Source organism: Lepidochelys olivacea (assembly GCF_965140295.1).
Source record: "Lepidochelys olivacea isolate rLepOli2 genome assembly, chromosome: 3".
Taxonomy (NCBI): domain Eukaryota; kingdom Metazoa; phylum Chordata; order Testudines; family Cheloniidae; genus Lepidochelys; species Lepidochelys olivacea.
The window spans coordinates 59,690,071-59,933,863 of NC_140413.1; the positions used below are offsets into that span (position 1 = coordinate 59,690,071).

Sequence of the window (243,793 nt, forward strand, 5' to 3'; positions counted from 1 at the left end):
TAAACCATTTCACTTACCAGTTTTATCTGAGCAAACAAAGAACAGCTTGCTCATGATTTACAATTTAAGTAAAGACATGTATTCCCCTTCCCCATAATCTCGTGTAATATATGTTATGCTTACATAGTTTTTTGCCAATCACAGTGGAAAATATGACATGCTGCTAAAAGTCCTTCTGATAATGGTTTCTCATGGGCTAACATCTTTAAAATATCATAACATACTAAAGCATATTATAAAATATTTTCCTTTGCGAAATTAGTTCCATCTTGTGTTACATAAAATAGGACATTTAAAATTAACCCAAACTCAAACTAAAAATAAGCCTTATCTAGCATTTGTCACATATGCAGAACTCCCATTGACTCTAATGGGAATTTGATCCATAGAGGTTTGCAGTATCAAGCCCAGTAATATTTCAAAATTCAAACTCTCATTTTGGAAACAAAATCTCATAGGTTTTAAGGCCAGAAGAGACCATTAGATCATCTAATCTGACCTCCTCTATAACACAGGCCATACCATTTCATCTAGTTACTCCTGTATTGAGCCCAGTGGCTTGTGTCTGACTAAAGCATGTCCTCCAAAAAGGTACCCAAAAGTGAACATTTAAATTACCAATATTAAATTGGCTACCTATTCTCAATTCATAGAATCATAGACTCATAGGACTGAAAGGGACCTTGAGAGGTCACCTAGTCCAGTCCCCTACACTCATGTCAGGACTAAATATTATCTAGACCATCCCTGACAATTGTTTTTCTAACCTGCGATGATGGAGATTCCACAACCTCCCTGGGCAATTTATTGCAGTGCTTACCCACCCTGACAGTTAGGCAGTTTTTCCTAATGTCCAACCTAAACCACCCTTGCTGCAATTTAAGCTCATTGCTTCTTGTCCTATCCTCAGAGGTTAAGGAGAATAATTTTTCTCCCCTCCTTGTAACAACCTTTTATGTACTTCAAAAATGTTATCATGTCCCCTCTCAGTCTTGTCTTCTCCAGACTAAAGAAACCCAATTTTTTAAATTTTCCCTCATAGGTCATGTTTTCTAAACCTTTAATAATTTTTGTTGCTCTTCTCTGGACTTTCTCCAATTTGTCCACATATTTTCTGAAATATCGCACCCAGAACTGGACACAATACTTCAGTTGAAGCCAGGGTGAAAGAAAATTAGAGGATTTACCGGTACGCCGGAGTCCTGAGCAGGGGGCGTGGCCTCAACCGGAAGAGGCACGGCCTTAACCGGAAGAGGCAGGGCGTTAAATCCCTGGGCCCTTTAAATCTTGATTCAAAGGGCCAGGGCTCCAGCTGCGATAGTGGTGGCTGGGAGCCCAGGGCCCTTTAAATCATCCCCGAGCTACCAGCTGCAGAGGCGGCTGGGAGCCCTGGGGCTCGGGGGCAATTTAAAGGGCCCAGGGCTCCAGCTGCCACTACCACAGCTGAGCCCAGGACCCTTTAAATCACTGAGGAGCCCTGTGGGCTCCCGGCTGCCATCGCTACCCCGGGGCTCTGGGCTCCGGCAGAGCTTTAAAGGGCCTGGGGCTCTGCTGTGGTAGCAGCTGCCGGAGCCCCGAGCCCTTTAAATCCCCGCCTGAGCCCTGCTGCCCGAGCCCTGGGGTAGCGGTGGCTGGGCTCCATCGGGGATTTAAAGGGCCCCGGGGCTCCAGCCGCCACTACCGCCCCGGCCCTTTAAATGCCCGCCGGAGCCCCACCTCCGCTACCCCAGGGCTTTGGCAGCAGGGCTTCAGCGGGGATTTAAGGGGCCGGGGCAGTAGCGGTGGCTGGAGCTCCGGGGCTCTTTAAATCCCTGCCAGAGCCCCCCCACCCCTACCCCAGGGCTCAGGCAGCAGGACTCAGGTGGGGATTTAAAGGGCTTGGGGCTCCAGCCGCCGCTACTGCTCCGGGGCCCTTTAAATCCCCGCCAGAGCCCCGCCGCCGCTACCCCAGGGCTCGGGCAGCAGGGCTCAGGCCGGGATTTAAAGGGCCCTGGGGGGGGAGTAGCAGCGGCTGGCGCTTCGGGGCCCTTTAAATCCCCACCGCAGCCCCGCCGCCACTACCCCAGGGCTTTAAATTGCCCTCTTGGAAAGCCGATCCTGGTACAGCGCACCTGCTCTTACCGGTACGCCGTACCGGGGCATACTGGCTTACTTTCACCTCTGGTTGAAGCCTAATCAGCATGAAGTAGAATGGCAAAATTACTTCTTGTGTCTTGCTTACAACACTCCTGCTAATACATACCAGAATACTGTTTGCTTTTTTTGCAACAGTGTTACACTGTTCACTCATATTTAGCTTGTGATCTGCTATGACGCTCAGATCCCTTTCCATAGTACTCCTTCCTAGGCAGTAATTTCCCATTTTCTATGTGTGCAACTGATTGTTCCTTCATAAGGGGAATACTTTCCATTTGTCCTTATTTCATTTCGTCCTATTTACGTCAGACCATTTCTCCAGTTTGTCAAGATCATTTTGAATTTTAATCCTATCCTCCAAAGCACTTGCAACTTCTCCCAGTTTAGTATTGCCTGCAAACTTTATAAGTGTACTCTCTATGTCATTATCTAAATCATTGATGAAGATATTGACCAGAACTGGACCCAGAACTGATCCCTGTGGGACCCCACTCATTATGCCCTTCCAGCATGACTGTGAACCACTGATAACTACTCTCTCGGAACAGTTTTCAAACCAGTTATGCACTTACCTTATGGTAGCTCCATCTTGGTTGTATTTCTCTGGTTTGTTTATGAGAAGGTCATGCAAAACAGTATCAAAAGATTTACTAAAGTCAAGATATACCACATCTATGCTTCCTCTATATACACAAGGCTTGTTACCCTGTCAAAGAAAGCTATCAGATTGGTTTGATCTAATTTGTTCTTGACAAATCTGTGCTGACTGTCACTTATCACTTTATTATCTTCTAGGTGTTTGCAAATTGATTGCTTAATTATTTGCTCCATTATCTTTCCAGGTACTGAAGGTAAGCTGACTGGTCTGTAATTCCCAGGGTTGTCCTGATTTCCCTTTTTATAGATGGGTACTATATCTGCCCTTTTCCAGTCTTCTGGAATCTCTCCCATCTTCCATGACTTTTCAACAATGATCATCAATGGCTCAGATACTTCATCAGTCAGCAACTTGAGTATTCTAGGATGTATTTCATCAGGCCCTGGTGACCTGAAGTCATTGGACTTGTCTAAGTAATTTTAACTTGTTCTTTCCCTATTTTAGCCTATTCATGCTGGTAAGAGTCAGTAAAAATACCAACTATAAATTGGAAAAAATCATAAAATATTATAGAACATTTTAATTGTTTTTCTTATGGCATATTAAATGAAACAGTGAGGAATTTGTAATGAGGAAAAATGTACAAGGAATTAAAAAGTCAAAACCAGAAAAATGTCAAAAGACTTTATGCTGAAGTTCTTGGGGGAGATTCTGAGCTGTGCCTCTAGAAAGGGTGAAGGGGAACCAACGTGGCTTTAAGCCACCTTTGATCTGAGCTGCTCTAGGGACCCCTGTAATTAAGACCACCATGGTATGACCTAAGGACCTCTGATACCAGAGGGCACAGAGGTTCAAAAGGGTTACAAGGATTCTCTGGGTTTAGTATTTACATTCTAGTTCAGCCTAGAGTATGGTTCATCGCACCATGACCCCCTTCTGACAGCAGAGTTACTACATGACCCTGGGAAGGGGGCAGAGACTGGGACCCGCCACCTTGGATGTGAGGAAAGGGGGTCACAGCCTGAGCCCTGCTGCCCCAGGTGGGGGTGGAGCTCAGGCTTCAGCCTCAGCCCTTAGTCCCAAAAAGTCTAATGCTGGCCCTCACCACGCCATTAAAATGGGGTCTGCTGTGTAATGTACAGTTTCTACTGAAAGCCTGTGTCACATTGGTCATCATAATCTTTGCAAAATGTTTGTGTGGACAATATGTAAGGAGATATGTGTATTTACTGGAAATTATGTTCTGAAGCCTTCAAGTTAAAGACAGGTCACCCAGAGGTAGCGTGCCTGAGGTCAGGTTCCACCAAACAGGAGGTGGGGAGACATTTATCTCCCTGGTTGACAATTTTGTATTGTGTGCCTTACAATGGAAGGCAATTTGCATACTCAGTCAAAGGCTAATGAAGAGATTACAGGGTCTGCAGTAGAAGAAATTAACAGGAAGAGGTGAACAGCAGGGAGGGGAGAACCCTGTTTACAGGAGAAGAACAAAGGACTGATCTAATGTATCTAGGTGTGCAGGGATGTGCACAAGTGTGTGGGGGGCAAGCAGGAGCACACACCCCTAATAATTGGTGCGGGCACAGAACTCCTCTGGTCTCAGGGCTGTGGGTTACCCAAAATCTTCACAGTACTACATGATTCAGTCTCATCCCCACAACATGTCCCTGTGCCAGGGCTTTTGAATGGGTCTCCGGAAGAATATCTGCAGCTCTTTCCTAAATCCGTACATCAGAGGAGTATACATCAGGGATTGTACCCAACATAAAGAGTCTGTCAGTGGGGATGAGGATCTTTCTAATGATATAGAGGACAAAAACACACATAAGACACAACTTCAATTGGTATATGCCATAAAATTTCACCATGACCAAAATAGGGTGGTTCTACTGATAGAATATTGGCTGCTGAGTTTGGGTTTGTAGTTAAGAAGTCACAATACGAAGGGTGTTTTCATAATTAACCGTCACCTTTACAGCGAAACTTGTACAATGCAATCGGTCTCAGTCGGGCTGGTATTTGCCCAGGCAGAGCATCTTACAGGGTCAAAACCTAAGTTATCATGTCATTCAGCTAAAGGTACCCCATCTGGAATGTTCAGAAAGCAATAACAATAAAAAATATTTATACATGTTCTATTAAACACTTTATTATTCTATGTAGAACAGTTAATGTCCCACAAAGAGCAATATTTGATAAGAAGAGCTTTAGCTTTTAACATTTTGTTTTATTAGAATGGAATTCAAGCGTACTAAGAATGGCAATAAATTTAAAAAATAAATTTCTTACTGATCCTGCATTGTTCATATTAATGAGTAAAATGCATTAACATGAAATATTGTATTTAGTCCTAAGTTAAGCAATTCATATTTCTCAATTTCCTGATTTGGAGCGCCAAGTAATTTCTGGGATGGGAGCCCCTGCTTAGAGTTTGTTTTTATTTGTGCCAGTGGTCCACAAGATTTTACCTCTGACACACATTGCTCTGCATTCACAATCTTTATTAGATTATTTTGTATACGTTCGGTGAGATCCCATCAAATAACGAGAAAAATAAAAATTGCTAGTGTTTTCATCTTGATGTTACTCTGATCCTTAATGATAGTCTTCCATTTCCTTCTTCATCTTATATCTCCTATGGAACAAAAACACTGAAATGAGCTGAGAAAAATCTGAAAAGAATGCTGAGACGGTAACAGCTGCACAAGCTAGATCAATACCAGGATAAAAGTTGTCTGATAATTTGGCTGTGGAAATAGGAGTGTAGATAAGAAGACACAACATTACTAATTTATGATTTTCACTCCACTGTGATTGATCCAGCTACCTCTAAACCTCTCTAATCATATTAGCTTCTGCAAAACATTTTGCTTAACAAACTTGGGACCTGAACTTGGGACCTTAACCAAGTGAACAATGTCCCCTTGCCCAGGCTTATTATGTTGCAAACTAATACAAATGAATTATACACTTAGACACATTAATAAAGAGCTACTCATGAATTGTTTTGCATTATGCAAAAGTGCATCCCTAGTCTGCCAAGAATTCAACAAACTTGAAATGTCATATTTTCATCCATGTTACTATCAGGTGTGATGCCAGGAACCCTGTAGGAATCTGTAAGCAGGAAGCTGAACACCACAAGGGAGCCCAAGGACTCACAGCTGCTACCAATTCGGTTTGTTAGCATTGCCCTCAGGAGATTTCTGTTGACTCCTCAAGGCTAATTGTCAACAGGCACCTGTTTGGCCTAGATTCTGGATTCTATAAAACTTAGCAAGCAAGGCATTAGGAAGGATTGGGTTGATTTTATAAGACTCTACATAGGTAGTTCATCCCTTATTTTCCTTCTACTGTTGATTTAGAGTCTGGAAAGTTAAACTCTTTGTTTCCCCTCTGTCAAGGTTCCTCCCCCACTCTGAACTCTAGGGTACAGATGTGGGGACCTGCATGAAAAACCTCCTAAGCTTATCTTTACCAGCTTAGGTCAAAACTTCCCCAAGGTACAAAATATTCCACCCATTGTCCTTGGATTGGCCACTACCACCACCAAACTAATACTGGTTATTGGGGAAGAGCTGTTTGGACGCGTCTTTCCCCCTCAAAATACTTCCCAAAACCTTACACCCCACTTCCTCGACAAGGTTTGGTAAAAAGCCTCACCAATTTGCCTAGGTGACTACAGACCCAGACCCTTGGATCTTAAGAACAATGAACAATCCTCCCAACACTTGCACCCCCCCCCCTTTCCTGGGAAATGTTGGATAAAAAGCCTCACCAATTTGCATAGGTGACCACAGACCCAAACCCTTGGATCTGAGAACAATGAAAAAGCATTCAGTTTTCATACAAGACGACTTTTAATAAAAATAGAAGTAAATAGAAATAAAGAAATCCCCCCTGTAAAATCAGGATGGTAGATATCTTACAGGGTAATTAGATTCAAAAACATAGAGAACCCCTCTAGGCAAAACCTTAAGTTACAAAAAAGATACACAGACAGAAATAGTTATTCTATTCAGCACAATTCTTTTCTCAGCCATTTAAAGAAATCATAATCTAACACATACCTAGCTAGATTACTTACTAAAAGTTCTAAGACTCCATTCCTGGTCTATCCCCGGCAGAAACCAGTATAAGACAGACCCTTTGTTTCTCTCCCTCCTCCCAGCTTTTGAAAGTATCTTGTCTCCTCATTGGTCATTTTGGTCAGGTGCCAGCGAGGTTACCTTTAGCTTCTTAACCCTTTACAGGTGAGAGGAGCTTTCCCCTGGCCAGGAGGGATTTCAAAGGGGTTCACCCTTCCCTTTATATTTATGACACCCTCCATTTGGCTCCTAGCTGATTCAAAGACTTTCATATAAGATATACTTTATTTAGATTTGGTCTCTGTCCAAGGGAAGTCTTCATTTTATATTTAGGACTGATTCTTATTTTCTTAGTGTAGCCAACTAATCCATCACTAGCTCATTGCTGTGTATCATCCCTGTGCATAAACAGAGGAAGGAGTTTATTCCAGGAAGATGGTTGTTTGCAGATTAATCTCCTTGTGAGCGTGAAGGGACAATTCCACTTTCCACTCTTCTGTCTATTTCAACACACATCGTTGTAACAGTATGGTATACAAACTTTGTAAGTTCTTTCAATAGTTCTGTGTGTGGTAACTTTTACATCAGCCAACAAACTAGTATTCTTGTAGGTATTTCAATTAGGTGTATAGAAAGGAAGGTAATTTTCAGACTTAGTTAATGGTCATTAAATTGTTCCTCAACAAAACTGCTTCTTTCTCATTTTACATTAATAAGTTTCCTTATTTAGATTTTCAAGCAGTAGAATAAAATAAGCCTTCTGAAATTGTAGTAATTTTTCATTACCACATCTGTCTGTAACCAAGTTTCTTAGTGTTTCTGGGGTGAGAAATCTGGATTTTCCAAATTAATCCAGTTTAGCAGCAGAACAAGAATAAAATACTTTCCTGGTCTGTTTGCCTCCTGCTCCCAAGTGTACCCTAGTTTAGTTTTCCATGTCAAGGTCCAAAGTTGAGTTGGTCTCTGTCTTGCTGGGGATCTGGATTACAGCTGGCAGGAGCCAGTCAAATATTAATGAAAAATGTGGGAGTTAAGATCAGTATGTGTTCAAGCAGGTAGAGTCATCACAGGCACACAGTAGAAGCAGAAAGTTAAAGCAGGCTGAGTTAGAAAGGAGCTGTGAAATAGAGAGCTTTAGTACTTGGTGGAGGAGGGTATAGCCAGGTTTTCAGGAACAAGAAAGGTGCTAGAAAAGTTCTGTTGTGATACAGTTGTTTTTAATTTCATGCCTCAAAACATTCTCCAGATTAATGGAAAACACTTTCAAGAACCTAGGGCCAACTCTCTATTTGCCCAAAAAGCAGCCAAACACTGCCACACAGAGACTTTGTAACTTGCAAAATAAAACAAAAGAGAACTTTCATAACTGTGTTGGTTCTCTGTTTACTTGACCTTTATTCCCAGGAAGGGGATGGAGGTTTCACACACTTGGCGCCACTTACAAGGAGTCTACTCAGCTCTTGGGTTAGGAATATTAGACCCGTGCTCTGTTTGTCACAGTTCCTTAACTGAGACACAGAGGTCAAGTTCCAGTCTCTACACAAGTTACCTTTATTAGAATTTTCACAGCAATCAAGTCGTAAAACATTTCTGGGTTGGCTCCTGTACACGTTGGATGTTCAGACACCCATTTCAAACTGTCCATCCAGATAATTAGACTAAAGAGAGAAAAAGAGACAGTATGCTCTTCTGTTTAGAATCCTTCCGTCTATAGAGTCCTCCACCTGGGGGACTCTTACCAGGGAGCAGTTGATGCCTCAGCTCCCTGTGTTTTACCACTTTGATCTTTGTAACAGGAATCTTTTCTGCACTAGAATTCTTTGGAAAACAGCTGATGGTTTTTCAGTGGGATGAGCTGTGACATAGAGTGATGACAGGAATATGCGATTTAGGCCTCAGTCCTGCAAACACTTGTATGTTCATTTAATTTTACACACATGACTAGTCCCATTGGCTCAGGACTTAATTACAAGCATAAAGTTAAGCTTGTGCGATGCATATGTTTGCAGGATTGGGGCCTTATATAGTATTACACATCCCAATAATGGATAATACTGTAAGGTGGGAAAATAAGCAAAGTCAAGATCAGGAAATACAAAAAATACAGGAAATAACTGTAACTTATAGAAATGAAAGCTATTTCTAAATGTAAAAAACCACCCTAAGTGAATGTTCTTCCGGGTATCAGAAAACTGTTAATTGATACACACGTTTTATGCTTTGCCACTCTACAACGCTTTGAGGATCTTCTGGGCCCTTGCTTCTCTGAGGAATGGAGTTGCAATTCCTCCAATACATTCTCCTTGCTCCATAGAGTGAGCCATGTGCTACTGCCCTCTTCAGCATGTTTTCCCCTTCTTATGGCCAACCAGCTCCTCTCGCAGTGCTTGTGGGGGCGGAGCCATGGCTCTAACTCTCCCCTCCCACTTGTTCAGAGTAAGAAGTATCAGGCATGAAGTCCCTGCTCTTCTTGTACCTGGCTGGAGCAGCAATCCAGGCTGGTATAATGCAGTTGTGCTTGGGGGCAGAGGAGTCCTTACTTCCTCCTATTCTTCTGCATGTGTTAGTCCTGGCCACAAATTAACTCATAATGAGTGTAGATTGCATTACTTTATCATTTAAAACAAAGTGGAATGCCAGCATATGTTGTGTAACATTTTGAGAGTAATCCGCATGGAGGTATCCAAGGGACATTCCACCACTACAAGGAGCAAAAAAGACTAGACTTAAGTTATCATGTGCTTGAAACTTGCTTAGAATGTGAATTAGTTCATGATAGCATGCACTGAATCTCCCTCTATAAAATCCACAAGGACCAAGAACTTTCTAAAATGTCATGCAAGAAATCCATACTGACATGAAAAATTATATGTGGAAACCCAGCTATTACATGGAGTTGTTAGATATGAACTCAATAATTATATCTTGCAGGCGGGCGTATAAACTAAAGAGATTACTTGTCTACACTGTATTCTAGTTGTTACTGGCAATGGAAAACATGAGGGAGTGGTGAACACAAATGAAAATGTCTTTAATTATATTTCAGAAACTTTCATCCTTCCAGAAGCATAAATTGCACTGTAGTTTGAATAAACAGCTGTTGCTATTCATAATGTATTTGTTTATTTCATTTTATGAAAATTTAGTGTTCATGAATTATTATAGTTTTGACAATTCTGGAGTCCTGCATTCATTTAATTTATTTATTTTTGTATTTCAGTTTATACTAAGCATTTCTAGGCAATTTTAAAAATTTAAAATATGCAATACAAAAAAATCATAATATGTTATACTAAAAACTACATTAAAAGAACATTATTGTGGTCACAAAGAAAAGCATTCAAGAGTTAGGAAATCCCAGGATTCAGGTAATCCATGCAACCTTATTTCTGCCTCCTGATGTGTATGCATTATGAAACATGGGCAAAACAAATGTATGGATGTTCTGGATATTTGCAGTAATCCAGGTCAGATCCTAAATAAATGATATTGGAGAGAGATGTTGTACAATGTTGCTTATCTTGATGAGTTCAATGATACCCTTAAATTCACTATTCCAGAGCATGGATTGATCATTTCCTTTTACAAGAGGCTGCAACACCTCATTATAAAAGGAAACTCAACATAATGTCTTTTTCATATATTTTCTCATATGGAATAAAATAATCACAAGCTTAATGGAAAGCTGAAATAAAGAAAGAGTCACATATCATCCCATTTTTAATTCCAAGGCCCTCTACAATAAATCCCAGCACTCTGTAGGAGTAAAAACTAAAGGCAAGCGTTCTATTGTCTGAAAAATGGATTGCAGCTTTTCTTTGAGCAAATGAGGATCCCAAGGATTTTAGCAGAAGACTCCCAACAAAAAAATCTCTAGGGAGGACACTTGATCATATCCTTTGTACCTGATCTTGCCTCAGTAAATAATAGAGTTGTATAATAGAGTTGATTTACATCTCTCTCCAAGGCATTCTAGGAAAATGTTTCCACTGAGAGGAATCTGGTCCTGAAGTCTCAATTCTGACTACTATCATTGCTACTGAAGTCTCCTTCCTTGGCAAGCCTTCTGGAGACCCATGACTGGAACTAATAGACTTGGTATTTCCTTATTTTTCCCCTCACCATTCATGAGATACTCAGTGTCTGCAGAAATCTGCACTCTCTCATTTTCACTGAAGCTTCCCATTGTTTAGCCAGGGACCACAGGATGAAGAAAAACAGAGGACCTGATTGTGGTGTCCTATCATGGAGATGAGGAGGCAAAGGAGAAATTTGCCTGGTTCCTTGGTTTGTCTGTGTTTAGCTTTCCAGCAAAACTATTCATCCACTCTTTCATTCTAAAAAAGCTAATGAAGTCAAGCATAAACAAACACATTCTTCTCTCTTCTGGGTAATTTAAATGAAATCTCTCTGCTTCTCTGAAGTGATTCCGTAGGTGAATATCGCAAACAAAGGTCTAAACTCTTCCATCAGGGTTCAGAGGTAGACCAGTTCAAGGTGCTCAGTGGTCTTGGCCCAGCTGCTCAGCATATCTAAGCTCGGGGCTGAAGTCCATGGTTGACAACTCTATGCCTCAGAAACAGTGGAACTTTCTACCATAAGGGCAAACCGCATCTGTGCAGGAGTTAGAGCTTTCCTGGGGAGTTAGTCCACAAGTTTGGAATGAACTCCCACGGGACCATCACAGACCTCACTACCTTCTGCGCTAAGTGGAAAGTGCACTTCTTCAACCTTCCCTTCTCTCACATAAACACATCGTATCACGCACGTTAAAAGAAAACAACCAAATCAAAACCAAACCCAATTGTACCAATGCAAACACTCCACTGCACACACACAATTTCTCTGCTGTGGCGAGGATGAGAGAAAGAGCAAACTACTCATGACAGATGTTAGTCACATTGCTTAATGCATGTCAGGAAGGCTCCCAGATACCTCAGTGATGACAGTGTTATAAAAACCTAGATAGAATAGAGTAGAATAGAATCATGTGAAAGAGTCTGTGGTACTGTTTCCCTCTCCACTAACAAGAAAAAGGGAAGCTACACAGCTGAGCCATCATATATCTCAAATCTTCCAACTATCATTAACCGTGACAGAATGCCTCTGTTCTCCAGCCTCTCCCGGTCCCCCTCAGCCTTTGCCATGGAAAACAAACCCTTTCCGATCAAGCACACTCATTTCTGCACAGCCCACAAGGCAACATTCATTGGGGAGGCAGTGAAGAAAGTGCAGCACAGGGGTGAGGCTGTGACTCTCAACCATCTCAGAGCAGATGGACTGCTGAATTCTAAACCAGTTATAGCTGCTTTACGGTCAGTGGTTTCAGACCTAGGCACAGAGAATGACAGTAATCACCATGCCAATCACCATGGCTAAGCCCAAATCCAACAACAGGAGGATTCAGTCTTCTTTCCAGTCATGGACAGAAATGGATTTTTCTTGCGGCTGTGGCTATTTAAGTATTGAAAACAGTGAGGAGTCCAGGTAAACAGCAAAGTCTTAATGGTCGGAGGGTACCCTCAACGGAAGGTAATTATTACTGATGTTACAAGAGTGGTGAGGTCTTCAAAATGCTTCTTTCACCCACAGCATGACCTCACTCTTTCCAAGAATCAGATTCAAGCAGCGGCATTTTATCCACTCCAAATCTTTGGCGAGCTGAGATGATGCTTCTTGTATCTGATGAGAAGATGGCCAAGAGCTGACAGTGAGCTCTGTATTGTTGACATTTTAGCCCATGCTGTTTGTTCAACAGGCTGCAGCCCAGCAGGCTTCACACTGGGTTTTGAAGCTCCACTGGTGAGGCCTGTTGTATTCATTTAGAGGGATTATATGGGCCCAAAGAGTTAAAGATGTCAACAAGACTCTTTTGCTGTCCAATATTAAACAGTGTGAAGCAAGGTTCAGGATTTGGTGTACAGAAACCTCAGTCTGCTTAGTACCAAGGAAAATACACCATGAAATGTCATTTTAACCTTTTATTACATGTATAGAAGAGAAAGAAAAACAGTTAAAGCATTTGAAAAGTAAAGTATTAAGTAAGGGTTTCATTTTAACAACATCCCTTGTTCCCTTTTACTGGAGAGAGTTTTTAGATGGAAAAAACCCTCGTTTGACAGTCTCACAGGGAAAGTCCGACCATATTCCTGTTAGACAAAACAAGACAAAACACACACAAAAGGAGTCTTTGTGTTAGTTCAATAGGCCTTTATGTTTGGACTAATTCAGTCTCCGTCTAGCTTTCCCACCTTTTCCCATCAATATCTGTTGTTTTAGGTTATTGTGGCGTGTTATGAACATACATGTACTTTTCACAGTTGAGCTCACCATTAGAATAAATTTATAGGCCCAATTATCACAACAAACCACTACAGGTGGAAGAACAGGTTCCCCTCTCCCAACACTGAGTGGGGTCTGGGAGGAATGGCAGACACCATCCCAAAAGGATCCGGCTCACCCATGCTATATCTCTGAAGCAGGACAGGGGGATTCAGCAAGTTCACAGATGACACTAAGCTGGGGAGAGAGGTAGATATGCTGGAGGGTAGTGATAGGGTCCAGAGTGACCTAGACAAATTGGAGGATTGGGCCAAAAGAAATCTGATGAGGTTCAGCAAGGACAAGTGCAGAGTCCTGCACTTAGGGCAGAAGAATCCTATGCACCGGTACAGGCTGGGGACCGACTGGCTAAGTGGCAGTTCTGCAGAAAAGGACCTGGGGATTACAGTGGATGAGAAGCTGAATATGAGTCAGCAGTGCACCCTTGTTGCCAAGAAAGCTAACGGTATATTGGGCTTTATTAGTAGGAGCATTGCCAGCAAATTGAGGGAAGTGATTATTCCTCTCTATTCAGCACTGGTGAGGCCACATCTGGAGTATTGCGTCCAGTTTTGGGGCCACCACTACAGAAAGAATGTGGACAAATTGGAGAGAATCCAGCAGAGGGCAATGAAAATGATCAGGGGGCTGGGGCACATGACTTACTAGGAGAGGCTGAGGGAACTGGGGTTATTTAGTCTGCAGAAGAGAAGAGTGAGGGGGGGATTTGATAGCAGCCTTCAACTACCCGGAGGGGGGTTCCAAAGAGGATGGAACTAGGATGTTCTCAGTGGTGGCAGATGACAGAACAAGGAGCAATGGTCTCAAGTTGCAGTGGGGGAGGTCTAGGTTGGATATTAGGAAACACTATTTCATTAGGAGGGTGGTGAAGCACTGGAATGGGTTACCTAGGGAGGTGGGGGAATCTCCTTCCTTAGAGGTTTTTAAGGGGCCCGGCTTGACAAAGCCCTGGCTGGGATGATTTAGTTGGTGTTGGTCCTGCTTTGAGCAGGGGGTTGGACTAGATGACCTCCTGAGGTCTCTTCCAATTCTATGATTCCATAGTCAATTGTATTCAATGCTGCATAGAGGTCCAGCAATATAAGTATAAGAATATGTGTGTTTGGCAAGGCCTGTTCCAGGAAACAAAGACACTGAAAAAGAACAAGAAAAATATCCTTTTTTTCTGAAAGAGGTCTGCTGATTTGTCTCAAGGAGTTCTGTTACTCATTCCTAGGATGTAAGCTGCCCATGTGACCAGCACCAAAGAACTGAAATGACGGCCTCAAGTAATAATGTAATTTACATCATACCAGGACATCCGGGGCCAGAGAATGGACAACTCAGTTGCTTAATTCTGATTTTCAACTGAATGTGCAGTCTGTGGTTTGATGAACGGACCTTATAGTCATGCTGAATGTGACATGCAGGAAATCTGATCTGATCTCTTGCTACCAGAAGCACAGCCTTGGGCAACCTCTCTTTGATGCTCCAATGTCTCCAGAAAACCCCCTAGATAAACAAGGAAAGCAAGAGGGGAAGCCAAAGTATACACTGACCAAATGGGGCACAAAGGAGGGCAGTTATGCATACATAATCACTGCTGTGGCCAGCACTAGAGTCTAAGGGGATTGGGGGTGGGAGGTGAGGTAGGGAAGAGAGTGTTACTCTGGTTGACAGTCTGTGTGGTGTGAAGGCCACAGAACAGTGGGTTCCTATGAAGCCACATAAGCCACACAAACTTAAGTTCAACACTAATTTTCTCCCAGTATTTGTCAACCAGCATTGTACTTTGCCTCCCATATTTTTAGTAGAGACCAAAATAGAGAGAAATTCTCCATATCTTGCTTACAATATCCTCATGCATTATCATAGCACAGACCTAAATAATACCAAAAGACCTTAAAAATATACCACCATTAATTTCATACAGCCTGACATGCGTGGTGAAGGCTGACCTTTCCTTGGCGGATTCATCTAGCGGTACCTGCGAGTACCCGTTGGTTAAGTCCAAGGTAGAGATGAACTGGGCCCGTCCCCGTTTCTCTAATAGTTCATCTGTGCATGGCATTGGATAGTTGTCTGGGTGAGTTACAGCATTTAGCTTATGGTAGTCCACGCAGAAACGTATCTCCCCATCTGGTTTGGGAACTAGAACCACTGGAGATGCCCATGCACTGCCAGAGGGGCAGATTACCCCCATCTGTAGCATATCCTGGATCTCCCGTTCTATAGCAGTTTTAGCTTGAGGAGACACCCAGTAAGGTTGGACTTTAATTGGGCGAGCATTACCTGTGTCAATGGAGTGGTATGCCCGTTCTGTCAGTCCTGGGGTGGCTGAGAACATCGGCGCATAGCTAGTGCACAGCTCCTTGATCTGCTGTCGCTGCATACGCTCAAAGGTCAGGGAAAGGTTCACCTCTTCCACACCACCAGCACTTTTCCCTTTGTAGTAGACACCTTCAGGCCACTCAGCGTCATCTCCTCCCTGGGCTGTAAACTGACAAACCTTTAATTGTCTGGAATAAAAGGGCTTTAGAGAATTAATATGGTACACCTTAGGCTTTCGGTTGGAGGTGGGGAAAGCTATGAGATAATTAACAGCTCCCAGGCGCTCCTGGACCATGAATGGCCCTTCCCACGACGCTCGCATTTTATGGGCCTGGAGCGCCTTTAAGACCATGACCTGGTCTCTGACTTTGAAGGAACGCTCTCTGGCATGTTTACCATACCAGGCTTTTTGCTCTTTTTAAGCATCCTTTTGGTTTTCTTTAGCAAGGGCTAAAGAGGTTCGGAGGGTGTTTTGTAGGTTGGTCACAAAGTCCAGAATGTTAGTTCCTGGAGAAGGTGTAAACCCCTCCCATTGCTGCTTCACCAACTGTAATGGGCCCTTAACCTCGAGGCCATATACAAGTTCAAATGGGGAAAACCCTAAACTGGGATATGGTACAGCTCTGTAGGCAAAGAGCAACTGCTGCAACACTAGGTCCCAATCATTGGAGTGCTCATTTACGAATTTACGTATCATGGCCCCCAAAGTCCCATTAAATTTCTCCACCAGGCCATTTGTTTGATGATGGTAAGGGGTGGCAACCAAGTGATTCACCCCATGAGCTTCCCAAAGGCTTTCCATAGTTCCTGCCAGGAAATTAATCCCTGCATCTGTGAGGATGTCGGAGGGCCAACCTACCCTGGCAAAAATGTCTGCTAGTGCCTGGCACAGACTTTTAGCCCTGGTGTTGCTTAGAGCTACTGCTTCTGGCCATCAGGTAGCAAAATCCATGAAAGTCAGTATGTACTGCTTTCCTCTGGCTGTCTTTTTCGGAAAAGGACCCAGAATATTCACAGCTACTCACTGAAATGGAACTTCAATGACGGGGAGTGGCTGGAGAGGGGCTTTGACCTGGTCTTGGGGTTTTCCCACTCTTTCGCATACCTCACAAGACTGGACATAGGTGGAAACATCCTTGCCCATTTCCTCCCAGTGGAATGACCTCCCCAAATGGTCTTTGGGTCTGTTCACCCCAGCATGGCCCCTAGGATGATCATGAGCTAAGCTCAAGAGCTTGACCCGGTACTTAGTTGGAACTACCAACTGTCTCTGAGGATGCCAGTCTTCCTGGTGTCCACTAAGAGTTTCCTTGTATAAAAGTCCTCTTTCTACAACAAACCTGGATCGATTAGAAGAGCTGACAGGTGGTGGGATGCTCCGTGCCATCGTCCAAGCTCTCTGGAGGCATTCATCTGCTTTCTGTTCGGTCTAGAACAGAACCCTTGATGCTGGAGACATCAGTTCCTCATTGGATTGTGGACCTAGGCTTGGTCCCTCTGGAAACGATGTAGGGGATGGGGCTGTTTCTGTTGACTGTGAATTGCTCTCCGCTGGTGCACTATGTTGGGGTTCAAGCTCCGGCTGAGCCTCTCGTGTAGGGTTATCCGCTGCTGCCGGTTCAGGTTCAGTGGAGCCCTCTGGTATTGGGGTTGCAAGTACTGGATTCAGTGTTGGCAATGGGTCTGGTGCTGGTTGTTCCACCAGTTCCGGTTCTGGGACTGGCTCTGTCTGGGTCTCTGGGACTGGATCCACTACTGCTGTTACAGACGCTGGCATGGGGTCCAGTTCCATCACCTCTGACCGGGTCCTGGTAGAAGTTTCCGGAAAAGAGCTAGGCATAACGGCTTGCTTAGCCTGGCTGCAGGTGACCATTCCCACCCTCTTGGCTAGCTTCACATGATTGGCCAAGTCTTCCCCCAACAGCATGGGGATGGGATAATATACTGGACAGGCAACTTGGCTGTAGGCAAATTGAAAGAATTGGACTTGAAGGATCGAATTGTCACTTGGATCTCTGGGTTGATTAAATTGGGGTCCACTAAGGAAGCATGGATAGCCGACCCTTGTGCTCTGGTGTCCCTCCAAGCGGTGACCTTCTTCCCGCCCACACTCACAGTTTCCCTCCGCTCCAAGGGTATCTGGGAGGTATCTGGGCCTGCCGACCTCTGGTGTGATTCCGGTGCAATGAACTGTAATCTGTTGGGGGTCTTGGGGCAGTTGGCCTTCACATGCCCCGGCTCGTTACATTTAAAACATCGTCCAGCTGACGGGTCACTGGGGCAAGGTGGGTTGCTGGAGAACGGGGTGGTGGGATGATAAGGTTTCTGGAGTATTTCTTGGTGTGTAGTTGGGGCCTTGGGCTGCCCCCAGTAGTAGGGTGTGGTCTGAGGGTGTCCCTTCTCGTATCCTCTCCAACTGCGACCAGGATTGTTCCTCTCTCCTCCCTCCCCCCGTTTTGTTCTGGCTTGCCCCGCCTCTCTGGCGGTCTGGGTCTGCTCATTTCAATCAGCATAAGAAGCAAGACTTTCTGCTGAGTCCATTTCCTTATCCCATAAACACTGTTTTATTTCCTCCGTGGACATATTCAGGAATTGCTCCTGAGCTATCAAATCACACATTCCGTCAAAGCTAGTGATACCCCTTCCTTGGACCCATTTACGTAACAGATCCTTCATTTGGTTTAGATAAGCCACATTACTTAGTCCAGGCCCTCTCTTAAGGGTTCAAAATTTTACTCTGTATGTTTCAGATGTAATTTGAAATTGCTTTAAAACCAAATCCTTGAACTTATTATAGTCAGAAGCCTCATCAATAGGCATCTTACTGAATATGTCCAGAGCTCTTCCAGTTAATTTTGCGACCAATGTGGTCATCTTGTGAGCTTCAGGAATTTTATGGAGAGTGCACAGTCTCTCAAAGGTGAGAAAATATTCAACAATATCACTGGATTCATCATACTGTGGACATAGTCGCTCCCATTTGTGGATTGTTGGGAAAGGATGGTTAGGGTTATCCGGTAGATTCCGCTCAGCCTTTGCCTTCTCCATCTCCAGTGCATGCTTCCTCTCTTTTTCCTTCTCCTCCTCAGCATGCTTCCTCTCTTTTTCCTTCTCTGCCTCAGCATGCTTCCTCTCTTTTTCCTTTTCCTCCATTTCTTTTCCCCTGCCTCCATAGCTCTCCTGTGGGCAGCCTCTTGGTTTTTTTCTACCTCCATAGCTCTCCTGTGGGCAGCCTCCCTTTCCTCCTCAGCATGCTTCCATTCTTTTTCCTTTGTCTCCATAGCTTTCCTGTGGGCAGCCCCTTTGGCTGTTTCCTTGGTTTCTGTCATGTTTGCCTCTCTGTTTTTAACTAACTTTACACCCGAGAGTTAGAAATAAAACAAATGAACAAACAAAAAACTTGGCTTGTCAAAATATATATATATATATATAGGTTGTGCTGTAACCGGATACCCATGTTCTCTGATAGTGATTGTCAGCCTACAGAAAAATCCTTAAAAAAAAAAAAGCAAAACCAAACACCTTTGTCTCCAGGCAAATAGACAGAAAACCCCTCTAGTTGCTGTTAGGTAAAAACAACTTCAGGCCTGTGAAGACTTGTGAATTTCCCTGCAGGAGGTTAACTACCCTGCCTTTAGGTAGGGAAAACTCCAGCTCACAAAAGACAATTACCTTTTGTCTCTGCTCTGGCCCCCAAGCAGAGACAAAAAAAAACTGCTTTCAGCTTAAAACCTGCTTTCCAGCAGCCCAAAGGAAAAAATTATTTCCTTTTAAAAAATCTGTGCTTTTGATTCAAAAAATCTCAAATTGATCTCAAAATGATTTCAAGTTAATCCCACCACTCTGCCACCATGTCAAGGTTCCTTCCCCACTCTGAACTCTAGGGTACAGATGTGGGGACCTGCATGAAAAACTCCCTAAGCTTATTTTTATCAGCTTACGTTAAAACTTCCCTAAGGTACAAACTATTTTACCTTTTGCCCCTGGACTTTACTGCTGCCACCACCAAGCATCTAATAAATATATAACTGGGACAGAACCCACTTGGAAATGTCTTTCCCCCACAAAATCCTCCCAAACCCTACACCCCCTTTCCTGGGGAAAACTTAATAAAAATCCTCACCAATTTGCATAGGTGAACACAGACCCAAACCCTTGGATCTTAAGAACAATGAAAAAGCAATCAGGTTCTTAAAAGAAGAATTTTAATTGAAGAAAAAGTAAAAGAATCACCTCTGTAAAATCAGGATGGTAAATTCCTTACAGGGTAATCAGATTCAAAACATAGAGAATCCCTCTCGGCAAAACCTTAAGTTACAAAAAGACACAAAAACAGGAATCTACATTCCATTCAGCACAACTTATTTTATCAGCCATTTAAACAAAACAGAATCTAACGCATATCTAACTCCTTTACAGGAGTTCTGACCTGCATTCCTGCTCTGGTCCTGGAAAAAGCAACACACAGACAGAGAGAACCTTTGTTTCTCCCCCGCCTCCAGCTTTGAAAGTATCTTGTCTCCTCATCGGTCATTTTGGTGAGGTGCCAGCGAGGTTATCCTAGCTTCTTAACCCTTTACAAGTGGAAGGGTTTTTCCTCTGGCCAGGAGGGATTTAAAAGTGTTTACCCTTCCCTTTATATTTATGACACCAGGCGTCCGGTTCTTGACTGGAATACCTGGTCAAAAATACCTGGTGCTTCAGTCAGTACTGCTGACCAGGCCGTTAAAAGTCCAGTCAGCAGCACAGCGGGGCTAAGCCAAGAACGCTACCTGACCTGGCTCCACGTGGCTGCTGGAAGCAGCCAGCATGTCCCTGTGGCCCTGAGTGCCGGCTCCTCAGCTCCCAGTGGCTGGGAACCATGGCAGTGCTTGCTGGCAAGGCCAGCGCATAGAGCCACCTGGCTGCTCCTGTGCCTAGGAGCTGCAGGGACATGTCAGCCGCTTCCAGGAGCCATCTGAGGTAAGTGCCGCCTGGAGCCCACACCCTGAATCCCCTCCCAGACCCCAGACCCCTGCCCCAGCCCTGAGCCCCCTCCTACACCCAAACTTCCTCCAAGATCCTGCACCCCCTCCTTCATCTGAACACCTCAGCCCCAGCCCTGAGCCCCTTCCTGCACTCCAAACCCCCAATCCCTGGCCCCACCCCAGAGTCCACACCCCCAGCCAGAGCTAGCACCTCTCCCCGCACCACAAACCTATACCCTAGCCCTGATCCCCCTTCTGCATCCCAAACCCCTCATTTCTGTCCTCACCCCAGAGCCCGCACCCGCAGCTGGAGCCCTCACCCTCTCCCACACCCCAAGCCCCTGCTCCAGCCTGGTGAAAACGAGCAAGTGAGTGAGGGTGGGAGAGAGCAAGCAATGGAGGGAGGGGGTGTGGAGTGAGCGGGAAGTGAGTGAGGTGTCTTGGGGAAGGTGTGGAGTGAGGGTCTTGGGGAAGGGGCGGGGCAAGGGTGTTCGATTTTCTGCAATCAGAAAGTTGGCAACCCTACCTTTTACCCCTGTCCGTGCCCCCGGGGGGGTGGGGGGGTCATGGAGAGGGGTAAGGAGCCAAGGCTGGGGCCACAGCTGTGGGTCGGTTTGGGGCCAGGAGCGGGGTCAGGGCCAGGAGTGGAGCCATGGCCGGGGGACCAAGGCAGGGGTTGGCTCTGGAGCCAGGGCTGGGAGCAAAGCCACGGCTGGGGGCAGAGCGGGGCTGGGTAGTGTTCCCTCCCCACCCACCATGGGGGTTGGCCTGGACCCCCATGTCCTCCCAAATGTTCCTCAGACCCCCCACCAGGGGAGCATGCCCCACAGTTTGTGTTCATAGAGTTACACTGCTATGTAAGCTGGGGTGATTTAGACAGCTTCGGAATCATAAAAGCAGCAAAGAGAACTGTGGCACCTTATAGACTAACAGACGGATTGGAGCATGAGCTTTCGTAGGTGAGTACCCACTTTGTCAGATGCATGTCATCTGAATCATAATGTCTTTTCTTTCTATACATGAGGGCCCTCCTTGGCATTTTGAACTCTTCTGTGGGAGCTTTCTTTAAAAGTTCCAGCCTGGGAAATATTTTTCAGTGTCTGCTGACCTTTGACAAAACATTTCAGTCTCTGGTAAATTTAAATAAACCATCCTCTTGTTTGCACATAAGATAGGGCCCTTTTGAGAAAGCCGATGACCTTCAAACCAAGCTGAGGCTGCAGCAGCTTTCCTCTGAGGAACACTGAGGATATCCAATGTAGGAGCAATAGAAATATAACAATTCCTTTTTCTGACGCCCTGTGCAAAAAGGTTATTAGAAAAGTACATAAAAGGGTACATTGTTTTTTATGTAAATTTAACAAAATTGTTCATTTGGTGCATGATTTGCACACTTACCCTCAGTGGCAAAACAGGGTATTTGATCGGGACCACTGCCATATCTGATACTTGCAATAGTTGCATATTCACCTAAACTGCATAAACTTGCATGTTCATTAGAGTCCTAAAGTTGAAATTGTTATCAAAACAGACTCCCATAAAATGACATCAGGCATCATTTTCTTTGCATCATATTTTTAAGACTAGTGCAAGCATAGCCAAGTGACCCCATTCCTTGTTCCGTTGAATTCAAGTAACTTTAGTTAGTGTAAGATTTAACTTTATCTTCATATTTTGTTTGCTTTGGGCACTGTGGCTCTTTTAAATGCCAGATTCAGTACATTTCCACTTAGTACCATTCATAACAATATTCAGCATTTATGTAGTGCCTACACGTTCAAAATGCTTTATAGACATTGTCTAGTTTTATTTGTTATAACTTTAAAATTACACTGGTTTTTGTTTGGTTTTAAATATATCTTTCCCACCTATGGTTACATTATCCATAATGACTGCTGAGAAAACAAGTTTTACAATAAAAGTTTTAAACTCTATTAAAATGAGCTGGTTTCCAAAATGTAGTGTAAAACATTTGGACTTCATTTTCTTCCAGACACATTAAGCTTTTATGGCTTCATTCTTTAAAGATAGGTGTATGCTCTATGATTCATATTCATATTTCTGCTGTGGTACCTTATCAAATAGATGTACCATATTGCATTTCACTTTAAATAAGGGGTTTGAAATCACCATATTTGACCATTTTAAAAAAATTATTCTCTTGTCAATTCCCCTAGAAACTCACATTCATGTCCCATAACTGATCTCCTGGAAGCAATTTTATTTTATATAGGATTCTCCCTCCATGCCCTAAAAGATGGCAGCCCTGTAGACCTGTGTTACACTATTAATTTTCCACCTGAAACCAGATATTTGTGAATTTTGGTTCAGGTAAAAAATCTGACTATGTCCATCAGCAAACGCATTTTAGTCACAAAAATGGTGATATTTGGTCCCAGATAAACCCCAGAATATCTGTTGATTTGCCTGGACACAAGTTCATTATTTTTGCAGAAAGACTTCACCATTCAAATGATAGTTTTCTTCATGTAAAATCTGCCTTTTTCTTTCTCATAAAACATCAAACATTCTGCTTCTGAAGATGGCTGAAAGGCCATTTCAAATTGGATGTACCAACAGTGTGAATTTTATCACACAACTGTAACCCTCTCTATGTTTTTATTTACAGCCTGTCATAAATATAAAGGGAAGGGTAAACCCCTTTGAAATCCCTCCTGGCCAGGGGAAAGCTCCTCTCACCTGTAAAGGGTTAAGAAGCTAAAGGTAACCTCGCTGGCACCTGACCAAAATGACCAATGAGGAGACAAGATACTTTCAAAAGCTGGGAGGAGGGAGAGTAACAAAGGGGTCTGTCTGTAGTCGTCTTGGCCGGGGACAGAACAGGAATGGAGTCTTAGAACTTTTAGTAAGTGATCTAGCTAGGTATGTGTTAGATTATGATTTCTTTAAATGGCTGAGAAAAGAATTGTGCTGAATAGAATAACTATTTCTGTCTGTGTATCTTTTTTGTAACTTAAGGTTTTGCCTAGAGGGGTTCTCTATGTTTTTGAATCTAATTACCCTGTAAGATATATACCATCCTGATTTTACAGGGGGGATTTCTTTATTTCTATTTACTTCTATTTTTTATTAAAAGTCTTCTTGTAAAACACTGAATGCTTTTTCATTGTTCTCAGATCCAAGGGTTTGGGTTTGTGGTCACCTATGCAAATTGGTGAGGCTTTTTATCCAACATTTCCCAGGAAAGGGGGGGTGCAAGTGTTGGGAGGATTGTTCATTGTTCTTAAGATCCAAGGGTCTGGGTCTGTAGTCACCTAGGCAAATTGGTGAGGCTTTTTACCAAACCTTGTCCAGGAAGTGGGGTGCAAGGTTTTGGGAAGTATTTTGGGGGGGAGGACGCGTCCAAACAGCTCTTCCCCAGTAACCAGTATTAGTTTGGTGGTGGTAGCGGCCTGTCCAAGGGGTAATATTTTGTACCTTGGGGAAGTTTTGACCTAAGCTGGTAAAGATAAGCTTAGGAGGTTTTTCATGCAGGTCCCCACATCTGCACCCTAGAGTTCAGAGTGGGGGAGGAACCTTGACATGGTGGCACAGCGGTGGGATTAACCTGAAATCATTTTGAGATCCAGTTGAGATTTTTTGAACTAGAAATACAGATTTTAAAAAGGAATTTTTAGGAAGTCCAGAAGGCAGCTTTGAAACTGAAAGCAGCTTGGTTTCTCTCTGCTTTGTGGCCAAGCAGAGACAAAAGGGGATTATCTTGTGAATTGCAGATTTTCTTTGCCTGGAGGCAGGGTACTTAACTCCTGCAGGGAAATTCACAGTCTTCCAACCCAGAGGTTTTTTTTTTTTTCTTTTCTTCCTAAAAGTAAATAGGGGGTGTGTGCTCTACACATTTGCCTGGAGACAAAAGTGGCAGGGTTTTTTTTTTAGGATTTTGATTTTTTTTTTTTTGTTTTACAAGGAGCACAGGTTTGAAAAGAAATTTTTTTTCTTCTTTGGGCTGGGTAAGCAGGTTTCCAAGTAGTTGGAGGTTTTTTGCTTTAATTTGGGCCCAGAGCAGAGACAAGGGAATTGTCTTTTTCTGTAGGCTGACAATCACTATCAGAGAATAGGTATTCTATTGCAGCACAGCAAAATTTTACAGCCAAGTTTTGTTTGTTTATTTCTAAACCTCGGGTGTAAAGTTAGTTAAAAACAGAGAGGTTAGAATGGCCAAATCCTCAGCTCGACTACAGCTGGAATTAGCCAAATTTCAGGCTGAGGAAAAACAAAGGGAACATGAAAGACAGATAGAACTCATGCAGCTGAAGAAGGAACAAGAAAGGGAGGCAGAACAACACCAAGAGGCTGCCCACAAGAGGGAAATGGAGGCAAGGAAGCATGTGGAGGAGGAGAGGGAAAAAGAGAGGAAGCATGTGGAGGAGATGGAGAGGATAAAGGCCCAGCAGAATATACCAACAAACCCTAGCAATCCTTCTCCAGGTACCACTTCCCATCCCAGAAAGTTCCCCACCTACAAGGCAGGTGATGATACTGAGGCCTTCTTAGAAAACTTCGAAAGGGCCTGCCTTGGGTACAACATCTCTACTGACCAATACATGGTAGAGCTGAGGCCGCAGCTCAGTGGACCCTTAGCTGAGGTGGCAGCTGAAATGCCTAAAGAACACATGAACAAGTATGAACTGTTTAAATCCAAGGCGAGAGTCAGAATGGGGATAACACCCGAGCAGTCTCGTCGGAGGTTCAGAGCCCTAAGGTGGAAACCAGATGTGTCATTTACCCGACATGCCTACCACATTGTAAAACATTGGGATGCCTGGATATCAGGAGCAAGTGTTGAATCTCCAGTAAATTTGCCCTTCCTAATGCAAATGGAACAATTCTTAGAGGGTGTTCCTGAGGAAATAGAAAGATACATCCTAGATGGGAAACCCAAAACTGTAATTGAGGCAGGAGAGATTGGAGCCAGATGGGTGGAGGTGGCAGAGAAGAAGAAAACTGGTCGCAGTTGGAGCGGAGGCCAGAAGGGACCACCCCAGACCACACCCTATTACCGGGGGCCGCCCAAAGCCCCACCTACCTCCCAAAGAACCCTCCAGACCCCTTATCGTCCCACCACCCCGTTCTCCAGCAACCCTCCTCGCCCCAGTGACCCGTCAGCTGGACGATGTTTTAAGTGTAACGAGCTGGGGCATGTAAAGGCCAACTGCCCCAAGAACCCCAACAGATTACAGTTCATTGCACCGGAATCACACCAGAGGTCCACAGGCCCAGATACCTCCCAGATACCCTTGGAGCGGAGGGAAACTGTGAGTGTGGGTGGGAGGAAGGTCACCGCGTGGAGGGACACCGGAGCACAAGTGTCAGCTATCCATGCTTCCTTAGTGGACCCCAATTTAATCAACCCAGAGATCCAAGTGACGATTCAACCCTTCAAGTCCAACTCTTTCAATTTGCCTACAGCCAAGTTGCCTGTCCAGTACAAGGGCTGGTCAGGAATGTGGACTTTTGCAGTCTATGATGATTATCCCATCCCCATGCTGTTGGGGGAAGACTTGGCCAATCATGTGAAGCAGGCCAAGAGGGTGGGAATGGTCACCCGCAACCAGGCTAAACAAGCCGTGAGGCCTAGCTCTGTTCCGGAAACTTCTATCAGGACCCAGTCAGAGGTGATGGACCTGGACCCCAGGCCAATGTCTGCAACAGCAGTAGTGCATCCAGTCCCAGAGACCCAGACGGAACCAGTCCCAGAACCGGAACCAGCCAAACAACCAACACCAGACCCCGTGTCAGCACTGAATCCAGTACTTGCAACCTCAACACCAGAGGGCCCCACCGAACCTGAACTGGCAGCAGCCGATAACCCTACACAAGAGGCTCAGCCGGAGCCTGAATCCCAACATAGTGCACCAGCGGAGAGCGGTTCACAGTCAACAGAAACAGCTCCATCCCCTATATCGCTTCCAGAGGGACCAAGCCTAGGTCCACAATCCCATGAGGAACTGATGTCTCCAGCATCAAGGGAACAGTTCCAGACCGAACAGGAAGCAGATGAAAGCCTCCAGAGAGCTTGGACGGCGGCACGGAGCAACCCACCGCCTCTCAGCTCTTCTAATCGATCCAGGTTTGTTGTAGAAAGAGGACTTTTATACAAGGAAACTCTTTCTGGGGGACACCAGGAAGACTGGCATCCTCAGAGACAGTTGGTAGTTCCAACTAAATACCGGGCCAAGCTCTTGAGCTTAGCCCATGATCACCCTAGTGGCCATGCTGGGGTGAACAGGACCAAAGACCGTTTGGGGAGGTCATTCCACTGGGAGGGAATGGGCAAGGATGTTTCTACCTATGTCCAGTCTTGTGAGGTGTGCCAAAGGGTGGGAAAACCCCAAGACCAGGTCAAAGCTCCTCTCCAGCCACTCCCCATCATTGAAGTTCCATTTCAGCGAGTAGCTGTGGATATTCTGGGTCCTTTTCCGAAAAAGACACCCAGAGGAAAGCAGTACATACTGACTTTCATGGATTTTGCCACCCGATGGCCGGAAGCAGTAGCTCTAAGCAACACCAGGGCTAAAAGTGTGTGCCAGGCACTAGCAGACATTTTTGCCAGGGTAGGTTGGCCCTCCGACATCCTCACAGATGCAGGGACTAATTTCCTGGCAGGAACTATGAAAAACCTTTGGGAAGCTCATGGGGTAAATCACTTGGTTGCCACTCCTTACCATCATCAAACAAATGGCATGGTGGAGAAGTTTAATGGAACTTTGGGGGCCATGATACGTAAATTCGTAAATGAGCACTCCAATGATTGGGACCTAGTATTGCAGCAGTTGCTCTTTGCCTACAGAGCTGTACCACATCCCAGTTTAGGGTTTTCCCCATTTGAACTTGTATATGGCCGTGAGGTTAAGGGGCCATTGCAGTTGGTGAAGCAGCAATGGGAGGGATTTACACCTTCTCCAGGAACTAACATTCTGGACTTTGTAACCAACCTACAAACCACCCTCCGAACCTCTTTAGCCCTTGCTAGAGAAAACTTACAGGATGCTCAAAAAGAGCAAAAAGCCTAGTATGATAAACATGCCAGAGAGCGTTCCTTCAAAGTAGGAGACCAGGTCATGGTCTTAAAGGCGCTCCAGGCCCATAAAATGGAAGCATCGTGGGAAGGGCCATTCGTGGTCCAGGAGCGCCTGGGAGCTGTTAATTATCTCATAGCATTCCCCACCTCCAACCGAAAGCCTAAGGTGTATCATATTAATTCTCTAAAGCCCTTTTATTCCAGAGAATTAAAGGTTTGTCAGTTTACAGCCCAGGGAGGAGACGACGCTGAGTGGCCTGAAGGTGTCTACTACGAAGGGAAATGTGCTGGTGGTGTGGAAGAGGTGAACCTCTCCATGACCCTTGGGCGTATGCAGCGACAGCAGATCCAGGAGCTGTGCACTAGCTACGCGCCAACGTTCTCAGCCACCCCAGGACTGACTGAACGGGCATACCACTCCATTGACACAGGTAATGCTCACCCAATTAGGGTCCAACCTTACCGGGTGTCTCCTCAAGCTAAAACTGCTATAGAACGGGAGATCCAGGATATGTTACAGATGGGTGTAATCCGCCCCTCTGAAAGTGCATGGGCATCTCCAGTGGTTCTAGTTCCCAAACCAGATGGGGAAATACGTTTTTGCGTGGACTACCGTAAGCTAAATGCTGTAACTCGCCCAGACAACTATCCAATGCCACGCACTGATGAACTATTAGAGAAACTGGGACGGGCCCAGTTCATCTCTACCTTGGACTTAACCAAGGGGTACTGGCAGGTACCGCTAGATGAATCTGCCAAGGAAAGGTCAGCCTTCATCACACATCTCGGGCTGTATGAATTTAATGTACTCCCTTTCGGGCTGCGAAATGCACCCGCCACTTTCCAAAGACTTGTAGATGGTCTCCTAGCGGGATTAGGAGAATATGCAGTCGCCTACCTTGACGATGTGGCCATATTTTCGGATTCCTGGGCAGACCACCTGGAACATCTACAAAAAGTCCTTGAGCGCATAAGGGAGGCAGGACTAACTGTTAAGGCTAAGAAGTGTCAAATAGGCCTAAACAGAGTGACTTACCTTGGGCACCAGGTGGGTCAAGGAACTATCAGCCCCCTACAGGCCAAAGTGGATGCTATCCAAAAGTGGCCTGTCCCAAAGTCAAAGAAACAGGTTCAATCCTTCTTAGGCTTGGCCGGTTATTACAGACGATTTGTACCGCACTACAGCCAAATCGCTGCCCCACTGACAGACCTAACCAAAAAGAAACAGCCAAATGCTGTTCAGTGGACCGGAAAGTGTCAGAAGGCCTTTAACAAGCTTAAAGCGACACTCATGTCTGACCCTATACTAAGGGCCCCAGACTTTGACAAACCGTTCCTAGTAACCACAGATGCATCCGAGCGTGGTGTGGGAGCAGTTTTAATGCAGAAAGGACCTGATCAAGAATTCCACCCTGTAGTGTTTCTCAGCAAAAAACTGTCTGAGAGGGAAAGCCACTGGTCAGTCACTGAAAAAGAATGTTATGCCATTGTCTACGCTCTGGAAAAGCTACGCCCATATGTTTGGGGACGGCGTTTCCACCTGCAAACCGACCATGCTGCACTAAAGTGGCTTCACACCGTCAAAGAAACTAACAAAAAACTTCTTCGATGGAGTTTAGCTCTCCAAGATTTTGATTTCGACATCCAACACATCTCAGGAGCTTCTAACAAAGTGGCTGATGCACTCTCCCGTGAAAGTTTCCCAGAATCAACTGGTTAAAATCGTCCTTGAGATGTGGAAAATATTGTTAGTCTTTATGTACTTGGTAGTATATTTAGAGATGCATGTGTCTTATTAACTCTGTTTTCCTAGAGCTCCAGGAAGAAATCCCAGCCAGTGTTTCACCCTAGCTGAGATTTGGGGGGCGTGTCATAAATATAAAGGGAAGGGTAAACCCCTTTGAAATCCCTCCTGGCCAGGGGAAAGCTCCTCTCACCTGTAAAGGGTTAAGAAGCTAAAGGTAACCTCGCTGGCACCTGACCAAAATGACCAATGAGGAGACAAGATACTTTCAAAAGCTGGGAGGAGGGAGAGTAACAAAGGGGTCTGTCTGTAGTCGTCTTGGCCGGGGACAGAACAGGAATGGAGTCTTAGAACTTTTAGTAAGTGATCTAGCTAGGTATGTGTTAGATTATGATTTCTTTAAATGGCTGAGAAAAGAATTGTGCTGAATAGAATAACTATTTCTGTCTGTGTATCTTTTTTGTAACTTAAGGTTTTGCCTAGAGGGGTTCTCTATGTTTTTGAATCTAATTACCCTGTAAGATATATACCATCCTGATTTTACAGGGGGGATTTCTTTATTTCTATTTACTTCTATTTTTTATTAAAAGTCTTCTTGTAAAACACTGAATGCTTTTTCATTGTTCTCAGATCCAAGGGTTTGGGTTTGTGGTCACCTATGCAAATTGGTGAGGCTTTTTATCCAACATTTCCCAGGAAAGGGGGGGTGCAAGTGTTGGGAGGATTGTTCATTGTTCTTAAGATCCAAGGGTCTGGGTCTGTAGTCACCTAGGCAAATTGGTGAGGCTTTTTACCAAACCTTGTCCAGGAAGTGGGGTGCAAGGTTTTGGGAAGTATTTTGGGGGGGAGGACGTGTCCAAACAGCTCTTCCCCAGTAACCAGTATTAGTTTGGTGGTGGTAGCGGCCTGTCCAAGGGGTAATATTTTGTACCTTGGGGAAGTTTTGACCTAAGCTGGTAAAGATAAGCTTAGGAGGTTTTTCATGCAGGTCCCCACATCTGCACCCTAGAGTTCAGAGTGGGGGAGGAACCTTGACACAGCCCCTCGGTTTACTTTGCTTCAAGCCTCCAGCTTTTAATAATATAATATAACATAAAAGCCAATATTAACAGTAAGCTTTCTTGTTAAAAGCAAGGAATGATAGTCTTGTGATGAAGGCACTGGGCTGCATCTCTGGAGATTTTAGTTCAGTTCCTGGCCATGCTACAGACTGTCTTTGTGAGTCTGGCAAGTCTCTGAGGGTATGTCTACCTGCAATAAAACACCCATGGCTTTTCCCGGGTCTGCAGTCTCAGGGTCTCGGGACTCTGCAGGGCTATAAAATTGCAATTTAGACTTTTGGGCTCAGGTTCGAGCCCAGGCTCTGGGACCCTCCCTCTTTGCGGGGGTCCCAGAATCCAGGCTCCAGTTCAAGCCCAAATGTCTGCACTGCAGTTTTAGAGCTCCACAACCTGAGCTACAGTAGCTGACATGGGTCAGCTGTGGGTGCTTAATTGCAATGTAGACATACTCTCAATCTCTTTGTTCTCTGTCTATAATAATAATATAATGATAATAATTCTGTCTTGTCTATTTAGATTGTAAACTTAGGGCAAAGCTGTCTCTTACTATGTGTAAGTACAACGTGTAACACAATGGGGTCCCAGCTTCAGTTGGGGCCTCTAAACACCACCATAGCACAGGGCAGGGACTCTCTTTATCTTTGTACTTTGTACAGCATGGAACACGTTGCTGGCACTATTCAAACAAGTAATAAGAATACATTTAATTTCAAACTTGCTCCAATTTTAAAGTAGACAAGATTCTTACACCTCCCTTTTCCTGGAAACTTGTATAAACTCTAAATAAAACAATATAAAGTCTGGAAAAGAGAAGACTGAAAGGGGACATGATAACAGTTTTCAAGTACATAAAAGATTGTTACAAGGAGGAGGAAGAAAAATTGGTCTTTTTAACCTCTGAGGCTAGGACAAGAAGCAATGAGCTTAAATTGCAGCAAGGGAGGTTTAGGTTGGACATTAGGAAAAACTTCCTAACTGTCAGGGTGGTTAAGCACTGGAATAAATTGCCAAGGGAGGTTGTGGAATCTCCATCATTGGAGATTTTTAAGAGCAGCTTAGACAAACACCTGTCAAGAATGGTCTAGATAATACTTAGTCCTGCCATGAATGCAAAGGACTGGACTAGATGACTTCTCACGTTCCCTTCCAGTCCTATGATCCTATGATTCTATGATAAAGGTCTGATTGTATAGTCAAAAGAAAAGGAGTACTTGTGGCACCTTAGAGACTAACCAATTTATTTGAGCATAAGCTTTCGTGAGCTACAGCTCACTTCATCGGATGCTTATGCTCAAATAAATTGGTTAGTCTCTAAGGTGCCACTAGTCCTCCTTTTCTTTTTGCGAATACAGACTAACACGGCTGTTACTCTGAAACCTGATTGTATAGTGGTACCCAGTGTGGAAATTCCATTGAAGTCAATGGGAGTTCCATGTGCTCCAGGATTAGGTCTTGACTATGGTAGCTATGCTTTATGTATTGATGGGACTAATGATCATATGATTAATCCTTACAGCAAAACTGGCCATTCTATTCTTAGACCCAGCCCTGATTTACTGGGGAACCTTGGGCAAGTCAATTCCCTTCTCTGTGCCTCTGTTTTCCCATCTGTACAATGTGGGGAAATGATACTAACCTCCTTTGAAAAGTGCTCTGTAATCTACTCATCAAAGACTGTTAAATAAAAGCTAGGTGTTTTATTTATTATTTATTATTATTATTTTAGCTAGAAAGATACCTAATAAGTAATTATGAACAGATCCTTATCTACCAGAACGGTAGCATAATTTATACCAGATTGAACTCTCCATAGCCCTCCACATCTGATATCACATATAACTATGTGGCTGAAGGTAGAATTTCCATTCCATAACTTTTGCCAAACGTGGTGATACTGCTGCCCATATATATGGGCATCTCTTTTTCAACATTCAGGAGTTTTACTCCTTTGTGTCTTGCAACCACAGAACTAGCTCATCCTCAATCATATCAATACCTGAAAGAGTAAGTGTACCCAAATAAGTGACAAAATAGGGTCCAAATTGCAGTTCTCAAAAACATTATTTGGAATAGGTGAACTGGACCAGATACAATGAGAAATTCTCCAGACCCTGACCCTGAACCTTTGCCCAAAACTTGAACTCTTTGTATACCAAATTATTTTTAGTTTTAGGAAGCTTAGTTAATTTATTTTCATTGTGCTTCATTTTTGCGTGTCTCTGCACTTCTGGTTTCTGGCAATGACTAGAAATGAGAATGCCAAAGTACTGTGAGAGAGGCTGTTTGTTAGGATATAGATATTCAGGCCTGCCTGTAAAGGCCTATACGCTAAGAATTTAGGTGTATTCTTATCACTTGGCTAGTTATAGAGGTATTAAAGAAAGAATCAAAATCACTGTCTGCCAGTGTAAAGTCCTTCTCTTACTGTGACAGTCCGAGAGGCTAAGCATCAGAGGCAGCCAGAAGCTGGGAAGCGACAGGTCACATCCTCACATTCCAAACTAGTCACATTGAAATAAGGTGCTAATGGGCTGTTAGGAATACACTCCTGTCCTGATAATGCCTATCGCCTCCAGAGAAAGGGAAGTGAAGTTTCCACGGTATGCATCGGATGAAGTGAGCTGTAGCTCACGAAAGCTCATGCTCAAATAAATTGGTTAGTCTCTAAGGTGCCACAAGTACTCCTTTTCTTTTTGCGAATACAGACTAACACGGCTGTTACTCTGAAACCTGCCTAGAAGATGTAAAAGAAAACTTAGTTTGATAGCATCCTGTCTGGCAAGAACTCACTTATCAATAGCTGGGATGTGAAATCCTCACTTCTGTATTGTTTTGTCATTATAGTCCCCATTTCCCCATTGTTTGTCTGTATAATCTCTGTCTGGTTCTGTGATTGTTTCTGTCTGCTGTATAATTAATTTTGCTGGGTGTAAACTAATTGAGGTGGTGGGATATAATTGGTTACATAGTCATGTTACAATATGTTAGGAGTGGTTAGTTACATTTCAGGAAAACGATTGGTAAAGGTATAGCTAAGCAGAACTCAAATTTTACTATATAGTCAATCAGGAAGTGGGGGGTGGGGGGGTGGGGAAAATGGGAACAGGGAATGGGGGTGGGGAAATTGGAAACATGTTTTGCTAAAGGGGGAAATGGGAACAGGGAATGGGGGTAAGGAAATTGGAATCATGTTTTGCTAAGGGCAGGAATGGGAAGAGGGACACAGGTGTAAGGCTCTGTGGTGTCAGAGCTGGGAAGGAGGATACTAAGGAAGGAAACTGGAATCATGCTTGCTGGAAGTTCACCCCAATAAACATCGAATTGTTTGCACCTTTGTACTTCAAGTATTGTTGCTCTCTGTTCATGCGAGAAGGACCAGGGAAGTAAGTGGGTGAAGGAATAAGCCCCCTAACACTGTTCATATTGTATGTTTGGCCAAACCAGAAGGGGAAAGTCTAGAAATCTTGCAAGGGACTCTGTTCTCATGAGCTTTCTGTTCTCGTGGATTTTTTAAGCCAATTTTTTAGATTTCAAAGGTTCAGAAAATTCAGAAAATTAAGATAGGAAACTAAACTTTTGAGATTCTCTCATCATTCAACAATATAGGCTATTCAACTGGTGACCCAACAAAACTAGTGGAAGAATGAAGAGAAAATGAAAAAGAGGATAGAAATTCCAGAAAGTTAAATAAATGGTCAATTAGATAATAAATGAACTGAATGAGAGAAAAGTCCAGGAGACACAAGGTGCAAAGAAGATGATTATATTAAGAAAAAGGGAGACTCTCCAAGAGGCAAAGTGGAAGCAGAGATGGAAGATTCAGTTGGTGAAACTTCATTAGGCACAACGACACATGGCTGGTCATTCTTAGGGTGTCATAAAATGGATTTATGGAGGATGCTTCTAGACTTCTAAACAATGAATGACCAAACTGTCATGCCTTCCATTCTGCTCTCAAGTATCTAGGTGCGCTAAAGTCTCTCAAACTCATAGGATTTAAGGCCAGGAGGGACCATTGTGATCATCTAGTCTGAACTCCTGCACATTGCAGGCCACAGAACCTCACCCCCCACTCCAATAATAGCCCTTCTAACCTCTGGCTGAGTTACTGAAGTCCTCAAATCATAATTTAAAGACTTCAAGTTACAGAGAATCCAACATGTACTCTAGTTTAAACCTGCAAGTGACCCATGCACCATGCTGCAGAGGAAAATGACTTCCGCCCCGACCCCCGGTCTCTGTCAATCTGACCTGGGTGGAAATTCCTTCCCAACCCCAAATATGGAGATCAGTTGGCCGCTGCGTATGTTGGCAAGTCCCACCAACAGACACCGGGAAAGAATTCTCTGTAGTCACTCAGAGCCCTTCCCAGCTAGTGTCTCAGCTGTTGGGGATATTGCTACTAGCAGTTGCAGGTGGGCCACATGCCATTGTAGGCATCTCATCATACCATCCCTTCCATAAACTTATCAAACTTAGTCTTGAAGCCAGTTAGGTTTTTTGCTCCCCACTTCCTACCCTTGGAAGGCTGTTCGAGAACTTCACTCTTCTGATGGTTAAAAACTTTGTCAATAAACTTCTTGATGGCCAGTTTATATCCATTTGTTCTTGTGTCAGCATTGGTGCTTAGCTTAAATAACAAATCTCCCTCCCTGGTATTTATTCCTCTGATGTATTTATAGAGAGCAATCATATTTGCCCTCATCCTTCATTTACTTAGGCAAAACAAGCCAAGCTCCATGATTCTGCTTGTGTAAAGGAAGTTTTCTCTTCCACTGACCATCCTAGTAACTCTTCTCTGCACGTGTTCCAGTTGGAATTCATCTTTCTTAAATTTGGGAGACCAAACTTGCACACAATATTGCAGATGAGGAAATACCAATATCTTGTATAATGGAAATAACACCCCACTATCTTTACTGGCGATACCTAGCCTGATGCATCCTAGAATTGCATTAGCCCTTTCCACAGACACATCACAATGGCAGCACACAGTCATCCTGTGATTGACCAATGCACCCAGGTTTTCCTCCTCCTCTTTCTCTTCCAACTGATAAGTCTCCATCTTACAGCAAAAATTACTTTTGTTAGTCCCTAAGTGCATAAATTTGCACTTTGCACCATTTGCATTACTCCAGTTTTCAAGGTTGTCCATATCTTCTTGTATGATATTCTAGTCCTCCTTCGTATTGGCAATACCTTCCAACTTTGTGTCATCCACAAATTTTGTTTACACACTCCCTCTTTTTGTGCCAAGGTCATGAATGAAAATGTAAAATAAGATTCCCGAGACTGATTGCTGAGAAACTCCAATAGCAGCCTCCCTCCAGCCCTGACCTTTCAGTATGACCTATTGTAATCTCCTCTTTAACCAGTTCCTTATCCATCTTTCAGTTCTCATATTAATCCCCATCTTCTTCAATTTAACGAATAATTTCCTATGTGGAACTGTATCAAATGCATTACTGAAATCCAGGTAGAACAGATCTACTGCATTTCCTTTGTCTAAAAAATCAGTTATTTTCTAAAAGAAAGAGATCAGGTTGGTCTGGCACCATCTACCTTTTATAAAAACCATGTTGTGTTTTATCCCAAATACCATTCACCTCTATGTCCTTAACTACCTTCTCTTTCAAAATTCACTCCAAGATCTTGAATACAATTGAGGTCAAACTAACAGGTCTGTAGTTTCCTGGATCTGAATGCAAAGTCTGGAGATGAGCACAGAATCATAAGACAGTTCACTCAGTTCAACTACCTTTGTACTGTCACTGAGGATTTTAAATAAAGTGAATAATATAAGATGTTAAAAACAAAACATCTAAGTGTTCTTCTGTTGTTTATCAGTGCAGATTGAAAATACTTATCATGTCTCCTAATCCTTAATACTTCATTTTCTGTGTACATCTGAATTCTTTACCTCATTTTCTTTAGTAATAAAATTGGTATTGTTGTACACTTTAAGGGTTATTTCTTACTTGCAAAACTTTTGACATGATGACTATGATTAGTCTTATTGGTCAATAATTATAACATACATTCATCATGACTCCTAAATGTTATGAAAGTTAATAGTTAATTATTAGAATTTCTCAACAAATACTATATAGAGATGTATTATACAGTAGAATATCTTAACTTAATAGAGTTAAGGTAGCAAAGAATATTGTGTTTTTTTTTAAAAAAAGAAAAATTGGCATTCAGGCTAGCCTAAATGATTTATATTCACCCATTCATCCATCTACCTACCCACATATTGTGATGCTTTCATTCAAGCTTGTATCACAGCCTCTGTGCTCAATTTATTTAAAGTCTTTGATATGCAAAACCTTATAAATCCCTATTCAGTCAGTACTGGAAAATACAGGCATTTTAATAGAATGAATGGTTCTCCAATCATCTGCTCAAATCATCACAAAGTGCTGAATTTTCACAGCACTGCAGGAGTTTTTAGCCACATGACTCTATTCACGTTCAAACCTCACACATCACTTTGAAACTGTACCCCTTTAACATGTTGTTGTTAATAGTGTTACTATGTGCCCGCTGGGATTCCTGAGGAGTTTTTCTTTGGCTCACCACTGGTTTTAATTTATGTGGATAATATAAACCACTTGCACCTCTTGCCAACTACTAATTCTACTTTCTTTGTTAAAGTCACAATCCTTCATAAACCAGCTTTTATCATTCAAGTAACTTTTTTGACTTTTAGATTGATGTAACGTTAGTAAGTGGCTGGTGCCAATCCAACCCATATATTCATCAATTCTAAAAGCGACATGGATGATAATTACTAATTAAAAGAACCCATTATTAATATTATATATATAATATCTGGGAGAACTAATAGAGTAACAAAATCTGACAGCATTCTGTTTCCAGATTTTGTTAAGGGCAAATGCAGATTTTACACGTACGGTAGCTACCTGGTTGTCAGTATTGATTTGGTTGTTAAAAGAAAAGGAGGACTTGTGGCACCTTAGAGACTAACCAATTTATTTGAGCATGAGCTTTCGGGAGCTACAGCTCACTTCATCGGATGCATACTGTGGAAAGTGTAGAAGATCTTTTTATATACACACAAAGCATGAAAAAAACCTCCCCCCACCCCACTCTCCTGCTGGTAATAGCTTATCTAAAGTGATCACTCTCCTTACAATGTGTATGATAATCAAGGTGGGCCATTTCCAGCACAAATCCAGGTTTTCTCTCCCCCCCCCGCCCCCCCACACAAAAGCTCATGCTCAAATAAATTGGTTAGTCTCTAAGGTGCCACAAGTCCTCCTTTTCTTTTTGCAAATACAGACTAGCACGGCTGCTACTCTGAAACCTGTCATTTGGTTGTTGTTATTCTTTAACATTCATATTGTTGTAGTGCCTAGATGCCTCAACTAATCAGGGCCCATTGTGTCACACAAATAGCACATAACAGTCCCTGCCCCTTACAATCTAAAAGTAGCAACTTCCATTCTTGGATCTTCTCCACTTCTCTCCTAGATGACAATTCTTCATTTTACATAAATAAAATATGGTGTCATCTACCAGCAGCCTCCAATATTGCATTATAACCATGCAATAGTACAGTCCACTTAACACACTATTATTAATGAAGAACAATACTAAGTTTCTTCAATAGATTCATTTATGGATTTGTCTGCTGACAGTTTCTTTGCTTCCTTTATTTTAGATAGTTATTGTATGGCTGAATCAGCCTTCTAAAACAGGTAATTTATTTCTGTGTATTTAAGTCAAAGTTTGACAGAAACAGGAATGAAGCTGAGGTGCCATCAGAAACAAAATCCTTTTTGACACTGTTCAGCACTTTTTTCCATGGCTGAGCAGCCGAGCGCAAGTCAGGGAATAGCCAAATCTTGCAGCCATCCATCTCTATCTGATCTTTTTTCAGTGTTTTCATAAGAAGTTGCCCTCTGTTCTGAATGTGTAGCCATTATTATCCTGCTTGCCGGAGTTCATGGTTACTGTACTTTATAAGGAATTCAATAGCAGTGTTTGGGAATACTGGATCCTTACTGAGATCTACTCCATAACATGTTTTTGTTCTGAAAGCTCACAATGCTAAGATTTTTTGTCGCTGGTTTGATTCTCTCACATTTCTAGCCTACCATAAATTTAGGAACCTTTTTTTTAACATAGATATTTTAACCACTAAGCTCTTGGCCACCATGATGTTAATTTTACAAGATTCCAACTACTTAATTCTCAGACCTAAGGATTGCAGTTTACTAGAAAATTTAATCATTTTAAATTCTAGAAATTTCTCCCTATTGCTCAGTTCCTGGATTTTTCATTTCAAATTGACTCCATCCTGTCTGATGTCTTTAACATAATCTAGAGGCTTCTAGAATTTCTATCTCACCAGCCACAGCAGCTGGGGAGGAATAGAGACCTGAATAGGGCCTGCAGTTGACTGTAAGTGTGGGGACAATTTCTGTCCTTTCTTTATCTTATGCATTCATGAGTTAGAGGTAATTTTCAATCTATTAGCAGGGATGAGAAATGGAACCTTTAACATTGGAAAGCAAGATGTAAACATGACTTAATCTGCTTTTAGCAGCAACACTCCAGTTCTAGGTTTCAGAGTAACAGCCGTGTTAGTCTGTCTTTGCAAAAAGAAAAGGAGGACTTGTGGCACCTTAGAGACTAACCAATTTATTTGAGCATGAGCTTTCGTGAGCTACAGCTCACTTCATCGGTTGCATACCGTGGAAACTGCAGAAGACATAATATACACACAGAGACCATGAAACAATACCCCCTCCCACCCCACTGTCCTGCTGGAAATAGCTTATCTAAAGTGATCAGCAAGTTGGGCCATTTCCAGCATTTCCAGTTCTAGCTTTTTCCCCATTTTATTGTTTCTGAGCTGTTATAAAGAGATTTTGGTTGAAAATCTTATATCCTTTTTGCTTTCAGTATCCCTCTGATTGTTGAATGGGATGGATTCAAGTGGATTCATTCTCTTCATGGATAGAAATGTAGGATCAAGCAGACATCTTCTTGGCCCCTGAGGCTAAATCCCTTTTACTTTGGCTTTTCTCAAGGGGACTTGATCCATTGTTTTGAGACTTTCTAACTTCAGACACAACAAAACCACCAAACATTATTTGCATTTTCAATGCTATCTTCCTAAACAGAAGACTTCTAGTTTTATAACTCAGTTTAGAGTACAGCAAACACTGAAACATCCCTACAGATGACTCAGGTTTTCTTTTTGCTCATTTTGGTTTTATTGTGGGGTACCTAGATGCTTTAGGCAGTAAAAATACATTTAAATAATGCAATTACAGGAACACAATAAAATCTGCATGGATGTATTCATTCTGTTATGCTGTGGAGCCTCCTGACAAAATCATTCTTTCTTCTCTCCAGAGGTTCTAACCTTTTTTCATTGTCCAGACCTTATTCCTTCAATTGTTCCCTATATTACATTTCATTGAATGGTGCTTTTCACTTGCTTGCCCCTGGGATGTGTGAATGGGGATGTTTCATTGACTTTTCTAAACTCCTTTGAAAGACTTACTACCTTTTTCAATGAAACCTTTTGCTTTTCTGGAATTTCTCCTGTACATTTCATAATCTTTTTAGATTTGATGTATGTTTACTTACATCAATATTTCTATGTTAGCACCTTCTTCTAATAATCACCCATTATCCATCTTCTTAAATATGCAATACATATCCATTAGTTTATGTATATTTCTCCTTGCTAACACCATTCACCATTTAGTCACCATTCTGACCAGTAGGTTTTGGATCTAACCTAACCTGTAGACACATTTTGAGTCTTATAATTTTATTTTCAATTTCAGTGCTCAGTTAAAATACTTTAGCTGAATTTGTAGCCCACATACAGTACTGATCAGCACATGCCCTTTTATTCTCAGCATTACTTCCTTGAATTCACCCATTTACTCATTATTTCTTTTTCCTCCCTGCTGCTTGATTGTTAATCTCAGGAATTCACTACATTTATTTTTGTTATTATCATTAATTAACAGCAACGCTACTATTTAAACCTTTTAGCATAGTAATCTTTCTTTTTAGCCCTGTCTGTATAAATTTTGTTTGTCATGTTTCATTTAATTACAGTCTGTGGTGGAAATTGAAATACTACTCAGCACTGATTCATATTAATTTGATTGATTTTTTCAATGTTTATACAACCCTCAAATATACATTTTATCTGCTCTTTTCATGTCTATCAAAAGAGACTTTGCTGTCTTCTAGGGACTGCAAAGTGCCAGATTTTGTGATGTGGGCTTGAAACAGGCCAAAATGTAATGTATTATGTTAAATAAAAAGCTGATTTTTTTAAAAAATACACAATATTAAATAAACAACTAAAACAGCCATATGACTGGTCAGGTCACATAAAAATATTTTATCAAGACTAAATTAAAGAAAAGGTCTCCTTCCTTTTCAGATTTAACTAAGTGATCATAAGGTTTGCTGATCTTTTAAAATCTTTGAATATTCACATTAAACTGTAGCATATCACAGAACTCTTCAGGTTGGAAATCTTTGATAAGCAAAGTCCATTGCACACACACCCATTCTATCTTGCAGAGAAAAAAACTAACAGGAAATGCTACTGTTGCCCCTTTTTGACATGAGTGCCTTGTCAAAATTCAGGGCCCAGTTCCAGTTGGAAGGAGAACTTGATGGATCTGGTATTTTCTTTGATGCAGTCTCGTTTATTTACAAGGAATGTACAAGTCCTGCATCTTTGAATGCAGGAGAAAACAAGAACAAAAGGAGCTGTTTCTAAGCTTACAGGCCTAAGCCTCTTTAGCCAACAGACCCTAAAGCTTTCTCTCTATTTTTTAATTAGGTCATACCATGTTCACAGACTATTGCTTGGCTTTCTTACTTTTTTGCCTTTTCTTTTCTCTCTGGTCTTGTCCTTTACAGTCTTTTGTCTCTTCTTTTTGAATGAGGTAACATTGTCTTGTGCCTTTGATCAGTGGTTCTCAAACTTCTCACCTTCAGGCCCCACTTTTGTCAGAGCACATGAGTTTAGGCCCTCACAAGTGAGAAAAACAATGAGTGAAATTCTTATGCTACTGAAGTAAATGGCCACATTTCTACTGATTAAGACTGGGTCATCGTTTCATCCAATATTTACGTGTATCAACAATTTGTACAGTGTTTCATGAGGTGGATGAACTTCTTTCTGTGTCCATAGTTTATCCAGATTTTGAAAACTGACACTAATTGAAATTGGAAAGTAACCTGAGAGTCCCCACCAAGAAAATGAGATCCAAGGGGGAACAGGCTGAGGGGATAAAATGGGGCATTAGAGACTGGCCCCCTCAGCCTGATTCCCATGAACCTTCTGTCTCCCCATTCTGATCCTGCAATCTGTTCTTACTACATAATCATTTAATATCATTCTAGGGTGTACGAACAGGAATACTGCATGTAAGACAAGGGGACTAGTTGTCCCACTGTACTCAGCACTTGTGAGGCCTCAGCTGGAGTATTGTGTCCAATTCTGTGCACCCCACTGAAGGAAAGGTGTGGACAAATTGGAGAAAATCCAGAAGAGAGCAATAAAAATGTTAAAAGGTTTAGAAAACCTTATCTATGAGGAAAGGGTTAAAAAACTGGACATGTTCAGTCTTCAGAAAAGAAGACCAAAGGGGGACTGATAACAGTTTTCAAATATGTTAAGGGCTGTTTTAAAAGAAGATGATAATCACCATGTTCACTGAAAGAAAGACAAGAAGTAATTGGCTTAACCAGCTGCAAGAGAGATTTAGGTTTAATATTTGGAAAAACTTTCTAATTATAAGGATAGTTAAGTACTTGAATATGTTACCAAGGGAGGTTGTGGAATCCCCATCACTGAACGTATTTTAAGAACAGATTGGACAAACTACTGTCAGGGATAATCTAGGCTTATTTGATCCTGCCTCAGCCCAGAGGGCTGGACTTGGTGACCTCCCAAGGTCCTTCCAGTCCTCTGATTCTATGATTTACAAATAAACTTTACAACTTAAAAGAGGATTCCTAGTGGAAATCCAATGGACATTCAAGTAGGCTAAAGTATAATCTAGGAAGCTTTCTGCTGCTTTGCTTGTGGCCAACAGACTTAAAGGTGTTAGCACCCTAAAGCTTTTTTCTTTCCCCAAAATCTCCAGCCCTAGTTAAGTTTCATTGAGAGAAAAAGGGATCACCTAGGGAGACGTGAAGGTCGGTGTAATGGTTAGGGTGCTAACCTGGATATGGGCTCAATTTCCTGCTCTCTACAGACTTCCTTTGCAACCTTGTACAAGCCACTTTGTCTGTCCATGCCCCAATTCCATGTTTGTAAAAGGGGCATCCTGGTTATTTTCCTTCCTCCACACAATGGGACTGTCCCGTCCTCCCCTACATATTTATATTGCAAACTACTCCAGGCAGGGACAATGTATTTATTTGGTTTGTAAAGAACCATTCAGAGCTATGGTGCTTGTCATAAATATAAAGGGAAGGGTAAACCCCTTTGAAATCCCTCCTGGCCAGGGGAAAGCTCCTCTCACCTGTAAAGGGTTAAGAAGCTAAAGGTAACCTCGCTGGCACCTGACCAAAATGACCAATGAGGAGACAAGATACTTTCAAAAGCTGGGAGGAGGGAGAGAAACAAAGGGTCTGTGTCTGTCTATATGCTGGTCTTTGTCGGGGATAGACCAGGAATGGAGTCTTAGAACTTTCAGTAAGTAATCTAGCTAGGTATGTGTTAGATTATGATTTCTTTAAATGGCTGAGAAAAGAATTGTGCTGAATAGAATAACTATTTCTGTCTGTGTATCTTTTTTGTAACTTAAGGTTTTGCCTAGAGGGGTTCTCTATGTTTTTGAAGCTAATTACCCTGTAAGATTTTACAGAGGGGATTTCTTCATTTCTATTTACTTCTATTTTTATTAAAAGTCTTCTTGTAAGAAACTGAATGCTTTTTCATTGTTCTTAGATCCAAGGGTTTGGGTCTGTGGTCACCTATGCAAATTGGTGAGGCTTTTTATCCAACATTTCCCAGGAAAGGGGGGCGGGGTACAAGTGTTGGGAGGATTGTTCATTGTTCTGAAGATCCAAGGGTCTGGGTCTGTAGTCACCTAGGCAAATTGGTGAGGCTTTTTACCAAACCTTGTCCAGGAAGTGGGGTGCAAGGTTTTGGGAAGTATTTTGGGGGGAAGGACGCGTCCAAACAGCTCTTCCCCAGTAACCAGTATTAGTTTGGTTGTGGTAGCGGCCAGCCCAAGGACAACGGGTGGAATATTTTGTACCTTGGGGAAGTTTTGACCTAAGCTGGTAAAGATAAGCTTAGGAGGTTTTTCATGCAGGTCCCCACATCTGTACCCTAGAGTTCAGAGTGGGGGAGGAACCTTGACAGTGCTATATACAAATAGTGTTTATTATCAATAATAATAAATGATACTCAGTAAAGACTCCTTGACTCTGTTCTAGCAGGCTGTGTTTTATGACTCCGCTCCCCTTGGTAATAAGCTCTATTTAAATACAGCTTGTTGCGCAAATCAAAGCAATGTATGGATTTGATTAATTATACACTGTACACTTTAAATCCTTTTAATCCCCCAGTAACAGTGATTTTTTAAATGAATCAATGACTGTTATTAGTACTTTCACAAAGAATGGTTGATGGCAGGTAAGTGCTTTTCCATGTAAATTGTGATATTCCCATTCATTTGCAAATGTCTCAGGGGACCATTCACAATTTGTTGAAAAGGTTCTATATCATGGAGGAGAGAATTAACCTTTGGAAAGCCCCACTGACTTATTGGCCATTTCTCAAATAAATGATTAAAAATTAGCCATACCCATATCTTCTCGTCTGGCACCAAATTTATGTCTGAAACTTAAAACACCCAAAGTGCAAGACAGAAACACACAAACTGTTTATCGTATAAATTCACAACCGTCATTTGGAACCCCTTACCGTGGGTTAGCAACAAGATTGGCACGTAACTCAGCTACCCAGACTGCCTGTTGTGCTTTGCTGCTGCTATCCATTTTTTTCAAAATTAATTTTGAATCCAACATATAAAAAAGGTCACCCTGTAAAATAAATATTTAACCAGTAGGATGTCACTATGTAATTAAAGACCCGATCAAATTGCAAAGTGTTTCAAGCTAAGATTATTACCAGCAAGTTTGACTTTACCTTTCCTGCATTTTTTTTAAATTTAAACTCCCAGAACACCAATAGGTTTTGCAACAATCCCTAAATGGACCCAATCCATGTCCCACTTAAGTCAATGGAATGACTCCAGCTGATTTAGTTGGGAGCTGGATCAGGTCCTCCATCTGGCTATTTTCTTTTTCCAAATGTATGTAATGGGAAATTCCCATTTCCTCAGACAATCTAGGCTCCGCACATTAAAGCAATTCTTTCATTTCTCAGATGATCAAAATCGGTTGGATGTCGACTACATAACAACATCTGAAGCATGCAAGCCTGTACTATACCTTAATGCACAGTGCTTGAATGGATGCACCCAGAGCTGAGTTACATGTTTAGTTATGCAATTTTATTGTTGACTGAAACATTAAGAGCACATTTTCTTGCCCATAATTACCAGCACTTACTTGCTTGTGGCAATGCAGTGGAAGGGATATAGGAAAGATATTTTGGCTTCCATGTTTTAAGAGAGAAATTATTTAAATGGCACACTCCAGATAAGAAGAAGGTTGATCATCTGATTTAGGAGTTTGACTCAAATTCAGGAGATCTGGGCTCAGTTTCTAGTGCTTCCACAGGCTCATTTTATGACCCTGGGCAAGACACTTAATCCTTCTGTGCCGAAGTTTCAGATCTGTGTAATGGGGAAAATAATATTTCATTTCTCCCTACCTTTGTCAGTTATCTTGTTAGATCATAAGGTGGTTGGGGTGGGAGATTGCCTCTTACTATGTGTTTGTACAGCACCTAGCACAATGGGACCCTGATCTTAGCTGGGTCTTTAGGTGGTACCAAAAACAAATAGTAAATAATCATTTCAATGCCCTAATTTACTTCCAATTATTCATAGTTATATCCCTTCATTAGCTGGCTTTTAAATAAAAAGGAAAATATTCTTCTGCGCCAGCCCTGGATTAGAGGGTGATGACATTAAAAATATTAATCTTCCACTTCTGTTCTTTTTCTTTGTAAATACAATGATCTGCCAGCTGCTACAGTCACACTCACTGACAAGTACCAGAAGACGTCATCCTTTAAATACGTTGTTAGTTACTGCTTGGCTTTTGATGGGTTTATCTTCAGCCAGCTAATGAGCAAGAGCTTTTCCAGTGATGCTTTTTACATCAGGCCTGTAAGTGAGAGCACTGGTTCAGGGAATCTATGTGAAGCAATGTCTATGGAGACAAATGGGGTGAAGGGCAGGTTTCTAAGTTTTACTAAGCTCTTTCTTAAGAAAAGAGAATTTTGGATAATCTTCAGAGGTCAACTGGTCTCTATGTTAGTCAGCATTGTTGTGGATATCCAGAGGGAAAGAGAAAGGCATTACTAAACATGGTGTTTTCCAAAAATGGCTTCAAGCTAGTAGGTGGAGTAGGATGTCCAGATTGCTGAGAATGCACAAGTCTCCATTTTAAGCCTTAATTCTGCATTCTGACCCTGATCAAGAAAAATATTTATGTATGTGGTTAATATTAAACATGTATATTGTCCCACGGGTTTTTAAATGGGACTACCCCTGCTTAAATGCTTTGCTGGATCCAGAGTGCTGGATTGGGACAGAGTTCTCGGCCCCTTACATGAATGACCCCTTAAAGTATAAAAACAACGAGGAGTCCAGTGGCACCTTAAAAACTAACAGATTTATTTGGGCATAAGCTTTCGTGGATAAAAAAACCCACTTCTTCAGAAGCAGAAGAAGTGGGGTTTTTTATCCACGAAAGCTTATGCCCAAATAAATCTGTTAGTTTTTAAGGTGCCACTGGACTCCTCATTGGTTTTGTGGATACACACTAACACGGCTACCCCTCTGATACCCTTCAAATGTATAACTCAGATTGCGGATCATTGGCTCAAGGATTGTCTCTTCTACTGCCTGTCTAATGCAATGGGCCCCAAATCATTATGGGACCTCTTGATGCTACTGTAATCCTATCTCATTCTGTAAGTAGGTAACAAGATTAGCTAACACACATGAGCTAGTATTAACGGGGGATTTTAACTTCCCTGATATCTGTTGGAAGACTATTACAGCAAAACATAGCATATCCTGCAAATTCTTAGCATGTGTAGAGGACAACTTTCTGAATCAGAAAGTTGAGGAAACAATTAGGGGATCATCATTTTGGATCTGGTGTTGACTAGCAGGGTTGAATTAGTTGAGAATGTAAAAGTAGTCAGGAACTTGGGAGGAATGGGAAGTGATCATGACTTTATAGAATTCAAGATCCTATGGAAAGGAGGACATGAGAACAGCAAAACAAGGACACTGGACTTCAGAAAGGTGGATTACAGCTAACTCATAGAAATAGTAGGCAAGGTGCCATGGAAACACCAATTAGAAAGAAAAGGAGTTGAAGGGGGCTGGCAGTTCCTAAAGGATCAGAGGGGTAGCTGTGTTAGTCTGGATCTGTTAAAGTGGCAAAGAGTCCTGTGGCACCTCATAGACTAACAGACATAAGGTGCCACAGGACTCTCTGCTGCTTTTCCTAAAAGATGTAATACAAGAGGTTCAACATCAAGCTATTTGGATGCAGATAAGATAAGAAGAGCCACAGGAGGCCAATGTGACTACACATGGAGCTTTTTAGCTATCTAAAAACAAAAAGGGATACATACAGGAAATGGAAGGAGGGACATGTCACCAAGCAATAGTGCAAGCGTGTAGGGGCAATACCTGGGAATAGTGTGAGCATGTAGGGACAAAATTAGGACAGCCAAGGCAAAGAATGAGTTACATATAAAATGATGGGGTCTGAATTATCTGTTACCACTCAAGAAAGACATCTTGGATATTTCTCTGAAAATATAAACTCAATGTGCAGCTTCAGTCAAAAAAGCGAACAGAATGTTGGGAATCATTAAGAAAGGAATAGATAATAAGTCAGAAAATATCATATTGCCTCTATATAAATCCATGGTACGCCCACATCTTGAATACTGAGTGCTGATGTGGTCACCCCATATATTGGAATTGGCAAAGTTACAGAAAAGGGCAACAAAAATTATTAGGAGTATGGAACGACTTCCATATGAGGAGGATTAATAAGACTGGGACTTTTCAGCTTGGAAAAGAGACGACTAAGGGGGGATATGACAGAGGTCTATAAAATCATGGCTGGTGTGGAGAAAGTAAATAGGGAAGTGTTATTTACTCCTTCTCGTAACACATGAACTAGGGGCCACCAAATTAAATTAATAGGCAGCAGGTTTAAAACAAACAAAAGGAAGTATTTTTTCAAGCAACACACAGTCAACCTGTGGAACTCTTTGCCAGAGGATGTTGTGAAGGCCAAGACCATAACAGGATACAAAAAAGAACTAGATAAGTTCATGGAGGATAGGTCCATCAATGGCTATTAGCCAGGATGGGCAGGGATGGTGACACTAGCCTCTGTTTGCCAGAAGCTGGGAATGTGCAACAGGGGATGAATCACTTGATGATTACCTGTTCTGTTCACTCCCTCTGGGGCACCTGGCATTGGCCACTGTCAGAAGACAGGATACTAGGCTATATGGACCTTTGGTCTGACACAGTATGGCCATTCTTATGTTCTTATGAACAACTGTCAAGGAATGCTAGAGACAATAAGAAGGGGTTCTTCAAATATGTCAGACAAAAAAGAAAGATCAAGGACTTTGTGGGTCCGCTGCTCCATGGAGGTGAGCAGGTAACGAAAGATGATAGAAAGGTTACTCAGTGGCTACTTCACTTCAGTCTTCTTACAAAAAATAGCATGTGAGCAGATGACTAGCAAAGTTACCATAAACAATAAAGGGGAAGGAATGGAGATCGGGATAAGTAAAGAACACATCAGAGATCTTCTTAGCAAGTTGAATTAATTCAAGTCAGCAGGACTTGATGCTGTTCACTCAAGGGTACTGAACGAATAAGCTGAAGAAATCTCAGAGCCTCTGATGATAATATTTGCAAACTCATAGATGACAGGAGTGGTCCAGGAAGACTGGAGAAGAGCTAACACAGTGCCCATATTTCAAAAGGGGGAAAAGGAGGAGCCAAGAAACTATAGACCAGTCAGCCTGACTTTGATACCTGAGAAGCTACTAGAGCTATGTATAAGATATTCAATTTGTGAATACCTGGAGGATGGAGGGGTGATCACTAACAGCCAGTATGGATTTACCAAGAACAAATCATGCCAAACCAGATTGATTTCCTTCTTTGACAGGGTCACTGCTTTGGTGGATAAGGGTAATATGATGGACATAATATACCTGGACTTCAGCAAGGCTTTTGACACAGTCCCACATGACATTCTGATAAGTAAGCTGGAGAAATGTGGGCTCAGCGGAACTACCATTAAGCGGATACGTAATTGGTTAGACAACTGCAAACAAAAAATAACTATGAATGGAATGATGTCAGATTGGAGGGAGGTTTCAAGTGGGGTTCCACAGGGATCTGTTTTGTGTCTGCTGTTGTTGAACATCTTTATTAATGACCTGGAAGTAGGTGTAGAGAGCATACTGATCAAATTTGCAGATGACACAAAAATAACGGGGTTGCTAACACTTTAGGAGAGTGTAAAATCTTGATAAACTGGAGAATTAGTTTATAGACAATGCAATGGAATTCAACAAAGACAAATGTAAGGTGCTACACTTTGGGAAGAAAAATCAAATGCACAAACACAGAATGGGGGATAGCTGGCTTCACAGCAGCAGAGCTGAGAAAGATTGGAGAGTAGTGGTAGATCACAACCTCAACATGAATCAGCAATGTGATATGGTTGCAAAACAAAGAAAATGCAATTTTAGGTTGCATTAACAGAGGCATAGGAGATGATAGTACCACTCTACTGGTTAGGCCTCAGCTGGAGTACTGTGTCCAGTTTTGGTCATCAATGTATAGAAAGGATGTAGAGAAACTAGAAAGGATCCAGAGGTGAGCAACAAAGATTATCAAAGTGATGGAATGTAGGCCATATGAGCAAAGGCTGAAGGAACTGGGTATGTTTATTTTGGAAAAGAGGAGATTAAGGAGGGATATGGTAGTGTTCTTCAAATACTTGCCATAAAAAAGATGGAGAAAAGTTGTTTTCTCTTGCCACAGAGGGCAGGACAAGAGGAAATTAGTTTAAACTACAGCATAGCAGATTTAGATTAAATCTCAGGGAAAAGTTCCTAACTGTAGGAACAGTAGGACAATGGAACAGACTGCCTAGGGAGATTGTGAAAGCTCCTTCACTGGAGCTTTTTAAAAGGAGGCTATATGATAACCATCTGTCTTGGATGATTTAGACATAATAAATTCTAAATATCGGCAGGGGGTTAGACTAGATGACCCTTGCAGTCCCTAACTGATTCTACTTCTAAAACTGTCACCATTGACTATAGGAATCCTTTCTTTTATCTCCTAACCTCCTATTTCCCTTCTCATCCCTTCTTTCTCTCTTCCTTCCACTACTGCTATGCTCTGTGAGTCCATCCTTTGCAATTCTCAACCTGTCATCTTACTCTCCTACCCTTTTTGGTTTTCTCTTCTCCTCCTTCTCTTTTTTTTCACATATCTGTGACCAGTGACAGACCTGGACCACTCATCCTTGTAAAGCTGGCTAGTCCCTCAATGACCACTCCTTCCTACTAAAATCAGGATAGGGTAGCCTTTGCTTCCATTCTTAGTTCTGAAGGGCAGGAAGGAGACTGCCACAGTTTCACAGTAACTGTGCCCCTGACCCCCTCCTTGGACTGCTTAAGGGATGCCCCCTTAGATATCAGGCCTCAAGCCATCACCTCTGTATGGGCAGAGACCTGTGTCCCTTTCCCTCAACACCAGGGTTTCAGGCTGCAGGCTGCAGCAGTTCACTGTGATTACCCCGGCAGATCTGACCTCGCTCAGCATCTGCAATTTCTCTAAAAGAGCAGACAGCTTTACACAGAGTACAGTACGTTGATTTTAGGACAAAAGCATGACCGAGAAAAAAAATCATAAAACAATAAGAGGTTTGAACACATACTTAAACTTCCAGTGGGCCCTCGTCTTTCTTATGGAGACCCTGAAAAGTTCAAGTCCTTTGAACCCTTCAGCAGGGTTTGTCTTCTTTGTTAAAGATTTGTGTCAGATTTTTGGATCAAAATCTGGAGTTTCTCTAGTCAGTTCCAGCTGGCCCTTTGTTTCTTTGTCTCCTGAGTCTCTTGTATCTAATCTGAACTAGTATATGCATTTCACCCAGGGAGTGGTACTTCTCTGGAATTGTTTACCTATCTCAGAGTCTGCAGTAATCATCCCCATCACAGTTCAGTGAAACTGCCCCTGAATTTCCTCTCAGTGGCCCAGCAAGGGCACCCACCATCAGACTTCCATCTCCCTAGAAGTTGCCTTAATTGGTGGAGACCCATGTCTGTCTCACATCTGACTGAAATATTTCCAGGTTGCCCAGTTCCTTGCCTTCACTGTGTATTTCCCAGCACAGAGCGGTTAAAAGGACACCTGCTTGCTTTCTCTTCAGAGATGGTTAACGCAGGTACAATTGCTACAGTTATAAGGTACCACAGAGCACTTCCCATGCAAGCCTATTTTTTCTTAAGGTGAAAAGCTTTATAGAGAAAACTTATTAAAAAAGCAATAGAAGAACATACATATGTGCTAATAAGTTTACCAGAGTTAACCCCAACACTCACATGGATTTTTGGCAGGAGTAGTCTTTCCACATCCCCACCCAATGGGGATTCCTGGTGGTTACCAGTTCGCACAGCTTCAGCTCAGTGCAAGTTCCCAGTCTTATGAGATCCCATTCAGCCCAGTCCTTCCAACATCTCCCTAAGGACTGGGGCCATCCATGGACCATGGATCTTGTCCATTTGCTGGATCAGGAAGAAGGCTCTGAGTGAGTTTAAAACCAAGCAATTGATCAAAAAACACTTTCTTTGTCAGTTGGTGGAGAATCCTCTTTGAACTCATGCATGCATCTCTTTCCAGTGCGTGGCCTCAAAGGGTTGATAAGAGAGGAAGTACATTAGCATCTCCCCCTCCATACTAGGGAAAGTACATACAGTGCCATAATAATACATACACAATTGCATTTTGATATACAATGTACCCCAAAGGTACTAACAACCCTATTTTGATAAAGTTTATCTTAATTCCATAAAATTTGTTCAGGATATAGGGTGACCAGATGTCCCGATTTTATTGGGTATTTGGGGTTTTATCTTATATAGGCGCCTATTACCCCCTACCTCATAACCTGATTTTTGACACTTGCTGTCTGGTCACCCTATTAGGATATTACATGTCATTGTCAGTCTGTCACAGCCCCCACTGATTTTAGTTCCTGAATGGAGTTTCATAACCGTCCCCATTGAGCCAGCATATAATCTCTGGCTCACAGTGATACAGATAACAATTATAAAGTTGATACAATAGTCTCAAAGATATGTCTATGTTCATCATATCTGTCACAGAGAGCAGCAGTGATCACATCCTACACCTAAGAATTCACCAGCTGATTTATAGCTAGTATGAAGATGGGCCCAGTGAACACAGTGCAATCAAAAAAACAGCAGCAATCAGCAGCCAATCAAAAATACTTTACAAGTTTTCAGTAAAATTTGTGGAATGCTCATCCAGCACAAAACTGAGCTTTGAAGATATATTCAGGCCTTGTCTACATGGGGATGTTACATTGGAGTGACTGTAGTTTGTTCATCTTAGAATGCCTTTTATCCACAGACTACTATTAAGGCAACTTATTTGGTGTCTAACTTATTTGGTCTGGTCTACACTATGGGGTTAGGTCAAATTTAGTTGAGTTAGGTCGATTTAAAAACGACTGCATCCACACAACCAACCCCATTCAGTCAACCTAAAGGGCTCTTAAAATCAACTTCTGTACTCCTCCCTGACGAGGGTAGTAGCACTGAAATCGACCTGGCTGGGTTGAATTTGGGGTAGTGCAGACGCAAATTGATGGTATTGGCCTCCAGGAGCTATCCCACAGTGCTCCATTGTAATTGCTTTGGACAGCACTTTAAACTCTGATGGACTAGCCAGGTACACAGGAAAAGCCCTGGGAACTTTTGAATTTCATTTCCTGTTTGGTCAGCATGGCGAACTCAGCAGCACAGGTGACCCCCAAATCATAGAGAATGTTTCTATGCTCTCCCTTTCATCTCCGTCCCTGAGATTATTGCAGATTAGAAGGCAAAAAAAAACGCACTCACGATGACATATTTTCCGAGCTCATGCAGTCCTCCCGCACTAATAGGGCACAACTTAATGCATGGAGGCATTCAGTGGCAGAGGCCAGGAAAGAATTAAGTGAGAGTGAAGAGCGGAGGCAGGACGCCAATGGGGAGCAAACGGACATGATGAAGCATGTATTGGAGCTGCAGGAAAGCCAACAAGAGCACAGACCCCCGCTGCATCCACTGTATAACTGCCTACCCTCCTTCCCATGTTCCATAGCCTCCTCACCCAGACGCCCAAGAACACGATGGGGGAGGCTCCGGGCACCCAGCCACTCCACTCCAGAGGATGGCCCAAGCAACAGAAGGCTGTCATTCAAACAGTTTGATTGGCTACAAGAAGCAATGTGGCCTTGTCTTTCCCTCCTCCCCCACCCCACCCGGGGTACCTTGTCCGTTATCTCTTTTTTTTTTAATTAATAAAGAAAGAACGCATGGTTTCAAAACAATAGTTACTTTATTTCAAAGGGGGGAGGGTGGTTGGCTTACAGGGAATTAAAATCAACAAAGGGGGCGGGTTTGCATCAAGGAGGAACACACACAGCTGTCACACCAAAGCCTGGTCAGTCATGAAACTGATTTTCAAAGCCTCTCTGATGCACAACGCACCTTGCTGTGCTTTTCTAATCACCCTGGTGTCAGGCTGCTCAAAATCGGATGCCAGGCAATTTGCCTCAACCTCCCACCCCACCGTAAACGTTTCCCCCTTACACTCACAGATATTATGGAGCACACAGCAAGCAGCAATAACAATGGGAATGTTGGCTGCACTGAGGTCTGATCTAGTCAGTAAACAGCACCAGAGAGCTTTTAAACATCCAAAGGCACATTCTACTACCATTCTGCACTTGCTCAGCCTATAGTTGAACTGCTCCTTACTACTGTCCAGGCTTCATGAGCCATGGGAGCAAGGGGTAGGCTGGGGTAGGTACAACCATGTGGTGCTGTTGGCTGGGAAAGTAGCCTGAGGCAGAAGCCTCCAGCTTGCATGATATTCCAGGCAGGACTGAATCTCCATGTGATGAAACTTAAAGAAGAGAATGACCTGGAGTCTCTGGCTCCCATTTGGTGCTCTAAGAGGAGAATAGCCATGTTTGTCCAGGTGCCCCTGATAGACCTCACCGAGGTCGGCCAGGAGCACCCAGGAGACATATGACGGCTATCAGTCCTACTACACCATCTGCCGTAAAGGCAAGGAGCTGCTGCTGTGTAGCAATGCAGTACTGCGTCTGCCAGCAGTACCCAGGAGACATACGGTGACGGTGAGCTGAGTGGGCTCCATGCTTGCTGAGGTATGGCGTCTGCACAGGTAACCCAGGAAAAAAGGTGTGAAACAATTGTCTGCCATTGCTTTCACCGAGGGAGGGAGGCCTGGCGACAATGCTTTGGCCCCATCAGGCACTGGGAGCTTAACCCATAGTTCCAATGGGCAGCGGAGACTGCGGAAACTGTGGGATATCTACCCACAGTGCACCGCTCTGTAAGTCGATGCTAGCCACGGTAGTGAGGACGCACTCTGCCGACTTAATGTGCTTAGTGTGGACGTATGCAATTGACTGTATAAAATCGGTTTCTAAAAATCGACTTCTATAAAATTGACCTAATTTCGTAGTGTAGACATACCCTTAGATTGCAGGAAATAACCCTCCTTGGAACAGCAGTAACTCCACTTCGCAGTGAGTTTGTTTGCTTTCAGGTTTGTGTGGACCCATTCCTTCCTACTCTGCCACTGACAGTGCTCCAGCTAGTATCCCACACTACATTGCTTCACACAAGGCTCAACCTGCGTAATACCTGTGTGGTGTCCATTACTCCAGGTTCAGCTTGTCCAGATGTTACCTCTCCATCTAAAAGCTAACGCAGAGCTGGGAGTGCCCCTTTCCAATATCAGGTAGAAATAAGACTACATACCATTACAGCACACAGGTCTTCCTTCCCTGGGCTTCTGTGTGAACATCTGCAAAGCTCCTGGATTTGATTGCCCTCTTTGGACATCTGCATCTTCAGTCGCATTTGGAGAAGAGTCACTGAATGCAGACATCCACAAGGCACTGTTAGCACAAATGAAGAATTAGTATGAAAGGATGGAAAGTGTGGAAGCAAGAAACTGAAAGTGTGATTAGAAAACTTTCTTTTCTGAAGTTGCCAAGGATTTTACTCCAAAAACAGAAGCTAGAAACTTCATCTGGGTGAGAAGGATTCCTATTAAGGCCTGTATTATTCTGAAGAAAAGCTCTCCCTGGAGACTGGTAGCTGCCCAGGACATATAGGAAATTGGATAGAAGCCCAGGAGGGCATCAGTCCCATTTAATTAAATAAAATGACAATGATAATTTACTGGGCAGGGAAAAGAGGAGAAAAATACAAACATTTTTAAAGTGTGTCAAAAGTTATCCATATAAAAAAGTTCTCCTCCCTGTAGGAAGTTTCATTTCTCTTGTGATATAAGCCAATGCCTTAGAGTGTCAAAAAGAATGTCTTTTAGCAGTTCAGTTCATAAAAGAAACACAGTGGCATGTATGTACTCAAGCCAAGAATTCATGGAAAGGTTTAGCCGGAACAAAGGACTCTAATAGCTTCGTTCTTTATAGCAGCTTTGCAGAGCTTTTGTTTGTGGGTCATCAGTTTTTGACAGTGTGAGTGGTATTTACAGAAATGATGAAAATGCCAAATGTTCTTATGACTTGTCTTCACCACAGAGAGATTGAGGCTGCTGCAATCGATGCAGCAGGTGTTGATTTACTGGGTCTAGTGAAGACCCACTAAATTGATAGCAGAGCGCTCTCTGGTTGACTCTGGTAGTCCAGCTGCCCAAGAAGAGTAAGGTAAGTCAACCAGCGAGTGTCCCCCACCGATGCAGCACCATGAAGACACTGCGGTAAGTCAGCCTAAGTGAAGTTGACTTCAGCTCTTTTATTCACGTAGCTGGAGTAGCGTAACTTAGATCAATTTACCCCGGTAGTGAAGACAAGCCCTCAATGTATTGATGTAGCTGTGTTGATCCCAATAAACATAAGTTGGTCCAATAAAAGATATGACCTCACCCACCTTGTCTCTCTCAAATATTTTAAAACACTTTAGAATTGTTTCAGTCTCTATATTCCTGTCTTAGTCTTCGTTCTCACTACCCCTCTCCTCAGCCTTTCCATCACCCGTCACCTTTCTTCTCAGCATCTTTTCCCTTTCATGTTCCAGCAGAAGGTAGCCTGCAAAGTAATATTTCAAAGCACAAGCCTCTTACTGATCTTTAACTTCTTTCCTCCTATTTGATCTTATTGTACTTAGCAGATAGAGCAAATTTTTCATTGTGTTGTTATGTTAGCTTTAAATAAATGTTCTCCTTTTTACTGAGCTGTCTGATGGTGTTATACAGTTGCTTGGGGAGATTTCATTTGGCTGAGTCATTTACATTTTAGCAGTGTTTTTAGAGTACTCTGATTTCCTGTCTATATTGCTATAACCCTTTGCTTCCCCTTTTCTGTATCCATTCACATTTGCCCAGATCTTCGTTATTATTAATACTAGTATTGGTATTACAGTAATACTTGCAGGCTTCAACCAATTTAGCTAAACAATGTGCGCAGACACAGTAAGAGATGATCCCTGCCCTGAATATCTTACAGTCTAAACGGACAAGCCTGGCAAAGGCTGGGTGAAGGGAAGTGCTATCTTCACTTCACAAATGGGGAAACATGGCATAGAGTGAGTTTGTGACCTGCCCAAGGTCACATGGGGAGCATGTGGCAGCATTGGAAATTGACCCTGAATCTCCTGAGTCATATCCTAATGCCGTAACCACCACCATTCTTCCTCTCTTCCCACTGCTCCTAGCCCATAACTTCCTTCATTAACATAAATTAAGAATAATCCAAAGAGGACCGCATTTTTCTTCACTTTTTATTTTGTGTGTAGGAGTTGGGGAACATGAGGGTTTCTCAGATGCCTCACATCACTTGGCTGTCTGGGTTGAAGACACTATGAGACAGAGAGAGGGCGAGATCCAAACCAACAGCCCCACAAATGAAAGGTTGCTTCTCCACTTTTCAAGCAAATTTCCAAACAAGACTGTTAACAGAGAAGCTGTTCTAAAGAAGCGGGTAGATTTTGGCTCCTTCTTTTTCCCACCCCACAGCAATATTTCTTCATGGTAAACCAGACTCAGAATGAGACAGACAAGCTGAACACATGTAATGACATTGTTTTAACCACACAGAAACTTTCCAGGCTTCCTCCCATATTCATGTGATGTTTGCAAGTTTCAAATAACAGGAATGATGACTGAAGCCCCTATGAAACAACCAGTCACAATCTGTCCTTGGGAATAGAAACAGAAAGCTCTGTCAGTCCTCTAAGTCACAGCTAGGTATGAGGGACAGGGCAGAGCTCCATCCCCCCACACACACCTCCCTTATACAAGGTGCAGCATGAGATCCCTTCCAGAGGATAGCCAGGTCTCCTGAGCAGTGCTGGGGCCATGGCTTTTCCTCACCCACTTTTCAGAGGTTGGTACCACTAACAGTGATAGCTTTGCAGAATCCTTTGACTTTCTGAACCTAAGGATGCTCATTGTGCCCAGCCCTTCAGAAGAAGCTCCGCCCCTCCTCCCTATCACACACAAACACGGGTCTGATATAGTATAATATAGACTTGAAATGCGCTATCAACCCTAAACCAGATCCTAGAAGTTAGAGATGAATATCAAATCCATCACCTTACAAATTCAGGGCATCCTCCCACAATGTAGAATGTTTTAGATAATCGTGTAACTTACCAGTCAATGTGTGTTACGCATCCCCCTCTGTGCCTGATCCACAGAGGATATGGGTCAGTTATAGATCTATTCAAGTGACAATAGACATAGACAAAGCACTGATAGCAAATATAATAAGCTTCCCCCTTACGAAGGATTTGTTGGTGAACCAGAAGAATCTGCTGAACCAGCGAGCATAGTACTCAGAAAAGTTACTGTGTCCATTAACCCTTTCTGTCATAGATTTTAAAGTCAGAAGGGACCATAATGATAATCTACTCAGACTTCCTGTATAACACAGGCCATAGAAATTCATCAAATGATTGCTGCATCGATTCCATAACTTCTGGCTAAGCTAGGATATATCTTTCAGAAAGATATCCAGTCTTGATTTAAAGACTTCAAGTGATGGAGAATCCTCCATGTCTCTAGGTAAATTATTTCAATGGTTAATTACCTTCACTTTAAGAAAGTTGCCTTATTTCTAGTCTGAATTTGTCTGGCTTCAACTTCCTAACATTGGATCTTATTCTTTCCTTTGTTTAATGGTTTTCCTTTTTTATTTTGAGGCTGAGCTTCCAAAGGATAAGTCTGGGGGAATGTGTCACTAAATTATCGACCATAAAAATGCAGGAAGTAAGACTACTGCTCCCTCCTGGGTTTAAAATCAATTAATCCTGTAACATATGCAACACTGAAATGACCAGTTGTTGAGCAGATGGTAGCCTGGCAGTTTTGGTAGATTTGCATTTCTGCTGAGGTGAATTTTAGTTCAGTGAAATCAGGTAGACAACATTGCTGCTTACAGGCGGTGTTTCTAACCACAGATGAGTAAAGCGGCCAATTATAACTAATGCCAATAAAACCTTATACCACACCATAGTAACCACAGTGAATCCTGTGATAATTTTATGGCTGAATAATAAAATTGTACAGTGTTATATCACTTTTCAACTGAGGTCCTCAAGGCATTTTATATGCATTAGTCAATTGAGGCTTATGGTACCGTCTAAGGTCAGCAAAGTATGTAGAATGGTCACTTCATCCATCAAGGAGTTTGCAACCACATCTGAGGTGGAACACGAGAGCTGTTTAATATACAGCAACAATAGTTTAGGCTAGGAAGTGAAGAATGCTAAGTGCAATTGAAGTGGCACACGGAATTGGGTAAGCAGAATGTTATTGCCTGAATAGGAATTTTGGCCAGGACACCGGGGTTAACGCTGCTTCCTTGGAATCCTTAATGCTTCCATTGGCACCTTCAGCAGCACACTAGCTGCTAACCCCATGTTGGTGCCTATTTCACCCAAGGATGTACGATGCCCCTAAAGTGGGAGTGGAAAAGGGCAAGGAGGAGTCAGGCCATGTTCCCTCTTTCCTCCTGCATTTGCCAGTAAACCATTAAAGGGGTGTATCACCCATGCATCCTTCCTTTGCACACCAGGGAGCACTCCTTGTGCTCAGCCTAGGGCATACAGCCCCACAGCACCCTTTACTCTAGGCTGTTCCTTAAACACCCATTTTAGCTCCATGTGGTTATTTCTGTACTATGGGGAAAGGTTGTGTTTTTAATCCCTGATTTATTCCATGCCTACAATTTTCTCTCTCTCTCTCTCTCTCTCTCTCTCTCTCTCTCTCTCTCACACACACGCTTGAGCGGCTAACTTTTTCATGACATCTTTTCAAGCCTGAGGAAAAAGTGATTTTTTTTAAAATGATTCGGTTTGGTTTTCCTGCTGGTTGCATGCTCACTATACATGAAGTATATATACCACATAAATGTTGAGGCCAAGCATTTTACTCTGTTTGTTTCTACATGGAATTTCACTTTCCTGGCTCTGAACCAAATGGTCATGTAGCCTATGGTATTTCTTGAGCCTTCTCCTTTCAGCTCAATTAGCTACTAAACTAGTAGCCTCCCTAAGCATTTTGACTATTGTTGCAAAATTTTAACCACTGTGGGGAAAAGCAAAACTCAGGTCTCTTTTTAGAACAAAGACTAAACAAAAATGTGGAGATTTTTACCATAGACAGTGGTTCCCCTCCACGATGAGTCACTTGTTAAACACGTTCTACTCTCTGTAAAGTTCCCAACCCCTGATGTACAAAGTGTTGCAGTTCCCTTAGCAGCCAAAGACATACTGGTAACAACTAAGCATAAAGCTCTTTTGGCACTTGGGAATCTTCAGTGTGCTTTGGAATTGTTTCCATATTGCTGGAGCTGGCAGTGATGGACAAGGTCAGTTTACAACAGCTCCTTTTTGGAGAGAGCTGTGCGAGGCAATTGCTTACCCTTCTCAAAGACTCTCATAAGCAGAGGCCTATAAGTTTCCATCTTTCCATGCCTCGCATTCAGTGTGCATATGTTGACTCTAGAGAACATTGTGCGGCACTGTTTGACATGACTTTTAGCACCTCCAGCTAACCTAACCAAGAGTTCCTAACCTTTCTGGTGCAGGCTCTCTATACCTCTGATAACTCTAGGCTGAACTTGCAGATGATTCTACTTAGGGCTACTCACAATGACACTCACAGGTAATGTCACGTGCAGCAAACAAGAGCACATTAAACCACTGCACCTTACTCTGCAGTGGTTTCTCCTTGAAAGAAAGGAAGCCTCAGTGGTTAGGCTGTTTGAGAGTCAAGAGACCTGGATTTAATTCAGTGCTGTGCCGGGGACTTCTTGTGTGACCTTGAACAAATCATTGTGTGTCTCAGTTTCTCTTCTATAGAATGGGGATGGAGGAAAAGTACATTGAAAAGTGTGAGTTGGGGACCATGGAATTACCTAAAATAGATTGACTTCTGTGTGCAGTTCTGTCAGCTTTTGGCATGCTTAGTTGGAATGTTTTAATTTCTGATAGTGCACCCAGGATACAATATACATTCTATACCAATAGAAAGCAAATAGAATAATTACTGGGTATGTCTCTCAACCTGAAAGTTAAATTTCATGTGGTTTTATGTTTAATATTTACACTGAATAAAGAGTACACAAGCTAATGAGTGCTTTAAATTTGGAGTTTTAGTATTTCTATTTAAAAAGACTGAATAATAACACAAAGGATTCCACTCGGTGGAGCAAACTAAGTTATTATTGGCAAAAACTTGGCATGAAACACTTGTGTGCGAGGTTCAAGGGTGTCGATAATGGGCTTGGGAAAACTATTGGATAAAATAAAATGAAAATTAGCTCAATATTTTGACTATTCAAGAATCTGCATAATCCTGAGACAAATTAGAGTTAACAAGAGTTATGCCAAAAACAATAGTACAGGACACCCATAATAAAAATGTTGTAAAAACAAGGCTTCTTTCTCTCTCTGTGAGACTTGGAGTTGAAAAAAAGTTCCACTATAACTTTGTCCCTTTTATCCATTTTCTGGTACCCATGAATGGCATGGGCCATTTACAAACAGTTCATGCCTTTGGAAGCCATGCACACTGAACCTGTCCAAAACACACTGAAGTCAATAGGAAAACTACCATTGACTTCAATGGAACTTGGATTGGGAGCCAGAGATATTTGACTAGGATCTATATACTTCCTTTGGCTGTTTGCATTGCACTTATATATCACTGATATATATATTAGTACAAAGTTTTCATTTTTCACAGCTGTCATAAATATAAAGGGAAAGGTAAACCCCTTTCAAATCCCTCCTGGCCAGGGGAAAGCTCCTCTCACCTGAAAAGGGTTAAGAAGCTAAAGGTAACCTCGCTGGCACCTGACCAAAATGACCAATGAGGAGACAAGATACTTTCAAAAGCTGGGAAGAGGGAGAGAAACAAAGGGTCTGTGTGTCTGTCTTTATGCTGCTTTTGTCGGGGATAGACCAGGAATGGAGTCTTAGAACTTTTAGTAAGTAAGCTAGCTAGGTATGTGTTAGATTATGATTTCTTTAAATGGCTGAGAAAAGAATTGTGCTGAATAGAATAACTATTTCTGTCTGTGTATCTTTTTTGTAACTTAAGGTTTTGCCTAGAGGGGTTCTCTATGTTTTGAATCTAATTACTGTGTAAGGTATCTACCATCCTGATTTTACAGGGGGGATTTCTTTATTTCTATTTACTTCTATTTCTATTAAAAGTCTTCTTGTAAGAAAACTGAATGCTTTTTCATTGTTCTCAGATCCAAGGGTTTGGGTCTGTAGTCACCTAGGCAAATTGGTGAGGCTTTTTACCAAACCTTGTCCAGAAAGTGGGGTGCAAGGCTTTGGGAAGTATTTTGGAGGGGAAGAATCATAGAATCATAGAATATCAGGGTTGGAAGGGACCCCAGAAGGTCATCTAGTCCAACCCCCTGCTCGAAGCAGGACCAATTCCCAGTTAAATCATCCCAGCCAGGGCTTTGTCAAGCCTGACCTTAAAAACCTCTAAGGAAGGAGATTCTACCACCTCCCTAGGTAACGCATTCCAGTGTTTCACCACCCTCTTAGTGAAAAAGTTTTTCCTAATATCCAATCTAAACCTCCCCCACTGCAACTTGAGACCATTACTCCTCGTTCTGTCATCTGCTACCATTGAGAACAGTCTAGAGCCATCCTCTTTGGAACCCCCTTTCAGGTAGTTGAAAGCAGCTATCAAATCCCCCCTCATTCTTCTCTTCTGCAGGCTAAGACATATCCAAACAGCTCTTCCCCAGTAACCAGTATTTGTTTGGTGGTGGTAGCGGCCAATCCAAGGACAAAGAGTGGAATATTTTGTACTTTGGGGAAGTTTTGACCTAAGCTGGTAAAGAGAAGCTTAGGAGGTTTTTCATGAAGGTCCCCACATCTGTACCCTAGAGTTCAGAGTGGGGGAGGAACCTTGACAACAGCAAACTTCAGAAACAACATGGATAGCATCTGTAAGTAGAGTAACTGTGCCCAGAATGATAAACTAATAAATATAATGTTTCTTATTAAAGATAAGCTAGTATTTACAAAAAGAGAAGTTTTGAAAGCAAGATCAGCATTGAAAGAAATCAGTTTGTAGAAACATAAGTACACTTAGCAGATTCTGGAGTTATCACAACCTTAAATAAAGGACTATTCTAAAAGTAAGGTGAACGGGAGAATTTTGTGTAGACTTTCTCCCAGAAATTATATGTAAAATAATAATAATAGTACTCAGGATAGATAAATACATAAATATGATAATATGTCCTGGATTCATGAGTCATTGATTGTTTTCATTGGTAGAGTCAGTGAAAGGTCTAATGTAATTTTTTCATAAACCACTGTAATGTAATACAAGACTGTATCACTGTATCTGTAGTGATGGGGTGGAGCCCCAGTGAGAATCAGTGAACTTTGCACATTACCAAGGTTCTCTCATTTTAGAGCCAGTGTTGGTAATGAGATACTTCCTATGGACCACCAAGGGAGGGTCACATCACACTTGAAGTAGCTAAGAAGAGAGCAATTGCCGTACCAATTCAAAACAGAGGTTTATCTAGTCTAGTATCCTGTCGGACAGTAGCTAGTAGTGGATGCTTCAGAGGAAGGTGCAAAAAGGTCTGTAATGAATAATTATGGAATAACCTACCCATTCCCAAAGTGACTGAATTTATGATCTGAAGTCTCAAGGTTTATATCCCTTCTAAACTAATGTTCATCCTATCTAATGTATCTGCAATTGTTACCATTATCCGTATAAATGTCCAATCCTAAATCCTTGGCCTCAGTGATATCTTATCACAGTGACTTCCACAGGTTAACTGTGTGTTGTTTTTCAATGTATATCTTTCTTTTAAATTTGCTGCCTTTCAATTTCACTGAATGTCTTTTGCTCTTGTATTATAAGAAAGAGGAAATAAGACCCCAGACTTAGCTTCTGTGAACCATTTGTTATTTTAAATACCTCTGTCGTGTCCCATCATATTTGTCTTTCTTGAGACAAGTCTTCACTTTACTCAAGCTTTTCAGTCTCTAGATGCCTTTCCCTGCCTCTAATCATTTTTACCACCACCCTCCTTTTTCTGCTTACTTTGTTTTGAGATACAGTGACCAGAACAGAACACAGGTAGATTAGTCCTTTAAATCCCTCTTTGTCACAGAATAATGCCGTGGGACATTTACTGGGCTCCTTCTTCTGTGATGCTGCTGCTGGGTTTGGCGATGTGGCAGGATCTGGGGCAGGAATGGCACCCGACTCATGCTCTATTATTTTCCATTTTATTCACAAGTTCAGCTACAGAGAAAGGACATGATAGCATATAAATCACAGACTTGGAGTATTTTACTTATAGCTCATCAAATCAGGCTGTAAAATTATCAGTGGTAACCGTGCAGTGTAGACCCAAACTCATTCTGAATTGCTGCCCAAGCTTCTTGGGATGCAAGTAAAAAATGCACACAAACATATGGAAATGCAGGAATAACCTTGCTTTTCCAGCTGCAGCTGCAGCACTGATTTTAGAACCGCTGATACCATGTCTGAGCCAACAAGGATTATGGCATTGCATCAGAGAGATTAAGAAAAGAAATAAAGGATCAAAAGAAAAATTCCTATTGATATTAAAGATCACATTTGTATTTCTTTACGATAGTATGCCTCCAGCATTCTAGACTCTACATAGACAAAACCTAAAAGGCATGTACAATATCTCTTGGCACTGGGGAACATTAAGGAATGGGAACACCAAATCCAAGTCACATTCAGCAGCAAAAACAAACTTGTCTCAGGCAGTGACATCAGAGTTTAAGAGATCATTCCCTGCTATGGAATACATTCTGCTTTAAAAACAAAATGATCGTTAACTTTAGACTTGGCATCTTGAATATCTTTGGGCGAAAAATGTAATGTGGGAATTGAAATATCCTTATCCATTATAAATCTGCAGACTGCACTTCCTAACCAACTTGCACGGAATACATTTCAGCACGTGGCCTGAACACCCATGTGCTGGAGAGGGACACAGAATTATTACAAGCCTCCTGTAAGTTAGTAGAGTCTGTTTGTTTTAAACATCGCTTCTTCCTTCAAGTGTATGTGTTTGTTGCCAGTTGGACTAGAGGTGACAAAACTGAGATGGATCAGTTAGATAAAGATGTTTTTCCCTTGCCTCTTTGAAGCTTTATTGTACTATTCATGACACTGGCAAGAAATCAGGGTCTTACTGACAGCCCTGAAATCCATTTCCCCGCTTAGAACATTTCAGAGCTAATGCCAATCTCAATGTATATTGTGGCTGAACAATGATCTGCCCCTGCAAGATGATATGCTGTGAGGAAGAAGAGCTATTTACCATAGTTGTCATGTTCAGGGGTCATAAGATTTTCATCTGGCTGAGAATGTTTACATTCTGTATAGCTTTGCTGTCCATCTCCCCAACGTTATCTACCAGCATTGCTCCTCTCCAGGTAACAGAACGGAACTGTACTCCATTGATTTCACTCAACCATAATGACGAGGAAGGACAAATAAAGATAGAAAGATCCTTCAGCACCTGACTCCCTAAATCCAAATAAATTGATCAAATGGGATACACTCATCTGATCCCAATAGATAAACCCAGCTTTATGGTCCATTGAGCGGTAGGGAAAAAACAAGATTATTGCCAATATATAGTACTTTAAAGGGAAATCCCTTCCTTCACTAAATCTCCCCAGGGTGTCCTTATGCAAATATACAAGTTGGGGGGAAGGGTTTCTTTATGCTCTCCCCACCATGTACCCCAGTAAGGAAGAATCTTCCCCTAATAGCTAAGTTACAGAGGCATTTCCAGAAAACTAACTAACTTAAGGTCTTTCTCCTAATCTCATAATTCTCCTTCAGTCAACTCAGCTGGATACACACTCTGGGCCAGATTCAGCCCTGAAACCAGCTTGGAACTGCAGCAGCTTATACCATGGCTGAATTTGACCTCTGAGTCAGCATGCATATTTCAGTTCTAAATAGGAATATAGGCATTGAGATCCTAAAGATCCAGAATGAGGAGTGACTCTTACTCCATAGAACCCCACCTGATACCTGCTGGCTGGAGCAGAATCTTTCGAGGTACATCAGCTGCATAGGCCTCTACCCTTACTCAGGACTAGTAGGCTATATTTAGTACCAATTCATTTATGTAACACTGTCTTGATTATCTTTTCTGAGGATTCACCTCTAAAGACTAACCCTTCTTTTAAGTGCTCTGATAAGAAGATAAAGCAAGTAACAGCATTCAAATTAGATGACTCATGTCATAATAGTGCATTAATAGAGGTCACTTACCATTTCTTTGACATGAATTTGCAGTGGGAGCTGCGGGGGCTGACTAGATTGGAAAGACATCAAAATTGGGAAAAGATCATATATTGCTAATAACATCTCCATGCCTTATCTCAACAAGTGTTTAAAAGCATGAAAAATTGTGCCGGAGACTAAAATAATATCAGTTTCTATTGTGTTTGCTCAGATGCTTTCCATAAGGGTATGACCTGCTTAATGTCTCCTGAATTAATGCCTACGCAAACAGTGAATACGTACATATATATGTTCAGTAGATGCTTGTAATATGTTTATGTACATAATTCCACTACATTATATGAGTGATGAGTGAGTGAAAAATAATGACTTTATAGTAAGCTGTCTGACAACTCCACTAGGATTTGTCCCATTTCTTGGTTTCCATTAAGTCATGATTGGCTGGAAAAATCTATTAAAATTCAAATGCATTAAGAGTGTGAGAGAAACCAGAGCAAAAAAGAACTTTTTACTAGCCCTGGCTTTGCTAACTACAGTTCATAAAAAAGAATAGGGTGACAAGGTGGCATGTAGAAATTACATAATTACTTTCATTATTCCAGTCTTTAATTAAAATAATTAGTTTTCACAACCTGTACAAGACTTTAAATATTTCAATTCAACAACAGATGTTTTATGACTTCCTCCTTGAGACAAACGTATAGCAGTTACTGAACGTTGAGAAATGTGCCTACCCTATATTTTATTATAATTATTAGGGGTGGGATTTTCCAAGGTGCCTAGGGGAGTTAGTCCCAGTCACTCTTACACACTTTTGAAAATCCCACCCTATTTTTTTTTCCTTGTAACATCTTTTAGTACCTGACTACTTTAAAAACAATAGCATTCAGTATATATCTATATCTAGATCCTTAGTTCTAATTTTATAGATTCACAGATTCTAAGGCCAGAAGGGAGCATTGTGATCATCTAGTCCAGTGATACTCGGGAGCCGCAAGAGGCTCTTTAATGTGTCTCCTGCAGCTCTTTGCAACTCATGATTTGAAAACATTGTGTGATTTAATTATTAACCAGGCTAAGTTATTAACCAATCAGGATGCTTTTACTATGGTAAAATAGTTGATCAGTCATTTTTCTATGAGAATAATATAAATATATATAAAAACGACTTGGTCAATCATTTTGCTATGAGAATAATATAAATATATAAATAGTATATGAAACAAATAATTCACACTACTGTGGCTCTTTTGGGTAATATTGATTGCTCGTTTGGCTCCTGAACCACTGAGGTCTGAGTATCACTGATCTAGTCTGTTTCCTGTGTAACACAGATCATAGGATGTCCCTGAATTAATTCTTGTTTGAACTGGAGTCCACTAATCATTTTTGTGGCTCTCTCTGAATTCTCTTCACTTTATTAACATCCTTCCTAAATTGTTTCCCAGGCATCATGACGGAGGGGTGGCCAGGCCAAACCTAAGTGGTGCTGCAACCCTGTGTGCCAGTCACAACATGTGGAGTGGGGCGCTAGGCTCAGTCCGAGGTCCACTCTAGCGATAAACAAGCTAGGCAGCTGCATAGAGCAGTGGACCTGGCTCTTGAATAACCTGTCTATCCCCCTGAGCACCTCTTCTCTGCACAGGGCTGGGATTAAGGTTGCGGTACTGGGGCAGAGAGTGTACATAGAATCATAGAATATCAGGGTTGGAAGGGACCTCAGGAGGTCATCTAGTCCAACCCCCTGCTCAAAGCAGGACCAATCCCCAATTAAATATTTAAATACATATTACATACATACATACAAATACATATGTAATGATGAGTTGCAAAAAAAGACTAAGGTGGGTTATCTTAGTAAAAAGTTTAGGAACCATTGAGTTAATAGGTACCATGTTGATTTTGTGGTGTTCTAGTTTTTTAATCAAATTATTTTGTGGTACCAAGCCAAATGCCTTACTGAAGACTCAGTATAATATATCACCCAAGGTTGCAATCTCATCAAAAAAGATATCAAGTTAATTTCATAATCAATTTTCCATAAATCTATATTGATTGCCATTAATTATTACCAGCCTTGTATTACTTTCCTTTAAGTCTTTATTAATCAGGCATTACATTATTTAGGAATTTATTTCAGGATGATAGGCCTATAGTTATCTGGTCATCCCATTTACCTTGTTAGAATATTGGCACAACATTAGATTACTTCTAGTCTTCTGGAACTTCCACAGTGTTCCAAGAGTTAGTAAAAAAAATCAATATTAATAGTACAATGATCTCCTTGGCCAGCTCTTCTAAAACTCTTGGATGCATGGTATCCAGACCTACTGATTTTAAAAATGACTAACATTAGTAGTTGCTGTTTAATATCCTCTTGAGTTACTATTGAAGCAGAAATTTTTCTTCACCATCATGTAATAAATATAATACATATAATAATTTCCCAAATACAGAATAGAAATATTTGTTGAACACTTCTGCCTTTTCTGCATTGTTATTGATAATTCTACCATTTCCAGGGTTACTAGAGTGTTACTAGCATCTTTAATTAAGATTGCCTAATTTCCAAATTTGACCTTTCGGGATGAAATTTTCCAGGCTTGTTCTTTTGTGACAAATGTAGGATTGTTGTTGGTGAATATTAATCTGTACACCAATTTATGTTTTATGTATAGTAGTTCCCAGATGGTGTGTTGGAATGTCAGGAGAAGCAGACAGGTTCAGCACACTGCCCCACAGAATGGTATCATCAAAAGACCTGTGATTGCAATGAGGGAGGACCTATCACTGGGGTATTCTCTTCAATGGCATGGCTGGCTCATTGGGGGGAAATAGTCTGAGGCAAAAGGAAAACCTCACAGCTGAGCACTCTTGTAACACAAGCCACTGAGATATATTGTTATTAGGCTTATACTCACAGAGGGAATATGGGGCTTCGAAAAATGAGAGTTCCTTTGAGACGGGGGGAAAGACTAAGCGAGAGTCAGATGGAGACCAGACTGGGTCCCAAATGCTCTTTGGCTTTCTAAAAGAATGTAAGTTTGTTCCATTCTTTTCCTGTAGGGAAAAGGGAAGCCCAACTCACTTAGCTTTTACTGAAGGAGCAGATTAGAATAAACAATGGGTATAGAGTATTTGTTGTTTTGAACTTATTATATAGCATAGCAAGCAGATCGAGGGACGTGATCGTTCCCCTCTATTCGACATTGGTGAGGCCTCATCTGGAGTACTGTGTCCAGTTTTGGGCCCCACACTACAAGAAGGATGTGGATAAATTGGAGAGAGTCCAGCAAAGGGCAACAAAAATGATTAGGGGTCTGGAACACATGAGTTATGAGGAGAGGCTGAGGGAGCTGGGATTGTTTAGCCTGCAGAAGAGAAGAATGAGGGGGGATTTGATAGCTGCTTTCAACTACCTGAAAGGGGGTTCCAAAGAGGATGGCTCTAGACTGTTCTCAATGGTAGCAGATGACAGAACGAGGAGTAATGGTCTCAAGTTGCAGTGGGGGAGGTTTAGATTGGATATTAGGAAAAACTTTTTCACTAAGAGGGTGGTGAAACACTGGAATGCGTTACCTAGGGAGGTGGTAGAATCTCCTTCCTTAGAGGTTTTTAAGGTCAGGCTTGACAAAGCCCTGGCTTGGATGATTTAACTGGGAATTGGTCCTGCTTCGAGCAGGGGGTTGGACTAGATGACCTTCTGGGGTCTCTTCCAACCCTGATATTCTATGATTCTATATAATACATGGTTTCATTTTCCTGATAGACATATTTGCTTTAAGATGACTGCTAGTCACTCTCGCCCTGGTCAAAGGATTCCAAGAGAGGATCAATTTGGCACCTGAATCCAGTTGTACCTTCACGGTAATGAGCAGTTGGCATCATGTGATTCCATCCCAAGACAGTTGTAAAGGCAGGAGGCCTGGCCCCTGAGGGGGGATCACTCAGAGAGACCAGGAATGGGCAGAGGTGTAATCAGCCCCACAACTTTGGAATTCCTATATTGAAGGGAGAATGGTTTTTAGAAAGTATGAACAAAAATGACTCTGTCATTTTTGAGGACAAGGAGAGTAAAAAAAAAAAAATACACTTCTTCCCATTCTAAAACAAATACTTGCAATTTTTTTTAACAGCTCTAGAACAGAAATGCCAGAGGGCTAGAAGGTAGGTCTTTAGAAAGAGCAGTCCTCACAGAGAAGAGTCTTTCAATGTTCTCATGAAAATTGATTTGGCCTTTGAGAACAACACTTCATACATATGAATTGCAAATGATATTTGTTAGCATTTTTTGAGCAAGGTTTAAAGAGAAATGACACTGGAGGGGTGTTTACATGGAACGAGACAGAGATACATGATGGAACTGTTGGGGGCTGAGTGTTATTGAAAATCTGCCATTTCATTTAGTTGCCTGAATGGGAGGTAAGGTCTTTGCAACATTTGGGCCCAGTTGGTGGGTGCTTGGGACTCTTGAAAATCTGGCCCATATCACATTCAACACTGATCAGTTTTAAGTTTTATAACTTTCAACTGTATAACGTTCAACTCCGATCAGTTTTCAAGAAGTTTGATCAAGGCAAAATCCACTATTTTTCTTACTCTCCTGGAATTCCTGTAGGAGCTGTAATTTGGGTTTATCCGTAGTGTGATTCTCAAGGCTTCTCTGCTCTGCCCTGCAGTTTGGACTACTGGGGTGAGAATAGCAGTGTGCACCAAAGTGCTGCGCTGCCTGTAACTTCCCCGTGTGGACACTGCAGGTGTGAACTAAAAGGCTTCTAGTTCGCTTTAATATAGTCCTTTTAAACAGGGCTACTTTAATGTGAACTAGGAATCTTTTACTTCATGCCTGCAGCTTCCACACATGGGCGTTACAGGACAGCACTTTAGTGCATATAGATAGTCACACCCCCATAGTCCAAACCACAGAGCACTGTAGACATAGCCTTAGTCTCAATAATGTTGCAGGATGACCACAATCCAAAGCATTGTGGAGAATGTCAGACAACACGCCACAGGTCAACATACTAACAAGATGAGAAATTACGGTTGTAAATTTAGTCTGCCAAAGCTGAATTGATTCAAGATGCTTTAGAAATGTGTATCGTTCGCAGCCTTTTTGTGCCGGTGATGCTCCTGGAAAAAATATACAAACTCAAATCAGATGTAACTGATAAAAGCTGGGAATATTTTGAACGGGAACAAAACGTAATATATTGTTGGTGTTATGATAAGAACTTTCATAACTATTGCAGCAGGAGTGATCCTTATTATTACAAAAGCCAAGTAGATGAAGTAAGTAAAGACATCCCACGTCAGACAAAACATGATGATACATATAAGTGTGACAAAAACACATTTATACCACATCATACCTCAATTCATTCACTATTTACCGAAAATGGAAACCTGAACAAGAATGTGATGATATATAAACCATCTGGGGGTTTGTAGGTTAGTTTTTTGATCCTTCGGGACTTTGGCATAGTAACTTATTGGAGTTTTCTCCTTGTATATGTAGCGTATTATCTAAGAATCACCAAAACAAACTTTTCTATTGCTGCTATCAGACCATATTTCTACAAGACTCTTGTTGGGAATTACCATTAGAATAATTTTCTGTGTTCTCATTGGCAAATGTTTATACAACATTACATTTCCCACAGTGAATCAGATAATAGGTGGATGAAGTCCAGTATCCTGTCTCTGGCTGTAGCTGATAACTGATAGTAAAAGGAAGATGGATCCTGTCTTTCCTGAACCCTGCTGATTATGAGCCTAATGGACTTCAATGGGTTTAGCATTGAGCCCCAAATGACCGTATTTTGCAGGGGGACCTTGGACATGTTTGTGACATATATGGCAATTTTCTGCAATATCCTTGAAAAACCTTGCATTAAGTTTGTGCCTTTAGAGTACATTGTACTAAATGCAGCGGTTAGGTGTTATTGTGAGCACTGGAAAGTGTTGGGTACTTGTATGGAACAAGGCCCGACCAGAATGGACTTTTGGATGCGCAGCATTACGTGGTTTGCCTGGGGAATCTCTAGAGAGAGATGAATGCAAATTCCCCACTTGTAGTTATGCAAAAGCCCAGCCAGCCTTTTGAAGCTATGCCCTGACGAGGGGACCATTGTCTATCGATTACCTGTTCCTAGAATCTGAATGCCAAGCTGTATAAAGGAAAGACTAATGGATTCATGGGGGTGCTTGTTCTGAGCTAAAGCTACTATGAACTTGTAACTTAGAAACCCCCTTTGTATGGTTTGAAGAACTGACTGTGACCAGAGCCCCTACTAGAGTTGGGGGGTGGGAGATGTGCTCTGGTAAGCTTATTAGCATGTGCATAGGTTCTTTTATTGTTTTTAATATGTTTCCTCTGCAATGCTTTCACTTTAAAAAGAAACATGTAGTACCTTATAACTATGAACAATTATGTTGTTTACCATCTCTAATGTGAAAGCAAAGTACAGATGCTGACCTATTTAGGCAGCCTGTCTCTGGTAGGAATGACACAGTAAAGGCAGGGAACTGTGCAGCCTGGAAAAACCCCGGTCAGGAGGAGAGAGACATGCTGGTCCCCACCCAAGAGAGGTGACAGTGGCTGGCAGCCAGAAGTCTGATGTGGGTGCACTTGTTGGACTATAGTAGGTGAATACAGGTGCAATTGCTCTGACCTGTGACATTATCAAAAAAGGAGCAATGTTTTTGTATATTCTGCTTGAAGATACCATTAACAACTTTAGGTATCTGTATTTATAAGCCAGCCACACTTTAATGTCTATTAAAAATGCACTACCGCATTTATGATACTCTTGGACAAACCCTTCCTGTGATGTTGAGCCATGTCATTCAATACTCTCTGGCTGCTCTTGGCACTACTTTGAGTAAAAAAAAACACAGTGACTCCAAATGTAAAGGTGGAGAAGGAAGAACAAACATGTTTATTCTAACTAAGAATTTAAAGTAATAATTGGAAGGCTGAACAATGTAATTAGACTAAACTCAAGACACTCTATCGCACACTCACTGATCAGAGCCACAAAACTGAAGCAGCTCTCTCATGCTGGATTTTCAAAATTTTCAAAGAAAACCTTTTTTCAGGAAGTCTGTAGTAACAGTAACTACATGTTGCAGAAAATCTGTCTCAACCAGGGCTTGGTTGAAAGGTCTGCACCCAGATCACAGTTTTACCAACACCAAAATACCACGCTAATGATCAGTCTCTAAAGGTGCTATTAATTAATACAGAACTATTGAGGTATTTTCTCTTGAGCTTAAATTCCAAAGAAAATTGTCTCAAGTATCTTAATTATAAAGATATATCTGAAACTAATAATTCTCCAATCATGACTTCTCATTCTGGTGCACTGGTGATAAAGGCAGTATACAACTATCTTTAATCAGATCCTTAAATTAGCTCAATGTAAACCAAATTCAATCACCTGATTATGTAAATTTTGTACATGCAAGTTACTTGTGTGCAACTTTATCTGCATATCTTCCAGGAATAACTTGCCGTAGCAACCTTTATTTGAAACTGTGGGCCAGTTTTCTTTTGTGTTTTGTTGTAGAAAATGATCAGGTACAATCCATCTTATCTTTATTCCTGTTTTGGGAAATCTGTTATAACTCCAGTGACAAATTACTTTGGAAACTAGCTTGAAAAATCTATATAGCAAATCCCTTTATACAGTTATTTAAAATAATGAAACTGGTTGAGTCTATGTAGTCCAATTGTTGTAAATTTAGTCTCCTAATTTTCTAGGATCTGTATAATATTCCCCTCTCCCGCATGCAACTGAGACCTTCATTGTTATCCTTGTGCAGTGTCAGCACTCTCTGTCCTCAAACCTACCAATGTGACATTTCATTCTCATTTTCATATTACAATATGATTAGAGTCTATTAGATTCTTCGTAATGGGTCATTAATTTAATGAGAGATAAATCTGTATATTCCATTTGAAGATCAGTGCCGCATTTCATACACATCTGTTATTCAAGTTGGCAAATGGATAGTCCTACTGATGGCCATTTAAGGAATTCCAAAATAAAATACCAAAAAAAAAACCAAAAAAAACCCACCACCCTCTAAAAGCACTAAATGGAATATTTAACAAGTGGAAATTTCTCCCTCTTTTAGAACCAGGTAGTGCCTAACTCTAAGTTAACAACCTCACACACCATCTTTGCCTTTTGCTCAGGTGAGGTGGGATGTACAGATGCTGAGAGTCCAGTTCTTCTCTCTCCCACTACCTATGCAGTTTAGTGGGGAGCAGGGTGAAGTGATCAGAGCCTTGGCTAGCCATTATATCTGGCCAGAAGAATGGGAAGGAAATGACCTGCGCCTGGTAAAGGAGTGGCCCAGATTCCTTCCCCATGGAGCAAGTGGGAGCAATTAATTCCAGGGGTGGTATAGCTATGCACCACTTCATAATCAAAGCTCCAGTTAGCCCTTAGCACTTGTTTATATATATATAAACACACACACATTTTATATATATAAACAAGTGCTAAGGGCTAACTGGAACTTTGATTTTGAAGTGGTGCATAGCTATACCACCCCTGGAATTAATTGCTCCCACTTGCTCCATGGTCCCATAGTATGGACCCATAGTAGCCGAGCCCTTTGGTGATAGGCGTCAAGTACTCCATTAAAGAAAATGCACGCAAAGTCTGAGCATTGGCTTCAAGAAAGCAAGTACCCTATCTGCCAACAACTTTAATTAATGGACAGAGTACAGATTGTGCCAACATTTAAGTTCTGAGGCTAAATACTTTGCTAACTAATAACATCTCTATGGATCACATTGTATTAATCAGAAGTTCCTCCCTCACCTTTGTTAAAAGATTGTACCCATCATCTAAAAGGCACATCGTGCAGATTCACCTACCCTGTTGTGATGTTGGGAAAACTTCTAATATCAAATGGGTTTATTCAACTCTTTTAAAAATCTGTTAGCAACAAGTTACATTTTTATCTTTGGGTCCAATTTCTTTAGTACTTTCTCCCATTATCCAATTATGGTTTGTGTGGCCAGCAAAAAGCTTATATCCTTTCCCACTGGCAAGGAACACGAGCCAGGCTGATCTCCTTTTGCTTCTGATCATTCAAGCTATGAAACCCCGCACTTTTTTCTGTCAAGGTATACTCTTGGGTACTGATGTCACTGTATCTATCCATGAAATGTATCTTCACACAGTGTGCAAATTATTCCAGTTTATGAATAATCTATCTATCATTCACATCTCTTCATGTTATTTAGTGTTTTTTCCCTCCACAGTATGAAAATATATTTTGAAAGGTTTGCAGCTGGGCTCTTATAAACTTAATGGAGCAAGTCCCTTCCCTAATCCACGGGTGTGAAAAATGCTGAGTATAGCATAAATGGTGTGATTCTGCTGCCATGAGAGATGAAAGAAATAGGATGCAGGGAACCTACCATTCTGCTAGCCACAGTCCCTACACTTTTCCCCCATGGGAGCACCCATTTTTCCAGCATGCTAGAAGAGTTTGGAGGGAGGCTTGGGCAAAGTCAGTGGATCTGTGACTACATGGGTCACACACCTCCCCACAAAAAGAGGACTGTAGCAGAGCCTTAATAGGGTGACTAGATGTCTCGATTTTATAGGGACAGTCCCGATATTTGTGGCCTTTTTTTATATGGGTTCCTATTACCCACCACTCCCTGTCCTGATTTTTCACATTTGCTATCTGGTCACTCTAAGCCTTAAGGATGCAACAGCAACTCAACTTGCAAGCCACAGTCCAAGGAGAAGATTCCAGCCTACTCAGCAATATTTTATAGTTATTAACTATATCCCAAGACATCTCCTGACTTGCATAATCATTTAAATAACATCCCTCTTTTAGAGAAAAAGAAAGGATTTACTATTGTTCTTGACTGGATGGGGAGTCCATGAACTTTAAGGTACGGTCTCCCACAGTATTCTTGTCAGCAAGTTAAGGAAGTATGGGCTGGATGAATGCACTATAAGGTGGATAGAAAGCTGGCTAGATTGTCGGGCTCAACGGGTAGTGATCAATGGCTCCATGTCTAGTTGGCAGCCGGTATCGAGTGGAGTGCCCCAAGGGTCGGTCCTGGGGCCGGTTTTGTTCAATATCTTCATAAATGATCTGGAGGATGGTGTGGATTGCACTCTCAGCAAATTTGCGGATGATACTAAACTGGGAGGAGTGGTAGATACGCTGGAGGGGAGGGATAGGATACAGAAGGACCTAGACAAATTGGAGGATTGGGCCAAAAGAAATCTAAAGAAATCAAAAGAAATCTGATGAGGTTCAATAAGGATAAGTGCAGGGTCCTGCACTTAGGACGGAAGAACCCAATGCACAGCTACAGACCGAATGGCTAGGCAGCAGTTCTGCGGAAAAGGACCTGGGGTGACAGTGGACAAGAAGCTGGATATGAGTCAGCAGTGTGCCCTTGTTGCCAAGAAGGCCAATGGCATTTTGGGATGTATAAGTAGGGGCATAGCGAGCAGATCGAGGGACGTGATCGTTCCCCTCTATTCGACATTGGTGAGGCCTCATCTGGAGTACTGTGTCCAGTTTTGGGCCCCACACTTCAAGAAGGATGTGGATAAATTGGAGAGAGTCCAGCGAAGGGCAACAAAAATGATTAGGGGACTGGAACACATGACTTATGAGGAGAGGCTGAGGGAGCTGGGATTGTTTAGCCTGCAGAAGAGAAGAATGAGGGGGGATTTGATAGCTGCTTTCAACTACCTGAAAGGGGGTTCCAAAGAGGATGGCTCTAGACTGTTCTCAATGGTAGCAGATGACAGAACGAGGAGTAATGGTCTCAAGTTGCAGTGGGGGAGGTTTAGATTGGATATTAGGAAAAACTTTTTCACTAAGAGGGTGGTGAAACACTGGAATGCGTTACCTAGGGAGGTGGTAGAATCTCCTTCCTTAGAGGTTTTTAAGGTCAGGCTTGACAAAGCCCTGGCTGGGATGATTTAACTGGGAATTGGTCCTGCTTTGAGCAGGGGGTTGGACTAGATGACCTTCTGGGGTCCCTTCCAACCCTGATATTCTATGATTCTATGATTCTATGATTCTACTACAGGCAGATTGTTAGTAACATCTTTCCTTCCTGCTGCCTTGTCCCTGGGACATCCTGCTGCCAGATAGATTATTATTTTTCTTCTGCTCTTGAGGGCTTAATTTTCCTCTCAGGGTGGCAGGCAGCTCAGCCAACCAAGACCACTCCAGCAGGTGGCCAGAAGGCAACAATCAGATGTCCACCATGTACCCTGTCTTCTTTCTTGCTGTGTCTGAGCCTTTTCCAGTAGCAGGGCCTGGACACTAACACCATAAAGCATGGTGATGGGTGAATGAGAATTCATTAAATGAGGACAGAGAAAATGAATATTTCAATAAAATGAACCATATAGTCCTTACCCAGGTTTTGGCATATCATCTTGTGGGAATTTTTCATCTCTGTGAGCTTATTTATCCTACTAAGGATGAATTCAAAAGACATTTCCTTGTAGGCTGGAGCAAGGGGTTTTGATTTATCCTAAATGTAAAGGTTTCAGAGTAGCAGCCGTGTTAGTCTGTATCCGCAAAAAGAAAAGGAGTACTTGTGGCACCTTAGAGACTAACCAATTTATTTGAGCATAAGCTTTTGTGATCTACAGCTCACTTCATCTGATGCATGCAGTTTGATGAAGTGAGCTGTAGCTCATGAAAGCTTTTGCTCAAAATAAATTTATAAGTCTCTAAGGTGCCACAAGTCCTCCTGTTCTTTTTCTTAACTTTAAAGGAATTAACCAAAGACTGTGCACACAAAAGCTGGGTGCAGCTCACATGATGAGTTCTTTGGGTGACCTTCCTTTATGAACTTCCTTATTGTAATGGCACAGTAGTGATGCTTTTGAGGATGCACTTTCACTAGAAACCCTTATTCGCAGCCCCCAAACAGGTAAATCCCAGCCATCGTCAATACCCATAGAAACCTGGCCTAAAGCTGCTTTTCCCTGCCTCCTCTTAACCACTGTTCATCTCCCAGATTTGAGAGGGCGTCTGGCTCCTCCAACACTGCAGTCAGTTGTACTAGTTATTGCCCCTTTACTCTGTGTATGTGTTTGTGTGTGTTTTCTAGTTAAAAGTTGCTCTTGAGCTCTAAACTTACTGAAATGTCATTTGTTTAGCCAAATATTGGGATAGTTTGACCTTATGTACTGCCTAACATCATAAATTATTAATCATTCGTGTACACAAAACAACTATATTTCGAGCTGACTTCATGAAACGTCCAAGAGCAGTTATAACAGGCCTTCTTTGGGAAAGAAATGCTGTAGACGGGGGAGGAAAATGTCCTTTCAAGGTTTCTTGAAAACTTGGGACAGTTTTTTGAAATGTTTGGCGCTGGTTTGGCTTTAGCTGCTATTGATACCACTGACAAGTTATGCAGATTGTTTCATTGTAAGGAATATAACCTCAGGATACTGCTGCTGAGAATGTGTTGGCTGGGTTTTTGGAGGACAGCGGAATTTTCTTTCAGCCATGCCATGTACAAGGGCATTGCTAGTAGCAATACAGAGTGTTCATGGCATTCTAGGGGAATGCCGAGTAAAACTATTAGTGTTGTGCACAGCAAATTCACTATATTTGTCACTATACAGACACTTGTCATATCATTAGAGTGCTTAGAACTGGAACATGAATGCTAAGGTCTGATATTGCTGTTTTTACGTAGGTCAAAATCCCATTTGGCTCCTTAAGGACAAATCCCAGTTCATTGTATTCAGTGAGAGTTTTGCCATTAAGAACAGGAATTTGTTCTTAGAATAGAAACACCCACCTCCCCACCCCATATATACACTAATGTGTTACTCTAAAGTTTAGGGGGATTGTTTTCCTTTCTTGTTCAAGCCATGGCTATGTGCTATGTAACTATTTAGCCATAATGGGGGAAAATCCTGGCTTCCTTGAATTCAATGGGAGTTTTTCCATTTCCACAAAGAAAAAGTTAGGGGGTGACTTGATCAGAGTCTGTAAGTACATGGGAAACAAACATTTGATAATGGGCTCTTCAATCTAGCACAGGAAGGTATCACAAAATTCAATGGCTGGAAGTTGAAGCAAGACAAATTTAGACTGGAAATAAGGCATAATTTTTTAACAATGAAGGTAATTAACCACTGGAACAATTTGCCAAAGCTCATGGTGGATTCTGCATCACTGACAGTTTTTAAATCAAGACTGGATGTTTTTTAAAATATCTGTGCTAGTTCAAAAGGAATTTTTAGGGGAAGTTTTATGGTCTGTGTTATGCAAGAGGTTAGACTAGATTATCACAGTGGAGCCTTCTGGCCCTGGAATCTATGAATCAAGAAAAACCTTATATTGATCAGCAGTAGAGTTGCATGTTCCGTCACCTTGTATTAGTACAGTTAAGTCTAAACTATAAAAAGAAAAAGTAAGCACTCAAAGCAGCAAGTGGGGAAAAGCGAACAGAATTGAAAACAGCAGTAAGGGGGACAGTGGAAAAGAGATAAGGAAAAAGGGCTAAATATAACAAGGGGCCAAATGCAAAGACAAACATGAGCAAAAGGGGAAGAGAGGGGAGGAAAAGCTGTGCAGAAAAAGAGATTTGTGAGAGGATCTGATAACAAAAACCAGGTACTGTACAGGAATTTTAAATAATTTGCTATCTACATAAAAGGAGCCAAAAAGCTGCAAATATTAAACAATATGTTGCAACATTCCAGTGGCAGTTGCTATGAGGCATAAACAGTGGACTATTATAATTGATAAACATCTCACATCTGTTTTGCTTTAGCAGCTGTACAACCATTCTTAGGTAGGTATTTATCAGTTATACACGTCTGTTTATCCAAGACAGGAAAACTTTTATTATAATCAATAGTAAACTTACAAATGTCTTTATTATTCTGCCACGTCAGTGAAAACTCATTTTGGCTAGTGTCTCTGGTAGAAGGCACTGGCAAGATGCCCTTTCTAATGGAAAAAAAGATACAGATCCTTTCCTTTTCCCTTTCAGGGGTATTTCCTGAACAGCTGAAGCTTTTCTACTTTCATCATAGCTGCAGTGATTCATAATCCCTCTCCCTCTGTATTTTATTTTCTGCTTAAGTACTTTGAAGGATAACATGTTAGGAAAATGACAGAAAGGAGATTCTATTTCTTCTTGGTCTTTTTATTTTTATTTTTCCATCTTCATTTATGAATTGTTTAACATTATGAAAACATTTGTTTACTAAAGAAGCATTTAAGATATAGCTTATGGCCACGATTTTCAAAAGGGACCAATGATTTGGTGGATGCCTCAATATTTGGAAGCCCTGCTTTTGAGACATCTTAAAGGGGCCAGATATTCAGGGGCTGGGTGCTCAGCACGTCCTAAAAATCATAAATAGCTCAGGTGTCTGAACTGAGCACGCGGAGACCTAGCTACCAAAATCTGTAGTCACTTCTGAAAATCTTGGCTGTTCACGCCCACAATTATTAGTTTAAGCTTAAATATAGTTCACACGTAAAGAAAGAACCATAATGGTCATGAGCTAGAGCTTGGAGGTGTCCATGACTGGCTAGTTGGGGGGTGAAAAAATAGTATTTCACAGTCACATATTGTAAGCAAAAGTGTGAGCTAAAATATGCTTATAAAAACAACTTCAAAGCAAATCCACTGCAGATTGCCAGGATGAGGAAGATGGCCCACAGGGGTTCCATACCAGTACCATTTTGCTCTGTACAGATGCCAAAGAAATAGCGTTGGCCAAAGTCTGCTCTCAGTTACACACTGGTGTGAATTCAGAATAACAACATAGAATAAGAGTGTGACTGAGAGCAGAATGTGGGTCACAGCTCATGCAAGCAATAATGCCTTTCCTCCTTACAATGCAAATACTATCTGCTGAAGAGTCTTGTAGGTCCCCACATGAATGTTCCAAATTTGACTTCAATGGGCTTTCACCCCAAGTTTTTTAACCATCTGCTCAGGTGTAATTTGGAACAATGAACTCAGTTGTAGTGCTACTCTTATCCAACACACGACAAAACAAAAGCAGTGGAGTGAAAACATATAATTCAAACAATGCAGGAAAAGAAGTTCAAGGATAAGGCAGATAAGCTGCTTCTCTTATTTTCAGATGCTTATGTTGTATTCACCATTGAACCCATGTTTCTGCATCTACTGCTCTTAAGTGACTATTGGCTAACAGGTTTCCAACTGAGAAGAAATCTCCAAAACAGAATTTTCCTTCATGTTTCACGCTGATTTGTATATCACATCAAGAGATGATTCTCCGTCTTTAAATTAGTTTCACAAAGGGAAAAGCGTCTTTTCTTTTGTCTGCAATAAACAGACAATTTAGCACTTTAGACTTTGTATTTGCCTGATGGCTGCAAAAATCCAGTTTTTCACCTTGGGATTAGATACTTGAAACATGAGCATTCTCTGCGGATCAGCACAATATTGCAGGTTCATATATTCTAGTAGGAAGTCCAAACCAAATGCCATTAAAAATTGGGTCATCCAATTTATATCCAAAGAAACCCTGGGGCTTCTACACTCTTCCAGGAGTTGTAGAACTGTGGACATTTTAGCTTTGATTTTGTTTTTCAGCCATGTCACAGTCAAAATAATGTCTTATTTTTCTTCACTAGAGCTGAGAAGAGTTTTGGGAGATGTGAAGTTCCTTGCAAAAATAATGTTTGCAGTGGTAAAATTTATATTGGACTTTGCTGCCTGGAATGAATGTTCCTGGGCTCCCCGCTGACCCATGTCAAGTTGTAACTTATTTATGTATTTATTTTCTTCAGAAGGACCTGCCTGGGTTCCAGTGGCAGCTCTGTGTGGTGCAGATGGTGGTGTCTGCCATGCACGTGCCAAAAATCAATCAGTACTTCTTTATGTTCCTCTCCTTTAAGTGTCTTAGCTTCACAGTCACTCCAGCTTCCCTTCAGAAATCATTATTACTGCAAATATGCAACTGAAAAATAGGGGAAAAACAGGCTTTCAGTTGAAGTGCTATTGCTTTGCATCCTTGCCACTGAGCCCCTTTTGCCTTTATTTATTTATTTTGCATACCAGTAGTTACACACTACAGTCACAATGTATACAATTTTAGCCATTGTAAGTAGACAGCATTACCATGGCTTTTGCAGTTTTTCCTATCCTTGGTATCAAGAATGCAACAAAGAATCTGCTCTCTGTGTGAGTGTTTGTGGGTGGAGGGGGAAGGAATTATTTTCTTCACTAAGGTCACACCCTAAACATTCCAGTCGAATTTCAGATCAGGATAAGCCCATGGCTGCCTACCTGTACACACATGCATAGTCACTGCCAAAATACAGAGAGAGAGAGAGAGATGAAGATGAGCTTAGAAGTGTGTCTTTAATCCATCCCCTTGTTTAAAATTGCTAAACTAAATAAACTCTGCAATTGGCACATTATGTGCATGAGTTTCTCAGGAACTAAGGATTGTTTATATTTGCTTTATATGCTGTCTTTCTAGTTTTTATGACTGGATGGATTAGTTTCACAAATACTTCCCCTTAAAACCACAATGCCATCCAGTCCGTCCTGAGGGTCATTCCCCTGAGCCTACATTTCTTAAATATTATTTAAGTTCTTCCTTCTCGCTGTGCCATATTAGTAAATGCTCATTTAAATGCAGCCCAAACATTTCACATCATTGCCCCCAAATGTTAGAGGTGCTGGAAAGTGTCTTTTCTTAAAAAGTGAGTTCCAGAAAGAGAAGCTCTTTCTCAGCCTTTGTTGTGGAGATGCAAAAAGCCCTATGCTGATCTTTTCTGAAAAACAATGATTACCAGCAAAATCCTTCTTTCAGATTCAAAGAATTGATCCTCACTCATTTTGACTGTTTCCCTCATATTTTTTACTGGGAATTCCATGCATTTAAGCTATCAAAGCTATTGAACCAATATTCAACTTGCAGATCTGAGACTAGAATTAAATCATAAAATGTATTAACTATATATAAACATAGTTCTTATTTAATGCTTACATCTTCTGTGTCCGCAGATAATCAAATAAGAGCATCTAGATTAAGATCAGGCTTAATAAAGGACATTACTGAATGGGCATTACCGCGCACTGCAGCTGGCAGTAGTTGGATATATTTCATAAAGAACTAATTTTAATTCTATGCTTTTGATATTTTGGCTATGGGCCTTTTCATTTGGTGGATAGATGGGAATACCATCATGGAAGATTTGGGCATCTTTTTAAGCTTTCCCCAGGGATACATTTAATCCCTGACTCTACAAGCAAGATTTTATACAATAATATAATTTTATACAAGACAAGACACACAGTTCAGTCAATTTTTCTAAACTCCTATCAATCATTTTCTGGAAGTTGTAGGTAATGCTTTATAGAAAACTATAATGCAGAACACATTTTCCATGCTTTACCTTTTGCAACTCAAGGGTTACACCAAACATAAGAACTTGATGTCTTTGACTTTCCTTTGAACATTTCTCAGTTCATTATATCTCCTGCTAAACTCCCAATAGATTACGAGCCTTTACTGCCCTAATTCTAGTCTATCTCTGCTACTTCACTTGTTTGGATTCAATTTACCATATAACCAAGCTGGCAGTTTACATAGCTGTGTTGTATATTTTGCATTTTAGGGCACTAAAAAGTCAATGGGAAAAAAGCTTACTTTTAAAAGCTAAGCCCTTACAAATACAATTTCACTATATTGTTCCCACTAGAGCTCAAGAATTGTCCAGTGGTGAGAGGGTACTAGTCTGGAGACCTGGGTTCAATTCCCTGCTCTGCTACAAACTTCCTGTGTGACCTTGGGCATCTTTCCATTGACTTCCACTAGCACTGAACCAGATGCTACACTGATGGGGGATATAAGTACCTAAAATATGTAGATAGAGCACAAAGAGCGTGTGGCTAAGGGTGGAACAGGAGCCACCACCAGCCACTCTCTGCCTGCCACCTAGTGAGTGCTTTTGAGGCATCCAGCCATTTTCTCACCTCCATTATTCCTCTGCTTCAATCTCCAGTGGCCTCTCTAGCTGCTCACCCATCCACTAGTCTCATGGGCACCAATGAGGTACAGGGGATGGTGCAGCAATTGGACCTTGGAGCCTCATTTTGTTTTTTTCACCACCTGTGCTACACGCTAAGTGATATTGACAGTTATATCAAACCTTACAGGGTGGGAGCCAACTAAATCCAGACCCCCCACCCCCAATCGACCAATGTCACAGCCTCAGGGGCCTGTTTTAACACTAGTAAAATTCCAAATTAATTTGTGGTCACTGTAACATCAGGAGGAGTTAATAAAGAAAATGCAAGGTCTCTGTGTGTTTGTTACATCTCATTCTTGTAACTTACAAGTCTGTATCCTCACAGCCCCATTCAAGAAATGATCATACAAAGTAAATTTTCAGTAGTTTTATTGAAAAATGCCTCCTTTGTTTCAGAAATAAATAATATAAGGCAGTGAAATTCACAATTTGCAGTTAAAATATAAAAGCAGCAATTCTATATCCATAGTCTTGCAAACAATTTCCAACTGCTTTTGATAACTAAGAAACATTATATTCTGAAAAAAAATCCATACTAAATATACAACACAAACATGCAATTCCATCTCTGCAGGATTGACTGCAATTTGGCATAAATGTTAATGTGTCTACAAGGAGATTTAAAGCAGTATAAAACTATATCCAGTTGATACAATGATTTCAGCTACATTACTTAAAGTTTGTGGTTGTTAAAGGAGATGTATAAGAGCAATATATGCCCTGCAAGGTATAACTAAGGATAGAAAAAATTGGCAATGATGTAGAAGGAGTTGGTTTGCTTTTTACTAGACAATGCAGACTTGTGATGTGACTTAGCTGCAAACAGGCATTAAAAAGGAGGAAAACTGCAGAGCTAAAGCAGACAGCCCTTCGAAAATTTGCAGCAGCTCTGGTTTTTGGTGTTTTGTGGGTTTTTTAATTATTATTTAAAGAAAATGCAGCATTGTGATAACTGAATGCACACATTAAGTTCTAAGCAGCCACCTTAAGCAAAAGTATTTTACAAGCATTTCAAGAGCAAGAATGAAATCTACAGTTACATACATTGCTATTCGCACATAAGCATGATACCCCTACAAGATATGAGTGCATTTCTGATCTGAGAAGGGAGCACTGGAGAATATAGGATACACCCACTCTGTATGTATCTGCATATGTGAGCATAGCACAAACAAAAACAAACAACCAAAAACACAAAACAAGACAGATCTTTTATGGTTTTGTTTTTGCTTTTGCTTTTCTTGGTAACGATATTTTCCAGCACATTTGTTCAGGGTAATCCTGGTGAATGCATTTCAACTTCATAGTCCTCATATTCATCCTCTCTCCTTTCTGACTCCATTGGTACTATGTAGGGCTCACTTTCAGGTTGATAGGGTCCACTTTCAGGTACGTATGACTCTGGTTGAAAATAGTTGTCTGATTGAACATTATAGTTATCGCATGTCTTCGAATCCACAAATATAATGAAAGTTAGTTTGGCTATATAATGTTAGTTCAATCTTAATTTCGTATAATAAATATCTAAATTAATAATTCACTGATTTTTTTTTCAGTTTTGTTCATGGAATTTGTGGGGGGGGGGGCAGGAGAGGCAGTAAAATCATAAGAAAAATGAGATTTGGTTTTGAAAGGCCTCCTAGGATCCAGCTCTTAAAAACACAAGAAACATTTGTAGAAACAGTCTTACGGTGTTATGCAAGGGCCCAATAAATTGTTAAAAAATAAAAATAGTATTTTACATCTACTTCAACAAATCTAAAAAATACTTGGATTTGATTTAAAAAATAATTAATTAATAGAGCAAATGGATTAAGTAAAAAGAAAACGTTTGACTGGCTTCTAGTAATTTTCTCTGAGGGTGGGAAATAAATGTACACATAACTATCACCAGTGGCAATATGCAGTACATGTCATTTTCTGATTCTGTTCCTCGTAACAAACTGAGTTACAGCTGATGCTGGAGGAACACCAAAGACTACAGCAAAACAGAAGAAAAATAATTATAAAACTTTAGTATTTAGAACTGCAATTACAAAACCCAACAAGATTACATATACAGAAAGGCAGATGCCCTGAATCAGACATGTTGATCACAAGCAACAGACAGGTAGATTTCATACAGAGTCAAAGATGTTATTCTGGCACATAGCAAGCAGCAGCAGGCTTTAATGCAGAAGCTTAATGTAAAGATGTTAACTGATTTTAGTGGACACGATCCCTTACAAATCATTTACAAGCCACAATTAGTTTACTATTTACATAAGTCATTTCTTGTTTATCAGGTTAAATCTGTCTCCCACAATGGTGTTACTTCTGCTGGTTAGTAGTTTTATAAGCCTCTTTCAGTACTGAGGCTTCTGATGATTTGGTGGTGGGGGGGGGTGTTAAAAATAGTTGTTTTTCTACTTTATTACTGAAATGCAACAGGCTTGATAATGAATTGACATCACTGTCCTTATGTCATTCACGAATGTTGTTAGTATTATATGAGGCCAACACGGTTCGATTTTAACCACATCCGTGGTGAAATATCCATACAGACTCATTTCCTACTAAGCACGTGCGCAAACATCTCAGAAACAGGTTTTTCATGTATTCAACCTGCAAGCAGCACTGGAGACTTAGAAAATGTGTTAGCCGGAACCTGAAACAGGTCAAAGATTATGTTAGTTTTTAAAGTCAGACTGCTGTGCAAAAATATATTGTCATCCAACTAAAATACACAATGGTTAAGTTATATGCATATATCTATATATGTATACATAGCTGTTCACTAAGAAGGATTGCATGGCTGCACAGCTCTTTTTCATTTAAATAGGAATCTTGGGTTAGATCTATGCAAGTACCTGGCTTTTTACACCCAACAGCACTGAGTCTGTATACACATATATATATATTTTTTTTCCATGTATACATGCACAGTATGCTAGTGGCAAACCATAATCAACATCAGTATCACATACACTAATTGTAAAATGCTACAGTGCACACAAATGAATTTGTTAACAATACTATGGGCCTGGACTTTCTTCATGAAAATGGCCCAGCGGGACCCTAGGTATAGAATATATTAGTGTCTTCTCATTAGTCAGAAATTGTTGGCCACTGTCATCCATTATTTGACTCCCTGTGACAGCCTATTGTTTTCAACTGCTTCTCACAGCAGGAGGCTGGCATGACTCAGGGCTAACCAGAGACTTTTGGGGTTTAATTCAGTGGAAACTGTAGGATAGTGGAGTTTTTCAGTTGCTTGCACTGTAACAGAGAACAGTTTTTGTTTGTGGAAAATTTTAATTTCAGGTATTAATTTTGTATAAATAATCCTGATGTTGATCAAAAAACAGACACACAAAAATTGGCAACCAGAGCATTCTTTTTACTTCAAGAGAAACATGGAGTATTCAACCTTGTTCTGAAGAAGATTGGAGGGAAGGAGAGGAGAAGAAGAAGAAGAAAATGGTCATTTAAATCCTAACAGCAAAATAATCATCCACTATCCTTCTATGTATTAAAAACCAGTTAGTTGTATAATTTAATCACCTCCTTCCTGAAGCTAAACACATTTCAAATCAATGTGAGACAAGTTTGCATCGCAATCTGAACAGCTGCTCTCAGAGCTGTCTGTGTTAGAAGGACTGAACTGTTCCAAGATGTAATGTTACAACTAAGCAGTTTCAGTACCATTTGCTCCTGAAATGATTCAGTATCTCCACACAAGTGGGCCTGTCTTGCATAAAGGCTATTTAAAATGACTACAGTTTAAGTTGTCAATAACCTACCTGGGAATCCTTGACCATTGTAAGCGATGCTAGCACACTGGGATGAATCACAATACCCAGGTGGGCCTGGGGGACCTCGAATACCCCCATTTCCAGGACGACCTGGTGGCCCAGGTGGCCCTCGTGAACCTGTAGAACCTGGTGGGCCCGTTCGAGATTCCCCTGGTGGACCTAATTTTAGAATTAAAAGGAAGATAATTTTTTTAAGGAGTCAACCTGTCAGAAACCACTGGCACTCCTGGCGTCTAGACTGTGAACGAGCCTTTGGTAAGAAAACATTGACATTTGGTTTCTACATGGGGTCAGTGAAACAACCAAAGAGAACCAAATTTTGACTCATCATTAGTTGCTTTCCTATGTGTGGGGAATTTAAGGTCTGTATTCACAGAAACTGATTTGGCAAGGTTGGAGCCACGCTAAAGACATCAATGAATTCTCTGGTTTATTTCCACTCTGTGTAAGATATGAAGATCTCAAGGGAAACTACTACATTAGACAAGCACATTGGATTTCAATTAAAACATAGGAGTGCATTAATTCTGCTACCCTGCAACCCTAGATTAGATGAGGTAATGTTTTCTTTGGAAGAGGTTGTATTATGGTTAACAGAAATGTAGAGTTTTAACTGGGGCTAGAATTTGTTGCAAGCTTCTTATGGCTCTTGTAATGAAAAAATCATGTTTAAACTAGTAAATTAAAGGCAGAAACAATGAGAAAGCCTAACGATTTCTGCCAAGACATCAGTAAATGATCTGTGAATGAAATCAAATGACACAAAGAACAAAAGTAACAGAGAAAGGATCATATTCTGTACTAGTAACGCTATGCTTTGCCAGTAAAGGACATCAGAGTAACTACAAACATGATCCAACAATGGCACTAGACATTCCAAAAGTATCAGGTGATATTTTGTTTCTATCAAATTGAAAAAAGTGAGAAAATGTCCATTTCAGTAGGAATCAACCCCTGATTACTGAGTCAATAAAGGTGCAAAATCAGTATTTTCATCAAAAATATTTTCATGTGCAAATGTGCCAGAAGAATAAATTATATGATAAAGCCAACTTTCTACTAGCCATGTCTAAAAAACATTTCTGGTTAAATTTTTCAGCATTTTTAGAATGCTTCATTTTATTACCAATACATGTCAAAAATTGAGTAACATATGCTTATTTGCTATAAGAGCAATTAAGCAATCTGACTTTCTAGGAAGTTTTGTTCCTTTTTACTTCTACCGTTGTGTAAGCTGATGTAAATTAAAAACAGAAAATTTACCAGGTGGTCCAGGCAAACCTCGTGGTCCTTGTGATCCAATCCCTCTTTCACCTTTCTCTCCTGACAGTCCTAAAGATCCAAAAGGAAATAAAAACCACACACACAAAAAGAAACCATGTCAGAAAACTATATTTTTTTCAAGCTCTCTCATTGATTATAACAAATACTTCAAATATTTTATTGCTTTATAGCTCTGGTCTAGGAAGTCTTAATTTCGATGAGGAAAATATTTTAAGGAAACAAACATCTCAGTTTGAAAGACAAGATTTTTAAATGTAGTGTACAGCGGTAACCTGGTCTGAAGAGACTGAACTAAAACACAAGAACATCTTTGAAGTTCATTCCACACATCTATCAACATGAGTAAAGGCATACAAGCTTTATACATTTCTGTTACAACTACACTTTACGCATCCTTTGAAACCTAATGAAATAGTGTAAGTCAATATTATCATATAGCTGGATTCAGAAGTTCATTATTTTCTTTTAAGTGGTAAATATCCATAGTAAAATCTATGTTAGAAAACACAACACTATGTCCACATTCTGAAGTGTAACAGCCAGAACAACTGAGGGCCAGATTCACTGGTTACAGCCTGGCTCCCTTACGCTATTGCAAAACAGCCATAACCAAGGCTTAACCAGCCATTTAAACTGAGTTTACACCTACTTTACATCACCAGAGCAGTTCAAAGCACCTGAAGTGTTCTGGCACATCTAGTCATATATTTCCCATATACCTACTACTCTGCTTCAGCTGCATACAACTGCAGCATCACTAAGCTACGGTTCACCCCACATTCTTGTTAACGAATCTTATTTTCCCCTCATCCAGATGCCAATTCAGAAAAGTAGCCTGTCAAGATGCAGCTAATACCAGAAACAGCTTTGAGAGGAGAATGTTCTCTGTACTAAGATATCTTGATAAAGTTGATAAATTTTCTTGAGATAGCATTTAGACTCTGCAGTGACTGGTGTTCCATAAATACCACATGGACAGAGAAGCACTGTAGATGCAAATCTCTGTAATTTTAGATCTTGTCTTCAGACACTGAATATTCCACTGTACCAATACCTTCAATTGGCTATGGGAAGCTATATGCTTCATGGCCTTTCTGGCTGGTGCAGCTGCATTGCATTCCTCTGCTGACAGCTTTTGAAATATGGTCATACATATGCTCTTTGAGCACTACTCACCTCTTTCACCAGGTGGTCCTTGGTCGCCAGGTGTTCCTGGGAACCCTGGTCTTCCTCCAGGTCCAGGTTCTCCTCTTGCCCCAGCACTTCCTGGAGGCCCTGGTGGTCCTGGAGGTCCTGGCTGATTGCGGTTTGCATAGTAATCGTTCGGGATTTGATTCAGCATGTGATTGAACCGGTTCATTTGGCCTGTAAAGAGAAAGAAAGGGTTTTTTAATCACTTTTCATTAAAATCACACATACACACACCCGCCACCCACTGTCCAAATAGTGGAGAATTGGAACATATGCACAGATTAAGATGAATGCAAGATATGATCATGTAGAATACATGGGGAAGGAGGGTGGGGGGAGAGGAGAGATTCTGGCCGCAGATACTCTTAAATAAAAATTCACAGCCACTAAAGGTGACAAGTGAAAACTGAGTTTTGGATTACAACAGCCTTGTTGGTTGAACCCTGGCAAAGAACTCTTTTCTAGTCTGCAAGACAGCAAAGGCTAATTCCAAAAGATTATCTGAAATGCAGTTCTAGCCATCAAAAATAGATATTTTTGGGTACTCTGCATTAAAAGAACAGATATTACAATGACAGGAAACAGAAGATGAAATTCAGCCCCATGCTGAAGGCTTGCACAAGGGTGATGTATCACTTAAGACCCACTTAAGCTCTGAGGATGCATACACCTCTGCTAGCCCTGGTCAGAGGGGAAAATTTCACTCCCAGAGAATGTGTGTGTTGCTCAGGAGAGACAGCTCTGTCCAAGTAAGCAGCAAGAAATTCTGAAGGGGAGATCCAGCTAGTTATTCTTGACTAGAAGTATGGTGACCATGCAATGAGCCCTCAAGAGGAAGGCTCAGTATAGGGAACCTAAAACAGAAGAAGACATCCTAGTAGTTCCATTACAAGTGCAGACTGCTTGGGAACAATTTGATATTTTTGGTTGAACAAAATCAGTATGTCACAATTCTGCATTTATCTTGGGTTACCTCAAAAACAGCAGTATCGGGGTCTAAGCAGCACATGCCCTACTGCATAAAAAATAAGGTATAGGCAAACGTTGTTCTGTCTTCCTTGGGGGCCTTCCTGACAGCAAATGCTGTGCAGTTGTGCTGTGGAAGGGGTAGAGATGATTTGAGGAAGCTGTGTAGGGGGGTTACACTTCCTGTGGAGCACAGAGCTGCACTCTGGGGTTGCTCCCTGTAGGGTGGCATAGGGAGCTTAGAGGATCCTCCACTGCATGAATCCTCCAGTGTTCACTCCTGCCTGGAGGTAGGGGCACATTAGGGCTGCAGAGTGCTATGTCAGCTATGGGGCTGAAGTAAAAACCAAAACCATTAAAATATTGTTTCAGGGGCCTGAATTTTGGGACTTACCCAGTGCAATTATTTCTTCCCTTGCATAACACAATTTGTCCTGTGTGCATCGCTTGCCCAGATAGCATGTGCCAATATACTTCAATCCTAATACCTGTAAAGCTCCTTCCATTCCAGCCTTGTGCCTTCCATCTCTCAGAGGTGAGACCTGGTTTATGCCAAAATGTTTGGTGGCTTTATTACATGAACAGTGCTAAAACAGGATCTTGGCTGACTGCACAAAATCATTCCCTTTGTGGTGTGGTGCAAGATCTGAATATGGGTCTCCGGAGGTGACCGATTAGTTCATTAACAAGTTAGCCCTTCGGATTCAGGAACCAATTTTGTGGTGCATTTTCCTTCCATCAGATCAGTGGCACAGAAGATAGCAATGGCAACACTCTGGCTCCTGTTATGCTTTGCAGCCAGGATCCTTTCATCTCAAATTTAAATCATTTCGACTTTTCACAAATGAGCTATTAAATTAGCCATATGGAAAACAGAACTAGGAAAAAGCACGACATTGTTTACCATTTATCAATTGTTCACAGACTTGTCTTGCAACAGCTCGCATCATGTTCTGAGAAGCAATATCTCCCTTAATAATTAAAACAAGTATTATATTAGTACATTGTCTGTGCTTTTAAAAAGCCAGTATTTATTACAATAAAGTAAGTGAGAAATAAACTAATTTTAAGGTAGTACTTACTCTGTCACCTTTTTCTCCTTTCATTCCAGGTGGACCCTAAAACAATTTAATTTCCATTATTATTTAATGCACCTACATATACTGCAGTTGATTATATAGGAACACAGAAACGTAAAGGGATGAAAGAAACTGGAAGGATGAAGAGAGAAAAAGAAAACACTCTGTAAGGGCAGTCTGGTGCATACATACTACAGTGACAGGTGCTTTAGATGGATTTGATAGAGCAACTGCTCAGTAACCCCACCCAGTTGTGTCCTTAGATGCACCTTCAGTCATGTGGTGCCTGCAGTTTGTCATCAGCAAATCAGATAGGTCAGATGTTTCAATGGGAATATTTGTATCCGGTTATTAGCAGATGCAAAACTGTGCCCGAAAAAATAGAGGCCACTTTTTTTTTAAAAAAGGCTGCCCCGTTGAAAGCTTTCTTGTACTCCAGCTAAATTATGTCCCTGTCTGTTGAAACAGTGTATTATTTCCTCACAAATGCTATCATATCTTTGACATACTGTATTTACTGTTAGGTTTCAGAGTAGCAGCCGTGTTAGTCTGTATTCTCAAAAAGAAAAGGAGTACTTGTGGCACCTTAGAGACTAACCAATTTATTTGAGCATAAGCTTTCGTGAGCTACAGCTCACTTCATCGGATGCATACTGTGGAAAATACAGAAGATGTTTTTATATACACAGACCATGAAAAAAAATGGGTGTTTATCACTACAAAAGGTTTTCTCTCCCCCACCCCACTCTCCTGCTGGTAATAGCTTATCTAAAGTGATCACTCTCCTTACAATGTGTATGATAATCGAGGTGGGCCATTTCCAGCACAAATCCAGGTTTAAGGCTGTGTTCCCAGCAGGGCACCTCTGAAAACAGGGCCATATGATCTGGTTCAGTATTGTTGCACGTATTACGTTACTCTTTCATTGTAAATAGTAATTTCAGTCTGAAACAATGTCCTGCCTTGTTCATTAACAAACTAAACTGAGACCAAAGACTGCACATCCAGGGAGGGTAGCTATCTCCTCCAAACCCAGCAGTGAGAAACAGAGGCTGTAATCCTGCATTGAGCGATATAGGATTATGGGCAAGAGTTATAGAAGATTGGGAGAGATGGCTTCGAGTGCCTACTCTGTTTCCAATGACATCTCCCTTACTAGATGCTGAATGCTTCTAATCTTACAATATACGACAAATACCTGTTGTAGTGTGAGCTTGAGCTGTCACCATAATTATTTTCATTTGTCAAGAGCTATATTTCTTTCTCTGACAGCATTTTCCCATTTGCATTTGCATTCCACGGCGGTTTGTTTTTGGTGTTGGTGTTGTTTTTACAAGAAGCCAACAAGAATGACTGATCATCCACTTGTAAAAACAAATATTTGAATTGCCACAATTGCATAAAATACACTCTGGGGCCATTTTTAAAGAACACAATTCAAAAGATATACACACATAATTAATTCTGAAAATTAAATTTTGTGTGTGCATCTCCCATGTAATGTTTTGAGACTTTAGCCTTTTGTTTGCATTCCACTGTTAACAAATAAAAGGGCCAAGAAAGAGCATGACACAGTTTCCTGGGAAAATGTAATTACGACGCTTGGTATGTTGGATTTTGCAGATTTTCACACTAGATAACAATGACCTCACACGGATGTTTATAGCTGGTTTTGGTCCATCTAACATAACTATGGCCACAAGCTAAATGCAGATGCCCATTTCAAATAGGCCAAAAATCAGACACATGATCATTTTAACCATTAGTTTGCTCTCTGAGAAATCTAAAAATCTGTTGCCTTTTAAAGCTCTTTTTTTAATTTATCCACAGAGATCAAAAAGAAAAAAAAGCTTGCTTGACCCATATTTAGTGCAAGAGATGCTTTTGTGTACAGCTCTAGCAATGCACTTTAATCCTAACTGTAACAACCCCCACCAAATTTTAGAGATTTTCAAGAGCACTTTGCTGCCATGGAAGTCAATGGACATTTCATTGGTGACTTCAGTGGGAACAGAATTAGGGCCAGCACTGAGTAGTTTTGAAATTCTCACTCCTACTGTCTCATGAGCAGACTGCAAATTTTGCCAAAACATGCCCAAACAGCAAAGTAGTTCTGAACATAGACCTTCTGCAAATTCCCAAAGATGAAAGACTCGTTCAATAATCTGCTGCTTCACCTAGCTACCATCATAATTAGTTACCTCCTTAGCCCTGATGCCTTTGACAATTTACTATTTTTAAGCAGCCCATTTATCACTATTACAAAAGCAAACGCTGAATGTGGGCAGTAGCTGGTTTTTTTTCATAACATTCTTGTTGTACCCACAAATGACTTCAATGACACACTACAACAAATCATTCCACTGAGGTCACAATAGAGCTGGATACAATTTGAATGCAATAGCAGAGTTTCATAAACTTCCTTTGAGATCATAAGGCCTCAAATTAAGGAGCTGGAATGGCTACTCTGAAATGGCATGTGTGGACATGATTCATAGCCACTGCAGTATATCATCCCTATAATTTGCAAACTAATAATTGCTTAATAATAAGCACACAACGCATATTATCATGGGTTCAAAGATTAAAGTTTACCTAAGAAAACACTGTCACATTAATACTCAAAATTCAAAGCAAACGTTGACATAACAGCTTTGAAGCAAGAAGAGTTTGACTCCCAGTTGTGCAGACAGTGTTAAAGGCCTGCTAGATACAAAACCAACTCTCACATTTCTCTCAAGAATCACATAGGGAAATATTATGGCTTTTTCTACTCCAATACATATAATATGAATAGCTAGGTAAATAGGGTACAATCCACAAAGCAACTTAGGCTCAGTGAGGGAATGACTCTGTAGCCCAATGCCTAGGTCCTAAGGTACCCATGTGGATGTGGTCCAGTCCCCCTGCTCCAGTCACTTTTTTGGTATTTATCCATAGTGGAACAGCTTCAGTGGGAGAGACTGAGGGAGTCTCACATCAGAGTGCCCTACAGTTCAGTGGTTGGAGCATTCTACTGAGAGGTGGGATATCCCTGTTCAAATCCCCTCTCCTACTCTGGAGAGAGGGGGAATTAAACCATTGTCTCCCAGGTCAGTACACTAACCACTGGGTTAAAAGTTATAAGGTAGGCATCTCCTCCTCCTCCAGTGGCTGTTTTGTGTGGAGCAAAGCAGGGGCCTAAGTCATTCCCACAAGAAGCTGCTAAGGCACCTAAGCCACCTCATTCCAGGGTCCCATTCGTGGACTGCAAGAAGACATAGGCATCTCCCTGCAGCCCAGACTTAGGTGCCTACCTCTGAGAGGGGCAGGGCTTAGCCCACACTCCTCTGGTTGGCATCTCCCATTGGCTAGTTTTGGAGGCTCTGCACCTAGTATGCTGGCTTTTGTGGCTCGCAATCTAAGGAGCCTGTCTCTCCCCATTCATTATATAGGGAGCCTAGGGACCTAGCTCGGTTTCGTGGATCACAGTGTTGTCCCTGTGATTTCTTAGGCACCTAAAAGTTAGGCTCCATGACACTCACCATTGCAACACCTAACTCCCTCTGCAGATCCCACCCAAAATTCATCACAAATTATTTTATTCAATGAATTTAGTTTCTCTTTGTGTTTGTGAATTGTCAGCATGTTGCTATTTTCTAGAAATTAATTTATTTATACCTATTTGCTAAATATATTTTTATAATATTTCTTGGTCTGTAACATTCTTAAGCTGCTTTGATTGGAAACATAGTCATATAGTATGTCTCAGTTCTCTGACTAAATTGAAAATTCATTTTAGTCAATTATCCTAGCCAATTTCTGACCATATAATCTAATATTTGCTTAAAATTAATTGTTCCATGGAGCTCATTTGTTGACGTGTTTACAAAACATGAAAACATAAAAGTGGGCAACCAACTGAAGCAAACTTCAAATGCTCACATGCTACATGCTATTTGCAGAAATATTTTTGCAGTGCAGTGCTGACCAAACAAAAAGAAACTTTTCAAGGCTGACATCAACCAAAAGCCATGTTAGCTGGTTGAAAAGCCTTTTTAAAGGGGCATCACTGGTTTCTAAGCAACAACCTTTCCATTGTTGGAGAGAGAACAGGATAATAAATTTGTTAGTCTCTAAGGTGCCACGAGTACTCCTGTTCTTTTTGCAGTTACAGACTAACATAGCTGCTACTCTTAAACCTGTCATTGTTGGAGAGAGTTGCTCCAATACAAAAGGCAAGATATTCCTCAAAGATATTTATTGCCAGCAAGATTTCTATAGCTGAGAAACATCAAAAGCATTAACCTCTCCAATGTAAATGGATCCTTTCTCTCCTTTTTCATTAAAGAGAAGGTACATTAGTCAACTTTCAAAACTTCACTGAAGCTGAATGAGCCTGAGACTCACATCTGCAACCTCGCAAAGGAAATACTCTGATTTTGATTTTTAATTGATGCAAAGGGTTGTCATTAATACAGCTGAATACTAGAGACAGACCTGCCTAAACACTATGCTAATTTTCCATTGGGATGTTAGAGAATACTACCGGTTCAACAACACAATTGCCTATGCAGTTATTCAATGAAGCATTGTCCGTTTGTGTCCTCTTCCAACTTAGCGACATTCTGTTTAGATTTCACTTTATTTTCTTTTTAACAGAGAAAACTGTGCACTACAGCCAACTGGTTGCCAGGATGTTGAGAGAAAGCAACTGCTGCCACCAGTCTAGTTTATTGACATCCTGTGATGAGGATGCTTGGGGTGACAGAAGAAATGTTAGCTTTTTTTTTTTAATCTGGGATTTTTTGAGCAGTGGGGTGAAGGCTGGAATCGTGGCAAGGCTCCGTAGCTGAGAAAGGATACGTCAAGAAATATGTGCTCTCTTTACTTTAAAAGACAACAGGCCTGATTGCTCTCCCCAGAAGATCTTCCCCTACTCATGTGTTGTCTACACGGGACCATGCACAAAAGTGAATATAGTCTGAGGCTGCATTTATTCCTGAACAGAGTTCCATTACACATACTGTGCAACCCCTTTTAAAGAGGGTCCCAAGACTAGTCACAGCATGCTAAGTCCCTGGGAGGATCTCTCCATTGCAGCTGTATATAGAAAACATAAACGACTTCTTTATTCTTAACAGTTTACAGATGTCATAGTACTCTGATTCTTTTCTTCTCATTCAATCCTTTTGTCTATTACTGATCTAAAAGCCCACTTTCTTTTCTTTTGGGAGTACTTGTTAGCAAATTATCAAGGTGAAACTTAGCAAATCTATGAAAATTCAATTAATGCTTCAGAGAATAGCTTGATTTAATACTAATGTGCATTGAGGTACAAAACATTTTACAGCCATGCTAATCTGTTAAGGAACTTCTGTGATCTACTTGAATTTGCAATGTTTGTAAGAGCTGCAAAACATTTATTGGCTAAAACTGAGGTGGCCAAATGTATAAGCCTGATGTCAACACTCACTGGCAATTTGCCAGGAGCCCGAGGGCTGTATATAACTTGCATTTAACTTTGTATACTTTTGGCATAAGATCATAATATTTGATTGTATTTGCATCTTCTTTGGTAAGGGCCAGGTCCCGCCACTCTTACTTACATTGAGTGTTACCTTACACTACACCACACTCAACAGGAGCAAAAAGGACAAGATGTAGTCCTACGTGAACAGAGATTATTTGCTCCTTGAGTTCACCAACAGCAGCAGGTAGGTGATCAGTTCTCTCCTGGACCTGCAGTTACAAATACCAGGCAGGCCTGGACTACATTTCAGGACTTTGCAGGCTGTACTTGGCCCTTGGGCTGCACCTTTGGCACTTCTAATGCAAAACACAAACTTAAATGTCGAAATCCTGTCTACCACGAGTCTCACAAAACATCTGCACAAAGCACAAGCCAGAATTCCTGCTGGGATCTGTTCTGAAAACATTTGAAACACTAGATGCAATGTCGTGCAGTGTCACTTCTCAAGCAATTGGGAAATTTGAAGCAAATTATACTTTTAAATGGCATGAACTCTGGGATTAGCATTTAGAAGTACTTAAACCGTACTTGTACTTTCTGAATATACTGATTTGGCTAGATTAAGGTTATTCGTGCATGGGTAAGGGCATAGATAGCCTCTCTCTTCTCTTGAGTGCATGTACAAGGACAGACACAATGTTGGCTTTTGTTATCCTGGCCTGTAAGGAAGAGGGGTGGCTAGCACCAATGGCAGAACTAAAACTAACAATAGCACTTTATTTGTTCAAATCACTGGACAGACAAACTAATGAATCCTCACAACCCCCCAACAAGCTGGTAGGTAAGGTAGCATTAACTGCATTTTACAGAGGAAGAAAGCTGAAGTGACTTCCCAACACCTCACAGTGACTAAACCAGGATTAGAATACATGAACACCTAACCTTTCGTGCCTGTGCACATTCGTCAGACCACACTGCTTAAGAACTATACACTCCATGAGGATGGAGAACTCTGCCCCTTTCCAAACTGGCTGGCACAAGGGAATGAATCGTGCACCCTTTCAGAGACATCACAGCTCCTGTTCTGTTCTGATTCAGCTCGAATGTTTCCTGGGACGTTGCAACTTCTGCTCCCTCTCTTCCAATGTGGGGCCGTGGCTGTAAAAGCCTCAATAGAGCCCACAGTACTTAAATAATGTTTAAATCACGTTGTTAAATCACAAACATTTGTGAACCACCAGTGATCATATAACATTACCAAAGATTTTCCACCTTCAGCAGCATACCACTCTTTACTATAAAAAAACACAACAATTTCCAGTAATTCTGCTGACCTAGCTCTTGATGTTTTCACAGTGTAGAAATATATGTCTTGGCACGTACAGACTGTGCTTTTTTTAGTAGAAACCAGTGACCACAATTTCCAGCCCCAACTATTAAAATGAACAGAAAGATGTACTATAAAATAATTTTTTTAAAAAATTAGGTTTGTGGCCTTAGCTCAGCTTCAATGTATTTACCACTTTCATGAACATACGCGAGACAAATATTTTAAAGCCAGAGTAAGTCGCATATTTATCTGCAGCCAGAGTATGTTACAACTGACACTGTAAATGTAAATCATTCTCTCACTTGTGGCCCACGATCTCCTGGTTTCCCTGATTTTCCACTTGGACCTGCTACTCCTGGAACTCCTGGAGCGCCCTAAAACAGAAAGACATACAAAGGAATGCTAAGGAACAACGTTAGCGCCTGAGTGTAACTGGTTCTGAAATCTGCCACAATGGGTACAGCTACACAGTATAAAACAAACAAACAAAAAACGATGGCAGCAAGTCTCTGAGCTTAGGTCAACTGATTCGGGCTCATGGGGTGCGTTTCTGAGCCCAGGCTCCAGCCCAAGCAAGAATATCTACCCTGCTATTTTTAACGCGAGGCCTGAGAGCCCAGGTCAGTTGACCCAGGCCCTGAGACGCATTGCCTTGGGTTTCTGTTTGCAGTGTAGATGCACCCAATATACATAAGTGAATAGCATGTTTAAGAGAAAATTATTCTTATCCCTAATGTCGAGCCAGAATTGCAAAGGCATTTAGGTGCTTAAAGGTGCAGATAGGCACCTCGTGGGATTTTCAAAAGCACCCAGGTGCCTTAGGTTTTGTTTTTATTCAGGGTTTCCTGAATAAAGATCACATAATTTGGCCCTATTGTAGTTCTGTGATTTGTGCAGAAGTCATGACCATGAGTCCACAACATTCACTTCAGTGATTTTTAGATAAATTTGAACAAATGAAAGACCAGCACATTGGCCAATATGTGCAATAAAGTTCAACATTTTTAATTAGTCATGACTACTCAAATATTCTTCTGCTTGGCCTGACGTGATAATTTTTCACAATTATTGGGTCTATAATTACCTGATCCAGTTTCTCTATATTGTTTTCTAATCCAACAGTAACTAAGGAATAAGTAAAGTTCATGAAAGTCGATTGAGTAACACCATTATGAAAACAGAATCAAGCCCTAGTAGTTCTGTGTATCATTTTTTAAATTAAGAGTTTGCAAGTTTTAAATAACTTCTCCCCCTCTTCCCTTTCCAAGAGTTTTCAACATCATAATTTTCATTTTATATGTTTTCTCAAATATGATAAAGGATTCATTTGATGGAGTTCAAAACCAGCATAGTGGAATTCTCTCCTTTTTGGGTTATATCTCTTGGGTCATTCTATGCTAAGGTATTATATTTACCACTGATCCAGGTGGGCCTCTGGGTCCTGTGGCACCATCTTTTCCTGTGAAACCCTATTCCAAAAATGAAAATATTTACAGATTATTAAGGACAGGCCTAAGGCTGCAGCAATCTTCATTTAAAACTAGTGGCCCTTAAAGCTATGCATAATGGCGCTATTCATAATTAACGCTAATATGTATGTCAAAGCCAAAAATTTAATGTGTCAGTTATTTAAATATGCACCATTGCTATTGCCAGTTAAATATCTCATTGGCACAGCTTTACCAAATTAAGAGAGCCTCAGGCTGCTGACTCACTGAGGGTGGAGTGTCTGTCTCTCAAACACAGCCATATAATGATTAGAAATCTGCTGCCTCCTTCCCAGGGTGGAATTAGAGGTGCAGCCCAAAGTGGTTGATGAGCTCAGTCATAAAGAAGAAAGGGGCCCATTCGGTCAAGGATTCCTCCTTATTGCTGCACTTTGACAAAGCAAAGCCCTGCTCATGGAGAGGATTAAGCAATGCAGAGAATAAGCTTCTAAATTGATAAAGGGAGCAACTTCTGAATGGTCTTGAGAAGTCCCATCTAAACAGCCTAACACAGCTGTTCTCTAACTGGTGTTAATGAAATACTAATGGTCCAAGCAAGCTCTTGCTGTGGTCCTTGAAGATCTGGCTGGTCACATGGTGCTTGTTCTCCTTCTTGTTTCTGGCTACCAAACCCCATTAAGAAATCAAATACCAAACACTTTATGAATAACTGCTTTTCTATGTAAGTAGTTGCTCTAATTGCCACAGGGGCTTATGCCATTGTGAATGAGAGGGGAGTTAGTCTGTATGACTACAAATGGGAAGGGAGGGATTGCGACAAGTCCATAAGACAATCTCTACCTCAGTGGGGTCTTCACTAGGAAGAAATCTGAGAATCCCTGATCTAAAGCAAAGCTGTTAACTCCCCGTGATCAGAGGTCAAGCATAAAGGACAAATCCTGCCTTAACAGTGGATTCTGTACATGCACATCCCCTGTATTGTGGACATGCCATTCCATGAGGCTCCCTAACAACAGCAGACAGAATGTGGGAGGGGACCAGGATATTAGCAGGGTCAGAGGAGCCCTGCTCAGTGGATCTCCCATTATCTCTGCATAGGAGTCATAGAGTCCAATCCAGTCAGTGAATTTGAGTAGCCTCTGCAAAAGTTCTGTGGCTGCTTTATGGCCCACGGGGGAAGATTTCCTGCCCACAATCTTCCCGGTCCCCACAAAGCATCTTTCCTGAGTCTAGCTGGACTCTGGGCAGAGGACTTGTTTCTAAAAAAAAGGAAGAAGCTGAAAAACAGAAAGCAGTGCTGGAGTTTCATGTGCTATAGAATGGAGCATAGCTTGTGCCATAACACTGTAGACTGAAGAGACCTTACCCTGTCACCTGGTGGTCCTACTGGGCCAGGTGGGCCAGACAAACCTGGGGTTCCCTATGGAAAAAAAATAATGAGACATTCACACAAGACAGAACAAGAACTTGTGCTGTACTAAACACTTCTCTCTATATATTTATACACACGTTTTAACTTCCAGATTATTCTGACATGGCTTTTTGGCAATGTATAAAAAATGTAAAATGAACCCCTTGGCCGAGACCAGCTGTATTTTAACAATGCAATGCACCTTATTATTTACCACATTTTTTCTTACTTCCCTTAAAAATTGTTCTTTACATTTTCAATCCTATTACCAGAATATAGATCTTTGTTAAAGTCTCTTCAACCATGGCTTATTGATGTTGACTAGTTATTAAACACTTGGTACTAAACTCTGGTTATAAGACAATCTTCTATCAATTCAGTGGTTGTGAAGAGTATGAGTTGCATCTTCTCTTTATTACCCCCTTTTCCCATTCTCACTAGTCTCCGCCTGTCCTATTTTATAATGAGCTGCTGCCACACCCTGCACATTTTATATTCTTTCTTTCTTAGTACTGTAGCTTCTGTGTCAAGAAGAAACACTGAAGGTAGTTACAGAGGGCTTAATGGGAACGGAGGACCTCCCAGGGCCTCAGCACCTTGCAAGATCAGGCCCAGAATTATGCATCTGATGAAGTGGGCTATAGCCCACGAAAGCTTATGCTCTAATAAATTTGTTAGTCTCTAAGGTGCCACAAGTACTCCTGTTCTTTTTGAGGAATTAAGAGATGTCTTCTGGTCCATTCTTGGCATTTTCTACTGCCTGAGTGAGTGTTTCAGATAATACTAATAGTATAGAAAATAAGGTCTCTAGGCTGTATACTATCCTCAATTTACACAAAGGGTTCCTATTTATGTAAACGCATGGGCAGATTGAGGCTCATATATCAACAGTATACACATGGTCCACAGCTGTCAAAACAAATCATAGTCCCAAAACTCCCCCTGAAAATAAATCCCTGAAAAAGACAATAGAAGTGTTCTTGATGTTTGATTATCCTATACATTCTTAGTTGTTCTCCTCTTCTAAACTTAATCCCATATTCAGCATGGACTCATTGCCCTTACATATATGTTCAACTGCAAACAAGCTGAATTTACCATTGATTTTTCTATTTATTTATTTTGCCTTATTCACATTTTAAATGGTTTCATATTTCCTATATTTCAGATTGCTAATGTTACCCAGCACATAGCCTATGCAATATACAGGGAGCAAAAAAGCAACACTGAGAGTTGTACAAAAACTGTCCATGCATCTCTGTAGAGGCAAATGACATAAAAAATTAACTTACTGATCGGCCTGGTAACCCTGGTTCTCCAGCATCACCTTTCATTCCTTGGCGACCCTATAATCATCACAAAATGGTATTAGGAATACAATTACATGACTCAGGGCTGGTCTTCACTTCAAGGAGATTGATGCTGCTGCAATCAATACAGCAGGGGCTAATTTAGCAGGTCTAGTGAAGAACTGCTAAATCGACAGCAGAGCATTCTCCGGTCAACTCCGGTACTCCACCTCTCTGAGAGGAGTAAGGGATGTCAGCTGGAGAGCATCTCCCATTGACGCAGCACAGTGAAGACACAGGGGTATGTAGCGTAGCTTAGGTCGGCTTACTCCAGTAGTAAAGACAAGCCCTCAGAGTGACATTACAATGTTTTGTTACTGAAAACAATTTAATAGATGACAAGTTCCAAGCAATATGTTTCTTTGATGTTTTCATACTTCAAAGTCTTTCAAATTGCCTGGGACAAAACAAAAATATTTATCACATTCCACAAACACAAGGAATGCATTTAGCCTTCCATGCTGTTTGGCATCCATAGGCCATCCTGATGAAATTTTTCCTTCAAGCATACACGAAAAGCCTATATTGACCTTCCATTTGGTCCTTTCCCAAAGGGAATGTGGATCTAATTTCTACCATCATGTGTTTTTGGTTTTCTGTTTTGAATTAGGCCACTTATAAATCTATCAGACAGAGAAGATGAATTGCCTATTGAATGTAAAGTGTGTTTTCCAATTAGAAGCCAACTTTACTAATTATTCCTAATCAGCTGTAACACTTCGCCATATAGATTGTTACAACAAACCAGATATCCCTAATATACTGTCATAGGAAACAGCAAGTTAAGACAAAGTGAGCTCTTCTCTGGCAGACTCCACGCTGAAGTGACCAAGAGTTGGCAGCAGTAGTGTGGTCACTTAGGGCTATATTCCGCTCTCTGACCAGTGTGAATCTAGGGAAAGTCCATTGATGTTAATGGAGTTACTTTAGATGTTCATTAATGTAAATTAAACCAGAAGTTGGCCCTTACCAATTTATATAGTGGTGTCAGCATGCATAGCTGTATACAAGAAAGGAACAGTGCCAACAAAGCACCAAAAGAACATAAGGCCAAGCTTTAAAACTTGGATGCCTAAATTTAGGCACCCATTACCTGCTTTACACTTCTAACTGCTGGTTTAGTTACCTAAAAAAAGAAGCTAAGTATCTAAATCACTGCAGAAGTGTATAAATCTGTGGAAAAGCTTAGCTGTGACTTCAGGTCCTTAACTTCTCAACATCGAACTTTGAAAATTTGAGTCTTAGAGTCTGAAGGTCTGGAGAGTGTATAGAAAAGCAATAAATCAAACCAGTGTAATACAACACACACCACTTCATATATAATCCCCAAGACTGTAGTACATGTAACACTCGGGATAAAACAATGTGACATTTTAAAGGCAACCAACTTCTGAGCTGCAAGGCAAGAAGAAATGACAAAACATGATGGTCAGAGACTTTTGGAGACCACTCCCATGATGTATCAGTTCTCTGTGTCCACACAGTTTCATTCACAGATACAGAATGGTTACTCACTGGTTCTCCTGGAATTGAAAGTCCATTGATCCCTTGTGGACCTGGTGGACCCTGAGGACCCGGTGGACCTGCCTCACCAGGAAGACCAGGTGGCCCCTTAAAACACAAAATTAAAAAGATATTAGACCATGGTTTCTTCCTAGTGTTCCATGTAGAGGATTTGTATGGACGTGCACATGGGACAGGCCAGCAGCATGGAGTTAGTTGATACTTGAACAACATTTGAACTTGCAAGTCCTTATTCAAGCCGTGCTTCCGCCATGATACATGGGAGGGTTCATGCTGCTACCTTAGTAAGGACCGCAGGATCAAGCCAAGAAACTATACGGATTTGGCAGCATTAATAAAGATACAGATATCCACTACTTCTGGAGGGGAGAGTGTCCCAGAGAGCAACTCCCTGCCTCCCAGTGCCTCCCCAGAGAAGGGGAACCATGAGGCAGAGTTGGCATTCCCAAACTTCCATGCCTCCTACCACTGATATACATGATCTGGCTCCCCTATGCAAAAAGCAGAGGACAACAGGATCCTAGGAAACACAGATCAGATACACATCCCGCTTCCCAACATTCTTCTATATAAATAACATGCAGACTTATCCCTACTCAGAAAACACTTAAACTTGGATACTTGGAGATATTAGCTTACTGTAGACTTTAACATCCAAAATTTCATGTGGTGTGCATATAAACTTATAAATGCATTCCAAAGAGATACTTACGGCAGGTCCAGTCAAACCCCTTTCACCTCTAGGCCCTTTAGTGCCTGGACCACCCTAAAATAGACATTTGAAAATAAAATAAATGTACACAGTGTGGGAAGGAGAAGATAACTTGTACAGGTGCAAATTATCCATCCCCATGATAAAACTAACCAGTTGAGTCAAGGTTTCAAGCAAGAACAAAGTTCTGATATGAACAGATCTTGACATCCTTGGTGTTCAAAGGAGCACTAATGCAGGAGTAAGAGCTGCATCAGGCCCCAAATAAACCAAATCAGCAACAGCCTCACTAATCTAGAGGACCCATGTTGATGCTCAGGAAACCGGGATTATGAGCCCCATCTGTCTCCATGCGGTGATCATAGAAATACTACAGACCAGGAATTGCAATAACCCCTGAGGACCAGCTTCTGACGGAGTGAGGAGAACTAACTTGAGTCAAAGAAGGTTGGGAATAGGAGAGGATCTCTGTATTGCCCTTCCTCATTGCCCTCAAAGAGGTGGAATGGCCCATTCTCCTGTCCCAACTGACAGCTCGGTTTGAAGCTGTTTGTTACCTGGGATTACTGTTTTGACCATACAGCCCCTTCAAGGTTCTCTGCAACTCAATGTACAGAGATGGGAATGTTCTGAGCATGCACAGGGATTCTCTGGCATCATCCCCAAAGACTCAGTGGGCAATCACGGACTCAGGAGAAGCAATCACTTTATGGCAGCCATGAGGTTTGGATCCCACTCAGGGTACCAGGCTGCACTCTGTGACTATGGAATCAGCTCCAGCCAGCTCTGCTCAGTGAAGCACAAAGCATCTTAAAATAAGTTTATTTCAACCCTTGGTCCTTTTGAAAGACTACAGTTTATTTTCAAAACTAATCTCAAAGATCACTGAAAGACTGTTTGAAAGGGCCAAAATTTTTCTAGGGCCAGAGAGACAGGATTCAAAAAAGAACTAGGTAAGTTCATGGAGGATAGGTCCATCAATGGCTCTTAGCCAGGATGGGCAGAGATGGTGTCCCTAGCCTCTGTTTGCCAAACGCTGGGATAGGGCAACAGAGAATGGATCACTTGATGATTACCTGCTCTGTTCATTCCCTCTGGGGCACCTGGCATTGGCCACTGTCGGAAGACAGGATACTGGGCTAGATGGAACTTTGGTCTGATCCAATATGGCCGTTCTTATGACAGGTATCTATGTCAGTCTTAATGAAATTCAAATAACACCACCACCATAGTTATTTGGAGAAAATGTAAATAAAAAAATAAAGAAGGGAGCTCCTATCTCAGTCTCTGACTCACAAAGCAGGTGCAATTCCAACAATCGAATTTAGAGCTCAATAAAGACAGAATGTGAATTTACCACAGTCCTGGATCAAATCCCACATTGACTTGTAAATGTAATAATCCAACTTCATGCTTTTACTAGTTAAGAAATCATAGTGGACCTTAGAGTGATTTCAGACATAGCAGAACTCCATTTTATAGGGAAGGGGAAACTGTATTGTTTAATGCAGTGCACAGTGCAAACTGTATTTCTAGTTATAGTGAACCTTTGCTTATATTCCTCTCTGAGAGTAATGACATAACTGACTGGAGCTGTACTGCCCATCCCGGCTCTGCAGAAACAGAGACTACAAGTCCCCATCTTAAATGCAGCCATGTAATGCTTATAATAGGCCACCCACCTCCATCCCTCCTGAGCCCTGGGATGGAGTCTGGGAGCACTGAACTCCTTGAAGTCAATTGGATGGGTTCTCTCTAGCCGACTGATGAGCAGCTGGGAGGATCTTAGAGGGGCTGCAAATTCCTAATACAGCAGTCTACGCTGATAACTTCAAAATGAGAGAAAAAGGGCCATGGGGCTGAAGATCATCCTTCACACACAGCCCTATCATTGATCTCCCCATCCACAAGAGGTAACCAACTTCTTTCTGCAACAAAGTAAAGAATCCCTCTCTTTGGATAAAATCCTGGCTCCATTTAAATCTGTGGCAAAACTCCTATTGATTTTAATGGGGGCAGCATTTCACCCTCTTCCTTCAGAAGTTCTGAGGGACTAAGTGTGGCCACAGGGTTGCAGTAACCTCTGCAGGCCCACTGCAGAGAGAATGACTCAGGGATTTGCAGAAGGCTGTTTGGGAAACAAGTATGGTGAATAACTTGCATTAGCTGCTAATTTGCATTGGCCCATCCTGAAGTGAGGCTCCAAGGATCCTGACTGCAGAGCAGGTTCAAAGCCCCTCTACATCACTCCCTGTGAGGAAAAGGCCAATGCAGAGTAAAATTAAATGGCACTAATGCCCAGATTTTTAAAGGTTTTTACGTGTTGCTGTGCTCAGCATTGCAGTGAATTAGGAGCCTAAGCCTCATTTTCAAAAGGGCTTCAGGCACTTAAGAGCCAAAATGCCATTGACTGTCAATATGATTTTGGCTCTTAAATATCTGAATCCCTTTGGAAAATGAGACTCAGGCTTCTAAATCTGTTAGGCACTGCAACACTGAACATAGCCAAGCCTAAATACCTTTAAAAATCTGGGTCTAAGAATCTACTTCACCTCCTATTGCGCATAATACATGGCTAAGAGATGACCTAATAAGTGAGCGCACAGTCCTTGAAGGCAACCTGTTATGACATTCCCCTCCGACTCACAAAGGTAAATTCTCTCTATCTAACTGAGCCACCATATATTCTCTATTGATACTTGTAAGTGCAAAGTGGAGGAAGATTTGCCTTTTGTTGGACCAGGTTCTGTCTCCTTTACTGCTCCTCATTGAGTAGTGTCTTACTCCACAGGTAATCACATCGACTTCAGTGGGACTACTTGAGAAAGTAGCAAACTACTCAGAACAGGTAAGAACTGTAGAATCTGACTCGTGTCTTAAACTCAGAAAAAAGGAGAAGGGTTGATTTAAATGGCAACATGGATCTGGTGATCCCGACTTTCTTCCTTTTTGATGTTTGAACATTTGACAAAAACCACCATATAGTATGGCACTCATGAGCACAGCTGACATTTCCATGTAGTAAAGAAACACCAGGAGATCAAATGCAAGGGTTCTGTGAGGTCCAGATTGAGGTGCATTAACAGAGCACTACGGAAATGCTTGTTTGATTTCTGCCATTACTATCTTTCCTTATTTTGAGAAACACCCTCCATAAGTTTAAAAAAACAGACAATTGCTCTGTACTAATAGCTCCTTACAGCAGGTCCAGGAGGTCCCGGGGCTCCCACGCTGTCTTGTGTACATGTACAAGCATTTGGAAGAGCTGGGCATTTTGCTTCATCCCTCTGAAAATTCAAGCACAATCATCACACACTCTCTTTAAAAGGAAGGTATTAGCTGGTGGTGATTTTTCCCCCCACAGCAATAAGAAAAACAATTTCCATTACCTAAGAAGAAGAAACTCTATTTTAAAGTATAACAGAATTCAACAGAAAAAGAGTAATTTCCAAGATTTCCTGCTGTGTTTTTCAGATTTGTTATTAGTTTGTTTCCTCTAGGATCTTCTTAAGGCAATGGAATATTTACAGCAGCAGAGGGAGAGGAACAAACATTGGTCCACAATCTTTATTGCGTTCCATATGCTCTAATTCAAAATTCTCTTCTATTCGCTCACCAAGACAGAAAGTATTGCATTGGGCAATCAGCTAACACAGACAAAAATAAATGAGATGTTTTTTCAAGTTCAATCATATATCTAATGTAACAAAAATGAAAGTGGACATGACATACATAATAGCAAGGAAGTTAAATATTATTGCAATACAGAATATATTTCTGACTCTGTATGATACTTGTCCCATCATTCTTGACCTGAATCATTTCAGCCCATTCTGAACTTATTCTTTCCTACAGAAGACTTTGAAATACAGAGTTGTGCATTGCAGGCTTTGACAATTGTGATTCACATAGGCTGTTGTATGAGGCATAATAGCTGGTTAAAATTAAAGTTGCCAAGTCTTTTATGAATACTATTTCCTGAACAGGATCTGGTTCACTTACACTTACCATTGAAGGAAGATCACAGCATCTATCACGGCTAGTCCAAACTGCATTACATACTATGTCAAAACTCTGGATTTCAAACTGTAAAACAAAGGACATTTCTTTTACTCCTTGATGCATTAATTATAAATGTTTCAAGAGAGAAGCAGAGCCTAATATGAATACATTTAAGAATGAAACATCTACAGGATGCTCCATTTTGTACGTAGTTAATATACTTCAACTTTACACTGCTATTTTTGATAAGAATAAAAGAAAAAATGCTGAAAACAACACATTTCATTAATACCAGGAACTACCCCAAGAACTGATGCTTCTGTTGACCTCCTGCTCCTGTTCTGGCGCAAAAGGTAACTGAATACACAAATATTACACAACACTTAATGAAGAATGCAATTTCTACATCTGCTAAATGCCTGTACATGTCAACATGGCATCTGGCCTGAGAACATCTGGACTAACTTTACAGACTGCAGTCACTGGGTTGTACATTAACCCAGATCCATGGTTGAAACTGACATCACTGGGGAATAGTCTGGAAGGAAGACTAAAGGCAGAAGATGGCCATTTAGATAGAGCTGCAGGATGACAGCAGTTTCTTCTCTTTCACCCTGATCCTGCAATCTAATCCCCACAAGCATACCCAAGTGTTCACCAGAAACCCATTAGGGTCTGCATATGAAGATTAGACTGATGAATTAAGGCCCTTATGAAGCCCAAATAGTAGGGGCATCCACTAAAAATATAGTGAGCCCGTTGTACTAGGACAATTGACATAGCTTTCACAGCAGCAGCAGTTGTTCACCATAGATTATAAAGCCAGAAGGGACTACTGTGATTATCTAGTCTGACCTCCTGTATAACAGCAGCCATAGGCTTTCCCAGAATTAATTCCTCTTTGAACTAGAGCATATATTTTAGCGAAAAAAAAACAACCAATCTTGATTTTAAAAGTGCCAGTGATGAGTGGTTCCAATGGTTATTACCCTCATTGTTAAAAATTTGCATTTTATTTCTAGTTGGAATGTATCTAGTTTCAACTTCCACCCACTGGATCTTGTCAGACCTTTGTCTGCTATAACAGAGTCCTCAATTATCAAATTTCTGAATCATGTAGCTTAGTTTTTGCAGTACAAAAAATTTACAAGATTTGTACAAGATTTGGTGCTACGACTGGTCTATTACTGGTCCATTCAAGTCCTTTTATTCAGAAAATCAAAATTTATCCAGAAATTGTGAAGATGTTTTGACTTAAGAAATAAATAGAAGTTTATTCCTTACTGTTGCTGATTTCCGATCACCTTTCAATAGTTTTCCAAGTATTTCAAAGCCATCAGTTGTGATGTTTCCAGCCTCCTTAATTGGTTTCTCCATTACTTCACTGCAATCAATGTAAATCTTAACACTTGTTGAGGTTACAACAATATGAACCTAACAAAAAAGGGTTTAAAATATAGCAATGTAACTAAAAACATGTGAATGTACTTGACCTTTAATAGTGTTTACCTTTTTATGTATTTTTATATTATTTTTGTTCCCTTTCCAGGAACCTAGTTTCTAAAGGGGGAAAGTACTAATTTCAGGAAAGTATAGCACCTAATGGTTGCTTTAAAACAAGTTGAAAATTTGGCAAAATTAATACACAGGTAAAATCAAGAAGTAAAAGAATAGTATAATTTAAACCATAGAACTACCATAAGCAATTTACATGAGTTTTAAAAGCTTGAATAAAAAATGCTGAAAGAAAGAAAGAAAGAAAGAAAGAAAGAAAGAAAGAAAGAAAGAAAGAAAGAAAGAAAGAAAGAAAGAAAAGTGAATGTAACTTCTCTTGCTGTAAGAGCTGGGAACACACAAGAGGTTTATGAGTCTGCTACTGATGTGTAACTAATAGACCTGATCTGATAGTTGAGACAGTAGATTGTTTTAGATCCAGAGATCCGGGGTTCAAGTCCCACAGATGAGTCAGCCAGGAGTGTTGTTACACAACAAACCAGAAAGGAGAAGAAATGACTGGCAGAGGGGGCAACAAAAAACAAAGCAAACATACCAAATCCACCAGAGAACAGAAAACAGGAAAGAAGAGAAAAGGATAAATGAAAAGTAGTGGAAAGAAAACTGGCCAAAAGAAATGAAAGACATAAGCAAAGGAAACAAGGCTACTGAGAAAGGAGAATGAAGTCTGTTAAGGAAGTCAGGGGTAATTAAAGGGGGAGGAAGAAAGATACATAAAACACACTGTAAACATACTGATTTGTCCTGCTGTGGCTGTACATGGTTAAGTACCAGATTATGCATGGATAAAATAAAAGGCTGTCCCTCCTGCAAATATTCAGTGCTTTACAGCTCAGTGACAATATTTACCTATGGACCAGTTGGGTCAAGCCCTGGGACAACAGTAAAAGGGACACAACATCCAGGAAACAAGTGATAGAAAGAAAGGGGACACACAGATGAGCTGTCAGAAACACGTCTTTTTTTTGTTTCAACTTGACTTGCTCTTGAATTTTTCTGTAACAAATCAGAAGGCTCGCTGATCACAAGGATAATGTGTCCACTGCCTTCTTATTTATATCTGAAGTTTTGCCTATTTACAGAATTTGGCCAATTCTGGCCAGAGGTCAATAATTTTAGTCATGACCCAGGGCAACAGAGAGGTTTCACAGGTCCTACATACCTCTGCCTGTTAAATGTTACCTTTTAGGAGTGCTAAGAACAGGAGGAGAAAATTCTTGAAGTATCTATATCTATTTATGCTCAAGTTTTCCATTTATCACATTACATACTCTACAAATAACATATCAGTATTTGGTAACTACTTTAAAAAGTTTGGCATAAAGTTGAAAAAAACAGAAACTCTTTTAAATGTCTTGCGTCAACAAGTGACTGACCAATCTCCTGAGAATTAGATTTTTTTCATGCTTACTATTTTCTATGTGTAGTTGTCTCCAAGACATTAGCTTAGCTTATCTAAAACCCTCCAAACATTACATATTACTCTATATAATGAGAATTAAGACTTTACAAACTGCCATAATTTTTAAAAATTCAGTTAGTTTCATGACCTAATACTACATGTACTATGAGCTTTTTATTAATTTTCCCAATTTTGTGTGTTAATCAAATGAAGAACTTTTGCAAAACAAGAATATGAGTAGAATCCAGCATACCCAAAATGTGTTATATCCAGGTTACTGGGCATACAGACCTGGATGGTGATGAAACCTCCCATAACAAGAACTTTCAGGCATTATGACAAGACCCTAATTCATTCTCATTTAGTATCTGCTACATAATTAAACTGTCATAGCAGCTTTTACCAAACAATTTTATATTAAATTTAACCATACTATAGATATGTTTTACTTGAGCTAAAATATATTTAAAGTGTGCACATATTTTTCACCTGCACCCAAAGCCTATCTGTATAGCAGTTAAGAGTTACACTTTACTACCTATTTACAAACATGAATTATAAGAGATGGGTCTAAACCAGAACAATGGATATGAATGCCAACAAATTTTGGAAATGTTCATATCAGTTCTGTGCTACTTTAACTCCATCAAAAGTAGGAAAAACACCCTAAGGTTCCTTTCAGTTTTGTAGTTAAAATTTAATAAGGGCCTCCCACAGACACTTGAGAATCCTCTCCAGTTCATCACGAGTTTAGATCTGAATCTGAATCCAGGCTTGAATTTCACAGATCAGCTACATCTATAATTAAAATGTTTGCATATTTACCTAAAGTTGATCGTAAATACAACATATGTTAATTCATTGGTTTGAATTCTTTTTAACATCCCCCACTTTGAGAGAAACATTCCTTCCAATTTCTAACCAACTAATGTAAAACATCATTTCTGAATAAGTTCAGTTGCCATTTCTTGCACTGAAGAGTTACAAAAAAATATATTATTTGCAGTAGTGTGCGTCTGCATGGACCATACTAAAAGAAAATTGACCATCTTTGTTAGCTACAACTAACTGAGCCATATCAACAGATTATGTAAACTATTGTCCCATTAAAAACCCCCACATCATAAGAAATAAAGGCATAAGTGCATTACGAAGTTCTCTGTGGTCAACTTTTGGAAGACTGTAATCTAAAAGATAATCTAGCATAGTAAAAAGAAAGAACAATAAAAGATATCTGTCTCTCCAAGAGGTTTAGATGCAATTTTAATGGCTGTATTCAGGAGCCAATATTTTTCCTAAGGGACTTGCCAGATTCAACAGCCTTCACCATAGCTATGCTACACAAAGGCTACAAATATGCCAAAGTTAATTTCCTCTTCACCGCTAGCTGTAGGTTAACTGCTTTTCACTGAATGAATCTGTAAGTCATCAAATGGAAACCACAAAAATGTTTGATATTCTGGAACACATTTGGTCATGTTTTAAAGATTTGCCATCTTTTTCACACTGGATGGCAAAAAAAATTCTAAAGTACATTTTAAAATGTGTTAGAAACCACCCCCACCCCCAAGACTTTCAACTAGCTGAAACTACAGATATTCATTATTAAAATATACTCCTGTTTATCCCAGTGGCCTAGGGGACATCCAAAACTTTCAGATAATTGGGTGTTCAGATAAACAGATGTTATTTCAACTAGTGTAGGACTACTTGGTGGACATACTGTCGATTTGGCTAACTAGGATTTTCAGATACAGGGCATTCAGACAGCTGGAATTATACTGTACTGATAATCAACATGTCTGACACAGAATTCATCCTTGCATATGCATGTTGGTCTTTAGGTGATTCCCAGTGCATGAGCAGGGGAGTCTCTTTATGTCATCATCAAGAGTCTGATTCACATACAGCAGTCAGGCAGGAGAGAGTCCAGTGGCCCGATTCTGATTTCAATCACACTGGTGTGAAATCCAGAATACCTCCAATGAAGTCAAAATTACTCCAGATCTACAGTGCAAATAATCTCCGTCTCTGATCTACTGATTCAGTTCTGGAAATAGGGTACAAGGAATCATTCCACCACATCAAAAAACAGATATATATTTCAATTGCCCCTAAAGATTAAGGAATAATCTAATAGTCAGTTTATGGATCTGGATTTTCTTACACACTTTGCAAATGGCTGCTGCTCCTCGATTAGTGGTGATCAGGTAGGTATCTGCATTTATTTAATGACAGAAATAACATCTTGCTACATTCTTATTTTGCCTTACTGAATGTAGTTAAAGCCCACAACTAACTCCCTGTCTTTTTGTTCCCATTTGCTCTGATTTCAAAGCTGATCTTTATTACGAGCAGTATCAGAGAACTTTGTCACCTCTACTGTATTCATAGTAGGATGCTAAGAACAACATGACACCAGCTTCCAATGTATGTAATGATGGACACCTCAAAAGAAAGTTGGCAGCATAGCAATCAAAGCTTTAGAAAAATGACTCAGATATTTTATAGTCCTCTAGGAGAGAAGTTTGAACCCTGAGACTGACATCTGGAATAAGACATGTTAAGTGCTATTCTGCATTTTATAACTGCTTTTTTGTTATAAATATGAATATAACTTTCATGCCAACAAAAATATTTATTCTACATTTTATTGACAGTATTACTCCATTTCTGTATATGGACAAAACTACTTAAAATTCAAGTATCTTACTGAACTATTATAGAAAGAAAGACAAAGGGTCAGAGGCCAAGCATAAAACAGAGACCACCCTAGATTTAGGGGCTATGCAGCTGTGATCCAACCCACTTACTGACATCTTTTCCAAAGTCCCTATGATAAACATTTCTTAAAGTGGAGAAAGAAAAGTTCATTACAACAGAAAAGAAATGTACCCAAGATGACGTTTTTGGCAGTATCCTGTGTTTGTTAAATTATAAAAAGCTAGCAGTGAATGACTTTTATTCACTTGTGTTTTAATTAGGTGTGAAGATCATGGTTCAACATACTAGAATGCTGGCACACAAAAACCAGTTACTACAGAGATGTTAAAAACCCTAGCCTGCTTTCACTGAGTTCCCCGGGAGTAGGATAGGATCGCAATATGATCTGGATCAGCTGGCAATAGTAGCAACCTGATTTTAGTGTCAATAAAGGGATCTGTTGCAACCATATGCAGTAGCCAGAAGAAAGCTAAGGAAAAGGGAGATAAAGAAAAGCAAAGAGGACATATATTTTAGCTGACTGAAAATGTGGTTATTCTAACTCACTTTCATAGCTTACATTTAACTGCTTAAAAAAGCAGAGAGAGATTTTTAGGCCTATGTATTCATATGGTCTGGGCCAGGCTCTTTCATCTGCTCTTTGGTTACAGGCAAACAGCTTGTTTGGATCAAATTTTCAGAATTAAGTATACAAAAATGGATATGCATAATCTGTGCAAAGAATTACTACAACTGTGTGACACTGGGATAATAGTCAAACACCTCACTGGTTATTTATGCTTTAGACAATTCTGAAATACTGGGCTTCAGTCTAAAATTTGCATTTACATTAATTATCTCTTTTAACCCAATGTTCCCATAGATACTTTTTCTATTCAGCCACTGCAGATTCATGTGCCAACCCCATTCCCAGCCAACATGCAGCAAAGGCAATTGCTGTGTATGCGTCCTACACAGAGACTACATAAAAAAATAAAACCTTAGCATCCAAGTAGTAATTTTATTTGTGATTTCAGAGAGACTTACAAAAGTTGGTGTTGTCCCTGTTTTACAGATGGGTACTCTGAGGTAGTGAGAAGCTAAAGGAATTGATCAAGGTCCAGACTAAGCCGGCTGCCTACAGAAGAACAGAATCCAGGTCTCCTGACTCTCTGTGCTCTGCTCAACCAACAGATACACTTATCTTGTTCATCTATATGAGCCTATGGCTGACTGAGAGCTGACATTCTCCCAACAGTTATTAATGTTGAGAAATCAAGTGAGTTTTGATCCTGCCTGGATCAAGGCACAGCTGTAACTGGCAAACATTTTATCAAAATGCTATGCACATGCTGGAAGCTGAATGTGATGATACAGACAGAAGACATTCTGGTGCTAGCTTTCAGAGAAGTGAATAAGAGTTCCAGCTCAAGAAAACAAACTTGCAAGCATACTTTATAAACCAATATGTGCTTTCTCCAGATACAGTAATTTATTCTATTAGTTAAGTACTTTACACCTCTGTTAAAATTCATATTAAATATTTTAGACTCAATATTTCAGAAGCCATTGCACTTAGTATAATTACTGGGTATTACATGTATTATGCTTGTTAAGCACCTGACTTCAATTCAAATAGCTATTTATCTTTTAAACTACTGATGCTTCACAACTGACTGCATATTCTCATACCCACACATATCTCTGCTCCTAATTCTTCCTCTTTTCTCTGTCTTTCCCTAGGTTCCTCCCAATTGTTTCTCTCTATGGATTCTTTTCCCTATTTTCTGCTTCATAATTTTCTTGCTGTCTCATACGCTTGGAAGTCTCCCACCTCTTGTCCACATATGGCCCTTCCTCCACACCTTTGGCAAATCCTTTCTAACACTGGACCCCACATCAATAGAAGCTTGAAAAAGTATTTCTTCAGGCATCTTGTCTCACTGTGATTTGTAAACCACTATGTAAATGTATGTGTCTGTACAAAGTATAGATATTACAGCTGTTTTTGTTTACTTGTTTAACGGAGAATATGCACATAATTTTAATCCTTTACCTTGTGGAAGCTTCCATAAAAGATTTTCTTTACTTCATTATCATCAAAAGTTACTGTCTGAACTTCTCCTCTTGTATCCTTGTTAAAGAATGACAATAATTTGGTGGAAGCTGCAAAAAGAAGATACAATAAATAAATGTCATTTGGGTCACACTGCTGATGTTATTCAAAGAAGAGAACACCACCGTACTAACAATACATACATATACACTGTACAGTTCTACTGAGTACATTTTTAATTGTACACACAGGGATTACTGGGACAGTTTTAAAGACTCAGATTAGTGAAAATGTGCATTCCACTGGTTTTAGATTTAATAATACTAAAGAAACTTAGTGCTTATACAGATTTTTGAATAATTAATTGAAATACAATATTAAAAAAATATTTAGAACACAAAATAATATACCTTTTTACCATGTAGGAATATTTTGGTTTTGAAACAATTTTGGAATGCAAAACAACCGTAAACTTCTATCTACAAATTCTCTGTGCAATAAGTAAAATCGTCCTTACGATCAAGAATTACTCCAACTTGTGGTTTGAAATCCCTGTCTGTAATCTGCCAAATTGCAAATGGCTCATTGGGGGTTTCCGAAAGAAGGCGGAACAGCAGTATGATTGTGTAAGCACGTGGCAATCCATCTGGATGAAGCTCCCTGTTCAGAGAACATGAGGATATTTCGCATCAAACACGCATAGAAAAAGGAAAGATCTTCATCGTTTTCACTTTTTTTAAAAGACAGGACATAATCAAAATGGGAAAATTACATCGTTTAGCAAAGCTCAGCCTGTTAACTCTTTAATCAAACAGCAAAGATTTAAGCAAATAGAAATCACATTATTGCCTATGTTAAGGCTTTAACATCCAGCCTGCATTTGAGTGGAGGTGAGGAGAAATTGATGCAGGACCAACAAGAATAGGCATTCTAAATGCATTCTGGTTGACTCAGCCAGGGTTCTGGTGCCTGACCTCTGTTATATTTACAGGATGTGGAGTGGGTTGCTCCCATATAAACTCAGCTGGTGACCCGTACAGGAAGAAGATGGGGCATACACTAGTTCTAGCCCTGCACATCCCATTTTGAGTAGTCAGGCACTGGGAGCACAAGGAACTCAACTGTGGCTGGCTCACATGCAGAGGGTGCAGTGGGAGAAGGAGACATTCAATTTATTCCACAGATATAGTGCAGCATTTGGGGCAGACTTCCTTAGTCGTCATCTGTGGATTTTTAGGCTTGTGTCATGGACACTGTTGGACACCAAATGATAGAAAACCACAAGTAAATGGAAGTATGTTAAAGGGAACTAAGAGGCCTGGCTGAGCAATGTCTGGAGTGAAAAGGAAGCAGCAGGGTGGATGTGAGGGAAACTGTGAGAAGAATGAGCAAATTTTGTTTCAATTTAGCCAACAACATGGCTGACACTATTACGGCTGAAACTCTGCTATTGGCTGAGAAGGCCATGTGGCCCCGTGAGTTAAAATAGAGAAACCTCAAAAACTGGTATTGAAGCTTTTACATATTTTGGACAAACTGACAGCCCCTTACATTTAGTATCACGCTACTACAGTAACCATATCGCTACTTCAACAAAAGTTGGCTGGCATAAGGGGCAAGATAAGCAAGTGAATTTGAGAAACCTAGTTATAATTCAGTATCAAGAGATAACTCGGATATAATGCAACTGTACCATTAGGATTCCTAGGGAGTATTGATTTCCTGAACACTACAGTTTAAATTCAATTTAATTTTCTGGCTTTATATAATATATATGTATCAAGAAGATCCCACAAAGGCTATTTTTGCTTGCTCTCTCGCTCTCTCTTTTTCTACCTACAGCCAACTCTTCAATATTTTTCCTAATTTGAATACACAGAAAACATCTTACTCAGGTCCCACTTAGATGCAGGCTTTGACTTAATAAAATGGTAAAGCAAGCTATAAGGTTCTACTGAATGCAAACTATCTGCGCTTTATGAGTCCTGCAATATCCAGAAAACCATAGATCTTTGCTCTTTCCCAAACCAAGCTATAGAAGAGAAAAACTGGCTGACCGAAGACAAAAAAAAAAAAAGTCCCCAAATACTCCACATTGGCACATTGAGAGTTGAGGAAGCTGGGAAGGGGAAGGGGAAAGAGCCTGTTTAAATTTATTCCTTATATTGGGCAATTCTCCTATGTTTGGTCTGCCCCCTTCTATCCATTCTGGTAGGGTTGCACAGCTGTCAAAAGTTCCCATAAGTGGACAACTAGAGTTACATGATATAAAAAATGGGGAGGGGGAAGAGTGGACTGGCTCTAGACGTGGCCTCTGGCAGAGCAATGCTAAATTCTCAACTTTACCTGAGTGGGGAGAGAAGAAACTTCTGGATCCTCCCTTCGTGGTTGGGAGGGGAAAGGGGTTTCTCCTCCATGACTGGACTCCTCTTATTCTAGCTAGCTCTGTTTTTTTGTGAGGGTCCCACATGACCCCTCTCATTATCTCCCTAGCTGAGCTCTAGAACAGAGTGGTCAGCTAGGGAAGACTTGCTTCAGGCCATCACTACTTGAAAAATTCTCCGTTTGTCCAATATGGTGACTGGGCTGGGTGGTGTCACACACCTGGGGCATTGTGACCACAGGCAGAAATGTGTTGCCTATTACAACTACTAAACAAATGGTACTTATCCCTCTGAATCAAAAACAGTCTCTCTGGCTAAGTGGTTTCTTTGTACGAGTAGCCACAGAGGGCATTGATTGCATAGGGCCTGTAATATGAATTAAATCAATTAACTAAAATAGGCCTGTTTATATGAGGCATCCTCTTGAGAAAAGAACAAGGACTGTCTTTTTGTTCTATGTTCATACAATGCCTAGGAGAATGGGGTCCTGGTTCACAACTGGGACTCCTAGGCACTACAGTAATACAAATAAATAATAATAATAATAATAAGGAAGCTGGAATTAACAATATAAGGACCACTAATGAAGGAACTGAATAACGTTTAATCAGAGCTATGGTTGCACATTCTTCAGAGTGTACAGTAACTCCTCACTTAACATCCTCCCGCTTAACGTTGTTTCAAAGTTATGTCACTGGTCAATTAGGGAACATGCTCGTTTAAAATTGGGCAATGCTCCCTTATAACATTGTTTGGCTGCCTGCTCTGTACACTACTTGTAAGATTTTGTGGAAGAGCAGCAACTTTACAAGGGAGCATGGCACAAGTTCCTCTTCTCCACCTCCTCCCACTCCCTCCCAGCGCTTCCCCCACCTCCAAACAGCTGCGCCTCCACTCCTCCCCCCTCCCAGAAAGTCCTAAGTGCCGCCAAACAGCGGTTTGGTGGCAGGGAAGCGCTGGGAGGGAGAGGGAAGAGCAGGGAAGTGCCGTGTCTCCCCATCCCTCCCAGAAAGTCCTAAGCCCGCCAAACAGCTGTTTGGTGGCGCTTAGGACTTTCTGGGAGCGGGGAAGGAGCGGGGATGCGGTGAAGGAGAGGAGGTGGAGTGGGGGTGGGAAGAGGTGGGACTGGAGTGGAGCGGGGACGGGAAGAGGCGGGCCTGGAGTATCCCCCAGCAAAGTCGGCACCTGTTTTTCTCCGGGTAAGCTGCCACTGCTGCTGCGAAGGTGCTTCCTAGCGTCCTTGCCTGCAACGGGCTGTGCCTGTGTGGCGTAAGCCAGGGGCACTTCCCAACCACAGTACAGCACAGTACTGTACAGTATATAATGCCTTGTGTCTGCCCCCAAAACATTGCCTAACCCCCCGCATTTACATTAAATCTTATGGGAAAATTGGATTTGTTTAACATCGTTTCACTTAAAGTTGCATTTTTCAGGAACATAACTACAATGTTAAGTGAGGAGTTACTGTATTTCTTGTACTTCAGTAAAAACAAAATAAAATTTGTCCTCCAGCAGGTATTAATACCATTACCTATTAATTCTGTTATACTTCCCCACTTGCCCTACAGCAGGAAAACAGGTTACACAGATAACTTACGATGTAGGCTGACTGATGAAGGCATTTCTATGGAGCCTGTATGCCACGTGGCTAGGGAAGGATCCTGATTCCAGTGATATTCCTTGTACAGAGGCAAAATGCTTCTCTGTTAAGTTGTATGATTCCAACATCTTGAAACCTTTATTTTGGGGCGGGGGGGGCGGAGGGGAGAGAAACACAATTTGAAGAAATTGTGATAAATGAAAAAAAAGCTTCAGAATTATCCTGTGCTAGGATGTTTGTATATGATTCTTACCAGGTGAAGTGTATCCCTCCAAGTAAATGAGAGGGCAAGCTGAAACAGATGAAAACTGTGTTATTTTTAAAAATTCAAATGGAATCATGAACATACAACTATTTTCAAAAGGTTTTATTCCCGTAAATTTGAACTTTGTTAATTACCAGCCAACATCTGCCACTACAATAATTATCATCTGTTTGTGATCCTATGCTTTATTCTGCTCAAGATCAAGCAGTAGATTTCTAGTTATGTAGGTGAAATGTTCACATCCTCATTTATGAGGCTTTTAAATGTATTGTTTCTACCATGCTGGAATATATGAAATAGCAAACAGATGAACTTCAAGTATATTTTATTTTAAGAGCCCAATTCATAAAAATAAATGGGCACAATACCACAATCTTTCCATGGATCTTTTATGCATGAGTCAGACTGCATATTATTCATCAGATTCACAAGGAAAAACTGCAGATTTATATGGCTCCTTAGTCGTATGTGGAGGAGGCAGTATGGGAACACATAGTTGCAGATGATACAAATGTGCAAATATTTCCTCTTTTTTGCCATAGAAGGACTCCAGATTTATAAACAGATGGATTTTATTTTAGATCTTTATAAAAGTAATATTAGACACTGGTTAGCTACATCCCCAATGCAGCCAAAAAACAGTGGTAAAGAGGAAATCTGTCACATCCAGAAGTCCATTTTAGCTACCATTCTACTTGCTCTTCAACTAAAAAAATAATTCTCACTTATTGTTTATTCACTTTTTAATAAGAGTATCATCTCAGGGTGGTAGATAAGATAAAAATATAATAACCACTTAAATAAGAAACATGCACTTGCTCAGTGGAAATATTTATTAAAGTTTCTTGAAAAAGGTGTAAATGGGAAAGCCTTGACATGAGACTTGTAGCAGTACATAGTCAAATTTATTAGCTTGTGAGAGAAACATTGTCTCTTACTTACTTGAGGTAGCTGTCTCACAAATAAAAGTGAGGAGGTTCTCCTCAATCTTTTCAAAAGCATCAAAGTCATCAACGATAAATACATGACGTTCACTGGGTTTGCTGGCAATCTTTGACAGCTCATGGTAATCCACATCAGCTACACCAACAACAAAGACGCTGAAACCTACAAAAATAATGTTCATGATATGAATATGCAACGAATATACATGCTTATCATTATCACTGGCTCAGTAACTCAATAGCAAATCCCAATCATGTAGAGATACTGTCTTCTCTGTTAAAAAATACAAGAACCAAATCATGCAAGTAGAATATACTTTTGGTTGAACCCAGTCCCTTTGCACTTTCTGGATAAAATGCAGAATGAAGTAAAACCCAGTGGAGAAGAGTATTCAATACACTTTTGACCAAGGGATGTCAAATGGAGAAACTCTTTCTCCATTACCTTGGTGAAACAGAACAAGCAATAATCTAAACTGTTGGCAAAAATGTGAGGCAAAGGGCTCATGTCCTGCAGGGAAGGGAAGTTCTGGTATGGAATCATTCAGCTGCACAAAGCTGTTTGAAATAGGCAGAAGGAGTCTTTTTATGAAGTCTTCTTGCTGCTAAATAAATGGCTGAAAGGGATGGATCTATGAGTTAGATCACTGAACACCCAAGGAAGAAACATACACCTAAGTACACAATTTAGATCAGAAGTGCCCAGCCAATCTCCCTGAATCAAGAAGAAACAAGTATACTATTCTGAACATTTCTTTTTTGCAAGAAGAGAGTGAAGAAACTCATGCCAATGGAACACTGAATAGAAACCCCGAATTTTCTGGTATTAAACAATGACTATATAAACTCCTGGAAGCCAAACAGGAAATGAACTGTTTTCTAATGTACAGTATTATCTTATGAGAGGGATCCTTGAAAACATTACGGGAAGGCATCTGAGGGGAAATGAAGAGCATAACAGTTCTGGGTTACTCCCAAGACAAACTAATCAAGAATAGTTAGGCTCTGCTCTTCAATAAAAAGGATGATTAAAAAAATACTCTTCCACTTTAGACACTGTTGATCACTCTCTCATCCTGGATTCCTCTCCTGCCTGTCAGGTTGCGCCTTCCAGTTCTCTTCTTCCTCTCCTCTTTCACACTTTTGGCAACCCTCAAGACTCTGCTATTTGGTCCTCTCCTGTTTTTCTTCCATAGCTTATCCCTGGGCAATTCATCCACTCACCAAGCTTCAGCTGTCATCTCCATGCCAACGGTTCACAAATCTTCTCTATCCCTGACCTCTCCTGTTCCATCCAGTCTTGCATCTGACTATATTTTTGAAAAATACTCTGGAGATCATATCACCTAGTTAAACTCAACAAGGTTTATGATGAGCTCCTCATGTGTTTTCCAAAACTCTCTCCCCTTCTTCCAGTGCCGTTGGACAATATCATCATCTTCCCCATCATCCAAGCTCATAACCTGGCTGTGACAGCCTCCTTACTCTTTCACAAAACATACAGGCTGCCACCAAATCCTGTCTGTTCTACAACATCTCAAAAATCTGACTCTTCCTTTCTATCCCTATGTCTAAAATCCTTATCCATACTTTGGTTACTTCCTGCCTTGACTGTTGAAGTCTCCTACTTTCTGTGCTTCTCGATTTCCATCTCATTCCCATGGTCCACCCAAATCACCCTGGCTAAAGTCATCTTCATCAGCTGTCTCTTAGACCAGGTCATTCTCCTCTTCAAATCCTTCCAATGGCATCTTCTTGCCTTGAGCATTAATGTTAGCTTATCTTCTTCAGCTTCTGGACTTCGCATAATTTTGTCTCTGCCTATATCTCTCTCTCTCATTTCCTCCTCCTCCTTCTCTCACCACTTCATCCTATCAATAAATCCCCCTACCACTTCCTTTGTCACCTCCCTGATACACCTGAAGACTGGGGAAAAGATGAACACAAGTTGAGGGCTACAATCAGCCTGTAACTTTATGATTTTAGCATGCTTGCTTATACTAGGGCTGAATTTGGCCAATTTAACAATTTTTAATAGCGAATATGAAACCCAAGGAGGACAAATACAGAATTCCAAGGTAACAAAGCAATCTGAGGCTTAATCAACAGACATAAAGAAACAGAGCTAAGGTAAGGAAGCACAACAAATGTTTATATAGGAAATTAATCACCAGGCTGCTTATACTGTATATCAAAATATGCATTAAAAATGCAGAATTGGAGAACTAGAGCCTCGGCTACAGCAAACTACACTTGGGCCATCTAAGGAGGGAGCATAAATGGCCACCTCCTCCTCAAAACCTGAGGTGGGAGAGTCAGGGGCCTGGTCAGACCCCTGCTCAAGGTAGAGTAGATGAAGGGCTGCTCTAACTTGTGCCAGTATTAAAAGCACTCTAAGGGCCATTCCAGCAGATCAAGATCATTGGACTGAAGTGCACTTAATAATGCCCCAGCCCCCTGAATAGGGGCCAGGAGTGATATAGGACAAGTTCTGTAACTATGCAAGGGGAATTCCCAGCAAACTGTTTAAGCCTGCTCTGTCCACAGAGAGAGAAGAGGCCAGAATTAGGTCCAGTCAATCTTAACATTCTTAAAATAGTTTGAGCCATTCCAAATCATATTCCGTAATTCGAATGTCTCTCTCAGGAACCACTACCTATTTAGGATGAATAAAGGACCAACAATACCTGATACTGTTGTATAGCCGTATGTTAAATTGCATGACTTAAACTCTTTAGTAAAATGAATATCAGGCTCAACTACATTCTACAGGGTGCTTACCAGAGTGCTGTATGATTGCTGCAGCTTTCTTAACTTCATCCTGCGACCGACCATCTGTGACAACAACAAGTACCTTGGGCACACCTCTTCTCATGCCACTCTCCCAAGTCAGGACTTTTTCTTTGATAAATGTAAGGGCTTTGCCTGCAAATTGCACAAAGAATGAGGACTCATGCCACATTTGCCACTAAAAATATTTCTTTTGAAGAACTAATACAACTAATAATAGTAGAACATAAAGCCCTGGCCTTAAACTACAGAGGATTAAGATAATGAATAGGTTTTCAAAAAACTGATTATTCGGAAGGAATACATAGTTATTCATCAGACGCACCTGTTCTTGTATTTCCTCCTTTGTACCGAATATTCTGAAGTGCTCCTAGAGCCTGAGCCTTATCCTCATATGTATTCAGTTTAAACTCAGACTTTGCATCGTCGCTGTACTGCACAAAGGAAACCTGAAATGAAATGCATCACAGCGTTCAGCCTCTGACCTGTGTGGCTTCAAGTGATCTCTCCACTACAGTGAATTATGTTGTCAGTCACCACTGAAATAGGAAACCCTGAAGTTATATGTAAATATAGATATAACAGCGGTAAAGTTATTAGTTAATGCTTTATAGAGAAAATACTTGTTAGAACTATGGTGGCACCATATTTAGTCCTGGTTCTCTAGTTCAGCTTGAGGATACAGCGCCTATAAAAACTGTTAAAGATTACAAAAAAAAAATGCAAGAAGCTCATGACATAGCAATTAACAGGGAATGTGCCAGAATTTCAGTCATTTGATACATACAGTATAATACACTTCCTGAACTGGAACATTAACTCATCTTGTATATTTGTATATATCCATGTAAACCCAGAGTGAATATTCTGCCTATGTCTATAACGTATATTTCATTTTTCATTTCCTCGTAGTCATAGAATATTAGGGTTGGAAGAGACCTCAGGAGGTCATCGAGTCCAATCCCCTCCTCAAAGCAGGACCAGCATCAACTAAATCATCCCAGCCAGGGCTTTGTCAAGCTGGGCCTTAAAAGCCTCTAAGGATAGAGATTCCACCACCGTCCTTGGTAACCCATTCCAGTGCTTCACTGCCCTCCTAGTGAAATAGTGTTTTCTAATAGCCAACCTAGACCTCCCCCACTGCAACTTGAGACCATTGCTTCTTTTTCTGTCATCTGCCACCACTGAGATGAGCCTAGCTCCATTCTCTTTGGAACCCCCCTTCAGGTAGTTGAAGGCTGCTATCAAATCCCCCCTCCCTCTTCTCCTCTGCAGACTAAATAACCCCAGTTCCCTCAACCTCTCCTTGTGAGTCATGTTCCCCAGTCCCCTAATAATTTCTGTTGCCCTCCGCTGTACTCTCTCCAATTTGTCAACATCTCTTCTGTAGTGGGGGGACCAAAACTGGATGCAATACTCCAGGTGTGGCCTCACCAGAGTCAAATAGAGGGGAATAATCACTTCCCACAATCTGCTGGCAATGCTCCTACTAATGCAGCCCAAATATGCCGTTAGCCTTCTTGGCAACAAGGGCACACTGCTGACTCATATTCAGCTTCTCATCCACTGTAATCCTCAGGTCCTTTTCTGCAGAACTGCTGCTTAGCCAGTTGGTCCCCAGCCTGTAGCAGTGCATGGGATTCTTCCTTCCTAAGTGCAGGATTCTGCACTTGTCCTTGTTGAACCTCATCAGATTTCTTTTTGGCCCAATCCTTCAATTTGTCTAAGTCACTCTGGACCCTATCCCTACCCTCCAGCATATCTACCTCTCCATCCAGCTTAGTGTCATCTGCGAACTTGCTAAGGATACAATGAATCCCATCATCCAGATCATTAATAAAGATGTTCAACAAAACCGGCCCCAGGACCGATCCCTGGGGCACTCCACTTGATGCCAGCTGCCAACTAGACATCGAGCCGTTGATCACTACCCGTTGAGTCCAACAATCTAGCCAGCTTTCTATCTGTCTTATAGTGCATTCATCCAATCCATACCTTTTTAACTTGCTGGCAAGAATACTGTGGGAGACCGTATCAAAAGCTTTGCTAAAGTCAAGATACATCACATCCACTGCTTTCCCCATATCCACGGTGCCACTTATCTCATTATAGAAGGCAATCAGATTGATCAGGCATGACTTGCCCTTGGTGAATCCGTGTTGACTGTTCCTGATCACCTTCCTCTCCTCCAAGTGCTTCAAAATGGATTCCTTGAGTACATTCTCCATGATTTTGCTGGGGACTGAAGTGAGGCTGACCCGTCTGTAGTTACCCGGGTTCTCTTTCTTACCTTTTTAAAATATGGGCACTATATTTGCCTTTTTCCAATCATCCAGGACCTCCCCTGATCGCCACAAATTTTCAAAGATAATGGCCAGTGGCTCTGCAATCATATCAGCCAACTCCCACAGCACCCTCGGATGCATTAGATCCAGCCCCATGGACTTGTGTATGTCCAGCTTTTCTAAATAGTCCATAAGCTGTTCTTTCACCACTGAGGGCTGCTCACCTCCTCCCCATACTATACTGCCCAGAGCAGCAGTCTGGGAGCTGACCTTGTCTGTGAAGACCGAGGCAAAAAAAGCATTGAGTACTTCAGCTTTTTCCACATCATCTGTCACTGTGTTGCCTCCCCAATTCGGTAAGGGTCCCACACTTTCCGTGACCTTCTTCTTGTTGCTAACATATCTGTAGAAACCCTTCTTGTGACACTTCACATCCCTTGCTAGCTGCAACTCCAGTCGTGTCTTGGCCTTCCTGATTACACCCCTTCATGATCTAGCAATATCTTTATACTCTTCCCTAGTCATCTGTCCAAGTTTCCACTTCTTGTAAGCTTCCTTTCTGAGTTTAAGCTCACCGAAGATTTCACTGTTAAGCCAAGCTGGTCGCCTGCCATATTTGCTATTCTTTCTGCACATCGGGATGGTTTGTTCCTGCACCCTCAGTAAGGCTTCTTTAAAATACAGCCAGCTCTCCTGGACTCCTTGCCCCCGCATATTAGCTTCCCAGGGGATCCTGCCCATTAGTTCCCTAAGGGAGTCAAAGTCTGCTTTTCTGAAGTCCAGGGTTGGTATTTTGCTGCTCTCCTTTCCTCTAGTCTGTCCCATTTATATTATTAGCATGCCTTAGTAAGCTGGTCCTGAGCAGATGTCTCAGTATTCACACTTATTGAAATCAGTTTATCTTTTTTTAGCCATCATAAATATCTAAAGTGAAGAACTAAGAATGTGTGTAATTGGCCCAGGACAAAAGAGGAAAGGAGCTTTAAGTCTTTCCATAGTAAACCCAGAAAGTTCACAGCTATTCTCCTCCAACAGCTAATTTGCAGCAACTCTCCTGCTGGGCTGAAGAAGAACAATTTTTGAAAACCAAGTAGTGTGAGGTTAGAGCTAGGCAGGATGGAGATACTGGAGAGAAGGTATTCCAGGAGAGGGTCTTTCTCTCTAGAAGTATGTCTGCAGAATGAAATAGCGGGAACCAATGACCTAGAGACATGCATGGGGGAGGAGAGAACTGTTCACAAGCAAGATAACTGGGTGCTGCATTTCAGGAAAACAGAAATAAAACATCCTTCCAAGGAAAATCACTGTCTTCCTTCCTACAAGGGAAGATAGTCTTGCACCAACCGGTGATGGCAAAGCTCCAGAGACATTCTTACTCGTGCCATTCACCTCTAGCTAATAAAAAAGCAATGCTTATGAAAGCAGGACAGAGCTCCTATCCAGTTCCCCTTAACTAGAAGGAAAACAGTCATGATGCAGGGTCTTGACCATGGGGAGATTAACATAAGACAAAATTAAAGGCTCCTCAGGAGTCTGGCAGAGACTCCTGGCAGAGACACATGGAGAACCCCAGGAGGAAGTAGAGACGTTTCAACCTCCCCACTATTCCTTATAGCTTTCTTTTTAAAGATGCATCCAATTTCATCCAGTGAATCCTCTTCTCCAACTCTTCTGCAACTGTTTCCATGCTTTCTTCTGCCCACTGCACATGCAACATCCTTCCTGAACTGACACACCAAGACATTATCCTCATTCATCATCATACTCCTTCTCAATGCCCACTTCTGCTGTGACACTAAAAATTAGCCTATTCATAACAACTATGGAGAGGGGCAGCTGAGGATATTTTATATGCACAAAGAAACAAAAACATGCAACTAACATTACATTGGCCACAGAGCACCCTGACTGCTCTTCCTGTATGCTGATTCCCTTTCATCTGCTTGCCACCTGTCTTTTGTCTTTCAGGATGTCCGCTCTTTTAGACAGGGACTGTGTTTTCCTTTATGTTTGTACAGCACAGTGCACATATATAAATACACACAATACAGTATCAGAATAATCCTATACAACAGAGAAAGGTAGAGGAGATTTTAAGAATTCAGGTTTGTTGGTTTGTTTAATTTCCCTGCAAAATGCATTTAATGGAAATTACCCACCTGAATTCCAGCAGGGTTGATTAAGTCAAAGGCTCCAACAGTATTAAAAACAAATTTCACTACTTTGTTGAAATTATCATCACCAATACTCCAGGAAGCATCAGTCAGGAACACAATGTCTGCTTTGGCGCCTTTGCATACTGAAAGACAAACACAGCTCAATGAACTCTTAAAACACACCCCTCATTCAGGACCGTGGACTAAACAGCACTGTTTTGACCATTTTAAAGCAAGAATGATGAGCAAACATTCAGCAAACTTCAGTCATATGCTCAAGCTGCAGACTACTCTTAAATATTAAAGTAGTGCTTCTCTTGCATGTCTCTCTTGCATTTCCTGGGTTTTGCAGATTTTCGCACAATGCATTCAAGGACATCCCAGGTCAAATCTTGGCATTTTTGTGCAAAAAGCTCATATGAAACAAAATCCTGAAGCGTGCAACTTAACACCAGTTTTCTTGGCAATCTCCACCAAAAATAGGTTCATATGCTAAAGGCAATGCTCACAAATCCACAGTGCATACTGAGAGTCGTGGCCATTCCCCCAAATCTACGCAAACTGCCACCATGACCCAGTGGCTATCTGAGCTCAATGCAACACCCTGGAAAATAGCTAGTATAAAGGGAATAAGGCCCAGTCATCGTTCCCCTGTCTACACCAGGCAGGTGACGGTGTCTGAGCTGCTGCAAAGGGCCAAAGTGGGCCAGAGGATCATTAGGCCCATATATTTTTGAAGTTACTTCAATTCAGGAAAAATATAATTCAATCTAACCTTTGAGTGTGTGGATGTACAGCAAATAAGACAAAATGTACCATGAATCTACAATACACACTTACCATCCCGAGCCGGTGGGATTGTGGGAGGTGGAGGAGGAGGAGGCGGTTGAGTTGGTGCTTCGGTAGGTTTGACGACTGAAGTAAAACAATTAAAACCTTTTATTTAACATAAAATTTTACCCAAGAAAGGACTCCACCCATGTGAATTACCCTGTGTATGACTGAGGAAAGAACTATCAATGCTTTTATTGGTGACCAAGACAAGTAATTCCTAATCAGCGCAGAATAATTTGCTGTTCCAAAAGCAAGTCCTTAATTATGACAAGGGGCCAGATCCTGCCACTCTTACACAAACGGAGAAATCTCTCACTCCGTGGTTACTACCCAATGGGATTAACCTGAGCAAGGTAATACTCCATTTTAATTTCCCCCAAATAATTGCTATTCTCTGTTCCCCAGTTCAAGGAGTTTCCCACTGACTTACACTTGGAGACACAGGAAAATAGACCCCTCAGTTGTGGTACTGTATGTCTTGTACAAACAAGATAATTGTAAAATCTGTAGTCTGGACTATTTCCATCCCATTCTGTTCACACACGTACTGTTCATATTGCCCGACTTACCCGTGCGCTCTTTCAGAGAGATGGGCGGTCCCTCAAGGTTTGGGGTCTGAACAAAGACAGTAGCATTGTATTCAGTGTCTGGTGAAAGGCCAGTGAAACAGTGGCTGGTTTCTGTCCCACGTACTGTAATTTCTTGTCCTCGGGATCCTGTGAAAACAAACCCAAAGGAAGGAAAATGTCCGGTCCGGTACTTCCCTTTCCATAGGTGTGCAGAACAAAGCAAGAGAGAGTGCATGCAGGGAGGGTGCTGAAATGGGATGAGTGGCATCTCCGCTGCTTGCTCTTCCCAGCTCAGGAAAGACTCTGTGCAGCAACACTGTGTGGTGGGCGCTCTGCACACTAGTGAGCTCTCAGGCTGTGAAGGGGAAGAGGCAGGGAGCAGCTGCTCTCCATAGTATGCACTCATAACCCCTGGTGAGCAGCAGATTTCCACTGGGAAATCCTAGTGGGAGTTAACATGGATAGAAGCAGCATTAATTTCCAATCTGTGTCTTCTTAGAAAGGCAGGCTGCATGCAGGCCTGGGGAGTTTTACCAACACAGCTTGAATCCTGGGGGAGGCACTGGCGTTGAAATTATCACAAACTCAGGGCCCTCAGCCTGTCACATTATAATCCTTAGTTTAGTCGTGGCATAAAACTGAAACGTACATCCGCCCACGGAACACACAAGGAATCAAAGGAATTTACCATCAGCTGGGTTGAGCTTTAATCTGTAGGAAGATGCTGACCGGTGAGGGGACCATCGGATACAGAAGGTATCCCATCCCACCTTGTAACTTGTTAGATCAGTGACATTCAAGTACACTGCAAAAAAAGGGAAAGTGTTCAATTTATTATCTGGGAAATACAATACATTAGATATAAAATTAACCAGATCAGAAAGAACAATGGCATCAGTAGTTGCTGGTCCACATAGCACTATGGCAGTAAATTTTGCCCGCATGTGGTTTTATTTTAAAAATGTCCACAGAAGAAAAAAATAGTTCTAGTCAATTCATCTCTGCTCTTCCTGTTTAGTCCCACAGATCTGACCTCTGTTATTTACAAAAGCCCAAATTCGGGTACACTTTATTATGCTAAGTACTATCTGATTCTATGGGCTGTCCCACTAAAATCAATAGAACCACTTATAAAGACATTTAGCATGAGGAAAGTGCACCTGATTCGGGCCCCATTGTATTTTATTTTATTTTATTTATTTACTGGCAGTGCCAAGAGCTTTTAATGAGACCATTTAACAAAATGAGGATTTTACAACTTATCCTTTTTTGCTGAAATCTCAAATGGCTCATTAACTGAGTTCAGCAACAAACCAATCCTCCACTGAGCAGGTTCAGCTTTGATGGAATGTGTAGTCAGTCGATATTACCATGAGATGCAATCAGAAGCAGTGAGGGGCCTTAATCTGCATGGTGCTGACTGCACCCTGCAATCTACTAAACACGTTCTAGCCACGTTCTAGTTCTGGGTGTGGCAGGTGTTGAGCAACTTGCAGGCTCAGACCCAGCTACAGCCAAACAAATTGTAAGAAACGGAACTAGAGGATTGTCTCTTGCAAGCCATTAGTAAAAGCAATGTTTAAATAATTTGGGTTTCTAAGCTTAATTTTATTTACGGGCCTGATTCTCACAGGTCTGAGCATCTATAATTGTGGAATATTCAGACCATAAGGATCGAGGCCCTAAATATGGACTTTTCAGTCAACATGAGATCACTTCAACAATTATATCCTATGTGACTACAATAAAAGTGGTTTGGACTTACATGTAGTGCCTTGATCAATCAGGGGTGCGCTGAGTCCAGAATCGTATTGGGCATAAACATTCACATCATAGATAGTACTAGGAGACAGGTTGTGCAATGTGTATGAAGTCACTTCCCCAACAAACACCTCCATTGGCGGCTCGTCGGAACCTTGAGTTAAAGGGAATCACAGAAAAAGACACACAATTCTATGAAGACTCTGCTAGGGCATTATCAGTATTCTTTTATATAATCTGTACCCCTGAGTGGCACAGTTATATCAGCCTAGCCCCCGGTGTACACAGCACTAGGTCTAGAAGCTGGGTGTCTCCAATCAACATAGCTCTCCCACACAGGTGGATTAACTATGCCACTGGAAGCAGCTCTCCTTTCGGCATAGTAGTGTCTTCACTGAAGTGCCACACTGGCGCACCTGCACCAATGCAGCATCTTATGTGTAGGCCTGCCCCAAAACTTGGTCCTTGTTTTAAAAAAACATACTTGTTATTTCTTAAACCTATTACTTGAATAAACATTCTCATTGCTAATAAAATAAATGGAGCTTTACTAGTGCAATATTTGTATTTAATTTAATTTCCAGAGAAGCATGCAAATGTGGATTCATTCTCATGTCAAATAAAAGCATTGAAGGACTGTCATTCATTCAAACTCTGAGTCTGATTCTGATCACACACTCGTGTAAATCAAGAGCATCTGCATGAAAGATAAGAAGTGTAAAACTGGTGTAAATGAGAAGAGAACAGGCCTGTGACAGGAGATAAAATAGTTGTATTAAATGTCAAATATATAATGAAATCAAATGTACTGTAATGTGTGTGACAATGTATCTGGTGTTCTAACTGTCTTTATTTTGAAACACTGAAGTTAACAGGAAAACTTCTTACTCCTTTAAAGTCAATAAACCCACAAATTAAAATAAGTAAAGAAAACACCTTTAAAGCACAGGGCTCCGTTTTCATTAGGATACACTGGATATTTCCACCCCGATCTCTTAACTCATTACTCATTGTTTTCAAAGTGTTCTCTTCAAAGCAGACAGGTTTTCTTACCTACAGGTTTATATGCAAGTTTGTACCCAAGAACAGGAGATGGGGAGGGATCCCAGGAAACTCTGAATCGTGTATACCACTCATCTGAAATATGTATGTTTTGAGGAGGAAGCAACCCAACTGAAAAGAAAGAATAAGCATTAGAATTGTTATTATAGTAGCAACTGCCTTTTAAAGCTGTATAACAGGTAAACTGTAAACTCCCTGAAGAAGAAATCATGTCTTTTGATATGTTTGCATTGTGCCTAGAACAACAGGAACCCAACACAGATGGGGGCCTCTGGCACTTCTGCAGCAGAACTTATAATTAAGTTATAAGGAGGAGAAATGAGAATACAGTACTTAATGCTAAAGCTAAGTTACCAGTTCGTCCATTTCCTGTCAGCTGTCCACCATCTCCATCATCATACACAGCCACAACAGTAATTTTATATGGTGTGTCTGACTGCAGTGGCTGTAATATCACATTATTTCTTCTTCCAGGTACTGTTGTCTAGAAATCAGGAGAGAAATACAGATGAATATCTTGTCATATTTTACCTGACATTATAATTGTAATAAATTGTAAATGAGCAACCCTTGTGGAATTTGTGGATGTATTTCACTGCAAATACCCAGTTGTGGTTTTTTAATCCAGCTATGGAGAAATCCATTTTATTGAAAGGGAGACTCCACTGCTTTACCATTTCAGAACAATTTCAGCCTACCTAAAATTAACAGTATTGTCTGTTTAAATTATTTTAAAGTATAACTTTGTAGCTTTTGTCAAAAAAAACTGGACTCCTCGTCTCCTTCCCTTTACAATATTGTAGCTATCCCCACACCAGAGTGATATTCCACAGCTTCTCCAGACCTCATTCAGGAATTAAACATCTACACAGACCCACAAAAGATTTCAGAGTAGCAGCCGTGTGAGTCTGTATCCGCAAAAAGAAAAGGAGGACTTGTGGCACCTTAGAGACTAACCAATTTATTTGAGCATAAGCTTTCGTGAGCTACAGCTCACTTCAGCGGATGCATGTGAGCTGTAGCTCACGAAAGCTTATGCTCAAATAAATTGGTTAGTCTCTAAGGTGCCACAAGTCCTCCTTTTCTTTTTACAAAAGGTTTGTTTCCTCCATACATGGAGAGAGGACAAGTTATTGTTGTGGGTTTTTGGAGAGAGAATAAACAAGAGAAGATAAAGCTACTGAAGGGAGGAGGGGAGAGAGAAGATAACCTTGCTGGTGTGTTTCTGTTGTGAGAGTGTGAGTAGAGAAAAGGCAGAGTACCCACAAACACCACGGTCACCTTCTCCGGGGCACAGGGCCAGAAAAGCAGGGTAAAGAGAGATGGAAAGGACACACTCAGAAGGGAAAAGTAGGTGTGAACTGGGCCTGGAGACTGTCCGAAGTCCATAGATGTGGTCAGGCTGGTTCGGGGAGGAGAAGCTATGGAATGACATGTGGTGGGGCTATGATAATGGAATGACATCTGGTAGAGCTATATGCAGAGGGGGATGAGATAAAGACATTTTGCTACCTGTCACAGATTAGCTATATTAATTCATAGTGTATCTCCACTGAGCCATTACAGTTAAACCAGATATGAATTTGGGCCAAGATATAGATCAGCCTCCAGAATATAAAGTCAGAGCCACCCACAGCCATAGAAAAGGTGAAACCTCCATAAATGTTCCTTAACATTAACATTTAAAATTTGAAAGTAAGAAATACTAGTTATTATTTTAATACATTTATCTGTCTAATCAACCTTTCCTATAAAACAGCTGGATTTTTCCTTAAAAAAAGAAAAACAAATTTGTGCCATCTGCTCCCTCAGCTGTTTCATTGTCCAAAAACTCTTCATGAGAAGTAAGTGCTCTTTTCAGTATCTGGTTTAAACCTTAACAATCTGCAGCTTCTCTTCATGACCACGTATTTTCCACATTCTTTGTTCAGTAGTTGGACCAAATAATGTCCTGGATCCTTCTACATCCCCTTTAAAAGCTGAAAAGCCATACTAAGATTCCCTCTCAGTCTCCTTTTTTTCTCCATACTAAACACATTTAACCTTTCCTTTTCAGAGAGAACCATCCACACTATTACTCAATCCCGTTACCCTCCTCCGCTCCCTACCTAGAAGCTAGAAATCCTTCTTTTCAACTTGGCAACCAAAACTGTACACAATATTCCACATTGCCATATCAATGTTTTATGAGATGTCAACAATAATTATTTTGATTTACAAAATTTTGCCTAAATTATACAATCTGTTACCCCCACTTGCTTCCTGCTGCAGCAACGCATCATGGTTTCTCCTTTTGTAGAGACACTTTGGTGCCCCATGGGAGTGCCATGTCCACAAAGTATCATGGGAGATGTAGTCCAAATGGTGGAGAGGAGAATGAGAGCACAAGGCACAGGAACTACAAGTCCCATGAGACACTGACGTGGTATTTCCTAATTGAAATTTTGAGTCTTTGGACAAAATGTTTTCTGTTTTGGGCTGAAAACAGCATGATTTTGTTTAGTTTTTTGTTTAGTTTTTTTAACAAAAAGTCTTTTTTTTTTTTTGCAGAAAGCAGACACTTTTTGAGAAAAAAATTGCTTAATTGAAAATACAATTTCCCATCAAAAACTAATTCTGAAGGGCTAATTTTCAACCAGCCCTATTCAGCAATAATAAATAAACAATAACAGGCAGTTATATAGTGCTCTATAGACCAAATCTTTGTGCCATGGAACTTGATGTGAAGCAGCAGAAAGTTAAGGCACGAACTGTTACAATTCAGACAAAACCCCACAAAAGCAAGTACTATAAAATTTGAATTCAAGTTAACCCAGCTTCCTTAACGCAGCTCATTCTACCTACTGATTGCCCCATATACTGTATGGTGCTGTGGTTACCAGGAGTCCAAGCATGATAATACATAGTATTCAGAGTAGCAGCCGTGTTAGTCTGTATTCGCAAAAAGAAAAGGAGGACTTGTGGCACCTTAGAGACTAACCAATTTATTAGAGCATAAGCTTTCGTGAGCTACAGCTCACTTCCTCAGATGCATCTGAGGAAGTGAGCTGTAGCTCACGAAAGCTTATGCTCTAATAAATTGGTTAGTCTCTAAGGTGCCACAAGTCCTCCTTTTCTTTTTGCGAATACATAGTATGTGAAGCAGCACATGGCTATTTACCCGAGCACAATGGCTTGAACTAAGCATGCTGTGACAAGCTCAGCTCAGAATCTTCTCCTTGATCTCAACTTTAACACTATAATATGCATTGCTTTCAAGGCCTTGGTGCCTTTCTGTATTTTACGTATGCAACTACTCTGTGGAACTGACTGTTTCACTCAAGAGACTAAGACCCAGCTGCTTAAGTGCGCCCCTTAACACTGCCCTATATAATAATGCCCAAACAATTCATCCCTTCAGCAACCAAAATGTACAATATCCAAATATCAGATATTTTTGTTTTTCTATATATCAGAGGATATTTAAATGATTATTAACAAATGATTATGTATTTATATATTATATATGAATTATATATATAGGCACTTACATATTCATCTATGGGATCTCCAACAGTGGGAGAATAAATGATTCTGTACTGCTGAACTGGCCCATCAGCATGGTCCCATTGAACAGACAGGCTGTTTGTTGTTGGATCAAACACCTTCAAGTTCCTTGGCCCACTGCGAGGTACTAAAAGGGGAATATGTATAAGGACCAATGAAGTGGAGCGAAGACAGAAGTCCTTTCACATTATGATACCCTGGGATATAGAGCTGTCTCAGTGGGTCAGATGTTGCCCTGGAGTGCACATCAAGGACTCCCACTGACCCCTGCATGTACATGTACAGGCAAATATAGATGATAATATCACGGCATTATCCAGAGGTCACATCAGGAGTGGGGCCCAACTGACCAGAATTCTGGCTCTGTGGAAGGGCGGGAAAGTTAGTAACTGAAGCTTGAAATGTGAGCATCCGCATCCATTACAGATTTCTGCCCAAACTCGGGCAGGCAAAACAATTGACAGATTGTCACCTTTGCAGATTTTATATAAATCTGGGCAAACAGTAGAGAAAAGGGTACACACAGAGCAAGGGTTGGCATGTTGCAGCCACAGGCAAGTTCCTCCATCTAGTTACAAGCACAAGGCTGGAATAAGCCAGGTTCACTGTAGGTTTATTCATCTGGGATATCCCTGCTGTCTACCCTCTTACAGAAGGCCTTGTGCTCTCAGCTCATTAGGTAATAACAGACAGGTTTTGCTATTTCAGATAATGGGATGGGGGGGATTTTCGTGGACTGCCTACAATGGGTTGTACCACGGCTGGCCCTAAACCAAATGGCACCGCAGACAAGGAGCATCTTCAGTGCCTCCCCACCCCCATTTGTTAGCATTTCAAATACCTTATTTTTTATTGCATTTGTAGCCCATTTCACGACTTTGATGCACGATTTTCATGCATGATTTGTCCCTGTCATATAAGACAATAAATTTGCAAACTAGGATCTATAAATCTATATTTATATCTTACTGTTTGACAGGTCACATCCCGACCATAATATACCCGCAAGGGCATGGCTAACAACATTCTAGGAGGTTTGAGGAAAATGTAGTTCTCAGAAAGTCTGGAAGATTCCATGAGATTCTACAAAGGTCTGGAACATTCTAGGAGGTGAGCAAAAATGAATCCACATACGGAATACCTGAAACATGTTACTTCAAACATGTTCCCTTTTGTCACTAACAACAAAAACAGCACCCAAGCCTGGGTCACCTGCCCCTAAATCTGGCCCTGGGTTGTACTCATGTGATTATTATGGCAGACAAGACCCAGAATTCAAGCTGAAATTTATGCCTCTGTTTTGGCAGTAAACTGTCCATTTTAATGTGCTCTTTGTTTTGGAGAGAGAGACAGAGTTAGGAGTGTAGCTGTAACTGAATGTTACAGGCCAAAGGACTTTTTTACTGCTAAAGACCTAGGTTCAATTTAAGCTTACATCACAAGTGTCAGTCTAGTCTGGTCCCTAGTAAGAATTTATCTGCATTACAACCAACAGATAATCTGGCCTAATTGGGAGCTGTTGTTCCAGGGAGGTCTAAAATCAAAAAAGCCATTACTCAGGTGAACTGGCAGACCTACACTGGAAAGCATACATGACATTTGTTTGTAGGCAATACCTCACTCATATAAGCAGCAAATAGAGACGCTAAGATAGCAGTAAACAAACATAATTTTGCCTCTTACTTGTTCTCCCTTGCCCAGAGCTTTGATTTCCCTCTCCATCGGCATACAGAGCCACAACGTTCACAGAGTAAGGAGTGTCAGGGGTCAGGCGCTCCAGCACAACATTGTGAGTGTTTGCTGGAACCACAATCTGGGAGGGAAAAGAGGGTGAAGTGAGAGTGACAGGTCCATACAACATCCTAATACAGATAACGCCCTGTAAAATTATTATTATTCAAATTAATTATCAGTCATTTATATTGAAAGGAGGAAATTTGGGAGCCTGATCCTGTTGTGTATTTTCCAACTACAATAATGCAATTTTATAGGAACCAGCCAGTACTGCTTGCCTAACACAAAACTCAACAGCAGGAGATGCAATTATGTGGCAGTAGAATACAGAAGTTCTCATTCTGCAAAATGACTTTTTTTCTAAAATGCTGATAGTTTAAAACCATAATTATTGTACGTGTTTTGAACATGAAATGTTCATGAAAAAGTTGTGACTGGTAAAGATAGAGACATGCAGAAATCCAGAGCAAAATATTGCTCCATTGTGGTTTAGTGACATATGCTAAGGATACATTTTCAAAAGGGCCTCTATTAGGTCTCACACGTTTGCGCAGTTATAAGTACTCACACTTGACAGATGCCAACAATACATTACAAATTCTGACAGGTTCACACAGACGTTGGACTGTTCATAGTGCACATATTTGTATCTGTAGAGTGTGGGTGACAGTCTACACATACAAGGGCTCAGGTACCCCTAAAACTTCTTATCCAAATCAATGCATATATAAAGTCCTAATTTTATATCCCAAGAGAGCCCTGAAGCCATTCCCACATACACATAAATAGTCTTTGCTTTGTATTTCTTATGTTTAAAAATCAATATTCCAATTTAATTTCCTTTTGTTGGCAATACAATAAAGGATTCTCAACAGCAAATTTAAAATGGGTGGGGCTTTTATTCTTTTACTCCACTGAATGGTGCGATTACATACAGCACATTAAATTCATATGGAAATGGGGTTTTCAGCAGAGATGCCGCATGCAGATAGATTACAATCCATGGCACAATGAGGGGGGAACGGGGGCACTGGGCACCCCCAGCCCCAGGGGAAAGTGAAGTAGACGGCACCAGGAATCTCCAGGAGAGTGGGAGGATTGAATCCAGGCTTTTGGTGTTTCTTGGAGAAGCAGAGATGCAGCAGGAGGATGGGGTCTAGTGGTCCCAGAACTGCCTGGCCTCTGGTGGGGATGATGCTCTTCAGCCTGACCACCCCTCTGGGTAATAGCTCAGGGCTGAGTGAGGGGAGAGGAGACCATGGGGCTAGGTGTGGGGGGAAAGCTTGGAGCTGGTTCTGTGGGGGAAGAGCATGGGGCTAGATGGGGTACAATGGGAGGGGAGTGCGTGTAGAGTAGGGTGCTAGATGGGGAACATGGATCTGGGTGCAGCAACAGCGAATGAGAACTCAGGGCTGGGAGCAGGGGCAGCGGAGGTATGGATACTGTGTGGGGTTGGGTGCAGGGGAAGAATGTGGGGCAAAGAGTATGGTGCAGAGCAGGGAAGGGAGAGTTCTGGGCCTTCTGCTTAGGAGAATTCTGCTCGCACCCCTGGTTACAACTGTTTTGTTACTACAAGTCAGTGATCATTGGAGGTGACATCCTCAGAGCTTCTCTGAGGAATACTCAGGAGGCTGAATAACTTACAGACTCTGATGGCCTTGGGCCAACCAGCGGAGCGTAGACAACTCTATACTGTTGTACTGGACCCGGTGCAGGTTCCCATCGGACATTCAGGGTGTTCGGTGTAGGGTTGTAAACTTGTATGTTTCTTGCCGCTCCTCTCACCACTAAGCCAAGGATATTTTAAATAAGTGTTACAGAGATGAGTACACAAGAATAACTCTGTTCTGTCCGGACACACATAGTAGCACAAAAAGGTGCTAAGATAACAGTTCATCTGTCTAAGGTACTTATGTGGCCTTCATTACCACAGTATCTGAGCATCTCACAGTCTAATGTGTTTATCCTCACAAACACCCATATCAGGTATGCAAGCGCTCTGGTCTCCATTTTTATAGATGGAAAGCAGAGGTACAGGTAGACTAGTGAATTACCCAAGGGCATACAGAAAGTCAGTGATGAAGCAGGGAATTGAACTCATGTGTCCCAAGTCACAGGCTAACATCCTAATCATTGGAACATGCTTCCTGTCAGCAAAAGCAGACTGAAAGCCTTCCTTACAGAAAGCAATGAAGATTGAGTACGTTGTGAAAGTGAATCATGATACACTCATATCATGATCAATGATAGACGTGAACATCATTCTTATGTACCTGCCCTACAATTAACTCAGGATCAGGAAATTTGCAGAGGAAATGTAAAGTAAATTAGGACTATACAACATCTATAATTTTGAATTATTTATATATAAATCCTAAAATGTTATGAATAAGACCACTTCACTTACAAGTTCTCCCAATGTCAGATACACGTCCACCATCCCCTTCCGGGTAAGCTGGAACCACAGTTATTTTGTAAGGTGTGTCAGGCTGGAGAGATCTCAGGATGATATAATTTGTGTTCCCTGGTACTGTTGTCTGTTGGTTTAAAAAAAGTGGTGTGGTATTTAAATAAAGGATGAAACAATTGAGCATTTCAAGTCCGACTGTTACTGCAGATGTCAGTTTAAACTATTTTACATTTTCTTAATGATCCCAAAAAGGAATCTACAAATGAAGTCAGTGGGGCTACTCTGATTTATATCAGCTCAAGGTATCTGACCTAGTAATTATTACAAATTATATTCAAAAGCACATTTTCTTTTTACTTAAAGGCATAGCTACAGCCACATCTGTGCAACTTAACATGACAGACTGCAACTGCACGTTGGTTTAGAAGCCTGCTTCTGATGTCAAGGACCTCTGTATGCTTCCTAGGGTCATCTGTTAAAAAGGAAGTGACACTATCTTTTCCAAAATTGGAACACAGGAGAAACTTGAAACTGAAACTCAGCCAAAGAAAGAAACATTTGGCTGGATAATGTAAAGATAAATGTCCATATTCCACCCAATTTACACACAAATTATGAGTGATGGCTGGAAATACAAGATGCCAGCTGAAGAAACTTTCTTCTCCTTATGAAAAGCTATTTATATGGATACTGGAACTCTGAAGCAAAATAGCAGTTTTCTGGGTAGAGGAGAGTATCTTAGACAAAACCAATGCAAAGGACTAATAGTGCTTTGTCAGTTTAAAAGTCAAATAGTTAAAGGGAAAGTTATTATTTAATTTAACTTTTAATTTAATGTTTATTACTCCTTCAGAATTACTTTCATTCTATTTATTCTATTCTACACAGGTTTTTATACTTCCCTCATCATTGTACTATCTGAGCACCTTCCACCAGTGCATTGAGTAACGTAGCTAACATCTGTCACGTCTAATTTGTTCTCTCTCTCATTCTCTCTCTCCAGGCAGGGAAATGTGGGTGCAGTGGAGTGTTTTGCTGTGGTAGCAGGGGTTTTGTGCTGTTGACTGTTTATTATTTTTAAGTGTGCACCCGCTGCTGTGTGTGTTTCTGTTAGAGGAAGTAGGTCAAAGAAGTGTGCCTTGAACTTAGGAGTGAAGGAGTTTGTTCCACAGGCCTGATAAAACTCTGTATTTAAGATTTATATTCATAGAATCATAGAATATCAGGGTTGGAAGGGACCTCAGGAGGTCATCTAGTCCAACCCCCTGCTCAAAGCAGGACCAATCCCCAATTTTTTCCCCAGATCCCTAAATGGCCCCCTCAAGGATTGAACTCACAACCCTGGGTTTAGCAGACCAATGCTCAAACCACTGAGCTATCCCTCCCCCCCAAATGATTCCATTCCCAGCAGTGATTGTTATTTGCTATGCTACACATTCCCTTGGAACTGACCTGGACTAATGGTGGACTTAGGACCAGATCCCACTGGTATCAACTCCAAAACCCGCAAGGATTGGTTTAAGACAAGGATTTGGCTCATAGCGCTATATCTCAACTCAGTTATTTTTAGAGTTCAGTACTAATAATATCACATAAATAAGTAACATTACATACTTGTAAAGGCAGGTAGTAACAAAAATCTCAGGTTAATACAGTAATACCACTTAGCACTTATATAGAGCTTCTCATCAATAGATCAGTGCTCTCTGAAAGACAGATAAGTGGCACTATCATTATTTTACTGGTGGGAAAACTGAGGTACAAAGAGGTGAATGGTAAGATTTTCAAAAGTGATTAGGCTCCTAATTTCCTTTTACAAGGTGTGATGTAGGCACCTAAATCACTGAGGTGTTTTTGAAAATGTTACCCAAAGTTACTTGAATAATGTCATACTATCAGTAGCAAAGATGGGAACAGAAATGAGATCTCCTAAGTCCTTATCCACTAGCCCATCCCCTTATGACAACATTCATGCCCATATATTTTGCCTTCAGAAGGAGAAGTGCAGGAGTTGCTGTGGAATACAGTTGCTCCCATGTGCTAACATCTAATCGCTGAAGATTTGCTTCTTAATATATTACATTAAAAAAGTGGTATTAAGTCATGAGCTCACTGACTTCCATGGAACTACTCCGAATTTATATTAGTGTAGCAGAGAACAGAATTTGCACAAGGTCTATATATATCCTTGTATTGGGGTGAGGCACTCATCATTGTCAATTTTTGTTCAGGGGGTTATACTGCAACTTATCTGGGACAACTAATAAGACCCACAAGAATGATTACCATTTCCTCTGCACCACCTGTTGTTGGCACATAATATACTTTATACTGGCGAGGACTTCCTTCAGCATGATCCCATCGTACACTCAGCGTGCTGGTGGTTGGATCATACACCCGGAGGTTCTTTACTGTGTTGAGTGGCTCTGAAATACATTGAAAGCCCTGTCAGACTGCTGAAATCACACTCCCTCTCAGGCAAATGCACTACAATTAACACAGAGAATGAAGCACACATGCTATGAAGGGAGGGGAAAAGATTTCTGATGTTTTCAAGTTGTGGGGTAGGGACAAAATGAGGTAGATTATACTCCAGAAGGTCCACACTATGAGACCTACCCCCTCACCCCCTCCCGCAAAACTAATCGATCTGCTGATCTCCAGCGCAAGGTATAAATGGTTTCACAGCCATTTGCTAATGGAGACACCACAGACAGTTCTTTTACTTACTGGTCTTGCCCCTGCCTGTCATCCGTCCTCCTTCCCCATCCACATACATAGACGATACAGTAATAGTGTATGGCGTGTCGGGTTGCAGCTTCTGTAGTACGACACTGTTCTGCCTCCCTCCTACCACGGTCTGGAGTAAAACAAAAATGAACCATTAAAATCACTTATTTACTAAGTCTTACTCTCTAGTAAAAAATATAAGTATTCGATACACACAACAGAATCCTGTATAGACTACATGGGGCATTGCTCCCATCATGATCAGAAAGCTCACTAATAAATTAAACAGTAATTATATTCAGTTCAGTGTGGCATATTCATTAAGGCTGGTTTTAAAAGACTACAGTAATACAAAGACAGCATTTGTTAAAAGATTTCCAAATCTATATATAACAATTAAATATAGACCTTCAATCTTTTTAGCGGCAATGTAAAGGAATTTCTTCCCAGACGGGTCCTGATCCATAGCCCATCAAAATCAATGGGAGTCTTTCCATTAACTTTCGAAGAGCTTTGGAGCAGGCATATCATGCCCATTGCTCAGGTGTATTTCAATAAATGATTATAACACTTTGTAGAGCTCTAAAACATAAATAGTTGTATAATATTAAAATCATGGAATTCTAGCCTCACTTTCACACATTTCGTTGCATGTTGATTCTAGAAATGTCCTAAACATTTTTGCTTTAATCCAAAAAGTACAATAAATCTTCTACTTCAATTATACTTAGACAGTTAACCATGTGACTTCAGCCCTTATCAGATCACATAAGTAAAGATTTATAGTGATGTGAGAATGGCACCACTCTAGCAGGCTCAATTTTCTTTCATTATGTGAAATCGGTGTTTTTATACATCGCTGAAAGTAGCCTAACAATCTTCTTATACAATTTGTACATTTTAACAGTCTACTGAATTCAGATGTTTATGCCACAGCAATTAGAATCTGTTGAAAATGGAGAACTCCCAAAATGAGTAAGCATTTAGACATCTGGACATTTTACTGGAGTCCAGATGTTTTTAACCTAGTGCCCATCCACTGACATATTCTAAATTTCAGAGTAATCTACAGTCTTTAGCAGAACAACCTTTAGCATATGCTAACAAAACAAGAAACTCAAATAAATGGGTTTAAATCCTTGTTATCTGTATACAGTTACTAAGGGCCAGAGTTTTAAAGGTGATTAGGTAGGTTCCTAAGTGCCTGCCTAACTCCTGTTGGAAGTAAGGCAGCCAGGCGCTTTTGAAAATACCCTCTTTAGGTGCCTAAATACCTTTACAAATCTGGTCCAAAGTCACTAGTATTTGCCCAGATCCTGGGGTGTGGCTTTAAGCCACCTTTCTCTTCCCTGGTCATGGAGCTGTTGGGCGCCCAACCAGTCTCTCAAAGCAACCTACAACCCCTTTTTGAAAATTTGGCTTTGAAAGTTTTCGATGAGGTACTGATATAATCCAGTAGTACCAGCAGTTCAATAAAATACCTACACCAAAAAGGTAGTCAATAAATTACCATCATATGGCTGGTAATGATTAGCAAATATTGATTTTGTTGATCAATATACCATGAATCCAAAAAATATATATAATGTATTATATAATATAAATGTGAGGCTTGGAAATGGCCACCTGGGTGATCACTAGTCCAATGGTTCTCAACATTTTTGTTCTGAGAAACACTCTCTAGGAGGAAGTCTCCTCATGGATTATTTCTTCTCCCAGTCCACTACAGATCTGCTCCCTAGGTGGGTGAGAATAATTGATCTAGTCCATCCCCTGTATCGCTGGAAGACAGAGTATTCATAGATTTCTACAGAATGCCTCTTCTTTCCCTGTCTCACTTGAAAACCACCAGTTACAGATCACAGCCCCTCTTGGCAACTCATTCCCTGTTTAATTGACCTTATCACTGTTCTCTCTTGTTTACTGACTTTTCACTTTCACTGCACTGACTGTTGAAAACACACTCCCTTTTTGTTAATTCCTCACAGATATTTCTAGGCCTTTCTAACATACGTTGCTGCTTATTGACATGGGTTTGGATTTTTGAAGAATCACATATTTCACATTTCAATTCAAATATATGCTGTTCATAGAAAAGTAAACTTGAATGTGAAAACATCCAGCCAAATCTAAAGTAAATACCATACTGTGAACAGACACAATGCAAAAAACAGCTTCCTAGAAGGACTGGTAACCTAATAACTCTTTCCTGTACTGTTACTGATTTTTAGCAATAGAACTGGCTAAATCTGGTTATTTTGAACATTTTTCATAATGAACCAAAAGGGTAGACAATCAACTGGCCATGCTATTAATCAATAGGATTTGGTTTTGTTATTAGTAGCATACATTTCAGGTAAACTGGGTGACAAGCGGAGGGGCTGGATCAGTGGTTGCCAAACTGTGCTGTATGGACAACCAGTGGTGTACAGAGCACTAGCTGGTGGTCTGTGAGAAGCTGGTCACATGGTGCTGACTATTCTCCTTGTTTACAGCACCTGAATCACATTAAAAGACGCTAAACGACCTTCAATGTTTTCCTAATATTACTTTCTCTCCTAAGCAGTTGCTGTAGTTCCATAGAGCTGTTACGCATTCACTACTGGAACAGCCGGTGGTCCACGCTATCTTGAATTAGTCACCATGACACAGTCCCTCTATTAGCATGTGAACCACACAGTGAAAATCTCAGACAAGCCCTGGACTGGAAGACGTTTGTGAATCACAGTTCTCTAGGACTTATATTTTGATATTTTTATTTGATTTGTACATATTTAAGGTAGAAATATAGCTAGTTTTACTTTATTATCTGATCTGTACAGATAATGGGATGCAAGACAATCTCAAGAAAATTGATTTTCCACATGGCCACTTTTTTCCCCATAGAGAACATATTAGTTTGGAAATTTATATTTAATACATAAATACCATATTTATTTTGACCATAAATTTTCATCTAAAAATGCCCCTGATTAATATCTGCACTGCTCTGATTTGAAACTTAATTGTTCTGACACACTAATCTTAAGAACTACATGATCAAATTTGTTTTTCATGGTCTAATAATTATAGTGCTTAAAAATTAGTTACCGATTGTTCAGCGCCATCCCCAGTTGTACGCTGGTAAGTGATCCTGTATCTCTGCACTCGGCCACTGGCTGGATCCCACTTTACAGTCAGGCTATTGGAAGTCGCATTGTACACCTGAAGGTTTCGTGGGCCGCTCTTTGGTGCTGAAGTTATTGAAGCACAGGTTAAGCACACAGTTCAAACAAAGGGTCAGATTCTGTACTCAGATGTGTGCCAGGATGCCACTGGCTTCACTGAGCCAGGCATGTGCAGAATTTGGCCCAAAGTTTTCAGAATACAACAAAGAAGAGAATTTAACTGGAATGTTAGTAAAATAACAAAGCATGTGTTAACCATATGTTTAGTATCATTCCAAATACAAAATTATATTTATTAATAAGCTGAGATCATCGTAAATACACTATTCAGTTTTAAATGGGAATTATGACTTCTTTAAATAACATGAAACCTGAGAATTCAGGTTCTTACCTTGTGTTGTTGGACGTATTGCAGGTACTAGGAAAAAGCACAAGAATTTTTTAGAAGTATTGCATATATGCCTTTAATTCTAATTTAATAGCTAATAATAATAATAATAATAATAATAATTAGGCAGTTAACTCACAGGATTAACTCAAAAAAATTAATCACAATTAAAAAAACTAATCACAGTTTTAATCACACTGTTAAACAATAGAATACCAATTGAAATGTATTAAATATTTTGGATGTTTTTCTACATTTTCATATATATTGTATTCTGTGTTGTAATTGAAATCAAAGTGTATATTATTTTTATTATAAATATTTGCACTGTAAAAATGATAAAAGAAATAATATTTTTCAGTTCACCTCATACAATTACTGTAGTGCAATCTCTTCATTCTGCAAGTGCATCTTACAAATGTAGAATTTTTTTTTGTTACATAACTGCACTCAAAAACAAAACAATGTAAAACTTCAGAGCCTACAAGTCCACTCAGTCCTACTTCTTGTTCAGCCAATCGCTAAGACAGACAAGTTTGTTTACATTTACAGGAGATAATGCTGTCCTCTTCTTATTTACAATGTCACCAGAAAGTGAGAGCAGGCATTTGTATGGCACTTTTGTAGCGGCATTGCAAGGTATTTACGTGCCAGATATGCTAAACATTCATATGCCCCTTCATGCTTTGGCCACCATTGCAGGGGACATGCATTAATTAAATTTGTGACTGAACTCCTTGGGGGAGAACTGTATGTCCCTTCCTCTGTTTTACCCACATTCTGCCATATATTTCATGTTATAGCAGTCTTGGATGATGACCCAGCACATGTTAATTTTAAGAACACTTTCACCATAGATTTGACAAAATGCAGAGAAGGTACCAGTGTGAGATTTGTAAAGATAGTTACAGCATTCAACCCTAGGTTTAAAAATCTGAACTGCCTAACAAAATCTGAGAGGGAGGAGGTGTGGAGCATGCTTTCAGAAATCTTAAAAGAGCAACACTCCAATGTGAAAACTACAGAACCTGAACCACCAAAAAAGAAAATCAACCTTCTGCTAACGGCATCTGACTCAGATAATGAAAATAACATGCGTTGGTCTGCAGTGCTTTGGATTGTTATCGAACAGAACCCGTCATCAGCAACAATGTGTGTCACCTGGAATGGTGGTTGAAGCACGAAGGAACGTATGAATCTTTAGCATATCTGGCAGGTAAATATCTTGCGACACTGGCTACAACAGTGCCATGCAAACGCCTGTTCTCAGTTTAAACAAGAAGTGGGCAGCATTATCTCCTGAAAATGTAAACAAACTTGTTTGTCTGAGCAATTGACTGAACAAGAAGTAAGACTGAGTGGACTTGTAGGCTCTAAAATTTTACATTTTTATTTTTGAATGCAGTTTTTTGTATGTAATTCTACATTTGCAAGTTCAACTTTCATGATAAAGAGATTGCACTACAGTACTTGTATTAGGTGAATTGAAAAATACTATTTCTTTTGTTTTTTACAGTTCAAATACTTGTAATAAAAATAAGTATAAAGAGCACTGTACACTTTGTATTCTGTGTTGTAATTGAAATCTATATATTTGAAAATCTACAAAACATCCAAAAAGATTTAAATAAATGCATTCTATTATTGTTTAACAGTACGATTAATCGCGTGATTAATCACAATAAAATTTTTAATCACTTGGCAGCCCTAATAAATAATAATAATAATAATAATTAATAATACACATTATCCCTTTTAGGGAATTGATTACTTACATGTCCGCTCACTGCCAATCAAGTCATCACTTTCGGATTCATCAGGATAGATGGCAGTAACTGAGACATCATATAGGGTGTCTGGGTTCAGATTTTCGAAAACCAGAGTATTTTCATCGCCATTTAGGATGGTCTGGTCATGGGAGGAAAGAAAGGAGATAACAGAGCATTTTTCTTTACATTGTGACATTTTAGTTGGCTGCAAATATTGGATCAGATCCTGAAAACCTCTCCACATACAATTCCCACCGAAGGGTTTCCAAGATTGAGGCCATTCACAAATTTAATTTCAGATAAAAAATAGTGCTCTGAGAGGGTCCTAAAGAAAACTGCATGTTGACTATTCATTCCTACCTCCTGCTTTTCTGTTCCACCATAGGGTCCCCAGGTGATTCTATAGAGAGCCACATCTGGAGCTCCATGGTCCCAAGTGCCTCTGAAACTTTGCTTTGTTACTTCTGTGAGTCTGAGATTGACTGGTGCTGGTACAGGCACTATTATGAAGAAAGGAAAAATACTTCTCAAAACAAACAAACAAAAGATACAGCCTATAAACTAAGAATAATCACAATCACAAAGCTCCATTAATAAACAACTTTCTATGCAACAGAGTATGCTCCCAGACACATTTCCAATGACTTTAATAGCAAATTGTAGTGTTACTCAGCACTTATACAGAGCAATTTGTCTTTCATACGGCCAGGTCCTCAGCTAATATAAACTGGCACAGCTCCATTGACTTCAGTAGAACTACACCGATTCATAGCAGCTGAAGTTCTGGTACATAGATTTCCCAGAAGGTATAATTATACCATCTAGTCTGACCTCCTGCATAAATAATCTTTAGAACTTCACCCAAGAATTCCTGCACTGAACCCAATATCTTGTGGCTGAACACTTTCCTTGATGAGCTGTTTTTTCTATCACTGACAAAAAATCTGCTAGGTTAAAAAACTTTTCAGTATCAGCCTTCTTTTCCTTGTGTAGGATCTGAGTATTTTATAAAAGGGCAGAGGGCTATTCCCATTTTACAGATGAGGAAACTGAGACAAACAGTGGCTTATGTGAGGCCACACAGTTTATCAATGACACAACTGGGAACAGAACCCACATGTCCTGATTCCTAATGCTATGCCTTATCCACTAGACAGCTTCAGAAGTTGCATAGGTCCCAGAGAGCAGAATTCTGCCCTCTAAGCATTTTACTTAATAAGAAGAATTTAGAATTCTCAAAGTGCAGGTTTAAGAAACGGATTACATGATATTGCTGCCTAAATTCTACAATAAAATGCAGCACATTTTGCTTAAACAGAATTTAAGAAATTCTAAGAAATTCTAAGAAATTCTAAGAAAACATATTTAATAGCAGAGTTAAATTAAATATTCCCACAACTTACAAGTGGTAGCTTTAGCAGCTACTGGGATAGATTCTCCTTCATCATATACTGCAACGAGTTGTATATCATACGGAGTTTGTGAGAGAAGACTAGAAAGGACTGTGCTCGTTTTTGATTTATCAACTTCCACCTAGAAACAAAAATAAAGGCAGCAGAATTGTAAATTGACACACAGTTAAATTTCTGTCCCTATACATGCACATTAATATATTGTAGTCATTGCTACAAAAAAAAAGACCAAGATATTCTGGGATAATTTTGCACTCCTTTTCGGGGTGCAATTTGTACCTACATTGTTGCACCTGCACTTGAACTGTGGGTACAAATCTGGGTACTCATACCTCTGACTACCTGACTGTAGCTGCTCAAACGACTTGTTTTGCACCAAGTACTGTAACTGGCACCTAGAGTTAACTTCAAGTCACCAGGGCCTGATGAAATACATCATAGAATTCTCAAGGAGCTGACAGAGGCAATATCTAAGCCATTAGCAATTATCTTCAAAAGTCATGGAAGACAGGAGAGATTCCAGAGGACTGGAAAAGGGCAAATATAGTTACAATCTATAAAAAGTGGAATAAGGACAGCCCAGGGAATTACAGATCAGTCAGCTTAACTTCAGTACCCAGAAAGATAATGGAGCAAATAATTAAGCAATTACTTTGCAAACACCTGGAAGATAATAAGATGATAAGTAAAAGTGAGCATGGATTTGTCAAGAACAAATCGTGTCAAACCAATAGCTTTCTTTGACAGGATAACAAGCTTGTGAATGGGGGGAAGCAGTAGATGTGGTATATCTTGACTTTAGTAAGGCTTTTGATACTGTCTCACATGACCTCATAAAAAAACTAGGGAAATACAACCTATATATAGCTACTATAAGGTGGGTGCATAATTGGTGGGAAAGTAGTTATCAGTGGTTCACAGTCAAGCTGGAAAGGCATATCAAGAGAGGTCCTGCAGGGATCAGTTCTGAGTCTGGTTCTGATCAATACCTTCATCAATGATTTAGATAATGGCATAGAGAGAGTACACTTATAAAGTTTGTGGATGATACCAAGCAAGGAGGGGTTGCAAGTGCTTTGGAGGATAGATTTAAAATTAAAAATGATCTGGACCAACTGAAGAAATGGTCTGAAATAAATAGGATGAAATTCAATAAGGACAAATGCAAAGTACTCCACTTAGGAGGGAACAATCAGTTGCACACATACAAAATGTGCCTAGGAAGGAGTACTGTAGAAAGGGACCTGAGGGGTCATAGTGGATCACAAGCTAAATATGAGTCAACAGTGTAACACTGTGGCAAAAAAAGCATACATCATTCTGGGATATATTAGCAGGAGTGCTGTAAGCAAGACACAAGAAGTAATTCTTCCACTCTACTTTGTGCTGATTAGGCCTCAACTGGAGTACTGTGTCCAGTTCTGGGTACCACATTTCAGGAAAAATGTGGACGAATTGGAGAAAGTCTAGAGAAGAGCAACAAAAATGATTAAAGGTCTAGAAAACATGACCTGTGGCGGAAGATTGAAAAAATTGGGTTTGTTTAGACTGGAGAAGAAAAGACTGAGAAGGGTCATGATATGCATTTTCAATACATAAAAGGTGGTTAGAAAGAGGAGGGAGGAATATTGTAGCTGCCAACAGCTGATGTTCTCTGTTTTTATTACCTGTTTCTAATATTATATTTAAGCTTCTTACAGTAAAACAATCTTCAGTTAGTTGCTAAAATGCTTTCCACCTACCTCTTTTGGTTCGTCTCCCAAAGTTGTTTTGTATCTCAATAGGTATTTGCGGACTTTTCCTGGGGCAGGATCCCAAATGACATTCATGCTGCTGTGAGTAATGTCTCTAACCCTCAAGCTTTTGGCTCCAGCTAAAGGTACTGTAAAATAGGAATAATAATATACAACTACCATTCTCAAAGTGGAAAGGAAACTCTTCTTGCATCTTTTTTTGTTAAAAAAAAAAAAAAAGCCAAAAACGTAACAAAGGGAATCCCTGTTTTGGTCACCTGATGAGTCATTTCAACAAATTATCCAGCCACCACAATAGTTGAAGAACTGTACTCTGCTCATGTTGGTGATTTCAAAATTACTCAATTGGCTGGAAAAGGGCCAGAGCTCCTTCTTATAAACATAATTTCAATGCCATTTAAAGGAGGTTGGTTTAATTAGAAAATACAGGTAACGCCTTTTTAAATAAATACCATTTCAAATGTGTTTATTGCTTTTAAATAAGCCTTTTGGCACCCAAATCCTAGTTACTATATTTAGGTGAACAGTCCCACCGAACTCAATGATGTGAGTAAATCAAGCAGAATTTAGCCCTTAGTAGCTACAGGTAATGTGAGATAGTCCAACTTTTCCTTTACCTTTAGCCATCTTCCACTTTAATTGTTAAAATACTAAATCTTTTTGAAAAGAGGTATAAGTAGGCTCACAATAAAATAAATCCACTGTAATCTGCTGTTTGCAAGTTGTTAGCCAAATTGCCCTTCCTTTATCAAGCTCTCTTGAGCTCAATAAGGGAAGCCATATTGTTTTTTTTTATTATTTAGTTCATTTTCAGTTAAAGTGGCTTTATGACCCTTCAGAACATTTGCAACGATGAAAAATCCATATTTAGAGAAAAAAAACTACAGAAAGTGACAAAATAAATGCCCCGCTCCTCCCACCCACCCATCGCTCCTAAAATATAATGTAAGTTAGATATTACTGATACAACATAAAACAAAGCAAGAATTCAAGAAGCCCTTACATGTCACTTCCTGAGTGGTGAGTGGGTCACCGCTGAGATCGCCGAACTCTGCATGAATAGTTAAAGTGTAGGCAGTATTGGGGATGAGGTCTACCAGCTGAACATCATTTACTGATGACCCAATTTGCATCTGTACGTGAAAGAAAGATGCAAGGTGTTGAAAAATAAAAGAAAGCGGAAAGAAAAAGCAAACAATGGTTTAATTAAAAGAGAAAACTTTGTTTCCAAGATTTACGCTACATTTACAACTTCCTGACTGATGTCATTGTATATAATACTCCAGTAAATGTGCTGCTCTTCATAAATACCTGCCAGACATTTCTCACTATTATGGGATACCCTTGAAAATCTAACAGCTTTTTGTGGGGACCCGGAGGGGAGAGACAAGTTACAGAGAAGTAAAGGTAACTTTCCACACCTCTTTTTCTACAGCTGGTATTGTGGCATTGAGAGGTTCATACAATAACCGATAACCAGTAGCTCCCCTGAGAGGTTCCCATCTCACTCTCATGGAAGTCGAGCCAATGTCATAAGCATTCAGGTTTCTGACTGTAGGGATTGGCACTGTGAAAATATGAAATTACTCATTTTATTCAATCACTTTATTTATTACTTTTCTGCCTACTCCACGGCCTTTTAGCATTATACACCATCCAGCAGTACTATAGAGAATAGGTCACTTGGGAATAAGGAGGTATAGGGTTAGTGAAATAAGGAACCCATAGATTTTGTTGTTGTAAGTGGTGATTAACTTAAAGAATTAGTAACAGTCATATCTTTTTTAATGTTTCCAGGGATTTTCTGTTATAACACTAATTTTCAAAATTTTAACATTCTGTTCCAAAAGGACAAAGCTGCATTTTGAAGTGTATATTAAGATTCTTGAATATTCTGAAGTTCTACCTCAATTAATATTAAATGTTGATTATCAAACCCAAACGTAACTGGCTTCTGGATATGTACATATAAAGGGAACATTTTTGTATCTATTTTCTTTACTCTGTTATACAGTTTTCTTACTCTGTAAAAAACTACATAAACAGTAAAAAAGCACCTCAAATTTTAAAGCACTAATGTGAATAAATTAATTTGGAATTTATAACCTGCCTAATGTAGAGCAATCACATATGACAGAAGTGAATTGCTAATGATCAACATGTTGACAGGCTCAGGATGTCACTCTATCTTGCATTCAGTAACAACATACATATTATCAATCATTTGAACAGCTGATAATGGAAACATGAGCCAATCTATGCCCATACGCACAAAACTGATGTAATTGCTCTGAACCAGGCACACATTAATGCTCTAAAATCAGAGTCAATTTGAGACAACATTTTGGCTGCCTGTAGCAAAAATGATCTGTGTAATATAGTGGTGCACAGATGGAATGAAGGCATGTATTTGACAATTTCTGGACCATATTCCCTGAGATTATAAATCATTTACTGGAATGTTTCTCCAGGGCTCTGGCCAAAGAGGACTAGTAGAGCAGTGTCTTTATGAGTTTGGAAGGAAGCCAGAGTCAGGGCAAACAATTTCCACCCTGCAGCTGTCTCTTATGGCCACAACTTTCCAGGAATGGTTATATGGGCAACTCAAGGACCAAACTACCATTTTATGTTGTCAAGAATTATTGCAATAATAAGTGTTCTACTGAAGGACTATCATTGGTGTCACAGCAACTTGTTAAACACATTGTTCACACTGGAATTCTAACTTACCAGTTGTTTCTGTGCCACTTAGAGGTTCACTGCTTTCATCTTCTACCACAGAGAACACTTTAACAACATATTCTGTTTCAGGTTTCAGGTTTCTCAGAACTGTAGTAGTTTCCGCTCTATTTACATAAAACTACATAAAAACAAAAGCAATGTTAATTTAATTTACCAAAGTCATCTTCAGTCTTGCTGCATATTACTCTTGCATCAATGGAGTAGCACTATAAATAAATTCATCCCTTAGTCTTCTGCATGTTTAGCTTTTCAGTATTCTGCCCCCATTATGTTTGAAAAAGCAAGTTGTAGGGATTTAGGCAGACATATGTTTTCAATAAGGTTACACATGTGTAACAGTGTACAATTAGATTTAAATGACTCCCTACTATCATAGTTGGCATTTATGCTACACCAATGGCTCTCAAACTTTTGTAATGGTGACCCCTTTCAGACAATAAGCCTCTGAGTGTGACCCTCCCCCTTATACATTAAAAACACTTTTTTACATATTTAACACCATTATAAATGCTGGAGGCAAAGCGGGGTTTGGGGTGGAGGCTGACAGCTCGTGACCCCTCCATGTAATAACCTTGTGACCCTCTGAGGGTCCCAACCCCCAGTTTGAGAACCCCTGTGCTACACATTATTCAGTTGAATGGGGAACATGCTTGGAAATTTAATATTCAAATTCTTCTTCCCTGTTTTTGGACATAGAATTTAGACAGTATGGCACCACAGAAAATCGAGACCTGTAGAGCACATGTACTGTACCCAGTGACATTAGCAACAAGAATCAACCAAAAAGAAGCAAGATGTCTTCAGAATAAAATGCCATTGGACAAGCAAGGTATAAAGTCAATATGTGCCAGAACGGCTGCACTTGCCCTAACCAAAGAACAAATCCTGAAGAAAGTGCTAGTTTTGGCCGAGTAAAACCTGAGTCAGATCTGAGTATGGATTTAACAGTCTTGCTCCAAGATGCCACCCTCTGACCCTAACCTAAATACTATCTCACAATCTGTAGAGCCCACCATACCTTTTGCTTTAACCATGACCCAGAATAAGGTGTACTAAAGGGCCACTACTCCTAGTTGATGATATGGTCAGAGAGTTTTCATGAACGGACTTGATTAAAGGAACATCTGATTGTGGATATATGAACCAGTGGGCATTACTAGGAAACATAGACAAGTATTTTCTAAGGTATATTAAACTCCAAGTTTCATAATTTTAAAATATCCAAGATCATCTATAGTAAGAACCTCATTTCTGTCAGGTTTTTGAAACACTCAGCAAAAATAATGTAACTTGCTATTGTGGCCAGGAATATACCCCTTTTGTAAGATGCCTCCATGCTCTTTGAGACAGAAGTCCTTTCCCACCTCATGTCACTCCACACATAACCAACATTCTTTCAGATTAACACAAATCTTAAATTGGTACCATGCTGTCTTGGCAGAATCTAGATGAGAGAAACTTCAATATGCAAGAGTCTGTTCATATAGATAAAATCAGAACAGAGACTCCAGGTACTAACCTGCTGAGGTGGGCCTCCAGAAACAGGGTAATATTCAACCCTGTATCTATCAACGCTGTCAACGGGTGCAGTCCATGTCACTCTGAAAGAACGAGGTGTCACCTCAGAAGTCACCAGATTGGAGGGAGGTGACAAACTACCTATAGCATTGAAACAAATAAAGGGAGATGCTCATTAATGAGGAAGTTCACCAGTGATGGGAATGAAACTCAGAATAATACACAAGTTCAACTGCTTTGAAAAAATATTTACTGCTGCTCTTTGGTGGTATTTCTGAAATGAAGCCTCACTTCACCGGGGGAGCCCTTACAACAGCAATGACAATGATAGCCCAGCACCACATCATTACGTGGCTCTGTGGGCAGTAGCCTTCCTAACAGACCTATGCAAGTTCCGTCTCCTTCCTACCCCACCCTGAACATTAACATTTGATACGGAGAACTCTAATCTTGAGGGGCTCTTTACCAGGCTAAGCTTTGCTTCTGAGCTGTAAGCCAGCCAGATTTCACATTTCAACAGTGCAGTCCTGTTAAAACTCTTCCTGGGTTGAGTAACAGTCAGCCAGGAAAGAACCTTCCCCTGCCCCCTCCCCATATAAGGGGAGACACATCAAACAACATCTTTCCCATGTGCCTGACCCCGGGAATAAAGCAGGCTTAGACAGCCGCGTAATGCTGGTGAAGGAAAAACATGGTTGTTATCCCAGGTGGCTTGCACAGCTTCTTTAGGCCAGTAGCTGAAAAAGCAGATTGCCTTGACAGTTCCCACTTAGCAATGAAGGAATTTTAGGCCAATTTTAAAGCACATAAACTGGGAGAGGATGAATTTGATTGAAAAGAAAGACGTACCTGGGCCTTTTACACTATTACACAGATTAATCGTTAAGTCATCAACAATATTAACGAGGAAGGAGAAATCAGCAACGTTGTAAACATGGGTATCATCTGGATCTGTTGCAATCTGCTTCAACTCATTTTCATCCGCATTTTTAATACCTTAAATACATGACACATAAACAAGACTTAAATGAAGTGTAATATTGCTAAGCCTCCCGCACCGAAACACATCATTTCTATCGCATTCAATGGATTCAAGTGCATTACTATTGACCTATTATGATCTTTTAAAACTCATCTCTACATTCAATATTTCTTCATACAATACTTACCAATCGCATAAAGTTCCACTCCCTCATCCCTGAGTCTCTTTGAAGGAGCCACTATATCGTCTTGTGATTTGCCATCAGTGATGAGAACACCGATTTTGTGAGCTCTAGGCCTCAATCCGACTTCTGGTTTGAAATTGTCTTTTAGGATGAAACTCAAAGCCATTCCTAATGTGACATAAAGAGGCAACTGGTGAGCACAGTACACTATTAAAAATATACCTTATTGGCAAACAAATGTATTTCACCATAGCCATCACTGACCACATAACTCCCCTCTTTACATCCTTTCAAGGGCTGTCCATCATCTTCCACATCAAATTCAAGCTTCTCATCCTCCCCAACCAAGTCCTGCACCACCTCTGCCCTTGTCAATATCTCTGCTCCCCATTCTTCCTCCTCTCCCTTTTATACCCTTCCCTCCTGCCAAAATCCCCACCACACCGCCCCTTTTTATCCCCACACTTGTCTTCATGCTGCCCCTTGTGCACTGAATTGCCTTCCCCTCTTTTTTCATAGGCCAAATTATTTCATCCATCACATTCCTTATCCACCCAAATTCTCCTCCACCAAATCCCTCCTTAAAACACACTTCTGCAGAGAACCCTTGCCTTTGGATGCTAACCTCAGCAAGACTTTCCCAACACTTCAAGCTTGTGCCATCACCTTCCGTATTATAGTACGTCTGAACAGTTTTAGTCATGTCCAAACTAGACTGGAAGCATCTTTGGGCAGGGAATATTTTATGATGCACAGTGCTGAGCTCATTGATAATACTGACCAGATGATTTATGGCAATTACTAGAACATTTTTAAATATAGCTTAAGGAAAACTAAGGGAAGGTAACGTACCTGTTAGAGTATTGCCTCCTTTGTATGGTAAGTTGGCCACCGCATCTAGTAAATTCTGTTTGGAACCGTAAGTATTTAGGTGCCATTCTGTTCTGGGGTCTCCACTATACTGAGCAAGAGCTGAAAAAGCCATTATCACTCGATTACTACATTGTCATGGAACAGTTATGTGTCCAGACCCCTTTTATATCTGCAAGACTTACCAATCTGCACTTTGTCAGGACCAATATCAAAGACTTCAACAATACGAGCAATGAAGTTCCTGACTGTTTTAAAATTTGGTCTCCCGATACTCCATGAACCATCCACCAGCAACACAATATCCGCTTCTGCTCTGGTAATACACTCCAAGCCTGCCACACCAACCAGAAAAAAAACATGTTATCCATATTAATCCATGCAGGTACTTTATTTTCTCCTGCCCTCTTCTACACTACATGATGTACATTGAATTGAGTTACTGACTGAAGTACTTCTAGTGTTATCCACTGATGCGCTGTCGCCTGTCAATACCAGCTACTGATCCACTATTCATGAATTATTTCCATGGTACAAGATTTATTCATTTCCTCATACACACATCCCTCCTAGATGGACCTCTTCTAACGTGTCAAAATTAATGAAAATGTTTTTCCCTACTATGATAGGCTTTACCTCACTTGATCTTTATTCATAGAAAATAAATTTATTTCAGATTCCTGAGGGAATAGAAGTTTAAGATAATGACTAATCTGGCAGTGGTATAGCCCTATATTTTGAATGAACTAAACGCAAAAATTAAAATATGTGAGCATTTTCAAATGATCCAGATTTACATTATTTTAGTCTAGAATCAGGGGCTAACCTAATGTCCTGTTTTCAATTATACAATGGAATAATTAGTATATATCATTAACATATTCAGGTAAGCAACATCACTCAACTTTTAGTGAAATAAAATAAATTAATATAGATGGTGCAGAAGTTTGCACATGTAAAACAAGAAAGAGAGAACATAACTTAGAAGAAGATATGCAAACAAATACACAAGTCAAGAGATATAGAAATGACAAAAACAAACATTTATACAAAGCTGCAATGTTTTGAAAAGGAAGAAAGTTATCTCAGATACCCTCAGTTTACAAACTATGGAATAAAAATATGAATAATTTCAGTTTCATCATATTGGAAATCACAGAACGTTTATACAAAGCAGAAAGATACAAGTATTTAAATGATCTTATTATCAGTCATTTGAAAGAAAAAAAAAACACTTGTTCTCTCTCTTTTCTTGGAGATTGAGTTACCAGCTGCAAATTTTCTGGCTTCTTGCCATCATAGCTTCTGGTCTTTATATGGAAGAAATCCCATTGAGAAAAATCAGCCAAACTCATCACAGTTGAAAGATATTGTGATTTCACATGTTCCACATAATTGATCCAATACTGTAGACTCCTAACTACTCGATGTACCTGAGGGTTTAAAAGCATGATCCTCTTCTGCATAGAAAATATAGATCTAGTCTTTAATCAGGACAATACAAATAGTTTGTGGAGTAGAGTTTAAGTAAAATCTTGTTAGATCAAAACTGTGCATGCATATGTTCACCAATGAAGCTTCATGTACCTTTAACCAATTACATTTTTTTTTTTTTACTTTTCTTCCAAATCCCATAATCCCACACCTGAAAAGTCTAGCAAAGGCACTATATCTTTATTAATTTTTGTTATTTAAACAAATATACAGGATATCACTGCACACAGAATTTACTTTCCCAGCTACAAATTTCATTTTTCCCAGTAACCATGACTTTAGTCCATGCACTACAAAAACATTTTAGCTTACAGTATATAACACTGTAGGAAGGAATGGTGGCTGCAGTAATATAAACATCATAAAATATGCCTGGTGTAATTATTTTTCTGCCAGAATTACTAGTTTGTCTCCCGTTTCACTGGTAGCATGCTGCTGTGCCACCTTTCTCAATTTTACCCTCTAGTATTAGATAGAGTTTCTGGCCAAGGTCAGTAAATTCCCTTAGGCACTATATTTCAGGCATACCATTTTTCTAGTTCCACATAGGTAAACACCTCTTCAAATCCAGCAGCCACTGCTATGTTGTAAATAACATTTGTAATTGCAAACAGATTAGGGTTTTCTGCCTACCTGTTACAAAAAAAGGGAGCTGTGTACTTCAATTTTTGGCAATCCAAAAATAGTTTAAAACCTACTTACTGAAGGACATCATCAGCATTTTCTAACTGCTGTTGATAAATGTTCTATAAATAAGTATTATTTTTCCATAACATGTTGCTCAAAGAGGGCACTGAATAAAAAAAGTATCTTTAAAAAGGCTAGGGAAAAAAAGAATTTATCTTTGTCTGATCATCATGTTTGGCAGCCTAAAGTAGGTTTTTATCAAATTCATTTCTGAGAGACCTTTGACAGAGGTTAGGATAGACTTCTACAGTAGATACTTAGGGCCAAACCCTCTGTCCCTCTCTGCGGGGCATGCCAGGCCTGAAATGGAGAAGAAATGCCATGGCTTGCACAAGCACAGTAGGGTAAAGGGAAGCAAGGTCCCTCGCAAACTGATTGTCACTCTTTATACAAACTGGAGCTCAACTCCAAGCAGGGGCACTGGAACAATTTTTATAGTGGGGGTCCTGAGAGCCACTGAACCAAACCATAAACCCTGTATATAATAGAAACCACTTCAAGCCAGGGGGTGCAGCAGCACCCCCAGCACGCATGATTCCAGGGGCATAGATGGGGAACGGTGGACAATATGAGTCAATCCAGATACACAGGCCCAATACCACACACAGGGAGAGTAGCTCCTTTGGCCATTACATGCATTGTTCCTCAGTCCTGTGTACAATACCCCAGGGTGAAATTCACCCCTGCGCAGACAACTAACAAAAGGCCTATGCCCACTTAAGACCTATTTTAAGGATGCTAAGTGGTGGATAGGCCCTGTCCTGGCTCTCTGTGCAGAGGTGTATTTCACCCTGTGCGCACAACTCACTTATGAGGGCAGCATTCTCAAGCATTTGGCCCTGTATGAGTGAACATAAGTATGTATGGCTTCTAAATACAGTGAACCTAGTCTCGACTAATCAGTGCTGCTTAACAGAAGTGACCTTTTAATAAAAGTGGAGGAGAACTGTACTCATGAATTTTGGCATACCTGAGGATACAGATTTTACTATTCATCAAACCCTGTAAATAAATGTTTGTTAGTTAAATGTATTGTGGTATCTTATGATAAAAGTGACAGGGAAATGCTAAAACTATGTGAAACATTAAAAAACAAAAGACAGCTATTCCATTTGCCTCAATGTGATCAGGTTTACCTCCGGGTAAGAATGGCATCACAGTAGCATCTGAAAGGGTGGTCATTTCTTGGCCAACCAGTGGTGCACTCTCCCCTCCTTCAAACATCCCAAAAACATTTACCTTATAGGTAGTGCCTGCCCTACAAGAGTAAAAAAAAACAAAACATGGATATGTCAAATCAATTTGGTCAGCTAAATGCTAATGTTTCACCAATAAATAAACTAGACCTTTTAAAGTGGATTTGATTGCTTTTTAGATATCTCACATGTGAAGCATGATCACAGTTTCTATAGTGACTATTATTATATTATGCTATATGGTATAGTACATATTCTAAATCCATATGTCTGTGTTTGCTTACATACCTCCGAACTTCAGTGAGAGTTTTCCTTAAGGCAGCATCTGAGTGAGGAACTAAGGAATTCATGATTTGGTCCTTCGTTACATTAAAGATAACTACTCAGTTTTTTTCTATAGAGGAGAAGGTCCAGAAATGTAAAGCCCTGAGTACCTCAACTGATATAATGTGGTGTAATTCCATTGAAGCCAATGGAGCTCTCCCGCCTTATACCCGCTGGGTATCTGGTTCCAGATCTGTAACTATATACCATAGTTTGTTCATTTGAGGTCAGATTTTTAATGGTGCCACTCTGAGCATGCCCAACTGACACAAATACAATTCCTGATGCTCCCATGCAATTCCCAGCGCTGATGTAGGAGTATGACATGCTCAGAATTGTATCTTTAAATCTCTGGCTCTTCCCCATAATGCACATAGAGCTCTATCCAGAACTGAACTAGACTGCAACAGTTTTAGCTTCAAATTTCTTTAGAAAAAACTGCTCCTAGTACCAAGCACACCATCTTTCTCTCTCCCATGCCCCAGTGAGATCACAGACAGAACATCGGAATCCATGCTTACAGATGCCTTTCTGAGGTTGAATAACAATGCCCTGGAAGCCCATGGCCCTTAAAGGTTTTTCTTACTTATGTTTGACTCTGTCCTACCTGCCAGCCTCTGTATCATTGTGGCCTTAATGCAGCCTTACCTACAATAGCATTAAAACTAAGGAAAAGGGGGTATCTTTGTGAAAAATACATACTTTTTTCATAAACACATTGCTGTAAAGAAGGGATGGTAGAACTGTTCATAACCTGAGCCGTTTTATTTCTAATGATTAAACTATTAACACCAAATTTAAAAGAATTATTAGCCATACCTAAGCTCTTCCAATACAACTGTATTGTCATATGGCCCAACAATTAGTTCTCCAAGTCTATCTTCTCCTGTCGGATGGAAAGTTATTTTGTAACCTCTCACTTCCCCAGGGGCTGGCTCCCAAGTTACTCTGAAACTTGACATAGTGGAATCAGACGTTTTCAGGTTTCTGGGTGGTTTATATGGAGAGGCTGCAAAGATCAAAGTGGAAAAAGCCATAATTTAGATCACTTATGTATATGAAAAATATTAATAAATACTACTGCAAAAAACCCATGTACAACTGCCATTGGTTATTAATTGTATGTGTATTTTTCAATTTAAAACAATATTTTAAAAATACCTATTCCGGGCTCACGCTGGCTTTGCTTGGCATAAGCACTAGTACCAAGCCATGAGAGGCAAGATCATATGCTTCCTCTCAATCCAAAACCAGAAAATGAGAAAATTACCAACCAGACATTAAAACAAGCCCAACAGCCCTCACCCACAAATACCACCAGCCCTTCTCAGGCCTCTTCCTCCTTCAGGGTAAAGAGACAGGCCTTGCAGCATGTCCTGAAGGTCAAAAGATTCAGGTTTCAGAGTAGCAGCCGTGTTAGTCTGTATTCGCAAAAAGAAAAGGAATACTTGTGGCACCTTAGAGACTAACAAATCTATTTGAGTCACACCAAGGAGGGGAATAAAATCCAAAGTTGAGGCCCTTCATAAAAAATACCCTGCCAGCAGACCCCTCCTTTTATACTCAGAAGGCAATGTGGCAGAGGGGAGAGAGCCAGTGTCTCATGTAGGTGAAGGTCTTAAGCCATTTAGAGATTTACTATTTCTAAACTAACAGGCAGCCAGTTCAGATCAGAGTGTACTGGTGTCATGTGCTCCTGGGCAAGAGACACTGCTTAGCAAACAGGTGGTCCCATTAGTGACAGACATGGCAATTTCTTGCATAGTCCTTGAAAGACCTTATTGTATTAAGTTTGTGTGTTATTGTGGACGAGGAATCTATGTAACCTCTCGGGGGGGGGGGAGATGGGACAGATGTGAGATGAGGGAATTAAAAAATTATACTAAAAATGTGCCAGACAAGTATGGACTTTGGGGACAGTAAGTGTTCAGTGGATTTCCTGGGGAATCCCTAGGGAGAGGTTAATCAGCGAATTATAGAATCATAGGACTTGAAGGGACCTTGAGAGGTCATCTAGTCCTGTCCCCTGCACTCATGCCAGGACTAAGTATTATCTAGACCATCCCTGACAGGTGTTTGTCTTAAAAATCTCCAATGATTGAGATTCCACAACCTCCCTGGGTAATTTATTCCAGTGCTTAACCACCATGACAGTTAGGAAGTTTTTCCTAATGTCCAAACTAAACTTCCCTTGATGCAATTTAAGCCCATTGCTTCCTGTCCTTTCATCAGCAGTTAAAAAGAACAATTTTTCTCCCTCTTCCTTGTAACAACCTTTTATGTACTTGAAAACTGCTATTATGTCCCCTCTCAGTCATCTTTTCTCCAGACTAAACAAGCCCAATTTTTTCAATCCTCTCTCATAGGTCATGTTTTCTAGACCTTTAATAATTTTTGTTGCTCTTCTCTGGACTTTCTCCAATTTGTTCATGAGAATTCCCCAATTCCAATTATACACTAACCCAGCTGTTTGAAGCTACACACTGAGGAGAAGGTCATTTTCTGCTGACTATTTGTTACCAAAGGCCAAGATCAAGGCCCAAGCTGTACAAAGAAATGGCTGATCTGCCCAACTTTCATTCTGGCTCAGGATCTATGATGGATGAACTTGCAACCACAGGAAACACCCAGTTGTGGGTCTTGAAGAACTGACACCAATCGCATCTTAGTTTGGAATTGGGGTTGACCTCTGGTAAGCTTTTTAGAATGTGTGTAGGTTCTTGTATTGTTTTAATACATTTTCTCTGAAATGCTTTTACCTTAACAATAAAAGTGCTTGCTTAGAAGGAGCTGTGTGATAACTTATAACTGCTGGCAATACATGGTCATAGCTCTTGAACAGAAAGCAAAGCACAGGCACAAGCTCCTGTCTATTTGGCCATGTGGCTTGCTGGGGATATCACCATGTAAGGCAGGAGCTAACAAATGGTGGTCCCCCTCGCTTAAGGGATCATGAATAACCTTGTCACCTCTTCCAGTTACTTCCTCATCCTAGCCAAATGACACCTGCCTTGTCCAGCTGGAGCCTCAGCTATCTAGCTGTTCATACCCCAGTCATTACCAAGCATTGGGTAAGGTGCTCAGCAGAAACGCCTTAATCAGATAGGTAACAGGCTGGCTTGCCCATGAGCTGAAGAGCCTGGGGCTAAGTCAACCTTAATTACAGGATGAGCCCCACCTGAGAGGAATCAGGTGATTCCAGTATAAAGAGGGGGGAAAGCGCAGGAATCTGTGGCACGGTATGCAGAGAGTGAGGAAAACTCCCCAGGCATGGAGAGACCCTGGCCAAGCAGGGGAGGGAATGCAATGATCCCTAGCAGAAAGGCCTGGGAAAGGAGGAGGAGAAACCTTGGTTGTGTGGATTTATGAATGGACTTTGTTTTGGGATTTTGTGTTTTATTTACCTTTTATTTTATATTAATAAACCTCATACACATGTGGAAGAAGAAGAGGGACAAGATGGAGCTGTCCAGAATCCCATGAGGCAGTCCTTGAAGCAGAAGAGCTATTATGCAGAACCATCTAAAAACTGAGAGGGAAGACCTGTTTACTCTCACTTGAGTTCACAGGTAAGTCAGATAGATATTCCACCACCAGGAGGAGATCACCTACTACAATGCCTGTGCAGTCTCTGTGTCATAGCCTTGTCTGTACCACAGTTAACACAGACCATGGAGATCTTAGGCAGCTGGATATCTGACAGTTATCTCACCTCAACTTTCCCAATAACCATAACCAAGGCTTACAAGCTAGACATTTGACAATAGCTAACTAGTGTCAAGCGACAGCCTTACAAGCACTTTCTTAATAAAAGCCAGCAACCTGCCTTTCCTAACCAAAATTTTCACAATCTTCACCAATAATGGACACATTTCTTCGTCCCTGAGCACCACCAGCTAAGCATGAGATGGGTCCAAAGTGCACGTTGTGGCACAATGTGCTCACAATGACTCTAGTACCCCAGTGAGCCACACTGGCCGCAATTGAAGCAGAGAAGTTGTAACATTTGTATCTCTCAGATATTGCCCTACATCCACGGCAGAACACAATTAAATCCAAATCCATTTGATTTTCTCTGCAAAGCACCAGACAATTGCCTTGCAAAAGGAAGCACTTGTATCAGAAAGAGGGCAGATCAGATTAATGAGGCTCTCCACTACTCAAAACAAATCCCCTTACCAAGGCTTAATGCATGGTGTGTTGATTTTAAAGGGCTCTGAGAGAAAATATTGTTCCTTCAACAGACTACTTTATCCCTGGCCAGAGTTCCATGGGTAGTCCTCTAGTCACTTTCCCTCCTGTTTTAGCTACTGCAGATCATTGTAAACCATGGTCACTGATGAGGCCAAATCCTCACAAAACAAGTCACTGCATTCCATCTTGATAACAGGAACACTAAGCACACCCTGAAAGTGACCTTCTGCAGCAACACTGAGTGATATGACCCCACGCTGACCTATCTCAGAGTGACACTAGATCGCATACTAACCTTCCACGAAGGGAGCTGCCAAGACAAAGACAAGGGTCAACCTCGTACAGCAACTGGCAACCACAAGCTGGGGACCATCAGCATCAGTGTTAAGGACATCAGCGATGGCCCATGGGTATTCTGTATCTGAGTACTGTGCAACGGTATGGACCAGAAGTAGCCATACTCAACTTGTTGATGTCCAGCTGAACACTGCAGTGTGATGCATCACTGGAACTCTCAAGTCAACCCCGGAACCTTGGCTGCAAGTGCTGTCAAACATTGCTCCCCTATCCATTCACCATGATACCGTGACCCTTTGGGAATTCCAGAGGATCATGGAAAATGAACATCTTCCCATCCACCAAGGCCTTAACAACGCCCCTTACCACTGCTGGAAATCATGTAAGCCTCATGGACCCATGCATTTAACAATTTAACATCCCTTCAACAATGCAACTTCAACCCAGATGAAGCTTGGAAAGCCCAATACAGTTCACAAGAAGTCACAAACAAACACTTTGTGAAAGACCTGACGCAGAAGATCCCTGGCTTCAATCTCCCACAAAGCTCATGGGCAATCCTACATCACACCTGCACAAACCTTGGCAGATGCAGATACTTGCTGCACAAATGGAAAATTAAAGACTCTCCAGAGTGCGACTGTGGTCACCCAGAACAGATTATGCAACATATAACACTCAATGCCCGATTCGTGAATACTAAGGAGACATCACCACCCTGCTACTTCAGATGCAATTATTTGACGTAACCATCTAAATGTACATGTATAGTTGTTGCTCTATATTTATGTCAGCCATATGAAGAAGATGACCCATGAGGACAATGCCAAGGAATAAGATACCTAGCAACCATTTAAAGAATACCTGAGAACCAAAGACAAATTACAAAGTCCTAACAAACCACTGAGAAGTGGTCTGTTGAAGGAACAACGTTCTCTCACAGAACTGTCCAGAAACACTTATTTCCCATTGACTTCTGAGGACCAGCCACCAGAACAGGTCTGCTGCTCTAACAAAAGTGGTATACCCCAACCTCAAATAGCAGGAGGCAACAGTCAGGCCATGACACAGGTAACATTTTCAACAGTCCCAACTCCAAGCCAATCCTTTAGCAATTTTTTGTTAATTCCTGTTCTTGGAGATTTGGCAGATCACGAATTAGCTAACACTTTGTCTACTTACTGTACAATTGCTTTTCTACCCCCCTACAATCAATACCTTTAATCATAAGCTTTTTACTATTTATTCAAATTTAATTATATATAATACATACCTGTTGTTCCTTCTCCTTGCCTGTGTTTTCCTTCCCCAGATTTATACATTGGAATAATAGAGATGTTGTATTTGGTTAAAGGCTGAAGTCGTTTTAACACTGTAGTTGTGGAAGTAGCTGGTACTTTTGCAACCACCTGCCTTCCTCCACTGACTGGTCGGTAAACTACACGATAGCTCACAACTTTCCCAGGTGCAGGCTGCCATGTAACTCTCATTGAATTCTCTGTCTCTTCGTTTACTCTCACCCTCCTGGCATTTGGTGACACTTTTCAATGTAAAAATATGGATAAATATTTATTTTGTCACATAAAAACATGCACAGAGATATCTACACATTCATTCAGCACTACAGATATCATCTGTGATTTGTCCTTCCATATTACAGCATATCATTAAATAGGAGTTCATTTGCATTTCTAAGAGCCTACCATGAAAACTTTCTGATCTCACTGGAGTAAATTAACACAACAGCTATACTTAGATAACTATGCTTTCCAGCACAGAGCAAAAAAATGAGCAATTCATGTAACACAGCAATCCAGCATAATAAAGGAGTTCTACATAGTAAAACATCATTTTTGGTAACTTATTGTTTAAATAATGAGTTCAGCTTCCAAATGCTAGTGAAAAAGGGCCAAATCCTGCAGACATGACTTGTATGTTTTTGGGGGGGAGGGGGATTTTTTTATTCGGGCAAAACTCCCTGTGAAGCCCACTTTTTCAGACCAAAGAGACTCAGATAGTTCTGATAAGGTACTGACAAGCATCCAAACTATTAGGTGGTTACCTCCAAACAAATAGACCAGCCCAATCTTTTGTGAGCCTCCCACCACTAATCTTAAGGCAGTAACAGTTCTGAAAAGTGTGGATGTCTTATAAAGCACTTCAGTTTCACTCTCCAGGCAATAACACCCAGGCTTCTTAAGTCATGTTCCTGCCTTGTAGCAAACACTGTCAAATAAAAAACCTGAAGTGAAATGGAAGGCATGTCTGGCACTGGCTGTCAGCTGGGCATGCCACCCTAGGTTTTGACAAGGCAGAGCCTTCTTGGCACGCCAGAGTCAGAGTCAGTTTTCACTTCACTGAGAGGTATTCCACAGAATGCTAGAATAACCTCTCTCAGCATTTGGAACTGGTCATAGAACCATAGGCTTAGAAGGGACCGCAAGGCTCATCTAGTCTTTCCATTCTGGTCTGTTCATTTTCAAACAGTTGTAACATTAGGAAGATTAATACTATGCAGTGATTGTCACATAAGAAAAATCTAGAACTGTGAGTAAGAGATGCAGCCAACTTCAAACCCAGTCACCTGAGCCTGGGAGGAAGAAATCACAGGGCAGGAAAATTAACTAACCCCAATGGAATTAACTCTGACTTCTCTCTCTACCCTGGCCACTTTGTTCCTCCTGTTTCTCCCCCAACAACCACACCCTCCAACCCACAAAGCCCCAGGAACTATCCCCAGACTCTGCCACACTGACTCACGTTGAACTGTAATTTACTCTCTAAGTAACCCCGTTAATTTCAATGAGATTCCTTGCAGAGTAGGGTATAATTTAACGTGAATAAAAGTAGCTGAATATGGTTCCATGAGATATAAATGACTTATGATTATAAATAATCATAGCTCAGAAAAAAAAAAGTATTTGCAAAGCTCATCTTTGCAAATACTATCAGGCAAGGGGTTTATAATTGTGATCTGATTTCAATGCAGAACTGTGCCTGGAAGGGTTTGCAAATTGGTCCCAATTTATATACCATTGTTTAATATTGCTATGCATCTGTCTTTATTTAAACCCTGATCCGAGACACACAATCCCATTGGATATCAGAGGGGTAGCCGTGTTAGTTTGTAGCCACAAAAACAACGTACCTCTCAAAGTACTTCATTGAGTTGAGAGGGGCAAGGGTTTGGCTGGGTTTTTTTAAGGCAGGGGTTAATAAAAAATAAGGTCTAATCTCTTGTCAATGTAAGTTGCATTAATAGGAGTATCAAGAGTTTATGTGTGGGATAATAATGTCACAATATCCCCAGGTCAGAATTTAGGCTGTTCTTTGGGGTGGCTATGCTGTACTGCACTTACCTTCAGTAGTAGCCTCTCCTTCTAGAGGAGCTCCGTCTCCACTGCTATAGGAAGCGAAGACTGAAATCTTATATTTAGTCTCTGGCTGTAAATTTTCCAGCACAGTATTTATTACATTTCCAGGAACTGTGCTCTCCCCAGTCTGACCATCATAGAGCGATTTCCATACTATTCTATAACGACGAACTGCTCCTGGAGCTGCTGTCCAAGATAGTCCCGCTGTAGTGTCAGTTATGTCTCTAATAACCAAATCACGAGGTGAGCCACGGTCTGCAAGAAAGGAAGTCATAAGAGAGGGACTATGACTGAGACACAGCTACCAAATATTACAGCGAAATAGGAACAGAAAAATAAAATGCTCATAGAATAAAATTAAAATGTTCACAAGAACACCAGCTCAAATGAAATACAGTCATTCTTTTATGAGGAGGATTAAGGCCTTTGTTCAGCAAACCACTTAAGAACAGGGTTAACTTTAAATACATGAGCAATCCCAACCCTACTCAGCAAGACACTCGATCTTGAATACTTCGCTGAACAGGGATGGAATTACTCACATGCTTAAAATTAAGCATGTGCTTCAGTGCTTTGCAGTTAATCTAGGTTAGTTTTGTCTTCCAAACTAGCAATTATGCCTTACAATCCATCTTCATCCCAAAAGCTCACGTAACTCATTTATAGGCAAATAATGAAATAGGGTAATTTTTTCCTGATGTTAAATCTGTGTGAAAAAAAATCCTTCTAAATTTCTTGAGTCCTTCACCCTTTCTTTACTTGTTCATGTCCCTTACCCTTATATTTGACACTGCCTCCAAACAGCTATCCTCTCACTTCCTTTTATAAGTCTGTATACCGCAACGAGATCCCTTCTTAGAAGTCTATTCTGCCACTGATGCAAGGGCATTTATGCAAGTAGCATTTATTGGATTTACCAGAAATAAATCACTTTCCACTGAATGATTAATTCAGACACTTAAGAGTTTTTGTTTGCTTGTTTTTCAGGAAACATTAGGGGTCCAACTGTAGTCAATGGAATTTACACCTGTGTGACTTGGACCCATGGCTCACCTAAAGCTTCAGGCGGGATAATCATGTCCCTCTATTATTCCAGTTCTTCTTTGTTGTATCTTTCCATTTCCATAACCTCTTTATTAAAGTAATAGGTTAAGAACTGCACACAGGTTTTCCCCATTTAGGAAATGTCTGTCATTGTTTTCAGCCCTTTTCTCTTTCCTGTGCCTGAGAATTATAGATTTGGCTGCTATCATTGCTACCAGCACCCATCTTCCTGAATGGTGTGAGAATATACCTGTCAACTTCCCCCACTGTATCTATTTACAACTAATATGTCATGTATTTACAACATAAAGTGTAGTAATTGTAGGCTGGAGACACTGTCTTTTCTGTACTAAGTTTTGCCAGCCTCCTGTAGTATTATTCTTCATAGCTGGTTCTCCTCACATTTCTTGGAGCACACTAAACAGCTCCTTAGTCTGTATAATCAAGAAGGTGTAAGCTGAGAGGCCTGATGCTCACTTTAGTACACCAGTTTCATGCCCATATAACTCTGTTGACTTTCATAGAGCTCACTGGTTTAAAACTGATGAAACAGCCTGGAGTTTATGGAGTTTGCTGAGTTCAGTGTGACATCTGGGTATACTTATTAATGTGAGCTAAAATATGCTACTGGAATGGTTAGAGCCCTAGGGTGTTTTTGTTTTTGTTTTTTCTTTTCTTTATGCAATGGCAAAGTTGTAGCTATAAACAAAAAATCCCTACACGCGCAGATGCAGTGCCTACTTTGATGTGTACTCTATGTGGAATTCCTTACTGATCTCCCTAAGGCCTTCCTGCAGTGAGCAGGGCTGCAATGGCTCCCTTGAGTGGCTGCTTAGCAAGAGGTTCCCCCAAACCAATCGCTGTTCATGGCTTAAGCAGTGAGGATGGCCTTGAGCCAGCCCTCTACACCACAGATAAGTTTTACCCACAATGACAAGTACCCACTAATATACTTGAGATTGACCAAGAGCCATAGTACCAGAATCAAACTTTGTTGAATGCTGGGGAAGTTTCAACCCTAATCCAACCTTCACAGAGCACGCTCATCTTTGCAAATACTATCAGGCAAGGGGTTTATAATTGTGATCTGATTTCAATGCAGAACTGTGCCTGGAAGGGTTTTCAAATTGGTCCCAATTTATATACCATTGTTTAATATTGCTATGCATCTGTCTTTATTTAAACCCTGATCCGAGACACACAATCCCATTGGATATCAGAGGGGTAGCCGTGTTAGTTTGTAGCCACAAAAACAACGGTGGCACCTTAAAGACTAACAGATTTATTTAGGCATAAGCTTTCGTGGATAAAAAACCCACGTCTTCAGATGTATGGAGGGAGCTGAATCCCATTGGAGTTGGTAAGACTACTTGTATAAAGGCTGAAGGTTTGAATGATATTGTTGTAGCAATAATCAATGGATTAAATAAACATGGTCTCCCATTAATTCTGAATCAGTGAAACAATTATTACATTTTGGCTTATTGATGAAAGGACACAGTTGCTAGGATTTTATTAAAATGTTGTTAGTGGTTATATCTTTAATAAACAGAATACACTTGTACAATCTTATTTTTCTAAATCCAACCCATTACTAGTATGTGATACAGACAAGGGTCCCTTGGCTATCTCATCACCTTTCTCTGGCGACCACTGGTTTTCCCACCCAAACTTCACCACAAATTCCTTCAATCCTTCTAGACTGCCACTCTAAATCTGACACACACACACAGGCACTCTTGATTGCATAAATAACATTTTAAGATCCAGCTTTTTGTTAATATTGAATTATTTACTGTCATAAGGAAAAATAACTACACTATTGCATCTTTCAGTGTAACTTTATCCCGTTATGCTAAAAGGGCCAGATTCATCCTAATATACACTCCATGCAAACTCACTGATTTCAGTCCATTAAGTAGGGCAGAATTTGGATCCCAAAGAGTAACTTTCCTGGAAGACTGAAAAAAGATTTGTCTTCAAAAGTAAATTACACCAATTTTCTGTCTACTCTAAAGTTTCTGCTCCCAACCCTTGGCTTTTTCATTCAATAAAAAATCTGAATATAATCCAAATGGAAATATTATGGAAAACCCAACATGATAGAATGCACAGATGTTTCACAGTAAAAAGCTCTCTTTCCATATTTTTAATGTAATATAAATATACAAGTCACTTTATATGGACTACTTCAAATCAAGTCTCTGCCACAATATGATTTCAGTATTAAACTATCTGCTACCACCACACAATTCTCAGCAAATAACTCTGGGACAGTATGGCTAATGATGTGTTGGAGACACTGCAACAGTCATTGCATATTTAAACCAATTATTAAATTATTATATGTGCCACTAAATAGCAGAAGAAAATAATTTTTTTGCAATGGAGTGTAATCAAGCCCAGCTACCGACACTGTTAGCTCGGGAAAGAAAACAGAAATCGTATGGAACTAAAGTACCATTTTTTGTTGAATAAAAATAAACTTTGGGCTTCTTACCAATCCGCCAGGCCTAAATGGAAAAATTTGACTTCAATAGCTGGAAACTGCTGACAAGACATCTTACCAACTAAGGGAAATTAGACTTTTAATATGTTATACTGCAACTGAGAACATTTATCTAAAACAACACACTAATTTGATTTGCACCTCATGTGCGAGCTAATTTGTAGGCAGATCTTATTTTCACAAGAAGCTACCCTATGAGTGTCTATGGGCCTGGAGGTGGGAGAGAGAAGCAGCTGTGTTTAGGATGTGGTGCAAAGTCCTAAATTATTAAGATTCCATTAACTAAGCTGCTACGTTGGGAGTTTAGAAATATACTTAAGTTCAGCAACATTACCAGTATAATGTAATGGCTAGTAGGCATACAATTATACCTATTAGCCATGTTTAGTTTGTTGGAGAAGTAGAAGTATGCAGATTACACGGTAATTCTGCTTATCTACTATTTATCTGTCATAGGGGTTTGCACTGCTGCCTAACACTAACGTATCTGAGCAATTATTCTGATCTTCTGTTTAAATGGTCAAGAATCTTAATAGCTAAATGCTCCAACAAGAAGGATTCTCATACACCTTAATATCTCTGCTGCTTACAACAGGCTAGCCAGAGAATGTAGAAAGACTGTTCACAATAAGGTAGGGTAAGGGCATGGTGGTGAAGCAGATGGTGGTTGTACTGGCTGGTGGTGGTGGGTTTGGCTCAGAGCCAACAGAATCAGCATAGTCCTCTCTCTTTTCTCCCCTGTTTGGAATGGATGCCCCAGGCATCACAGCTCCACTTTTTCATCCAGTCCCAGTATCACCATCACACGATGAAGTGCTCTGGTTTTGAAAACTATCCAAAAGCTCCTGCCCCCAGTAACTGTGCTAGACACTATGGTATTCAAGAGTCCCAGAATTCACTGGTTACAAGCACAGTTGAAGCCTTGCTGTGTCTATAAGCATTAAACCAGTGCTGCTGTGTGGACATGTCAAACCATTGCAAGGGCAAGCAAGGCAAGCAACCATTTCCTGCCATCAGGGCCAGATCCAAAGCCCACTGTAGTACTGAAGACTCCCTTTGACTTCAACAGGCTTTGGCTCAGGTTCTCAATGTCTCTACAACAGTTTCCTCACTTAGCGCAGACACACCCTCAGATAGAAAACAGGGGCTCTTCCTTCCAGCTCTGAATCTCCGCAAGTCTTCACTTTCCATATCAAGGCTTTTCACCATGCTGAGCCAGAGACACAATATCCGATTGAAGTAAGTTTCCTATACTTGCTTGGCTCTTGTCTCCTGAGCTGTCCCGCAATCATTTTTGCTCCTGAACACATGACTGAATCAGTGAAGGCTACGCCTTCACTACTAGTTAGGGGTGCGAGTAAAAACACCAGTGAAGCTGCAGTAGCATGGGAAGCTGTAGCAGAGGCATGGCTGAGCCATGCCGAGACAAGCCCAATTAAAACCGCTGGGTCTGTACACTGCACGGCTGGGCTCGGCCTCCGCTGCTTCTACTCAAGCTTGATCAGCACCACCACAAATGTATGTACACCAGCAAAGGAATCACATCCCTCCTTCGTAGTGTGGACATAGCCTAAAGGTAAAAACCTTAACAGTCAAAAAAAAATAAATGCCCTTATTCTGTCCTCAGTTACATACCCACAGTTCCCTCTGATTGCAGTGGAAGAAACACACCTCTATCAAGCCCAAATGTATACATTTTCTATACATGTACTCAAGCTAGTTTTCAAGATTAATATGTAACCGTAAATCTCACATTGATCCATATTTCACTTAGATTAAATGTAAATTAGATCTGAGCCAATATCCTAAGCAGTCAGAATTTAATCAACGAAGGAAACAAACCCCCTCACGCCATGCACACACTGAACTTTTACGGCCTGATTCCTTTCTTGTTTACAACAGTGTAAATCATGAGTATCTCCACTGAAGTCAGAAGGCCAGATCCTCACATCCAGCCAAGTTCATCTCAGAGTAGGATGTGTGTGTTGGATGGGACACAGGCGGCTACCTTAACACTACTCCTGATCCAGGCCCTGCTGATGATCAAATTGGCCTCTAGCGTAAGATAGGACAGCCACTTATGTTGGCTGGTAATGTCTCCCTAGGGACCATTATGCAGCTGAATATGTTGGAGTGCAGAGCACTCTGGCCACACCTCGTCATGTGACATAACCCGCTATGATTGGGAAATTGGAAGAGAGCTTCCTGTACCAGCTGTTTGCTAGTGGAGGATTCCTCTACATAAGGGGAGTCCTCACTTGCCCTTTTAGGCCAGGTTGCTGGCTGTTTTGCACAGGAGGCTGAATCAAGGAGCCCTGGATCTGGCCCACCAGAGTTACACCAGCATAAAACGGATATGAGATCATAATCAACCCCTGAAAAATCTACCTTATCTATCTATTCCAGCAATTAGTTAGTTACCCAGCAACTAATTAGTTATATATATATATGTAGGAAATCAGTTCAATTTTTCTACTTCCCCAGACAAGAAAATTCAAATGCTTGCTCGATGGTTATCAAAAGTCACTTGCAAATGTCAGGGTAAAAAATCTTGGAATGTATCATTGAAAAAAATGCATGAGACAGCACTAAATCTCTTTGAAAGACACTGAGTCCTTGTTTCGGTCTGTATGGAGAAGAACTACGTAATTCAAACATTACGGAAAGTTCCAATGATAAGCTAAAAACTTCATTGTCACGAAATGTCACTTGAGTTAGACCCATTCAGTCTGTAGGAGGTCATTCGTTTCTAAAACATTCTTATGTTGCTATAGAAACAGCAAAAAAACAACAACATATATCTAATAAGAAACCACTATTCATTTCCTGGCAAAAAAAATCCAAGCTCTGAGAAATGTATACAGCAGAAGAGTCCCTGAAACTAGAATGTGCATCAACTATGACAGGGGTTCTCAAACTTGGGGTCAGGACCCTCAGGGGGTCACAAGGTTATGACTTGGGGGGGGTCGCAAGCTGTCAGCCTCCACCCTAAACCCCACTTTTCCTCCAGCATTTATAATGGTGTTAATATGTTTTAAATGATAAGGAGGGTCGTACTCAGAGGCTTGCTATGTGAAAGGGGTCACCAGTACAAAAGTTTGAGAACCACTGAACTATGATGAATCCTCACATCCCAATTCTCACAGCATTAAAAGGAATGGCAGAACTGGGCCCTATAACATTTAAATAGAAAGACTTTCATTCTAAGGGGGGGGAAGACCATTATTTAATCCCCAATGAAGACTATCTCCTGTGTAGAGTAAAATATGCAGTTCTTGTTGTTTACATTACACTAATCTACATTATAAGTATTGGGTCAGATTCTGATCTCAGCTTCACTGAGGTTTAAAGCATGATGGGCTGAACCCTCTCCTGACATAAAACCTGGCACAGCTCATTTACTTCAATCAAGTTATGTCAATTTACACCTGCAGAGATTCTGACCCAGTAACTTCTCTCACATAAGTGGAGTTGCTCTGGAATTACTGTGGTGCAAGCAAGGTCAGAATGGGGCCCACTGTATCTTGTTCTGATAAACAGCTATAAATGCTTTTTTTTTTTGGTGACATTGCTCTCAAGTTCATATTTAAAATGGTAATGAACAACTCTGCTTTTAGACATCTGACGCACTCACCCTGACCAGCACTAGCAGTTCTAAAAAATCCTAGCTTCCAGCAACAGGGTGCTCATAAAATAGATTTTCATCTTCCAAAGCATGGAGACCTGGATTAGGACTAAACATACCTGTATAGACTGCCTGACCTAGAGAGAAATTTGTTTTTCTTTAAAAACTGCAAACTATTATCCGTTCAAGTTAAGCTATTAAACAGCCTGTGTACAGTATATTCTTGTTATCTGACAATATGCCTCTGGGCAGAAAAGGAAACTCTTGCAGGCCTGCTCTTACCACCCCCTTTCCCAGGGGAAAACAGATTAGAAAAACAGTAGCTCTCAAAAACAGTTGATCGTTAGCTTAGGACTGGATTTCTACTCACTGTGTTCACCGTTATATCCTATTTCTGGGGTATGACGTGTGGTTTTGGCTGAGCTGATGTAACAAAATAATAAAATGGACAACTCAATGTATTTCTGAGGGAATCTTTCTGTGGGTTTTCTTAAGTCTCATCTGTACATCTACTTGTGATTTGTGTTGTGTCACTGGGACAGAGAGCTGGGGAACAGCAGCAGAAGTAGCTCTCTGGGCACTGCAACTCCAATTAGGCACAGCTATCATTGTCAGATTTACTCCCAGGCAACTAACTGAGAGACTGGGAATAGGCCGGAGAGAGCTACAAGGCTAACTAACACATTAGCCAAGAACGTAGGAAAGGCACTGGAAGGAAGTGCCAAGGTGGAGAGAGAACCAGAAAGAGGCAGGCTCTCAGAGTCAGTCCCATGAGAAATCTCTCTGAGGGCGAGCTCTTCAACCTCTCCTACTCTTGGTCTAAGGGGCTGAAGATGATATACTATTGTAGAACAGGTGCTGCACAATGCTGTGAAGATGGTGGGGAACCACTGTAAATAAGCCACATGTGGGGTTTACAAGCAAAGAGTCTCCACGTGGTCTGTGTACGCAGAGGAAGATAGGCTAGGAGGAGCCTCACCCGGTTCTAATCACCACAAATAATGAAGAATACTGTTAGAGTTGCATAAAAACAAGATGGCCCTGCTTTGGTGCCTCCACTGCCACAAGTCCTGTTTCACTAGCTGAATTCTGTGGTTGGTTTAATTTTCTTTTCCTTTTCGCAGTTTCAGTTCTGTCGCACTTAAACTCCAATACAATTCTATTTAGCAGCAGGTAAGGGAAACCTTCCACCAGCCACCTCTGTGAATGGAAGGGAAGCCAAAGCGGCCAGATCCTGGCTGGGGAAAGAGGGATGGCTCACCCCCTTGAAATCTACCAATGCCCTCCAACCAGAGCTTTGTGGTGTCAGGCCCATATATTTTAGAGAGAGGATGTGTATGGAGCATCTTCTGCAGCATTCTCACCTCTGGAGCCTGCAGCTATCCAGTTAAGAGCTGATGCAGTTTAAGCATTTTTATCCTCCACAAACTTTCCTCTGACTGCTACTCCTCACCAACAGGTGCACTCAGCCAATGGCTAAAAGAGGCTAAATACCTGTGCTCTAAAAACAGCCCCAGGACTACTGTCAGCCTTCTCAGATCTGTATGAATGGGGCATGAAAAAAACCTGCTTATTCCATGGGGTAGGGAAAGCCACCTCCCCACCCCATCCCCAACAAAACAGTAAGGAAGAAACCCATGTCCCATACATAGGAATAACTTCCATAATATGGAATATGGCCCTCCATCTCTAATTTCTCATGTGCTTACTTCTTTCTTCTCTACTGCCTTTGAACAGTTTATAAAACACTGGGCCTCTGGAATGTGTTTATCCTTAGGCTGGATGGATCAGATAGCTATGCAAACATTTTATATAGCTGAGATTATCTGGAGTTCTTTGGAAAACTTTGCACCTGAATTCTTTTAGAAGGAGAAAAGATGAGGTAAGTGCAGACCAAGTGCTGGGAAAGATAAAAAGGGAAGGGAAGAGAAAACAAGAAGAGATCCCAAATGATAAACAAGGACTTCAACTAGAACAGCAACTGAATGTTTTGTGGTTTTTTTTCCTGAGGGAGATTCCAAGAAAGGACAAGCCTGTCCCACAAGGTTGAACACACTATAGAACATGTATGTGTTGCAGTTGGGAGGAAAAGGACGGATTTGAAAGAACAGGGAAGCGGGATTAGTAAATGCAACAATATACTTTGGAGAGACCTCAAGAAAAAGAAGGCATTCCCTTAAGTCTCTACGACTGCACAGCAATCAAACACCTGCGGCCAGCCCAGATCAGCTGACCCAGGCTAGCGAGGCTCAGGCTGCAGGGTTGTAAAACCCTTTTATAAACGTTTGGGCTCAGGCTGGAGCTCAAATTCTGGGATCACATGGAGGGGTGACTATTTTTAGACCCACATCTTGAGACCAGAGAGCACAACTCAGTTGACCCAGGCCAGCCGTGGGTCTTTTATTCCAGCGTAGATGTACCCAAAGGGCCCTATTGCCGATTCATTAGAATTACACTGAGGCACTGGAGAGTCTGAATTTTCCTTTTGTTTCCTTACATCATGATTAAACAATAGCAGGAGTTACATTTTCAGATTGTTTTATCCACTCTTGTTTCTCTAGCTTTACCTTTTTTCTCAATAGCCTTATTTATTTTTCTTATTATTTCTCAGCCTTCCCTCCACGGACAAACCATTTTATTTCTTGGTACTGATCAGGGAAAAAAACATATTTGAAACACCATTCCAAACATTAAACCCAGATAGCAAAGACTTTATTTATTTTAATGGCGGGTGGGGGGAGTCTTGGGGCGGCATTGGTTTCTCCAGGAGTTAAGGTCTGTGCCAATTTGAATCACATAGCTTTCATGTCACAATATAGTATTGTTATTTTTCATGTGGCTTTCCCTTATTTAAGAAACTGAGATAAATAAAGGGGCACTGAGTTTACTGATATTCACATTTATTACAAGATGACTTCACTATTACAGGTTTTACTTGGCCACTGTCATCTTCCAAAGGTTCTAGAGCTAAGTAATGAGATTTATTACATTACACACATTTACTCTTTTCCTTTTGTTCCTGCACTGGCAAAACAGTGATCTTAAAATCTGGACTTGGTCCTTTTATATAAAACTACCCCTGAGATAAGGCCCGTTTACCAATTTGAAATTCTTAAATTCTAAACCACAATCAGATTTTTTTCATATTCTTCTTATTCCTAATCATTTACATTGCGGTAGTACACATAGGCATGACTCATATTTTCACTTCTGCAGAAACTTCAGGAACATGGTGCAATTTAAAGCACCTAAAATGTAACCAAATAAATGAATAATTATATATAATATATATAAATAATTACCTTCAAGTGTTTCTCCTTGCCCAGGGAGGGCGTCCCCTGCTCCAGACGCATACAAGGCAGTCACGGACAGTGCGTATCTGGTGCCCTGTTCTAAATCTCTCAGCACAGTAGTGGTAGTATCACCCCTTATGGTTACCTCCTTGGCTTCACCTCCAGCCACTGGAGTATATGTTATACGGTACCGCTGGACTTTGCCAGGTGCTGCACCCCAAGATAACTTCATTGTGGATGTTGTAGTATCAGAAACTCTCAAATTTCTTGGACTCCCTCGGGCTAAACATTTTAAAAGACATTGAAAGCATATCATGAATCAAGCCTTCTTTCTTTCTTTCTTTCTTTCTTTTAAAGATCATTATAAGAGAGAGTAGCATACATGCTTAAGTGATTTCCTGGATCACTTCCAGACTGCTCAGCAAATTCCAGGATTCAGCCCAGAGCATTGCTCTAAGACCTAAAAGGAATTGTTTAAATACAACTTCACAAGAAGTTATTCCCTAACTTAAATTAGTGCTTTTGGATATTTTAAAATGGTTTTGAAATGACCATGATATAATACTTAATTTTGATAAAACTCTATTGAACATCCATGATACAGTGAAGCTTTTAGTACCATCACGATAACATACTCCCTTCCTTGTCTCCCGTGGGCACACATGTCCATTGGGATGTAGCCTGAGGACTCTAAGTTCTCACTTCCTACTACAAAAACTCAGGGCTCACTCATAGAATTTGCTGAGCACTCCTGAACTGATCCAGCATGTCAATGGACAGCAGTATGAATGGGGCACCAAAAAAACCCTGCTTATTCCATGGGGTGGGGAAAGCCACCTCCCCACCCCATCCCCAAAACCAGTAAGGAAGAAACCCATGTCCTCTACACAGGAATAACTTCCATAGTATGGAATATCACCCTCCATTTCTAATTTCTCATGTGCTAAATACTTCCTTCTCTACCATCTTCGAACAGTTTATAAAACACTGGGCCTCTGGAATGTGTTTATCCTTGGGCTGGATCAGATAGCTATGCAAACATTTTATATAGCTGAGATTATCTGGAGTTCTTTGGAAAACTTTGCACCTGAATTCTTTTAGAAGGAGCAAACATGAGGCAAGTGCAGACCAAGTCCTGGGAAAGATAAAAGGGAAGGCAAGGGAAAACAGGAAGATCCCAAATGGTAAACAAGGACTTCAACTAGAACAACAACTTAATTTTTTTTTGGGGGGGGGGGGGCTTGGGGAGGTAGGTTCCTGAGGGAGACTCCTAGAAAGGACAAGCCTGTCCCACAAGGCTGAACACACTATAGAACATTTATGTGTTGCAGTTGGGAGGAAATGGACAGATTTGAAAGAACAGGGAAGCGGGATTAATAAATGCAACATTATACTTTGGAGAGACCTCAAGAAAAAGAAGGCTTTGCCCTAAGTCCCTACGACTATGCAGCAATCAAACACCTGTGGCTGGCCCAGATCAGCTGACCCGGACTAGCGAGGCTCAAGCTACAGGGCTGTAAAACCCCTCTGTAAATGTTTGGGCTCAGGCTGGAGCTCAAATTCTGGGAACCCAGGAGGGGGCAGCAATTTTTAGCCCTGTAGCTCGAGACCAGAGAGCGCAACTCAGTTGACCCAGGCCAGCCGTGGGTCTCTTATTCCAGTGTAGATGTACCCAAAAGGCCCTATTGCCTATTCATTAGAATTACATTGAGGCACTGGAGAGTTTGGATTTTCCTTTTGTTTCCTTACACCAAGATTAAACAATAGCAGGAGATACATTTTCAGATTGGTTTATCCACTCTTGTTTCTCTAGCTATACCTTCTCTCAATAGCCTTATTTATTTTTCTTATTATTTCTCAACTTTCTCTCCTTGGACTAACCATTTTATTTCTTTGTAATGATCAGGGGAAAAAACAAATTTGGAACACTTTTCCAAACATTCAACCCGTATAGCAAATACTTTATTTATTTTGATGGTGGAGCACCGGAGGTGTGGGGAAGCATTGATTTCTCCAGGAGTCTTTGCCAATTTTAGCACCAAGCAGATAGTCAAGCCATCCAAGTATGCCCCTAGTTAAATTTTCACCTCATTTCAGAAGTTGATATGATTTATGTAATAGTTCAGCTACATCCTACTATTTTCATCTTAAATTCATGGGCAACATGACCTAATTTTAAGTGCACTTCTAGTCTTAGAGCCAAAATATATTTTCATTTGTCTCCAAAACTGTTGTGCTCTTATTCTTATTTTCTTTACCTGTGTAGGATTTGTCCAAATATCCACAAATTTTCAATTTTCTATTTTAAATAAAATACAGTGAACAGATGCCTGATGTCAATCTTTATAGATTTTTGGAATATTTTTATACCATGAATTATGCAATTTTGTTGACAGACCAAAAGGTTCTGGCCAAAGTGTCCTGCCCTAGTTTGAGACTTAATTGTGTGAAAAGTTCATTTTGTTACTCTAGATAACTGTCGATATGCCACTTATAGAAATGCAATATGTGTGTTCCCTGAAGTTTGGTACTACCACACTTTCTTATCAATATTTCCATGTTACCACATGGGGCCTCCACTGTTATGCAACTGATACCTACATTTACATGCTATTTTTACCTTGCATCTCATAATAATTGCCTTGCTGTGAGTTTCTCTGACTAAAATTTAGTCTGCAAGACTAGTTTAATGTATTTCAGTACAAAGCTTTGGTACGCACATTTCCTGATTGAACTCCGAAAGGATTTTCCAATCTGGCTGACTCGTCTAGGAAGCTGAACATTAATTTCAATCTCATAGATTTCATGTCACAATATAGTATTATTATTTTTGGTTTGGTTTTCTCTTATTTGAGAAACTGAGATAAATAAAAGGGTACTAGAGCTGAGTAATGAGATTTATTACATTACACACATTTACTCTTTTCCTATTGTCCCTGCACTGGCAAAACAGTGATCTTAAAATCTGGGCTCAATGCTTTTCTATAAAACCACCCCTGGGATAAGGCCAGTTTATCAATTTGAAATTCTTAAATTCTAAACCGCAACCAGTTTCTTTTTCATATTCTTCTTATCCTTATTCATTTACATGGCAGTAGTGCACATCGGCATGACTCATATTTTCACTTCTGCAGAAACTTCAGGAACATGGTGCAATTTAAAGCACCTAAAATGTAACCAAATAAATGAATAATTATATATAATATATATAAATAATTACCTTCAAGTGTTTCTCCTTGCCCAGGGAGGGCATCCCCTGCTCCAGACGCATACAAGGCAGTCACGGACAGTGCGTATCTGGTGCCCTGTTCTAAATCTCTCAGCACTGTAGTGGTCGTATCACCCCTTATGGTTACCTCCTTGGCTTCACCTCCGGCCACTGGAGCATACGTTATACGGTATTGCTGGACTTTGCCAGGTGCTGCACTCCAAGATAACTTCATTGTGGATGTTGTAGCATCAGAAACTCTCAAATTTCTTGGACTTCCTCGGGCTTCACATGTTAAAAGACATTGAAAGTGTTTTTGAAATTACCACGATATAATACTTAATTTTGATAAATCATTATTGAACATTCATGATATAGTAAAGCTTTTGGTACCATCATGATAACATGCTCTCTTCCCCATCTCCCTTGGGCACACATGTCTGTTAGGACGTAGTCTGTGGACTCTAAATTCTCACTTTCTACTACAGTAATTCAGGGGTCAATCCTGAAATTTGCTGAGCACTCTTGAACTAATCCAGCAAATCACTTAAGCTTGTCAATGGGCTCCAGTATGAATGGGGCACAAAAAAAACCCATTCATTTATTACATTAGTGAGATTTATTACATTATGTCACATTTACTCCTTTCCTTTTGTTCCTGCACTGGCAAAACAGTGATCTTAAAATCTGGATTGGGTGCTTTTATATAAAACCACCCCGAGAGAAGTCCCATTTATCAATTTGAAATTCTTATATTCTCAATCACAACCAGTTTCTTTTTCATATTCTTCTTATCCTTATTCATTTATATTGCTGTAGTGCACAAAGGCCTGACTCAGAATGGGGCCCTTCATTGCTAGGAAATATACAAACACAACGGTAATCTAAACTCCTTAGCCCTCTTTTACTTCTGAGATTAAACTTTGATCTTCTGGTGACTATGTAGTTTATATTTTGGTTTCTGCTGTTTTCCATACTCCTCTTAGTATTTGGAACTTTATCTCACAGTATGTCTTAGAAGTGCCTTGTTTCAGGGCCCTATTTTCATCTGCCTTAAGAGCCCTTCATAATGCTCTCACAGTGTAAAAGGGACTAAGTGTAAATGAGAAGCAAGCCCTTAACATATTCAAGGGTGAGATTAATAATCCCTTTTAGTTTATTTTATGGATGTGAGCTACATTCATTTGCTGTTATTTTACCTCCTATGGGCATCAAGATACACCCCTGACCAGCACAGACCATAGCCACGTTTCCTTTCATAGCCTAGTGGCAAAGTTGTCCCACACATTGACAATTATTGGATGATAATGAAAATGTTCAGACAGCAAGTAGCAACATCTATGTCTGGGAAGTTCTCCACAGCAAGGCGGAGAGACATCATCCTACCATCCGTATAAGGAAACCTCTGGCTCCTGCTTATTCCTGCCAGCGTTCTGTTAGCATTCATTTCCAGGCTCTAGCTCTTCTTAGTCACAAACAGCCTTGTTCCATTCTCTCTGTGCAGAGGCTATATGTTGCTCATTTTATGTGACTCTTAATGTCTTACATTTAGAGCAAACATCATTTCCAACCAGAGTTTCAATACAGGTTAAAGCTCTGCCCACATTTTCAATTAGACAAGACTTTTTAACACCAAGATAATAAAAATGATCTGTCGCCAAACTATTCCCGAATTCACAGCTGGCTGCATCCTGTAAGGCAAAAACCTATACTGAGGTTGCTTTGGAGGCGCACAGCCCTAGCTGTGCGAGTCACTGAGGCTGACTTAGTCCAAAGCTTCCAGGAGCCCACAGGATATATTGCCAATGCAACACACTTTTCCAGGAGGCATAGTGGGATGCCCATGTCCAGTGAACATTCCCCACCTCTACCTGTCCGCTCTGGTGGATGCTAGCCTTAGATAGTCCTTGTGCTGTGAGTAGAGGGATGGCAACTGTGCTTGATTTACAAGGATGGTCACAAAGGGAAGAAGGGAGGTTTTTTTACTCAGAGTTTTACTTCAGTAGAAACTTCAGGAACATGGTGCAATTTAAAGCACCTAAAATGTAACCAAATAAATGAATAATTATACATAATATATATAAATAATTACCTTCAAGTGTTTCTCCTTGCCCAGGGAGGGCATCCCCTGCTCCAGACGCATACAAGGCAGTCACGGACAGTGCGTATCTGGTGCCCTGTTCTAAATCTCTCAGCACTGTAGTGGTCGTATCACCCCTTATGGTTACCTCCTTGGTTTCACCTCCGGCCACTGGAGTATATGTTAGAAGGTATCGCTGGACTTTGCCAGGTGCTGCACCCCAAGATAACTTCATTGTGGATGTAGTAGCATCAGAAACTCTCAAATTTCTTGGAGTCCCTAGGACTATACATGTTAAAAGACATTGAAAGCATATCATGAAACAAGCCTGATTTCTTTATTTATTTTCAGATCATTATAAGAGAGATAGCATACATGCTTAAGTGATTTGCTGGATCACTTCCAGACTGCTCAGCAAATTCCAGGATTCAGCCCAGAGAGTTGAACTAAGACCTGAAGGAGATTTTTTAAATATAACTTCACAAGAAGTTATTCCCTGAGGCAAATTAGTGCTTTTTGATATTTTTAAGTGTTTTTGAAATGACCATGATATAATAAACATCCATGATATAGTCCAACTTTTCGTACCATGATAACATTTTTTCCCATTTCCCATGGACACAGATGTCCATTAGGCCGGGTGTAGCCTGTGGACTCACAGTTCTCACTTTCTACTACAAATATTCAGGATCCAATACTGGAATTTGCTGAGCACTCTGGAACTGATCCAGGAAATCACTTGAGCATGTGCTTAATTTTAAGCATGTAAATAGGCCCCTACAAAATCAAATCTAAGACTATTAGTAACAGAAAACAAAACAAAAACAAACAAAAAACAGAAAGAAAAAACAGAGAGACAAGGAAGAACTATTTAACTCCATAAGTCACCATGTGCATCTTTTTTTAGTATCTATATTATATGGCACAGAAACTACATTAAAATAACTTTCAGGTTGATGCACAAAATTTATAAAAGCAATGAAAATGTGAGGTAACAGTGCAAAATTATTTTTGTGGTAACCATTTGTGCATAGGCACAGGAGCACATATGGTTCACTATGAAAAAGTCCAACAACCCTTTGAGACACTTTAAGTACCACTCAAAAATACTGACTTGCACAATACAAGGTAAGCATAAAGATGGACTGATTTTGTTCACCTGTAGTTATTGTTATTTATAATTTGTATTAATTAGAGGTTCCAGTAAGAATCAGGGCATCATTGAGCAAGGTGACATACCATCAGAGAGTAAAAAATAATCTGTGCCCTGGAGAATTTATAATCACTTGTATTAGGGCATTAAAATTTACAAAGGAACCACCTTGATTATGTAGCATCATCATCTGATGTTGTGGAACTCTATTAGTAGATCATATGTGCTACTATGTCTAGGCACAAGGGGCTCAGCTAGAGATATTGGTAGCTTAGCTCATCAGTTCTTTGCTTCTCATTAAGAATAAACTGCAAATTGTGCCAGAAATTAAAGTTTTACATTGAAATTGAGCTTTTGGAGCTTCAGTTGACAGACAGTCTACAGCTGAAAAAATCCAAAACACTGACAATATAGAGGCCTACAGTAACAATTAACCAGTCATAAACCAGTTTCCATTCAGCAATCAAAATTTGATCTTTATTTTTGTAACGTTTTAACGTTGCATAAACATTAAGAGCCCAATCCAACAGTTCTTGAATTCAATGTAAAGACTATCACTGATTTTAATGGATGCTGGATTAATCCCTAAATAAGCAACTTGCTGACAGTAGATAAAAGATGTGTCACCTATAAGGATATTACATGAACAATTTTTAGGTTTATACATACTTCGTTTGAGTTTAAACCTTTCAAGTTGAAACATTTTTGTAACAGACAATTCAGAAGTCTTATTTTCTTTGCCTGACACATACGTGGGCATTTTGCCCAAGGCACATCAACATGTTTAGGAGTTACAGATTCAAAAATGTATACAAAAGGCAAAATCCAAAGATTCTTGATTAGAATTTGGGATGTTGTTATATTAAATTGTTTCTCAATTAAACTTGCGTGATTCTAAAACACCCCATTCATCCTGCTGTAACAAGAAAAAAGAGAAAGGAACATCCAAGTTACACATACTGAAAATAAAAAAGATATCAACGTGCACAACCTTCTTCTCAAGCCACACTACAAGCCTGTTATTTATTACATACCTTCTTCAGTTTTTGCATATCCATTCAATGAATTTCCAGGCCCAGACAGATACTCAGGAATAACATAAACTTCATATCTTGTATCAGGAGTCAAGTTCAGTAACGTAGTTGATCTTTCATTTGCTGGGACAGTTACTTGTTTCCTCTCTCTTCCAGTCACTGGCCTGTATGCAACCCTATACCTTAGAACATTTCCTGGAGCTGGCGTCCAGCCAACCTTAAAGCTATCAGTAGTTTCATCTGTTATCATTAAGTTTCGAGGAGCCCCTATAACTGCAAACAAACACAAATATAATTTGCAAACATTTGCCTTCAATCAGAGAACCAACTTCATTAGTTCATCCCACTTACCAAGACCAGGGCCTACATTTTCAAAAAGTGACTAGTTATTTTTCTAGGCTTCTAATTTTGGATGGCCAATTTGAGACACCTTACAAGGACTTGGTGTTTCAGAGAACTAGTACACAGCACTTTCTGAAAATCAGGCCCCTTTAATGTGTATCTTCCTCTGACTGCCACAAGGCGACAGGAAAACAGGGGATGGATCGCTCAGTAAATTGCCCTGTTCTGTTCATTCCCTCCGAAGCATCTGGCACTGTCCACAGTCGAAAGACAGGATACTGGCATAGATGGACCATTGGTCTGATGCAAAAAGTATGGCCATTCTTACGGTCTTATCAAGTCAGGCAGCAAAAATTATGAGTTGCTTTTGAAAATTTAGAACCAGAGCTACAACTTAAACTGCATCAATGTTTGCTGATTTATGTAACCACTCAAGGATCTGCCAAAGTAGCTGTTGAACAGAAGTAGCCTTCTAATAAAGGTAGAGTAGAGCTGTACTCAGTACATTTAGGTATACTCTGGGACATTTTTTTAAAACAATAGGTTGCCTAATAAAGGTTTTTTTTCTGCACACATTTCACTGATTGTGGGTATTTACTTCTGTGCCATCCCCATTCACTGATGAGTGTCAGATGCACTTAACTACACATATGCACACACCAGATTTTGAAAAGCCATCTAATGTAGTAATCAGGAAAAATATTGAAAATATTGGAGCTCTTATAAGCTAAATTCTCAGCATTTATATGAATTTTTCATTTATTGACGATTTAAAATGTTTATGAATTAGGCTGCTCCCCTCAAGACAGAAAATCACTCGTTATCCTGGAAGATAAGAAAAACTAAGGCCTGCTTTTTAACTTAGCCTGCTCCTGACGAAAATTATGGCTTCCGCTGAGACCATTCAGCTGGTTTGGCTAGATGAAACAGGGCAGAATTTAATCCTTTGCCACATACTTTGGGCCAAATTATATCATATGTTGCCCAGCAGTCAATGGGAGTTTATTCACATGCATTTGAGGACAACATTTGCTCTTGAGTGTTCACTAACCATATGAAGGTAAACTTCCTCAACAAATTTGAACATCATTACACCAGAAATATTGTTCTTTGTTATTCAATTAAAGATCTGTTTGAAAGTTGAACAAAAAACATTTCCTTTAAAAAAAAAACTTATTTTTTCAATTGACCATAAATACAGTATAGGATTTAAAACTCTGTAGCAGCCTAAAGCCCAAATCAACTATCAAGAAACCAGCTGTGCAACCCAAGCTGCTAGCAACTCAGCATGCAGAACTATTTGCATTTACATGGCATTAGTGGCTTCTCAAAAATGGCAGGATTTTATCAGATCAAAATGATGAATATTTTAAAATGCACTATCAGTCACAATATGGAGTGTATTTCTGACATGTCTGAAATTTTTGTTAAAGCTGCTGTTTCCCCAGTTCTTCACATTTCAGCCCTACATTTCTATGATTTATGAACTGTGGATAGTATCAGCCAAGCAGCCATTTGAAGCAGATGATTTCCTAAGGGAGAGTTACATGTGGCTAAAACATTATGATCTGTGCAGGTACAGTGAGATTATGTATACAAACACATAAAGGATGAAAGTGCAGATCCTCAACTCCCATTCATCTCAAATTAAGTTAGGTGTCTAAATACATTTGAGGATGTGGGCCAAAATCGTCCGAATTGGACTGTTCCCTCAAACCAAGCCATTTTATAAATAAACACATATTTTAATCAATACTAAGGAAAATACATCAACAGACTATTAATGCTATTTCCTTTGTTCGTGTAGTTCACCCTAGAATCTTCTGGAATACGAGGTCGAAGATTATAGGGTGAACTAGAAATAATGGAAAGTAATGAGTACAGCTTAATAGCCTAGCTAGATTAAATTGAATTGAATAACTAACTATAGGGGTAAAAAAAATTAATTAACTGTAATGTTACTCCTTAAAATAGGCGAAATCTTGCAGACGGTTCTCACAGAAAACTCCCATGATAGTCTAATATGGTGTCAGGCCCATTAAGTCCTGCTATTAAGAAGTTCCCATCTGGAGAATAGATTTGTTTATTCTAGCCATATAACCTTTTTTCTATAAACCCAAGTTAAAAGACCTAGATGCAGCAAACCACTTAAGTATATGCTTAACTTTAAGCATGTGAGTAGTCCCAATGAATTTGCTGGATCGGACTGTTAGTCGCTAAGGTGCCGCAAGTACTCCTTTTCTTTTTGCGGATACAGACTAACACGGCTGCTACTCCGAAACTTAACTAGTGTGTGTTCACGTTATACTTTTTTTGTTATTTAATTTATTCATACCACCATACTCTATTGGAAAAGCAGCCTCTGAACGTCAGAGAAAACACAGTATCCAGCAAACTTAAGGGAAATAAAACACAATCTTAAATCTAATACTTGTTCTGTATTGGAATTTTACACCTTTAGTCAAGGCACTGGGAAACAATAATGCTCATTCTCATCCCACATACCAGTGCCATCTCTCAGCATTAGGTTGGTATTCCACATACACAAGTTCTCTCAATAAAGCAGATTGTTACTTAAATACATAACATGTTTCTGGCTGAGCATAATAGGAAGAGTACCTTCTAAAGTCGTTTCTTCCCCATCCAAGGAAGGACCATCACCATCTTCATACTCTGCAATCACACTCACTGCATAAGGAGTTTCAGGAAGTAAATGGGTGAGAACTGAGCTAGTACTTGAAGCCGGCACTGAAACAAGGAATTCTTCTCCACCAGCAGCTACTTTATATTTAATAAGATAGGACAAAACCTCAGGTCCAGCTGGAGACCAATTCACTTTGAAACTGTTGGACTTTACCTCAGAAAAGGCCAAATTACGGGCAGGTAAATAACCTGTTTTTTAAAAAAAGCCACATGTTACAATAAAATACTTAAAAACGCCTTCAAAATCACTCAAAAACATTTCCTGCAGTCAGCTGATTTCTTTGATTCAATAAATATTTTCTGATATGCATCTATGCTTGTTTGTCATTCTCACTCATGAATACATAAAATTCTATGATGATCTCTGAGTTGTCTTAAACAATATGACAATCAGTAGAAACACCAACTTGATGTTTTCCACCTCAGGTGTCCTAGGTTCAATTAAAAAGTTGACATTTGTTACTGCCAGCCCTGAAAACTTAAGGTGAAATCTGAGAATCAAGCTGGGTTCTTTCTTTCTCTCTCGTGTTCCCTCAGGGACAACAGTGCATCCTCACTTTATCGGCGCACTATCACACAAATGAAATTAACAGAATTTCAACACTCTTACAAGAATGGATCCTGAAAGGGGAGTAAATGAAATGACCTGAGGCACAAACATAAACCTGAAGTCCTCAGCTAGTTTTGGTTGGCTTAGCTAGCCTACCAGTGGGGCTGTTAGGGGTTTGAGCCCTCCAACGTAAAAGTTTCGTGATCTCAAAGGTATTCTGAAACAAAGGCTTATTTTTAAAGAGTCTGGGGTTTTCATATGCTGGGCTTATCCACCTTCAGTGTCCCTTTGAAATACAAAAATTGTAAGGCACAGGATGTAGCAGCGGATGAAAAATTCCTTCAGGTTTTTGAATGCTGTGAGCCAGGTTAATGTCATGAAGGATTTCTCACTCTTACCCTGAAATTTGTGAAGCTGGTGACTTTCTAAACTCTTTTAAATATAACCACAGAAGAATTTACAGTGACAATGGCAAGTAATTTTTTACTCCTGAGGACATATTTTAAACTCTGTGACTCCTGTGTAAAAGCAAAGTAACTCCACTGAAGTCATTCTAGATTTACATCATTGTAAATCTGGCCCTCCAACTTTAATGTCATCTTAAACATCTGCGGGAGGGGGGGACGTATTTCCCAGTTAATTTTCTTCTTTTCATAAAATAATTGTTTTTTTCCCAGTGTTTTTAATTAAGTTTAAAATAATCGGTCAAATCCTAAATTACTTTAAATCAGCATTGTTCCATGGAAGCCAATGGTGTAATGAAGTGAAGAATCAAGTCCACTTAGCTAATTATTTGGAGTTATTTTATGTTTTGATTGTATCACTTTAGCTAAAAACACATAAACAGATTATGCCCTCATTTATACCTGGACATTTTCATTGACAACAAGGGAGTTAAATAAACGTAACTGAGAATCAAATTTGGCTCAGACTATTTTCATTGCTTTTTTTTTTAAGATTTCTCTAAGTATTGATAATTACTTACTTTTCTTCCTTATAGCAGCCAGTTCCTGCTCAATTCGTAGGCAGACAGACTGTGTAAGTTCAAATGATATTCTTTGGAAAGCATCAAAATCTTCCACTGTGTACACATGGGTTTCAGCAGGCAGTGAAGCAATTGCTTCCAATTCTGTACGTACTGCATCCTTAACACCAACTGCAAATATCTCTACATCTGACTCCCTCAATTTTATGGCTGGCTCTTTAAAGGCATCTGACGATTTTCCATCAGTAATAAGAATCATGACCCTTGGTACATTTGGTCTTGATCCTCTGTTGATAACAAATACTTTCTCCCTCACATAGGTCATCGCTTTGCCTGTGTTTGTAGATCCACCTCTGTAGGGGAAGGTGTTAATAGCCTGAATTACATCTTCAATTTTGTTGTATCTGTTCAAATAAAACTCCGTATAGGGATCCCTGCTGTACTGGACAAGACTTATTTGTACTTTTTGAGGTGAAACCTCAAAGCTTTTAACTAACACTTCCAAAAAGGCTCTTACTTTAACAAAATTGGCGATACCAATGCTGTAGGAGCCATCCACTAAAAGCACAATATCAGCTTTTACATCCACACCACGGGAGCATTCTGTAAAGAGAAAAAATTACCAGTATAAAAGCCAATAGTCAAGGCACTTCTATTGCAGCTGCATCTGTAATCAGCTGACTCATCACTTATAAACACTAAACGATGCTGGTCTTTGGTTAAACTAATTCCATTAACTAAAACTATGTCTTCCAGTAACTGAAGGCCTTTTATTAAGAGAGATATTTAGAAGTATAAAAAAAGAGCTACAATATCAGAACCATATCGATAACTTACCCACTTGAACTTTGACTGGCTGTGTTTTTTCCATTATCGTAATTGGCTCACTGGGTGCCAATCCTTTCATTGCATATACATTAATCTGGTACTCTGTTTCTGGAGAAAGATCTCGGACATTTAAAGCAGTAGTTTGAGGACCAACACTCAACACGTGCTGTTTGGCTCCTGCTATCATTGGAAAGAATTGCACCCTGTAGCCTGTTATTTGGCTAGCTGATGGATCCCAAGTGACTCTAATCGATTTTGATGAGATTTGGGCAGCCACTAGGTTTGAAGGAGGCTCCACAGCTGAAAAATTAAAAACAAATCCAAAAAGATCAAATACAATGAAATACAATCAAATACAATAATGAGCAGATTTTTTCCCTTTCCCTTTCCCTCTCTATTTCCCGGAAACACATCAGAAGGTTTGAATGAATAAAGGCATCTGCAGGAAACCACAGAAATAGAACAGTCTACTCTGTCATTGTCTAGAAGGGGCAGTTTTTGGAATCTTGAAGGGGCATAGAAAGTGCGAGGTTATAGCTTGAGAACTATTTGGTTTCAACAGTCTTCAGTCTTTACCCATGGATCCTTGCCAAACCATATCTTCTGCCCCTTAACCCAAGCTGCCTTGCCCTGCATAACCAGTGAGACAATAGGGCATGATTCATGCCCTTCACATGTGTGTTTTTTCAAGTGAATTCTCCCTTCAACATATTTTCCACCATGTGGTCTAAAGTGTTATGTTCTCAGGATTTGATAACCCTAGAGGCAACATAACTATTTGGAGTTATGGACTTCAATGGGATATTTCAAATCCAGTCAACCGCATGTGTTCTAATCTGCTGCTGTTTAAATCTATACAGCTGGAAACATGTCTTCCATATACTAATGGCAGATTATAAAATTGATGGAACTATCAAAATAAGCATGGATCATCACATTAAAAACACATATCAGGTACATTCCAGTTAACAATAAACTTTTGTAAAAGGTCTCACCTTCTTCTCCACTAATCAATTCACCCAGCTGTTCATCAACACCTGAGCACACTTGTGAGATTATTTCATTCTGTATATCCACTATTCCGTCAAAATTTGCCACGTTAAAAACATGCTTCAAGGATGGCTGAGATGCCATTAGTTTCAGTTCTTTTGCATCTGCTGCTTTGACTCCTAAAAGTTATGAGAGATGAGACCATATTATGTGTATAACATTTAGATCTTTGTAAGTGTATTTTTAAAATTTTAAAGCATCTTGGAATAAAGCTGATGCAGGTTAAGCTCTGTAATTACTAACAATTTAATTACTAAAACTTAATTAAAGCTGTGGGTTAATGCAGTAGACTTTTACTTAATGAGGTCATATGTCAAACTGAGTTTGTCAGTCACATCCTAGTCTCCATCTGGACACGTTAGAAAAATTACCACACAGTTTGGCACAGCTGGGACTCTCTGTTCAGGAGAGACCAAAGGGCCAGTCTCAGGTACCATGCATTGAACACCCCTAGCCTGTAAAATGCATGAATCAAGCTAGTGCTATTAGAATGTTAATGCCACACTTTAATTAGCATTAAATTTACCCACAATATTAAATAGTAACAATAATTAATGAATAACTGATATACCCAAGGAGAAGACTTCAACTCCTAGGTTGCGAAGCTCTCTTGCAGGAATTTCAACTTCATCTTGAGATTTTCCGTCGGTAATGATGATTGCTATTTTAGGAGTGCCTTTTCTTGCTCCAGCAGATTCAGTGAATGCATTCCTAATCAGATAATCAATAGCTTCACCTAAAAACAACAAAATGTTCTGTGCTTTTCTTAGGTATGAGTGAACTAGGATTTAAATAGAATTTCAGCTGTAAAATAAAATGCTATACAAACAAACTTTGGGGGAAGTTTTTCCCTCAACTTTTAGCTTTCATATGTTATCAAAGAGCTAAAATCTGTACCTGTCATTGTATTGCCACCTTTGTAAGGTATTCTTTTAATTGCATTAAGAAGATCATTCCTTCTGAAATACTGATTTAAGCTGAACTCAGTTCTTGTATCAGTACTGTACTGAACAACTCCAATTCGTGTCTTTTCTTCCCCAATGTCAAAAGCCGATACAAGAGTGCCGATGAAGTCCAAAATATATCTGAAGTTACTTCTCCCCACACTCCACGAGCCATCCACAAGAAAAACTAAATCTGTCAGTGCACTGACGGAACATTCTGAAACATATTAAAAACAACACAAATCTCTTCACAGAACAATGACAGATCACTTACATGTCAATATCTCCAAACACTTTCACTATCCCATACCATAGACAAAAGCTGTCAGTTAAAAATGAACAACAGAAATCTAACAAGTAGAAGCCAAGCCAAACAGAAATTAAACGGATTAAAATCCTTATTTGAAATATCTTACTTGGGTTGGACACCGTTCACCTAGCTTTAGTGACATATCTACTGGGAGGACATTCCAGAAACAGAGAACAGTTGAAAGAAATTAATTACAATAACACTGATAAGCATTGGGGCCGAAATAGTAAATACTGCACAAAATATTCAATGCTTTTGGTGGAAAATAACTTTACTAAACCACTAATATAGTATTTGTAAAATGTGTTAAAATGTGATTTTGGAAATGACATACTCCTTTTTTGTATGACACATTGATCATCTATGCAAAAAATCACACACCCCTGTTAAACATTTTATAACTTTTATAAATTAGACCTATTAATTAATGGGTCTAATTTGAATCAACACGCAGTTGCTTGTGGCCAAATGTGCCTTTGCATATATACAAATCTCCCACTGATGTCAAAAGGAGATCTGCATATCTGTAGGAAGAATTTGTCCCTGAGGGCCAAATCATGGGCTTTGTCCAGTTGCAGCACAAGACCTACCAAAGCCATGCACCCCAACTAGACTTTGAAGCCACAAAGAACTATTTGTGTGCTAATGGAGGAAGCCAGCCTCAGAAGTGGCTACGTAACACCTGCTCTTCCACTGCCCAGAAGTGGTGTCACAGTCTCTCTCTACCTGGGAACTAAGGGATGACATTGGAGAGGCACTGAGCATGTGCAGCCTGAGCTCCTGATGGCAAGTTTTGGTTGGAGAAACCGAATGGAGCTGCACACCTTCAACAGGGGCCTTCCAACTGGCAGCTCCAAAATGGAACTGTCCATCAGGAGCTCAGGCTGGGGTCAAAGAGCACCTTGTCCTGTAGTGATCAGTAGTTACAAAGGGAGACACACAGCTCCTGCAGCAGTGCACACCCCCAATATATGATGTTGTAGAAGGATTTGATGCTGGGAAAGAATTAATTCTGATACCGCTCTTCTCTCCCGCCCCCACTCTTATCCCCACATGGCAGCCGTATAGGTTTTTTCTGCAACTCTGTGTGTCCTCAGCAGGGAGACATTTATTAAAGGGCTGAGATATGCTCAGAGGATGTGAGTTTATTTGTGTGAAATCCCTGGTGCTCAGCTCAGATTTTCACCTCTTTCCCATAGAGAGGTGGCAGATTTTCAGACCCTCCTCAACTTTGGTCAGCCCAGCACACACAGCCAGATTACATGTTAGTACAACCTTACTGCTAAACAACATAGGCACAGGATTTGACTTTATCATCTGATCCAAAGCCCTTTGGGAGACTTTGCACTGGCTTAACTGGGTTTTGGATCAAACCTTTAGTTACCTCTAAAATGTCACATAAGATGGAAGACAAAAAACGTACTTTGAATCTGAATCTGGTCAGGCTTCTTGTCCTCTGGACTAACTGGAACACCTGTCTGAACTAAACAAACCACAACATAAACAGGATTAGTGGAAGGGAAACCAGAAATTGTCAGTTGACTGTAGGTTACATTTTGTAAAAGTCAAGAAAAACAAGGTGAGAAGGAGATATGTCAACAAGATTTGTTGTGTGCCTCTCTCAGAACGTGCAGTTTACAAGTACAATTCCTGGACACTGATTTGACAGCATTAGAGTTAAGGCCAATACATAAATAATTAAAAATTCCTTGTGCTCACACTATACCTTCTATCCTAAAGTGTTTAATAATTGACCTTTGCAATACCCTGTAAATCAGGTAAATAATATTATCCGCATCTTACAGACAGGCAAACTGTGGTTAAGTAACATGCTTGTGATTATATGAGAAATCTGTGGCAAAGCCAGAAACAAAGCATAACGGGGAAAAGGCTGCTCGTGGGCCACAGATGGCCAGGCTATAGATATGCAATGAGCTTTTGTTGGCCAATTGGCACCAAGCCAGAATTTGGTCCTATAACCCAAATATTATATAGCCACTTCAGTTACTTTATTCAGCTATGTCTAACTTTTTTATGTGTACTTACTTGTAAGCTGGCCAAAGACAGGTAGACTCTCTTCTCTGTCATCATATGAAGCTATTGTCACAACATATTCTGTATCAGGTGTAAGATCTGACAGTATAGTATGGGTAGTACTAGGTGCAAGGGTAAATTCTTTAGTAGGTCCATCTGCAATACAACATACAAAGCACATTTAACACAAAGGGTCTAAACGCAATAATAATAATGATGAGTTTTTCATAATCTGAAAACACAGTAGAAAGAGCTATCTGCCCACAGGCTGTAAATAAAATTTTAAAACAGTTGTTTGCCTTCCTGAAACACCTAGTTGCAAAGGACATACAAAACTGCGTCCAATAAAGCATTTTATTTACTCATCAATTTTAAAACCAAACATGTGTACAATAAAATTAGCTGTCATTTAGAAAATCAGTTTACATAGTGGGTCTGAGTCTAACCTCATATCAGTTTTACACGGGTATAACTCCAGTGATTGTAGTTGAGTTACAAATGATTTACACTGGGATAAATGAGATGAGATGTGACCCCAATATTTTACCTTAAGAGAGATGCACAATATTTTCCCTAGAAAAAGCACATGGTTGGTATAGGGTACTTCTATGTTATTTAAGCTATGATATTTTTAATAGAGGACTGTTTTCAGTTTTCCAATATGTAAAATTAAGGCAGAAGAGACATGTTTCCAAATTGGTATTTCTAATACTACTGTAGATATGCAAACACTGGGCCTGATTCTCAACTGCCTTGCACCATGAGTAGCTACCAACATCTGTGGAGAATTAGCATGAGAAATCTTGTCATTTGGATTTAGTAGAATTTTATATTCACTCCGCACTTGTTAAGGGTCAAGGCAGAGGAAACTCAGAGACACACCGTTTATAGAGTCAGTTTTGGTTAAAAAAAATGTCTGGATCTGATTCTGAATTCATCAGTTTTACACTAAGGTCATTGGGAATTACGCCTGATTTACATTGGGATAACAGCTGAAACAGGATTTCCAGGAATCAGACACCATTAAAAAGATTATCAGCAGTGGACATTACCTTTCCCGCTATACAGCTAGAAGCAATAGTAGCAGAACTTCGTCACCTATCTACCGTCAATGTATGTCATCCCGTAACTATTTTTGACAATGGGCTATGTGTTTAAGAAAAAGTTCTGTAAACCTAATCAACATCAATGAGTATTCACTAGTCAAGCCTAGAACATTTGGACCTGATCCTGCATAGTGTCTCCTTAGAAGTGCATAGCGCTCTCAATTCCCATTTAAGTTAACAGCAGCTGAAAGTATTCAGAACTATGCAAGATTATGTATATCTTAGGGAAATGAAATAGTGGGTAAACTTTCTACACTAACAACAGGATTCCAGGGCCCAACCCTGCAGACCCTTATGGATGTAAGAAGTATCACTGACTTTAGTGAGACTACTCACGAGAGTAAGAGCTCACTGGAATGAATAAGGTTTCGCAGCCAGGATTTTCAAATGACTTTCAATGGGATTTGGGTCCCTAAATCCCTTAGGCCCTTTGAAAATCCCAGTTTACAAGATTGGGCCTCCAAAAGTGTTTTAGAAGAGGGACTGCTACAAAACTAAACTGCTGAAGAGATTAACAGTGAGTGAAGGACCCAAACAGGTGGCAGAACACAGAGGCTAGATTTTGCTATCTGCCTGCATCATGCAGCCAGGGGTAGTATAGGCCCGCTCTCCCAGGAAGTCCCTATTTTCCTTGAGGGACAGAAATTTACACCTCCTCTTTAGGAGGTGCAACATACTCCAGCAATGTGACCAGCCAGCACATAGGAGGAGGAAGTAGAGTCCTGACTTCACCTACTTCCTGCCCCTCCATACCAAGGGAGAAGCATCTAGAGCACAATCCTTGCGCATCTCAAAGCGCTGAAGCTACAATGCAAGTAGCCCTAACACAGGCCACACAAGAGAGGGGAAACCCTTGCACCCTCCTACACCTCTATGGAGCTGCGTAAGGACAAGGCACAATCTTACCTGTAAAAATGAGGGCGTTAACATATATCCTCACACCTCATTTCGACACTTACACAAAAATCAGTTTTAATAGATTTCACAAAACCAAAACAAATGTTGTGGTGCTAGATCATCTGACTTTATAAAACAAAATCTTACCAGTTGTAGGGACCACTGTTACCCTGTACCCCTCTATTGCATCAGGTGGTCTTGTCCATGACATTCGAACAGTGTGTTCATCTATCATTGTAAAATTCAAGTCTGACGGTGGATTAACTGAAAAAGATTTACATCAGAGAAACGTTTACTAAACAGAACAAGCTACCATCATCTTAATAAATAAAATAATAATGCTGAGCAAAGCTTACTAAGATTGTCTTTGCATAAATTTGTTTCCAACAAATATAAAGATATGTTGTTGGAAAAAAGAGTAAAATAAAAGCTGACGAAATATGACAAAACATCAGAGAGCATACGCATTACAAAGGACAGCACAAAACATTTGTTTCTTGAGTTGCCAAGTCATTCAAGAATGGCCAGCAAAATCAAGCACAATAGAAAACACATTTGGATACATGTACAATGAGTTCACAGATAATAACCACATATGCAAACATGTCACATAACCATTAAAGGATTTTTTGTACATGCTGGGTGCAGATCGTACAAGCATGCCAAATCACAACCTGCTTACAACACCGTGAGATCGTTTAGAACATCAATACAGTACTCTTTTCCATAGGAGATCAAAGAATTGATCATCTTTTTTAAATGGTCTCTGCATACTCATATTTCTTACCAATTATATTTCACTAAATCTGAAAACTTGGCAGAGATAAAGAAAAATAGATTTTAATAATACAGAAAAAGGTTGAGCATTTTCATGTTTCGTCAAACAATTTATATTGTGTTCCATATGTAAGTATACATGTAAAATGTATATCAAGAATACTATATCCATGTATTACATTATTCCAAAGTACTGGGAGCTTAACCCCTTTGTTCCTAGGAGCCACTAATCCAGCATATTTTGCATATGGTTGCAAAGAATTCAGGAATGAAGGGGTTAATAAATAACAATGGTTATAAGGGATTTGCTGTAATATCTGAACTGATACAAAAGTTCACAAAACTATGATTCTCCCTGTTTACACCAGTTTCCTGTACAATTTCCAAGGTGTAAACCATCGTTATCATGTTCCCTTTGCAGCAGGTGTATCCATACTAGAAGCAGCATTTTAACATAAAATGCCAGTATGGTTCTTTCAAACACATTGGTTAATTATGAAAAGACAACATCAAGGTATATTTGTAGACATTTATTTACAGAATTTATAGAGAACAGTGAAGAGGGCACCAGTGATCGGAACAAAGGACTGCAAATAAAAACTTGTAGGAGCTGGTGACAAAAGTAATTGAACAGTATAGAAAGAAATAGTTTACATACGCTATTTTGCAGCATCATGCAGATGGACATGAAATGTCAATTATTATTTTTTAGCTTCCCACAATGGACAAAAGCCTCCATGTACAGGGTTCATTACACAAAGACGTTTCATAAAATATTTTATAATGATATTCTCTTAATAAAATTTTCATGCTCAGTCATGCAGTATTTTACTGACTCACTGTCAGTGCATGGTAGGTATAGTACAGATTACTATTTAAACAGGTCTACAAAGTAAGATAAGATTCAGCCATACGTTCCATAAATACTTTACTCTGTTTGGCAAGCATTCTTTATTAGTCAGACTTTGTCTGTTTCCTGGAAGATCTCCATCATAGATTAATTAAGGATTTTTTGGTTTGTTATTTAAACACGTTTCAATGAAAAGAGCATCTTTAAGACATAAATCACAGAATTTAAACTGCTGCTAGGCCTTTATACAATAATAATAAATGATAATAATGAAATAGACAGTCTTTTTATAGATATTTACTGTCACTTCCAACCATAGGATAATATGGCTTCGTAATATTGATATAATAGATAGACTAGTACTGGAATAAATGTTATTTTTCCTATTATCCATACACAGGCAGTGAGATTAGACTATTAATCTGCATGCATTTTATTCATCATTCTGTTTTCTGTAATCACACTGCTAGAGACAGCAAAGTCGTTATTTAGTATCAAAATCATGCAACAGATGTTAATAGTAAAATATATTTGCATATTAAGAATATCATTATAAAATATTGATTCAGTAGCAATGGCTCAGGACAAATTTAATGCAAAGGCAGAGACAACTGACCTGAGCATGCTTCAAAAGAAAAAAAAAAATCAGTACATGGAAAAAATAGCACCACCAACCTTGAAAGTAAATTGACCTGATGCAGCAGAGACCTTAGGCTGTAACTGCTGAAGGACAGCAGCAGCCCAACTTGTTGATATCCAAATGACCGGATTCCTGATAAACTGAAAAACTGACTGTGGGGAAAAGTCTTTAACATTTTAAAGGATTTTATTCCATTTTATGAAAACTCATAAGTGGTACTTGGAAATTAAAAAGTAGAGTACAATCAATATTTAACTACTGTAAATACCATCCACATATGAAAGCTAAACAAATCCAAATGCTGCTCCCACTAAAGTCAACAGGAATTTTCCCTTAGACATGCAGGATTTGACCCCCAGCCATTAACATTTTTATTGAATTAACACCATTCAAGTGAAAGAAAAGCTCTTTAGACCCCGAGCCTGCAAATGGATCCAAGCCTCACCCAAAACCCCACGGACTCCAGTGGGGTTCTGCACAGACCACGGGTTAACCCATGTGGAATTTATTGCAGGCTTGAGGCCTAACTGTGGTCATATGACTGAGAACAAGGAGTCAAATGAGGCATCGTAAAAGATTTCTGTGGTAAAAATCTCATTATGTTAATCAAAGATAAATGAGACTACTGCTATTTCACATTATTATTCTTGTTCTGGCCCACCATGGCAAAATCATATACTTGTTATATGGACTCAATCCTGCAGTACTTTTATAGACAAAATGTCCACTGAACACAAATGGGAGGTTTGCCTATGCTAGGCCTAAAGAACTGGGCCCCTAAGGCCCTGATCCTACAAAGATTTATGTATGCATATAACTATATTCATGTGAGTAGCCCTCATCAAGATTTCTCAGGCAAATAAAGTTACCTGTGTGTAAGTCTCTGCAAGACAGAGACTGGGCACTTCTTGCCTGATCCTGTGCTGTGAATGGCAATGCTCCCATTGACTTCAGAGGTACAGGATCAGGACCTTAATGTATGGTGATGCCATAATATTCCAGCAAATATGGGAAAGGAGAATAATAAGATATATTTGCCTACTAACTCAAAAACTAATAATACTTGATAAGATTGTACATTTACTTAATGAGAGAAAAATTGCACTGTTTGCTTAGTACTAATGATATAGAACTCATTTAAAAAATTATAAATGTCTATAAATCTTGGAACTTCCAGCTAAATGGCCACAGACTGGTCTCAATCCACCACACAATCAGGGCCAATCGGGGTGGGGAGGGGGGGCCAGGAGGGCCATTTGGCCTGGGCCTCAAGCTCAGAGGGGACCTCAAATTTAGAAACTTGTTAATTTTTAGGCATTTGATAAGTTTAACAACTTGTTTTCATGCGCATCCCTATCAGACACACTCTCTCAGCTTAGAGCTGCAAATGTAAGCAAATAAGAGATGGGATTTGGTAAAAGACATAATTTTTTTGTTAACTGATATAGATTTTGTCACATTAAAGAGTTTAAAACGTTCATAAATATTGCGTATTTTTGTCAGTTTGCCTGCATCAGTGGCTTCAGGTGAACGGACCTTCAACATGTTGAAGCAGGTAAAGAATTATCACCATTCACCTATGGGACAAGAGCGTTTTAATAGACTCACCATGCTTAATATCAACTGTGATGTTGCACGAAAGCTAGATTTTTCCTCAATAATTAGTGCATTTGCACAGAAAAAGGCTAGAAAAGCATTTGTTAATTAAAAAAATATTCAAATTATGTCTCACTTTTTTTGGTGCCTTATTTTGTTTTCATGTGTTGTCATTTTTTATTTTAATTATGGCTAGGGGGCCTCAAAAGCTGGAAGTGGCCTGGGCCTCTCTGGACCTCTGAGAGGGTCTGCACACAATTTATTAATTCCACCATGGCTTGGGGACAATGAGGAGGTTCCAATGAATTAAACAAATAACTTACAATAAGCCATTTTAGACACCAATCTTTCATGTGTTCATATATGTTTCAGTCACTTCTAGAACTACTGTAAGATATATTTCTTTTTTAATCTAACCTATGTTGTATATCCCAAAAAAATGCATATCCAGTCACGATATATCGAATTCATGGCACTATTTATATTGTATATATCAGAATATTTTCTAAGACTAAAAATACAGAGTTTTTTCCCCATGTTATGTATACATTGTATTGGTTTGTATTGCTTAGCAGCTAGCACAAACCCAATAAAAAATAAAAGCCAGTGGCATTTCACAGCTTGTACAAGGTAGCTGCTAGAGATTCCCAATGAATATCTAACTAGAGAGGAAAAGATTACTTAAAACAACAGTGTCAAATAATTTAGATCCATAACTTGACCTATAGTAAAATTATCATACTCTAGAAGCTGCTGTCCTGCAGCATCTAACTATCCGTTAAATACAAATTCCAACCTCATCACTGAGAAATTAATGTAACCACAACCATTTTTGTGGGGCACATAAAATAGTATGGTATGATTTCTCCTGCTGGCTAGCATTGCAGTAGCAGTCAAACAATAGGTCTAATCTTGCTCCTACTGAAGTGAGTTCTGTGAAGGCTGGACAGGACGCAATATTCATGTTTATTCGTCATTCTTTTCTTTTATATATGGCATGGATTTGTTTTTATACAACTAACCAGACACTGAACCCAGCTCTGTTCCCATGATTAAGGTCAAAGTTACTAATTTCACTGAAGGAAAGAATAAGCCTCTTATTTTAATAAAATAAAGCTATTGTATAGTAAAGCATAACTTCTCACCTCGTCAGATATGCCGTGCTGCTCACAACACCACAAGATTGCCATCTGTGTTTATATTTTATAAATTATATATATTTCTTACATTTTGAGTAAAAATGTAACTTATGTGAAGTATACTTTGTTAATATTTCACATTTTTAAAATATCTATTACAAAAATATATTTTTGAATATGCACACAGTTCTGTGTGTGTTTGTGTGTATATATATATATATATATATGTGTGTATGTGCATATATACGTAGGCTTCAAAGGGTTAGACTTTAATCAATAAATGTTGATAAATGTCAATTTCATCGTACACACAAAATGATGAAATATATTTTCATCGATCATCTAATTTTACAGATAGGCAAAGTAAGAAAAATACTATTTGAGGACTTCTTAGAGTCAGATTTAAGGATATTTACTTTGTATATTTTTACATGTGATGCTGACAATTTGTGTTTTAATGGTTATAAAGCTTTATCAATCTACTGTCATTAAATAATTATTGTCTGACCCCTTCTATTGCCCAACCTCCTAAAACTTTCAAAATTTAAATGATAAAAATCAGAAAAAGTATTAAAAATAAACATCAATATTATCCATCAAAATTATTTTATATCAAATTCTGCCAAGTCTATGTATACACACACATACGTGTTTGTGTGTGTGTGTGTGTGTGTGTTTGTAGACTTGGCAGAATTTGATTTATGTAGATATAGATATATAGATACAGGTACAAATATATAGATATAGATATAAAGTTTGCTACAATCAATGAGAAAAATTAGGAGTTACAGTCACTTTAAATATTTAAATTGTACTATCAACTTTAGTACTCAGTGGTTTTGTGAGATGGTCACATATTACTAGAAATTTGTGTGAGATCACCAATTCACTTCTCAGAGGACAACAACAGCCATCAAAAGGTAAGTCACTACCAACCGGATCCAAATTTGAATAGGTGACATGGAGCTGAAAGGCTTCAGATGCCCTTGCTTATCACTATTCATTCCTCTCCCTTTATTAAAAGTATACTCCATTACATATAAAACTTCCTTAGTCCCTTAACAGCAATGGCTGCATATTATGTTTCACTCTCCATATTGTATTTCCTGGAGAGATGTTTTTCTACAGACATTCCTTTTTCTCTCAGGCCCCCCAACTAGTGGATAGCTTGGCACAATTATGCTTCCCACCTTCCCAGGAAAAAACAGGCTTTTCTGGAATTTAAATCTAAACTACCACCATCTGAAAAGCTGAAGTGTCACAATCTTCAAATGTTTAATATTGCCAATAATATAACGGATTATTCGTTAAGATACTGTGGGAGGGATTTTAAAGGCACAAAGGTGATCTTGAAAGTCAATGACAGTTGGGTGACTAATTCCCTTTTGAACATCTCCTCTGTATGAGAAATATAACATAGTACATAAGCTATGAAACAAGGCAGTATACTGAGACTGTAACTACAAGGCTATTCATACCTTAAAGTATTTTTTCCCCATCCATGGCTAAAAAAAGTAAGACATTCATATCTTTCTCTAAAAGACACTGATTTCCTCCTATTCTTCATGGTCCCAGATGAAGAAAAACAACGTGAAGGGGGTAAAAAAAGTAGGATGTCGTCACAAGACATTGATGAAAAGTACTATAGACTTTCCCAAATGCTGGACTAGAGAAGTAGGAAAAAAAACATTAGGTAGTGAATGAGGTCTAGCATAATAAACCAGAAATCAAAGCAGAGAGTAGAAAATACAATATGTCAGAAAAAAAGGTTGCTAAATGGATGATAAATAGCATGTTATTGTAGGTAAAACAGAGAGCCATAAAATGCAGAGCTTGAAAAATCCAATCGCCCACTTGCTAAGGGTGAATTAATAGCTTTCCCACTGAGGTGTCATCAATTTCTAAGTCTATTTTTTAAAATATGTTGTGTCTAATCCTTCTGGTATTAAGATACATTTCCAAAGTGAACTAAATATAAACCACTGCAGTGCTCTCTTCCTAAGTCTGCAGCCCATTCCAGTGCCTTTGCTAATGCTCATCACTTTCCAAACTGTAGCAGAGTATTGCTGTTATTCAGAACCCCTAAAGGTATCCATGAAATGGATAAGAATAGGTCTGTTTCACTGTTCAAGGGCTTGGGATATTATGAGCAGCAGCAGCAGACAAACATTGGAGCTATTCACTGGAGAGGAAGGAAGGCTCAAAAACAGAGGCAGGGGGCAGAGTAGCAGAGACTCAACCTTCAGTGCCAACTTGCCATTCTTCCTCTGCTTCAACAGGTGCCATATACTCCTGAGAGAGACAGAGCTTGAAACTGCAGCATGGGTGGAAACTTTGCTACTTATGGAAGCCATAGGAGGAGCAGTAATGAACAGGAAGAGAAAGGGACCTTCTGCCAGCCAAAGAAGTATCAATTGCACAACTGCACTAGCCTAATGGATATGGATAGGAACTGAAGCAAAACTTCTATGGCACCTGCTCAGGGTAGAAGCCAAAAACTGGGAACTGTCCCACCCAGAATAGGACTGAGAGTCAATATGATGTGAATGTCGGAGGAGTCAAACCAAATGAAGAAATGTGCATATGATAGCTATAGTTCAGCAGACAGATTACATGATGAAATGACAGTAAAACCAAGACAAACAGGATCCAATATGTCCTCCAAAAGATGATTCAAAATTGAGGCACAAAATTAAAATAATGTAGGAGGGCAACAGAGACTGTACAGATGAAGAACACTGAATAAGGCCAACTATAAATGCTCCACACACAAAAAAAAACCAAAAACAAAAACACCCAAACCCCTTTTCTCACTAGAGTATATCCTGATGTGAGCCTAAGTTTTTGCATTCCTATTTACAGAACCTCCAGCTCCCATTCCACTTCCTGCTCCCACAGTTCTCAACATTTTTTGATTCTTCTGACTTTGCAGAAGTCCTTATATAATTTTTCTCACAGTGACAAAAATTTGTCCTCTTTATTTTAATGTATATTTTAGCATTTCAAGAACTCCCAAGCTACGACAAAGTTTGCCCTTCCCTAGAGAGAACTCACAGAAGCATATTTGCTTCCTATTAGGAATGTTTCCAGCTAGTTACTACAGCCAAGAAAAGAAAACAGAACCTCTCTGGTATGAGCAAGGACAGGAGCATAAATATTTCAGGAATTGGCACTGCTAATGGAACAAGCAAATGCAAAAAAACAGCAGGTGTGCCCCTGATATTTAGATAAATTTTATTTAATAAAAATCTCTGAATACAGAGTAAAGGTTGGGTTTGCAAAATGCTGAGTGCCTCATGAACTGTGCTGAGCCATTCAGTCTGCACTCAGCACTATACAGAATCAGGCCCAAGTCCTTTTTTGCTTAATATTGTTTCACAGGGCTTGAAATGAGAATTATATCTACTTTGATGAAAGGATTGAATATGCATCTAGTTTCACTATAACTAAATACTTCTGTACTCCACAAAAATATAATTTGGTAACTTTCAACAGCAATACTCAGTCAATCACAATAGTTATCCCTATACTTAGCTGGTCAGGGTCCAACTCAGACACACTGGCTCAAAATAGATAGTATCTTACTCCAGAAGTGACACCACTGAAATCACCGAAGTTATCTATGCAGTATTTAATATGGAGGGCACTATTCAACATGAGTAAAGGTGGTAGGATCTTGCCCTTTTGTTGAGTCCTTGTTAAGTTTTAAATATATATATTCGTCCTCCCCCTACACCAGCTCTATACTCTTTCTGCTTTCTCTCACCCAGAGCTCCTGCGCTCCAAATGCAAACTCTGACATGATTTTAAATGACGTTCGTTGGTTCCTCAGCCAACAACAGTGTGGCTGGAAGCCAGAGGCAACGATCGCATTCGTTTTCAGAGAAACCAGATGTTGATAAAATTGTCATACTTTTCAGCAAGCTGATCTGCTTTGTGCCTGTCCGATCACCCATAGCTAGGGCCCTACCAAATTCACAGCTGTGAAAAATGTGTCACGGACTGTAAAATCTGATCTCCCCAGTGAAAGCTGGTCTTTTGTGTACTTTTTCTTTATACTACACAGATTTCACAGGGGAGACCAGCGTTTCTCAAATTGGGGGTCCTGACCCAAAAGAGTGTTATGCAAGTGGGGCGGGGGGCTGCAATGTTCTTGTAGTGGGGATGCAGTATTGCCAGGCTTACTTCTGCACAGCCTTCAGAACTGGGAGGTCAGAGAGCAGGGGCTGCTGGCCAGGTGCCTAGCTCTGAAGGCAGCACCCACCAGCAGCAGCACAGAAGTGAGGGTGGCAACGCTATACCATTCCACCTTTACTTCTGTTCTGCTGCCTTCAGAGTTAGGTCAGGACCCCTACAGTTAAAACAACATGAAATTTCAGATTTAAATATCTGAAATCATGACACTTACCATTTTTAAAATCCTATGATCGTGAAATTGACCAAAAATGGACCATGAATTTGGTAGGGCCTACCAATAGCACCGCTGTTTCTGGAGGGCAAATTGCATTAGGGTTTCGCTGAGATTGTGTTTTATTGATTATTATTATTAGCTGGACCCATGGAGTTCGGATCTGGATACAAACTTTGCAACGTGTGTTTAGATTTGGGTTGCGGTTCAGCCCATTACAGAACCAGGGAACAACCCTGAGCTCCATACCTGGGATCTGAACATTTCAAAAAGTTTGGAGGATAGTTTTGGTTCAGCCCATTACCCAGACAGGGTCTCTGGCCTCAGAGGTCTTACCCAGGCACGGCGGATCAGGGGAGTTAGTTTGGGTGTATCCCCAGCGGTAGCTTTCCCTGGAACAGTTAAACAAACCACATCCAGCTCTCCAGGCAGATAAACACCGCCCCCCTCCTACCTGCCCAGCAGAGAGGCAAATGCCCCCTGCGCAGCAGAGCGGTTTTAAGCGGCACTGATCGCGCCGCGCTGCCGAGGCTGCGATGGGGGCTCCCCTCCTTTTCTTCATTCCTTCAGCTGGAGGCAGGAGAAGCCGCCCGGCTTCTCCTGCGAGATCTGGCCCAGGTCCCAAGCCCCCTGGTGGGAAAGACGGCGCCACAGCCCCCCGAGAGCCGAGCAGGAGCTTCGCTGAAGGCCCGGGGCGCCCTGCAGGGAGAGTAGGGCCCCGCAGCAGCCCCGCTGCCCCTCTTGGGGCGGACTCGGGGGTCCTGCGAAGGGAGCAGGGGCTCCATGCACAGGGCTCCGCGCCCACCACAGGGGCGGGCTAAGGCACCCCGCGCGGCAGGCTCAGGGACTCCCAGGGCGCGGCGCGGGCTGTATCCCTTGGGGCCTCGGGCACTGTCCCGGGCGAGCACGCCCCAGCGCCTGTGCAATGCCTTCCGGGTGGCCCGCAGCCTTGCACGAGCCCGGCCCAGAGGCCGCTGCCAGCCAGCTCCGGGCTAGGGGAGGAAGGAGCTGGCTGGGAGCCGAGCCCGGCGGGGGGGAGCGGCGCACTGAGGTGTCCCTGCTCCGAGCGAGGGAGCCTGAGCCTCCCTTGGCAGCTGCCAGAAGCCGCGGGCAGCGAATTCCCTTCCCCGCTGCCCCCGTGACTCCCTGGTGGGGAAGAGCCGCTCGCGATCGCAGGACACAGGCGCGGAGAGCCACACGCTGTTGGAGTAGTTTATTGGCAAGGGCTTCTGACTTCACACACAAAGCAGAGTTAAGTACCAGGCAGGAGGGCGTGTGCCAGCGCTCCGGGGCTCCTCAGCTTTAATCGGAGCTTTCGTGTTTGCACAGGAGCCTTCTCCCTGAGCCCTGTGCACTCAGCCTGGGGGGCAGGGAGAGCACAGCGCCGCACTCCCAGCCTGGCCCTGGCTTTCCCAAGGCTGCAGAGCAGTCAGTGTGGACAGCACACCGGAGAGAGAGAGAGAGAGAGAGAGAGAGGATCTGCTACGTGAAATTAACAAAACACAGAAGGAGCTGGACCAGAGGGACAAGGAAGAAGAGGCGTTTCTCTGAAGGAGAGAGAGAAGAGTAAGTGAAGTAACTGCACTGAGAACGGAGAGGAAGAAAGTTGGGGGAGGGGGTTGTTTGTTTTAATTCTGCACCATCACTGCAAGGAGCCCTGGGAGGGAATGATTTACCTTCAGCCTCTATCGAAGACAGGAGGAGAGCTGCGCACAGAGCAGCAATTGCTGAAGACAGCCTGATCTTCATGTCTGCTCTGTGGGATCACAACAACATGAATGGATCTGTGATGATAAAAAGAAAGAGAATAAGCACGGGTTAGAGGATGTGGTGGGTGTATTCAGAAAACATGAAAAGAAGAGCCGCAGAGAGACCACTATGTTCCCTTACCCCCTTATCCCCAGCCCCCACCCACGGGACCAGGTTACAGCCTCTAGACTTGGAAGCCATCCAAACTTGACAGATCTGCATTACTAACTGGAGAGTCTAGCCTCACAATAATGTGCCTTTTGTTACTGGGCCCTTCTGATCATGTTAATCAGACAAAAATTCAATTGTGGTTTTAAATTCGAGTTAAATCCGATCACGGAAGTGGCCAGAAGATTCCTGCTTCTACATGTACAAAACCTAGACTGAGCTTCATGACTTCATCCTCTAGTGTGAGGATGGCTAATTCATTTTTGCCTTGAATCCACTAAAATGTCTCTTTCAGTTGGGGATTTTACTCGGCTCCTTTTTCATAACTGCTGAAGCACTTAGTTAACAGTATTTTAATGGTCTCAAGGCAGTTTGGAAATTGTAATAAAACTTTCTTTTGTTCTGCCTACAAATTTGCAAGTCTTCCTTTCTTTAAGGTCTGAAATAGATTACACAGAGTATATGTAACACACAACTGAAACCCGACACGACCGCCTAAACCCTGATGTTTTAACATCTGATAATTCGTTTACACAATCTCAGGGGAAATCGCTTTACAGTGCTTGATAAAAGAAGACAAGAGAATGAACCACGCCATCGCAGCAGATTGTCTAGAAGCATTTATGGGAACTAGAAAGATTTTTGTCCTTCCTAATTACAAGCAGCTGTACGTTTATAACCCTGTTTGCTCAGGGCTACACGTTTAGGGTCAGAACCAACAGTCATTACTAAGGCAAAACCCTCATAGGAGCGAATAGGAGTTTGTCTGAAATGTTAGGCCCTTATTCTCCCATGGGAGAGGGGAATACATAGCACATGGAAATTTCTGAGCTTTATATAAATGGGGAGTTGTGTGTGTTTGTTATGAATAAATGCTACAGAGACCACCATAGGGTCGCCTGAGAGAGAAATCCACAAGCAATTAAGCAATATATTTTATCAAGAAGGTGCCAGGAGCACAACGAAAGAAGGAGGGAAAATGCATACATCATTAGGCTAATAGTCCACAGAAAGAGCTCAGTAGTTCTGTGCTATCTAAAGAACCAAACACAAGACATATTTCACTGGTGTAAAATGCTGACAAGATCCAACACTACCCTGCCCAGCTGCTGGCACTGAACTTAAAAAGTATACTGTGCTGCCTTATATTAAATTGCTTTTCTTAATTGTCTGACACCGCAAAAAATTACTTGGGCCTGGGAGCAAGTCGAGAACGAAAGCCTGTTTCAGAGTCTATCGCCCATATTTGGAGATAGGCTTCTGCCTAAAATTTGAGTCCTCGGCACTGACATAAGGATGAAAGTATATTGATAACTTCAAACGCATTCCACTGTTCTGCGTAGGGACGGGCAATTCTTGCAGCACATCCGCTAAAGAGCATTTGGTAACGGTCTTAAAAGCCTTTTAAACAAAACGTTAAAAGGACTTTTGTGCCTGAGGTTTTGTCTGGGCTTAGAGTGCCATCTTTTGAGCAGGAGCAAAAATGAACCATTTCAGCCAGACATGTGCTTTGCTGCCGCTGCCAGACTGGCATTCCTGGTCGATTTTTCCAAAAAAATAAAACTTTTAATTTTTTTGTCGAAACATTTATTTGATTGCCTAGCAACACTTCATTCAACTTTCTGCTTTCAAACGTAAATGTCTTGACCCGCCTTTACGTGGAGGGAGGAATGCTCCTTTCACTTACTGTACTGAAATCAAAACAGATTGTCTTTGGACCAGGACCGAATTCTTAGCTTGGATCTCAGACAGTAACTTCAAAAGCTACCACAGACCTTGCACCGGTATCAGTTTGATCTCGATGTTATACCAACTCCACTCCGAAGACTAGCAAAAAGTCATTCCAAGCCTATGCAATCAGCAACTTTTGTCACTTTCCCACACAAATAGCTGTCAGACAGTTCTAGATTGGAAACAAGGAGAAGCTACTTACAAGGGGCTGCACACACCAGGGAGGGAAGATCCCGCCAAATGAAGGCAGCGCTAACGTGTCTTTAATACGGTCATCAAAGCTATTCAGAATAGACTTCTTAGTACGTTAATCAGATATGATTTCACGTGAGCAACCCACATTGAAATTATAAACTAATTTCATATTAGACCCAACTACTTCCAACATGTTTTAACCTGGGCATAGAATCATAGAATATCAGGGTTGGAAGGGACCTCAGGAGGTCATCTAGTCCAACCCCCTGCTCAAAGCAGGACAGATCCCCGACTAAATCATCCCAGCCAGGGCTTTGTCAAGCCTGACCTTAAAAACTTCTAGGGAAGGAGATTCCACCACCTCCCTAGGTAACACATTCCACCATCTATCTATCTATCTAATGTAGATACAGTCAGTCGCGGAGCGCCATCTCCAAATGCACCATTTAATGCGATCTGCTACAAAATCTTCACTTTTCCGTACAGCTCATCAAAACAGCGAGCATCACGTATTCAGTGGGGAAAGCCACGAACAGTTTGCCACGCTTCCTGAGGGCTCAAGGAAACAGCAGCTCTCCAGCAGAATCGCCTACAATTCGCTAACAACGATAGGTGTTTCCTCTTGCAGAGGCATTTCGCAGCTGCCGTCACCACTGGCGAGAAGGCTCCCCAGTTCATCGATCGCCTCCTCGCCCACGCCGGTTACTTCAATTTCATTTCTAAGCCTGACTCCTAGGTTGTGAAACACACGCGCGTGCACACACACACACACACACACACGACACCCCGTTCTAGTCCCCCTTCTGTCCTGTGCCATTAGCTGTCAGTGCATATACAGTGCATCAATCAGAAGCGCGTGTGTGTGTGAACGGCACCGAAAGGCAACAGGACTCGGAAGAGAGGAGGGAAGGGGATTCCCTCTGCTCTGCGCGCACACAGACCTTTAGTGGCAGCTGCCTGGTAGCGGGCTCGGTGGTGGGGCAGCTCCTGCGGCGGCGCCTGCAGCCCCAGCGGTAGGACCTGGAGAGAGGAGGAAGGGAGGAGGAGAGAGATGAGCTCCGGGGCACCTTGTGGAGGGAACAGCAAGTAGCAGGAGCAGAGGAGGAGGAGGAGCAGAAGCAGCTGCAATGACCGAGACGCCTGGGTTGCTGTAGCTCCCAACGTGAGGGGTGCGCCTGGGAAGACTTGCCTTCTCCGAGTGGGAAGAGCCTCTCCCCAATCTGCTCCTTAAGAGAGGGCTGTTCCCAACTCGCAATTTACTCTCGTAAGCGGTTACGAAACTGCAGGGAAGGTGGACAGCTGCCACCGGATGATATATGCGCGCCTCTCTCCTCCAGCAAGGGGATCTACTGCTGGAAACTTGCGCATACTTCGCAACATTCCTAAGGCATGAGGAGGGCGAGCGCCGCAGCAGCAGTGCCCTGGGCGGGGAAGGGGGCAGGGGCCGGCGTGCCAAGGCCAGACGGATCTCTGTCTCCTCCGCTTGGGAGCCAAGCTGCAGCCGGATCAGGTTTCCCTGGCGGAGGCGAGGACGATTTTTCAAACTGGGGAACAATGGGAAGAGTGGGGGGGGGACACCAAAAACCTTAATCGAACAGCGTTAGGTGGCGGGGACACCGATTCTGGGCTGCCGGAGGGGGATCGCTGCCCGGTCCAGGGCGCAGATTGAATTAGGTTAGAAAGTCTCCAGTAACTAACTGTCTATTTCAAGTGGGTCCTTTTCCTGCATTGGTGGTTTTACGATACTGCCAGTGATTGAGGCCATTTGCAGAAACGAAAAAAAGAACTCCTCGGCTGAGTGCAAAGCGTGACGCTAGCGACGGTTGTCGCAATCTGCCCTTTACACACAATACAAGCACATGCCCGCTCGGGCTTTGGCAAAGGACAGTGGGGCTCGCAGCGAGAGGGCGCTAGATTATCAGCCGATCAAAGGAAAGTCAAACGTGCAGCGTGCCAAGAAAGAAGAGGGGAAACACTTTGAAGAAGCGCCCTGGCTACCAGCATGTGTGCTGGATTAGTCACCCCTGCTGCAGAGATGTATTGTTGTAAACACAACACACAACAGAGCCTCGAGCTGACAGAATCTAACTAGATGGAAAGGGGACATGGAGGATCCATTGTTGGGGAGGGAGGGCAGAATAAGAGAAAACGAACTGAACCTAAATGAAAGGATACATCTTCCCGATCCGGCCTCCCTATCATAGAATCATAGAATATCAGGGTTGGAAGGGACCTCAGGAGGTCATCTAGTCCAACCCCCTGCTCAAAGCAGGACCAATCCCCAACTAAATCATCCCAGCCAGGGCTTTCCCCCTTCAGATTAAAGTGGGGGCTTCATGGTCACGGCTGGGCGCCAATCTTTCCCCATCCCCAACTATCTCCTCCCCCGCCATCGCACACCCCGCCCTGCCCCCTCCGCTTTCAACCCCTTCACTTATTATCCAGCCTAAATGTCTGCCACTCGCCCCGGGCGAGGGGAAAGTTGTAAGGGAATAGCTCGGGGGGGGGGGGGGGGCGCAGACACCATGGCACAGAGATTCGGAGCTCGGCCAGCCCATCGCTACCTGTGTCTGCCCACTGATGATAACACTAAGGGCCCAGAGACTGTACGCTTTGCAACGGCAATAATACGTTTATCACTGCAACTCCCTGAAATAAACGGTTCCGTTATCGGGTACCTTGCGGAGGTGTTTCCTGTGCGTGGAGACCTAAACAGAGCTCGGATCAGGGAGCTGGGTGATTGTAATTAAAATATCCGGATGTATTTAGTTTGATCAGCCAGTGGCAGGGTAAGACCAACAGACAATTTCAACTTCAGGAACCTGCATATACTGTGTATATCAGAGACAGGTACCTTATGAGAAACAGAAATACGCACAGGCGAGGCCACACAAACGCCCCGATACACACACACACTTCCACACTCCCTCGTCTGTACACGGGGCTCACAAGGCAAAAGCTATACAGCGAAAACGTAGCAATACAGAGTGACTCCGGTATCTGGAGGCTCTCCCACCGCCTGGAGTCAGCCAGCCACACGCAGACATTCTCAGCCTCAACACTCCCAAGCCATAGACACTCTCCTGCCGAAATCAGACACCCGAGCATGCTCCTGCACATACCCGTGTGCATTTGCAGTCACTGACCCACAGCTCTCGCCTTCCTCCACCCCAGAAGCAGCCTGATTCATACCTGCGCTCACCCATCCAAGGCAGCCTGCCAAGCACCAGGAAACCCCTCCGGGCACTGACACCGCCCTCTTTGAAAGACAGAACTGCAGGACACGTAAAATAAGGTGATTTCTTTTTACAGCCCTGCCCTCTTTAACGCGCAGAGGCAGAGCCGTGTTAGTCTCATGGAACAACCAGGCTTTTTTGCAGGCTACATTTGGTGCTCGGTATGACTTCAAAGCCTTTCAGTGTTTAGCTTTTATATGCCATTTACCACCACGTGTGCAGGAAATCGTAAACATTTATTACAGACGGTTACACTTGCAGGAGGCTTTCCCCCTTCAGATTAAAGTGGGGGCTTCATGGTCACGGCTGGGCGCCAATCTTTCCCCATCCCCAGCAAGTATTTGTAAATTAGGAAGCCACGCACAAAAGCCAAGCGCAAGCGCACGCGCACGCGCACACACACACCCCCCACACACACACAAGCTGTGCGTTTGCCTCTCAAAATGCAGCCCGAAGTGACATTCAAATCAGCCACAGACTCGCAGCCACACAAGCTGCCCCCCCCCCCTTTGGTGTATCCACTGCAGCGGTGTTGCAGAGACATTACACCTGGATGCTCCATCCCCAGCACTCTGCCTTTTCTCCCCGAGCTAAGAACAGGAGCGCCACGGTTCCAGCGCTGCTGCATCCGTGGAAGATACTAGGACTAGGGACCGGATTTCTCTTGCTCGCTCTATGTTTGAAGGTTTTCCCCTCCCTCTATACGCGTTCTCCGCAGCAGCGCCCACAAAAGAATTAGAGTAGGAGGGGGAAATTGGTCCTACCATTTATTATCCAACAGCGCGATCTAGCGGTGGATTTAAACCGAGACTTGTTAGGAGGCAGGTGCCATCCATCAGCTAACGTGAAGAGGAAGGAAACGCTTCTACTTAAAAATGGCAATAAATCTTGTGAATTATTTAAAAAATTAAACACAATGGTCAAGAAGGACAACAATAAGAACGCCATACTAGGTCAGACCAATGGTTCTTCTAGCCCAGTAACCTGTTCTTCCAACAGGCCAATTCCAGATGCTTCAAAAAGAATGAACAGAACAGGGCAATTATCAAGTGATCCATGCCCTATGGTCCCTTGTTAGCATCTGGCAGTCCGAGGTTTAGGGACACCCAGAGCATGGGATTGCCTCTCTGACCATCTTGGCTAATAGCCATTTGATGGAACTATCCTACATGAATTTATCTAATTATTTTTAAACTCAGATAATAATCTACATGATTCACCATAATGAAAGAGGAGCAAGAAAACAAGCTACTATCTTTCCGTTTATATATTTATATTGCAGTAGTGCCCAGAGACACACCACACTCAGGTCAGGCTCCAATACCGGTCCATCCTGCAGACATACACAAAGGCATGATCCCTGTTCCAAAGAGCTTAGAATCTAAAAAGACAGAAAGACAAAAAAGATGAAAGGTGGCAAAAGGGACAGGACATACAAGCAAAGGGTGACATTCACTCCAGCACAGAACACAGACTTGTGTACCATTTATGTACCATTTGAGCCCTACTATGAGGATTTATGTGGTACTTAAGTGTGCTTAAGACTTGTGCTGGCCTTCCCTACAGAGATTAATTTCACACAACGCAATCAGAGTGATGGCAGATGAATGGCATGTAAATCAATGGGACTAAATAATAAAATGGGGTCAAATTCTACTCTGATATACACTCTATTTAGCCCCTTTTAATTGAAGTACATCTCTGCACAATTTGAACCATTGCATTTGTTTAAACTCACTTCTGTTCCATTTAATTTTCCCTAAAAACCTGAAAATGCAACTGAGTGCAAATAAAATTACAATTAAGACTTTAAAGGGCAGATTTGTTGGGATTGACCTTTCCCAAAAATATCTTAAGTTTGATGGGCCAAGGGCTGCTGTCCTTACTCCTGCAGTAGTCCCATTGACTTCAATAGACCCAGAATGTTTAAAAAATAAGAAAAAAACATCAAAAAGAGGATAGGCATTTAGAAATTTGGTCCCCCTTTCTAGCATACTCAGAGGAGGATGTCTCTCCAGCTGGCAAGCCAGAATCTTTAGCCAAGGTCTTTGAATATTAACCTGATCCTGAACAATTAATGTACAATGTAGTACATTAACACTTTATTGTAATTTAACCTTAATAAACAGTTTTCAGAAAGAAAGAAATCTTAGAAAACGTGCACGGATATTTCCAGACACTTTGGAAGTGAGTCAACCACTCTTACAACATACCACAAATTCAACTGTCTGGTATTGCTAAAATGCACTTTCCAGAACTTATACCTCCCCCTCACCGATGGATTATCAAATATTCTTGACCTGCTAACCCGCAAACCAGATTTTCAATTTTAGTTTCCTTTCAGCATTTCAGTATGAAGGATGTTCATTTTTTTAAAAACCCATCTCTGTTACCGAAAATAAATTTTTTTAAAGAAATAATATTTGTTGGTGGTGTGTTTTGGATTTTGAATTCTTTTACGGGGTTGACATAACAAAGACTTCTCTCTAAATTCAGTATGCCCCCAGGAAGATTGTTCCAGAAAGAGGGGCATCATTAACTACATTGAAATATTTTTCCAAACAAAAATAAATGAGTGCATCTCAGATGTTTCCCTGTCTTTCACAGTGAAACCACATTTTTCAGAAATGTGCTTTCAGATGTTAGGATGCCAAAGAGTCTGTGATAATCAATACATGAATAATTAAAATAATCTGGATAAAATGAAATATCAGTAATTGTATCTAAAAACAAAAATTAAATTACTTGGCATATTTTTTTAAATGTCACATAAAAGAATTTGGTCACCCATTCTGCAATTGGATTCATATGGATGGAGACCTTTTGAAGTCAATGGGACTCCACACATGTGCAGGAGTCTGCCCACATGGATCTAGATGCAAGACCAGGGATTCACTTCCTATCCCTACCAATTAAGCAGTTTCTGTGAATTTCTTGGTCGAAATCCATCTCCACTGATGTCAACAGCAAAAATTCCATTGACTTCAATGAGACCAGAATTTTACCCCTTGCGTTTAATATTTTGTTTAAATTTATTTTATTTTGCCTCAAGATCTTTAGCTATTAGAAGCCAAATATATTGAAGAACTGGATTTAGAATTTGTGCTTTCATATTCTGCAATCATTTGAAGGTAAAATTATATGATTATTTTTAATCTCCTGTTACTATGTACTTTCATAGTCTGAGTACCTAATATGTGATGCAGAAGGTATTTCTGAAATGCATAAACATTTACTGACTCTCTCCTGTCTGCTTGTTTCTTGGACAAGTATTAAACACATTAAGACCATGCACTCTAGCTCCAAACTGCTCTTTCCTATTTAAAGTGAATAAATGGAAACTCTGGTGACATTTACTTAGATATAAAAGCTCCATTTTTAAATAAATATTGTTACAATTTTAGTAATATGTTCATGTCTTTTTATGTGATTATATGTATACGGGAAACTACAGATTGATTAGAAAATGTGAGCTGCTCTTGAATTTAAAGGAACTTTATAAATAGTGCTCTTGGCAACTTTTCCCATGTTCCCTCAGATTGTATTGCCAGGATAATGCAAAACAGAATATTCTGCAATTCAGAACCATAAAAACCTGGATATCTCTTCCATGTGGCTATCACAGTGGATTTGGCCTTAGTGGTTTCCTGGCAATTGTGCTTGCAAATGTTATGTGCTTTATATGGACACAAAGAGTCAATTTATTCAAATGCCAAACAAGGAATGGTTTTAGAATTAGGAAAAAAGCATTATCTCTAAAGCTATTCTGTTGAGCTCTGATTTACTGTAAAGTTTCTGCCTATGAGCAGATCCACCTACATCCTGCCTTGTTTCCTCCTATGGATTTAAAGAAACAGTACACATATCCTCACAACACTTTCCAGTTGAGTTCAATGTACTGAGGTTTTACAGCACTTCACAGCATGTGAGAGGCTCACGCCCTAAGAGAGGAGGAACAGAATCCAATTATATAATTGTCTGACATGTATTGACATTCATTTTTATTAATTATTATTATTTCTATTCAAGCAGCACCTAAGGATCCCAATCAGGAATCAGAGCCCACTGCACTAGGCATTATAGCAACAGATAACTCAAAAAGAACTCATGCCCAAAGAACTCACAAACTAAGACTCAGATAATATACAAGATGAATAAATTATAGAAGGATGGCAATGTAACATGCAGAAGCTGTTACAGTGGCCTTAGGAGTCACAGACGGTCAGGACAAAGGGATTAATTAAAAGTGAACTGCAAAAAGGGGGTGAAATTGGGGTTGATCTCCATTATGATACCCCAAGAGGGATTCCCTTCTGTGACAGGGCGTCCACCCCACACTGGCATACAAGGGGTTAATAGAGCCCTAGGGAGGCTCTGTGGGAAGCAGCCAATAGGAGAGAGGCTGCAAGGAGCAGCCAATCATGGCCCAGTGGGTTCACATAAAAGGAGCTGCAGGACCAAAGTCAGTCAGTCAGTCACTGTTGGGAGCTTGAGGAGAGAAAACTGCCCCAAGTAGGCTGCAACCCCATAGCACCTTGGACAGAGCAGTGCAGGCAGGGACCTGGGGAATAGAGAAGCAGCTCTGGACGGGCTACTGGTACTGAGTAGGGTGCTGTGGCCATGGAGAAGTGGCTCAGAGAAATGCAACGGTAGTCAAGGCAAGGAACACAGTAGGTGACTGTGATTCAAAAGGTCCCTGGGCCAGGAACCAGAGCAGTTGGTGAGGTCCCCGCACTCACCACTGTGGAAGTGCCTGGATAGTTGATGCAGATCCCCCAGAAGGTGACATGGCTGGAGGGCTGTGTCATTAAGAGGGTGCCGTGTTCCTTGGAGTGACATGGATCTGAGAGCAGCCAGGACAACAAGTGAGGTGCCATCGGGAGAGAGCGTACTGACCTGCAGAGCTAATCCCCAGGGTGAACAGTAGGAGGCGCCACTCTGGTGAGTCATACCTGTCACACCCCCAAAAAACACTGTTTTTGGGGTTTTTTTGCTTTTGTAAACTTTAAATATATAAGGTCTCCCAGATTTTGCTGGATGATTCTTTAGAAGACAAAAGAACTTGAGTGGGATCTTTCTCAGTGCTCAATTTAAGTAGCAGAGTGTAGAAACTTTCAGGAAGATCTTTCCTCTGATCTGTCAGCAACTTAAGCTATACAGGAGTCAATTCATCGAAACTAAAACCAGAGTTTTAAACAGTCTGGCTACAAATTCCTTACTCATGTTTCACTTCTTTGCTACTTCTGCTAATTGTGTTTATTTAGTCTATATTTTAATTGGTATATTGTGTAAAATACCAGTGTTTTATTACTACTGGGTAAGGTATACTTGGCTATACCTCTAGGTGGATGCTAAAAAATGCTAGTTTGACCCAAAAAAGACACTGTTAATCCATTGCTTGTTAACTGTTATGGTTCTGGATAGGCTTGTTACCCATTGTAAATGTCTAATCATTTTTGGAATCCCATTAAGCTCTTGACCTCAGTGATATCCTGTGACAGAGTTCCACAAATTAAGTGTGCACCGTGCGGACAAGCATTTCCTTTTATCAGTCTTAAATTTACTCCCTTTCAATTTCATTGAGAGTCTCCTAGTTCATGTATTGTAATAAAGGGAGGATGAGTGTCTAATCTAGCCTCTTTCTGTCATTCATTAGATGAATAAGATGGGACATGAGAGATATTTAACATAATCTCTGATGCAAACAGTCCAGTCTTTTCAGTCTCTCAAGTTATGAGACCAATTATACATCCTAATGCAGGTTAGATGGCATACCAGAGTTTGACCCTGATCCTGCAAGACAGCAGGCTTGGATTTCTGTAATTGAGTCATTTCAGCAGGTACATAATAAATTAGAAGGATACAGTAAGACATTTTATTACCGCCTTAACCCATGAGAAATTACCCATCTTAGAAAAGCTGTTCTTTTCCCAGCTATTCCTTACAATATATATATGATCAGTTTCCTTTCCAGTGGTTTTTATATTCCTTGGTAAATTAGGCATTAAACTAATATTGCGCATGCCATAAAATGCACAGTAAAAATAGAATACATCTTTTAGGCCCGATCTTCCTTGGCAGATTTCCAGCCAGTGACATGAGAAGAACTCCATCCTGCATTTATTTATTTGGACAATTTCAGATCCTTCCATTTCAGTACTGGAATTCAGAGGGCATCACTAGTCTGACCGCCCATTATGAGAAATGGTGTCTTAATTTACCAAGCTCAAACTTCCAGCACTGGTTCTATCTTAAATCTCAGCATTTACTGGACAGGATATGAAAGCAGAGCGTCTCAGGAGAGTGCTATGGCAATGAAATCATTGTTTAGGATAGCTCTCGCCAGGTGCATTTTCCTTAGTAACTGTTAACTCCATTTAGTTTTTATAACTGATCTTTCTCATCATCTAACTTTCTGAAAATGTAAAGTGATCACGTGGATAAACAAACAAAGATAAACTAAACAAGTCAGTCAAAACCAGAGATATTAATAGAAAGGAACTAGATTTCTAATTTGATTGGGAAGTTTTATAAAAGCCAGTGCTTTTTAAACAGTCATTGAAAAAATTAATGGTTTCTCTGATATTAACACTGAAACACAAGGGGCAAGAGAGGGCAAATGTGAATGCCCCCAATTTCCACATTAATTTAAAAAAAGTTCCAAATTGAGTTGTATGTTCATTTATATTATTTCAAAGAGATTGGTTTGTAATTTTAGGACTCAATCTTGGACTTGTTACTCAGGCAAAATGCCCCAGTGAAGCCAATGGCAGTTTTCCCTGAGAAGGAAGTGCAGGAAAGGCCTTAAACTAGACAAATAACAGCCAAGACCACTTCACATTTACATGTCAATCTGCCAAGGCTCAAATGTAAAACATGGTGTGCAGAATTGTATCCATAAAAGGTCACATAAATTCCTTTGAAATCTAACACAATCAGCTATGCTGTCTATATTCAGCTACTGTCATGGCTAGGTTTTTTTTTATGCTGATTTTTTTTATACAAAGAAAAGAAGAGTCTTATATAAAGGACAAATTATATGTACTCTTTTATATAACCATATACACTAATCCCTGGTACTCTAGTGAAGTTAGACCAGAGATGAATCTGGTGCATTCAGTTTAATTATTTCTATAGCTATTTTTCATTAAATTTTTCCATACATAATGTTATTCCACAACACCATGACTGTGATCCCTGGTTTTCCTCTAACTGACAGGTCACTGGGCGATCAACAATCTGCCAGGGAGAATTTATCATCCAAAAAGACACACAATTCTCTTGAATTATACTGGCCAGTAGTTATTACTTGTGGAACATTGTAATACAATATACCTGACACATCCCCTTTTATCAGACTTATGATTAAAGGATGATGATGATCAGAACTGGTTTTCCTTGCATTTATTAATTTTTGTATTTCTTAAATACGGTCACCCCCTACATGGAATTCCAAAACATTAACACAAAAAGAAGCTTGAAATGATAGAGGTTTAATTTCTGAACATGGATACACCGATTTGTAACCTCACTTTCATGAGCCCACGTTTCTGATGTCCACGAACTTCAATACACATTGTGATGGCAGATCTGCAGAGGGGAGGGGAAAAGGGGCATTTATGTCTAAGGTGAGAGGCAGCCCTGATATAGAGGCACAGAGTCAATGGTTAGATATAAATGGATGACCAAACCATAGCTTCATAGCCAGTGGGTGCTGGTCCTATATATGGTACAATTAATGGCACAGTGGTAACTTTAAAAGCCATTAGGTCCAATGCTGTCCCCATTTAGCTCTCCCCTTGGGTATAAAAGGCCTTAAACACAATGAAACTACCATGGTTATACTGCTTTGAGGGGACAAACTACAAAATGACCACCTAGGGGGACTCTACTCCCAGAGAGGTTCAGAGAATGGCAGGGGGCAACGTGACAAACTCTCATAGATATCAACAGGTCATGACACAGGTCCATAGTACTAAACACCCTACACAGGGGCCTCAGACACTAAACATCCCCAGACTAATTACACAAAATATATTGGTATGTTGATGGGCCACCACTGAAAATCCTCTGATACATTTATGGAGAGCATCACATTTGGGGAGTTATATACTGGCAGCCACTAGAATGTAATAACTAGGGCCCTACCAAATTCACGGTCCATTTTAGTCAATTTCACGGTCACACAATTTTAAAAATCATAAATTTCATGACTGCAGCTATTTAAATCTGAAATTTCACAGTGTGGTAATTGTTGGGGTCCTGATCCAAACAGGAGTTGTGGGGGGGGGGTTCACAAGATTGTTTGGGGGGGGTTGTGGTACTGCTACCCTGACTTCTGCGCTGCTGCTGGCAGCAGTGATGCCTTCAGAGCTGGGCAGCTGGAGAGTGGCAGCTGCTGGCTGGGAGCCCAGCTCTGAAGGCAGCAACATAGAAGTACGGGTGGCATGGTAGGTATTACTACTCTTACTTCTGTGCTGCTGCTGGAGAGGCACTGCCTTTAGAGCTGGGTGCCAAGCCAACAGCCTCTGCTCTCTGGCTTCCCAGCTCTGAAGGCGGCACTGAAGTAAGGATGGGATTACCACGACCCCCGCCCCAATAACCTTGCGACACCCCCCCCAAATCCATTTTGGATCTGGACCCCCAATTTGAGAAACGTTGGTCTCCCCCCATGAAATCTGTAGACTATACGGTAAAAGCACACAGAAGACCAGATTTCATGGTCCGTGATGCGTTTATCATAGCCATGAATTTGGTAGGGCCCGAATAATAACTTACCTTAAGTGACTGTCATCCTATGTCCTTTAGATCTGAGCACAGCAGCCGGAAATGAATTGCATTTACAGGGAGAAAGTGGCGTCTGGAGGAGAAGGATTTTTTAAATTTTGCAATTCTACTTTGAAAAGTGACTTTGTATAAGTGGCATTGGAGAAGCCTGCGTCTCTCAATGATTCCATATAAAATTTTCTTAGTTTCAAAGTAAAAATTTTTTTTTTCCTAACTTGCAGCTCTGCAAACTTAGCCTGGGATCTGAGGGTCAAGCTAGAGTCTTTTCTTTTAATATATCATCACCAATAATAACAAGCCTGCTGGCCTAATTATGTCCTCAATAATACCTGTGCAACTCCCTTATCTTCATACCATGCCCTCAGTTACTACTATGCAGCCTTACTGAACAGCAATCGGATTCTAATCTGCATTCCTTGCATATCTAAAATTCCTATGGACCTCTATGTGAGTTTTGAGTGAACAAGGAATATAGGATCAGACATGAGCTGAGCTACTTAATATAAAAGTACTGTCTGTCATTACACGCAGGTGTCAGTGTAACCCACACACCTTCTGGGTGTGGTGTTGTGTGCCACCCAGTGGCACCAAGACCACGAGAGAGAGATTAATGAGTTGCCTCTACAGTCTTAGCTACCAGCTAGTTGACTTTTAGCTCATGCAGTAGAGGCTCATGCACTAAGCTCCAGAGGTCCCCGGTTCAATCCCGCCCGGCAGTGACTGGGGTCTGTTGGCATTACATCAGCAGCCCAGTCACTTGAAAATGCCACATCAATTATCCTTAAAAAAATAAACTTGCCATCCTGCATTACTAATATTAGAACTACTCTACTGTGTAAACAATTGAGGGGGAGGAAGCTTAATGATAAAATGAACTCTTCTTGTGCCCTCTCTCATACCTGTATCCTTCACACCAGCGGTTGGCAACCTTTCAGAAGTGGTGTGCTGAGTCTTCATTTATTCACTCTAATTTAAGGTGCTGGATGATGGGATGTGCGTTGCATCCCAGAGTGCTAAAGGAGTTGGCGGATGTGATTGCAGAGCCATTGGCCATTATCTTTGAAAACTCATGGCGATCGGGGGAGGTCCCCGATGACTGGAAAAAGGCTAATGCTCAGTGCCCATCTTTAAAAAAAGGAAGAAGGAGGATCCTGGGAACTACAGGCCAGTCAGTCTCACTTCAGTCCCTGGAAAAATCATGGAGCAGGTCCTCAAGGAATCAATTCTGAAGCACTTAGAGGAGAGGAAAGTGATCAGGAACAGTCAGCATAGATTCACCAAGTCGTGCCTGACTAATCTAATTGCCTTCTATTACGAGATAACTGGCTCTGTGGATGAAGGGAAAGCAGTGGATGTGTTGTTCCTTAACTGTAGCAAAGCTTTTGACACTGTCTCCCACAGTATTCTTGCCAGCAAGTTAAAGAAGTATGGGCTGCATGAATGGACTATAAGGTGGATAGAAAGCTGGCTAGATTGTCGGGCTCAACGGGTAGAGATCAATGGCTCCATGTCTAGTTAGCAGCTGGTATCAAGTGGAGTGCCCCAGGGGTCGGTCCTGGGGCCGGTTTTGTTCAATATCTTCATAAATGATCTGGAGGATGGTGTGGATTGCACCCTCAGCAAGTTTGCAGATGACACTAAACTGGGAGGAGTGGCAGATACGCTGGAGGGCAGGGATAGGATACAGAGGGCCCTAGACAAATTGGAGGATTGGTCCAAAAGAAATCTGATGAGGTTCAACAAGGACAAGTGCAGAGTCCTGCACTTAGGACAAAAGAATCCAATGCACCGCTACAGACTAGGGACAGAATGGCTAGGCAGCAGTTCTGCAGAACAGGACCTAGGGGTTACAGTGGACGAGAAGTTGGATATGAGTTAACAGTGTGCCCTTGTTGCCAAGAAGGCCAATGGCATTTTGGGATGTATATGTAGGGGCATTGCCAGCAGATCGAGGGACGTGATCGTTCCCCTCTATTCAACATTGGTGAGGCCTCATCTGGAGTACTGTGTCCAGTTTTGGGCCCCACACTACAAGAAGGATGTGGATAAATTGGAGAGAGTCCAGCGAAGGGCAACAAAAATGATTAGGGGTCTGGAACACATGACTTATGAGGAGAGGCTGAGGGAACTGGGATTGTTTAGCCTGCAGAAGAGAAGAATGAGGGGGGATTTGATAGCTGCTTTCAACCTGAAAGGGGGTTCCAAAGAGGATGGCTCTAGACTGTTGCAGTGGGGGAGGTTTAGATTGGATATTAGGAAAAACTTTTTCACTAAGAGGGTGGTGAAACACTGGAATGCGTTACCTAGGGAGGTGGTGGAATCTCCTTCCCTAGAAGTTCTTAAGGTCAGGCTTGACAAAGCCCTGGCTGGGATGATTGTCGGGTATCGGTCCTGTTTTGAGCAGGGGGTTGGACTAGATGACCTCCTGAGGTCCCTTCCAACCCTGATATGCTATGATTCTAAGGTTTCACGTGCCAGTAATACATTTTAATGTTTTTAGACTGTCTCTTTCTATAAGTCTATAATATATAACTAAACTATTGTTGTATGTAAAGTAAATAAGGTTTTTTAAATGTTTAAGAAGCTTCATTTAAAATTAAATTTAAAATGCAGAGCCCCCGGGCTCGTGGCCAGGACCTGGGCACTGTGAGTGCCACTGAAAATCAGTTTGCGTGCCGTCTTTGCCATAGGTTGCCTACCCCTGCTTTACACATAATAGTTTCTTTCTAGTGCCTCAGTATCTCCCGTTTGCAAATAGATTTCACACCATTATGCTAAAAATTCCCTTTTCTATTGTCCTGAAGTATCAGAAGAGGAAGTGATAGTCAGTCATCTCTCTTTTTGGAAAGAAGCAGGAACCAACCCTCACATTCCCAGAGAAGCTAAGGCAGCAGCTGGGAACTTCCCCAGTACTTTTATCTCTAGCAGATACTTTAACAAAATACTAATGGGGAGTGGACATGAGTTATTAATAAATGGATATTAGTGCATAGGTAAGGTGCTGGATTAGCCTCCAGGAGAATGGGGTGCTCTGTTTATCTACAGAATGTCTACAGTTCTGACAACAGCAGTGCAAGCTTCAGTGCATCCTCTTCTCAGTACCTCAGACCTAGCCCAAAGAGGAGATAGGATTTTTTTGTTTGTTTGTTATTCCATAAGACCTATTCCATCCCTTTTCTCTGGGCCAAGACTGCTATCAAGCATGCCAGTTGGTTCCAATTGTTGTAGTGATTTTGTAATGTAAACGTCTGCTTACTGGAAACTGGCATGAGCCTAGCACATTTATTTCAAGTAGACTAAGCAGCCATCAGATGATAGTGAGTTCCAGTCACTACCAACCTGGACTAGATTTGAACAGCAACACAGAGGTAAAGGTCTCTCACACAGGTATCCCAAACTTCACTCCACTTTTAAAGAGCACTGTATTAAGGTTTTCTCCCCAATAATTCTTCAGTGGATAATGTCTCTGCTGTGGGATCATATATGTTTTTAATAGAATTTATTTGTAACTATTAACTAATGAAGTAATATCAGAGAAGGCTGCTCTTGCCTTGTCACTTTCCCCATGTGAAGCAGTCCAGTCGGAGTATGCATGCTATCTCCAGAAATTAGCAAATCCAAATGCTGATTATGGTTCCTGATTCTGTTTTACCAAGAATTTCTTGTCATGGGAACTTTTGTATTACTTACCTGATCAAAATCAATAGGAGCTGCTGTGTGCTCAGCACTTCTGAAAATCAGACCATTTATTTAAATACTTAAATACAGATTTACAGGTCTAAGTTTAGGCCCCCATTTCTGAATATTTTGGCCCAAGTGAAAAAATATACTCCGGTACTTCTGCACTGCCCTGTAGATCTGTGGCATAGTGGTCCCAGTGGGACACATTCAAACCACACACACAGCACATACTAGTACCCCACACTCTATTTAGCAAAATGTGTCTCTCTGCTTGTAAGAGATCACTAAGAAAGCCTTGATAAAAATGTTGGCCTGATCCCTACACAGCTTGTAATTTTTCCACTGAGCAGCAGAGATCAGTAAAATGTTTTAATTATGTACTGTATTTCCGTTTAGCATACTGTTGCAATAGATAAGACTGATTTTGTGTGTGTGTGTGTGTCAGCCTTTCCATTATAAATGTTTATTCCCAAATAGGTAGACATCCACAGTAAAAATTCACATCATGATGAACCTTGACATAGAAGCATTTTGTTTTTTAATCAAATTGATTTTAAAAAAAATCTGAAGTTAAAAGGGCTTGAGCCAACCTAAACAGCCTCCAGAGCTGCCAGCACATGAAAGCTCCCTGTACTCAACAGGAATGGAGGCTACTCACCGTTCTTCAGAGAAACCCCCTTCTTCAGCTGCTGAAGAAGGCCTGATCAGGACTTTGCACCTGCTCCTTCTCCAGATAAGTGTCTATCAATCACAGAAGTGTCTATCACAGAATGAACAGAATGTTCAGAATTACTTCAGTGAACTTCCTCAGGAAGTCCTAGAGACATCCTTACATGGGAGTGAGCACTTCACTAGCTGATCCCACACCAGTCATCCAGCCAATAACTTTAGATGGACCATAGCCCAGAGTTTACTCTAAGGCTCTTCCCTAGTTGGCAGGTCTAGCCCCAGGGTCAGCAAATAAGAGCCATTTATATTAGCTACTTAGTTTCTTTGTTATTGTTCCAGTTTTTGTGAGGAACAGGCAATTAGAAACTTTTGCTTTTCCCTCTGAAGCTGTCCATAGCTTTCTTCCTACTCTGAGGGGGCTCAGGAGGGCTATAGTCCTACTAATGCTGTGTCTGTTTCCTATACAAATGCATCAGTCAGGTCACTATTGCTCCCTCCCATCTCTTATTAATTCCTATTCTTATGTGCCGGGACATGGTTATGTGAATGAATAAGTGAGAGTTGTTTATAAAACCAATGGGCTTTTAGGAAAGGTCATTAAACCTAATCATTTTCTGAGAGAATGGTCAATGGAAGACGGGTGACATTATTGCATACGCTGTGTCAATGAGGGTTTCCTTGTCATTTGTTTACTTTTTCTGGGCTGTGATTGTCTGAAATTCATCTTGGGGATTATAAATTTAACACTCTGTCTAGTGATGGTGCAAACCTGTTGAGTGATGATAAACTGCTTGAGTTAGACTTTTTTCCAACAGTTCACATGATGCGAAACACCCCATTCATAAGCAACCTCACTTTACTTGATCATGACAATTTGTGAAACAGCCATCTGTGGAGAACAAAACATAATCCTCCCAGCAAGTCAACTAACTACATAATCATCAGACTGAAAGGGAGGAAAAACCTCTATCCAGTACAAGCTCTATAAAAGCCAGAATCTCAGCTGGGGTAAATGGCAGGGCTAACAGTGGGATTACTCCTGTGCTTAACATTAGGTATGTGCTTATGTAACCCATGCCTGCTTGGTGTGGCACTCTGTCCCCCTCTAATGGTGGCTAGACCACCTAGAGATTGACTGAGCTTGCTATAGGCTTGGTTAAGAGGAATACGCTTTTAAGCTCAGGCAGTAGAGGCTCATGCATTAAACTCCAGAAATCCCTGGTTTGATCCGAGCCAATGATGACTGAGGTCTGTCACTTACATACCTTCCTGAATTGGAGCCAAACTCTTTTGAATGTAGCATTGTATTATACAAAGATAATGGTTTAATTCAGAAAGTGGCAATGTTGCTGTAATACAGTGGCTAGACTTACATAATCATCAGTAGTTCTCACTCAATAACCACCTTTCCACAAAGGCTATCAGTATGCTCAGAAACAAAGTGGAGAGAAGTTTACTAATAGCCCTTGCTACTTCAACTACAAGAGCTGGTTTTAAAAAAAAGTTTTTGTGAATTTTTAAAAAAAAAATTGGAATTTTCAAAATTATTCACGTTTCATTTTTCAATGTAAAATTTTTGAGTTTTTTTAAAAATTGAAAAGGTTAGATGGGAAAAACTTCTCTCATTCTTTTACCTTTTCTCTCACTGGAAAAGGAAAAAACAGTGAGAAAATAGGGTTTTAATAATTTTTTTAATCAATATCAATTCTATGTGAGTTGAAAACCACTTTTCACCAGAACTTCATATGAAATTTTGTCTGTCTCCATTTGCTACACCAGTTTTATATTAACTAACAGCCACTGAAAAAAATCAAACTTACAAAAATATGTTAGACCTCACAAATGGACTTTCTTGTTGATGGACATTCACTCATTTTAACTTTCTTCTACTATCCTCTTTTGGAAGAGCAACAGACATGACATACATGCTCCCTGTTTGGATGCTTGCTATCAAGGGACAAAAGATATGATACAGGTTTTTAAAATTGCACCTTGATGGAGCGATGAGTGGTTGTTCTTGTGGGAAACATCTCTTGCACATCTAGAATGTGAGATACTCAGGCCCATAATCTCAAAGCTATTTATGTACCTAACTCCCATTAATTTCAAAGGGAGTTAGGAACATAAATACCTTTTGAGGATCTGGACCTAAGTGTCTTATTTACTAACTGCATTTTATTCCTGCAGGTCTTCAAGAAATTCTTAAATGTGATCTACACTTAAAATTTAGGCCAACGTAGCTGTGTCTTTCAGTGTATGAAAAATCCGTGCCCCTGAGCACTGTAGCTATGCCAGCCTAACCCCTGGGGCCAGTATAGACACAGCTACATCAATAGAAGAATGCTTCCATTGACCTAGGGAGGTGATGTTCCTACAGCAACTGGGAAAAATCCTTACATGAGAGTAGACTATGTCTACTCTGCAGTTATGCTGACATAGGTATGGTGCTGTAGCTATGCTGGCGTAGCCCACTAGTATAGACAAGGTGTCAAGCTAGAGAGACTATGGCAGGAGAGGCTCTAGTCATTCTGCGCTCTGGATCTTTGTGGTAAATTAAGCTATTTTAGTTAAAGACACCATCAAAAACTTCTTAAATTTCTACAGAATTTTTTTACTGTGGACTAATTTCTTACACCCTACTCCTTGTGCAATCAGTGGGAACTATATTTTCATTATCCAATGGCTACAACACCTCTGACAGCCTCTGAGAAGAGATTACTATATAGTGTGGCTATTTGCAACAGGAGTATCATTTTATTACAGTGAGAAACCATGGGGACCATTTATCTTTGACCCCTGGGAACAATACTCCTGTGGCACTGAAATATGAGTTGACAATTTTCCATTACAGACAGAAAAGGAGTACTTGTGGCACCTTAGAGACTAACCAATTTATTTGAGCATAAGCTTTCGTGAGCTACAGATCACTTTAGCTCACGAAAGCTTATGCTCAAATAAATTGGTTAGTCTAAGGTGCCACAAGTACTCCTTTTCTTTTTGAGAATACAGACTAACACGGCTGTTACTCTGAAACCTGCCATTACAGACAATATTTAAATACACTGCTTTCCATTTTCTGCAATGTACTATTATAACATTACTATGTCCTTGGCTCTTTCATGTTTTGTTTTGCAGCATTCCTGATTGCTTCCAGAAAGCCTTCATTTGTTTGGGTTTTTTTTTTTAAACTATAATCTCCATGTCTTTCTGCACAGTCATTTCTGCTATAGCCCCTTATGAGTGTGTATGTAAACCCCAAAAAGACATGATTGATGGATATATATATATATATATATATATTCATTCTAATTTTAATGGAAGAACTTGTTCTTACCTGATCATTCCTTTTCAGGTATTCCACATCCACCAGTCATCACCTTGAGGTTTTCTATGTCTAAGGCATATAGCAAACCTGATTAGACTTGTCAGGGACTGGCAGGTGGCTCAGCTCCACTCCCAGAAAATCCCATCAGTGAAAATTCCAGAGCTGTGAATACACTAAATGAGCTAGTTTACACTTAAATATTAGAACTACATAAATTCTGTGCATTGCAGAGACAAGACAGAAAAATATATCTTTATAAAGAGATACAAAAAAGATCCTGCCATTTTTGAGAAATCAGACTGATGGACTTGGGAACCTGAAGAAAGGAAAGTATCAGTTTCTCTTGAATTCCCTTGGGCATGTAACAAGTAACAAATGAAACTTCTGTTAAAATGTACTGTATATAAATATTGATACTCCACAGGATGATAAATTGTTTTACCAAGGCACCACAGTGAGCAGTAAATACTCTTCTACCCAAGGCACCAGCTGCCACTATTTTCAAATTTATCTTGGTGGTGTTTTCTAAAGGAGCTGCATTGATTGTGAGGCTTCTTTGCAAATATCCTCATAGAAAGAGATTGGATTGTACATAACCATTTAGCTAACACATGCCAATTCAGGCCTATGATGATTTAATCCAACAGCAAACATATCTGTGTTATTCATAGGAATGAGCCATCACCCAAACAAGGCTTGACAAATAGGGAGACAAGGTAGAAGAGAACAGGCCTCAGACTGTTTCCTCTCCCTGCTGGGTCTACAGCCTTGTGCATTCCTGAGGTAAGAAGTGAATCCAAGTATTCCCATTTGCTGCAGAGTATCAAACAGGTAAAGTTTTTTTTAATGGTACAGACAGCTGGTACCTTTAAATATATTGACAGGTACTCATTTGCTGAACACACACGGTACATTCAAAAGCACAAAGGATTTATTTTGGTTTCATTTTAAAAAATAAGTGATCACAGAAGATGTGTTATTCATTTTGGAGGTTTTTTTGTCTTTTGGGGGATGTTTTTGTTTTTGCTTTATGCTTCAAACAGACTTTAGGAAAGCTAAACTAAAGAGGTTTTAGTAAGCAGGACTGTCTGAAAAACAAGACTGTCCATCGTTTCATGTGAATGCTTGTGCAATAATATATGTTGGAAATGTACATTTAGTTCTGACTCACAATGAACTCTCACCACATAAATGACTTCTTTGCAGTCAGATTTGACTGATCAGGGTCTGTTTGTGCATAATTTTGTCTGACTCGCTTTAGCAGTTATACAGCACAAGCTCCATCTCTTTGATACGTATATACAGCATAATCAGGACATGATGAGGGAAAGGAAGAATAAGGCACTTGTATCTCAATGAAAGACTGCTGAAGCAATATGCAATAGTAAGGAATAATGATGGCCAGTATGACAGTTTAGAGAAGCAATGGGGGGTGAGGGGGACCCCATAAGTTACAAGGCCAGAAGGGACCTAGCCTGACCTCCTGTACAACACAGGCCATAGGACTTCCCTGAATAAATTCCTGTTTGAACTAGAGCATATCTTTCAGAAAAACATCCAATCTGGATATAAAAATTGCCAGTGATGAAGAATCCATGACAACTCCTGGTGAGTGGTTCCAGTGTTTATTTACCTTAACTGTTAAGGTGCAAATTTATTTCCAGTCTGAACATGTCTGGCTTCAACTTGCAATCATTGGATCTTGTTATACCTTTATCTGCTAGATCTGCATGTAGTAAGGTGAATATGTAGATCTCATTGTTTAGATCTCCTGAAGAAATGGTAGGTGCCCTCAAGGCTGCTTTTACATCTTTCAGTTGTTATATCTGAAGAGGCTGGCAGCTATGTACAGAGCTGTGGATGAGTGGTTCTATTCTTACCACAGTGATCCCAGAGGATGGCACTGATCAGCTCAGCATCTGCAGGCATCTCTTCCATCACGGCTCCTGTTTGTGAATGTGAGGCTGCCTCAGCATGTGAAGGGGAGAATGAAGGGATGATTTGGGCTGCAGCTCCATCACGTGCTAACACTCAGTCAGCTCCCCATCTTGCAGTTACATTGAGACAATGCAGGTACAGCTCTCCCTCTCTTCCTCCTGTCAATTCCATTCCTCTATCCTTCAGCCTTCTCTTGTCACTCATGTGTGCCCTTTTCACATGCACTGATCTCCCTCATGCAGCAGTCTTTTCTCCTTTAAATCCCTCAACACCCGTTTATTAGGATTGCTGTTTCCTCACTAGTCTCTCCTTATTGCAACAGGCTGTGTACATGTGACAATTCCCTGGAAGTCTTAATGTGAAAATCTATTCTATTCCTTCCTCACGTCTGTTCTACGTAGTGCTCCTGGACACAGACTTGTCATATTTCAGTTGTCTAAAGTAGCACGCTTACCTGTAGCACTCCAAAACTCCATGATTTCAACTGTGGTAATAGTGAGATGTATGATGGGCAGAAATGCTCTGAAAACAAAATATGAAGTAGACTGGCACCCAGATTCCGCAATCACCTTAGTTTCACTTAGGACAGGAGGGAAGAAATGTGTTTAAAAACCCCAAACCTTTGCTTGTTGGTCATTTAAATGCATGCCTAAGGCTTATACCAATAGGCAAACAATAGATATTTTACAAATTGGAAAAAAAAATGACTGGGTAAAAGTTTTTCCCCAAATAAAAAGTTACTTTTCTGGGTTATTTTAGTATGAAAGGTTCCTTAAACAAGAGGACATGCCCCTTGTTCAAGTACATTCCAATTCTTTTCCATCAGCTACAGCACTTATCTGATTCTGGCTACAAAAATGCTGTTTGGTTGTCCTGCTGGTGCAATTATATACACTAGAGATAATTTTCTATGATGCCCTTCTATTGTTAAATGCAGTAGAGCAGTAATAGCATTTAAAAAAAAAACATCTCCATGACGTTAAGTCCTGCCCTACTCACTTTAACATTGCTCATAACCCATCACCATTCATTCTCTGTAACGGTAGGTATCTGTGTATGTGCTATTACAACAGGGAACAATTCTGACCTAGGACTTTGGTTACTAATGAAGTATAAGTGTCTACTATTATAAAACCACCTGTAACTGCATTAGTCAGGGGAGTTGTTCTGGATTTACACCTGGAAAATGGAGATCAGACTCTGTATTACTGTGCTGGACTTTCCTCCTTCAGTTTCATTTATTGCTTTACCCTGTACCAAAAACCTAGTATTGCTACTAGTTGTGAACATGACAAGAACAACCAAGTAGTTTACAGTTGACTGCTTTGATTTATCCTGATCAGTTTAGAAGCAGCCTTGTTCAGTCTGAGATTACAGAAGTCATAAAATAAACTGGTATCTCTTACTGCTGCTGAAATGAGCAGAAAACACACTTTTCAAGTATACACATGAGCAAGGCAAGTACACAGAAAGATACAGAATTTCATGAAATAAACAAACATGGGGTTTTAATAAGTTGTTTAAGAAAAAGCACCAAGGAGACCAACCAGAGATGTGAATTTAACCCAAAAGAGCTCCCACCATCACCACACAAACAAACATATATATATTTTCATTCTGTAAGTATATAGAATCATAGAATATCAGGGTTGGAAGGGACCCCAGAAGGTCATCTAGTCCAACCCCCTGCTCAAAGCAGGACCAATTCCCAGTTAAATCAAGTATAGTGTGTTCCCTTGCAGGCTCAATGATGCTGTCTTAGCTTGGTGAAGCAGTGAGAGGAAAGATACTTTTTCTGTTTTTAAACACATAGTGCAGGAGGAGTAGAATTTCCTATCTCAGTTTTTAGGTACTTTAAACATGTTATTTTAAAACCAAAATGCTACACATATGGCCTATTAAACCTTCCAACTTGAAAATTTTCTTCATTTCTGACCAAAGATAAAGTTAGATATCAATCAAAACTTACAGAATTTTATTTTTCCTGTAAATTACTGTAAGGTCTAGCTTAGACTTCAATTAAACTAGAAATCAAAAGTTAGATACTTCACATTTTCTCCTGTATTCAAAACACTTTCACTTTTTACTGAACTATGTACCAGATGACTGGAGGATTGCTCATGTGACCAATTTTTAAAAAGGGCTCCAGAGGTGATCCTGGCAAATACAGGCCTGTAAGCCTGACTTCATTACTGGGCAAACTGGTTGAAACTATAATAAAGAACAATATTGTCAGACATACAGATAAACATAATTTATTGAGGAAGAGTCAACATGGTTTTAATAAAGGGAAATCATGCCTCACCAATCTACTAGAGTTCTTTGAGGTGGTCAACAAGCATGTGGACCCAAGGGATCCAGTGGATATAGTGTACTTAAATTTTCAGAAAGCCTTTGACAAGGACCCTCACCAAAGGCTCTTATGCAAAGTAAGCTGCCAAGGGATAAGAGGGAAAGTGCTCTCATGGACTGGTAACTGGTTAAAAGATAGGAAACAAAGGATCTGTAAAATGGTCAGTTTTCAGAACAGAGAGTGTTAGATAGTGGTGTCCCCCTGGGGGTCTGTTCTGGGACCAGTCCTATTCAACATATTCATAAATGATCTGGAAAAGGGGGTTAATAATCAGGTGGCAGAATCTTGCAGATGATACAAAATTACTGAAGAGAGTTAAGACCCAGCAAACTGCAAAGAGCAACAAAAGGATCTCTCAAAAGTGGGTAACGGGCAACAAAATGGCAGATGAAATTTAATGTTGATAAATGCAAAGTAATGCACATTGGAAAGCATAATCCAAACTATACATATAAAATGATGGAGTCTAAATTAGCCGTTACCACTCAAGAAAGATCTTGGAGTCATTGTGCATAGTTCTCTGAAAACATCCACTCAATGCAGAGGCAGTTGAAAAAGCAAACAGAATGCTGGGAATAATTAAGAAGGGGATAAATAATAGGACAGAAAAGATCATGTTGCCTCTATTAATCCATGATATGCCTACATCTTGAATACTGTGTGCAGATGTGGTCACCCCATCTCAAAAAAGATATATTGGAATTGAAAAATTCAGAAAAGGGCAACAAAAATTATTAGGGTTATGGAATGGCTTCTGTCTGAGTAGATATTAAGACTGGAACTTTTCAGCTTGGAAAAGAGATGGCTAAGGGGAGATATGATTGAGGTCTATAAAATCATGACTAGTAGAGAAAGTAGATAAGGAAGTGTTTACTACTTCTCATAACACAAGAACTAGGGGTCACCAAATGAAATTAATAGGCAGCAGGTTTAAAACAAACAACAAGGAAGTATTTCTTCACACAATGCACAGTTAACCTGTGGAACTCCTTGCCAGAGGATGTTGTGAAGGTCAAGAATATAACAGAGTTCAAAAAAGAACTAGATAAATTCATGGAGGATAGGTCCATCAATGGCTATAAGTCAGGATGGGCAGGAATGGTGTCCCTAGCCTCTGTTTGCCAGCAGCTGGGAATGAGCATCGGGATGGATCACTTGACGATTACCTGTTCTGTTCATTCCCTCTGGGGCACCTGGCACTGGCCACTGTCGGAAGACAGGATACTGGGCTAAATGGACCTTTGGTCTGACCCAGGAGGGCCATTCTTATGTTCTTTCTTTCTTTCTTGCAATTTATACGCAAGATAAGTTCTGTTTAAGCAGAGTACTTACCATAATGAACAGAGTCAGTCACACTTAATAAATACGAATTCACTGTTAGGAACCAGAACTCTGAGTATGTAGAACGTGTTTGACAGATTCTTAGGATTACCACAAAATCATGTAAAAACTGCTTTATTGGTTGCAGTTAACATGTTACAATAAATATTGATCCCAAACATGAAATCAACCATTGATGACAAGGACAAGCAAGATCCCTGAAGAATTACGTGAAATTGGACAACGATGTTAATTAAGGAGGCATCTTGTAAACTGGAATCATTTCACTTTCTTGGGCATTGCAGCTACAAACAGCTCATAAACAGCGTAGCATGTTCCTGAAATGGAAAGAGACAAAAGATTAAGTTTACAGAAAGGTACACATACAAATTGAGCTGCAAGTTTGAGATTTTGTAAAGCAAAGACTTTCTTGCAGTATGTAGGATCCAGTTAAGAGACAGACCTGACCTAAACCTCACAGCAAGTGAGGTTACCTAGAGCCTCAACTCAAGCTTCGCTTGGAGCACTGAAAAGTTTTTACCAATGAAATTTTACCTTTTCTCTTTTCAGGAGCAGCTTTAGGGTAATTTTATTTTTTATATAAAGAAAACACTTGAAGTTGTATTTATGTGGTGAGTACTCCTAACAATCTGGGATTGTTTAGTCTGCAGAAGAGAAGAATGAGGGGGGATTTGATAGCTGCTTTCAACTACCTGAAAGGGCGTTCCAAAGAGGATGGCTCTAGACTGTTCTCAATGGTAGCAGATGACAGAACGAGGAGTAATGGTCTCAAGTTGCAGTGGGGGAGGTTTAGATTGGATATTAGGAAAAACTTTTTCACTATGAGGGTGGTGAAACACTGGAATGCGTTACCTAGGGAGGTGGTAGAATCTCCTTCCTTAGAGGTTTTTAAGGTCAGGCTTGACAAAGCCCTGGCTGGGATGATTTAACTGGGAATTCTTCGAGCAGGGGGTTGGACTAGATGACCTTCTGGGGTCCCTTCCAACCCTGATATTCTATGATTCTATGAACAGACAGGTTAAATCAGGCTTTCAAAAGATTGTTTCAGTTTCAACCTAAGCTTAAAGTTTTTTGAATTTACCGTCTAACAACACTTTGCTTGGCCTTATTATGGAGTGCTTTTAACATGAGTGCACACACACACGACTTGCCATTCACATTTTAAGACAACTACTTTTCAGGTTACACAAGAAATATAACTGTTGAATAATACAGTTTTCTATCAAACCTTACCAAAAACCGTTAGAGCCATGGTGGTTCTATACAGCAAACCATCTGCTAGTCCACCCTTAAGATGCACTGGCATTCCATTATCCTCCTAATGGAAAATAATAAAAAAATAGGAACATGAATAATCTTATGTGCATGCTGTTTAAGTTGTTCATTAGATATTCTAAATTTACCAAATATTACACGACCTACAAATAATTATTTTTGAGAGCTGGGTAGCCATATCATTCTTTCCAAATATTGTTCGTTTTCATTCTTTTTGAAGAATCCTTTTTAGCCAGTATGTTCCCACATATTTTTTAAGTCAGTAACTTAAGAGTCAGTCAATCTTGTCCTTCAAGTTTTTTTTAGAATCAAAAGTTAGATACTACATTCTGATGTTAAGGTTATTTGGAAGTTGAAAATCTCAGCATCTTTCATCCTATTATCTCAGTACATTATGTTAATATAGCATCTTTCATCCACAAAATAAGCAGCCCCCAAGGTGCTTTGCAAACTTTAATAGAATTTTATCCAGTGCAAATGATGGCACTTGTGCAGTGGAATGTGGCACAATGTTTAGTGCCAGAATTCCCTAGATGAGTTTTCTTTAGAATGAGAATTGTAGAATTTCGCCAACTGAAATGACATGGGAGTTTAGGTAGGAAGAGCAGTCACTCAAATTAAGGTTTGGGCTAGGATACTCCTCGTCTTGTAAGAGTGCCACAAGCAATCAATGCCCCAATCATCCAAAAGATAGCAGTCTAACAGGAAGTCCTACTTCCACCACTATGTTGGGATATTAATTCAGGTGGAAACCATACCTCCTTCTGAGTCTCTAATACCACTTTCTATAAGTCTTCTCCTGGGACTTGCCCCATCCAAGTTCTGAGCAGGCTCAATCTGGCCTATTTTAGAAGATTTGTTATGTATAAAGTTTATGTTGGTATGGCTACAGGCTAAGCATTAAAAACCCCACAATCCTTTAACTATAGAAATACATCAGTATGTAGTGAATTTGCTGTGTGATGCTTTTTCACATGCACTACCTAAGTATTTACAAAAACAACAAGGAGTCCGGTGGCACCTTATAGACTAACAGATTTATTTGGGCATAAGCTTTCATGGGTCAAAAACCACTTCTTCAGATGAATGGAGGCCTAAGTATTTGTTTTCTCCCATACATTTTCTACTTTTCATTTGTTCTATGAACACACTTTTTGTACCTGGAACTATTTCATTTATCCCATCAGAAGGCTAGTTCAAGAAAGTGAAACAAATTCATATATTTTAAAACCATGTAACACGATCACTCAAGCAGTCAAATTGTACAACAGTTGACAAGTCAAAAGATGCACCTTCTTCCATGTACAGAGCACTTCAATAACATGAACACTGCTTAGTCAATTTGAAATATTAGTTTTCCAAGTTATTCCCATTTAAAATGTGAAAGTAGATCTTCTCTACTTATTCCTCTAAACTATCTAATTAAATGCTAGAATCAAAGAACTGCACAAAATATCGATACATTCTATCAAAGTCTTTTCTATTTGCGATAAAATTACACATTGATCGTGCCTATTCAATACCTGAAAAAGCTTCTGCTTCTCTGGAACTCTGTTCGCAGCTTGTCTGCGTGAAGCAGTGCTTATGGTCCTCTGGGAAATTTGCCGAAGAGCCTACAATTACAACATATAGCACTTTAAAAAGCTAGTTATACTTATCCACACTGAAGTGAAAGTTTTCCTAACAATTTACGGCTTACACATATTTCTAAAATTACAATGATGAGGGGGTCTTAGCTTTCCGAAACTTGGGAAATGCATAATATTAAGACTAGTCAACTGGAGGACTCAAGTTTTATGGAAGAGATTCAGGGTGTTTTTTGTTTTATTTCCACTCCAACAAACGATTACTGTTTAACGGGTAAAAGCAGAAGCTATAGTTGCATGCTCTCTGTTTCTTCTCTTCTGTGCCAAAGACTAGGCTTATGCTGCAGCACTAAAGAAAAACAAGTCTTAATCAGTTTAATTTTGTTGCGCTGAGTCCTAAGATTACACAAGCCTAGAATCTCATTTAATTACCATAGGTCTGACAGAAAAAGCTACACAAACTGCAAAAATGTTATCTTGCTCATAGCTTTCTACTAAAGTCACCTTTCAAATGATCTCAGCCCAACGTCTGACCAAAATTCATTCAGTCATTTTTGAGTTAGGTACTCAACCATTCTAGCCTTGACAACTAACCAAATCACTGCTGATCCCCTTACATGACACGGATGGAGTGACCGCCCATTACTACAATGGCTCAAATTATTTATCTCCCACATTGCTCAAAAATGGTAATACCAACTGCACCTTGTCCCTCAAAATACACCCCAAGTATCAGATCTATCCTGTATTCCCTCATCTCCACTGTACACATAGGACCTCTAGAAGAAAAGAGAAGACACCAAGGTTATGTCTACCTCACTGAACACCTGCAGCTGGCCGATGTCAGCTGACTTGGGCTGCAAAGCTATTTAAGGGTGCTGTAAATGTTCACCTCTTTGCTACACTTCCTCTAACTGCAGTGTCTGCCTTAGTTGGCAGTTTGAAACCTTGACCCAGAAAATGCATCCCCACCAATAGCCTGCCTAGATGGCTAAATTCCTCCAGGAGAATGCAGCTTACAAAGCTCAGAATTAAATATATGACAGATTGAGATAATGAAAGAAGATCTTGCTATGGAATGAACTTCCAAAAGAGTCATGTCCAGAGTCTTCCCATCTTCACAACAAGATGCAAGACCCTCCCTCCCTTTTGATAGAGCTTTTCCATCACAGACCTTCAACTAAATATTTAATTTACCTGGGAAACCCATCCCATAGCAATGGAGCCCCTCAGAAAACCCTAACCTTCATAAGCAGAAGGGACAACAGATGCTCTTCCACTTTTAAGACCGAAGGCTATTTAACCCTTAAAAACCAGTGCCTAAGCACCACTAAGCAGAAGGCATTCATCCTTTGAAAACTGTATCTACTGGAGTCATAACGGATTAAGCATTCACGTTAAATCGATCTTGCCCGTGACACCACGGGGCAGAGCGCTGCACCCAGGCTGTTTCTCAAAGGTTCATTTCAGCTCAACGGGCAGCCGCGGACAAAAAAGCAAAGGCGACAGCAGGCTGCGGCTGCCTACATAAGCCCCAACTGCGGCGATTCCCGCTGTTTTGCGCGGCCGACGACGTCGAGCCGACGTCCCCACGGGCCGAGGGAAGAGCCAGCGTGACCTTGCGGCACCCTAGCAAGGGCCTTCCTCAGAGCCGCCGGCTCCCCCGGAGCGCGCCGCAACCGCCGCCGGGCGAACGGCGGGGCCCCCGGGGCCGCTCACAGTCAGGGAGGCGGGGCAGGGCTCCCCTGCAGCCCTCGGGGCGCCAGGCCGCTCGCTGCCCTCCGCCAGGGGAGCCTCAGGAGCAGCCCACAGCGCGGCGAGGCCTGGACGGCGGGAGAGACCCAGGGAGCCGCCCGCGCAGCTGAGGGGCAGGGGACGCTGCGGCGGGGAGAGGAGACGCGCGGGGCCCAGCTGCTCCCGGGGAGGCCCGGCCGCGCTCACCAGCAGGTTCCGCAGCATCTTGGCTCTGGTCCCTTCACCTCGCACCGGGAAACAAGGACACCGGAAGCGGAAATCGCTCGGCTGGGGCCGGCCGCAGCCCGCTCCTACGCAAACGCACAGCCTCCTATAGAGAGGACGGGGAGGTGGCTAGAGCGGCTCTATTAAACTCCTAGAGCGTCGCTAGTCATGTGGTACCCGCCCTCCCGCCGGAAGCCCCGCCCCCGTCGGTGTGGCCTCCGGGCTCCGACGCCTGCGCAATGCGGAGTCTATGGTAGCGGGGCGGGGCGTTCCCTGCGGCGGCTGAGTCCCGAAGGCCCATCGGCTCGCCGGGGTTCCCCAGCTCGGTTCCCGGCTTGTTCAGGGTGAGCCGCTGGCGGGCCACGGGCGGCTTT

The 243,793-nt window shown here is 40.7% G+C and overlaps 2 protein-coding genes across 7 annotated transcripts; both read right to left on the reverse strand.

Moving 5' to 3' along the window:
- Positions 1–79,474: 79,474 nt before the first annotated feature.
- On the reverse strand, positions 79,475–214,550 carry COL12A1 (collagen type XII alpha 1 chain). Of its 6 annotated transcripts, none has more exons than XM_084623178.1 (69): positions 214,459–214,550; positions 214,211–214,289; positions 211,103–211,210; positions 200,164–200,280; positions 198,026–198,169; positions 197,403–197,462; positions 195,623–195,886; positions 195,297–195,461; positions 194,671–194,844; positions 193,685–193,975; positions 192,848–193,450; positions 191,229–191,501; positions 188,268–188,540; positions 186,093–186,365; positions 184,013–184,285; positions 180,802–181,074; positions 170,307–170,576; positions 168,221–168,487; positions 163,276–163,465; positions 162,073–162,194; positions 158,941–159,090; positions 158,738–158,857; positions 157,889–158,053; positions 157,569–157,715; positions 156,721–156,860; positions 155,190–155,319; positions 153,881–154,026; positions 153,463–153,592; positions 152,448–152,587; positions 150,697–150,826; positions 149,654–149,793; positions 149,300–149,432; positions 147,528–147,554; positions 147,060–147,202; positions 143,970–144,099; positions 143,526–143,665; positions 141,237–141,366; positions 140,474–140,616; positions 138,779–138,908; positions 137,080–137,222; positions 133,904–134,033; positions 133,541–133,660; positions 132,492–132,641; positions 131,415–131,531; positions 130,727–130,873; positions 130,164–130,238; positions 129,327–129,466; positions 125,208–125,331; positions 124,874–125,017; positions 122,091–122,255; positions 121,137–121,175; positions 120,881–121,019; positions 117,417–117,559; positions 116,900–117,009; positions 110,508–110,657; positions 109,230–109,307; positions 108,422–108,508; positions 105,222–105,275; positions 104,501–104,596; positions 102,929–102,982; positions 101,592–101,645; positions 100,193–100,246; positions 99,080–99,151; positions 91,999–92,034; positions 91,821–91,887; positions 89,936–90,124; positions 88,739–88,807; positions 87,464–87,634; positions 84,034–85,082 (listed from the first exon to the last, which is right to left on the reverse strand). In XM_084623178.1, the coding sequence occupies exons 3-69, from the start codon at positions 211,173–211,175 to the stop codon at positions 84,952–84,954; spliced, it is 9,867 nt and encodes a 3,288-aa protein (XP_084479304.1). In that variant the 5' UTR covers positions 211,176–211,210; positions 214,211–214,289; positions 214,459–214,550; the 3' UTR covers positions 84,034–84,951. The 6 variants fall into 6 exon arrangements, with proteins under 6 accessions (XP_084479306.1, XP_084479304.1, XP_084479305.1 ...); XM_084623179.1 differs by lacking the exon at positions 214,459–214,550 and adding an exon at positions 214,402–214,419; XM_084623180.1 differs by lacking the exon at positions 84,034–85,082 and adding an exon at positions 79,475–81,598 and having other exon boundaries at positions 214,211–214,542.
- A 24,147-nt stretch (positions 214,551–238,697) lies between these two features.
- COX7A2 (cytochrome c oxidase subunit 7A2) lies at positions 238,698–243,561 on the reverse strand. The gene is made up of 4 exons (XM_084624608.1): positions 243,402–243,561; positions 241,398–241,487; positions 239,833–239,917; positions 238,698–238,916 (listed from the first exon to the last, which is right to left on the reverse strand). Exons 1-4 carry the CDS (start codon positions 243,417–243,419, stop codon positions 238,858–238,860), a joined length of 252 nt encoding a protein of 83 aa, XP_084480734.1. The 5' UTR covers positions 243,420–243,561; the 3' UTR covers positions 238,698–238,857.
- Positions 243,562–243,793: the final 232 nt, after the last annotated feature.

What these genes read in the sequence shown, in the direction of transcription:
- COL12A1 (XM_084623178.1), bottom strand. Translation starts at nt 211,175, where the DNA reads ATGAAGATCAGGCTGTCTTCAGCAATTGCTGCTCTGTGCGCAGCTCTC. An exon ending in TAATAGTGTAAAAGGCCCAG is followed by an intron (nt 156,861 to 157,568) that starts GTACGTCTTTCT and finishes TCAATGCTATAG; the next exon opens with GTAGTTTGTCACCTCCCTCC. An exon ending in CGGGACCTCCTGGACCTGCT is followed by an intron (nt 105,276 to 108,421) that starts GTAAGGAGCTAT and finishes TGTCTATTTTAG; the next exon opens with GGTGGTCCAGGCACTAAAGG.
- COX7A2 (XM_084624608.1), bottom strand. An exon ending in AGAAGCAGAAGCTTTTTCAG is followed by an intron (nt 239,918 to 241,397) that starts GTATTGAATAGG and finishes ATTTTCCATTAG; the next exon opens with GAGGATAATGGAATGCCAGT. An exon ending in CATGGCTCTAACGGTTTTTG is followed by an intron (nt 238,917 to 239,832) that starts GTAAGGTTTGAT and finishes TTTCCATTTCAG; the next exon opens with GAACATGCTACGCTGTTTAT.